Here is a 243,793-nt window from a genome sequence, read left to right as displayed (position 1 = left end):
CACTGGGTGCAGCCAACTTCTTCGATGTTTTCTCAGCTATATCCCTGATTTTCTACCATGTATCTCACTTCTGCTCTACGGAGAGATACAGCGAATATGGTGTGGAGCCTGTGGGAGGGGGGCTGAGGCCAAGAATCCAGGGTCTGCTCTGTGTGAAGCGTGTTGGTTGGAAATAGCAAGTATCTCTTGTCAGCTGTGATGCTTGCATATCGGTGCTGGTAATATCTTAAAAAGGTCTCCGTGACAGTGCACAGTCTTACAAAGCACAGCGGCCTCCTGACCAAGTCTAGTCCTTCCGCTAGAAATACCCAAAGGGAACCATCATTAACGCTCAGGCCAGAGTCTCAGAGTAGGGACACTGTGAGTTTGTTTTCCAAAGGCAGCAAAGGGAGAAAACATAAACATACAAATGGTACAACATGGGCACATGAAACATGGGCTGACCAGCAAGCTTCGTCAAGATCCAAAATAAAACTCTGACCTCTGAGGGATAAGCACACGTGAGGAATGCGTGAACAAAGTTTTCTTCCCCGTATCCTCGGCTTCACAGAAAACACTGGGGATTCTTTCCTCCCCCTCTAGATTTTGGGTTCCGATGACTGACGTGAACCGCAAAATGCAGAATTTAGCACGTGGATCTCTTAAAGCACAATGCAGATCAAGGAATGTAAAAACGATTTTCATGGCCCTTTGATGCTTTTCTACGAGAGACTGTATCACTAATGGGGGAGCAGTTCTGTCTTTTCACATCCGTATTCTTTGTCAAGATGAGCGTGTTCATGGTAAGCAAGTGGCTGTGAGTCACTGAGCTGGAGCTGTTAGTCATTCACAGGGAGGCAACGTAGAGTCTGGTTGATTAATCGGGAACTCGTAGTGACAAAGGCCAAGTATTTCACAGCAAACTGGGGCTTCAAAGGCTTTTGGTACAGGACTCTGTGTCACTGCTTTTCAAGAGACACACAACTGCACATATATGTATAGATATATACATATCCCTGTATATATGCACACGCATATGCGCACAGACATATGCATCTGTATATATCTATACACATATGCATACCTACCCTGCCCCCCCATAAGCTCTGGAAGCTTTCAGATTACTAGTCACCAAAAACACTCTGTGTTCACACATGTTTACAAGGTAACAATGGAATGACTTCTAAATCTTTGGTTTCTCCAAGAGAGAACTTCTAAAATCACAACATTTTTGGTTATTTTCTCCGTAAGTGCACAGTGAATTTTTTTTTTTTTACAAAAGAAGAAAACAGTGCCTTAGTGATTTAAATTAAAACAACAACAACAACGACAACAACAACAACAACAACAACCAAACCAGCAATAGCTACTTTCTACAGCATGCAACACTAGAAAACGGTGAGCTGGGAGCCACAGTGAGCTTTAGAGAGACTGCCTTGCCACTTGAGCTGAAAACAACTCCCAGCAAAAGCACAAGATAATGAGGAACGCACACGAGAAAAATTGTCTTTCTTCCTTCCCTCGTTTTCCACGTGCGACTCTGTTTCCTTTCACCACCAAGACCTGAAATCCTCTCTCCTGGTAAATATCGTTCACATCTATTTTTACAACGTAATAATTTCCAATTTCCCCTGAACCACCCCAATTGATGACTGCAGTAAATCAAATGACTGAAGAATGAGCTTTGGGACGGAGGACCCCAAGGTTATCCTTCCCCCCTCACTGCAAGGACATTCTTTCGGCTTTTTGAAGCAAATTATGCATATGGAGAATGAGTTCTCCAGGAGAGCCTGGAGTTTCAGCTTTTTAAAATATGGCTTATTAGGGTTATGGCACCTTGTTAGATCTGGAGTCCTCTTCTGTCCAAGTTGGGGCAGAAAAAGAAGGAGTTTCAAAAGGGGAGCAAGAAAAGATTGGTATCTTGAAAGAAAAGTGCAGTGGGAGAAGATAAAACAGGTGGGCCCCCTTCCACCCTCCAAGAAAAGTTGGACTTCCATAATTAGTCATCCGGCTATAGTAATCCATGGTGTTTATTCTCATGACACGTGAAACAGTGTTCTCTATAGCTTGTCTGAATGATCCCGCCATGGCTTCCCGAAGCTAGAGATGTTCTTCCCATGTGATCATGGGATCATCTCCAGTCTTTGAAACTAAAGGGGGGTTGTGTTGGGGAATGTTCCATATGGCAGGGGGTTTTGGTTTTTGTTTGCTTTCAGGTTCTTGGCTGTTTTGTGGTGCTTATCACCACAGAGACAGCAGGAGTGATTGGGCTACTGGTTGAGAAAGAGGGAAATTCTGGGTGGACCAAACATAGGTTCATTGTTATCAGTGACCACATGGAATCCTGGGTCCAGAATTGGAACCACCCCAATGGGGCAGCTTTGTGGCCAAGAGACACCGAGTTGATTCCACTTCCTTGGGAATGGGTTGGCTCTGTCCCTCTAGTCTATCTCCAGCAGCCAACTGAAGTCGGGCCTGACTTCTATTTGGAAAGACAGGGAAGGGGGTGCTGAAACACAGCCTCCACCACTGAGTGAATCTTCCAGAAACTTTGATGGTTATGCTATACTCCCTGTACTCCAAAAGAGCTACATTTCCTTTCCACAGTATAAATTCACGAGAAAAGCATACGAAGCGCGATCACGCCCAAACAATGCCTGAGAAAAATTATGGGCTACAAAAACTCCGGTGTTTGAAAAGGCAGTGAAAGAATTTTAGGTTTTTTTTTTTTTTTTTGGCATTCTTGATCTCAGAAATCACATATCTGAGTGCACAGCTGAAATCATGAACAGTTACTGCACGTTGGTAAATATTACATTTTACATAGATCTAAAGACTCCTATTCGCTCTCATTGACTGTCACAGAAGTCTCCATCGTGTCTTTTTAATTTTCTCCTTCTCCCCTCCTCCTCCTCCTCCTCCTTCTCCTCGCCTACCTCTTCCTCCTTTTGGATGATAGGAGCGTTTTTGGTTGTGTGATTTTCCCCATGGCATCCCCATGGGTCTGCCTAAGCACCTCTTCATCAGACATTATCTACCACTGCTGTAAATGAAGGTCCATGGGGGAATTCAAATTGAGATCCGTGACGTCCAAGAAATCAATGTTAAAGATGCTGGGGCCGCTGGGGCCCAGGGAGCTGAAGCTTGGTGTAGAACTGGGTGGAGTAAGGTCCAGCCACTCCATGGTTTCCCAAGGAGATTCGGTGAAGCTTAGCCGCAGCCCACTGCTGTCTGCAGAGGAAGGTGAAAACTGAGTCTGCATCGGGGAGAGGGGGCCTGGCAAGATCTCGTGCGCGCTGAAGAGGTCTTCTGCTGCCTTCCCGGAGAATCCATCCATTATCCCGTCAAAAGGAGGCTCTTCGTGCCCGATTTTTAGAAGGGCCACATCGCTCACCTTCCCCAAGGGGCTCTGGGAATTTAATAAGACTTCAAGGTGCTCATCACTGTCGGTACCATAGTGATCGAAGGAGAGTTGGCCTCCTGAAGATGAGGGTTTGGAGAGGGTGGTGTTAGGGCTTCGGGAAGACCCAGCTATCTTGGGGACTTTTTGAAGACATGAATGATCCTCCCTAGCATCAGCTGGCATTTCTGTTGGCAAAACACAATGGGGATTGTTACACTACTACCAATGGAGATGCTACACAGCGGGGATCTTTATTTTTATTAAAAAATTTTTTTTTCAACGTTTGTTTACTTTTAAGAGACAGAGCATGAGCAGGGGAGGGGCAGAGAGAGAGAGGGAGACACAGACTCCAAAGCAGGCTCCAGGCTCCGAGCTGTCAGCACAGAGCCTGACACGGGGCTCAAACCCATGAACCGTGAGATCATGACCTGAGCCGAGTTGGATGCTTAATTGACTGTGCCACCCAGATGCCCTGACAGTGTGTGTTTTAGATTTGGAGGTAGAAAGTCAAGAGTGGAGTCAAGGGCCATCTCTAGCTTTTTGACCTGTTTTGACCCGTTGGCCCCAAGATAAATATTAAGGAAGGAACAGGTCCTGGTGATTAAGATAATTAACTTATTTTAGGTCACATAGAAGGACTCCATCTTGGTTTTAAGAGCTGGATAGACTTAAAGTACTTTTTATTTTTATTTTTATTTTATTTTTTAGAGAGAACGTGCAAACGGGGTGGGGGCGCAGAGGGAGAGAGAGAATCTCAAACAGGCTCCATGATCAACTTGGAGCCTGACACAGGGCTCGATCCCACAATCATGACCTGAGCCAAAATCAAGAGTTGGATGCTCAACCGACTGAGCCACCCAGGTGCCCCTAAAGTACATTTAAAAAATTATTTTTTAATGTTTATTCATCCTTGAGAGACAGAGAGGCAAGCACGAGTGGGGGAGGGGAAGAGAGACAGGGAGACACAGAATCCGAAGCAGGCTCCACGAACCATAAGATCATGACCTAAACCGAAGTCGGATGCTTAACCGACTAAGCCACTCAGGCCCCATATATGCTCAGTCCCCTTGCCCCATATTCCCTTGGCAAAACTCCACACCTGAATGAATCTTGGTTGCAAGAGAAAAATGACACAACAGAGCTGGCTGGTCTCACTTTAGATTCAAGGTGACCAGCCTACAGCTGGCACTCAATACAGCGTAGCAATCCCACTGTGTTTCTCTAGGAAACTCCATTCATTTGTGATTGATTCATGATTGCTCCTCTGTGCTTGAATCTCCCGTGCTCCCCTCCTGCACCCTCCCCTTTGTTGACTGGGCCATACACTTCATTAAAAATATAAGGGTGGGGGCGCCTGGGTGGTTCAATCAATTAAACGTCTGACTCTGGCTCATGGTCTCATGGTTTGTGGGTTCGAGCCCCGTGTCAGGCTCTGTGCTGACAGTGCAGAGCCTGCTTGGGATTCTCTCTTTCCCGCTCTCTCTGCTCTCCCCCAAAATAAATAAATAAAAGAAATATGGGGGGGGGGTGTCTGATAGTCCCTCTTATCTTTCCATCACAAAAGTTATAAAGATACAGACTCCTATGACCATCTGTTCCTTCTTACTCTTGCTACACACAATGGAGAAACTGCCTGTTCACTCTCCTGTTTTCCATCTCCCTTACCAGACTGCGAGGTCCATAAAGGTAGTCTTTGGTGCAGCATTGAGCCAGTAAATGCCTGCCTACTCCTTCTCAGAAACTTTATTATTTTTTTATGGTTATTTTGAGAGAGAGAGAGCATGCGTGCATGCATGTGAGAAGGGGAGGGGCAGAGAGAGAAGGAGAAACAGAATTCCAAGAATCCTAAGAATCCACACTGAGCCTGGAGTCCGATGAGGGGCTCAATCTCACGACCAACCATGAAGTCATGACCTGAACCGAAATCAAGAGTCGGACGCTTAACCGACTGAGCCACCCAGGCGCCCCCATTTTTAAAAGCTAATAAATGAGTCACTGCAAAGGAACCCAAAAGAACACGTTGATCATTTTTTTTGGTGTTGTTGCAAGCGTGCATGATGTCTGCACCTGAACAGACCATCCAGTGGGAGATCGCTGATTGAATTTCATTTCGAGGACGTGGCACAAAACTTGCTTTATCTGCTCTCTTGTTATAGGGAGACTGGGACTAGAAGAGCCAAGAGAAATGGAGTCATAAGGCAAAACACTTAGAAAGTAGGGTAAATAGGGTCAAATGATTGGTGAGCAAGTTCTTTGAGCAGGGGGACAAATCATCCATTGTGCCTTCTTTCCCCCACTCCAGCGTGGATGGAGAGCTCCCACGCAGAGATATTCTACCCATCCATGGCTTTTGGTGAGCATCCGACCTTGGTCCTGAGGGTCCACTGTCTAGAGCACATGCAGGTACCGGGCGTTCCAATGGGCAAGACGGGCAGTCTTACCTCCACTTTCAATGAGGACATCCAGGAGATCATCTATCTGCTGACTCCGAGTCACTTGCTGTTGCAAATTAAGAAGAGAACGGAGAGGTTAGAAGGCTGGCTCCCTCTTCTGTGGGAAACCATTAGGCACAGGACTACAGGTTTTTGAACTAGGTTTGGTTAGGGTATTTTTTTCCCCCCTCAAATTGTGATAAAAATACACACAACACAAAATTTACCATCTTTATCGTTTTTTCAAGCAGACAGTCCAGTGACATTGCATACCTTACAGTCACATTATTTATTTATTTCCTTTCTTTATTTTTGAGAGAAAGAGACAGAGCATGAGTGGTGGAGGGCCAGAGAGAGAGAGAGAGAGAGAGAGAGAGAGAGAATCCGAAAGAGGCTCCAGGCTCCGAGCTGTCAGCACAGAGCATGATGCGGGGCTTGAACTCACAAACTGCGAGATCACGACCTGAGCCGAAGTCAGACGCGTAACCAACCAAGCCACCCAGGTGCCTCTACAGTCACGTTACTGTGCCACCTTCACCCCCATCCATCTCTAGAACTTTTCATCTTCCCAAACTGGAACTGTCCCCATTCAGCACGAGCTCCCCATTCTCCTCCCCATAGCCCCTGACAACTTCGGTTCTGCTTTCTGTTCCTAGGAATCTGCATCCTGTTCCTAGGAATCTCACAACTCTAGATCCCTCTTATAAGTGGATTCACACAGCATATTTCCTTTGGTTACTGGTTTACTTCGCTGAGCGTAATGTCCTCTGGGCTCATCCGTGTTGCAATACCTGTCAGAATCCCTTTCCTTGTTAGGCCTGACTAGCATTAATTCTGTGTGTTCACTGCATTTTGGATAACCACTCATCTGTCAGCAGACTAACGGGATGCTTCCACCATTTGTGAATGAAGCGGCCATGAGCAAGATGGTAACCGACTGTGCGACTGAAGCTCAAGGTTAACTTCAGACAGGGAAAGGACTGAATGAAACAATTGACTACAACAAGAGAAGGGGACAAGAAGGCAGAGCGCTCCCAGCAGCATCCCTCAGAGCATGTCCGGTCCTTTGAGAGGCCTCCGTTCCAGGAGCGAGGCATCTTAATCCACAGATAGTATACCCATTTTTGGCCACTCTGAAGTGACTTGGATTTGCTTCCTGTTTGGGTGCTGTGGTTGTGGCCCAAGAACGTGGCTCCTACTTTCCTAGGGCATCATCGCAATAGCTTGTGGAACCCATTGACACATGTAGTGTCCACACCCCTTCCCTATGGTTCATCTGAATGATTCGGTAGAGTCTTGTTGATGGAAGTCCACTTTGCTTGACCATTTTCTTTTCTCTGGAAGCCGTAAAGGATCAGTTGGTGCTTACAGATACCAGGGGTAGGTAGGAAATGGGGGGAAGAGAGACACATACGTATCCCACTCCCCTGAGAGCCCACTCTGAAATAAACAGAGGCATCAGTAATCAACACGGATGGGAGCCCTGCTCAAAGAATGAATCGTTTGCCAGTCCAGGAGGCATGAGGTGTCCACAGGGTCTGACAGGTAATGTAAAAGAGCCCAATATAGAACAAGAAAGAAGGGACAAAATGCAGGAACCATGCTGTGGTTCAAAGACGCAGCGGATACTTTGTTTCAGGCGACTGTCCTCTGGCAGAGACGTGGCTCCACCATTGTTAGATCCTCTCATTTTTCCGAAGTGAGAAAGCCCACTTTTTGCATAAAATCTCCTGACATTTAAAAATACTCTTGCAGCCAAGTGAGACTCAACTACAAGCCGATTTGGCTCTGTGGGACACCAGCATGCGGCAGCTGACGTAGACCGTCCTTGCTAGGTTGGGCACATACAAAGGGCCATCTGATACTTGATCCGGGCTCAAACCATTTGAAATGTGAGATCATTTAGTGCTTCTCTCTCTCTCTCTCTCTTTTTGGTTTATACTTTTTATTTGGATAATTTCCCAACATAAATGACGGTAGAGTATACGACAGTCATCAATACTTTGCCAAGATCATTGGATTTTGAAACTAAGAAGAAACTCACAAAGTATCAGCCTGGCAACTGCTCTCAAATATTTGAGTAGCTATCCTGTGCCCAGACAATGTGGTCGGTGATACACTCTAGAGAACCCTTACAAAGTAGATAGGGACCCTATTTCACATAAGGGAAGTTGAGAACTTGTCCAACCTTAGTGGCAGTGACAGATGGCTGTTGGCAGTACCAAGTCCAGGCACCTGGTGTTGGTACTAAGCCAGCCCAGCCTCTTCTCCGTCAGCCTTCTATATACAGTCAAACCTTGGTTTGCGAGCACAATTTGTTCTGGAAACATGCTTGTCATCCAAAGCACTTGTAATACCAAAGCGAATTTCCCCACAAGAAATGATGGAAACTCAGACGATTTGTCCCACAACCCAAAAATATTCATGTAAAAATGGTTACAATACTGTAATATAATACAAAATAATAAAAAGAATATAAAATATAAAGGAAAATAAACAAATTCACCTGCACTTACTTTCAAAACCTTCGTGGCTGGTGTGAGGGAGACGAGAGAGAGGAGGGTTACTGCGTAGGACGACTTTCACTATCACTAATGGAAGTTGACTACAGTACGGTTTTAATAAACTCTTGTCTTATACTGTATTTAGTGTAATTGGCCATAAGGCAGCAGAGGAAAGGGTCTCTATCTGCAGGCAGCCCAACCTAGAATGGAGCAAAGCATTCCTAAGCTCACTCTTGGATGGAAAACCAAAAGACTGTCCATAGGTGCTTGGAAGTGACAAAAAATACACTAATGCCAGTTTTGGGCACCTTCCAATGTTCTGGAAAATCACTTTCTGCCAAACACTGTGAACTGAGACAAAGCATCCGAGCATGGGAGATGATCACCCACAATCCCGCAGAGAGAGAGAGAGAGACAGAGACAGGGAGAGAGAGAGAGGGAGAGGGAGAGAGGGAGAGAGGGGGGGGGGGGGAGAGAGAGAGAGAGAGAGAGAGAGAGAGAGAGAGAGAGAAGAACCATTGGCTCAGTTGTGATCATGTGACGTTCAGCATCACATACTAGGATTGCAAGACATGGCTCGTTTATCAAGTTAAAATTTATTAGCCATGTTTGCTCGTCTTGTGGAACACTCGCAGGGCAAGTTACTTGCGATCCAAGGTTTTACTGTACATGCACTAACTTTCTACAAGTAGCATCTAGAAACTCTGCCCATCCTGGTAGGGGGGCACCAATGCACTCAATGTCGGCACCTAAGACTGCCCGAAGTTGAATAATGAGAAACAACGCCCATTTAGGCAACCTGTTTCTCTACAGAGAACAAAACCTGTAGTTACCTGCTTTACTGCATCTTCGTACGATGGAGGCTGTGTTATCTCTGGAACTGCTGATGTTGGCTTGGAAAAAGGAGGGGAAGGAATTGAAAACTTTGGCCCTGTCTTGTCAGAAGAGTGCAGACCAGCCATCTGTGGGAGTAAGATGCAGAAAAAGATAAGTCAACTCAAGGGTCAGAGATGGGACTGCTTCGCACTTTCAACAATAGCCAAATTAAGGAAAGAGCCTAAATGTCCATCAACTGACGAACGGATAAAGAAGATGTGGTTTCTGTATACAATGGAATATTACTCGGTGATGAGAAAGAATGAAATCCTGCCATTTGCAGCAACGTGGATGGAACTGGAGGGTATTAGGCTGAGTGAAATAAGTCAGTCAGAGGAAGATACTGTGTGTTTTCACTCATGTGTGGAACTTGAGAAACTTAACAGAAGACCATGGGGGAAGGGAAGGAGGGAAAAATGGTTACAGCGAGAGAGGGAGGCAAACCATAAGAGACTCTTAAATACAGAGAACAAACTGAGGGTTGATGGCAGGGGGATGCAGGGGAGAGGGGAGAATAGGTGATGGGCATTGAGGAGGGCACTTGTTGGGATGAGCACTGGCTGTTGAATGTAAGCGATGAATCACAGGAATCTACCCCCTGAATCAAAAGCACACTGTCTACACTGTATGTTAGCCAAGTTGGCAATAAATTCTATTAAGATAACAATAATATGAAAAAAATACAGCTTTTAAACTTCTGAAAAAAAGAAGAAATGGGACTGCTTCTGTTTTATAAACTCCAAGCTAAATTTTGGGAAAGAATTGATTTGAGTGGAAAAAAAGAGCCAAGGCTTAGAAAACAACCCCAGTGTATTAATAGTACATATGACCGTGGACATATTGCTGGAGACATGATACGATGGGAACCTTGCAGATTCTTCTTTTCCATTTTTTTAAATGTTTATCCACTTTTGAGAGACAGAAAGACAGAGTGTAAGTGGGGAAGGGGCAGAGAGAGAAGGAGACACAGAATCCGAAGCAGGCTCCAGGCTCTGAGCTGTCAGAACAGAGCCCGATGTGGGGCTCGAACCCACAAACTGTGAGATCATGACCTGAGCCTTGATCTTAGTCGGAGGCTTAAATGAGTCACCCAGGAGCCCAACAGATTCTTTTCCCCCTCTAGAGTGAACCACCTTTGGTTAGGAGCAAAGGAAATAAAGTAAGAGTCCAGTCCAACAGGAAGAAGTCACCCAGGAATTCCCAGAGTACTTTACCCCCTCAGGACATTTCATTCCTAACTGGTGCATTTGCAGAGAGGTGGAGACATTGTTGGGGTAGCTCTTCAGGGACCAGCCTTGTGTATTGTGAGCTCCATGTTCTATGGAGTGCCTGGGCCATTTCAGGGTCTCTGTCTCCAAAGGACGCCCTGTCCATACTTGTAGCAGGTAGCACTTCTGTATGGTGGCCATCTTGTTGGCCTCCTTATTACCTCTTCCTTAGTCCTTGGGACTTCCCATATCCTGGTTCTCTCACATCCCTGATTTCCACCTGCTGGTATGTACCATCTCTGCCTTTTTCCACCGAGATATTGCACTGTGATTCGAATTCTCTGCACCTTTCTAGACCTTTCCACAGATCACATACCTTCCTCTTTCTCAAGCACTGTTTTCCCGCATGCCTCTATTCCAATCTTCAACTCCATGGAAACTGATTTGTCTGCCATGTTGTTTCACAAACATACCGTGCTCATTTTAGTCCTCATGATTTCTAGAATGACCCCAGGAAATGGCTCCCTGGAACACCCTAATTTATATCTGTACATCCATTTCACTCTCTTCCAAGTGGATTTGTTTTTATCGAAATGTCATTTATGTCTGCCTTTTGTGAAATTTTTATTTTATTATAATTTGTTTTTAATTTTTATTTTATTTTATTTATTTTTATTTTAATTTTTTTTTCAACGTTTATCTATTTTTGGGACAGAGAGAGACAGAGCCCGAACGGGGGAGGGGCAGAGAGAGAGGGAGACACAGAATCCGAAACAGGCTCCAGGCTCCGAGCCATCAGCCCAGAGCCCGACGCGGGGCTCGAACTCACGGACCGCGAGATCGTGACCTGGCTGAAGTCGGATGCTTAACCGACTGCACCACCCAGGCGCCCCTTGTTTTTAATTTTTAAATGTTTATTTTTGAGAGGAGGGGGTAGGGGCAGAGAGAGGGAGACACGGAATCGGAAGCAGGCTCCAGGCTCTGAGCCGTCAGCACGGAGCCTGACACGGGGCTCCAACTCACTGACCGTGAGATCATGACCTGAGCCGAAGTCGGACATTTAACCAACTGAGCCACCCAGGAGCTCCTCTATTATATTTTTTTAATGTTTTATTTAGTTTTGAGAGAGGGGAAAGCATGTGGCAGGGAGGGGCAGAGAGAGAGGGGGACAGAGGATCTGAAGCAGGCTCCATGCAGACAGCAGAGAGCCCAATATGGGGCTTGAACTGACAAACTGTGAGATCATGACCTGAGCCGAAGTTGGAGGCTTAACAATGGAGTCAACCAGGCACCCCTACCCCAATTTTTTTAGATATTTAAATTTTTTTTAATTGGGAGAGAGAGAGAGAGAGAGAAAACACACAAGTAGGGAGAAGGGAAAAGAGAGAGAGAGAATCCCAGGCCCCATGCCCAGTGTGGAGCCCGACCTTACAGAGCCTGGGTTCTATCTCACAGTCATGAGACCATGACCTGAGCAGAAATGAAGAGTTAGATGCTTAACTCACTGAGCCACCCCATTTATTTCTGCCTTTGAGCCTCATCATTTGGAGGACGAGGCCACAGAAGAGGGAAGAGGCAAAGTTTAGACCTTTGTCCAGGTGCCTACCTTTTGCTGGACACCTGGGCTTTTGGGACAAGGATTGCCCCCAGCGCCATGATTGCTGTCTGCTTGGGTTCCAGAGAAAGGGGGGTGGAGGCTGGAAGGCTGGGGAGAGAAGCTTGGAGGATGGCCCTCATGTGCCCCTGAGTTCTGAAAGGAAGAAGCAATGAGTTCATTGGTCACCAGCAGCATACTGGACAGCATTTGCTGAGACTCCTGGTCCCTGCCCTGGTGTTTTAGCTTTTCAAACCTCCCTTAATCCCACGATCGATGTCTCAAATCTGGCTTTGTGCACATCACCTCCTGCTCAAAAACTTTCCATGCCTCCCCTGCATCCACCGTGTAGGGTCTCCACCCGAAGCCAGGTCAGGTACTATTTCTTTCAAAAGCCTGTATTCCAGTAACTGCCACGGACTTCCCTCTGTGTGCCCTGTGCATGGTACCTCCCTACCTTTTCCTACATGGAATGTTCTTTTCCCAACTTTCCTTTTTCGTTTAAAAAATTTTTTAAAGGTATTCATTCTCAAAAATGATTTTTTGAGAAAGAGAGAGACAGAGCGTGAGTGGCAGAGAAAGAGAGAGACACAGAATCCAAAGCAAGCTTCAGGCTCTGAGCTGTCAGCACAGAGCGCAATGCAGGGCTCGAACCCACAGACCGTGTGAGATCGTGACCTGAGCCAAAGTTGGACGCTTAACCGACTGAGCCACCCAGGCGCCCCCAAGTTTCCTTTTTTAAGTCTACACTTCTCATTGAGTCCAACCCCTTTGCAAAACCTTGCTGGACCTTTCTAGCCCTTCGTGACTAACCCGCTTCCCCCTGCCTTCCCCAGTGCTTTGTGCAGCATTTAACTGCGATAAACCCAGATCAGGCATGTTATTCTATATTGTTCTTTATCTTTTTACCATGTAATATCGTGTAACTGTTCATATCCTCAAAGAGTGCTTTGTAAACCGTGGCAAAGAAAGGAAAAGGAATTAGAGCGCATGAGGTCATGGTGAAAATTAACGAGATTACTCAGACGCATGCTTGTTAACACTGGTCACCAACGTGAGTCTTCTTCCTGTTTCCTTTCTCACCGATTTCAGAACTTTTGATGATGTAAGTTTCTTTCTCAGGTAGACTTCGGTAGACTTCCCCTGTAATTCGTTAGCTTCACGGACAAGGAAAGTCTCTGATGATCGCCTTGGTCTAGTCTTTGAACTATTTCCTCCCGTAAGCTGTGTCTACAACTGCGTCTCATCCAGCTTTGGCCACACGGGCCTTCCTTCCGATTCTTGAACATTCCGCGCACTCCCCCACCTCACGGCCCTTAGGCTTGCTGTTTTTCCTTTGCCTGGAACACCTTCACCCCAAATAGTCACAAGGCTTTCTCCCTTACCTCCTTCAAAGATTTGCTCGAATGGTCCTGCACCTTTGACTTAAAGTTGCAAATCTGCAAATGTCCCACCATCCCAGCCTCCTTTTTCTCCACCTGATGCATCCTCTTCTACTATGTTGTGTAGTTTACCTGTTTATTTCATTTACTGTCTGTCTTCCCACGAGAGCAGGGATTTTTGTTTGGCTAGTTCAGACCAGAGACAGACCAGAACAGGGGCTGCAACCTGCTAGGTGGTCAGTAACTATTTGCCCTATGCAAGCCAATGCGTGCAACGAATAGTAAGGTCTGGTAGCTCCCCCGCCTTTGGCTCTCTCGATGAATTGATTTGGCCCCCGCTAAGGCTCTATGCCGAGGAATCCTGACAACGGGGGTTGTGGCAATCTGGCCCACCACCTGCGTTTGTGAATAAAGTTTTATTGGAACACAGCCACATGCACTCACTTGCAGATGTCTGAGTTCACGCCACAAGGGTCCCGTTGAGACCGACATGGCCCAGAGAAGCCAAAACACTCGTTACCTAGCCCTCTGGAAGGCAATTTTGCCAACCTCCGTTTCAGAGAAGGGAGTCCGGTCCACCCTGAAGGCTTGGGGACGGTGGCAGAGTCCAGAAGTTGCTTTTGGTCAACCCTTCCCACCGAAACTTGCAAAGTCAGCTTTTTAGCCTTGCCAAGCCACACCCCACTTCCAGAAAGCTGGGTGCACCGGGCCCAGGCGTTCTTACCTGTGCCGCGCATGCCTGGCTGCCCACAGGTGAGGAGACCCTGTGACCCTCTCCTTGCGTGCCCCCCGACGAAGAGGGAAGGAAGTAATGGCTGTTGGGGGACGGGGGCAAGCTGATGTGCTGGGGGCTTTGGACGGCCCCCAGCGGGGAGTGCTGAGGGGAGCACTGGGGGCTGAGAAACGTGGAGGGGAGGGCGTCGGGGCGGCCCGGGGCCTCGGAGGCGCAGGGAGCAGGGCCCGGTCTCTTCCCGGGTCTCGGCTGGGGCGCAAACGGACAGCTGGGGACGGCGTCCTCCTGCTTGACCGGCACGGCCAGGAAGGGGGGCGGCCTCTCGGGCCCGAGGCCCCTCTTCTGCTTTTGCAGCTGCATTCGCAACTGCTCTACGTGCCGCTGCTCCTGCTGTAGCTTCCAGGTGAGCTCGTTGATCACCTTCTGCTTCTCCACCAGCATCTTGTCCTTCTCCGAGTCCGGCGCGTCCAGCTCGGGGGCCGGGGGGCCCGCGCCCAGGCCGCCCAGTGGGCTCTCCTCGGCGCACGCGGGGGCCGGGGACGGGTGCAGGCAGAGGGACGGGGACGCGTCGTTGAAGGTGTCCGGCAGGGACCCCGCGGCCGACAGGTCGGAGGAGGCGGGCGAGATTGGGGGGCTTGAGCTGGTGCTGCCGAAGTGGTACAAGCCGTTGGGTAAGGCGCTGGCGGGCGGGGAGGGCTGGTAGCCGGGCAGCGCGCCGCTGGGCGTCACGGGGAAGGTGACCGTCGTGATGTCACCGAAGCTGGGCACGGGGGTCCCCGAACAGTCCTGGAAGGGCCGCAGCCGGTCCATGAGCGCCGTCTTGGTCCCAGACACCGGCAGGCCCCGGAGGCGAAGCTGCTGTCTCAACTCGGACACCTGCAGGGAGACCAGGGCGTGGTGAGTGAGCTGTTGAGGGACAGTGACTTATTTATTTTTAAGTTCTTATTACATTAGGTTTTGTTTTGAAAATTTTTTTTAACGTTTTATTTATTTTCAAGAGAGACAGAGACAGAATGCGAGCGGGGGAGGCGGAGAGAGAGGGAGACACAGAATCCGAAGCAGGCTGCAGGCTCTGAGCCATCAGCACAGAGCCCGATGCAGGGCTGGAACTCACGAACGGTGAGATCGTGAGCTGAGCCGAAGTCAGAGGCTTAACCTTCGGAGCCACCCAGGCGCCCCTTATTACATTAGCTTTATTTTTTATTTTTATTTTTTTATTTTTTTTAACGTTTATTTATTTTTGAGACAGAGAGAGACAGAGCATGAGCAGGGGAGGGGCAGAGAGAGAGGGAGACACAGAATCAGAATCAGGCTCCAGGCTCCGAGCTGTCAGCCCAGAGCCCGATGTGGGGCTCAAACTCACGGACCGCGAGATCGTGACCTGAGCCGAAGTCGGACGCCCAACCGACTGAGCCACCCAGGCGCCTCACATTAGCTTTAAATTAGCATTCCAGAATGCTCGAAATGCAGAGCTCACATGAACCATAGGGGTCACCTACTCTATTAGCCTCCAAGCCCCAGCCTGGTCCTTGTCCCCATTTTGTAGATGAGAAAACTGATCTCTGCCTGGGTTTGGCCATCAGCCGGCAACCCATCATCCCAAAGCAGGTGGGGACTCCTGGTCTTCTGCTCCTAGGTGAGTGCACTCTCTCTACCAGGCTCTCTCTGTCCCTAGTGCTCCAACCCGAGCACGTGCCCGAACCACTGGTCCTCAGACTACAGCACAGACACCCCGGCCCCGGCCTTGAGTTTCTGCTTCAGTGGCGCTGGGGTGGGGGTGAAGGCCTGAGAATGTGTATTTTTTTAATTAATTACTTTTTACTTTTATATTTTTAAGTTATTTATTTTGAGGTGGGGGGGGGCAGAGAGAGAAGGAAAGAGAGACAGAATCCCAAGCAGGCTCCCAACTGCTAGCACTGAGTCCAATGGGGGCTGGAACTCACCAGCTGTGAGATCATGAGTCAAGTCAAGAGTCTGATGCTTAACCAACTAACCCACCCTCAGGCGCCCCTGCATTTTTTTTTTTTTAAGTAGGCTCCACTCCCAGTGAGGGACCCATTTCGGGGCTGGGACTCATGACCCTGAGATCAAGACCTGAGCTGAGATCAAGAGTCAGAAGCCTAACTGGCTGAGCCACACGGGTGCCCCAAGAATGTGCATTTAAAAAAATTTTTTTTTAACATTTATTTATTATTGAGAGACAGAGCGTGAACAGGGGAGGGGCGGAGAGAGAGGGAGACACAGAATCCGAAGCAGGCTCCAGGCTCCGAGCTGTCAGCACAGAGCCAGACGTGGGGCTCGAACTCACAAACTGCGAGATCATGACCTGAGCTGAAGTTGGACACTTAACCAGCTGAGCCACCCAGGCACCCCGAGAATGTGCATTTTTAACGGGTTCCCAGGGGATGCTGATATCACTGGTCCCTGGACCAGTTTTTGAGATCCATGGTTCTACATGAACACTTTTGTCCTAATTTTAGTAACTGGCTGGATATACTGAGACAGATAGTATGTACGGGGAAAAGCACATAGATTCAAATCCTGACCTTGCCTCTTACCAGCTCAGTGATCACTCCGTGCCTTGGTTCCCTTTCTATAAAATGGAGAGAATCACACCTTATGTGGTTTTGTGAGGCTTAACTGGCTGAAAATTTGTAAAGTGCTTGGAATAGTGTCTCGCAAATGGTAACTGTGGTGTAAGCGTTTGCTATTATTATTATGTGGATTCACATCTAATTATTTCATCCTTGCATTTTTTATAATGTTCACAAATTATAAACTACAGATACCTAAAAATACAGGAACTAAATTAATGACGGTGCCTACAAATGATGGAATGTCTAAATCCCTTAAGACTGATGCTATATGTATCTGTTGACATACAATAATGAATAATTGTTTATGGTATATTATTAAGTGAAAAACAGTGTGAATTGCTGGATGAGAGAGAGAGACAGACAGACAGAGTGTGAGTGGGCTAGGGGCAGAAAGAGAGGGAGACACAGAATCCGAAGCAGGCTCCAGGATCTGAGCTGTCAGCACAGAGCCCGACGCAGGGCTTGAACCCACAAATGGTGTGATCATGACCTGAGCTGAAGTTGGACGCTTAACCAACTGAGCCACCGAGGTGCCTTTGTGTGTGTGTGTGTGCGTGTGTGTGTGTTTAAATTATGCTTGCAGGGGCGCCCGGGTGGCGCAGTCGGTTAAGCGTCCGACTTCAGCCAGGTTACGATCTCGCGGTCCGGGAGTTCGAGCCCCGCGTCAGGCTCTGGGCTGATGGCTCGGAGCCTGGAGCCTGTTTCCGATTCTGTGTCTCCCTCTCTCTCTGCCCCTCCCCCGTTCATGCTCTGTCTCTCTCTGTCCCAAAAATAAATAAACGTTGAAAAAAAATTAAAAAAAAAACAAAACTATGCTTGCAGATGAAAATATATGGCTAACGATAGCTCAAAATGTTAACAGTGGTTCTCCTTATCTCTAGCCCCTAAATATTTCACATAAGATATTACTTTTGTAATTAAAACAGGAAACATTAAATATCTAAATGTTAATGCCATAAAACAGCTAGAAGACTATATAGGGAAGGGAAATACTCTTCTGATATTTTGTAGGGAAAGATCTTTTGAGCCTGAAAGCCAAGAAAGTGATCATAAAAATACTGACAGCAAAAATTAAAAACTCCAGGGCGCCTGGGTGGCTGGGTCAGTTGAGCGCCCCACTCTTGATTTCAGCTCAGGTCATGAACCCAGGGTTGTGGGATCGAGCTCCGTGTTGGGCTCTGTGTTGAGTGTGGAGCCTGCTTAAGATTCTTTCTCTTTCTCTCTCTCTCTCTCTCTCTCTCTCTGCCCCTCTCCTCTGCTCATGCTTTCAAATTAAAACAAACAAACAAGCAAAAACTCCTATCAGTCAAAAACACCAAAAAGAAAATGCAAACGCAGATAGCAATCTCAGACAAAAAAAATTGCAGGGCAAATAATAAAATGTCAGTAAAGCTCAATGCACCAAATGTGCTTAATAACCCCCCACAAATAAACCAACACCCCAAAATGGGTCATGGACATACTCCAATGCTTCACAAACAAAAGATACATTTAAAAAAAAATTTAATGTTTATTTATTTAAAAATTTTTTTTTCAACGTTTATTTATTTTTGGGGCAGAGAGAGACAGAGCATGAACGGGCGAAGGGCAGAGAGAGAGGGAGACACAGAATCGGAAACAGGCTCCAGGCTCTGAGCCAGCTCAGAGCCCGACGCGGGGCTCGAACTCACAGACCGTGAGATCATGACCTGGCTGAAGTCGGACGCTTAACCGACTGCGCCACCCAGGCGCCCCAATGTTTATTTATTTTTGACGGAGAAAGAGAGAGAGAAAGAGAGAGAGAGAAAACATGAGTGGGGGAGGGGCAGAGAGAGAGGGAGACACAGATCCCGAAGCAGGCTCCAGGCTCTGAGCTGTCAGCACAGAGCCCGACGCGGGGCTCGAACTCATGAACCGCAAGATCATGACCTGAGCCGAAATCAGGAGTCTGATGCTTAACTGACTGAGCCACCCAGGCACCCCTCAAATAAAAACGTTTTCAAAGAAAGCTCTTAAAACACCTTGCTCTTCCAATGTGGTCCTTGGACCAGCAGCACCAACAGCATCTGGGAACATGCTAGAAATGCAGAGGCTCAGGTCCCCTCCCCATAACCTACTGAATCAGGACCTATATTTTATCCAGAGCCCCAGGTGACTCAGTGTGCACATTGATGTTTGGTAAATGCTGCCTTAGCGCACTGCTTCTGGCGGTAGATTGGTACACACATTCGGGATGGTTTAGTGTTGGTCCGGCTGTAGTTCATGGATGTGAGACACGCAAAAACCTTCCATGCTGTTCTGCCATCTTGGCTCCTCCTCCAATTTTCTGGCACATTCAGTACAGACATCTCACAACATGAATTCTTTGGCAAGAACTTTAATGTTGATATGTTGTGGGTTTTTTTTTTTTTAATGTTTATTCACCTTTGAGACAGACAGACACAGAGAGAGAGGGAGACACAGAATGTGAAGCAGGCTCCAGGCTCAGAGCTGCCTGCACAGAGCCCGAGGTGGGGCTCGAACTCACAGACCGCGAGATCATGACCCGGGCTGAAGTGGGACGCTCAACTGACTGAGCCACTCAGCCGCCCCAAGAAATATTCACAGGTTTTGGTTCACGAATTCCACTCCCAGGTATTTAGCCTGGGGAGATAGATAAATTAATAAATGTATGTGCAAATTACATTTTTAATAGAAAAAATTTGGAAGCAAGTTAAGTGCTGCTATTAAAAATAAAAATGAGGGGCGCCTGGGTGGCTCAGTCGGTTGAGCGTCCGACTTCAGCTCAGGTCACGATCTCGCGGTCCGTGTGGCTCGAGCCCCGCGTCAGGCTCTGGGCTGATGGCTCAGAGCCTGGAGCCTGTTTCCGATTCTGTGTCTCCCTCTCTCTCTGCCCCTCCCCCGTTCATGCTCTGTCTCTCTCTGTCCCAAAAATAAATAAACGTTGAAAAAAAAAATTAAAAAAAAAATTAAATCAAAATTAAAATGTTAGTTGAATATTGAAAGTTATGAAAAAGGCTCATGGTACGTTACACAAAAAAACCATGCCAGAAATTCATGCTTTTACAGAATTACTTGACAACAGTAACTTTGAATACAAAACATGTGCATATGCATTTGAAGTCTATAAGGAAATATGATCTGCAATGCTGTGAATCAATGATCTTTTTGGGAGGGGAGAGAGAGGGCACAAGGGAGTGAGGGGGAAAGAGACAGGGAGGAGGAAGAGGGAGGGAGGAAGGGACAGGGAGAGAGAGAGAAAAGCAGAGCTCACTGGAAGCAGGGCTTGAGCTCACCCAAAGTGGGGCTCGAACTCACGAACTATGAGATCATGACCTGAGCCAAAGCCACCCAGGCACCCTCAATTATCTTTTAAAATGCTCTTTACTGGGGCGCCCGGGTGGCGCAGTCGGTTAAGCGTCCGACTTCAGCCAGGTCACGATCTCGCGGTCCGGGAGTTCGAGCCCCGCGTCGGGCTCTGGGCTGATGGCTCGGAGCCTGGAGCCTGTTTCCGATTCTGTGTCTCCCTCTCTCTCTGCCCCTCCCCTGTTCATCCTCTGTCTCTCTCTGTCCCAAAAATAAATAAACGTTGAAAAAAAAAATTAAAATGCTCTTTACTTTTCCATACATTGTCACGCTTCAGTAGTAAATATATTACCACCTTACAATCATTTAAAAGCTATTTTAAAAGGATCGCCACAACTCACACTACCACAGGCAAAAAATATACCTTCTCCTCTTCCTCTCTCTGGTATGGTTTTATCATTTTCTTTTAGCTTTGGTGGTTTGAAAAAGTGCGAAATGGCAACCCATTATTGTTTTAACTTCGAGTTCCTTAAAATTAACGAGTTCTACATTTATTTTTAGGCTCTGTTCTGGCACTGAATATTTTAGACTACATCATTAAATAATGCAGCTCATATTCTGAAATAACATGAATACTTGTTGGGTTCAGTTTACTTTATGTTTCAGAATATTAGGCTGGGTGGGCTTGGTTGGGACAAAGGTTTGTACACACCTCTCTCCTACATTCACAGGTCTTTTATTCCCTGATAACTCTTTCAACCATGTAGTATGAAAAATTTCGAATATCCACAAAAGTTGATAAAATTTTAAATTATAATGAGCCACATGTACCCATCAACCAGCTTCAACAATGATCAATTCATGTTCAGTCTGGGTTCAGTTAATCCCCAAACCATTTCCACATTTCCTGAATTACGTTGAAGCAAATCATATAATTTAATCTGTAAATATTTTGATATCTTTCTCTAGAAAATAAGTACATTACAAAAAACACACAGATAAAAGACCATTATGAGAACTAAAACGCACGAACAATTATTTCTTAAAATCGTTCATATTTTCCCAGTTTTTAAATTTCCCATTTCTCTCTCTCTCCCTGTCTGTCTCCCATGCTCTCTGGCTCTCCAGTTTGTTAGAAATAAGATGCAAAAAAAAAAATGCACATACTGTGATGTTACCATGTATAACTCTTTTTTGAAGGTATAACTATTTTGAGAGAGAGAGAGAGCGAGCACGGGAAGGGCAGAGGAAGAGAGAAAATCCCAAGCAGGCTCCACACCATCAGCACAGAGCCCGACGCGGGGCTCGATCCCACAAACCATGAGATCATGACCTGAGCCAAAACCAAGAGTCAGACGCTTAACTGACTGAGCCACACAGGCGCCCCCATGTATAACTTTTTAATGAGAAGTCAAACTCTTTTCTCAATGATTTTCCCCTTTTATTCCTATTCTGCAAAATGTGAATATTTTGGGAGAACATCCACCTTCGTTACCTTATCTTTCTGATTGCCTGTTTTAAGGGTCACCTTTATTAGTTCCTCTTACTTCTTCCTTTTCCAAGATATGATTACATCACCTGCTTCCTTTATTCCTCTTCTCCTTCCTTCCCTTCCACTCTTTCCATTTGCTCTCCCTTTCAGTCAGTCCTGTATTTCGAACTGACCCGCTATGCAAACAATTCCAAAATTTTTTTTAATGTGTATTTATTTTTGAGAGAGTGAGAGCAAGAGTGAGCGAGAGAGAGGGAGAGAGAGAGAGAGAGCATGAGCAGGGGAGGGGCAGAGAGAGAGGGAGACACAGAATCCGAAGCAGCCTCCAGGCTCTGAGCTGTCAGCACAGAGCCCGACGCAGGGCTCAAACTCACGAACCATGAGATCATGACCCGAGCTGAAGTCAGATGCTTAACTGACTGAGCCTCGCAGGTGCCCCCCACTTGTGTTAATGTTTAGATTCCAAAATTTCTGTGCCTAGCCCGACAGCACAGTTGAGCTGAACTATGGCAGTGTGTTTCTAACTGCGTGGAAACTGGCTAGACATTTCCCCTCGCTTGTCCTGGTGGTACTCGTGACTCAGTTTCCCCCAACTGAATGCACTTGCCAACATCCCTTCAGATCAGATCCCCATTCTGCCCTCCCAATTTCTGCCCCTAGTGTCACACTCCCAGGTGGCACCTCTCCCCACACACCCAGTCGTCAAGTCAATTAAGGTTTCTCTGTCTGTCCCTCCCCTCATCTCAAATGACAATAGCAAAACCTCTGAAATTGCTCAATTAAAAACAGAACCATCCTATGATCCAGTAATCGCACTGAGTATTTATTCAAAAAACACAAAAATACCAGTTCAAAGGGATATATGTGCCCCTATGTTTATAGCAGCATTATTCACAATAGACAAATTATGGAAGCGGCCCAAGTGTCCAACGATAGATGAATGGATAAAGAAGAGGTGGTGTGTATATATATATATACAGTGGAATATTATTCAGCTGTAAAAAAGAATGAAACTGTGCCGTTTGCAACGACGTGGATGGAGCCAGAGAGTACTATGCTAAGTGAAGTAAGTCCATCAGAGAAAGACAAATACCATTTGATTTCACTCATATGTGGCATTAGAAAGAAACAAACAAGAACAAAGGCAAAAAAAGAGAGACAGAGAGAGAGATACAAACGAAGACACAGATTCTTAACTACAGAGAACACACTGATGGTTCCCAGCGGGGAGGCGGCGGGGGGGGGGAAACGGGTGATGGGGATTTAGGAGTGCGCCTGTCGTGATGAGCGCTGGGTGATGTACAGAACTGCTGAGTCACTATATTGTACACCCGCAACTGATACTAACGCTGTGTGTTAACTATACTGGAATTTAAGATAAAATAACACTAAAAAGACAAAAACGTCACTCACTTAAGGTCAGCCCCCCAGTTTCATCATCTACAAGCTGGTTAACTTGCATAGCATTCAGCCTGTGGGCTCTGGAAGCACAAGGCAAAGCCGTCCAATGACCACATGGGATTGGGATGGCTTCCACAGGCGAGGGAGAAAATTCACGAAGATAAAAGATTCGCACGTCCCCCTATGTTCTGATGGAACGCGTGTATTTCTCCCACCATTCTCACCTGTGCTATCAGGTTCGGTATTAGGTTTATCAACAATATCTTTCTCTTATACAGAAAACCACCGTATAGCACTCACGACACATAAATATCAACACTATCTAGGAGGAGGAGTGATGCATTATTCATTCAGCTTCTCTGAGGTCCTGATTGGTATGTTCACATTTAAAACGTATCTTGCACGGTGGAAAGTGGAAGCAAATCTATATAGGATGGCCGACTGATAGTTTACGCCAAAAAAAAAAAAATGGTAGCTGCTACAGTCATCATTTCCTCGTACCCGTGCTAATTACTATAACTCTAACCAGCCAATCGTTCTGAGCACGTGCACATGGAGGAAGCCATCTCTGGGGGACTCTGCCAGATGGCACATCACATCTGGACTGTGCTTTGTCCGGGCCAAGCCAACTCCAGATCTACCTGACCCAAGCTCCCATCCTAAGGTAAACTACTTTTTTTTTTTTTTAATTTCTTTTAAACGTTTATTCATTTTTGAGAGACAGAGAGAACGGAGTGTGAGCTGGGGAGGGGCAGAGAGAGAGGGAACCAGAATCCAGAGCAGACTCCAGGCTCTGAGCTGTCAGCACAGAGCCCGACGCGGGGCTCAAGTTCACCTACCGCGAGATCATGACCTGAGCCGAAGTCGGACGCTCAACCGACGGAGCCACCCAGGCGCCCCTAAGGTAGACCACTTTTAAGAAAAATCATTTTTATTGTGGTTAAAGATGTACAGCATACATTTTTACCATTTAATCACCTTTAAGTATGAAGTTCAGTTGGGGTCGGTACACTCATGCTGTTGTGCAAATATCACCACTGTCTAGCTCCAGAACTTTTTCCTCATCGCAAACAGAACCTATGTATCTGTTAGACACCAACTCCGCATACCCCTCTCCCCAGCCCCTGGTAGTCGCCATTGGACTTTCTGTCGCTATGAATTTGTCTTCCCCAGGCACCTGCTATAAAGCAGACTCATAGAAAAGTTGTCCCTTTGTGTCTGGCTTACTGCATTGAGTATATTGTTTCTAGGTGACAGAACATACTTTTACCTCCATGGATTTATGATGTGGGGAGTGCAGGGTGGGTGACCCACTGCTCGGTGGGGGGGGGGGGGGAGGGGCATTGTCACAAGCTTGGCATCCTCCTCCAGGTTTATGGATGCAAAATTAAAACAATCTCAGTGAAACCTAACCATTCTTTATTCCAAGTGGAAGAGACAGAGGAGCGGTCGATATCAAGTGACTGGTGTTGGCCCTTGGCAGCCATAGAATTAATTTTCTTTCATTCGAAATAATCCCAACCCTACCTTTCCCCCAGAGCAGATAATGACCAAAGGCTGAGAATGGGGATGAGGGAGACAAACAGGGACTGAGAAAGACTGGTATGGTGAAGGCCCTGGGGACCTATAGGAATCTGATGTTTCGGGGAAAACTGATAAGGTCCTTGGGGGAGGGTAGAGAGTAACACAGGGGCAGAAACCAGGCGAACAGGTGTAACCACAGAAAATGGAGTGAGGCACTGGGGGGAGAAGGTGTGCTCACACATTACAGGAATCGAAGGCACTTCAACCACCTTCTTTAGTTCTTTTGCTAACACCGGATGGCTGAATATATATGAATATGCCCGTTCTGAGCACTGCTCTGAAACGCGCCAGGTTCAACTCAAAGCCCAAGGTCATCTGATCCTCTGTGACCTCCGTGAGGTCTGTGATCCGGAGCAAATGGCTTTCTCTCTCACACACACAGCACTTAACAAGTTGCTGTGATATTTCAGGGCAGAGGTTCTCAGATTTGGGGATTTCACAGAACCGTACATTGTTTTCAATTATGCAGTGGACATAGGGTTACCAACATTTCACCTTGTCAACTAAGACTAATATTCTTATTTAACAATACCCCTGCTTAATACAAAGAAACACCTACCTTCCATCCACTACTGTCACTGCTCCCTAAGAGAAAGGATCTTCAGCATTGAAAACATCGGGAGGAAATAAATACTTGGAATAAAGATCAATCAGGTGTGTTGAACACACTTAGATTTATGAAAAGCCCTTTACGTGATTCTTACTTTTTTCATTTCACCAGAGGCTGTAAAAGTTCATCATGGAATTGACCACTGGCTTAGAGCATTCGGGAAGCTCACGTCAATCCTTACAGTTCCTCTCCGTGCGAAGCTCTAAGAGCATTCTGGAAGGTCACATCAGTCTTACAGCTATTCTCTGTGCTAAGCTCTGTCATGTATATAGGATTCCACTGGGTTCTCACAATAACTCATTTGTGCAAATAAGCAATCTAAGATGTAGAGAAATTAGGAAAGTAGCCTGAGGTTGCACAGGTCATTGTCTCACGCTTCATGAGTTGAGCCCTGCGTCCGGCTCTGTCCTGACAGCGTGGACCCTGCTTGGGATTCTCTCTCTCCCTCTCTCTCTCTGCCCCTCTTCCACTCATACTCTCTGTCTCTCTTTCAAAATACATAAATACATTTTAAAAATAAAATAAAATTCTGTCACTTACTTAAGTCTCCCCATACATTCTCCCTTTCACTAGTTGACTCAAGAAATCAGTTGGTAAAAATGGTGTTAAAAATCTACTGATGTATTTGTTGGGGTGCCTGGCTGGCTCAGTCGGTGAAACATGAGACTCTTGATCTCAGGGTTGTGAGTTTGAACCCCACGCTTGGTGCAGAGATTAATAATAAAAGCTTAAAAAAATCTGTTGTATTTGTTGAGAGAGGGAGAAAGAAAAAGAGAGAAAAAGAAAGAAAGAGAAAAAAAGAAAGAGAAAGAGAGAGAGAGAGAGAGAAAAGAAAAGAAAAAAGAAAAGAAAAAAATCACACCAAATCCTCTACCTTCAGATCATCTAGGTTTGATGGGAGGGGGCCTGGTTTGAGAGAAGAGACACCAGTTTGTCCAGAAAAGCTGTTTTTGACAGGAGACAAAGGGGTATTGCTCAGTGGTGCTGAAGTGGAGTTTGGATTTCTGACCATCTGTTCGTTTGGTTCCCTGAAAAGCAAACAACAAAAAAGGGCCCTTAAAACATGGCCAGATACACATATGGGGGTGTGATACTGTGATGTACAATAAGAAATTACCTATTTGGCCCTCTACCCTCTTTCGGGCACAGAGCTCCTAAAATCCTTAGAATTTCTAAGTGAGAAGAGCCCCAAAGGTGCCACTTGTTATGTTAAGGAGGCGACTTTGTGAAAGCCCCTGGGTCACCGAAGGGTGGGGGCCGACTGCCTGAGAACCAACCCTACGATTTGTGGTTGGAATTTTGGTCCCACCCCCGGAACTCTGAGGAGACAAGATGGGGGCTCGAGGTCAAGCCATTCACCAATGGCCAATGATTTAATCAGTCATGCCTGTAATGAAGACTCTATAAAACCTAAAAGAATGGCGTTCAGAGAGCATCCACGTTGGCGAACACGTGGAGAACGAGGGGGAGTGGAGGGGGGAAGGAAGTTCTTCACCCTTTCCCACATCCCTTGCCTTGGGCATCTCTTCATTCTGGCTGCTTCTGAGTTCTATCCTTTTACAATAAGCCAATGATCTAGTAAATAAGCTGTTTCTCTGATTTCTGTGAGCCACTCCAACAAATGAATCGAACCCAAGGAGGAAGTCATGGAAGCCTCTGAGCTATCGCCGGGTCAACCAGAAGCCCAGGTCACAACTTCTAGACTTGCAATTGGTATCTGAAGCGGGGGGAGGAGGCTGGGAAGTCTTGTAGAACTGAGCCCTTAACCTGTGGGATCTGATGCCATGTTTAGGTAGACAGTGCCAGAATTGAGTGGAACGGTCGGAGCTTGGCGATGTGGGGAAAGCCTCCCCAGCACATTGGAACTGGGTGGCCAGAACCCTGATTGGGCAACTTGCATTGAGATCAGGTCACAAGCTAATTGCCGGCAAGGATCGGGCAACTAATAAATCGGCAGAAGAGGCTGGGTGAGGAAGACAAGAGTACAGGCTCCATGACACGTGGCAAGTGAGCTCCAGCTGAGTTCTGGGGAGACAGGAGGGAGTGGTAGAGACTTTGGCCGAGGGGAGAGGACGTGTCCACCTATGGTTGAGCAGGTGCACTGTCCCGTGGGGGCACCATCATGCCTTGTAGAGCATGACTGTATTCAGCACTCAGCATCATTGCCAACCTGATCGGACGCTGAACAGAGACAGGTGAGGGAACCTATGTCCCACCTGTAGAGTTGAAAGGGATGCCCATTTAAACGGTGACCCACAGTGAGGTCACACGCCCCCATCAGGGTCCAGGAGTCAATCTTCTGGGGCTGTTACTGAGTCGCTCAGCGCTGTTGCTTCCTAAAGCATAAGGGCTGAGTGAATTCAACCAACCGTTCTTATGGGGGCACCTGGGTGGCTCAGTCTCTTAAGCGTCGACTCTCGGTTTTGGCTCAGGTCACGATCTCGTGATCGTCAGTTCGAGCCCCATGTCGGGCTCTGCGCTGACAGCGTGGAGCCTGCTTGGGATCCTCTCTCTCTCTCTCTCTCTCTCTCTCTCTCTCTCTCTCTCTCTTTCCTCTCTGCCCCTCCTCTGCTCTCTCTTTCTCAAAAATAAATGGATAAGCGTAAAAAAAAATCAATTATTAAAAAGCAAAACAGAACCATTCTCACATGGTTTCTCCCCTCTGTTTCACCATTCAGTCTGAGAGTGCTAATCCCTTCTCTGGTCCCGGTTCCCTTCACCGGGGCACTGATTTCTTTGCTTCCTCCCAGCCTCAGGTTCCTGAAGACGTGGGCACGGGTTCTCCACGGAGTCCCATTCTACACCTACCTGACGAGGACCCGGTACAATCCGGGACTCACGGGGCATCCCGGTGCCGGCCCGGCAGGTGCCTCAGACACGCACAAGCCCTCGCCAGCTGACCTCCGCCCATCGCCGCCACCCCCCGCCAGGCTCTCCCGACTTACTTGAGCTGAGCTTGGTGCATCCCAGGGTAGCTGAGCCGGTGCTGTTCCTGCTGGCTGAGGATTTGGAGCTGTAGAAACAGCTGTTGCTGCTGGAGCAGCCGGGCGTAGGCCGAGTCCATGGGCGGAGGCGACTTCTCGGCCTTCTGGTCTGGGGGGATGTACTGGTGATATTTGAGCTTCTTCACCTTGGGCTTGGGGTCCTTGGGCTTTTTGTGGCGGTTCTTACTGTCGCTCAAGGACTTGGACTGCAGAGGGGGGTGGAGAAACGGCACGTGCTTTAGGGGGTGGGGGTGGCTTGACGTCATGGGTAGATCACGAAGGGGGTCTGTTTGATGGGCTTTCTCGGATCCCACAAACACAACACAGCAGAGGCACCATGCACAGAGATCCTGGGGCATTAAGGTGTTTATCCAACAGAACTACTACAGGTGCATCACTCTAGAAGGAGGTCGTGAATCTTGGAAGGGGCTCCAGGAGCATTTCCTTCCCAGCGCAGAGGAAGATGTAAGTAAGCCTATGTTTTGGTGAGGAGGCTTCCCTAAGCTAAAACCTACAGGTGGTCTAAGAAAGCATACGATCTCGGGGCGCCTGGGTGGCTCAGTCAGTTAAGCGTCCGACTTTGGCTCAGGTCAGAATCTCACGTTTTGTGGGTTCGAGCCCCACATCGGGCTCTGTGCTGACAGCTTGGAGCCTGGAGCCTGCTTCGGATTCTCTATCCCTTCTCTCTCTGCCCCGCCCCAGCTCGTGTTCTCGTCTCTCTCTCTCTCTCTCAAAATCAAATTTAGAAAAACTTAATAAAAAAAAGAAAGGATACGATCTCATCTTGAGATGGAGTCATAAGAAAGTTCCTTCAAATGTGTACCCGAAATCACGTTTAGTAAAGTGCTTCAGTAAATTGACTTATGAATCACATCACTTTGGGGGCTCCTGGGTGGGTCTGACTTGGCTCAGGTTATGATCTCAAGGTTCATGATTTTGAGCCCTGCATTGGATTCTCTTTCTCCTCTCTCTCTGCCCCTCCCCTGCTGGTTCTCAATCTCTCTCTCTCTCTCTCTCTCTCTCAAGATAAATATATAAACTTAATAGAAAAGTAACATCATCCTGGATGAAATTAAACCTGTCCTCAAAAATGCACAATGTGGATTTTTGCTGCTTTGGGTGAAAAAGTAAGATAGAGTCCCCTTTCCACCAATACTTTCCCCAAATACTGATATAAGGCCAGGAAGTGACACCTTCTGGAATAATGATTCTTGACTTACCGTGAGAAGGGTTAACCACCCACGGGGACCCACCGCAGCACATGACTCAGACGCACCGAAATGAGTTAAAGCTACAGGCTAGGAAGCTACGACAAATTTCTGAACATGGTACAATTACTTTGCCGCATCTCTGTTACTTTCCCCTGAAAGTTGGGGAAAATGTTCTTCGTTTTCCTCTCAGGGACCGATGCAAGGACGCTGAAAGATACCAGTGAAATAGTAACAGGTCTCAAAAGGACACTGTGATTATGCCTATAACCTGCAAAAGGTAGTCCGTACAGTGATCAGCTGAAAAAAAAAATCTTAATTTTCAAGCCCTGACTTTATTACAGAAGATTGAAACGGAGAACCGGGAAGTCACGATAAAAGCATCCTGAGGCTTTGGGCAAACTGTGCAGGGGAAGTGTAGTACCAGCGGTGTCCAGAAGAGGGGGCTCCCAAATAGCCGGCAGGCAGGTTCCCACTGGGCAGTGTCCCCATTTTAACCACAAAGCACACATCTGAAAGTGACCCATCGGAAGGAGCCTACAACTTGCAAGTCTCTGAGGCCACACGTCCCACCACCGAAGCCCCTTCGGTGTTTTCTCAAGGTGGCTTCTTCTCTCGGAAAGTCATAGCTAATGAGAACAAGCATTCCCCTGTGCTGCGTGGCGCCATTTCTCCTTAATCGATTAGCATCCTAATTAACTAATCAATCAGCCTTCTGCACTGGGAGAATTTCTGCAGGGCTCCTGCAATCAGCTGGGCCCTGCTTTGCTCCAGCCCGGCTTCTGTTCCCACCTCGTCCTGGGACTCTGCAAGCCTGGTCTTGCCGGTAAGTCAGGGGTGGGGAACTTTTTCTCCAGGCCACTGTTGTACAGGGACTCGGAACATTCCGGAAGTTACTCAAATTGGACCATTTTCTCTGGAGAGTGGAGGGCAAAGGCTGTTGTCCCCACGGAACTCTGACTCCATGGAACTGTATAGTTTCATACTTTTTGGAAGCCAGAACATCCTGAGGTCGTAAGTTCATTTTTCTTTCCTTCTTTTTTTTTTTTTTTTTGGTTCTAGGTAGAAAACAGAAAACGAACCATTGGCCAATGGGAGGGGAGCATATCTTTCTAAAGCAAAGGTGGATATAAAACCCAGGGAATGGTCCGGCCCGTGGCTCAAGAGTACGTGACTTTTTTTTGCAAGAAGGCATTCTTTTTTTTTTTAAGTTTATTTATTTATTTTGAGAGACAGAGAGAGAGAGAGAGAGGGCCCCAGGGAGGGGCAGAGAGAGGGGGATGAAGAGAGAGGATCCCAAGCAGGCTCCACACCAGCGGTACAGAGCCCAACGTGGGGCTCGAACTCACCAACCGTGAGCTCATGACCAAATCAAGAGTTGGATGCTCAACGGACTGAGCCACCCAGGTGCCCCTGCAAGAAGGCATCCTGAGGGAAACCTGCTCACGCACTGGGCCTGTCCCACAACGAACCACCCCCGCGACAATCAGTTTGCGGGTCCTGCCCTGCGAGACGAAGACCAAACCCCCATCTGCCCAAGACAGTTCACTGAACTGCTGGACCCCTCCCCACCCCAAAGCTTACCGGGCTCCCCTGCCTTTGCCTGGCAATTTCCTGCTGTCTGCAACTCCATCCTGCACCTGCTAACTAAGTCCTGCCCGTTCTCCCCTGGGGGGGCTCACACCCCGGCTCACCTGGGAAGCCTGTCCCAGCTCACAGTGCTCTCTCTCACCTGCAAGTGTCAGGCAGCACTTTGAGGCTGTCTGATAATGGCCGCGCCATGGCATACCCTGCCCCGGGGGTGGGGGAGACTGAAGTCCTGCTTCCTACACTGCTGGCCCTGATGGGGGCGCTGGCCACCCAAGAAACAGGAACCTCTTCTTTGTACTGTGGTAAAACACAAGTAACCTACAAATCGCCCCAGTAACTACCACAGTTCACAAGTATACAATTCACACTGTTGTGTGAAGGTCATCACTATATAGTTCGAGAACGTTTTCATCACCCCCAGGAGACCCCATACCCACTAAGCAGTCACTCCCCATTTTCTCCTTGGTGCGGTCCCCAGAAACCACTCGTCTGCTTTCTGTCTGCCTGGATTTGCCTATTCAGGATATTTCATACACCGGGGAGGTGCCTGGGGGGGTTCAGTTGGTTAAGCGTCTTGACTCTTGATTTCAGCTCAGGTCATGATCTCATGGTTTGTGGGATTGAGCCCTGTGTTGGGCTCTGTACTGGAGCCTGCTTGGGATTCTCTCTCTGTCCCACCCTGCTCTCTCTCTCTCTCTCTGCCCCTCCCACACTCTCGCATTCTCTCTCAAAATAAATAAACATTAAAAAAAAAAACACCCAGAATCATACAGTATGTGGCCTTTTGTGTCTGGCTTCTTTCACTTAAGCATCATATTTTCAGGACTTCATCCCTCTGGATATACCACAAGCTTATCCATCCTTCAGCTCATGGACATTTGACTTCATTCCGACTCTTGAATATTGTGAATAGTCCTGCCACGAATATTCATGTACAAGATTTTGCTGGGACACCCATTTTCCATTTTTTTTTTGGACATACACCCAAGGAGAGGGATTTCTGGGTCATAGGGCAATTCAGTGTTTAATTTTCTAAGGAACCACCAAGCTACTTTCCACAGTGGACGCACCATTTTACGTTGCCACCAGCCATGTGTGAGAGCTCTCCAATCTCCACAGCCTCGTCAACACTTGTTATTTACTGTTTTTTCACTAGAGCCATTTTGGTGGGCATGAAGTGGTATTTTGTTGTGAATTTGAGTTTCATTTCCCTGATGGCCAATGACACTCGACACCTTTCCAGGTGCTTATTGGCAATTTCTTTCTTTTCTTAAAAACGTTTTTTTTTCCAGTTTATTTGAGGGAGAGAGAGAGTGCACACGAGCACGGTACGGGCAAAGAGAGAGGGAGAGACGGAATCCCAAGCAGGCTCTGCTCTCTCAGCACAGAGCCTGATGTGGGGCTCGAACCCATGAACCTTGAGATCATGACCCTAGCTGAAATCGAGAGTCAGACGCTTAACTGACTGAGACAGCCCAGGCACCCTGGCAATTTCCTTATCTTTGGAGAAATGTCTACTCAAGTCCCTTATGGTACATGTTTCTTACCTGCTCAAAACACTATATGGGGTAGTGGTGGCTGTGACCCAATTAGACTACAGGCTTCTTGAGAACAGGAGTCCTATTTTATTCATCTCGGATATATATCTTCAAGGAGCCTGCATTGAGAACACCTTTCCCTTACATAGGGCTGGACAGTTTTCAGGGAATTCTGGTACATTCTCTCAGTGGCCTCCAATGGACCTGACAAAGCCAATAGGGCACAGATGTCTTTCCCCCAGCTTGCCTACTTCCTTCTTTGAGAAGCCCTCTAGCATCTTCCTAAGGTAGAGATAATGAATGTCAAACAACTGAGAATTCACAGGCACTGACCAACCCAGCAGGGATGTTGGCTCTCACATACACAACCAGTCCCATTGGATCCGCTGCCCATCAATCCTGCTCTTCACTGAAATCGACCTGTCCTCCCTCTGGGCAACACACATTTCCTTAGGACAGTGAGGCTGAAGGCAGTGCTAATCTGACCTATGCAACACTTAACTACGCTGGTAGAAATAGTAATAAAATTTCTCCTCGTGCACAATGGTATAGATAATGTGAACCACCTCCTTCCTCCACCTGCAATGAGCAAAACCTATCAACGGCCCTGTAATTTCAAAGGCTGTTGATCTGAGTGAATTGCCAGTAAGATTTCAGCTACGTAGGGAGTGGGTTTCTAGCGAGGTTTAGGGAGATTTATAGGGAAGCGGAAATGCCTGCCGTCCACTTGGAACACGAGAACCTCTTTTGTGTATATGTGGTAGAAGGGACCCGGGGCTGTTACTTTAAACGCTGATTCTTATGCTCTTTTAACAAATATTTCATAAGAGACATCTCTGCTCTCATTAAGTGGTGACCCTAGAGAAGCTATTTGGGATAAATTATGATTAGCGACAAAACCCAGTGATCGTTAGCAGGCAGTTAATTGGAAAGAGGAGAGAGCCTTCTGTGAACCATTAACTATAATGGGAAGATTTAACCGAGAATCTGCTATAATGCTTATAGTTATTAGTCTACTGTGAAGGCGACCCCACCCTTTATCTTTCTCTCCAAAGGGAGACTGGTTTAGGTGATTTGAGCCTTACATTACATAAGCCCTCAGACCTGCTTTCCCTGCATAAAACCCAACTCCCCTCTACCTGTCTGATGGCATGTATAAACCCTGTGTGCCTTTCGACCTGCTGTGGCTGTCTCGAGGCTGGCCTGATGAAGTCTTTTAAGTCAGGCCCATGCTGGCTGACCTGTGACCCCAAACAACCGTGAGCTCACAGCTCACAGGTTTCTCCTCTACGCGGAAGACCCGTGCTGCGTTTGCACAGCGAACCGACTCTTGGACCATGCACGCAGAGGGCCCCTTTCTCCTCTCCTGACTCGTGATGTTCCCGGTGGACTGAGCCTACACAGGGGTCCCTGTGACTCCCCCCATGTTGCCACACTAAACTCAGAGAGCTCTGCCCCCTGCTGGCCCGTCCCTACCTTCACAGCAGTGTGCCCAGCACTGGAGGGGCCCAGGGTCCCAAGCCCTTGCTTGCCCGCGTCTGACTGGTTGCTGAGCTGTGAGGCTGAGTCATTCTTGTCATTTTCCGAGCCAGAAGAATGATCCTGAAATCCAAATTTTAGCAATATTAGGATGCAGGAGGAAAAAAACGTAGGACACAGAAATAAAGTAGAGTGGCCATATGATTTGTCAACCAACTGAGGTCACTGTTGAGAGATAAGGGGGTCATCGTCAATAATTCTTCCAGAAAACAGGTATAGAAATGGCCTGTTCTAGGCCAACCCAAAACTCAGACGGCTGGTCAACCCCGTGAGAGTTCCACCTGTGACAAGGTCTACCTGTTGGACTTGATAACGGGACTGAAGAAAAAAGGAGGAGGGAGAAGTGGGTGTGGGCATTTCGGCAGAAAGTAGGACCCAAAAAATGATAAAAGGGGGGTTAGCAGATGGGAGGGAAAACGTGTGTGCGCGTTTCTGGGTATACGTGTTTGTCTGTGTGCATGTGTGCATATGTCTGTGTGTACACATTTGTGTGTTATCTGTGTGTGCCGTGTGTTTTTGTGGGTCTGTATATACGTGTGTGTCTGTCCATATACATCTATGCGTGTGTAGATGTGTGTGCATACATGCATAGGTATGTGCATGCGTATATGTGTGGGTATGTGTAAATATGTCTGCATGTGTCTGCATGTCTGTGTGTATATGTGTTTATGTACATTGATGTGTATGTGTGTAAAGAAAGTGTGTGTGTATATGTGTGTGGTATCTGTATGTTTATGTATAGTTCCTTATGAGCACACGTGTATATGTAGGTGTGTGTATATATATGTGTGTGTGTCGGGGGGGGTGTGCATGTAGTGTCACGAACAACCTTTCTGAGAGACGCGTTCCAGGATGCTGAGAACTTGGAAAAAAGAGTCATCATCTTCTGTCCCTCTCCTGCCACCCGATGCTGTGGCAGAAAGGGACAGGGTGCTGCTCACGACCTCCCCCTGCAGCCTCCCCATCCTTTCCTGAGCCCCGGTGCCCGAAAAACCTCTGCAGAATCCTTTCCTCTGGAGCCTCAGTGTCCTTCTCTGCTCAGCGGGGCCGCTGGGTACGATCACAGAGTGATTTCTGCACCCGGCCCGGCATCACCCCCCCCGCCCCAGCTCGTCCTCTTCGAACTGGGTGAGGCAGAAAAGAACTCGTCTTCTCCTCAAACCGTTCTTAGGTCAGAAGCTGAGGAATTTACCATCGGAACCACAGCCACGAGCGATCCAAACTGCTGTCTGCTGTTGTTGGAGAAGCCGGGCACTAAAGCCCGGCCGCCGCGCGCAGGGGAAGGGAACACGCGTTGCTTACAAACCCACGCGGGACACACGCCTGGGTGTTCGGCTCTCCTTGTTATCTTTCTCCCACTTCTCCTCGGCAGGTGCCAGCTTTGCTTGCTCCACCGCGTGAAGAAGGGCATGATGATGACCAGCGAGTAACACGGGTTCCGGAACAGTGTGTGTGTGTGTGTGTGTGTGTGTGTGTGTGTGTGTCCACACACATCTCCTCTTTGGGTCTGCGTGAATACCATCATGCTAGGCTGACGGCAGCCCCCATCCAGCCTCTGTGTGGCTTCTAGAAGTAAAAGCTCCAGGGGGGTTGGGAATCTGCAGCGTCTGGAGACCACACAGGGGCTCGGCCTCTCAGAGCCTGGGTCCCCCCTCCATCAGAAGGCACATGGATGCTACCCGCCTGGAGCACAGTGGGGCATCTCAAAGGAAACGCTTGGGAAATGCCTAGCGCTAGCCGCTGTTAATTATTTTTCTCATAAAATGTGTTTTTGAACAGTATTTGCAATATACACGCCTCGCGGCCCAAGTGTTTGTGGATTGTTCCAGAAAGGGAGGGGGGGGGACTGCTGTTCTTGGGCTGGGCTGGGCTGGACGCGGACCCTGCAGTGGTGTGGCAGGAAGAAACCCGCTAACCTTAGAGGCACCTCGGGAGCCCCCTGCTTTGCAGCCTGTCGGCACTTCCTGGTCTCCCCTCCCCCCGGACCATGCAGAGAATATACTCAGGGAAGTCCGTGGGGCTTTGAAGCCAGAAGCCTGCGCTGGCACATTCTATCCAGGAGATGACTGGTGAGTCACCTGACGGCAGAGAGCCTCTTTTAGCCTCGCGCGTAAGTTTGGGAGATAGTAGGCATCTACTTGGCGGAGTAGCCAAGTAAGCCAAAGGGTACAGCCCCGAGAGGCAACTCGTTCGGTGTTTTCTGGAGGCTTTGCCCCCCCTACACCGATCCCCGGACCGGATCGGGTAAGAAGAGGCACCCATCTGAAGCACCATCCAGGGACGTACTGGGGTCTCTATGCGAAACCAAAGGTGGCAGTGTGCCTTGAGGACCACAAAGACACGACGGGCTGAGGTGCCGTTTATTTACCTGGACTGCCCCCAGAGCACGACCTGCTAACGGGGTCTCCGAAGCTTTGGTGTCCGCTGGGGATCCTGCTGAGCCCTGGGGGTCTTCGCTTCGAGTCTGGTCTGGAGAAAGCCCATCACTGCTGCTGTCCTCCTCGAAGGCAAAGGCATCTGCAGATTTGGAGAGACTCACCTGGTTACCTGATGGGGTGAAATCCAAGAAGGGGGTCAGAGGCTGAGACGCTGACCACAGGGCTTTCGGGAAACACTTCAACTTGTCGTCCCTGTCAGGGGCACGAATCTATCTCCTTTGCTCTGTTTCTAGTTCAAGGTAAGAGTGAAGACAGGTTTTTCAATGATGTGGTTTCTCACGCGTTTACTCCAAATGGGGACCTGCATTTATAAATGTGACGCGTCTGGAGGGAAGGATGTGTGACGTATGCATATTTAAAACAATGTTTTTATTTATTTATTTTTGTGAGAGAGCACACACAGGGGAGGGACAGGGAGAGAGAGAGAGAGAGAGAGCGAGAGAGAGAGCACGTGAGAGAGAGCAGGGTGCACGCTCAGTGAGGAGCCCGACACGGGGCTCGATCCCATGGCCCTGGCATCACGACCTGAGCCGAAATCAAGAGTCGGATGCTCGACAGCTGGGCCACCCAGGCGCCCCGCATGCAGTTTTCTATGTGAAACCCATAGCTTTTTGAAACGAAATCAGGGAAGACGATGGAAAGAAAGAGACCACTGGATACAGAATGAGGCCAAAGGAGAACGCAGTGTGGGAGAATGCCCATGGCCCTCAGGTTTTAGAACAGGATATGCTGGGGCCGCTCCCAAGTTTAAATTCCTGAACGTCAGCATTAGCTAAGGTCACCAGTGGCACAAGGCCGCTTTCAACGAACGAGCTGCCGTTTATAAAAGCCACAAATGTGTCTTAGAAACTGCAGTGGGGTCTCTTTCTTTCTTTCTTTCTTTCTTTCTTTCTTTCTTTCTTTCTTTCCCTTTCTTTCATTTCTCTTTCTTTCTCTTTCTCTCTCTCTCTCTCTCTCTCTCTCTCTTTCTTTGGGTTTTCTTTGTCTACCTCCTAGCTCCGTGTCTATTGTGGACCCATCACTTCCTTGGCCGTCTGCGTGGTCTTTGGAGGGGATCAGGCTCATAAGCATGGGGAGAGGGGCTACCACGCCAGGTGGGATATGATGACATCTTTATACATTCCCCTCCCCAACCCTTTTTTTTCTTAAATTGCCGAATCGCATCCGGTTCATCATCCAGCTGCACGGCACAGAACGTGCTCAGGCCACATAGTGCTTTGGAGCCCATCCCAGGCGCGGCTCTTCTGAAGGAATCATTTCGGTATTATCAGGAAGTTTCCCAGCCCGGTATTCTGCAATCACACGGACCAGAACTTTTGACTCCTGCTTTGTGCAGATAAGAGAGGAGAGCTTTCACGGCGGAGATTGCAAAGGCAGCAAGGAGCTGCACGAAATGGAACACGTGTGGTTTGGGACTTGTCATCACCCCCCACCGCCGGCACCTGTCACGGACCCTCACTGAGACATCCAAGTGGCAAATCAGGAAAGAACAGGACAAGGACAGGGTGGCTGGAAATTCCAGTTGCTGACCCCACCCCCATCTCCCCGCCCCCGGGTACTCCAAAAACCTGGAAGGACTTGGGGACCATCCCCAGCTGCAAGGCTTGTTGACAAAATCATGATTGCCTTCCTACGATTGTAAATGTAATGGATACTTACGAGCCACATTCACACGTACACATTCATTCTGCTTCCTGCTCGTGATCGCCTGCCTCTTCTAGATTTAGTTCTGTACGTATAACAAAGCACACACACACGTGCAAAGCACTTCACATTGGTAGGACCGGTCACATAGGTCTTCTGAAACTTGCTTATTCACGCTACGTTACTTAGAGACCTTTCCGTGGGAGCACACAGAGATCATCCTCAATCAAAAAATATGTATATGTATTTTTGGTAACAGCTACCCAGCATGTCATTGCATTACTGGAAACTTTAATTTTTCAACTTCTATTTTCAGAGGTGTCCTTTTTTTTTTAAGCAATAAAAAATTCTTTGAAATAAAAAAGTACAGAGAGTAATAGAAAACAGCTGTCTACATATCACCTGCAAGAAAGAAGTGCTAGCTTTTTTGGGTCTTAGTGTCAGCGACCCATTCGTTTTCTAACAGAGGGGTTTTCCCGGGTATTTGATAAATGGCAACTTTTCTCTCTGAGGTCCGGGGTCACTCTCTCCCCACCCCCCTTCAGGACTCTGGTCTATTTTAAGAGTCCAGAGTTAGCTCACCACCTTCGTTTCCTTCTTCTCTTACAGCAAACCCTGGGCTCTGCAAACAAACATTTGTCATTGAAACTTCAAGTCCTGGGGGCGCCTGGGTGGCTCAGTCGGTTAAGCATCCGACTTCGGCTCAGGTCATGATCTCACAGTTTGTGAGTTCGAGCCCCGCGTGGGGCTCTGTGCTGACAGCTTAGAGCCTGGAGCCTGCTTGGGATTCCGTGTCTCCCTCTCTCTCTGCCCCTCCCTTCCCCCTCAAAACTAAATAAACGTTTTTCTATTGGTAGAAATTAAAGGCTTTGTCCCTGTTAAAAGGCTTACGTATGTCATTGAGGGCCAGATACACATGGGAGGGTGGTGGGGGGTGTTGAGCCTACTCCACCCCAGAAATCACAGCATTTCACTGGCTCTGCTTGGCACATGCCTTGAGCCGACTCCATTTCCAACCTCAGAGAGCCCTGCCTGTGAGTGTGTTTAGCCCCTTGGGGGACCCAGGCTTTTCTGCCCAACAGGATCCTCCACCCGAAAGTTTTATTATATTCCCTCCACATTTTCCTCAGTCTAAAGGGGCACAGAGCTTCTCCATGCGGTCTGATCCTTCATGAGACAAAGTCTCCCTCCCCCACCCCCGGGGGCCCCCCACCATCTCACCTGCACCCACACCGAGCACCCCCCCCCCAAATATGCATGCGCCAGAGGAAGGTCATCAAACCACAATGCTGGCCGAGTATTCTGACATTGAGTGGAGATGTTACAAGAGGTGGGCAGGGAGAAAGAGAGAGAGAGGATGGTTTCTTACGTCCAACATGCCACTTTGTTTCAAGCTGGGTGACAGCAAACGATAAAAACAGCAGTTTGTATCAGGCATCCGCTGACTAGTGGCCGCAGTAACAAAAAGCATCAACTTTCGCGAGGCCTTCCAACCGCTAAGTCGGAGGAAGGGTGCGTTTTCTCATCACTGTTTTGTGGAGGAGGGCACACAGTGTTCAGTGCGCACAGGGACTGAGCTAGGACTGCAGTGTGGACTCTCAGAGCCACCAGCAGAGAGGTGGCAAAAGCCATCCCCCTCCCTGGAAGCCATCGGGTGGTAAGTCTTTAGGAAACACCCAGTGGGGAATGGCCAATGTCTCTCCTTTATCAGCACACGTGACCGAAGGATATCTCCATGTTCCACAGCATTTTGTACTTGAGTTCTTGAGGTCTGAGGGACTCCTAGTGACACCGTGACCGTGAGGACAGAGAAGGCGGGACATTCTGGGGAGGGCATTTATGACGATTTCCTGGGTGGGTGGACTGTGGTAGCCCTGTTCTTGCCACTCATCCCTCAGCCTGCCCTTTCCACTTGGACATCTGGCATTTGGTGACCTTGGAGCGAGGCACTAGAATAATGTGGAAAAGTCTCAAAGTCGGGTGTCTGGAGTAAAGGAGTCGGGAATGCTGCACGGAGCGTTCCCCGATTATTTTGTCCCCATCCAGCCTTCACACTTTAGGAGAAGCAGGAGCAAAATCGGATAGGACGCCGTGAAGACTGTGGGACACAACGGGAGACATCTGTCAAGGACCAGACCACCCGGTGAGGGCTGCCCTGGACAGACGGAGGAGACCGCAATGTGGAGACGTCCAGGGAGATGCCTGGAGGAGGTGGGGTTGGGCTGAGCCTGAGATGACCTCAGCGGTGGACAGGACAACGGACGGGGGGTGGTGGGGGGAAAGGGCGCACTTGACCGCGATGGGGGGAGCAAAGGGGAAGTTGTGCCAAGAGCAGTGTGGTGGTGGGAAGGGTGAGGAAGAGATCCCCCAGCCAGGGGAGAGGAGTATTTGGGGAGCCGATCCCTGGAGAGACACGGCTTCTAGAAGTCTACTTGGCCAAGTGACAGCCATCATTTAAAGAAGTTTTTCTGCTTGGGGAACCTGGGTGGCTCAGTCAGTTGAGTGTCTGACTCTTCATTTTGACTCAGGTCATGATCTCACAGTTCCTGAGTTCGAGTCCCGTGTGGGGCTCTGCACCGACAGGGTGGAGCCTGCTTGGGATTCTCTCTCTCCCTTTCTCTCTCTCTCTCTCTCAAAATAAATAAATAAAGGGGTGCCTTTATAAAGGGTTGGCTCAGTCGGTTAAGCGTCTGATTTCAGCTCAGGTCATGACCTCACGGTTCGTGAGTTGCTTGGGATTCTCTCTCTCCCTTTCTCTCTGCCTCTCCCCTGCTTTCTCTCTCTTTTAAAATAAATAAATAAATAAAGGGGTGCCTTCATAAAGGGGTGGCTCAGTCGGTTAAGCGTCCGATTTCAGCTCAGGTCATGATTTCATGATCCGTGAGTTCGAGCCCCGCATCGGGCTCTGTGCTGATGGCTCAGAGCCTGGAGCTTGCTTCGGATTCTGTGTCCCGCTCTCTCTCTGCCCTCCCCCCCGGCCCCAACTTACGCTCTGTCTCTCAAAATGAATAAATGTTAAAAATATTTAAAAAATAAATAAAAATTAAAAAAAAAAACACAAGGTTTTCTGCTTACATCCACAAAGACGACGTGCATCCATGCAACTACATATAGGGCAGTTACTTACACCCTGAAGGAGTCAATAAGGTCATGGCTAAGGCCCCAAACTGGACTCTGGATCTGTCTGATCTCCAAAAAGCACCATGGGCCAGATCAGAATATGCCAGTGAGGAGGACCACTTCCTTACGGCGCAGGCCCGAAGACCCTGCCTAGTCCCTCCCCACCCTCCCCCATCACCACTGTCTTAGGGCTGCCGGTGGCTTGGATTTGTGACCACCCGGACGGAAGAGGAGCGTCCACTCATGTGCACGCTCGACTCGGCCTCTGCTCATGGGAGAAACTGAACAGCTGAGACGCTCTGCTAGCAAAAGGCAGTGACGTCCTTTTGAGATGACGTATGTGGGGTTTGCTCAGCAGGGTCAGTAAGAACTTCAGTTCTGGACTCGAACCGTCGAGGGTGGTTTCTCAGCCCTATCGCGTTTCTGCTGGCAAGTGATTTCACCTCTGGGAGCCTCAGTTTCCCCACCTCTAAAACGGAAATGGCAGAGTTAACCTCTCAAGGATTTGAGGATTAAAACAACAGAACAACATGTGAATGGTTGAGCCCAGTCCCTGATGGGCAAGTGTTGAATAATTGCTAGCCTGGCGGTGATTGTGGCTGCTTTTGTTGGGGCCGTTATCAAAAATTTAAAAAGACCCACCCAGCAGGCACCTTGTCCTGTGGTCGGTCAGCTTTGCAAAGACCTTCAGAGCTGGGAGTCACTGCAAAGGCTGCTGTCACTCCTTCCCTCCTGGTTCAAGCCAGGCTCACATGGACGGGGACAAAGGTCACCTTATCTGGCTGTCTTTGGAATAACCATGTCTGTCGCTTTGTGCCGTGACCCTGGGCCTCTGCTCCAATCTCCCAGGGCACGAGGCACCCTGGGAGTTGCTGGAGTGTGGTGTGCTGGCTATTGTCCCCGGAGACACACGTCAGGGGGTGCGGTGACAAGGACCCACTTTGGGAAGCCCTGACATCATCCTCCGGCTATGCCCGAGGGGCCGGCTCTGGGCACTGGCCCCCGGGGGATGTTGGACTCTGAGCTTCCCCCCTCCCTCGTCCCCCGGGAAGCAACTGGATGAATGAGTCAGTTGTACTTTCTCTGCATAAACATTTAAGATTCCAAGATTAAGGGAGATAGCTGGAGTCCTGGGTACCTTTTGCCTAGGAGAGCACGAAGCGGCTTGTGGAAAAGGACCTGTTTGCTTATCTTCTCCCAAGCCTGTTCAGTGCATGGCCCGAGAGCTATTTTTAATTCGCGGACAGACCATCTCTTAATGCCCTCTTGGAAGACACGGAAGGAAAATCCATTTTCTAAGGGACAAGGTGATCCCTGTGTTAATAGGTAGGGTTTAAATGTGGCCCTTGCCTAGGGGCGCTTTTAAGCATCCGACTCTTGATTTCAGCTCAGCGGTCCTGAGTTCGAGCCCCACGTTGGGCTCTGCACGGACAATGCAAGCCTGCTTGGGATCCACTTTCTTTCCTTCTCTGCCCCTCCTCCTCCTCCTCCTCCTCCTCCTCCTCTCTCTCTCTCTCTCTCCCCGAAATAATAAACTTTTCTTTTAATGTTTATTTTTGAGAGAGAGAACATGAGCAGGGTGAGGGGCAGAGAGAGAGAGAGGGAGACACAGGATCCAAAGTAGGCTCCAGACTCCGAGCTGTCAGCACAGAGCCCGACGCGGGGCTCAACCCCACGAACCGTGAGATCATGACCTGAGCTGAAGGGACACTCAACTGACTGAGCCGCCCAGGCGCCCCTATAATAAATAAACTTTAAACATGGCTCTTGCCTAAAGGTTTTTCAATACGCGGTCTGTAGAGGAGGGACTATATCGTCCAAGAAAGACAGAACCCACTGCTCTTAAAGGGGGTCAGGTGCCATTATTACAGAAATGGGTGTCCGTGGAGGTTTGGAGGAATGAGGATTCCTTTTCCTCCGATTCCTGGCATCTCCGAAATTTGCCTGAAGCCTCTAAGACATACGCTGATTCTGGGACCACAGGAGTGGAGGAAAACACTCAACCAGAAGGACTTCTGTGCTGGCACTTGAGGTTGACTCTCTAGGGTCAAAGAAGATCGTCAGGTGTGTAAAGAGATTTGAGCCCTGTCTCTTGCTTCCCCTCTGCAGGACCCCACCCTTTCAGAGCTCTCTCGTGGGGGTACATCAGCTCTCCACAGCTGCAGACCTCATAGCGATGCCCGTGACTGCTTTGATGGGCAGCCAAGGCCAGCAGCACAGAGAAGTATTTTCCACATATGCCTCATTGTGCCTCCGTCCCCCCAGGATCACGTGCGCTTCGGAAATGATTTCTCATTACGGAATGATAAATTTTGTCCAGGAGAAAGCGATGCCAAAGAAACCCTTTTTCTTTTTATGACGAGGCAAATGGTCTACCATCTGGCTTCGGGCCACGGTTATTGTCTATGCGCCTTAAAATAAATCATCAGAGTGTTCAGGAAGGGCTTCCAGAGTCTCTGAAGAAAGATTGGATTCTCAGGAAATAGGGATTGTTTCTGCTTTGTTATGAAGTCTGCGCCTTGGGGGTGTGAGTGAGCAAAGACTAGTGTAGGATCTTTTTTTTTTAAATTAATGTTTATTTGTTTTTAAGAGAGAAAGAGAGGCAGGGGAAGAGAGAGAGGAAGAGAGAGGATCCCAAGCAGGCTCCACACTGTCAGTGCAGAGCCCAACACAAGGCTCGAACCCACGAACCGTGAGATCATGACCTAAGCTGAAGTCAGACACTTAACAGACTAAGCCACTCAGGAGCCCCAACCCACATAGATCTTTTAGAAATGTAACAGCTGGAAATGGAGATCTTCTGGACCAGCTCTAATTTATCTTTGATAACCAGACTGTATATTCTCTGAGATACAGGTTCGAGTCTTTAAAAAAGTAGCTAAGTAGGTGACTTGGGCATTCAGGGGCTGCCTGGGCCAGACCAAGGGAAAGGTGAGGACGCTTTAGGAGAAGGGGCTCATCTACTGGAGCTGAAAACCAGAGTCCTTCCACTGTTTGAAAAAACCCAGGAAAGCCAGCAGGGGTTCCGTTTCACTCAAGCAGAAGCCAGGCCTCTGGATAATAGGCAGCTTCCATGGGAGCTAAGGAACGTTCCTCCTGTCAAGGGAAGGAAAGGCTTACATGGCCAGAGAGAGAATTAACAAGCCACAAGCAGGCTCCTAGGGGTCTCAAACTGAGGGATTTTTTTTAAGTTTATTTATTTTGAGAGAGATAAAGAGAACAAGCAGGGGAGGGGCAGAGAGAAAAAGAGAGAGAATCTCAAGCAGGCTCCATGCTGTCAGCACAGAGCCCGATGTGGGGCTCGAATCCATGAACCATGAGATTGTGACCTGAGCCGAAACCAAGAGTCAGGCACGTAAATCACTGAGCCACCCAAACTGAGGGATCTCAAACTGAGGGATCTTTAATTAATAATGACCCACTCATCAGCTCAAGGAGGCCGTGCTAAACTCTAGGATTAATTTCTGTTCTCATAAATCCTCACTCCCGTGTAACACCGTATCTACTTTTTTGTTTCAGTATTCTGTCCTGAGAGACTGTGGCTGTTAATAATTGTGAATGGTGATTTATAGTAAGAAATCTATATTGGTTTCCGTCCCCCTTTCTGGCACAGAGCTCTGAAAACCCTTGGAACTTTCTAAGTGATGAGTGAGAGTCACAAAAGTGGTGTTTGTTATGTTAATGAGGTGGCTTTTGAACCTCACCAAAGGAGGGGGGCTGGTGGCCTAGGGAACTAATCAAGTGACGGTTGGAACTTTCAGTGTCAGCCCCTGGCCCCCAGGAAGGGGAGAGGGGCTGGAGATTGAGTTCAATCACCAATGACCAATGATCTAATCACATTGTGACTGTATAATGAAGCCTCCATTGAAAACCCAAAGGGAAGGGGTTTGGAGAGCTTCCAGGTTGATGACCTTGTGGAGATTTGGGGAGAGTGATGTACTTGGGGAGCATGGCTACCATGGCTCATCCTCCACATCTCCCTCATCTGACTGTTCCTGAGCTATAACCCTTTTATAATAAACTGTTAATCTAGTAAGTGAATGGGTTTCCTGAGTTCTGGGTTGAATTGTCAGATGCCCAGCTGGTGTCCTGAGCATTGCTTGTTAGGATTGGGAATCCTTTCCCCAACACACGTTGGAAGTGGGTATTCAGACCCAGATTAGTGGCTTTCTAGGAAGAGGAAACAGGGAATTGGGTACATATTCCCCAGATGTGGCCACAAGGAGTCCCAAGCTTCCTCCTGTAGAAGTCAAATCAGAAAGCCAAAGCAATCTTGAAAAAGAAGAACAAAACTGAAGGTATCACAATCCCAGATTTCAAGTTATATTACAAAACCGTAGTGATCAAAACAGTATGGTACTGGTACAAAAATAGACATACATATAGATCAATGGAACAGAATAGAAAGCCCAGAAATAAACCCACACTTACATGGTTAATTAATCTTCAACAAAGCAGGAAAGAATATCCAAAGGGAAGAAGAAAGTGTCTTCAACAAATGGTTCTGAGAAAACTGAAGAGCTACATGGAAAAGAACGAAACTGGACCACTTCCTTACACCACACACAAAAGCAATCTCGGAATGGATTAAGAACCAAAATGTGAGACCTGAAACCATAAAAGTCCTAGAAGAGAGCACAGGTAGTAATTTCTCTGACATCAGCCATAGCAACATTTTTCTAGATATGTCTCCTGAGGGAAGGGAAATAAAAGCAAAAATAAACAAATGGGACTACATCAAACTAAAAAGCTTCTTCACAGTGAAAGAAACACTCAACAAAACCAAAAGACAACCTAATGAATGGGAGAAGATATTTGCAAATGACATATCTGACAAAGGATTAGTATCCAAAACATATAAAGAACTTATATACAACTCCATGCCAAACCAATGATCCAATTAAGAAATGGCAGAAGACATGAACAGATATTTCCCCAAAAAAGAGATCCAGATGGCCAAAGATACAAGAAAAGATGCTCACCATCACTACTCATCAGGAAAATGCAAATCAAAACTACAATGAGATATCACCTCACAACTGTCAGAATGGCTAAAATCAACAACACAAGAAACAACGAAACAGGTGTTGGCAAGGATGGGGGGGAGGGAAAAGGAATCTTCATGCACTGTTGGTGGGAACGCAAATTGGTGCAGCCCACTGTGCAAAATAGTATGGAGCTTCCTCAAAAACTTAAAAATAGAACTACCTTATGATCTCGTAATCACACTACTAGGTATTTACCCAGAGAATATGAAACCACCAGTTCAGAAAGATATATGCCCCCCCATGTTTACTGCAGCATTACTTACAAGAGGCAAATTATGGAAGCAGCCCAAGTGTCCACTGATAGATGAATGGATAAAGAAGAGGAGGCATATATGTACAATGCGATATTACTCAGCCATAAAAATGAATGAAATCTTGCCATTTGTAACAACACAGATGGATCTGGAGGGTATAATACTAAGTGAAATAAGTCAGAGAAAGACAAATACTGTATGATTTCACTCATATGTGGAATTAAGAAACAAAGCTAATGAACAAAGGGGGAAAAAAGAGACAAACCAAAAAACAGACTCTTAACTATAGAACAAACTGATGGTTCCCAGAAGGGAGGTGGCTGGGGGGGGGGGGTGGATAAAACAGGTGATGGGGATTAAGAGCACACTTGTCATGATGATCACTGAATAATGGATGGGAAGTGTTGAATCACTACATTGTACACCTGAAACTAACACTGTATGTTAAATATACTGGAACTAAAATGAAAAATAGGGGAGCCTGGGCGGCTCAGTCAGTTAAGCATCTGACTTTGGCTTAGGTCACGATCTCGCGGTTTGTGAGTTCAAGCTTCGCATTGGGCTCTCTCTCTGTGGACAGTGCGGAGCCTGCTTCAGATCCTCTGTCTTTGTCTCTGTCTCTCCCCTGCTTGTATTCTCTCTCTCTCAAAAATTCATTAAAAAAAAATTATTTAAAAAATAAAAATTTTTTTAATTAAAAAAAAAATCCCTTTCCTGTGTTGAGAGACGTTCTAGATTGGTCTTCACTAAAACCTGGAGGAAGACGATGACAAAGCATTCCTCTCAGAGCTTGGCACATAGAAAGCCAGCTGCAGGGAGAGCTGGAAAACGTAAGCACATCTGGAAGAGCACGTGGAGAGAGGGTGCGACACACAGATGTCAGGAGAAGAGCCCACAGTGAACCTCTGCCCGGAGTCACCAGTTCATCGTGGGGAGATGATTTGATCACAAGAAGTGACAGGCAGAAGAGGGGGCTGGGTCATCATCACCACCGGATGGGCCACTCAAAGTGCCATCACCCCCCATAGAAACTCTCATGCACATCGAAAGATTACTGCTAAGAGGCTGATGCCTGGGTCAATTCCCCATTGCTGGTGCTGGATTTTCCTCAATTTGGACAACCTCCTTCGGTAGCCATTCCTTGCCTTCATCTTCATGGACTCCCTCCCTCTGCCTGGGAGCCTCCTAGCCCTCTTGTCCTTTTATACATCCTTTCTTTCTCCCAACTACCCTCTAGTGGGCACTTTTGATTCCTTGAACCCTGTCCGACTTTTACTTTTGTATCACTTACACCCTTGTATTATAATACGTAATCATTCATTATGTTTACTGTCTACGTCTCCCCACTAGAATATAAGGTCTGTTGAAGCACAAATGTTCTGTTCACTGATATGTCCCAAGCCCTTAGAATAGTGTCTGATACCGAAGAATCTCTGTAAGTATTAAGTGAATAAACAAATGAATGAAAGGGAAATCTTATCTAGACCATTAGTTTAAATTTACATCTACACTCCAGTCTCCCAAATCTGTAGTTCTAGACCAATATTCTCCTGAATTCTAGTTCGACGGAACCCATTGCTTACTTAGTCGCTTGCCCCTCCATTTTCTGTGGGCCCCTCAAATCCAACAGTTGAAACGAGAATTCACATCTTTCCCTAAATCTGCTCTTCTACTCACGGTCCCCATCTTGACAAATGGCGGCCATTTACCCAGTTGCCCAGGAGAGAAACAAACCTTGGTGTTATCTCTGCTTTCCCTTTGTCTCGATTGGTGTATTCCACTGACCATCTAATCATGCAAAATCAATTGTCTTTCAGAGTCTCTCTTTTCCACACCCCCAACCATGACTGTTATTCATGCCTTCATCAACTTTCCTCAGACAAGCCAAACAGTCACCTAATAGGAGACAGCACTCTGGCTCCATTTCACGTCTCTCAAGTCCACTTTATACTGCAGCCAGAGGGATCTTTCTAGAGGCAGGATCTCCACCTTGTTTCCACACAGACATAGCTCTGGCTTCCACCATGAATGCTTCCAATGGCTCGCCACCACTTTATTACTATTGGCATCATCATTATTTTAAATTATGTTCTCCCTTGCTGGGGAACTAGGAAAGTGTTTGTGTTGGTGTCCTTAAATGACAAGAGAAGTTTGAGTCTCTCTGCTGCTCTCAAGACACAATACAAAGGGCCCTTATGACCTCACCATCCTTATTACTGATCGCTGCCCCTCTCCCTTCAGGGCTCGCTAAGCAGTCATACCTCCAGGATGTCCTGGTTAGGTACAGGCATACACGTTCCCACCGTGACTTTTATCCAGCCCTTCAGAGGAACTTTCACGTGGAAAGTTGGCTCTCTTCTTCTCTTTTCTTGAAGCGCAAAGTCCTTGAGGTCCGAAATTAGACGAATTCCCTCATGTACTATCAATGCCTTGCTGATTCTTTACATAATTTACAAACTGAGTCCAACTGGAGAAAAGAGCCCGAGAGAGCTATTGTTGTTGCTGGGGTTTCAGAGAGGAGCAAATGAGGTATTTAGGATTAAGTCGGTGTGTGGCTGTGTGGCCGAAGTCACAGAGTCCAGCTCTAAAAACCAGAGTGGTGGACCCCACAGTTCTTGCTTCACACCCTTCTATTATTATTATTATTATTATCCCTCATGTTTATTGCTTTCTATCCTCTTCCACTGACCGTGCTGCTGCTCATATCCTCTGACTCCTCGCCTGAATAGGGGCACACTGTGTAACCTTCCCTCTGCCTCCACCTGTCTCCACTGCACTTGAAACTGATGAACCTCCTGGATCCCCAACCCTCCCTGTGGAGACTCTCCTGCCCGGTGACCTTGACGAGAAGCGAAACTAAATGAATCCAAGACCAGAAACCAACAACGTTTGTGAACAAATTCATGAACTGCTTCACGAAGGGAGAAAACACACAAACGACCACATTGCATTGAAAAATGGCATCTAACCCCTGGTTGAGAGCAGCCTGGAATAACTCTAAGCCAAGACTTTACAGAACTTTAGGCTAATAACTCTGCAATTCAGAGGGACGATGGGAATTTTTTGCATAAGGTAAACTGCACACATTACCGTAAGGAGAAAATCTGAATACCCAAAAAAAACTATGTACAAAAACAGAATGAAAGCTGTTAAAGGCCTACTCCTAAGGAAAGTATTGAGCCCCCGTGACTTTAATAGGCAATGTTTTCAAAGAGCTGATCACTGTGGTCATAAACGCTTTCCAAACATGGGAAAATATGGAAAGATAATTATAACTTATTTTGTGAAGCACGTGTAAGTCTTGATATTTAAACCTGACAAGGGTAAAATAAAAACAAAGACGAATACTATTTGTGAACGCCGTAGCAGAAAAGACCAGCTAGTCATCAAAATTTATGTTCTCCCTTCCATAGTAGGGAGACATTGCTGGAAAATCACTGTTCCGCCAGAAAATACCTTCCCGAGCCATCGGCGCTATTTTCACAGGGAAATGGGAACAGACGTGATACGCTGGTGTCCAGGTGGAGGCTTGTAACACAGGCGGGTGGGCCTTTTCATTCGTGCCCCCCGCTTGCTGGCTCGGTACAGAGGATGAGGAGGCTATGGCCTGTGAACCTGCTTTTGTAAATAAAGTTTTATTGGAACACAGCCATGCCCCCTTGCTGACTTCTCGCTTATGGCTCTTTTCACACTGCAGTTGGTGAGAGCTGAGCGGTTGTGACAGTTTAAATAGCTTAGCTCATTTACTGTCGGCCCTTGAAGAAAAAGTTTGCAGCCCTGCTCTAGGGGTGGGTGAAGCCGCCAGAGGGAAGGAGCCTGTGTGCTTGAAAGATCTGCCGTTAAAGAAAAGCCTCCCTCGACCGTTTATGAACAAGACATAAAACTTCTAGTGTTAGGCTGCTGAAATTTTGTGGTTTAGCAGCTACTGTTATCCTAACGAAGAGATGCGAATCTCAAATAAAATACCAGAAAGTTCTAGAAAAAAATTGTACGTGGGATTTTTTTCCCCCAGAAATGCAAGATAATCAGGAAAGACAGCAAGGCCACATTCCCCACGTGATCGTCTTTTTGTGCACGTTGAAAACATTAAACATTTCTTAAATATTTATTTATTTTTGAGAGAGAGAGGGAGAGAGAGAAAGAGAGAGGGAGGGGCAGAGAGAGAGGGAGACACAGAATCCGAAGCAGGCTTCAGGCTCTGAGCTGTCAGCACAGAGCTCCACGCGGGGCTTGAACTCACAAACTGCGAGATCATGACCTGAGCCGAAGTCGGATGCTTAACCCACTGAGCCACCCAGGCACCCTGAAAGCATTTTAAGAATTAAGCATCCATTTTATACAGAAATACTTCCTTGGAATACCTATCTATACCAAAGGCTAATGGCATATAAAGAGATATATGAGTGAAGAAATCCCTATTTATGATAGAAACAGAAAAATATTATCATCAACATAACAAAAACATAATGTATAATATAAAACCGTATAATACTGCTTGAAGCACTGGCAATGTACCAATAATAATTTTATACTATGTCATATATTAATAGTTGTTAAATTGTATAGTGAAATACTGTCTATTGTATATGAAATAACATAAATTGTGTGCCTTATATAATTCACATATATAATTTTATATGTGACATATATTTACATATAACATATTATATGTACAGTAAAATATATATTATTAGGTTTATATAATACAGTATATCATACTTTAAAATTTATATAAAACTCAATTTACAAATATATAATTTGTAAATAAAGCATGAAATTTGGATATGACATATGTTATGAATATGCTGTATACAATGTTCTACATGATGCTAGTTATATAATACATTAATAAAAGCTTGATGTTACTTTTCAAGTATCAGCCAAGGATCAGTGCACCAAGGCAGGAAAAAAATGCAGCAGGAGACAAATTTTCATTAGTTTTAGGAGCAACTATTGGAAATATGGAGAAACCCTTCAAGGTTATGAAACGTGCAAAATTAACAGATTTCCTATAGGGTGCCAATAATTGATGTGACTTCACTTAAAAAAAAAAAAAACCTTACAAGGGAAATGATAGAGGAGTTGAAGAAATGGGAAGAGAGACTGTATTTCTGTCTCAGAAGAATTGATATATTTTTTTAATTTTTTTTAACGTTTTCTTTATTTTTGAGACAGAGAGAGAAAGAGCATGAACGGGGGAGGGGCAGAGAGAGAGGGAGACACAGAATCGGAAACAGGCTCCGGGCTCTGAGCTGTCAGCCCAGAGCCCGACGTGGGGCTGGAACTCAAGGACCGCGAGATCGTGACCTGAGCTGAAGTCGGACGCTTAACTGACTGAGCCACCCAGGCGCCCCAGAACTGATATATTTTAAGCGTAAAAATGCACCATCATGGGTGGCTGGTGGCTCAGTCAGTTGAGTGTCTGACTCTTGAGTTTGGCTCTGGTCACCATCTCATGGTTGTGAGATCAAGCCCCATGGTGGAGCCTGCTTAAGATTCTCTCTCCCCTCCCCCCACTCTCCTCTCTTGTGCTTTCTCTCTCTCTCCCTCAAAAAAAAAAAAAAAAAAAAAAGGAACTATCAACTAATGTATAAATTTGCTACAGAGGTGCCTGGGTGGCTCAATTGGTTAAGCATCTGACTCCGGCTCAGGTCATGATCTCATGGTTTGTGGATTTGAGCCCCGCATCAGGCTCTGTGCTGACAGCTCACAGCCTGGAACCCGCTTCAGATTCTGTGTCTCCCACTCTCTCTGCCCCTACCCCACTCGCTCTTTCCCTCTCAAAAAGATAAACATTAAAAAAAATTAAAAAAAATAAATTCACTGCAACCCCAAACAAAAATCTAACAAGACTGAAACTGGCATAGGCTAAACTGATTTTAAATTTCACCCAGCATATACTTGTGAGATTAAGCCAAGAAACATTAGAAATATCAGACCAGTGCAAAGAAACTTGTGAGATAGACACTGAAATACATTGTAAAATACATCAGTAAAACTGTGGAAAAACAGAACTAGCAGTGTCTTTTAAACTATACACTTAAATAATTTTGTATGCCGTAAGGCCTGAAATATAAAAATGAAATATATAAATGCTAGAAGACAACAGAGGTGGATCACTCTAGATTCCTGAGCTAAGAAACGTTTCCAATAATTGATAAATTCAGAAACCACAAAAATTACTAGATCTAACTATATAGAAAATAAAAACAGCTTCTAGGCAAAATATACAAAAGGCAAAGGACAAACTGGTAAAGATAATTGTGAAAGACTGAGGGTTAGCATTATTAGTTTTTTCTATATAAATAGCTTTAACAAAGCAGGAAGGGGAGAAAATGCCCAGCCAATAGCCACGAATTGCCACTGCCACGAATTCACATGGAAAAATAGAATCTCACCATAAACCCAAAACTGCAAATTGAGATCTTTCCCCTTATCACATAAAATCGATGATAGATTTAAATGTATGGAATAGAAAATGTTAAGAAATGAGGAGATGCCCCATGGAGATCTTCTTCCTGTCCTAGATCTTATCAGAGTAGAGACAGACATAGCACCCAGTTGGGTGGTCTTGGCTAGTCCAAGTTCAAAGGCATGGGATATTCAGTGTGGAAGGAGAGAGTAAAGAGAGAACGTCACAATGGAACAGTAGGTGGGCGCTGATGGGTTCACCATGTCATCTCTCCCAGAGCAGAGATTTTCATATTTACAGGTTCCAAACCCGAAAATCACATGGCTTTTGAATGGTTGGGTGACAGCAAGATTTTAGAATGGGGGATAATACATCCGATGACAGGTTTAACATTGAACTTAAGTGCTTGATAAAATATCTTCACAAACACCTATTGACAGTGGGTTGAAACGTTTAAATGTGTGTTGCTTATTAAACATCAATAATCCTTAGAGCTCCTGGTGGTCATCACTGGAAGAAAAATCAAGTTCACCTAGGGGAATGCTGAGTTCCCCTTTCTCTCCTCTACCACCGTTTTCCCAGTGCACTTGGGCTGTTTGCATCTACTTGGTCTCAACGATTTTATAGAGCTTATGAAAGAATTAATGTTTGTGTTCCCTCTGTAAGTATTTGTACTTCTTCATCCCTGGGGCCCCCATGAGGATTGTTACAAAGAATTTTCACACATGTCTATAATCTGAACTTCACTCCTGAGAGCCTCTGAGTTGGGCTAGGCTGGTGTCATTATCAGCATCTCAGAGAGGCGAAGGGACCTGGGGAAGCCCCAACACACAACAAACAGGGCTTAGAGTTCAGGTCTTTGGATTCCAGTCCAGTGTCCTTTCTGCTCTACCAGTCTTCTTCCCTCTAGAAGAGGAGGGCTATAGGGGGCTGTGACTCCTAAGTGATAGCACCTTGAGGGGAGAGATTGGGAGAGTTCCATCAATTCAGGTTCTCCACCTGCTTGACTAGGACAACACTGATTGCTGTTAACCTGACCTTTGTAGGGTGAGTGGGTGGGAATCTCGTCCTCACTCCTAGGACCTCTGGTTTTGGAGACCACTCTGGGACAGCAACCCTTGGCATGACTCTTGTCTAGTGAGAGGCCCCGCCCCCAGGGCCCTAGGCAGGTCAGAGCCTTGGCTGCCCTCAGATCTCAGAGCACACAAGAGAAGCATGCCATGGGTTCTAAGTACCTTTTATGGCCTCTTTCACAGCAGAGTCCACGGGCAGTATGTTCTTCTCCACCAACTCCAGTGGCCCTGGCCGGAGAGCAATCTTTTCGTTGAGATCATCCGCAAGTCGGGCTCTCTTCAGCTTCATCTGAGCAGTTGGGATGGACCTCTCTGTAGTGGAGGCTAAGGGGTTGAAGCACAAAGAATCTGTTCTAGAATGCGACATTATTTCTGGTTTGGGGGTTTTGCTTTTGTAAGTGAAACTTTGACCCACATTGGGCTCTAATAATTTTCCAGTGCAATCATCATCACTTCACACGGATTAGCAGCAAAGACTAGATGCTTCCAAATAAAAGCAAATAGAGAGGCACAGAAGAGTTAGAGAAATGCATTTGGCGACAATTCTTAAAAAAAAAAAATGTGCGATTTGGTGATTTTGTGAACAGGCAATCCATGGGATCTACATTGCTTGCTGACCCTAAGCTGCAGCACTTGAATGCACATCCTGTCTATATATTGCCTGGCACAGGATAAGCCAGAAGCAAATATTACCTAGTAATGTAATTACTTGCAGTAGTAGGACTTCTTAAGGGGTTTAGATTTGGTGATGTTGTGATACTACCTGATTCAAATGTCAAAGTCAATTGCCAAAGGAAAAAAAAGTCCCTTTGAAACAGTTACTTAATTAAACGGGGATCTTTAACACTGAATTTATCCAACAGGCAGTTTCTCATCATCTGAGGGTGACAAAGGTCACTAAGAAGACCTAAATCACCCCTATATTCCTCTTTTGGTTAGTCCCCAACTTATTTCTGTGTAAGAACTTGGAGGAGAATTTAGTCAACCGGTCATTGCTGTAAGGTAGAACTGTTAAGAGGCCATAAAAATTTGTACCTTTCCTCTCAACTCTGCAGTTTTCAAAGGGCAGATATTTACAGACCAGCCTTCCAGCCCTATTGTTCTGTTATTATCAACCTACTAACCCAGGCCTAGTGTCTGGTGGCTGATCTAGAAATCTCCATCCAGGAGCAGTCTAGGGATGCTGTATGGTTGTAACAGGTCAGATCTTGTCTAGAAGCCACATCTTCAATGCACCTGATGCAAGGTAGAGACTACATCAGTACTCCAAACCAAAGAACAGGTGCACTCGAGCCTCAGTCCTCTCCAAAACATCCCCTAATCCTTCCTTAGGTCATGGCAAGGACTTCTCACTGGATACCCTGCCTCAGGGATCTTTCTGATTGGTCCTACACATCAATGCAGGATTAATCTTCAGAAAACACTCCTCTCTTGCATCCCCCTGAATGACGTTCTTCTGTCTGTCAGTCTGGCTGTTATGTGAGTGGAGATTCTCCATTCCCAAACGACTGTTCCAGCGACCCCGGTCCTCCCCCTTCTGTCCTGCATGTCTTAGTGGGTTCACCTTTGTACCTCTGCTTAGTTTCCTTGCCCTGGAGTGCTTCCTACCTTCTCCCTACCAGCAGCCGCCTACTCTTTGGGTCTCAGCACAAAGCCTCTCTACTTCCTCTGTTCTTACCTGCCTCTTTTGCTGTGACTGCTTCTAGCACTCATGGTCATGGCCCTTGATCTTCTACTACTGTTTCTAGAACTAGACCATGAGCCTTGGGAAGGAGGGATCATTTTGTACCCCAGCAGATCCTTGGTGTTCTAGGCTGTTAATCCTCAATTTCTGAGAGGATCACATGGGAACCATCAAGGACATGCAACTGAACTGGGGGCCAGGACAGCTCACAGTTTCGTTTAATTGAAGCCTGTGATGAGTTTGGGGCGTCTGGGTGGCTTAGTCGGTTAGGTGTCTGACTCTTCATCTTAGCTCAGATCTTGATTTTGGGATCGCGAGTTCAGGCCTCGTGTTGGAGCCTACTCTAAAAAATAAAGAGGGGTGCCTGGGTGGCTCAGCTGGTTAAACTTCTAACTTTGGTTCAGGTCATGATCTTGCGGTTCGTGGGTTCGAGCCCCACATCAGGCTTTGTGCTGACAGCTCAGAGCCTGGAGCCTGCTTCAGATTCTGTGTCTCCCTCTTTCTCTGCCCCTCCCCTGCTCATACTCTACCTGTCTCTCTCTCAAAAATAAATGAAACATTAAAAAATTAAAAAAAGACAAGACCATGATGATGTAGCAAGTAACATTTCTCATGCTTTTTTGATTATAGTATTATTATGTACTTGCCCTAAGTATGGAGAATGCTTAAAAAAAGGTATATAAAAGACAGTGGAAGCACTGAGAAACTCTGTTTTTAATAGGTGGATGTCTTTCTTAACTATTTATACTTATTATTAGGGCTATGTTTTTGTTTTACACCCATAGTGGGGCTCGAACTCACAACCCTGAGATCAAGAGTCAAACGCTCCCCTGACTGAGCCAGCCAGGTGCCCCAGGACTGTTTTTTTTTTTGTTGTTGTTGTTGTTGTTGTTTTAATCACAGCTTCAAACTGTAAATACCATTTACGTATGTTTTTTCATCCCTGAACCTGACCATATGTGTTTTCATCCCTGAACCTGACCATACAGTTTTGTTTTCTTTTTTTTTTTTTTTAACGTTTTATTTATTTTTGAGACAGAGAGAGACAGAGCATGAACGGGGGAGGGGCAGAGAGAGAGGAAGACACAGAATTGGAAGCAGGCTCCAGGCTCTGAGCCATCGGCCCAGAGCCTGACGCGGGGCTCGAACTCACGGACCGCGAGATCGTGACCTGAGCTGAAGTCGGACGTTAACCGACTGAGCCACCCAGGCGCCCCCAGTTTTGTTTTCTGGTCTCTTTCACTCAACATCATCTTGGAAGACCTCTCTCATTAAATCATTTTTCTGTGAAAGCCTCGTTTGCAGTGGCTGCAAGGTATTCAATCACGCGGATGATGCAGAATTAATTCAGCCAATCCCCTAGAGTTGGACATTTCCCTGTTTTCGATGTTCCAACATCTAAAGTAATCCCTGAATAAGCATCACTGTATATATCCAGTCTAGCGGATAGGCACGTCTAGTTAACATGCTAGAGATTTGTTACTGGCTAAAGGGCGGGCATGCTTTAGAGGAATCTGGTACATGGCGGGGAGAGACAGGCTCAGAGCCCAGCCTATACCTTCCTGATCAGACCGTCTAAGTGGCCCTAAAACAACTCAAATGACCACTCTGGAAGATCAGGGGACGCTTTCTAAGAGGGCTTCACAAACATATAAAGAAAAGGACTCTGGCACAATGGCCCACCATTCGATGGCATCCGGGTTAATGCTTGGGTGCAGCCTCACCTTGAAGTACGTGCATATTAACCACGTCCGCGCAGTCAGGCCTGTTTCTGACCTTGTGCTTCAGCGCGTCTTCAGTCTGCAAGCACAAACAAAGAACAAGTTCCACTGTGGACCTCAGACAGCCGAACTGCCTAGTTTTGGGCTTGAAAAGAACCCCGATTTCTCTCGAAAGGGGAAGGCATTCCTCAGAACCTGCAAATCTCCCCGGTCTCCTCCATTTTGATGCGGGAAGATTTACAAAAGCCCCTCTGGTCATTTCAGGATGGAAAAATTCAGTGAAGAGGTAAGAAGCCTGGGTCCACCCTCAAAGGCCGGGCAGGTATGTGTTAATAAAATAATAATAAAGCTCAGATGATACTAAGCTGCCTGTGTTATAGTCCATTCTATTCCAGGGACTCTTAAAACAGCCACAAAACTGACTATGGTTAGAGATGAAATGTAGTCTGAGTCCATCCAGTGTAACATGACAATGTATGCCCTCTCTCTTAGGACCCATGGAAATGTAAAGGCTGCCATTCAGAAGCACGGTGAGTTAGAAGGATGCCCAGAGATAATTTACTGAGTCCCACAGTCTTCTCGATGGTGGAGTTGTCTGTGGGGACAGTGTGGACTCTGGCAGGGCACACCCGGACCTCAGGCCCTGATTTCCAGTTCTGGGTTTTTATGCCACTCTATTGGATCTCCTATTTGCCCCCTGAGAGGGATCTAGAGATCACTCCAGTTCTGATCAAAGACAGCTGTTTTCCAGGGAACAGAGACCACAGCCTCTCCTGCACAACTTTAAAGAGGTACAGAGCTCTGCTCCTTTCTCCACCCACAAAGTAGCTGTGAGGCTAGGATAGGTGGACAAAGAAATCCCAGGACAAAGGCACACCCCCCGCCCCTCCACCTCCCTGCGTTTCCTTCTCATACGGGGCTGATGCCGGCTAAATAGTATTTATTGTATTACTGATAAGTTCAGTTTGCAGAGATCTGCTATGAAGGTGCAACATATGTGCCAATTATGCCCCCTCCTGAATGTTAAAAAGAAAACCAAAAGAAACAAACAACAACAACAAAAAACCAGAAAGAAAGAGAAATAAACTCAATGCCTTTTGCCTTGAAGTCGCTGTAGGTCATCTCTGTACGCACAGCCTCTATCTTATCACTGAATTGGATTTTTAAAAATCCGATTGTTAGAAAGGACTATAAAAGGCTTTCGGAAACCTGACGTCTACAGCATCCTTGCAATGATCTTCCCAACATCAGAAAGACTGGAGACGTGTTTTTGTTTTTGGGTTTTTTTGGAGACTTTTTTTAAGGTAACAAATAGTTTCAAAGTTAAATGTGGTTGATCAGATTTCCAGTCTTGGGTACACAGGAGTAAGGTCCCCTACAGTGTGTGTGTGTGTGTGTGTGTGTGTGTGTGTGTGTGTGTGTGTGTATGTGGGGCAGGGCACGTATTAAGTTTACTGTGGAAATTCTACCTGCTTGAGCCAAAGCTCAGCACTCAGAGATCTATACCCTGGAGTCTAAGTTCAGAAAGAAGGGCAGCTTGCCAAAAAATTACCTTGTCACTATCCAAATGTTTTCTTTGCTCATGGAATTCAGTTGGGCTTTTCAGTGCTGCAACAGAAAGACAGAGACGTGAGCAGAGGCGGGCTGAGGACACCAAGCAGCAAAATGGTATCTGCCGGTGTGCTTGCGGAGCTGTGCACAGTATGGGCGTGAGCGCCTTTATTAGGCCATAAGCGATCGGAGAGGAGAGGACCGGAGGATACCAGCTTCCCGGAAGCCACAGGATACAGAGGCAGGTGGAACCGAGGCCGAAGACGGGAGGAGCAGCAAAGGCAGGATGTGCAATAGAAAGAGAGGTGGGGGAGACAGAGCATTCGAGATCCTGAGGAAACACGGGGGCCTGTGAAGACTAGGCACAGAAGAGATGCTCCAGAGTGAGGGAGAGGGGTGGATGGGGTGACTAACGCCCTCTTTGATTTGGCTCTGCCCTTGAGTGCAAACGTCTCGGTAGAGGCTGCGGACCATGGCAGGTGCGTCCCAACCCGTAGGAAGGGACACGTACTGTGGATAAGGTCGGTGACTGGTCGGACAGGAACATGCAACTGAGGGTGCTGAGTGAGAAGCACAGAATCAGACTTTGAGGGCTGGAAGGGACCCTGGAGATAATGAAATAAACTCTCACCCTGAACAAATGGGGCAATAGAAGTCCACAGAAATCGGATGACTTACCCAGGGCCACACAGTTAGGGCTAAGAGCCTAGGTCCTCTGACGACCTCACTTCTTTCAAGGCGTATCAACAAAATACGCCAAAGTAACAAAATATGTCAAAATATTAACACCCAGGAGACACAGGCACCGGTCAGGCAAAGCACATGGCAGCCTGGGCCCGATGCTGCTTCCATTCCTCCCTCTTGCTCCTGCTCACGATTTGAAAGCAGCTCTCCACCATGATGGGGACTCTGTTTTGACTTAGCAAAGAAGTAGAACATCATTCAGCAAAATTCCGCATTTTTAAGGAGCTTTCCCGATCCCCAGAAACGATTGATAAGGAGCCACACGCAACCACTGTTTGTAACAAGCGAGGAGCTTGGTCAGTGGTTACAGAACCACACAGAGTACTTTTCTGAACTGTTAAGTCTGGGCAAGCCAATGAATCGCATGATCCGGAGTTCTAATACTACTCCCGCAGATGTCCACTCTTAAGTGGCAGGCAATGAAATCTTCTTCCAAGCTTTGGCCAGCTTAAAAAATTGGGTTTCTGGCCGGATTGGCACTTGGGGCTGTGTGTGTGTGTGTGTGTGTGTGTGTGTGTGTGTGATGCCTTGTTTGGTCTTTAAGGTCATGCTAAATCTGAGCAACATGTTCAGGAGGGCTCTCTGGACATCAAACAAATGGCACTGCCGTCCTGGCAACTGGTCAACCCCGTTATCGTCTATGGAGGGCACTGCTTGGGAAGCCACTAAGGCACGCTCTCTCTCAGTCTCCCTGCCTCACCTGGACATTAACAATGTTGACCAAAGGAACATGCTGAATCGCCCCAGCTGGCTAAGAATACTGGACAAGAGCACCCTCCTCACTTTGAGCAGAGATTAAGATGCTTCCCTTCTTATAGGAAAAGTAACAGAATACGTTGCTTAAATATCACATTTCCCAATGATCTAACACCAATTTCTCTTTGCTGCTTTCACTCTTAAAATGGGCTTCTTTGCAAACGCTGCCATTTCACATGACTCCCCCCCCCCCCATTTGTCCCCACTCAGTAACTCTGGGAAATCATCTGGAGAAACGTGCTGTTCAACCACGTCGCTCGTGCATTGCCTCTGATTCAGGTCTATTTGCCATCCTTTGAAAGGAGGCTCGTCTTTTCCTACTTTTGATCATAGTTGCAATTTATCTTGACGGAGTTCTGAAAACAACTCCTGTTTCCCCAGGTAACCAGATCTTGCAAGTCTGCTTGAAGTCCGGGGCGGGGCGGTGGGGGGGGCCTGGTGAATCTGTACCATCTCAATGGATAGGTCTTCACCTCCACCCTAGAGTCTGGCAGTCATCTAGGCATTACATATCGATGTTGGCCTAGTCACTTCTCTAATCCAGAAAGGAAATGATCTTTGTGTGGCTGTACTAAGTGGTTAAAAAGAATGAACACATCCTTCTCCTTAAGCAGCAGCTCTTAAGGGAACAGTATGAATCTATCCTGAGATACCACTTACATTCCAAACTCGATTGGTTTTAATTGGGCTTAGGAATTAGGAGGAATTTATCTGGTTCTCTTGCTCCCAAGGCTCTTCAATTCCTATTAGCATAGCTTATTGAATGTTCTAAGAAACACTGCATTTCCTGTATCTTAGCTTTGGAGTGAGAGCTGTAATTCATCACTTCTTGGTGTTAACAACTCCCCCCATGAAATGATCTGCACACTCCGGGTCTCTGATGCCAGGAACACAAAGGTCTTCTGGAACCTTCTATCACAGGGTGGGAGATGCTATGTCCACTTGGCAAGGGCTTGGGAAGAAAGCCAAAGAGGTCCCTACCCTGCATTTTACCACACGCTCTTCCCCTCAGGGCTTCAGAGATGTTATGTGGGGTACTGGCTTGAGGTCACACCATGGAAAACTGTCCTGTCACGGTCCTGTGATTGACATTTGCTTTTTTCTGTGACTCGAGAGAATGTGCATTTTAGCCATTTCCCCTGAGGGCCAGAGAAAACCATATCACAACCCCCCAAGTCGACTCTTTGGAAAATAAATAAAGGACCTCTTGCTGCCAGCCCTGGGAATATCAAATGGCAAAATTTTGTTTTACAGGGACATTGACATTTAAGATTGAAAAGGAATTTGGATTTCTAAATTAAAAAAAAAAAACTAATAAGTCAATGTGATTTCAAATTAGAATACGGTTGTAAATTCAGTCAGCCGCATAGCTAACACGTTCTCCCTGGAGGAAGATTAATCACTTCTCCCAAGGGAATTCATGTTTTCGCCTTGGAGTTTGGTTACGGGCTATTCCTATTTCGGTCCTGTGGCTCCAGCTAATTTGGGTCAGCTGTGTGCATAAACATTTGCTTACTAAAGCTCAGAAAAAAAGGTCCTAAGACAGGTCAGGCCCCCTGCTGTCCCCAGCTCTGGACTCTACAGGAGCCCAGGAAAAGGAGAATGCAGGTCTTGGGGCCCCTGGGGAATCAGCTAAGGGAAGGGGCTGACTCTCCAGTACAAGGTGGGGGGCCTGATGTTGACAGCAGCTCATGGGGTCGCCCCCTCCCAGGCTTGCAGGACAGAACCCAGCTCCTCAGTGTTCCAGAGGAGGACGAAAATGCAGCCTCAAAGGGCTGGTGTCCTGGGACACCAGATGGAACAGTGGTTCTCAGCGTGTGGCCCCTGGATGGGCTGAAGAAATGCCAATTCTCAGGCCCCACTTAGACCCACAAAATCAGAACCTTAGGGGTGGACCCCAGGGATTCGTGTTTTAATGAGCCCTCCTTGCCGATGGTGACGTACAAGTTTGAGAACCTTGGCTCTGGAGTTTGTAAGGCCAGTGTCTCCTGATCTAGGGTCTTTGGGAACACAGGAGTCCAACCAGGGAGTGACGAATTTCTAGGACCGATTTTCAGGATTTCAAGTAGCTGAAGAAGAGGGGTATGGGTGCCCAGAGAAAGGCCAATTGGGGCTGATGGAACTGTCACTTTTCAATGTTGCTACCTAGGATCCTAACGGCATGCTTTTGAGATGGCTGTTCTCACCAAAGACCAGCTGTTCAGTTTAAATGCCATCAATTCATCAAAAACAGACGGATTCATAATTTACAAATTTAGGGTTCTTTGGGCGTGGGGGCGGGGGTGGTGGAGACAAAACAATTTGAAACACAGGATCCATGGCAGTGTGGAGTATAACTAAAGTCGTTTTGGGTGACCGAAAATTTGGGAACTACCCTTCTGGGCTCCATCCTTGCTTAGTCTCCTCAAACACGTCTGGGAGTCTTCCTGCTGTCTCCCACCTGTAAAATGGGCTTAGAAATGCTTCTGTTTGCCTCAGTTTTAAGGACAAAGCGCATCGTGAGTGGCTGTCTTCCCGAGATATGTGCTCTGCGTAAGTGATCGTGCTTTGGAAATGACATTCCCTCTTTAGATTGGCAATGCGCTGCCCATTTGGTATCAAAGGACAGTCTCAGGAGTCTGAAAATGTAGCTTGGTTACATTTAAGACCTGGCCACACGCTTGAGGCAGTTGAATGCAACATGCGTGAATACTTTGGGGATTTCTCAGAAGACGACTGTGAAGACAAATTCAAAGGACGCCTGTCATCACCGGCTTACTGGTTTCCGAGGAACAAGGAACCAGAAAATGGGAGGGAAAAGAAAACATTTAGGGTTGTTGACCACCGCCCCCCCCCACCCCCACCCCGTATGGGCTTGCCAGGAAAATCCACAGTGCCTTTTCCTGACTCTGAATTTGACATGTTAGAAAGGAGAGAAGAGGCAGACAGATTAAAACCCTCGTGCCGTGTTCTGCTGAAACAGCCAACAGTGTGTGCTGGGGTGACGTAGGGAGAAGCCAAGTCAGAAGGATGCACTGAGAAGAGGAAGACACACTTTGCCCAGGCAACTTCTCAGAACTACCAAGAAGCTGCATGTGGTGTGGGTACAGGAGTTGCCCTAGTCATTCTCGCTGCGATTCAGGAAAGGCACCACAGAACTCAGGGATTTACCAGGGCTTTGCGGTAAGTATGAGGCTGCTGTGGCTGGAATTTAGTCTGCAAAACAAATAAAGGCAGCACCGTTCATAGACAGCTCATCGTATCTTTAAATCCATTTACAATGATCAGGTCATGGACCCAAGCTGCCCAGACGTTTCATCCTGGCCGGCGGTGGCTTTCTCGGACTTTCCGTGGAGATGCCGCAGCCACTCGGGGCCACCCGTGTATGCGGTTCTCTTCAGCTCTGTATTCCGGGAGAATGGGCTACTTGTTCACTCCTCTCCCGCCTGGGTTCTTACCGATTAGCCCCACTTTACTAGCAGAGGGAGAGGGAAGGAGAAAGTAGTTCTTTCCTTCCGTCCTTGAAGATATTCAGTCCCACGCAGTGGTGCATGGTCGTCTGATATCGCTACTCGAAACAACCAAGCAGGGGCGATCTGGGGCCCCTTCCAGACAGTAAGCATCTGAAACGGAACTCACGTCTGAGTCCTCTGTGCTCCACAGGGCCCTCCTCACAGCAGATGGTCAAAATACTACTGAGCTGCCGTGATCATTCATCACACCTACTCCACAGAGCTCATCACCCTTCTGCACTGAGGCTTCCCAAGTGGTTGGAATAAGGTGGTGTTAAGACTCCACCCAGGAGAGTGATGCCCCAGGAAAAGAATGGTGATGGAGAAAATCTGCAGGAGAAATGGTGAACAGATCCAAGCCCCACAGGTCCACAGGGGAGGAGGTTGGCTCTGTCGTAAAGCTGGGAGAAAACAGAGAAGGTAGATGTCTTTTGCAGGCTTGACCCCCAAAAGGGTGGGGCATCGAGGTGCTCCCTTTGAATCCTGGTTGGTGGTGCGGCACCTGGGTGGCTCAGTCAGTTGGGCGTCTGACTTTGGCTTAGGTCATGATCTCGTGGTTCGTGGGGTGGAGCCCCCTGCCCCCCCCCTCCCCCGTGTCAGGCTCTGTGCTGATTAACTCAGAGCCTGGAGCCTGCTTCAGATTCTGTGTCTCCCTCTCTCTCTCTGTCCCTCCCCTGCTAGTGCTGTCTCTGTCTCTGTCTCTCTCTCAAAATTAAAGAAACATTAAAAGAAAAAAATTGAATCCTGGTTGGTGGTGGCAAAGGAGACAACTTGAAATCTCCATTTGGAGAGGTGGGATTTTGGAGAGGGTATTTCACGGAGATTTTACGACTATTTTGAAAACGTGAATTCTACAATGGCATTTTAAATGTGAAAGCAATCTTAGAATCTGGCCTGCGCCCATGCTCCCTGGTCTGAGAGCCTCTTCCCACTGCTGAGAGTTGTCCTAGCAGTTCCGTGCTGGCCTCGGAATTCTGCCCTTGTTGACTAAATTCAAGGAACAATGGCTTTCCGTTCATTCAAAGCATCTGAAGGGGAAAATCCCCAGACCCATAATGGACAAAAGGAATAAGTAAATGCTTAAGAGAAGTGATTCAGGGGGGTTATATAAAGAGAATGTGTCCCTGGGTGCTGTAGACTGTTTCTCAGCAACAAAACCTGCAGGATACGTGCCCAAGAAGAAGGAAGGAGTTAAATTCAATTCATTTGGACCAGTTTCACTAGTCAACGGAAAGTGACACGCGGCTCAGTTCATTGGAGTCAGTAGGGGGAGAAATCTTAGAATTTCATCAGCAACGTCATGTGCAGCTGAAGCGAGATCTGCCATGGGGCGAATGCGGTGAAATTTGTCCTTCACTCTTGGTCATGGTGAGGCGTAGGTGATGATGTAAAACCTGACGCCATTTTGTGAGAACCATTGGGTTTCCCTTGGCATGTTCACACACACGTATTTTTAATTTTCCCACATCCCGACTGAATCTTTTGGCCACAAAATGCTTGATGAGAGGAGCGTAAGTAGGTGCTTTTAAAGTTCAAGCAATTCCTTTTGAATATTTGAAGAAAGAGCTCTACGCAGGGACCAGGATGTATAGGTTCTGCCCTCAGTTCTGTCACCATAGGAGTGGCACTGAGATTTAATCTAATATAAAACTTAAGACAAGGATAGCAGGTGTTTCTGTCGACCAGTTAAGAACAGTGACGCTACATAGTAATGATGTAGGGACAGTGAATAGTTTGCTTGGCCATCAGCCTTCAATGTAGGTGATTTATGACAAGTTTTAAAACTTGGTGGGGAGGGGGAGGAGGATTGCAGTTATTTCAAATGTTATGGATACAGTGAGATTATATCAAATAATTATGTAAAAAACTCCACCCTGAATTCTACTTCTGTGAGTTTCCTACCACCAATCCCCCAAGAATTTTGAGTCTGTTCAAGGGACTGTCTTGCTCATCGTTGTCCCTAGAGGGCCCAGCACACTATCCTGCACAAAGTCTGGTTCACAACAACATTTGTTGAATTTGATTGAATCGATGGGACCCTGAGACCGTCGCCTCTTCTTTGCTTCCCGGGATCAGTTGCCTTTACACACGAACCGTTAGGTGCCAGAGAAAACACACGCTGCTCTGTGCTGCATTTCGGTGGCATGTTTCATCTCTGACTGGATTGACAAGGCTAACCATCTCCGTCCCCAACCTCTCAGCAAGTGAAAGATATGTCTTGGGTCTAACTTCCTGAGAAGAGCTTAGTCGAGGTCTGTCCGGGTTGGGTGGGGCTGGCCGTGTGCACCTGTTGTGGGTTTGACATTTTTTCCACGGCAGAATCTATACCCTTAGGAAACCTAGTTGAGGGGAGGCGGCTGACGACCATGGAAACCGGATGACATTTAATTAACCTTTATCATTTTGCTGAATGAGAAACAAAAAAAAAATCATTTTGTTCTCATAGGACTTTCTCCCAGTAATTATCTTAATGGTTCAATGGACTAAGGATGCAAAATTTCCGTCGGGCGGTATTTCCTTAATACGCACATAATTTGGTTCTGGAAATCCTAGACAACAAAATATCATATCGCCATTGAACCCTACTCCACAAAGGGACACTAAATTTACAAAACATACATAGAGGTATTATTTTAAATTGCATCATAGGGTTCATTTCTACCTTTCCTAGGTGTTTTTTTTTTTCTTACGGATTTCCAAAGATTTAATCCCATAAACGTCAAAAACAAAAAAAAGATGGGGTACCTGGGTGGCTCAGTCAGTTAAGCGTCCGACTTCGGCTCAGGTCATGATCTCAGAGTTTGTGAGTTCGAGCCCTGTGTCAGGCTCTGTGCTGACAGCTCAGAGACTGGAGTCTGCTTCGGATTCTGTCTCTCCCTATCTCTCTCTCTCTGCCCATTCCCTGCTCACACACACACTCTCTCTCTCTCAAAAATAAATAAGCATTTAAAAAATTAAAAAAAAAAGAAAGGGGGAAATGAATTTATTCTTATCCAAATGCCAGTTGCAAGGCTCAGGCTCAGAGTTATTTAAGCACATGACTCAAGCTTTAGATAAATAAGGTGTGAGCAGCTTAAGCAGACTGAAATGTACTGGGTCTCTCTACCCCATGTGCCTTTCCAGAATCAAAGAAAAGAAACACCAGTGAGGGAATAGATTATTTTCATACTACCCAACTAGACGCGTTCCTCGTGTATCTGAGGGCATGCGTACAGATCGAGGCCCGCTGAGAGAGGATCCTGGTGGACCTACGCTGGTCCACAACCCACTCTTAGTGAATAACTCTTCCAGATGAAGCATAACCACGTCAGATCCTACACATTTGTAATAGGATTCCCCAAAACACTGGTCTGATCAGCTTTGAGTGAAAATGTAGTGATCTGCCCGGAAGTCTGCAGACTTTTGCGCTTTCCCGACTTTTTAGTGCTTCTCTTTAGTGGGCTCAGATGAAAAAGGCCAGTCAGATGTGGCCCTCTGGGTTCTCAACTCGGTCGTACATCTTGTGTGAGCGGGCTTTAAATTGCAGGGTGAGCTGTTTCTTTTGTGCTCATTAGCAAACCTCTAAAAAAAAAAAAAAAAGGTGTTCTCCTGGAAGGTCACCTGTGGTTTACTGTCGCTAGGGCTGAGCCATTAACAAAGAGCTATTTTTGAATTACAAAGGAAAAGGCTCGAAAAATTCTCAGTTCTCATCTGGCTCAGAGGCACGGACTATACTTAAACTTTCAGACCTTGGGTCATAGGGCTCTGTATTACGACCGCAGGACATTTTATCCAGGCCAAACTGGCTGCTTGTGAGAGGCTGAACTCTGAAGTCGTAGTCATGACGAGTCTGGATTTCTGCGGGAGTCATTATGGGTTTTGATTTTTAACTTTTGTTGGGGAAGAAAGTCACAAAGCATGACCTAAAGGGGCTTGAACTGGGACTTCATTCATTCAGGGAGGTCTTCTGTCTCTTTATAGATAATCAAGAGTTGGCTTTAATTGCTTACTTGGTGGGAAAATTTAAATCTATCTACTAAAAAAGATAATGACAATCCTCCTTCTTTGACCCAATTTATGGCCAGTAATTCAATATTATACCATTTATGCTAGAGTGTCCTTACTTCTCAGCCTTCCTTGATGGTATTCAATTAATTGCGGACTCAGGTACCCCAAATAGAACTGAGGTGAGAGGAGGGATAAGTGATGGATGCCTCTGGAAAGAGTGGTGATTTACATCCTATTCTAAAAGGAAGAGAAGGGTGAAGGGGGCCCACAGGGAATTGTACTTACTCTAAAAACAAACCCATCAACTGGAATTTTAGGTACAACCTACAGCATTAAAGGGAAGCCCTTGTAGGTGAGTAGCGTCTGGGGCAAAGCATCCAAGGTCTGGAGTTTCTGCAGACATAGCGTCTATGAGGATCTGGGGAGACCCACGTGTGGGCTTAGGTTCAAGGACCTCTGAGGTGCTTTCCAGCTCCCAAATTGTACGCCCCCATAGTAACAGGTCAGCAAACAAGAGACGGGGCTACTCACGTGGTGTTATGCCTTGGTTAGCAAGTTGTTCCTGGGTCCTTCTCTGTTGAAGTCGTAACTGCAAAACTTAGAAAACAAAGTGTTCGTTTGTAAGGTGGGCCGCGTGTGATTACGGTCATTTATATTCACATCATAATTTTTGCCCAGCTCTCCTCATTTCATTTTTTAGACCCGTCTCGAACGTTTGTGTCAACTACGTTTGTGTTTCTGTGGCAGACGTGGAGAAAGAAAAAACTGAGAGATGCCAAGCGGGTTGCAGGGATTTGCAGGAAGTCTGTGACAAGCTAGGGCTGGAACACCCGTGTCCTCTTTGAAGTGAATGTTGCTCTCACAGCCCTAGGCTCACTCTCTCCTCCTTATTAGCCACTTGGGGGGATAAACACCACCCAGTTCTGCTGGGAATTTGCCTGTGCTTTCGAAAGGGAGCCAGCGTGAAGAAAGCAGAGGCCTTGGGGTCTCACATGGGTTCAAATCTCATCTCTAGCGCCTTCAAAAGGCAGGTAATCCTGGGCAAGCTGTTACCCTTTCTGATACTCACTTTCCTCATCTGTAAATGGGAACGATGTGTTCCTGAAGGTGTTGTTATAAAGTCCGATAAACAATAAACGCAAGTTGCTTAGCCGAGTGCTTGGCACACAATAGTTCATCAATAAGCAGTGGTATTATGTGCATCTGGGATCCATTTGGAATTTCAAAGATAGGCTATTAGAGTCATGCTTTGCTTAGAAGAAATAAAACACTGTAAACTGTCCAAACTTTGTATTATAAACATTTATGTCGCTATTCATAGCGCAAATAGATTATATATATCATACACAATATACACGTAAATAGTAAAAAAAAAAAAAAAGACTATATGTAAAATTGTGAGTGTAGCACTTGTGATTTTCTCCTCTGCCCTCCTCCCTCTCCCCCTGAAAAATTCTACCTTTGGACACTTGGCCTCTCCCTCACGGAGAGTCCATTTTCTCAGGGAGACTCTACGTTTACCATGTTGGCTCCTGGGTTTGAGTGGCTCAGAATGAGGACAGAAAGAGCAAAAGTTTGTAAAAAAGAGGGACTGGTCTAATCAACATGTAATGAAAAGAGAGAAGGAGAGAACTGCTTTGAGGAAGAGAAAATGAGAATGGAGACACGAGCAAAAACAGGAAGGCTATGTGGACTGACTTTCAAGTGTATTTAGGATCTCAGTGAGGCTTCAGAGAAAATGTAGTCACAAGATCTCCTGGACGTCAGCGTCATGGGGAAAGATGATTTTTTAAAGTGCTGTCATGGTTTTGAATTGGATCATCAACCTTCTTCTTCGAGAGATCGATGCTGTTGAATTAGTTTTAATTACTTTCAGTTGCTAGACTGTGTTTCATTGAATAGCCTCATCTGACTCGGAGTTAGGACTGGACAATAAGGAAGACGAAATTATGTTACTTTGCAGGTAAATGAAAACGATACGAGACTTTGTTATTTAAGCCCTCCTTCGGAACAACCCTCCCACCAATAAAAACTGTAAGCTCTGAACAAAATATGAGAAATAACCACCTGGGGATTCTGAATAGGAAACAAAATCATGTAGGGTATAGAGGGAAGTTGAAACTTGGAGAGGTGACTTCCACGGGGGTGAGCTTCCTATTTGGGGGACAACTGAGAGTGACCTGGAGTCATGAAGTAGCAGGTCAAAAGCAACTAAAACTCTAACAGAAAACCTACTCATCTTTCTGGCCCAAGGACTCAGGGAAAGGAAAGCAGACAACCATGGCTGACCACCAGACTGGGGAAGACACCATGTACGGGAGAGAGCTGGAAAAGGGAGGGATCCCCTGACTATGTGTATGGACCCTCACAAGTTTCAATCTGGTCCTTTAATGAAGTTTCCACGGGGCAGACTCAAAGCAGCACGGCAAAGGTTTAAAATCAAAGTGAAACTTGAACCTCTGTGCACAGAGGCAAAAAAGGACTTAACGTTCGAATATTCAGGGTTAATTTTGTGCTCAAACCAAACAGAAAGAAATCACCAGTCTCCAGAGGATTGTGAAAGAACTCAAGGGTTTATGTAATACAAGACAGAACGTCCAGAATACAATCCAAAATTACTTTACATACAAGGAACCAGGAAAATGTGACTCATTTTAAATAGAAAAGACCATTAGCTGATGCTAGCCTTGAGACGACCCACATGTTGGAATTATCCTACTGGTACTTTAAAGTAGTTCTTTTCTTTTCTTTTTTTTTTTTTTCAACGTTTATTTTTTATTTTTGGGACAGAGAGAGACAGAGCATGAACGGGGGAGGGGCAGAGAGAGAGGGAGACACAGAATCGGAAACAGGCTCCAGGCTCCGAGCCATCAGCCCAGAGCCTGACGCGGGGCTCGAACTCACGGACCGCGAGATCGCGACCTGGCTGAAGTCGGATGCTCAACCGACTGCGCCACCCAGGCGCCCCTAAAGTAGTTATTTTCAACTATGTTCAATGAAGTAAAAGAAAACATGCTTGAAATGAATGGAATGACAGGATATCTCAGCAGCAAAATAGCCACATAAAAAGAAACCAAATAAAAATTAAAACGTAATGGTAGGATATCTATACTCTAAATAATAATAATAGTAAATGCTAATAAATATAAATATACTCTAATAATAATAAATCCATGGATGAGCTTATTAATAAAAGAATAAATATCAGAGGAATGAATCAGTAAACTTGAAAATTGACCAAACTTACGAAGAGAGAGAAAAATGATGGGAAAAAAAACGGACATACAGATAGCCCCACGGATCTGTGCAACGATATCAAAAAATCTAACATCAGTCAATTAGAGTCCCAGAAAGAGCGCAGAGAAATAACTAATAGCCCAAACATCCCACATTTCATGAAAGACATAAATTCACAGATTCCAAAAACAGTCAACAAACCCCACACCAGCCATATTCACAGAACACCACACTTAGACACATCACAATCCAATGGCTGAAAACCTAAGAAAGAGGAAATCTTGAAAGCATCTAGGGAAAACCAACACAGTATATAAAGGGAAACACCGATTCTCATCAGAAACTATGGAAGCCAGAAGATAAAACGAAAACAAAATGCAAAGCAGAAAACAAATGTCAACTCCAAAGAGAAAATGTCCTCTAGAAATGAAGGTAAAATAAAGATGTGTCCAGGTAAAGGGAAAGGTCATTTGTTGCCAGCAGATTTTGCTGCAAGAAATGCTTAAGGAGGGGCGCCTGGATGGCTCAGTTGGTTAAGTGTCTTACTTTGGCTCAGGTCATGATCTCATGGTTGGTTTCGTGTGTTCAAGCCCCGTTTTGGTCTCTGTGCTGACAGCTTGGAGCCTGAAGCCTGCTTCAGATTCTGTGTCTCCCTCTCTCTGCCCCTGCCCTGCTAGTGTGCTCTCTCTCTCTCTCTCTCAAAAAAAAGAGTAAATAAACATTTAAAAAAAGAAAAAAGAGGGGCACCTGGGTGGCTCAGTAGGTTAAGCGTCCAACTTTGGCTCAGGTCATGATCTCACAGTTTGTGAGTTAGAGCCCTGCATCGGGATCGTGGTTTGTGAGTTCGAGCCCCGCATCAGGCTCTGTGCTGACAGCTCAGAGCCTGAAGCCTGCTTCAGATTCTGGGTCTCTTCTTCTCTCTGCCCTTCCCATGCTCATGCTGTCTCTCAATAATAATAAATGTTAAAACAATTAAAAAAAAAGAAAGCCAGACAGGTTAGGGGTGCCTGGGTGGCTCAGTGGGTCAAACATCTGACTCCTGATTTTGGCTCATGTCTTGATCTCATGGTTAGTGGGATTGAGCCCCACGTTGGGCTCTGCGCTGGCAGCATAGAGCCTGCTTGGGATTCTCTCCTCCCTCTCTCTCTGCCCCTCTCCCACTTGTATGTGCGCTCTCTCTCTCTCTCTCTCTCTCTCTCTCTCAAAATAAATAGACATTTTAAAAAAATGATACACAGGCTATATCAATATCAGATAAAAAAGACTTCCAGTCAAGGAGTATTATCAGAGATAAAGAAGGGACATTTTATAATCATAAAAGGGACACTTCATCAGAAGACCTAGCCACTATAAATGGATAGGCATCAGGGGCACCTGAGTGGCTCAGTCGGTTAAGTGTCTGACTTCAGCTCAGGTCAGGATCTCACGGTTCGTGAGTTCGACCCCGCGTCGGGCTCTGTGCAGACAGCTCAGAGCCTGGAGCCTGCTTCGGATTCTGGGTCTCCCTCTCTCTTGGCCCCTCCCCAACTCACACCCTGTCTCTCTCTCTCTCTCAAAAAAAAAAATAAACATTAAAAAAAATGGATAGGCATCTAATAAAAGCCTCAAATGAAGTAAAAACTGACATTATTAGAGGGATAAATAGACAATTTCAAAATCATAGTAGGATATTTTAGGGTCCCCCCTCAACATTTTATAGAATAGATTTAAAAAAAATCACTGATGACATTGGGATTTGAACAATTATCAATCATCTTGACTTAATTGGTATAGAGCACGGTGTTCAATAACTTAATATTTATTTATTTATTTATTTATTTATTTATTTATTTATTTATTTATTTTGAGAGAGGGACGGAGAGAGAGGGAGAGAGAGATTACAAGCAGGCTCTGCACTGTCAGCGTGGAGTCCGATGCGGGGCTGGAACCCATGAACCACAAGATCGCGACCTGAGCCAAAACCAACAGTCAGTCGCTTAACCCACTGAGCCACCCAGGTGCCCCTAAATTTAACATTCTTTTAAGGTTCACATGGTACATTCACCAAAGTAGACTAGGCCACAAAACAAGTCTTAATAAACTTTTTTAAAAGATTGAACTCATACAGAGTATGTTCTCCGATCTCATTGGAATTAGTCAGAAATCAAGAAGCAATATGCTACTTAGGAAAATATTTGGCAGTATACTTCTAAGTAATTCATAGATCAAAGAAGAAATCACAAGGGAAATTAGAAACATTTTTTTTATTAAAAAAAATTTTTTTTTAATGTTTATTTATTTTTGAGACAGAGAGAGACAGAGCATGAATGGGGGAGGGGCAGAGAGAGAGGGAGACACAGAATCGGAAGCAGGCTCCAGGCTCTGAGCCATCAGCCCAGAGCCTGACGCGGGGCTTGAACTCACGGACCGTGAGATCGTGACCTGAGCTGAAGTCAGACGCTCAACCGACTGAGCCACCCAGGTGCCCTGAAACACTTTTAATTGAATGATGATACGTATACAATATGCAATTTATGGGATACAGCTAACACAGTGCTTCGAGGGAAATTTAAGAGTTTTAAGTGGTTATGTTAGACAAGAAGGAAGATTTAAGATAAATGACCTAAGTAAGATACTACCTAATAAGCGAAAAGAACATTCAAGGTAATTGAAAGGAAGGAAGTATTAGAGCAGCAAAATAGAAATCAGACAAGAACATAGAAAATCAACTAAGCCAAAAGTTGATTCTTTGCAAAGACCAACGAAATTGGAAAAACCCCTAGCTAGATTCATCCGTAAAAAAAGAGAGAAAGAATAAATTTTACCAATATCAGGAATAAAAAAGATGGGTTATAACTACAGACCTAAAAGGATACTAAAGGATTAAAAAGGAAAATAGAAGAATATCATTAACAATTTTGTGATGGGGCACCTGGGTGGCTTAGTCGGTTGAGCGTCCGACTTCAGCTCGGGTCATTATCTCACAGTTCGTGAGTTCGAGCCCCACATCGGGCTCTGTGCTGACAGCTCGGAGTCTGCTTTGGATCCTCTCTCTCTCTGCCCTTCTCCTGCTCATGGTCTCTCAAAAATCAATAAACATTAAAAAAATTTGGGGGCGTCACCTGGGTGGCTCAGTTGGCTAAGCATCTGACTTTGGCTCAGGTCATGATCTCAAGGTTCCTGAGTTTGAGCCCCATATTGGGATCTGTGCTGACAGTGCAGAGCCTGCTTGGGATTCTCTCTCTCTCCCTCTGTTTCTTTCCCTCCCCTACTTGCACGCACTCTCTCAAAATAAATAAACTTAAAAAAAATTCTGAAAAGAGAATTTTTGTGCCAATATATTTGACAACTTAAAAAACATTTTTTAAATGTTTATTCATTTTTTGAGAGACAGAGAGAGACAGAGCACAAGCAGGGGAGGGGCAGAGAGAGAGGGAGACACAGAATCCAAAACAGGCTCCAGGCTCTGAGCTGTCAGCACAGAGCCCCACTGGGCTGGAACTCATTGACCATGAGATCGTGACCTGGGCTGAAGTCGGACGCTTAACCGATTGAGCCACCCAGGCGCCCTGACAACCTTTTAAAATGGAACAACTTCTTGAAAGCTACAACTTATCAAAATACAAGAAGAAACATAAATCTGAATAGTGTTGTGTAACTAAATTGCATTGATTATTAAGAACTTATCCCCTTACAAAATCCCAGGCCCAGATGGTTTGACTGGTAAATTTTTTTTAAATTTTTTTTTTTTCAACGTTTATTTATTTTTGGGACAGAGAGAGACAGAGCATGAACGGGGGAGGGGCAGAGAGAGAGGGAGTCACAGAATCGGAAACAGGCTCCAGGCTCTGAGCCATCAGCCCAGAGCCCGACGCGGGGCTCGAACTCACGGACCGCGAGATCGTGACCTGGCTGAAGTCGGACGCTTAACCGACTGCGCCACCCAGGCGCCCCTTTGACTGGTAAATTTAATCAAGATGTTGTGATCGCAAACAGTTGTTTTCCAAGTTCTCCATCAAATAACTTTCACCTTCTACATATAACATCAGAGTAAGATAAGAGTGCTCACTTACACTTCAACCCACAGATCTTAATTCAGCAAATGGAAAACGTTGACAGAGGTCTTCTGTTGTTAGAATCAGCCATTTTGAAGGCTGTTTGGGTGCTCTAGACATTATAGATTGAGCCAGATGAAGACAGTAGAAATGGACATGAGAGAAAAAAATGAAAAAAAAAATTGAACAGAAAGAACTGGAAAAATCTAGCGATGGAAGGGAGGAGAGAAATGTGTATCACTGTCTCTCAAGGGGCTTGTTAGTCTGGGATGTTTAGATATGCTGTTGGAAATTCAAGAATTCCCTGATGTTACCAGTAACTACGTTTGCACGTATTTATTTTTTCCTGGGAGTGGGTCCATAGCACTTGCCAGGTTCCCAAAGGGGGCCAAGGCATCCAAAATTTAAGCCCCACTAGCCCAGAAATGTGAAAATCTACGGGTTTGAGAGCATGCATAAATTATGTTAGGTTGACAAAGAAGTCTGGAAAATGATTAGTTTCATTTTATACAATCTGAATTTTAGGAGTCCTGGTAAATTTTAAATAATGTGCCTGACAGGCCATTGAAATATGGGGCTGGAGAAAGGCTAAGGAGTCAAGGCTGACTTGGGGTATTGTCTTCAAATAAGTAGCCACAAAAACCTTTTTATCAGAATTCCTAAAAAAAAAAGAGGGATACATTACCAGAGGAAAGGAAAGATAAAAAGAAAACAGGAATAGGGGCACCTGGGTAGCTCAGTCGGTTGAGCGTTCGACTCTTGGTTTCTGTTCAGGTCATGATGTCGTGGTTAGTGGGTTTGAGCCCTGTTTCGGGCTCCACAAGGACAGTGCAGAGCCTGATTGGGATTCTCCCGCTCTGTCCCTCTCGTGCTCTCTTTCTCAAAATAAATAAATAAACATTAAAAAGAAGAAGAAAATAGGACTAAAAATTACATCACAAATCGATAAAGAGTAACGTTAAAGGGAGCCAGTAAAGGGCTTAATTAATTTGGGACACCGTTAGTTTTGGGTAGCTACTATGGAGAAATCACTGTGCTATTTCCATAACTCATTTCCACACTTCTTGCTTTTTGGTTAATCATTTGCAGATTTCCACATTTACAAGATCAAAGGCATTATTCATTATGTTCCTCCAATGTGTCAATAACTATCTGGTTGTGTGAGAGGCGTTGCTTGTTGTTGGCATAATGGTGAATGGGACGCATAGTTACACCCCTCAAAGCCATAACCTCCTAGGGGGTGAAATAAACTCAATGTTTTGAGTTTTTCCCGAATACGCAACCTTTTTATTCCTTTTTTTTATTCCTACTTTATTTTGCCTTCTCTGAGCACCAACCTTTTGGGATAACCTTCTTCCCCCAGGGGCCTTGTTAATTTCCTGAACCTGCATGCAATGTGTGTGTCTATGCATATTTTTGTGGAGCGGCCTGTGACTTCTATCAGATTTTAGGACGTCTCTGGGACTTCCAAAAGTTAGGCACCATCGGGGCGCCTGGGTGGCTCAGTCGGTTGAGTGTCCGACTTTGGCTCGGGTCACGATCTCGCGGTCCGGGAGTTCAAGCCCCGCGTCGGGCTCTGTGCTGACAGCTCAGAGCCTGGATCTGTTTCAGATTCTGTGTCTCCCTCTCTCTCTGCCCCTCCCCTACTCGTGCTCTGTCTCTCCCAGTCTCAAAAATAAAATAGACGTTAAAAAAAAAAAAGTTAGGCACCATCAACTCCCATCTAGACTAGATCATCCCATATTTTTTTTATGGGATGTAAAAAAAAAAAATTTTTTTTTTTACTAGTTAGTAGAGTCTCTTCTTTCGGTGCACCTTACATGCATTACCAGACTAATTTCCCGAAAACTCTATTTTCATAGGATTATTTTGCGCAGTATCTTCAGTGGCTCCTGATTCTGGCGTTTCAGATCTTCTCCACCAGCACTATTCCCCTCCCGAACTTTCTCTTCCAGCTCAGTCTGTTTCTACCTGAACCCAACACCTACCAAATGCATTTACTCACCTTGCCTTTGATTATGAGATCCCCACACATGGAATCGGATGCAGGATTTGAGGCCAGGCTAGGATTTTAATTTACTCCAAAGAGTTGGCAAACTATGTACATCAGCAATTTATTACAGAACGTTCCTTTGTGCACTGATTTGTAATGTCACCTTTGTCATTTACTCAAGTGCTAATATAAGCTATGACCTGTTTCTAGGTGCTAAATGCTAATTTATATGAATTTATACTTCCTATCCCTCTCTCTTCTTTAGCAGCAAAAGTAGTAAATGTTTTCTGTCTCAAGATGACAGAACAGGCACACACCTGATTCCTATAACAGAATGGTTATAAATAACAGAAATGGTAGCTTTAAAAATCTTTATCTGCAGTAGACAAGACTGCAAAGTAGAAAAGACAGGGGACACCTCAGTGGATTGACAGTGTAAGTAATCTATGGGAGATAAACAGAATACGGGACTGGACTGGAAAAGCACATGGTAAGACACACTCATGTCAGTGATGGAAAGTCTTGCCAAGAATCCTCTTTGCCCAGGAACAGGAAGGTGTAGTAGGCTCCCTCTAATAGGGCTGCTAGAAGGGGTACCAAAGGGCAAGACCAGTCTCTAACATATCCTGTACTTTTCCCCACATTGGCCCTCCCCACATTGGAATTGGTTATGGGATGGGACTGCCAGTCTCCAGGTAGGAGTGGCAAATAAGGCATCTTGGGAGACACAGGAGTGAGCTCCGGATTGCTGGCAATACCCACGAGGGTCAGTTATCCTTTGCTCCCTGAAATCAGCTACTGGTCATCCTGTGCCTCTCCCCTAATCCCTGATATCAGATCAAAGCACACGTGTCAGCACATATCTCTTCTCTCCAGGCTGTGCTCACCTGTGCATCACATAGTCTAACAGGTCTCTACAAGGGTACAACATGAAGGTGTGATCAACAATCGCCTAACCTGGGAGCAATGTCTCCACCCCAAAAGGAAGACTCTAAACATATAAGAAAAGAGCACATACTCCAGGAGACAATGTGAACAAATGAAAACGGGTCGTTCTCAGCAATAGGAAAAAGAATTTTCATTAGTTAAAAATAAAATAGGGGTGCCTGGGCTCAGTCCGTTAAGCATCAGACTCTTGATTTTGGCTTAGGTCATGATCTCACGGTTCATGGGATCGAGCCCCGCGTCAGGCTCTGCGCTGACAGTATGGAGCCTGCTTGGGATTCTCTCTCTCCCCCTCTCTCCCTGTCCCTCCCCAGCTCATGTGCTCTCTTTTTCTCTCTCTCAAAATAATAAACTTAAAATAATCACCATCTCACACCCGTTAGGATGGCCACGATAAAAAAAAACAAACTACACACACACACACACACACACAGAAAGTAACAAGTGTTGGCAAGACTGTGGAGAAATTGGAAACATGCGCACTGCTCTTAGGAATGTACAATGCTGCAGCCCCTATGGAAAACAGTATGGCCTTTCCTCAGAAAATTAAAAATAGAGTTACCATACAATCCAGCAATGGTGCAGCCCCTATGGAAAACAGCATGGCATTTCCTCAGAAAATTAAAAATAGAATTACCCTACAATCCAGCAATCCTGCTTCAGAGTATATATCCAAAAGAAGTAAAAACAGCAACTTGAAGAGATAACTTGTACACTCATGTTCATAGCAACATTTTTCATGATAACCAAGAGATGGGAGTAACCCAAGTGTCCATCAACAGATGAGCAGACAAACATTGCGTTGTATACACATACACTAGAGTATTAGTCAGCCTTAAAAAGGGAGGAACTTTTGGCACATGCTGAAGCATGGATGAAACTTGAGGACGTTATGCTGAGCCAGTCACCCAAGGACATTAAGCCGGTCACCCAAGGACATTGAGCCAGTCACCCAAGGACATTGAGCCAGTCACCCAAGGACATTGAGCCAGTCACCCAAGGACATTAAGCCAGTCACCCAAGGACATTAAGCCAGTCACCCAAGGACAAATAATGTAGGAGGTACCTAGAGTTGTCAAATCCATAAAGACAGAATGGTGATTTCCAGGGGATGGTGGGGGAGGGCGGGAGGAAGAAATTGGAAATTAGTGTTTAATAGGTGTGGAGTTTTTCAGTTTTGCAAGATAAGAAAGAGTTCTGGAGACGGGTGGTGGTGATGGTGGCATCACAGGCAAATGTTCCAAATGCCGCTGAACTGTGCACTGAAAAACGGCGAAGATAGTAAATTTTATACTGCATACGTTCTACAATAAAAAAATTAAATCATGAAAATAAACCAAAAATCAAATAAGAATAGAGTTCATTAAGATTAACTCAAATGGGGGCACCTGGGTGGCTCAGTTGGTTAAGCATCTGATCAGGTCAGGATCTCGAGGTTCAAGACATCAAGCCCTGCATTGGGCTCTGCGCTGACAGCATGGAGCCTGCTTGGGATTTTCTCTCTCTCTCCCTCTCTCTGTCCCTCCCCCACTCTCTCAAAATAAATAAACTTAATAAAGAAAAAAGATAAAGTCAAATGGGTGGCTGAATATTGGAATGAACATAGTTAAAGATGATTTCATAAGTGAGGAGATGAACTCAACAGTTCTTAGAATGTTCTACAAAGGGAGAAAAGACTGGGAAGCAAAATCAATATGTGTTCAGTGTAGACACACTGCAAAATAAAGAAAAGCTTCCGGGGGGAGGGGTGAAATATATATATATATATACATACACACACACACACACACACACACACACACACACACACACACACCTATTCCTGAGCTAGAACCATTATTCATGTCTAATTCACGTCCTTGGGGTCCTTTTTCCTAAATTTTCCTTCTCTAACTGATTTTTATTAGTACTGCATCACAGATATTCCCATATCATTTAATACCCTTCAAAAGATACTATTTTGATAACTGCACATTTCATTTTTTGGTTACTCTGTACGTGATCAAACCAAACGCTTATAGGCAATTGGGTATTTAGTTTGTTTCTAGTATTTTACAACAGTGGGTGTTCTTTGTAGTTAATTTTGGACCACATCCTCAATATTCATTCATTCTATTCTTTTCTTTCTTTCTCTTTCTTTCTTTCCTTTTCCTTCTTTTTCCTTCCTTCCTTTTTCCTTCCTTCCTTCCTTCCTTCCTTCCTTCCTACCTTCCTTCCTTCCCATTATTTATTTTTCCAATATTACTTTACGATACACTCCTGAAAGCGAAAGTGTTTGGGTACGGGCAAATGTCAAATTTGCAGGCTTGTGGTCCGTGAAGGCAAACAGCTCTCCTGAAAGGTTGTTCTGATTCTCTTCTCGCTAGTGAATCGTGGCTGTTTGCCCACTGCCCGCTGCCCTTGGCTGCTCTGATCACGTTGCAATCCTCCTCTCCACTGAGGCCGGAGGCCTGGCGGTCAGCTCGAGCTGAAAGAGAAAGGCCAGAGGGGGTACTGAACGGCCCCCTCCCTTTTTGTGGCTGCTTCCCCACCCCGCATGTGGGGGAGTCCCGATGCTTCGGGCAGGAATCCTGTGCTGGGTGAAGTGGGCTTCCCCTGTGGGCACAGCTGTCCTTGGTCAGCACTGGCCTCCTTCCTGAACTGCCTGTATGTGTCTCCCTGCGAGGTCCCCCTCCACCCCTGCTTTCAGCTGGCTGGAGCCTTTTGTGTCCCCAGAGCTCTTGGCAAACCTCCACTGATCCACCGTAGCTAAAAATACTCTTAAGCAGAGGGTTGCTTTTTGGCCCAAGCCTCCCCTCCCCCCTCTCGGTTCTAAACACCTACGGGTTACAGGTTTTCATGGGGTTTTCCATTTCCTTTGAGGCCATGTGGTTATCTTTGAAGGGCGAGGTAAATTCTTGCTGTCTTTTCCACGGCACCTCAGTATGTTTTCTTACGGTTCTGGCATTTGGGTATCAATCTTTTGCAGCTTCCACGACCCCATTTTTTTTTTTTTTTGCATTCTTTTGGTCCTTATCCAATTGGGTGCCATAAGTTTGCACTCAAGTTGCTTCTTTTCCTCAGAAGTCCTGGGCTCTCAATTCTGATTTCCTCATCTGTCTGGCTATTCTTGTCTCCAGTACTGCACTAGTTAAGTTACTCTACTCTTAAGATAGACATTCATGTCTGATACAAAGAATCTTCTATTATCCTTTTTTTTTTAATTAAAAATTTTTTAAATGTTTATTTTTGAGAGAGAGCAAGAGAGAGAGCATAAGCAGGTAAGGGAGAAAGAAGGAGAGGGAGAGGGAGAGGGAGAGGGAGAGGGAGAGGGAGAGAGAGAGAGAGAGAGAGAGAGAGAGAGAAAGAATCCAAAGCAGGCTCCAGGCTCTGAGCTGTCAGCACAGAGCCCGACACCGGGCTCGAACTCACAAACCATGAGACCATGACCCGAGCTGAAGTTGGACGCTTCCCCGACTGAGCCACCCAGGCGTCCCTCTATTATCCTTTAAAAATAAATATGTGGTGACTACCCTAGCCTGTTTTCCCCACCCCCCAAATAAACTTCAAGACCAGACTAGCAAGTTCCACTAATCCCCCAAACACCTACTTCCCCTAAAGGAGAGTATATTCCTTTAACATTCTGTAGTCATTAAACGTAAACACCAGCCAGAGAAACAGCCCTCCTGTTTAATGATGATTAAAGAATGTATAGAAACTTCTGGATCAAGGATAGCATGGGACCAGTTGGCTATACATACAGCTGGGACTGGGCACCCGATTCAAGAATGGGAGAATAGGGCGCCTGGGTGGCGCAGTCGGTTAAGCGTCCGACTTCAGCCAGGTCACGATCTCGCGGTCTGTGAGTTCGAGCCCCGCGTCAGGCTCTGGGCTGATGGCTCGGAGCCTGGAGCCTGTTTCTGACTCTGTGTCTCCCTCTCTCTCTGCCCCTCCCCCGTTCATGCTCTGTCTCTCTCTGTCCCAAAAAAAAAAAAAAAAAAAAAAAAAAAAAAAAAAAAAAAAAAGAATGGGAGAATATGTTTATCCACCACGAACACGTCACTTGCTTGTGCCCAGGAGATTAAGGACCAGGTCTTGTGAGAGTTTCAGGATGAAGAGGCAGGGAATATCAGGATGGATGGACATTAGGACATTTCTCTTATCCCATAGACAGCTACCCCTGCCACACACCTAGGGCTGCAGGGCAGACCCTCCTGGGTGTGCAGGGGAGAGGCAGCATGACGGGACGAGGGAGATGGAACAGAAAACAGAGACTCGACCTTGACTCTGCCGCGCTGTGTGACCTCAGACAAGTCACTGTGTCTACAATTCCTACCCTCATCGTCTGGATACAGCAATATTAGTCTCAATAGTAAATCATAATAACCACCTGCAGGGGGTTGTTGAGATGGAGGTAATGAGTTAACCACTTCCTGAACTATACAAGGCTGTCCAATACCTTTCTGGGTTACAGTGATAATGGTAGCTTCAGGAGAAAGTCCATCCGTGTGGTTCTGGTTCCAGAATCTGAGGAGAAAAGGGAGCTGCCTGCGGTGGGAACGATAATGTATAACTTGACGAAATCATGCTGCCTTAAACACTGGCCACGCCAGGGCTCCAGGCTCTGCGGGGAGGTGGCACAAATTGGGAAGGAGGAATGTGTAGGAATCTCACACGAAGAGGGCACTGAAGATACAGGGGTTCCACCATCCATTGAGGGAGGTGGGAACAGCAGGAGAGAGAGAAAGGACTGAACCCACGAAGCTGGGTCATGAACTCATCACAGAGCAGTCCTTTCTCTCCCTGGCTGGCATGGACTGCAAAGGGCCAGTGTCTGGAACAGAAGCTTTCATAGACATCATCTCATCAAACCCCCCCACTAATCCTGTAGGACTAGAAATGATTATCCCATGTTGTGGCTCATAAGGCCCAGAGGGTGCAAATAACTCATCCAAGGCCATCAAGTGATGAAGGGAGAGAAGCACATTTCAGACCCGTGACTTTGGACTCACGGGTGCAAATTCCAGATGGAACCATGTTCTCTCTTGTGTTTTCATGTATTTCCCCATCTGGGGGGGGGGGGTTCCTTTCAAAGGAAGAAGGAGAGGCTGCTGTGACATAAGGCACACACCTCATGCCACCTGTCACCTAGGTATCTCAACACGAGGGACCTTCAGCTCAACAGCACTGCCCGCAGCATCTCTATAGCAACAGTCATGCAGGGTACCATTGTCTTTCTCGAGCCAACAGGCAGCTGGGTGACTAGTCTAACCGACACAGGTGACCGTCCCAGCCGAGTCTCTGACTAGGACGAAGCTCCTAAATGGCCCCACGCTCTGACGGCATCTCACAGAGTTGTTGCTATGGTTTTGGCGAGAAGTATTGCTTTTCTGAGGACTGCAAAACACTTCACTTTCCAACCCTGATGTTCGTTCATTCCTGACAGAGTGGAAAATGTGCCTCCTTGGCTGAAATGTTCCTCTTGAGTCCAGCCCAAAGATGACATTTTTAGGAAAGTTTGAGAAGAATCCTGTGGCTGTTACTGAGTCACGATAGAGTAGAAATGGATCTTTTCTATTTAAAGAGTTCTGTGCTACTGTTTGAAAATGTCATATTGCTAGGGAACAGTGGAAATAGAAAACTTTCCATTTGCCATCAACAAAGAGAGATGGTTCCTGAATGAGAAACAATGGAGTTGAGGGCAAGTTCTGTTACCTGTCTGACTGAAGTAATAGGCCGATGGGAGTTTAGTTAGGGAATATTAGTCCAAATAAGCCGGGTGTGCTAGGAAGGGATTGTTCACCTGAAATACAGCACATGCGATTCTAGATCTCTTTCTGCTATTTAGTTGTTACTTTAGACAGGTCCCAGACTCTCTCCAGACCTCAGTGTCAATATAAATGAAAAGGGGAGATTAGATTAGGCTAGATCCCAATTTCCCCAATTTCCCTGATATCAAGAGTCACTTAGGGACTGAAAAAACCCCAACCAATTCTTTGGTTCCTTTCTAGAAGATTCTAGCTCAGCAGGTCTGGGAATATATTGGAAATCTATTTTAACAAGTCTTCCGGAAATTCTGGGGAGAAAGTAGGTGTGAGAAAGAAAAACAAGCAAATATAACGTGCAAAAATGGGACCCCGTTTTTACACCGTTTTGTGCCTTGCTTTTTTACTGATAACACATGGTTACTTCGTGTGTGTGTGTGTGTGTGTGTGTGTATAAATTCTCATTTTTAATGGCGACATTGTATTTCATCGTGTTTCGGTAGCTGTTTAACCCTCTTTTATTGCACATTTAATGTTTTGCTTTCCCCAGAAGTGATATATTCTTTTGGATTGCCAGTAGGACGACGGGCGGCCCCCCATTTCACGACACCCTTGTTAAAGAAAATTCCAAATTACAGTAAGCACTGCTGAGAGAGTCTTTCAGAACAGGGTGGGGAGGACACCGAGGAAGGAAGCTCGTGCACATCTCCTAGCTCAGCCTTTGGAACACCGGGGACTTTTGACTTCTGTCAATTGCAACTTGTCAGTTTCCCGGCCACCACCTCCTGCAACAGGACTTTGGACTGGAACTGAGATAAAGCAGCATCTGTTGGTGGAAGAGCCAACCCTGCAGCAGGGAGTCAGTTTAACTCTGTCAGCGCCGGTCCTGATTCCTTCAAAACAAGTTACGTAACTATGTTTTCTGCCTTGAGAAGCCTGCTCCCTGCTCACAATGTGGAGCACACAGAGTTTGGTTCCCTCTGTGTCTCCGGGACTACAATTCCTAAGACCCCCCCCCAAATAAGCATTTTTGCTTACAGCCTCTTCTTCTTGGTCAACACCCCCATTAACAATGGATGATGATGTTATTAAAGAAGAAAAAAGCTTTGCTAATTCGATAATAAGGGGATTCTCATTGTATTTCTTAATCCGCCAAACATGTTTTCAAAGACTTGTTGACTATTAATATCTTTTTTATGTGAATTGCCTGATAACATTCTTGGCACATTTTTTCTTTTTTTTTTCTTAACAGAGCTATTTATATTTAAAACACGCTAAATATAGTCATCCATGTTGTAAATTTCGCCCGGTTTTAGTTTGCTGGTCAATTTTGTTTGTAATGATTTTGGCATTTAACATTGCTACATGCAATCCTTTTAAAAACTCTTACGAATTCTATCTTTGGTGTATACAGAGAAAGACCTCTATATCCAGATAATAGATTTGCTTAAATGTTATTTTATGGTTTTGATTTCTGCATTTGACTTTGCAATGCACCACATTTTACTATACAGTATTAGGAAAGGCTCTAATTGGGGCGTCTGGGTGAATCAGTCAGTTAAGTGTCCCACTTTGGCTCAGGTCATGATCTCAGGGTTCACGGGTTTGAGCCCTGCATTGAGCTCTGTGCTGATGGCTAGGAGCCTGGAGTCTGTTTCAGAGTCTGTTTTCCTCTATCTCTGCCCCTCCCCCACCCTCTCTCAAAAAAGGAATAAACATTTAAAAAAAAGGGGTTTTTTTAAATGTTTATTTTAGAGGGAGACAGAACATGAGTGGGGGAGGGGCACAGAGAGAGGGAGACACAGAATCCAAAGCAGGCTCCAGGCTCTGAACTCCTAAATTTTTTTTTTTTTTAAAAAGAAAAGGCTCGGGGCGCCTGGGTGGCTCAGTTAGTTAAGTGTCAGACTTCGACTCAGGTCATGATCTTGCAGTTCATGAGTTCGAGCCCTGCATCGGGCTCGGTGCTGACAGCTCGGAGCCTGGAGCCTGCTTCGGATTCTGTGTCTCCCTCTCTCTCTGCCCCCTCCCCTGCTCGTGCTCTCTGTCTCTCTCTCTCTCTCTCAGTAATAAATAAATGGTAATTTTTTTTAATTAAAAAAGGCTCTGATTACTTTATCAGATTGTTAACTAATTATTCTGACATAATTTCTTTATCAAATGGATTTTAGATATTGTGTTTGCCATATAACGTATACCTGTAGAACCTTGAATCTGTTTCTACTCTTTTTTTATATTCTGACCTCAAAATTTTCTTTTGTCTGGTGGCAGGCTGGGCTTATCAGGCTTAAATATCTACTTTATGGGGCGTAGGAGTCTAATCTGGGATACTCTGAAGCCCCCAGCTATGGAATCCTAGTTTGGATTCCTCAAACCAAGCCTTCAGAACAGTTGCCAGTCACAAGGTTTTTAAGGGCCCCAAAGTGGAAAGGACCTTCTACCCACATTGGCAACAGAGGCAAAGTATCGAATTAAGATGGCACCACTATTCGTGCAAATGCCTACACGTAACAGGTTGAGGACGTTTAATCCAATGAAAGTGGGGTGAATCGGTTGTGAACGTCCCGAGGGTTTTAGGCACCAACAGAAGCAGACAAAAGAAGAGAAGGCAAGGATGGAAGAAAGGTAGAAAGAGGAAGTAAAAAAGAAATATAGTAGGAAAGTAGGTTTAATTTTTTTCATCGTGAGAAGAATATTTGTGCGTGTGTATATGTAACTATCTCTTTTAGTGAAGATTATTAATTCACGTGTATTTACTAGAAGGTGAGAAACGTGTTAAGTCACGGCCCGCCAGGTTCTGCCGCAAGAGGGGTATAAGGGGCCAGGTATCGTGGCAAAAACTCTGGGTTTACAAAAGGCTATGCTTTGGGTCATTTCATGAGCTATCTGTCTCCCTAGGCTCAATACGGAGGTGATTTGGAGGGAGGGAGGGAGGGAGGGAGGAAAGGAAGCAGAGGATGGAAGGAAGGAGAGGGAGGGAAGGAGGTTGGGAGGAAAGGAAAAAGGGAGGTAAGAAAGGAGGGAGGGAGGGAGGGAAGGAGGGAAGGAAGGAGGGAGGGAGGGAAGGAAGGAGGGAGGGAAGGAGGTTGGGAGGAAAGGAAAAAGGGAGGGAAGGAAGGAGGAAGGGAGGGAAGGAAGGAAGGAGAGGGAGGGAAGGAGGAAGGAAGGAAGGAAGGAAGGAAGGAGGGAGGGAAGGAGGGAAGGAAGGAAGGAGGGAGGGAGGGAGGGAGGGAAGGAGGAAAGAAGCAAGGAAGGAGGAGGGAGGGAGGGAAGGAAGGAGGGAAGGAAAGAATGAACAAGAAAGGCAAGTAAAAGAAAGAAAAAGAAAAGCAACAAAATGAAACTTGTTTTCAATTGGAAGATTTGCCGTAAGAATTTCAGAATGAATCTATTTGCTCAATGGTTTCCATCCCGTGGAAGCAGAAAACTGGGGGCTGGACCGAGCTACGTACCCTCCTCTAGCAAATAGGGTCACTACCCACCCACTCGGCCGCTTGGGCTCCACTGGCAAAAACTGGCGGGTCCAGCGGAAACCCGGAAATTCTCCTGTTTTTCCCTCAAGGTGGAAAATGGCCGCTTTTGCCTCCACTGGGTGTAGGAGACTTTCCAGTGCTTCCGGCAACATTACTGTCCCCAGACAACGCTACTAGGTATCTTAGTGCTTCTTAACTCTTGGGCAATTGTTCCATCTTGTTTATGATCTCCCATCTAGAATACTCCATGGACCCAAGAAACTGTATCATCCAAAGAATCACAAAGGAGTTGCTGGGACCTGCGTGCTAACCTTCTATTTGGTCCATCTCGATAGATCATCATTGGAGAGCATCATCCTAGCCTGTTACTTCTCCCTCGCTGCCATGGTTACTCTGCCTTCTTAAGACCATCCTATTATCCGTATTTGATCGATTTTCTGTCCTATACCCCACTGACGGTTCGTCTGTTCCTACCTAACCCTCCATTTGTTCTTCAGCGAATTCCCCTCGGCCTCTATATCCTCTGCGAGCCTCCAAGCACGGTCGTAGTTGATGTCTTTTTCTAAATCATGAATTAATTCGTATTCAAACACTTGTCAAAGTCCTAAAATAACTTACGTTTACTTTACATTTAGCAACTCAAGTGTTTTGGAGGGGAGAAATAATTATAAAATTATCCCCAAAATGGTGCACGGGGAGTGAAAGCTGTGTGCTCACTGTTGCAACCGTATTAATTCATCATCCAGAGAATCCTCGCGCTCTCTTTCTTCCGAGGTGCCACATCCCTCCAGGAATGGCTCTGCCCTGATGCGGGAAGGTGAAAGCAACTCCCCAGGACTTTGCGGAGTGAGCCTAAAAGCCTTCTTCTAACACCTTACTTCAAAGCTAATAACCCAAGGAATTCCTCTTTTGGGGTTCCAGCCTCCTTACCCTTGAAGGGAAGGACAGACTAAATTCGAATTTGGTGCTTTCAAATGTTAAGAAACAAACAAGCAAAAAACCCCAAAAAGCACCAGAACCATTTTTTTTAAAACTGACATCTTACATGCAGGGGGAAAAAAAAAAATAGCACAGGGGCAGACGATAAAAGGAGAGCCTGTCACAAAATGTCAGAGCCCTGGGGAGCAGAGTTTGAAAAATCCTTGGGTTGGATCATCCCTAACTCCTTTCCAAATTAAATTTTTATTTTTGTGAGTTCCATCTAAAAAAAAAAAAAGGGGGGGGGGGTTTCAAACCTTTTAAGAGATATTGCTTAGGATGGAGTGATTCTACTTGGAAGGAAGGAGTGAGGGATGGAAAGCCCAGGAAAGCTTCCGATTCCGGCGAGGACCAAGGCCAGATCCCTTAGCAACAGCAGCGGAGGAAAGCCTCCTTTAACATCAGCAGATGGCAGAGGGTTGTCGCTGCTCTATAGCACCTTCTGACAATGGCTACGATTCGAATCTTCTGTCCGCTGCCTAGCAACCAGCCCCCCTTGGTAACCACAGGAACGATCCCTCTATCAGACCCCACGCTCGCTGCTCTATACGTTTTTCATGTTCTGCATGTATGATACGCCCCATGCCTAACCGTAAATCCTTTAAGTGATTTGTGTATCGGATGACAGACAACCAAAGTCCAGAATTTCACAGGAAACCCCAATGAGCTGTATTTTAAAAAAACAACCTGCCTCTGTATTCAACGTCTGCTTTGCATACAGGCCAAGTACCTAAGGGGGGTGATTAGAAGGTCACTCCAAGTTCTGTCTGCTGTGATACATCAGTGGGATGTCCCCTGCAAGTCACATAAGAGTTCAGGGGGCCGGGCCCCAGTCCTCCCACCAAATAACTACGTGACCTTGGTCAAGACATTTCACCTCCAAGCTTTAGTTGCTTCCTTCAATAAAGCAAGAAAGATGAGCTGATGGTCACAGAGGCTCCTTGAGGTGCCAACATTTCATGACACTCGGCTCCGTTTTTGACCAGGGTCTTTGTACATCTCCAAGTTCAGACCTCGGAGCTTTTTCTTAACCTCTAGACTTTCCCCCATGAGATCACAGTATTTCTTTCTTCAAAAGTTCTTAGCATTATGTTCAAAGTGCAGGGAAGGGGAGCAAGTGAGTACAGGTTCTAAGAAGTCAGAAACGTGGGGGGTCCTAAAGTGGCCCCGTAGAGGGAAATGTGAACTAGAATAGTTATAGAAATTTTCAGGATCACCAGGCCAGTCCGGGGATTTACGCGTTCATGCATCTATCTGCCAGGCTAGCCTCTCAAAGTGTATTTAACAGTTCCTTGCGATGGGCTGAAATATCTGTAGACAAGGATGAAACAAAGTAATTTAGTGTTATGTACAAGGTAATTAGTAACGGTTCCTTGCTATCTGCAGAAGCATCCGTAGATGATGATACAAAGTATTTAAAGGCATGAATAATCTAGTCGGCAAAGAGAAGACACACACACACTCGAGTTAGATAAATAAAGCGTTGGGCAACAGGTGATTCAAGAATAAATATTCACAGAAAGCTACCCGGGGTGGAAGAACCGGACCCTTAACATTTTCAAGGGAGAATTGTGTGGGTACGATGGTTGCAACAGGGCATTCCTGGCCAAGGAAAGAACACACATACAAACTTGAATGTAGGATAAACACAGCACGTCCTGACCAAGGCCAGCTTCGTGAGCACATGACCCACGCTGCCAGAGTCCCACGCTCAGCAGGCCCTTGTGCTTGGTTTAACACAGTGCTGTGGCCATATGACATTTTCATCATTTTTGAGCCAAGGGCACCACACTGTCATTTTGCATTGAGCCCCACCGTTTTTGTAGCGTCCCCCGGAATACTGGCTTGCTCAAGAAAAGAGATCCTTGGGGCGTCTGGGTGGCTCAGTCGGTTAAGCATCCGACTTCAGCTCAGGTCATGATCTCACGGTTCGTGAGTTCGAGCCCCGCGTGGGGCTCTGTGCTGACAGCTCGGAGCCTGGAGCCTGCTTCGGATCTGGGTCTCCCTTTCTCTCTCGCGCTCTGCCTCTCTTAAAAAATGAATAAACATTAAAAAAAAATTTTTTTTAAGAAAAGAGATCCTATCGTGGGCTGGTAAGAGATGGAACTGGCAAGGGAGGGGGGGATTCGTGGACAGAGGGCCTTAAATGCTATGAAGTATTTGAACGGCATCCCGTAGAAAGAGGCGGTATGGGCGTGTTTTGAACAGCAGAGTAACGTGCTAACATTGCAGTTTGAGGCGGACCGATTTCATGCTAACACGGATGGGGGAGACAGCGCTGGTCTGAAGACCGTCTGTGATCCATGAGGAAGGCAAGAAAATCCACTGGTATGTGGTGGGAGTGGAGAAGAAAGGGAGGATTTAAGAAGAAGGACTCCGCCCTGATAAGAAATTAAGAAGGTGGAGAGAGCGAGAGAGAGAGAAAGGGCGGGGTCAGGGTATGAAAGCACTGTTCCTAGGATTATTGGTCGCCGGACTGGTGGGTCTACCAGGAGGCCTTGGGGTAACGCCTTCATCCAGGGAGTGGGCAGTCAGGCAAACAGACTGGCATCGTTCATTCGTGCATTTCATTCATTCAGTATTTACTGACCACCTAATATGCCGCCCAGGCGCTGTTTTAGACACTGAAGAATCCAGCCGCAAATAAAGCTGTCGTGAGTTCCGTCTATATAAATTTTGCAGTCTCAGGAAAGAAGAGAGAGAGAGAGAGAGAAAAAGAGAAAGAGGTTAAGCAAATAATTATAATGGCAATTATGGGGATGCCATGAAAAGGGAGCTTTATGTCACCTGGGAACCAGAGAAGGCTTTTCTGGTTCCTTCTCCAGAGACACTGAAACAAATAACGTTGTTAAGCCCATATCCCTTAATTTGCTGTGTGTGGGGGGGGGGGGGGGAGGGGGTGGCTAATTTTCATTTCCTAAAGTCTATCCGTGCGCCTCATGACATAGGGAGATACTGACATGGAAGTCACTGGCTGAGTGAGGAATAAAAGAAAAAAACAGAAGCCAGTGACACCTTGCCTTCTACTCTTTTCTGAACGGTTTTCCACTGGTTTCTTACGAAGAAACGTCTTTTTAAAAACCTGCTATGAAAGTGGTTTTACACAGCTAAGATGTCCCCACCGGGCTGCCTGTGACCACAACTTTTGTTCCGAGGACGGGCACCGACCCAGGCACGCTGGGCTCTTCCTTTGGGATTTTGGAAATCAGACCGAGAGCGAGCAAACTTGGGAGCTTTTGCGGTTGACCACTGTGAACCATGTGAGCTGGGAAAATGGCGAAGCCAGAGAAGAAAGACTGGAGTATGGACAGGAGCCGGGGAGAGTGTCCTGAGGGCACGCCAGTCCTCAATTCCAGCTGACTTTCCTTCGGGTCCAACCACGTCCTTGTGGCTGAGTTCCAGGAGACACACAGGTACCGCTCTAGGAACCGCTTCTCTCCGCTCCAGCTCGATCAAGATTTCTATCATTGGATTCTGTGTTGTTTGCAAACAAAGGCGTTGCCTGTTGATGAGCGTTGAGGAAGAGAATCCAGTGGAGGCAGAGAGCCATCAGCACAAGCAAGAAAAATGTTGAGATCTGTTTTCAAACATGTTACCAGCCAGAATTCCTAGGAGTGTAGGCTTGGAGCTCGTCAGGTGGCCAAAACACGCCCACCGGAGCACACCCTTGACACGTTCCTGGCCAGGAACCTGGGCTACGCATGTCACGTACAGCATCTTGGGTGGCTGTTTGCGTTGTGTCCCCTCTGCACCAGGCCAGGTAAAGAGCACAAGCCCTGGACACAAGACAGCAGCAACCAGCCGGGGGTTCTTCCCTCAGAAAGGGCGGTAAATGGTACACGTCCATAACTTGGTCCTCAGACTTTGCTGAATCCTGACTTTAGCCAGATTGATCTTTACGTACAATCCATGACTTTGACATTTTTGTCTTCGTGGTGGTGTTTGTTGGGCAAAGGACATTGGGGGAGCCGTTGGCCAAGCAAGACTCCTCTGGAGGAGATGCCGGGTCCCTTCCAGGGCTGAAAGCCAACACTGAGGGATACACTATCTCCACTAGAGACAGAACCCTCCTTTTCTTGCCCAATGGGTGGCCCACCCATAAAATTCTTCCTTCCCCCTGGCATTACCCAACTCTGGGACACAGCAACCCTTCACATAAGCTGTCTGAGTCACCTGTGGGTCTGGCATCTTCTTGCTCCGTCTGCTAAAGAGGACCCTGGCTGCCCCTGAGGTAAAACTGGGGAGGAGAACATGCCCTCCGACACCAGGTTGCCTATGCTGTTCCCGCCCCTGTCCTGGCCGTGTTTCCCAAATAAGGCAGAGAGCCAGGACTTGACTTTTGTGTGTCGTTCGATGCCCAAACACACTCTGATGCCTTCTGACTCAAGGTACCAATAGTAACTGTTCCTGGGCCAAACGCTGCCCTGCAGGCCGATGTGTGGCCACATGGCCGCAGTGGCCAAGAATGATAAAGGCCCAAGCGTCTACCCACTCATTTCTGGGAACATCCAGAGAAGAGGGCGTAACGATGATGACCAGGTTACTGATGTGGCGCTTTGCTGGTCTGGGAGCAGAAGGTGAACCTGGGGTGGGGCGGGGGGTGAGTAACAGACTGGCCTCAGTGGCCCCAGGCCTGCACTCTGTTCTTTCTTAATTCTAAGAGAGTTTCTGACTCTGGTTTCTTTAAGGAGATCGACCGACGTTAATTCAGGCCAGCTTCTAGCACCAGGCCTCTGGAGGTTAAAAAGCAGGAGAATATTCAGATCCAAAGAGCCCAGCTCAGCATTACCGTGCAGTTAGGTCAATGAGCAAGCCTCACGGCTCGCTCTAAAGCCATTTTAGAAAGATGTGTGTTCACACAAACACCGCGAAGCTACTCTTCCCCTAAGCACCGCACTCTGTTTGTCAAAACATTTGAAGAAGACCTAAGTCGTGCCTCAAAAGGCCAATTTCTCTCACTCACAAAGCTGCCAGGTTTCTGAGCTTAAGGCTTTTATGTTACAAGAGCTCGAGATGCCAGAGGGGACCAGCAGAGATGCCTTGGGGTTACACTGTCACTTCGGTCACTAAGGGGACAGAATGACATCTTGCATGCTCTCTCGGAGGATGTCTGAGAGAGTCAGATGGCTGAAGCCAGCTCTGGCCGGTCTGGTGCTTATGGAAAGCAGAACAGGGGAGCGGCTGAAAACATGGGTCAGGGGGGTACAGGTTCATGTCCCACCTTTTCCATTTCCTGGTCGTGGAATCTTAAGAAATTTCCTTAAAGGTGCTTTCATTTCTTTATCTGTGCGTTTAGGGGTAGGGAGTGGACGGGGGGGGGTGGGGGGGGAGGAGTGACATCTCCTCCATATAGGATCCTTGTTAAGATTAAGTGGGCGCATGAGACACACCTCGAGTAGGCCCAGCAAGCAGTGAGCACCAGATAACTCTCGGGGTGCCCCGGCCTGTGGCGGGAGGACAGGCGAGCACCAGGCCACATCGTCCCCAGAGCCGCCCCACCAAGGTCATTGCCCAGCTGCAGGGAACTGTTCCCCCCATCACCAACAGGTCCCCGAGGCCCAGAACAGAAACTCGGCAACTGACATAAACAATTTCAAACAATAATTTCAGAAGACAAATTGTTCCATTTGGGCATCCAGATTCCTCTCGGAGGCTTTCCCCACTTGTTTATGTATTCATGGCGTGGAGCCACGAGTGGATTAGGCAGACAGCTTGCACAGCCCCGGGGACAGCAGGAATGGCCTGCAGGAGAAAGAACTTGCCATTTGACCCGCTTTCCTTGAAAGCTATTGCTGGGGCGGTGGGGGCGGGGGGGGGGTGGGTCCTTGAGAAGAGGGCCTCTTGATTTACACCTCCTGGTGGCCACCCGCTGGCTGCGAGAGGTCACCAGACCCGATGCCCGGGGATCCAGGTTCGAGTCCTGCGCTGCTGACTTCCTATGGGCGTGAATTTGAGCTGGCGCTCAACCCTTCCTGGACCGGGCTGTGCCATCTCTACAAGGAAGGTATCATCACGCCCCACGTAAAGGCACTTGCAACAGTCCGACCCAGACTCCTTTAGCAGCGACAAATCGCTAGGTGATTTTAATAAGGACATTCGTAAGGCCATTAATAAGGCAGCGTACCTGTCCAGAGCCAACTTGGAGAAACACTGATAACCAAGGGGGAAGTGGAGCTTGGAGCAGGGAGGGCAAGGAAAAGGCATTCTCCCCCAGTGAAGAGGAGAAGTTTCATTCCACATGGCTGGAGTCCTCGAATGTCTATTTTAGTTCTTTTGAGATCCTGAGCGGTGCCGGTAGTATCCTGTGCTGGCATCACTTACGGTATGTATCACCTTTCTGATTAGAAAAGAAAGGCATGTTCATCATAGAAAATTTGGAAACTGTACAGAGGCTCCGGGATGGAGAGCAAAGTTGGTGGTAATTCACGTCTTTAACACTTGTGATAGAACACCTGCCAACACTTGGCCTTCTTTCTTCCAATTCACATACATGCATATATACGTGAAATACATATAATATATACACACAGTATATACACATATGCATATACACATGTGCATATATACGTGAAATACATATAATATATACACACAGTATATACATATATGCATATACACATATGCATATATACGTGAAATACATATAATATATACACAGTATGTGCATATACATATATATATGTATATATACAATATCTACCCTACGATTTCTCAAGAACTGGGATTGTTTGACATATGGAACACTGAAACCTCTTTTCTGATTTATAAATAGCTTTCTGGGGCACCTGGGTGGCTGGGTCGGTTAAGCACCTGACTTTGGCTCAGGTCATGATCTCACAGTTCGTGAGTTTGAGCCCCGCGTCGGGCTCTGTGCTGACAGCTCAGAGCCTGGAGCCTGCTTCGGATTCTGTGTCTCCCTCTCTCTGCCCTTCCCCTGCTCGTGCTCTGTCTCTCTCTCAAAAAATAAATAAATATTAAAATAAAAATTTTTAAATAAACAGTTTTCCATCTCATGGAGGTATTCTTTGAAAGCACCATATTTAATGTGCATGCTCTATCCCATTTTCAGTGATTTCAAACATTTTCCTTTGGTTGAACATTTCAGGTTTTTCCCTTTAATTTTTATGCAGCAGATATAACACCACAAAGAATAAATCTTTGACCTTTCACAGGATACATATAATATATACATACATATACAATAGACAGTCTAATACTATACATTATACACTCGCACTGTTATATATAGAATAGTGACACATATTAAGAGTGATACAGGGGCACCTGGGTGGCTTAGTTGCTTAAGCATCTGACTTTGGCTCAGGTCACGATCTCATGGTCCGTGAGTTCGAGCCCCGCATCGGGCTCTGTGCTGACAGCTCGGAGCCTGGAGCCTGCTTCGGATCCTGTGTCTCCCTCTCTCTCTGCCCCTCCCCTGTTCATGCTCTGAGACTGCCTCTCAATAATAAACATTAAAAAAAAAAAGGGATGATACATATGTGAGTATATATAGGAGTATATGTGAGTATACACATGTTATATATGTATGTATATATATGCCTTACATCTTCCATTAATGTACTGATTCTGGTTATTTTCAACTTTGGAAAAATAGCAAATGTCCATATATTAAAAAAAATTTTTTAATGTTAGAAAATAATCATAGCCTTGCTGTTAGACACAAGGTTTTGAAACAACCAGACATAACATTTAGAATATTTTCTGTCTCTGGGACATTCCATGGTGTCAGCTTCTAATCTATGTGTTAAGACCGGAAACTTCTGCAGAGGCTGGCACTCCATGGAGCCCGAGGTTCCTTTGCAACCCCTCGGCTTCATCCTGTTCTCGTCTCCAGCCAAAACTGGGTTCGTCTTGCTGGATTTCCTCCTCTCCTAACCGAAAGCTCTTCGGCTCTGAAGCCAGCGCGGGTGGCGCTGAAGACAGCTTTGAGCAGGGGGATCGCTCTGTCGAGAGAGCCACTGGGTTCAATGCCAGGCACCTGCCGATCTTAGCACGGTTTCTGCTTCCCCTGCCGGCACATTTCTCAGTGGAGTCATGTGGTGAACTTGGTTCTGGGGACCCAGAAGCTAACGTTCTGGTTTTAAATCTACTGGGGACCTTAGACAGATTTCTTCTTTCCCTTTTATTTATTTATTTAGAGAGAGACAGAGACAGCACAGGAAGGGAGGGGGCAGAAAGAGAGAGGGAAAGAGAGAGAATCCCAAGTAGGCTCTGCACTGCCACAGCAGAGCCGATGTGGGGCTCGAACCCACATACAGCGAGATCATGACCTGAGCCGAAACCAAGAGCTGGACGCTTAACCACCTGAGGCGCCCCAGTCTTAATGTCTCCTCATCTGTACGAGCACCTTTGTGATCTCACAGAATTGGTATGAAAATAAAAGCATACGGACTAATGGGATTTATTTTTGGTGGAGAGAGTTTAATGCACCATAAAATATTATATGTATATATAACATGCACTATATATATCCAGTATAATAAAGCAGACTGTTCTCTTCGCTACTTGATCCCCCAGTGTTCTTCCCTCCTCAGAGAGCTCTTCCCCTTGCTTTTATTTTTAGACAGAACAATATTTTCAATTTTAAGAGTAAAGGATTTCGGTTCTCAGTTGTGTCTGAAAAACAGTCATGAGCCTTCGCTAATCCTGACAACCAGTGGTAAACTTGCAGGGTCCCAGATGAGGCTGGGGCTCTCTTCAGAAACACCTAAAGACCCAAGCTGGACAACAATCACCCCTCTCTGGAGAGTGAAACAAACAAGAAAGCCTTCCCTAAGAATTTTCTGGAAAGGGAGAGAATACGTGATAATAGGTATACAGAGCACTTTATAGAATACCGTGTAAATTCTATAATAATACTTATCTTCATTGCTTTTTTAAAGTTTATCTATTTATTTTGAGAGAGAGAGAGGGAGAGAGCACACAGGAGGGGCAGACAGAGAGGGAGAGAGAGACTCCCAAGCAGGCTCTGTACTGACAGCACAGAGCCCAATGTGGGGCTCAATCTCGTGGACTGTGAGATCATGACCTGAGCCGAAATCAAGAGTCAGAGGCTTAACCGACTGAGCCACCCAGGCGCCCCTATTGGTGGGAATTTATTATGAACTTGAACACCCCCCTCCCCCCGCCCCCATCAGGTTCTCAGCCACCTCTGCATCTAGGTGTGCCTCAGAGAAGGTCTCTCTGACCTCCACTATGCCATGACTTAAACAAAAAACACTCACTTAGCGGATTATTACCAGAGTCATTCCCGAGTATTATAGACGGCACAAGACACACCGAATAATCAAAATAAAGAATATGGGAATATAAAAATAAAAATTCAACATTACTCATAGCCTCACCACCCAGAAATAATTACCTTGGCGATGGATTTTTCTAGGCTTTTGTTCTCTATGCATACGCCTTAAACGCTTTTCAGCGTGTCTTGCTGTGTTTGGATTCCTAACTCATGGAGCTTAAAATATTTCGACTTTTAAATATATATTTTTTAAAGTGCCTGTGGGTCAAGATGAGTCTGGTATCTTAAACTTCTTGACGTTTCGAGTGTTGGGGTCGGGCACTAAATTCAAAATTGTCTTCTAATATTCTAGATCATGTCAGAGGCTTAAAATATATAGCCAATTTAACTTTGGTACTCAAACCCTACAAATCCTGAATTTTTGTCTATTCAGTTAGGCTTACAGAAATGTGTCCTCTTCCACTACTAGGATAATGTGGTCAATTTCTCTTTATACTTTAGCTTATTTAAAAATTTTATAGAAACCGATACATTCTTATTTTAAAGGGTTCAAATGGCGTGTGTGTGTATACACAAAAGATAAGGTCTTACTCTACCCCTGGATATCACTGTGAACAGTGTGACTTCTATTCCTGGAGCTTCTCTTTTGTGTGTTTACAACTAAATATTTTTAAAAATAAAAATGCAGAGGCGCCTGGGTGGCTCAGTCGGTTAAGTGCCCAACTTTGGTTCAGGTCACGACCTCACAGTTCGGGGGTTCGAGCCCTGCGTTGGGCTCTGTGTTGACAGCATAGGGCTTGCTTGGATCTTCTGTCTCCCCCTCTCTCTGCCCCTCCCTGCTCATGCTCTCTCTTTCAAAAATAAACATTAAAAAAATAAAATAAAAATGCAAATATATTGCCTGATTGTTTCATAATCTGTTTTTATCAACGTTTATTTATTTTGGGGACAGAGAGAGACAGAGCATGAACGGGGGAGGGGCAGAGAGAGGGAGACACAGAATCGGAAACAGGCTCCAGGCTCCGAGCCATCAGCCCAGAGCCTGACGCGGGGCTCGAACTCACGGACCGCGAGATCGTGACCTGGCTGAAGTCGGACGCTTAACCGACTGCGCCACCCAGGCGCCCCCATAATCTGTTTTTAAAAACTAATTGTAGGTCTTAGAGATCTTTTCATGTCAGTTCATACAGAATTTTATCATTTATTTTTTTCTTTGCATTGTATTTTATCGTATTTCATTGTATGAGTGTACCATAATTAAATTAACCATGCCACTAACTGATGGATGTTTACACTGTTTCCATCCTTTTTGGCATTATAAACTATAATGTGATGTCATGAGAATCCCTGTACATGCAAGCGTCTCTTTAGATTACCTGCCTTAATCTTGGTTGATGGTAAGCTCATTTAAAACGTAACAGAAAATGTCAAATTGTTGTTTTTCTTTATTTTTTTTTTTTAATTTTACTTTTGAGAGAGAGAGAGAGAAACAGACAGAGCATGAGCGGAAGAGGGGCAGAGAGAGAGGGAGACACAGAAGGCTCTGAGCTGTCAGCACAGAGCCAGACGTGGGGCTCGAACTCACAGACCGTGAGATCACAACCTGAGTCGAAGTCGGACGCTCAACCGACTGAGCCACCCAGGCGCCCCAGAAAATGTCAAATTGTATCCCATTCGGATGTGCTAAGCCTTCGGATGTCTATTTCTCCATACTTGCTAAATACTTGATGCTACCAATATTTTAAATTTTTACAAATCTGATGTTTTTAAAAAATGCTGTCTTTCAATCTGAATATTCTTGAATGTGGTTTCAGTATATTCCATGTGCCTTTTGACTGTTTTTTTGCCTTTGAATTATCTTTCTCTTTAGGTTGTGGGCTTTTAATCCTATTGTTTATACAAGTCCCTTTAATAAGTTTGTCTGAATACACATTTCAAGTGTTTTCTTTCAATCTACTGTTTCGATTTTTAAATTTCTTTTGCTGTTTTTTCCCCCCATGTAGCGTCTGAAACTTTTTAAGTGGCCAAATATGTCAATTTTTATTTCTTCGGCAACATGCTGGGGAGGGCGTATCTTATTCCAAGATTATAAAATTATTGTTTTCTTCTAACATTTTATAGATTTCCTTAGCTCTTTGATCCATATGGAGTTGTTTAAAAGATTCATTACAAAATAGCTGAAATCATTTACTTCTGAAAGGACAATTTTCCCAACAAACATTTATTGTATTGCTGATTTGAGAGCAGCCATTATCACAGATTAATAGAGTTTAAATTCATAGACACATAAATGTCTACGTGTATATGTACAACAGACACAATCCTGATCCACTGATAATGTGTTTTACTTCTAATTACTACATAGGTATTTTTTTCCAGCTTTATTGAGGTATAATTGACATAATTCTAAGGTAAGAGTGCACAACATGATGGTCTGATATGCATACAGGCTTTTGAAGGATACCCACCACTGAGTTAATTAACATGGCCCTGACCTCACATATTTACGTTAGTTTGTTTGTTTCTTTGGTGAGGAGACTTAAGTTCCAGGCTCTTGGCAAACCAGTTATACATACATTGTTACCAACTACAGTCACCATGCTATATACATTAGATCCACGGACCTCATTCTCCTTATAACGAAAGTCTGTATCCTTTTACCAACCTCTCTTTATTTCTCCCACCCTCCAGCACCTGCCGAACACCATTCTACTCTCTGGTTCTAGAGATTTCTTTTATTGTTTTGGGTCTTACGGCAATTCTATTCTTGTTGTTGGTTTTCAAAAATTCCTTGCATTTTTGTTCTCAAATGGAGATTGAAATAGTCAGCTTTCATTAAAAGTCCTAAAATTCTTGGGGCACCTGGGTGGCTCAGTTGGTTAAGCGTCCAATTCTTGGTTTCGGTTCAGGTCATGATCTCATGGTTTTGTGAGATCGAGCCCCACATTGGGCTCTGCACTGACAGTGTGGAGCCTGCTTGGGATTCTCTCCACCCCCCCCCCCGCCCCTCCCCTACTCTCACTGTCTGTATCTCTCTCAAAAATAAATAAACTTAGGGGTGCCTGGGTGGCGCAGTCAGTTAAGCGTCCGACTTCAGCCAGGTCACGATCTCGCGGTCCGTGAGTTGGAGCCCCGCATCAGGCTCTGGGCTGATGGCTCAGAGCCTGGAGCCTGTTTCCAATTCTGTGTCTCCCTCTCTCTCTGCCCCTCCCCCGTTCATGCTCTGTCTCTCTCTGTCCCAAAAATAAACGTTGAAAAAAAAAATTAAAAAAAAAATAAATAAACTTAAACAAAAAGGTCCTAAAATTCTGGGAGGATGGCATGTGTAATGTATGGATTAACTCATACTAGAAACAAGTCTCTTGATAAATCACTGTTTAGGAAACCAAGAACAATAATGGTAACTGGGTATATGCCTGGAGTTGTAGTCCAGAAAGAAGCATATTAAATCTACTTGGCCAAGTAGGTGTGTATGTTGGAGCGGGGGAGGAGTGGGGGAATGGGGGGTGGGAGGAGGGAGTTCTAGGTTCTAATAGCAAAGGTCATCTTGACACAGCGGAACCAAGGGGATCAGATGTGGCCTCCGCCACTTACTGGTTACATTACTCTGACCAAGTTGCTTAATATCTTTGAGACTTGGCTTCTTCATCTATAAAATGAGATGGACAATCATACGTGTCCCATAGCATTCTCTAAGGATTGAATGAGATCTTACAAGTGCCACAGATAACAGGTTCTCATTAACTCCTAGTCCTCTTTGCTTGTCCTTTGATGAGATATCAGTCATATTTGGTAACAGGTGGTCCCCCAAAGAGCCACACAGAAGTTTCCAAAGGTATCTCGTAACTATGACTCCTTTTCCTTTTTATTCTTGACCGAGAAGGTGTGAAAAGCTTATAGAACACCAGTCGCCACTAAGTACCCAAGACAACTCTGAGAGCTAGCTCTGTTACAGGGGCAAGCATTCATTTCCAAATGGAAATCAGACTAGGGTTAAGCTTCGTACATAGTAAGTGCTCCAGAAATATCAGCTACCGCAGTGGATCATAAAGATTCATAACCATTATTCCTACACTTGGATAGTTACTCTAAACAATGAGTATCCTATAAAATAATCCTGGGGAATAAAAAGGCTATGTGCATTAAGATTTTCATAGTAGTGTTATTTATAACATAAAAACTATAACTGGCTTCCTTTTCCAACACAAGTGGAAAAGGCTTAGCAACTTACTCTATACTCACTTGATGGACTTCGATACAGTCTCCAAACCAAGAATGTGATGCTACATAGCAGCTTGGAAAATGACTTACGACATCATGCTGACTGATAAAATGGCTGAATATAAACTTATGTATACACTTTGTAACTTTATAAAAATATTCACCCATGGCAGCAAGGACAGGAAGGAAGCACAAAATGATAAAAACTTTTAAAGTCCTGAGGAGATCATTGTTCAAGTAACGTTGAATAGCATCTTCTAGATGTGACCTGTTTTGGAGCTTTATTGCCCCGTGTGGAGCTTGAGCACCAACAAAGCTCTCCCGTGGAACTCTACGCCTCTCAGAGAAACCAGCCGAACCAGTCTTGAGGAGGACCAAGTTGAATGACTTCTGGAAGGAAGAATGTTTGGGGAAACAGGAAGGACAGAAAGCTATAGGGCACTTTCCAGTCCCTTCACCTTATCTGTGAAAGGAACATACTCCCTGGGGCTACCTGTCTACATTTCATAAGAACTGATGCCTCTGCAGCACTTAAGAGATGGGGAAGAGAGATGCAGGTTGAGGGCAGAAAAGTCACTCAGATGGCAGATGGAACTGGGTGCCTGACAAGACAGACTACCTGTCTGACTGCTTGTAGAGCCACTCTTTATTGCTACACAGACCGAGCTGTGGCTAAGCTCCTAGACGTGAGGGAAGCCATTAAATACACTTCACGATGTTACAGTAGCTAAAGTCAGTCCTTGTACCGCCAAAATTCTGCTGCTTCTTGGGCTAATCTAAGGTGGCTGAATGCAGCAAACGTCAACTGGCGTGATTAAAGTAAGAGAAGCATGTGCTCCCATAGGCCCTACGGGGAAATGGAAGACTTCATCTTCCTTCCACCAACAGGAGAAAAATAATTCTTCTTTCAATGGCTCTAGAGGGCACTTTGCTGTGCCAGGCAAATATAACCACAAGCAAACAAGCCATATATATACATATATACACATAATAGATATACATATATATTATATATATAATATATACAATAAATAATATAATATATACATATATAATATATACATATATAAAATATATATAAATATATAAATATATTAACATTTATATCAATATTATTTATATGTTTTATAGTTATATATTTATAATATAATATTAATATATTAATATATAACTATAAATATATGAATATTTATATATTCATATATAAATATATTTACACATTTACATATATTTATATATACTTCTTATATGCACATACATATACATATATGTATATACACACACACACAGACACACACACAAATATGTCAGGAATCAGCCTTATTTATTTAAAAAAATTTTTTTTTCAACGTTTATTTATTTTTGGGACAGAGAGAGACAGAGCATGAACGGGGGAGGGGCAGAGAGAGAGGGAGACACAGAATCGGAAACTGGCTCCAGGCTCTGAGCCATCAGCCCAGAGCCTGACGCGGGGCTCGAACTCACAGACCGCGAGATCGTGACCTGGCTGAAGTTGGACGCTTAACCGACTGCGCCACCCAGGCGCCCCTGCCTTATTTATTTTAAATATCCGGGAGTAAATGATACATTTTAACAGCATTTAGAGACCCTCATATTGTATCTAGGAATAAGATCTAAAACTGGTTAAGCAAAGTTCAATTTACTATTTATTCTGGATTATAGCAGAATAGAGTTTAGTGCAAATCACTCATTAAAAACAATCGCTACCTTGCTTATAAAGTAGAAAGCCTAAATCCTAAAATAGCAAGGCTGTAAAACTATTATTTGGCTAATAGTTATTGTTTTTTTTGTTGTTGTTGTTTTTAAAGATCCTATTTATGTCCATCAAATGCTTTTCAACCCTGGGGTTAAGCACTTTGGCGTCTTCTTGTACACTCCAATGTAATTCGACTAGATTAGAGTCCATGTGATCTGGGTCAGTTCAACTTGACACAATCTTACTGGCTGTGCCTGTCACATGCTACAGCAGGTGAAAGATGAGGGCTATTCTTTCTGGTCTTGAAAAACTTAATTTTTTTAAAGGATCCCAGGTGCACTAAATTGGACTAGTTACAACCCTTGACTCATGTTACATTGTCACAGTCATCATTGATCCCTGAATGAACAAGTTTAATTAATTTGCTTAATAATAAACATTCCCTCCCCCAACACCTAAGAATACCACCAGCAACTTTTTCCTTACTTTAGGCTACACCGTATCTCCTCACCTGGCCCACTCCAGAGATAACTACTTTTTCTGAATTTCGTATTTTACAGGCTCTTATCCCCTTGCTGTTCCAGGCTTTCTAAAGTTTATTTTGAGAGAGAGAGAGATAGAGGCAGGGACGGGCGGGGAGAGAGGGACAGAGAGAGACTCCAAGCAGGTTCCTCACTGCCAGCGCAGAGCCTGATGCGGGGCTCAAACCCACAAACGGGGAGACCATGACCTGAGCTGAAATCAAGGGTCCGCCTCTCAACCGACTGAGCCACCGAGGCACTCCCGCCTTGTTGTTCTAGTTTTAAAACACACGCACATATGCCTACAAATATATCAACACATAGATAGCCTACTTGTATTGCTTTCGAATAGTCTTTGGGGGGAAGGATAAAATGTCTTTGTAACAAATATTTTGTGGGGCCCTCTATGCGGTTCGAATAGTCTTTGGGGGGAAGAATAAAATGTCTTTGTAACAAATATTTCATGGGGCCCTCTATGCGGTTCACTGTTCTAACACCGCCACCAAATAAAGCAGTGAAAACAAACACAAAAATGCTGGCCTCCGCGGACAAATAACAACTTCCATTCAGGAATTAAAATTCACCCTTATTTTTTTTTTAATGTTTTTTTGAGAGAGAGAGAGAGAGAGTGAGTGAGTGGGGGGAGGACAGAGAGAGGGGGAGACGGAGAATCCCAGTCAGGCTTCTCAGCTATCAGTGCAGAGCCCGACATGGGGCTCGAACCCACGGACCGTGAGATCCTGACCTGAGCCATAACCAAGGCATCCCTAAAATGCACCCATTTTTAAAGGGTCAGCTCACTGTGTTCTCATGGAGACTTGTTGCTGCTCTAATATTCCATGTGAAGACAGGGAATGTTTCTTTCCTGCTCCCCCAACTGTATACCCAGCTCCTAGCTTCCTGTAACTTGCTTCCTTCCATTGCAAGGGAAACAGAGAAGAAACAGGTGTGGAATGAATGAACGAACAAATACAGAACTCACACACAGCATTTTCCAGGTTGCCTGTGAGCTCCTGGAGGACAGGGTTATAATCCTACTGAGGATATCCCTGGGGTCAGGGACACTGATGACTGATACCAGTAAAAAAAAAAAAAAAAAAAAAAAAAACCAGACATGTGAGGACTGGTAAGGATGTGAGCAAGCAGCCAGAAGGGAAACCATCGGAGTGCACACCTGGGTGGGTGGGAAGGGCCTGCCAGTAACCTACATACAGAGATTCACTCCATTAAATAAATCACTGTTGAAAACCGTGAGCTTCTCTGTGCAGAGCAGAATTTCCCACAATGTGTTTATCCAGCAAAAACTGCCCCATGGGATACTGTGTGGATAAAGGTGAAATACATTTGAGAGTCACTGCCTGTTAAAAGTTCATAATATACAGGCCTGCCTACGTGGCTCAGTCGGTGAAGCATCCGACCCTCGATTTCGACTCGGGTCATGATCTCACGGTTCAGGAGATTGAGCCCCATGTTGGGTTTTGCACAGACCATGTGGGATCTCCTTGGGTTCTCCCCCTTCCTCTCTCTCGCTCTCAAAATTCATGAATAAACTTAAAAAAAAAATTAAAAAAAAATTAGAACTACTAAAGTCTTCGAGAAATCCTGCAGTTAAAGATCCAATCTAATTTTCAGGATATTTTGCTTCCCTCTGGCTAAAAATGTCCTGCTACACAAATGTTTAACGTCCTGTGGAACTAGTCTTCTGTGGACCACCCTGGGAAAAACACTGGGATTGTGGCTACATAATCCATATTAAGGGGAAAGTTCTGTGGAAGAAAATCTGCAGGACGGAGAGACTGCAAAGTTGAGGAAAGTGAGGTCATAGGCAAAATAACGTGTCCCCTGCAAAGATGTCCACGTCTTAGTCCCAGGGACCTGTGAATATGTTGCTTTACATGGTCCTATGGGCCATAGGGTGTCCCATACCCCTCTCCAAATTCATATATTGAAGCCCTAACCCCCAATGTGATGGTATTTCCTTTGGGAAATACTTAGGGAAATACTGTCAGTATTTCCTTTGGGAAATACTTAGGTTTAGATGAGGTCATGAGGGTAGGGCCCTCCATGATGGGCTTAGTGCCCTTGTGGCAAGAGAACCAGAGAGTTCATCCACCCACCCCCATTTCTGTTCTCTTTCCTTTTTCTTTTCCATGTGAGGACATAATGAGAAGGCAAGCCAAGAGGAGACCTCTCACCAGACACGGACCATGATGGCACCCTCAGACCTCCAGCCTCCAGAGCCGTGAAAAAATAAATTTCTGTTGTGTAAGCCTCCAGTCTATGACACTGCTGTGATACCAGCCGTGCTAATAAGACACAGGACACTGGGGATATTAAGGCTGTAGATGCAATTTAGGTTGCTAATCAGATGACCATAAAATAGGGAGATTATCCTGGATGCGCCCAATGGAATATGCCATCCTGCATGTGGGAGGCAGAGGCAGAAGGAAGTCAGAGAGAGAGTTGAAGGTGCTAGACTATCGCTTCTAAAGATGGCTTCTAGAAGGGGCCACGACCTACGGGGTGCAGGTGCTTCTAGAATCTAGAAAGGCCAAGGAAACAGATTCTCCTTTAGAGAGAGCCCTATTAATAACACTTGGATGTTAGCCCAGTGAGACCCTTCTCTGACTTCCATAACTATGAGATAACAAATCTGCATTGTTTTAAGGCACTAATGCTGTGGGAATTTGCTTCAACAGCCACAGGAGGCAAACACTGCTGCTGAGAAAGGAATCAGTGGCTGTCAGCAAAGACACAGGAAGTTCAGATAGAAACGGATTGCATGGACACTGGCCTGAGCATGAGAATTAGCTCTTATCTTCCTCCTCGTCTCATTATATCTGGTAGAAATTCCTGGAAGATCTTGACAGAGCAAGTTTTCCCAAATTTTAAAAATGATCCATTGGTCATTTCAATGGCACGATGGGTGTGGGGGGGTGGGGGCGCCTGGGTAGCTCAGTCGGTTAAGCGTCCAAATTCGGCTCAGGTCATGATCTCGCAGTTCACAAGTTTGAGCCCCCCCCCCCCCCCCCCCCCCCCGTCGGGCTCTGTGCTGACACCTCGGAGCCTGGAGCCTGCTTCGGATTCTGTGTCTCCCCCTCTCTCTGCCCCTCCCCCGCTCACACTCTGTCTCTCTCAAAATATAATAAACAATAATTTTTTAAAAAATTTTAAAAATTAGCAAGATGCAATTAAGGAATCGTTAAGATATTTGTGCTCGTGTAAAAGCACACAGAAACATGGTCTTCAGTGAGATACTGAAAAGGAAGACAGAGCACACAAAGCGATCAAAGTGATGGTCTTAGAAGAACGTGTTCATCATGAAGACGACAGGTGTGAATTATTTATTTATCCGCTCAAGAAACAGGTGTCGAACATCTCTCGTCTGTCTGGTTCCCTGAGAACACATCCGCTCAAAAACGTCATGGTAATGCTTTTATGAAGCTTATGGGCTTCCAATGTTACAAAAACACTCAGGGCTTGGGAAAAAAAAAATATATATATATCTCAAATCTTAGGGCTGAAAGCTAATGCAGATGCAACCAGTCAAAAATCCTCTTTTGTGGATGACGAAAATGAAGTTTAAAAAGGTCAATTATATATATACATATATATGTATACATATATACATACATACATATATGTATATATGTACATACATATGTACATATATGTATATATGTATATATGTATATATACATACATATATGTATACATATATATGCATACATATATGTATACATACATATGCATACATATATACATACATATATATGCATACATATATACATACATATATACGTATACATATATATATTTAAATGTGTATATATACAAATTTATACAAATTATATATACCATAGTATGCAATTAGGCACTTCCCTAGGTTAAATTATTTCTTCTAGGCTACAAAACTAATTAATGATGCAGGCGGGACCAGAGCCTGATGAGCGTCTCTTGAGCTCATGGTGACAATTTCTTCAGTGGTTTCCAATATGGTCAACACCTTCAGGGCCAACACCTTCATTCAATTTCCTCGATTCGTAGGAGAGAGATTGTAGGGATGGGAAGGATCTAGCCAAAAGTGTGAATCCGTTGTCCTTTAAGGTGATCTAAAGGATGACCGTGGTGTCCTGGTGAGGGGTGCACTGCGTTTTCCAGAAGGACAGCAGCCAAGGATGACAAGACTTGGACTGCAGACCCGGGATGCCTGTGCCTGGACGTCGCTCAGGTTGAAGGCAGGGTTGCCAGATGAAATACAGAATGCCTGGCTCGATCTGCATTTCAGGTAACAGTATGCCCCTTGTTTTGCAATCTGCTAGAAAGCTAAGCATTGTTTATCTGAAATTCAAATTTAACTGGGCATCCTGTATTCTTATTTATTAAACCTGCCCTAAATTTGTAGGGGAAGGAGGCAAGATCATGGTGGATACTGGAGTCTGCCTTGGCATGGACTGTTTTGAGTTGGAAGAGGAGAAAAAAAAAGCAAAAGAAATGTAGTTCTTTTTGAAGGGGGATCCATAAATGGAACACTCTTTTTTAAGTTTCTTAACATGTATTCATTTTTGAGAGAGAGAGAGAAAAAGCGTGAGCAAGGGAGGGGCAGAGAGAGCGAGAGGGAGAGACACAGAATCCGAAGCAGGCTCCAGCCTCTGAGCTGTCAGCACAGAGCCCGTCGCGGGGCTTGAACTCACGAACTGCGAGATCACGACCTGAGCCGAGAAGTCGGCCACTTAACCGACGGAGCCACCCAGGCACGCGGACCTCTCTCCTTTTGATCCTTTGTGCGTGGTGTGTGTATGTGTGCACGTGAGCATACACACATACGCAGGAGTCCTCGGCTTTTGTTGACACAAAAACTCCGGTGTGAACGAAAACCATTCACAGGGATCCTGATTACAGATGTTGACCAAACAACACTGAGAATGTTTTAGAGGGTAAAAACTTGACCGCTCTCGAAGTATTACTACCTACTGTGGTTATAGAAACGGTCTACCATTTACGTCCAACAGCTACACAGCCCAGTCGCAATTTTGCTTGTTCCCAGTCTTTGTGTGTTTTACATAGAACCTTAAAATGTGAGGAGAGGGTCTGTGCGATCACCTCGTCCAACTTGGACATTCACGGATTAAGTTACGGAGACTCAAGGCAAGTCGCCGACCCAGGATGGCGCTCTGTAAAAACAGGACAGTATTTGTTGAGGGCTTAACCAAATACCAGGCATTTAAGAAATGATCTTCTATCATGACATTGAATCCTGACTCCAACCCTGTCATCATCCTTATCGTTCAGACGAAGCAAATTGAGGCGGAGAGAATTATGCAGTGTACCTAAGGTCAAGGTTATACCGCTGGAAAGTAGGAACGGCCTGCTAAAAACCCAGCTAGTTTGGCTCCAGACCAATCTCTTGTGGAGTCAGTGAGTGTGTAGTGCACACACTCAACCACGAGACCGCCTCGTCCTCTCAAATACGATGAGTTTATATCATTAAATATGTTAATTAACATGTAAAAACGCCCTAGTTTCCTGCTGTGGTAAGGGTGATTTTGTACTTAATAACGAGGTCACTCCAACGAAGTTGGCTGCACACACATCGGTTTCAGAGTCAAAAACAGTGATCTGTTTACTTATGAACAGCCCCACGACCCTTGCTGTGATCAGAGAACAATCTAGCTGCATTTCTTCCTTGAAATAGTTTTCATTCAATACGTATCGCCGCCGTCTACCCTCCAAGCAAACCTGAGGAGCTCATGAAACAAGAAAAAAAAAAAGCACACTGAGAAAACGCACAGGAGAGAAATCAAAACAGAGAAGAGGCCACCCTGTCCATCGCCGGCTACAAAATAAACCCAGTTCTCTTGGGAAGTGCACCCTGCCTACTGGACATCTGAGGGGGGGAGCTACGACCGTCATTATATCCAGGAAGAATAATCAATGGTCTGCAACACCTCATTCACTTAGTTTCACGTGCTGCTCGTTTTTCTTCTCCGTCTTTCAGGGGCTTATCAACCCCTTCGAGGTTGCACCTTGGAGGACCAAACCCGCTTTGTCCATTTCCAGACCCCAGGTTTGCTATGCCCCATATCTGCATTGGTGTCATGTTCTCCTGAAGCTACCTTTTCGGTGACACAAAAGCCAAAGCTTTAAAACAAAAGAAAAGGAAACAAAGGAAGGAAAAAGAGAAAGGGAGGTGGGGACTGGAGTCCTCAGAAGCTCCAGGATCTACCTGGGAAACGCCAGGACTCCACTGAGCCACTAAAACGGGAATTAGGCGCCTGGCTCACATGGTCTTCCCTCTCGTCTGCACTTTCACCCCTAGGAAGGGTTCCTTGACGAGTTCCCTAAGTCCCTTTTGCAATTCTACCATCACGTACTTCAACTCCTTTTAGAGACAAACCAGCCCCTCCCCTGCCTACCCCCCACCGCAACGCGAAATTGGGCGCACGCATCTGAAATCATGAGCTTAACAGCTTCTTGCAAAAACAAAGCTGCATACTCTCTTTTTCAGAAAGGTGGCGGTGTTGCCTTGCGGTTTTGACCGAATCACGAGCAGTGGCCAGGTCCAGCGGATTAGCAGACCAACCAGCGCACCTCGCCAGGGAAGGGAGACGGATGAGGGCCTTAATCCACCGAGGGACCCGGCGCCTGCCAGAGCCCGGAGCATCAGGGTACTGAGGCTTGTGGCCACACAAGCTGTCGAGCGGTCCTGTCCCTTCGGCAGTTACACAGCCATTTACAAAAACCTCCTGTGGGGCCCCCAGGCCTCTAAGGGCCGGGAGGGTCTAAGGGAGTCACAGATGACCCTTCACTTTCCCCCACCCCCTGCTTCTCATCTTCCAAACATGAATCCCAGGTGAAGCACCGAGTGGCCCCCATTTGGAAAAGCTGCGGAAAACTTAGCCGACTACAGCAACATGCTAACACCTGTTACCCGGAGTGTTGGCTTAGGAGTGCTCATTAAGGAATCCACCTTCTAAGCGGGAACTCTGCCCTGCGTGGGGTGGTTTATTACCACTTTTATAAAACCGAGACTCCACATCGTGCTGCGCGGACACCCACACGTCGATACCTTCCATGGGAACCCAAACCAACCCTTCAAGGCCAGCGGCTAGACTTCCCGGCTGTCCCTTCCACTCACCGTCACTCGGCGTCCTTTGAAAAGTTTCTCTGTGCGCCGCTAACACGGAAATTTGGAGGGGGGGAGGGATTCTCCATTTATAAATATCGGATGGTTTGGGGGAAAAAAAAGTATTTGTGGCACTGGACCTTTTTTTTTCCCCCTACAGTGATGTCATCTCAAATACTTGGTGTGCTCCAAATTTGCTATTTTTACTTCCCCCAAGTGACTTTTTTTGGGAAATACATTTGTTTGGATTAGCTACATTTTCAGTGACCCGGTGTCTATTAATACACAGAATCAGGTTCATCTCCTCAGCAATTACAACTGATATTATGCGGCGCTCACGCTTCGGAGCCCTTATTTGTTCATCTCCAAAGTTGTTCCTTTCAGATGGACCCCTCCAAAGGTTCTGCTCACGGATACAGAGAAGATAAACACAGAATTGGCCTTTTCACAAACAAAAATCACACCCAGCAACTCAAAGCATTTAAAACGGAAGACCTTAAAGTTCCCCCTCCCCTCCCCCAAACTCCAAAGTCAAATAAAAGTCTCCACTTTCAAAAATGTGCCTGGGGTGGGTGGGACAGAGTGAGAGTAGCCACGGCGGGCTTCGAAACACTGGATGGAAAGCAGTGTAGACGTGGGAGCTGCCGGAGAGGAAAGGCAATAAGGAACGCTAAACGCCTTAGCCCTACCTGATCTGAATTTGCTCCTAATCAGCAAGGAATGCTCAGACCCCAGGAGCGTCATGTTGAGTGTCCACGAGCCGCTGGTCCCTCTGCCAGACGCCCCCTGTTTTCCACCAGGAACCGGCTCCCGGAGCCCAGCGGAGCGCAGCTAACAACCCAGAATTCATCCACCTCTCCGGGAGCGCCCCTGGGCAGGAGGACAGTGGCAGCCAGCGGCCGAGAGCGGTGTCCCCGGAGGGCTAGCAGCTCCCCCCTCGCCGCGCGGGGCTAACTGCCTCTGAGCCGGCGGGACCCTCCTCCTCCACCGAGTCCGGCCGGGAGCCGCGGCATCCCAGGCGTGCCCCGCTGATGTCATAGGCTGACAGCGGTCGCGGAGTATCGCCACCACGCCTTTATGAAGGGCCCAAGTTTGCCATCTGATACTTTTTTACTACTGACAGCGGCTCGGCCAATCAGGCGCGGCGAGCGGGGCCGGCGGCCGCCGGGGGAGCCGCGGGCGCGCGGGGTCCGGGCCGGCGGCGGGTGGGCGGCGCATGGAAGGGGGGCGGCGCGCTGGGGTAGGGGCACGCGGGGTCCCGGCAGGCGGCGGGTGGACGGCGCGCAGGGGGAGGGACGCAGGGGCGCGCGGACGGCGCGCAGGGGCAGGGGCGCGTGGGGTCCAGCCGGGCGGCGGACAGGGGCAAGGGCGAAGGGCCCAGGCAGGCGGCGGGTGGGCGGAGCGCAGGGGCAAGGGCGCAGGGGCGCACGGGCGCACGGGGTCCGGGCTGGCGGCGGGTGGGCGGCGCGCAGGGGCAAGGGGGTGGCGCGCTGAGGCAGGGGCGCAGGGGCGCGCGGGGTGGGTGCGAGTCCCCGGCGGGAAGGAGGCGCTCGCGCGCCTGGAGCCCAGCAGGCTCGGGCGCATCGCGCTCCCACGTTCTGTCTGCGCCGCCAAGACGAGCGTCCACGGAGAGAGTGGAAAGCCTTTAATTTCCCCGGGATATGCGCTTTCGGGGCCCGCCTGATCCGGTGGATGCGCACATCCAGCCCCGGGACTCAAGACCGTCCGTCTGGGGGTCGGGAGAGACACAAGGGTTGGCTGAATACCCTTTGGGGCCCCAGTAGGGCGGGACTCAAGGAGGGATCGTCTCAGGAGCTGTGGTTCGGCTTTAGCTTGAAAAGGCTCAAGGCTTTTCCTATGAATGAGTCCCTCCTTAGCGGGGAAATCCATTCCGGACCCCAAACGGAGTTATTGGACATCTAGAATGCGCCAGGCGTTAGATGCTCTAGGTGATCTGCATTTGCTCCTAATCAGCAAAGAAGGCTCATCGAGAAGTAACACGAAAGCCCTGCTCTCAAGAAGTTTGCTTAGTAGGTGGTGGCGTGGAAAATAAAAACCAAGCTGTGTTTATATACCTAACGTTGGGTTGGATTTATTCGCAGCCTTACGTCCGTGTGGGCCCCACGCCTCCTCTATCACATACGTAACTGCTTTTGACTCAGGAGAACTCAACCCTTAAAAGGCCAGAGGGTGACAGGTGGCTCCTGGGACACCTTCTAGTGCCTTGAACTCAGACCTCTGCGGGAATTCTCTAATCCTTGCCATCACTGGATCTGACCAGTCTTTTGTGTCAATCAGTCTTCTTGAGATAGGCCGTTCAATTCCTGTGTCAGAAAGGACGCAGCGCAATCCCACTCGTGTTCCCATCGCGAATGGTGTCCCGGCCACGGAGGGCTGTTGACAGGCCGAGGAGATGCCCAAGAGGATCTTGACTGTGTCACATTTCCAGAGTGTGTCACTTTCCTAGGCCTGCAGAAATGAGTTACCTTGAGTTTAGTGGATCCAGAGGACCCAAGTTTATTACCTCGCCGTGCTGGAGGGCAGAAGCTGGAGACGGGTTCTCAGGGGCTAGAAGCCAGTATTAATAGGTATTATCAGTATCCCCCTCTGGAGGATCCAGGAGAAACTGTTTCTGAGTCCGGTTCCGTGTTCTTCTGCTCATGGCCCCCTCCTTTCCTCTCCAGAACCAGTGGTGGTGGGGGCAAGCTCTGATTGTGTGTGGGGGGTGGGGGGTGGCTCTGATCTCCACCCCTCCCCCTCTTCTGCCTCCCTCTTCCGCATTTGAAGGACGCTTGTGATTCCCCTGGGTCCACCTGGCTAAACCTTAGTGTAAGGTCAGCTTATTGCCAGCCTTGATTCCATCTGTTACTTATGTCATTGCCCTTTGCCAGGCAGTGTTAAAATAGTCACACTAGGGGATGAAGGTGTGAACAGCGGGGAGGGGGGCACATTCTGCTCGACAACGAGTGACCCCCTCTCCCTACCAGCAGGTTCCTGCCCTCAGTCAAGCCCCAGGCTCCTGGTCTCCAAAGGAAAGAAGTCAAGGGGGTGGGGTTTGGAAACTTAGAAGAACTCCAGCAACTTCCAGATGCCCGTGGCGGAGAGGTGCTCTTCGGGGAAGAGATTAACGACATGGGGGAATATTGCAAGATAATCCAGTAGAGAAAGAAAAAGAAAAGGAAAAAAAAAAAAGCCAAACAGATTTTTATCCGGAGGGCTGGAGGGCTGAGAAGAGGTCCATGCAGCTTGGCAGAGAATTATTTTTCAGCGAAAGTTGTGAGAATAGCTGAAGCCAGCATTGGATGTAAGGGTCTGCATGACCTAGGGGAGTTGGACAGAATACATTGTTTTCCCTCTGCAGGCCTGACTCCTGTGTGTGTGTGTGTGTGTGTGTGTGTGTGTGTGTGTAGGGGAGCATGGTTTCTTTTTTGAGTGAGTTTGGGAAATGCTGGTAACCGAGGCCCTCAATTTTCCCATCACAGCACAGAGCTGCTGACGTCTGCCCTCTGAGATTTATGCCCCCTCCGGTGTGGAATATCTCTGGATATAAATATGCTTGTATCGAAGCTCATCCTTCCTCCTCTTCATGCAAGCATTTCTGAGCGTGTGGAAAAAAAAAAAAAGTGGAATTTGGAGAGGAGGAGGTTCCCAAAGCAAACAGATCTCCAAGGCGGCTGTGAGAACAGACTGCCACAGCAATGATGCCCCCCCCCCCACCCCGCTCTGTCCTACTATTTGACTACCTCGGGGGCACCTGTCCCGTGCCTTGCTACCCTCTGGCTTCTCTCCTGAGGCCTGGAGTGAGCCTGTGATGTCAGGCGGAGGAGAGACGTGAGCAAACTGCAAAGTCAAACCTTTGACTTCATTTGACTCTGAGCTACCTCCATGACCCGGCGTGAGTTACTGAAGTCCTCTGAGACGTCGGCCTCTTCTGTAAGAGGAAGCTGGGAATACTTCATTCCAGAAGAGCTGGGACGTTTAAATGAAGTAGGACATTGGGGGTGCCCAGAACAATCCCCACGGCGTTTCTGGTCCCTCTCTTTACCCTCCTGATCATCCTCGATGATTCCAAGCAATCCTGAACCCCTTTGCTATGGCTTTCCTTTCCTTTGCCTGGAATTACCTATGGCTGCGTAACAAATGAGCACAGGTGTAGCGGCTTAAAACAGCACTCATGTTTTTTCTTTTTATCTCATGATTTCCGTGGGTCAGGATTCTGGATATGGCTTAGCCGGCCCTTTGCTCAGGATTTCACAGGGCTGCGGTCAAGGTGCTGGCTGGGGTTGTGTCCTCTCCAATCCCAATTCTACCAATTCCGTTGGTAGAATTCAGCTCCTTGCAGCTCTGGAACTCATCACGGCTTGCTCTGTCAAGGCCAGCAGCAGACTCTGCCTCTTTCAGGAAAGACCCTTTTCAAGGACTCCCCTGATTAGGCCAGACCCACCCAGGATAATCTCCCTTTTGATAAACTCCAAGTCCTACCATTCAGGAACCTTAATGGTATCTGCAAAACCCCTTTGCTTTTGCCATATAACATAACGTGACCACGGCAATGTCATCTGTCACATCCACCAGCCCCTCCATGCGGAGGGAAGAAGATTATGCCAGGTATAGCGCACTGAGGGTCACTTGAGCATTCTGCCTTTCCCAACTGTGGTCCTGGGCCTTTGGCCAATCGGGAGTGGTTGTGCCTATAGGCATGAGTCCACAGCACAGCTCAGGACTGTCAGCTTGAACCCTGACCCTGTAAGGACCTCCTCACGGGGCTACTTGGGAGTCAGGGGCTGGGTCACAGGGCATGCAGTGGTATGCAAAGGGACAGCTCATTTGTGTTGGCCTCAGGATGCCTGGTTCTTCCCTTCTTAGCAAATCCCCTCACCCACCCAAGGTCACCACTGTCCCCTTGGACCTCCTCGTCTTCATGTCCTCAGCGCCTTGTTCCTGGTATCGCATCTCGTCTGTTTTCTCTTTTTGTCTTTCACGTGTCTGACGAGTGACGTCAGGGAGCATCTGTTCATCTTCGATTCATTCATTGCAAACACGCGTAGGGATCTGTGCAAGCCGCTTCGGCAGGTGCCCTGGTCACACACAGCATAAACACAGGTTTGCAGACTCACACGATAGGACCCGGGATAAGAGAGAATGTGGCAGGTGGGGAGAGGGCTGTGTCTGTGGCCGACTGGACCCACAGGTCTTGTCCAAACGGGGCAGCTGTGGCCCAGCTCTGCTTGACTGCGGCCAGACAGACTCTTGCTGCCATTCCCTCCAGGTATCCAAACAAACTGAGAACCAGGGGTAAAATATCCCATGTATTTGCTTTCTAAAAGTGCGAATGACTATTAGTAGTTACAAAAAAAACAAAAAAAAAACCCAAAACGAAAAAAAAAAAACAAAAAAAAAAACAAAAAAAAACCCCAAAACCAAAAAACGAAGTCTTAAAACAGTATGAGCCAATGAGGGTCAGGTTCAGGGTGGGACCCGAGCCTTACACGTTGGGGGATGGAGAGCTTTTAAAAATGAGCGCAAAATTGGAAATGTGATGGTGACTTTTGACTTATTTTTTTTAATGCTTATTTACTTTGAGAGAATGAGAGAGAGAGAGAGAGAGAGTCTCAGAACGCCTGTGAGCCACCCTATTAATATAACCCAGGTTCTTTCACAAAGGCGAATGGGAAAGGACTTTTGCCTCATTGAAACGAAGGCGTTAAGTTCAACGTGAAGAAAGTAGTCTTGGTTGAAAGTGGGTGATGGGCATTGAGGAGGCACCTGTTGGGATGAGCACTGGGTGTTGTATGGGAACCAATTTGGCAATAAGTTATATATAAATAATAATAATAATGCTGCAATGAAAGAAAGAAAGAAAGAGAAGGAATCTGTCATAGCTCCCTCTTCCCCTGCCTGCCAGCAACGCTTCCCACCCTTTCCCTCTCGCTTTGCAGGTCTCTGTCCCAGCTCCTGGCTGCGGAAAGGGAATGCAATGTAATCATTGTGGTTTCAAGCCACCGGGTCGGGCCACATTCACTAGAGGGCAGGGTCACTGCGTTAAAAAGTCATGCATCCGTGCATTTCCTCTTCTTGGGCTCCTTCCTTGCTGCTGGGACTGTTGAGAGGGAGGGGAAGCAGCACGGATCAGAAATAAGGAATGTGCATTCCGACGGTGTTCGTATTGCTTAAGCGAGTTTGCAATGAATTTAGGCAATGACTGTGTCCTTGAGGTCCAGGGTATGTCCAAGAGGCCCGCCGGACCGTGGTAACTTGCTTGTCCTGGAGAATACGGGAGCCGGGGGGGGGGGGAGTGTCAACAGAGCGGGACTCAAGGTTGCCCTTCACTATTGGGTAGATGGAATTTGCTTGTTGCCAATTCTTCCAATCCCTTCCACTTTTTTTCTGTACTTCGAGGGCACAAGATAGTGAATAAATTACCTTTTTGTCCAACAGACTCTTATCCGTCTTTGTGCTTCTAGATTCTCTTGGGGGTTGGGCACTGTTGATCCTTTCCTTTCTTTTAAAACTCCTTCCGGGGTGGCTCAGTCGGTTAAGCGTCCGACTTTGGCTCCGGTCATGATCTCGCAGTTGGTGAGTTTGAGCCCAGTGTCGGGCTCTGTGCTGACAGTGTGGAGCCTGCCTGGGATTCTCTCTCTCTCTCCCTCTCTCTCCGCCACTCCCCCTGAGGCTCACTTGTGTTGGCCTCAGGATGCCTGGCTCTTCCCTTCTTAGCAAATCCCCTCACCAGGATGACCTGGCACATCTGTATGTCTGCCTGAAATTGTTCCCTTGTGCTCTAGACTCGTATATCCAAATGCTTTCTCCACTGGACTTTCCCAAAAGCTCTTCAAAGCCAACAGGTACAACACCTACACTTACCACTTCCTCTCACCAAGTGTCCCTACAAACCTGCCCCTTTTCCTGCACTTCCTGTGAAACGGATTGGCAAAGTATTCACCTAGTCTCCGGCTTGGGAGAGCGCCCGCAGTCTCCTCTCCTGCATTCTGTCCATCATCAACCTGTCACCATGCCACATCCATTCTCCTGAATTCCTCTCGAATCCACCCCTTTAATTTGTTCCCAACACCTCTTCCTTACTTCCAGCCCTCCTTGCATTCCTCCTGGTTTATTCCAAGTGTCTCTCGAGTGGTCTTTGGGCTCCCAGTCCTTCCCAGCTCCAACTTGTCTTCCCTGTTGTCATCAAAGTGATGTCTCTAAATCCTAAGCAGGATCACTTTGCTTCCTGCCTGAATCTTTCTTTGGCTGCCTAGTGCCAAAGAATGTCCATACTTTTATTTTTAGTTTTTATTTTAGAAGTGGGGGGAAGAGGAACGGGGAGGGGTGGAGAGAGAGAGAGAGAGAGAGAGAGAGAGAGAGAGAGAATCTTAAGCAGGTGCTACACTCAGAGTCCGACACCGGGCTTGATCCCACGACCCTGGGATCATGACCTGAGCCAAAATCAAGAATCAGATGCTCAACCAACCGAGCCACCCAGGAACCCCTGTCCACACTCGTAAGAATGACATAGAAAACTCCATGTTATTCGGCCCCATCAACTTCTATTTTATTTCCTGCCTTTCTCCCCATATTATCCTGTACATACCAGCAAGGACAAATAATTTTCCAAACACTGAGGCTTTTCTCTGTTTTTAATTATTCTTTATACTTAACAAGGTGTCTGAGCTGGTGGCTTTTGGGCAGTGATTGCAACATGGGTGGGTGAAGTGATGCCTGGGGTTTCGGGACTGTTTGATTCTGAGTCACTCCATTCACGTTTTCCAGAGATGACGAAACCAAGTCTGGGTTCATTTGGTCTGATCTGGGAGCTTTGCTTTTCTTCCAACACCCCCTTCTTTTTTTTTTTTTTTGGCAACTAATCACATTCTGTTTTCCTAACTCCTCACTTTACTCAGCTCTCCTGCCGTCTCCCCCGCTCCCCAGAAAACAGAATGGAAACCCCATAAATCCTCGACCTGCTTCGGATGACCTGGCAAATCACACATGCCTCCTTAACCTGGGCCGCCTATTATGGCCAAGGAATGGTCAAGCATTACCCAGGGCGGGGGTGGGGAGGACAGCCGTACTCCCCACTGAGCCACAATCACTCCAGAGCTTTCCAAAACCCTTCTATACCTCGTCCCATGTTTCGAGGACTGTGAATGAGGCAGGAGGGTTCCAGGGGGCACTGTCTGGAGTGTCCCTCTGAGAACACCAGGGCTCACGCAGGGCGTTAGAACAGGTTAACTAACACTGACATCTGACTATTAAAACTAGTGCCTTCCCAGTGAGAACGCCTGAAAAGGGAAAATTCCAAGTGCTATTAAAACCAGCTATGATAACAGTAAAGGAAATTCAGAGCAGGAGCCTTGTTACCCAGCAATACCCTCGGCTTGTCCCATGAACCCCAGCGTTCAGTTAAAAGAAATTAAAAAAAAAAATCATTCAATTCGGCCAAGGGGGAAGCAAAAATCCTTATGACAAACACACGTTGAATGGATAGGTCTGTTTTATGGAAACTGACAGAGGCATCTCACAGGCTGAAACCCACGTGGTGTTAAGACAGGGGTTGCAACCTTAGTCTGGCTCTTCTCGTAAGATTTTTCTTTTTAAATCAAGACTATCTTTTTTTTAGAGCAGTTCTGGGTTCCCAGCAACATTGAAAGGAAGGCACAGAGATATCCAGTATACCTCTTGCCCCTAGCAGAGTGGTCCAACTGATGAACCTATGTGGATACATCAAGATCCCCCAAAATCCAGAGTTCACATTATTTTTTTTTTAAATTTTTTTAATATTTAGTTTTGAAAGAGAGACACAGTGGGAGTGGGGGAGGGGCAGAGAGAGAGAGAGAGAGAGAGAGAGAGAGAGGGAGACATAGAATCAAAAGCAGGCACCAGGCTCTGTCTGAGCTGTTGGCACAGAGCCTGATGCGGGGCTTGAACTCAGGAACCGTGAGATCATGACCTGAGCCAAAGTCAGTGCTCAACCAACTGAACCACCCAGGCGCCCCCAGAGTTTCCATTATAATTCACTTCTGGGGTTGCACCTTCCATGGGTTTGGAAGAATGTATAACAACACGACCCACCATTACAGTATCTTACACAATAGTTTCACTGCTCTAAAAGTCCTCTGTGCTCCACTTCTTTGCCACCCCTCCCCGCTAAGATTTTCTGTTTTACAACGGTACTATTCCCATGCTTCCATTCCTAGGTACTCTTACCTGTTTTGAAGCTCCTTGGTGTGTATTTCGCTTTGCGATGCTCATAGCAATCCTGTGAGGCGTTGAAGACAGTGGCAGCCGGACGACCTGACTTGGAAGACAGGGACCCCTGATTCACCAGAGGTTAACACTCCAGGTAGAGGCGAAGCTAGGACTAGGACTTGGGGGGGCTCCAAGTTTCGGTGTGACTGCTCTTTTCAGGGTCTTATGCCGCCTCTGCTTTGACAGTTGACTCAGAGACCTGCTTCTGCTTCTCTCTCTGGGTCTACCATGCCCTGCCTTCGACAGGTGTTTTTTTGTTTGTTTGTTTGTTTGTTTAATTCCCCTGGGTGGTCAGTATTCATGTCAGGGAAAATGTAAACATCTCTATGTTGCTTCCTGGCTCATGCCGTATTTTCTTACAGTGCATTGCCAATTCCTGTTTTTCTTCTGGAAAATTCTTTATTACCAACTGAACTTGGTACTGATCCGTTCCATTAAAAAGAAAGGGGGGGGGGTAGTTTGTGCCTGGGTGGCTCAGTCGGTTAAGCGTCCGACTTCGGCTCAGGTCATGATCTCATGGCTCATGAGTTTGAGCCCAGTGTTGGGCTCTGTGCTGACAGCTCAGAGCCTGGAGCTTGCTGTGGATTCTGTGTCTCCCTTTCTCTCTGCCCCTCCCCTGCTCATGCTCTTTCTCTCTCAAAAATAAATAAAAACGTTAAAAAAAAAAACCCCACAACTACCTCATGCTCACTGGCATATACACAAAACCAGGGTTTTGTTATATTATCACCTAAAGAGAAACAATGGTAACTGTGTCTCAGGCTTTCCAGACACGGGGCTGGAGTATCTTTTAGTGTGCTGGGCAGAAAATGTGTTAAAAGCCACCAAAGGAGAATCCTAAAAGATTCAATAAAGTTTACACGTCGGCTGAGGGGTTGAGTTTGGAAAGAAGTTTATGGAAACATGGAGCCATTGGCAGTGAAGTTCTTCCTCTTGTGTTCAGGGGTAGTAGCAGCATGGCGGCTACTTAAGGCAAAGGACGTGGGTTCTGGAGTCAGATGCCTGAGTGTCATTCCTTGGCTCTACCTTTTCCTACCTGCGTGACCTTGGGCTCTGTTCTTTATGTCTCAGTTTCCTTGTCTGGAAGATGAGGATACCTAGGTTGTAAAGTTAGGAGGAGGATTCAACAGATAAATACATATGATGTTCTCAGGACAAAGCCTGGCACATGGGAGGCTCCCAAAAAAGGAGAGCTATGATGGTGACCATAATGGTGGTGGTGATAGCAATGTTGCGTAGGCATCAACCAACCCAGGCAAGACTAAAGTGCAGAGAAGCACATCATATATTTTATTTATGTATTTTTTTTTGAGAGAGAGAGAGAGACAAAGCATGAGTGGGGGAGGAGCAGAGAGAGAGGGAGACACAGGATCCGAAGCAGGTTCCAGGCTCTGAGCTGGCAGCACAGAGCCTGACGTGGGGCTCAAACTCACGAACCACAAGATCATGACCTGAGCCGAAGTCGGTCACTTAACAGACTGAGCCACCCAGGCACCCCGAGAAGCACATCATATATTTTAAAGAGCTCTACCAATGCTACCCTATTAGCATCTGTGAATGGTGATCCTTTGGGAGAGAATTATTTTCTGTCGTAGAAATAGCCAGAGCGATTCCAAAGGAGGGGCAGGGTCAACATCCTTGAAACGGCCCCCAGTGACATGAGACCAGACTTTCCTCGAAAGAGCTCAGTGCCTCCAGGCTGGGTGTGGTACTACAGGTGGGGAGCAAACCCCAACTCACAGGTTTGCATTGGTTCGCATCTGAGGTTTTTCTAAAGATTCCACTGGCAACATCAATGTGGAATGATCCATGCTTGACTTAATTATAATCATAGAAACAAGAGGGTTTCAGTGTCAAGGTATTTAGACTTTGCAAGTTTTGTTTTTGCCCTGTTGGAAAAGGAGAAACAGACCCTGTAGACTGATACCTACTTGAGTAGAGCTTTGAGAAGCTAGAACGAATGTTTCTGAAGGTTTTGTGTCTCCTTTTTTTTTTTTTTTTTTTTTTTTTTTTGCTGTTGCTGCTGTATTTGGGTTTGCCGACTGGCAGTTTTGAAGACAGACACACCACTGCACCTGCCAGAAAATAGAGCCACGTGTTAAATGCTGATAGACATAACCTATCATGAAAAAGTTTGCTGAATCTGGGCTATAACATGCATATTTATGTAGTGTATTTATATGTACATACGAGTCCGTGACAACATTAGCTACCATCAAGTGGATGGTTTTGTTATCTCATTTAACATACACAATAACCTTGGGAAGTAGGTAACATTTTTATGCCCATTTTAGAGAGAGGGAAACTGAAATTCAGAGAGTGCCATCCTTAGACGAGGGGCTCTATCCCGGATGCCACATGTCAGGGATGTGCTTTGCTTTGGAGTAACTCCCTTGAAATTTTCTAAGTCTTCTTGTGGTTCCAAGGAGCTATAGAGGTCAACAGTGCCACCTGGGCTAAGAGCTCTGCGCCCAAGTCAGACTGGGTGGGCCCCCTCCCTGGTCTCTGTTTCTCTTCCTGAGGTATTCTCTAACCTTCCAGTGCGTGGTGGGGTTGACCAGATGCCCAAATGAGCTTCAGCACTGGAGCTTAATGAGTTGTCCTTGGCCCTGTGACCAGCCCTGATTCTGGCAGGACAGCCTGGTGAGCTGATCACTTCTCCGACTGGTAAGTGTTAATAGGCTGCCACAATCATGCTGACATGCTGATGTTGAGGGACTCAAGTTATTTACATTGACAGGATCCTCCCGACACACAAAATATTTCCCCCAAAGACCCTGTGCCTCCTAGATGGGTAGCCTTGCTTAGACAAGTAAAGCAGTTCGACCAAAATCATCCAGCTGGGTAAGTGACAGGGCTGTTATTAGACCTCAGTCATGTCAGAGGTACTCACATATACATCTTTTATCTAAAATTAAAAAAAAATGTTTTATTTATTTATTTATTTATTTATTTATTTATTTAGAGAGACAGACTATGAGCAGGGGAGACACAGAGAGAGAGAGGGAGACACAGAATCCACAGCAGGCTCCAGGCTCTGAGCCGTCAGCACAGAGCCCAACATGGGGCTCAAACCCATGGACTGCGAGATCATGACCTGAGCTGAAGTCATACCCTCCGCCGACTGAGTCACCCAGGAGCTCCACGATCTTTATTTTTTTACGATACTAGGAGTTGTGATCTGTATATGTACATTTTGCAAAGATGATCAATTTCCTCAGCAATCCTAACGTGTGCAGAATGATCAAACAAACCTTCCACAATGTTCTTCGGTCTCTGATCACCTTCCATGCTAGGCTTATCTTACATAAGGATATGATTTTAATAGCCTCCTCAGATTTATTTATGGGACACTGGGGCTTCCCAGGAGTGAATTAGAGGCTTGGGATTGGTATTGTGACACCAGCCTTTAAGCTGCTCATCACTGGGGTGGCCTGATCCTTGAGGGGATGTTCATGGATTGTTAGAAATGGCCCTCAGATCTTTAGCTGGAAGCGATAGCACGTCTGGGAACACAGCAAAGGCATTTCTAACGTCCGATGGAAGAGTCACCAAAGAGAGAGACAGGAAAAATAAGACAACCATTCTGCAAGGCATTCATGACTGTGGAATTTAAAAATTTCTGACATTTGTTTATTAAAGATTATAACTCACTTCAACATCATACAGCATGAACCCCCTTTAGCCAGATAATAAGTACAGCATGTTCTTTATGATAACGCCAACCATAAAACTAGAAGCCTTTACTATTTGTTATTTATCGGGTCGACTAGACAAATCATTTTTTTCTACATGCCAGGCTTGGAAAATTCCTTATTTTCTCTCTCCTTCTTATAAATAAAAACAGCAGAGGGTGGGTAAGTTGATCTTAATGCACTTTGCACTGTAACAGCAACATTAGTTGCCACTGGTGCTGAATCCAGAGCAGTGACAATATACGTACATTTTTATTGCCCATTAGGTTTGCAGAAGGATCACCTTTAGCTCTTGCCAATGATGGAAATTGTTTGTTGTTCTAGAAAGTTTTTTCCAATGTCTATCATAAATCCATTCTTTTTTCTTTATCTTCAACCATCATGTGTGGTCATACCAACACGCATTTCTTGCTTGGACGGTGTTAATAACCTCCTACAGAGTCTCCCCAACTTCCACTCTTGCCCCTTTAAAAGTCTGCTCTCTACACGGAAGTCAGGGTGATCATTTTACTATAAATCCGTTTAGAGTGCTCCCTTGCTCAGAACTCTCCAGCGGCTTCCTGATGCCCTCAGCATAAAACCAAACACCTTCTTGTGGCTATTCTGGATGTCTTCTGATGGCTTCTTCTCTCTCCTCTCTGGATCTTACACCTTCTTCCTGTCCCACCTTTGACTCTGGAGGCTTTGAGGCAGGTGCACCAATATGGCCAGCATTAATAGGCTCCTTTGCCCCCCACTTGCAGGCATGTTCAGCCAATGGGGAGCTTGGGTATGGGTAGGAGGGAGGTGGGAGAGCGTGGTCAGGGTACTGGTTTCTCAGGGTCCCCCTGACCCCAGCAGCATCCATCGAATGAAGGCCACAGCTCTTTCTAGGGGGTGTTTTTCATTCAGCTGCCTCCCTTGGGTCCTGGGAACCGCTCCCCACTCTGCCCCCAGCACCGGAGGTGGTCAAAGTGTCCTGCCATTCCTTTCCCTTCGGGTATTTTCTGTGCTTTGTGGTTCCTCTACCACACCCACATCGTTGTAAATATGCCTTTGATTGAAGTCTTCTTCATTCGCCAGACTTTCACGTGCCTTCTGCACATGGCTAGCTTTCAGGTCCCCCGAAGTCTGGTACCTGCCTACCCCCCAACCTCACCCCAGGCTCGCTCAGTTGACTGTCCTTCAATTACACAGGACTGCCCTCCTTTCCACACCCACCCACACTCATCGGCTGTCTTCACTGCCTGGAGCCCCCTCCCACCTGAGCTGTGCATGCCTGGGCTCCATTCACGGGAGTATCAGTCTCACAGAAAGGCTTTCTCTGACCTTTTTAAGTAGCCCACTCCTTCCAAACACACTCTATGAATTTCTCGGTTCTGTTTTCTTTGTCTCTTATCATTTACCGACATGATCTTATTTAGTGGCCTTTTTTTGTTTTTTGTTTTGGTCTCCACTACGGGAATGTGAGCAAGAATCTTGTCTCTCCTGTGCCCCCAGAGGAACCCCAGTGCCTAGAACTGTTCTTTGTACGTAGTACACAGTCCATAAATGGTTGCTAAGTATTTGTTGAACGAATCTGGATGGAATGTCTCATTCTACAGACAAGGAAGCTGAGATCCCTGGAAATGGACCTTCTCTGGGTCCTCACATGGGGACTTGAAACAGGGTTTCTGTGGCACAGGTCCGCCCTTACCAGTTCTTGAGTTCCTGTCTTATTTGTATCCTGTCTTATCTGTAGAAAGGCACTCCTCCTCTTTTACTGTATATTTGCTGGGTATAAAATTTTTTTTTTAAGAGAGAGAGAGAGAGAGAGCACACACGAGAGTGTGTGAGGAGCAGAGGTGGGGGGGGGGAGAGAGACAGAGAGAGAGAGAATCTCAAGCAGGCTTCAAGCTGGCAGCACAGAACCTGATGCAGGGCTTGAACTCATGAACTGTGAGATCATGACCTGAGCTGAAATCATGAGTCCGATGCTAACTGACTGAGCCACCCAGGCACCCCTGCTGGGTATGTATGTATTTTTAACACAATGAGTAATTTCCTCTAAAGCATGGATTTTCTACCCTTCATTTCCCCCTGTGTTTCTCTATTGTCTTGTTCTTTGACACGTCCTATCTCCCGTGACTTCTTGTAGTTAGGAAGCACGACTGAGAGCTGATGTTCAGATACTGACTGGGGGAAAACCATATTCACATGGGAGAGCAACAGGGGAAATCAAGACCTGAGAGGTCTTTGAGGAAATCAGGGCATCTGCGCACAAATAGTAATGGTCATACTTACCGCTACTTAATTGACGAGTACGCACTCTGGACCAGACATAGCATGAGGCACTTTACACATAATACATACATGGACATATAAATTCTTATCTATTCCTCATGTAGTAATCCTAAGACCTATACAGCTTCCTTCTTTCTTTAGGGGAAGGAGCTGACATTCAAGGAGGTTAGAAGGCTTCTGGGAATGTGGCATAGATTCTGACATGGGCCTCATTCTCCCTACACCGTCTTCAAGTCTGGTGAGGCTCCTGGAAAGTCTGCAGGTAACTGAGACTCCAAAGTGAGGTGTGAGACAGCTATCACTCTGATTGGGAGTTCAGCCTGAGCTTGAGAAATCAGATATGGGTGAAGAAGTGACACTCAAGGAGTAGGGTCCGAAAGGGCCAGTTTAGGGGCTGAAATTCGCTCTTGAATGCCAGAAGTTAGATGCGGGGAGTCAAGGCTCATCATAAAGTTGGTGCTTTCTGGCCCTTTGATGGTCTGGCACCTTTCTTGTGCCTTTGAGAGTGTTCTTTGAAAATGACATGGAAAACACACACACACACACACACACACACACACACACACACACACACCACTTGATATTCAAGGAAGGTCTTTTTTCTGACTCAGCAATGGGAAGAATTTACTGGCTGGTCCCTCTCTAGGGGCAGAGGTAAGTTGGCCCTGAAACATGGGTCACTAGCTTTGGAGGCCTAATAAAGCAGCAAATCAGGACAGAGTTAGGGAGAAGCATTCAGAAGGTAGGAGCATCTGGCAGAAAGAGAGGAGGCCAAGCTGAGGGGTGTGTGGCCTTTGATTCCCAAACAGATGGCTTCAGACCATGGTAACTTTAGAGGTAATAACGCTTACTTGCAGCCCAAGATTAGGTATGAAATGTACTTCCTTGACCAGAGTCACGTGCAAATGCCCTCTCTGTGCCCTAGAAGCATTTCTCTCCAGGTTGGAAAAGGGATGAATGGCTAGAAGGGTCAGGATGCTCCATCGAGGGGGACCAAAGGCAGGTTGAGGCAATGTCTAGCCATGAAATATTAATCTCCATGTTTCAAGCATCCCAAGGAAATTTCTTAATGTATTTCCATGCGAGAGATGTTGTGCAATTGACCCTAACAAAAAATACTTCTGCACTTTACTAAAGTCTACTTTTGAGCTATCCAATGTTTTCATCATAATATTTACTTCGGCGTAAATAGGCTAAATTCTCCAATTCTGATACAAAACAGAAAGATCACAGAATGAAAATAAATAGATGACATGGCTGTTTAAAGATACTGTAAAATGTTTTCTAGCAGCATAAATATTTGATTGTAAAACTTTCAATATGTTGTGTCTATTAACTAGTAATGGACAATATTTAAATAATTCAGCCAGCCAACGTGGGCCAGGATCACGGGGGGTGGAGGACATGGTCAAGGCCCAGCCTGGCGAGATGCCAACTTACTGTCAAAGCACACCCCAAAGCCTGGCCCCAGACACTGTCCATTCCATCTGGAGCTCTTCGGTCAGGACCAAGCCACAGACAAGAGCAGAGGGTTAAACAGAACATGGGGACGTTTGAAATTTTCCTGTCACCTTCCATTGCTAATTTGGTTTGCACAGACCTTCTATGCGTCATTCATATTTGGACCTTCAGACGTTCAATTCAGTCGGTACTCTTTGGCATGGTCCTTTGATTTTTGTGTTTGTTGGCAGGGGATGGGGGTGATGTTTCTGGAATACCATCAGGACTTGTGGAATTATCTGAAAATCCACTCACCCCATTGGTATCCCTAACTCTCTACATGTATAATCTGGCAAAGAGCATTAGATTTACAGTCAAGAGCTGTCATTTGTGAATTACAATTTGGGAAACCTTTTCAGCCACTTGAGTTTGGGCAGTTCTCTGAACCTCTCTGGGCCTCACTTTCATCACTGTAAAATGGGACTAGTGAGATGCGGCCTGGCTATTTCACTGGGTGGTAATGAACATCAAAAAAGAACACGAGACAGAACTGAAAGTATAGAAGTCCCCTAAAGGACTGGCTTCATTTGAGAGAGCACTGTATTCATTTCAGAGCATACCCCTCTTTGCATGTGCTCTAATGTATGTCTCACGCTGAGCCTCACACATTATAAATCTCTTTACAAGTTTGCGGATTGATTGAATGAGGATTGTCGGCTGCCAGGCGGCCCTCTTCCCCACTCAACTCTCCAAGGAATATGCTCCAAGAGTAGGAGCTTCCCAGAGTGATATCCTGCAATCTCTCCAGAATCCTTGGATGTCTGCCCTCACCACCACCACCCCGCCCCCTGCCCCCCGCCTGGTGGCCATCATGGATTCCAGGGTGGGTTCTAAAGCAGTAAAATCCAGAAATCTGAAATCAACAGGAGACAAGGATCTGCTGATCTGTTATTCAAAATAACTGGGAAGTCAGTAATTTTATAAAGCAGTGCAAATAACGCACAGTAATAATCCCCTGTGTTCATCTGCTTGGCCTGGGACTTTTTGGGGAGCAGGGGGTGGTAAAAGACGTGTGCAAAGAGTATAAACTTGAACGTACGTGCCTAGTGAGGTACTGTTTGGCGACACCATCTGTGCAATGCTAAGCATACGGTAGGCAATAAGAAAATATTTATTGAATGAATGAATGAAACACCTACCGTGTTTTACTCAGCCTAAGATGCACATTTTCCCATTTTGCACTATCACCAAAGAAGTAATGCCTCTTAAAGATCAATGGACTGTCACATGGTAATTGACACATCGTTTTTCTTTCTTGTGCATATAATAACAATTTATCATACAATCAGCAGTCTTAAATTTGATGATCTATGGTAAGGAAGGATCGAAGGGAGGATTTATTTAAGTGGTAGAATATAGGACCGAATTTCTTGAGTCATCGGAAGAGGAAAGTTTCTTTGTGGAACAGGCTAGACTCCCCCTTTAGAGAGAGACTGGGACTGGGGTTGGTTGGCAGAAGAGAAGGCCAACCTGGAGATAAATGTAAGGAGCTTTCAAGTGTGAACAAAGAAAGACGCAGAGACAGAAGTGATTAAAATGTGTATCTGGATTTTCAATCTGATTCCATTTCAGAGTCTTTGTTAATGGGGGAGGTTTAACCCATTAATATTTATTGTGATAAATTATTTGTGAACATTACTTCTTTCATGTTGTTTTATGTTTTCTGCTTCTCTGATTCCATAATGATTTTCTCTTTAAAAAAAAATTTTATGCATTATATGATAACTAACTTGAATGTAAATTAAAAAAAATAAAACTTAAAAAATCTAAAAAAATAATAAAATAAAAAGCATTCATCTCATAACTAAAATTTTTTAAAAATATTTTTGAGAGAGAGAGAGAGAGAGAGAGAGAATGAGCAGGGGAGGGGCAGGGAGAGAGAGGGAGACACAGAATCTGAAGCAGGTTCTACGCTCTGAGCTGTCAGCACAGGTCCCGATGTGGGGCTCAAACTCATGAGCTGTGAGATCACGACGTTAGCTGAAGTCAGACGCTTAGCTGAAGTCAGACTGAGCCACCCACGTGCCCCATAATTTTCTCTTTATGTTTTTCTTTCCTATAGTGATTTTCAAATTTTATATCTTAGTCTTTTATTACTACCTTATCTCTTTAAAAAAGCAACTGAACATGTATTTCTCTGTTAATGTCCTGGACTTCCATTTACATGTTCCCTATGTTAAGAACGACCTTCTCCTTTTTATCACCTAGACATTCTGCAAGAACTTAGATAAATGGTGCTCCTGGGAACCCCTCTCTGATTCAAACTAGATTATAAATTAGCCTCTGCTACTCTCCCTCTTCTAGCTTTTGTTAAAATGACCAGGAATATTAAATCCAGTAGAAGATAATTAGGCTTTATTTACTTTTCCATGATACAGTATTTTTGGCAAGAATTGTTCTTATATTTGCATTCAGTTTCAAAATCACTTTAACAAAAACTCTGAAACCGTAGTCTAAATATTACTGTTTTTATTACCACCACTTACTTGTATATTGCCTTCTTCAATCTTGCATTATCTCTATTTTATTTATTTGTTTTTCTCTGGTCTGCTTTGCAGGGATGGGTGCACTGGTATAGTTTTAAAGCCTGAATGTCGAAGAACATTTCTGTCACTGTATTTTCTCATCCAAAAGCTGTAAACTTGACCTCTAGTTTTTGATGTTGTAAAGGAGAAGTTTGATGTAGAGTTGACTTTTTTTCTTTTGTGGGTAGTTTTTAAATAGTATCTGAGTGCTCATGGGATTTTCTCCCCACTAGTTCGATTAAAAAAAATACAAAGAAGTTATGTCTTGATGTGTGTCTCCATTCATTAGATGTGAAACTTGGTAAAAAGACTCGTGTCTTTTTTGTAGTTCAGGAATAATTTTTTTCCTTTCTTATTTCTTTTCAGTATTAATCTTTTGAACATTCTGATCTCTCTTTCTGGAATTCTTGTTCCACAGAAATACTGGAGCTTCTGGGTCATTCCTCCCATGCTTGTCATCTTTTTAACACTTTATCATGTTTCTCTCCTATACTCCAAGCTATGGGGAAGCTTTTGGAACTTGTACTATAATTACATTAATTTGCTATGCACAGCATATATTTTACTTTAAAATGCATTTATCATTTTTTAATTGCTAGTAAGTATTTTCTAACATCAGATTGCTTCCTTTCCAGGACTAGCCTCATAAATGTAAAATCCTCTAAAGAGTACTGAAAATACACCTTAGAGATTAGGTTGCCTATGATTATTTCAGTAACTGTTACTGAAAGGAGGGGGATTTCCTTTGATTTATCAGTTCAATTCCCTTTTTGGAGATTGTTGAACATTTTCTTACATCTGCCACCTTTCCCCCATGATCATTCTAAGAGATGGTTTGTCCAGTAGTGAGAGTTGAGATGGGTTCTATCAAGGATTTTGTGTATCGATACTAAAATGTTGCAGGTCCAGATGAAGGGAAACGGGAGACGTTTAGATGTATAGATCTCCGGTTTGCCAAATTAGAGAACCAGTAGCTTATAGGGAGTAAGGAAGGACTTTGAGCCAGACACAACTATGGCAAGAAGGAAGCTGGCCAGGACAACACAGCATCACTTCCCCTTCCCATTATTAACAGGTGTGTTGGTGAGATTTGCCTGTTTGAATCGCTTCCCAGCCCTGTGTTCAGTGACACCACAGTGCTAACTTGAAGTATATGGAGGTGGGGATGGTCACACCACAGAAATTGACAAACACTACAAATCGTGGCTTCCCCTTTGCCTGACCTACAGTTGTTAAACATTTACCAGTGTACAATGCTCTTAGAAAACATATTTTGTTTTTCGTTTTCCTGGGTCCAATGTCTAAATCTGCCTTGAAAAAATTGGTGAAGATGAAGCCTGACTTTGGTGTATGTACACATCCCCCTGTTATGGGCTAAACTGTATTCTCTCAAGATTCATATGTTAAAGCCTAACTCTCAGTACTTCAGAATGTGATGGTCTTTGGAGAAGGTGATTAAATCAAACAAGGTTGATGTAGTGGGCCCTAATCCAACCAGCTGGTGTCCTTGTAAGAACAGGAGGTTAGGGGGCAGCTGGGTGGCCCAGTAGGTTGAGCGTCTGACTTCGGCTCAGGTCATGAACTCACAGTTCGTGGTTTTGAGCCCCGTGTTGGGCTCTGTGCTGACCACTCAGAGCCTGGAGCCTGCTTCGGGTTCTGTGTCTCCCTCTCTCTTTGCCCCTCCCCCGACTGTCTGTCTGTCTGTCTGTCTCAAAAATAAACATTAAAAAATTAAAAAAAAAACAAACAACAAGAGGTTAGGGGGCACCTGGGTGGTTCAGTTGGTTGAGCGTCTGACTCTTGATTTTGGCTCAGGTCATGATCCCAGGGTCATGGGATCAAGCCCTCCATCAGGATCTGCGCTGAGTGTGGAGCTTGCTTAAGATTCTCTCTCTCTCTCTCTCTCTCTCTCTCTCTCTCTCTCTCTCCCCTCTCCTTCTGCCCCCTCCCCTACTTGTGCATGTGTGCTATCTAAAATTAAAGAAAAAAATGTATGTATAAAAAGAAGAGATTAGGACATGCAGAGAGACACCAGGGGCATATATGCACAAAGGGAAGACCAAGTGGAGACACAGGGAGAAGGTGGCCACCTACAAGCCAAGGAGAGAGGCCTCAGAAGAAACCAGCCCTGTGGCCACCTGAATCTTAGACTTCTGGCGTCCAGAACTGTGAGAGAGTAAATGTCTGTTGTTTCAGCCCCCTGGCCTGTCGTAGTTTGTTGTAACAGCCCCAGCAAACTCAGACACTCCCTCTGATAATCTATACTATCTCCTATTCCCCCCTGCCTTCTTCCTCACTGGAATCTCACCTCTAAAACCTAACAGAATGGCACAGAATCATGGCACGCAGCTGCTTCCTACTTAATCAGCTTCCATGTTGAGTGGGTGATGTCAAAGGGTTCAGACTCGGGGGTCAGGTCAGTGCTCCTTCATAGCGCAAAACTACTGACATCTCCCCTCCTCTTGTCTCCCTACACTTGGCTTTAGAGTTCTTGTCTACATAGACGGTCTGGCAAGAAAGTGAATGGACAGGGGGACGCATCATACATAGGCAAGAATGCAAGCCAAAGACCAGAGGCGATGGGTTCAGAGAGGTTGGAGGGCAGAGTTATCTTGAAATAAGAAGCACAGGACTTTTTTTTTTCTCCCCTGAAGGGAACTTCCTTTTTCCAAAATATGATACTTTACAGGACTCCGAAACTGGAGGGCTCCAGATAAAACCCCAAAGTTGGCAATGTTAATTACAAAGACACGCCCGGTTCACTCAGCTTCTCGTTCTGTTGTACCTAAATACATCAAAATTATGTCATCGGGTGATGCTATGTTACTTCCATTTCCCATAGGAAATTAGAGAATTCAGGCCTCTTGATTATATTTAGAAAGTGGGCAAATAATAACTTTGCAAATGATTGAGGAATTATGATTAGGTAAGAACATTTGTACTAAACCTCTTTAATATGGCTAAAAAAAGACTTGTCACACTGACTTATCCTTGGCTCAGTTTCTAGACACAGAGATTTTCCGCTACTGAGATGACAAGTCGTGGGGATTCGTTATAGTGGATTCTTCAAATATACGCATAGTAGCATGATATATAGGAAACCCATTCCCTCAACAAATGCTTGCCTATTGTCCGCTAAGCACTGAGGACACAAAGATAAATGAGAGACAGACTGTCCTCAAGCAGTTATGAGGTGAGTGAACAGCCCCTTCCAGTCCACCAGAGGTTAGAACAGCAGTTCTATCATACACGCCCTGTTTGCTTGGAGAAATCATTTAACTTCTTTGAATGTCAATTTGCTTATCTGCCAAATGGGATTACTGAATCCTTTCTGACCAGTTCCTGGGTTATTCCTGAGGATCAACTTAGATCAAGTAATTGAGAGTTAAGACTACGTTGATGGTCAACTCCTGGCTTTCTCAGATCCCATCGTGGAGACAGAAACATGGCACCCATTGGTTTAACGCTTCCAGTCACAATGGTCCTCCTGTTTGCCTTGGATGACTTTGGTCAACGTTGGTCTACTAGAGCATGTGAACTCAGAAAACAATGGTTGAGGGTGGCTTCACTTCCTGCTCCTTCCTCTCCCCATGTCCCCTGTCCAGCTCTGTCACCACTTCTGCCATCACCATCTAATGGTGGCACAGAAGAGCATGGGTTTGGAGTCTGAGGGACAGAGGGGATACATGTTGTTTTTCTTTTGTGGGACAATTTATTAACTTCCCTTTCATCTACTGGAGATGTTTGGATGAAGGAAAAGTGACCCACCAGTAAATCACTAAATTTAATTAATAAATCACTTGACAGAAACCAGATGCACCCACAAGGGGCTACATGAACCCTCAAGACCGCCAGGCACTCCTGGGAGTTCTCATGGTAACTGAATTTTGTAGTTGAGGGAAAGCCAGGATAGGTTTTGTGCCCCAAATCAGATAGGTCTGTTGGACTCCAAGTTTCAGCCCCGTCCACACTACCGAAACTGCCTCACTGTTGCCTCCAAGTGGCTCATTACTTTTCAGAAGTAGGGTATTCAAGGAAGTCTGGTTTTCCGGGTCTAGAACAGAGCATTGCCCACCTGCCATTTTCTGCCCCTCCTATTTTGGGCCCATACTTTGAACCGTATGCAGACAGACACCTCTTTACCCCAATTCCTGGTCATTCCTCACTCTGGAGCAGTCCAACGTTAGGATCAGGGAGGAGGGCTAGTACTGAAAAGCCAAGGGCTCTACATTCTAAGTTCCAATTCTGTGCAAACTTGCCTTGTGACCTTGGCCAAGATGCTTCCCAGCCAGATCTTTGTTTCCTAAGAAACGTCTGCGAAGTGAGGAAGGTTGAGTTGGGTTTCCTGTTCAAGAGTGGCAGACACTCAGCCGCAGCCCCCATGACCTCCTTCCACCCGGTGGCCTTTCATGGACAGCTGTGCAGCTCGTCCACAGACTTGCTGGTGGGCAGGAGAGAAAGCGGCCGGCATGCTTCTCAATTCCCTTTCGCCCCTGAGTTGGCAAATCCTCAGAGAATAAGAACCCCTTTTCGTGTAACTCTAATCAAAACACGCTTTGAAGGGGGTGTCTGTTGCCAAAAAGATTTATATTTATCCCAAGAAAAATTAGAAACTATTTTTGGATTATCTGCACATGACGGGCCTGCCTTACTGCGGATAAACAGGAATTACTTGCATGCAAAGCCCCGTGCTGCTCAGAACACGCGTTGCCCTCCTCCCCAGCTCTGCCCTTGTTAATGGAGGCTGCCCCATTGCCCTGGGGCTGCCTCTCTCCCTGGCAGCTCCAAGTGGGATAAGATTAGGGGTGGGGGCTCCATGCAGATGTGGCTCTGAAACGTGTCTCTGCTACTTCCCAGCTTTGTAGCTTTGGGCAAGTGTATAGCCTCTCTGAGCCTCAGCTTGTTCATCTGTAAGATGGGGATAAAGAACTCATCGCAAGGTGGCTGTCAGGATTCACAGGAAAAAAAAACAAACAAATCAACAAACCAGCATTGTTTTATGGTCCGCATTCCATCACGGCTATCTCCCTGGTCTCCCCAGATCTGGTTTTGGCTCGGAACGAGGAGTGTTTACCCTACTTACGTTTAGGGACAGGGCTGAGAAATTAAGGAAAAGTTAACTTAAGGCTCTAGGTGTTTTGGCCAGACAGGTCTACCTCCAGAGAGGGAAGCGGCTGTGGACAGGCTATTGCAGAGCAGGAGAAGTCAGATGGCCCTGGGAGCCAGGTATCTGTCCCAGGCCTAGAGGACAGACAAGGAAGGATGGCAAATATTGGGGGATGGGTCTGCTAGCAATTTAGATTTCAAACCTCACAACGCCCTGCCAGCCCAGTAAATGTGTACGGAGGCTGAATGTGGCCCTTAGAGCTCTGGTTTGTAACTCTGACTCCAGAGGAACATGTTGGTGTCTCAGAGGGGCGCCTGGGTGGCTCAGTCGGTTAAGCGTGACTCTTGATGTCAGCTCAGGTCATGATCTCACGGTCCGTGGGTTCAAGGCCCACGTCCAGCTGCACACTGACAGTGCGGAGCCTGCTTGGGATTCTGTCTCTACCCCCCACCCCTCTCTCTTTCCCCCTCCCCTGCTCACTATCTCTCAAAATAAATAAACTTAAAAAAAAAAACACCGTCTCAGAAAAAAAAAAAATTCACCTCTCCTGGAAACAGGTTCTTCCTTTCTTCACTCGGGGTTTCTGGCCTTTCCTAGAGGTACCATTCCTTTGCCAGCATCTACTGAGCACCCATGTTGCACAAATACCATGGACGAGACAAAAAGATGCACAAGAGTAGGTGTAGCCAATCACATTTGAAGTAAAGCTTCTAGAGACGGGAATAGCATTTCAAGATGCTTTTACGTGTGTGTTCTTGTATACGCTAATATGCCACCGTGATAGTGTTGCAATTAGCTACAGAAATAGAAAGAAGTGACTCCTGTCTGGGGTGGAGGGAGGGGCTGGTGCAGGAGAGCTGGGCGGAGGCGTCACATGAGCCCCCTGAAGGGTTCTGCCAGGCAGCATGTGGGGAGACGGTTATGGATTTTGCTGGTCTCACGTCTGTTTACTCTCTCTCCCCTACTGGAAGGCTGGAAGCTCCTTCAAAGAGGGGGCTGTATCCTCTGTTTGGTTTTCCTGATTTCCTTGACACTCCGTAACACCTATCTCAGTTTCTTGCTATTTAGGAATCATCTGGCCATTGAGAAACTGAGATTCCAGATTCCCCTATCAGCGAGAAGCAAACAGTCTGAGGCATTTGGGGGAACGGAGATAAAGTCCGCAAGATTGGCGTTGGGTCTGAATGAGCCTGCGGATTTGTGGCGGCTGACAGATGCCGTCTCGCCCCTGATAGTGGCACATGGGGACTTCCTCCTCGGCCGTAAAGAGAATGGCAGGCACCCCAGTCCCTAATGGTCCCTAATCACAGATATTTCGAGACGGCTAAGAAGCAAGACCTCACACGTTAGGATCTCACCGGGAAGCACTGGGTCAGATTACCAGCAGCCAGAGGCGCGTTGATTTAGCTGGAGAAGGATGCACCCAGGCTCGTTTGGCAAACACACACACACACACACACACACACACACACACACACAGAGTGAGACGCTGTCATCCCTTTGCCGAAGTTTTCAGTCTTGTTGCACTGGGTCATGTTGATGATCTCTTCAGCCTGCTTAAGGGCCGGGGAGGATGAAACCAGGGAGGGGGAGTCCCGTTTCCCAAACACCTGTTATCTGCCAGACTCGGAACGAAATTCCTTGCCTGCATCAGCTCGCGTACTCCTCACAGTGCTCCAGGATGAGATGGACGACAGGCATCATTGTTCTCATTTTGCACCGGAGGAAAACAGCTTGCCTTGCCTCGGACCACACTTTCAGTGAATTGTGGGGCTGAGCCTCGAACTTGGGTTTGCCCACCATATAAGATTTCTATGCTACCGAGCTGTCTCCTCATTCTCAGTAAGGTTCCCCCAGGAAACCGACCTAGACATCGTGAGGTGTGGATATAGGAGGCTTACTGGGTGTGGCTTAGGAATAAATCTTTTTTTTTTTTAATTTTTTTTAACGTTTTATTTATTCTTGAGACAGAGAGAGACAGAGCATGAACGGGGGAGGGGCAGAGAGAGAGGGAGACACAGAATCGGAAGCAGGCTCCAGGCTCCGAGCCATCAGCCCAGAGCCCGACGCGGGGCTCGAACTCATAGACCGCGAGATCGTGACCTGAGCTGAAGTCGGCCGCTTAACCGACTGAGCCACCCAGGCGCCCCAAATCTTACAGGGAGTGAGGAAAGCAGGCAGCATGGGGGCAGGGGGCAGTTACCCTGACGTGGGACCAGGAGACCCCAGCCGGGGATCAGGGTGACGAAGTCTTGCCTGGGGGTAATATGTAAGGGGTGCCAGAAAACTCAGCAGGCAAGATACGTAAGGTTTTAAGGCAGCGTTTATATAGCTTTAAGCTAATATTAAAAAGAATAATCCACGATGCACAAAGTTTGAACGAAGTCTGAATTTCACCGTGCACCTGTAGGACTCAACTTTAGTCTCCTCACCCTAATCGTGGCCCTGTTGAGGTCAGCCTGGGTTTGCAATTTTGCTAACTATCATGGATGTTTTTTGCATTATGTAAGGAAAACGGCGCATTGAAATCGTATACACCCTGATTCCTGAGATCTTTGGCGCCCCCTTAAATACGGTACCCGAGACGAACCAAGGCTTCCTCTCTTTACTCCTGGTCTTGAACCCCAGCCCGCTCTGGAATGGGGGTGCTCCTCCGAAGCTGTCCTGCCTTGAGAGGCCTTTTCATCCCCCCCTGTCTCCAAGGAGCAGGCAGTGAACACACGGGCCCCTTGGGAGCGTATGAAACCATGGGCAATTCTGTTCGGCCAGGAGCAAATGCCTGAATGATATGCAGCTGAGATCCCACCGGCCCCCAATGCTCCCAGGAGCTGGGGGGGTCCGGATGTTCCATCACTGTATCCACTCCACTCCTCAGCACAGCTTAACTCAAACCCAGGCCTCTCCCTGACCGCGTCTTCCGAGCCAGAGGCAAAGCCTGTGATTAGATTAGAACTTTTCGGCCAGAGAAGTGATTTACAGTGTATCATCTACAAAACAACATTTTCCCAATACAGTCGAGTCTCCTCAAGGCAGATGTCCAGGTTGGAAACATCCCTCCATCTAGTCAAGAAGTCACTGTGTGCGGTTTCCACCTGCAGACATCCAGCCGCTACTGAGGCTGGAGTGTTCGCCCCACAGGGTTTACCGGCTTGGCCGAAACTTCTAGGTTTCGACAGCGATGGGATCGGAACGGAGTCCATTCAGCATCGGCCTCCGACCCCACTGTGCACGTCCCCACTGAGGACTAGCTGCGTTTCCATTGATCTTCAACATGTTCGCTCAGCGCTGGTTTCTGTTGAACCCTAAGTGCCGAGATCCAAGTCGGGATGTGTTTCTCTCGCTGTATCCCGCCAGGGACTCCATCGGCTTAGGACAGGAACGTGGACGTGAACTGATCAAAGCGTCAGGCCAGGTGTGTTGACGGCAGGTGTGGGCAGAGAACTCCTGTATGTTCCTATTGGACATGGGGCACCAGGCCCCCTGGGGACAGGACACCAGGTCACATAGGTTGGGAGGGTTAGGCCGGGCTCATCCCTGGGTGAGGGGCGATGAGCCGAGCTGGGCATTCAGAGGTGCTCTACCAAGAGCCAGTGGTGTGAGTGGAGTGTGGGCAGCTCGACTCGGAAGGGGACTCGGACTGGGACTCGGAAGGGGACTCGGACTGGGACTCGGAATGGGCGCTCTGTGGGCTCTCAGCCCCGTCTGGCTGCTATAAACAGAACACTGTATAGACTGAGGGGCTTAGACACAACAGAGACTTATTTCTCACAGTTCTGGAGGCTGTGAAGTCCCAGATCAAGGCACTGGAAGATTCCATATCTGAATTGCCTTCTCGCTGTGTCCTGACATGGCTGAAGGACCCTCCTTTCTGCAGGCACTGAGGCCATTTGTGCGGGCTCTGCCCTCGTGACCTGACCACCCCAAGGCCCGGCCTCCCATCAGGAGTCAGCTGTCAACACATGAATCCTGAAGGGATACAAATAGTCAGTCTGCAGTATGGGGGTCAGAGCTGGAACACTCAGCTTTCCCAAGCCCTCCCTCACACCCCCATCATGGCAGACCCTGGAGCCTGGCTGCTGGGGTTCAAATCCCGGCTCCTCTCCCAGCTAGCTGTGTTGACTTTAGGCAGGTTACTCAACCTATCTGTGCTTCATGTCTTTGCGGAGAGTAACAATATAGGCCAGTGATTAAAACAATTACAAAAGCTCCCTCTTCTCCGTTTACTCCCTCCCCTCTTTTTCCCCTCCTCTTTGTGTTTCCCTTTGCTGATTCTCATATGAAGCTGACCTCTATGGTTTGATTTTATTATTTAAAGCCCGTTGTCCCTCTGTGCTTAAGATCAGGTAAGGGAAAGTTCCCACATTCTTCTTCTTTTTTAATGGTTTTTTTTTTTTTTTTTCCGTTGGTTGATGCTCTCTGGGTGAGACTTTCCCATGGCTGTGTGGCTGCAAATAGAAAACTTGTTTCCCAGCCGTGACCTCTGCTCTCATTACCTCATCATTAAGCCTCTATTCGATTGTTCTGGACCCTAAAGCCTCCTAGACTAGGCTTCATGTGGCAAGGCCCAGTACACGAGGACCCTTCAGGCCATAATAAAATGGTTCTCCTTTCCATGAGAAACCCTGCATCCATTTTGACATGACTTCAGGAGGGTACAGATTGGTTCTTTTTTTAAAAAGCTATTTTTGCCTGTGGAACACACCATTTCCACAAATAATGAGTTGTATCCAAAACGCCGCTCCAGGCAGAGGCAGACTCTGGGCTTGCCAGACAGTAACTCTTGCCTCTCCCGGTTCTTCTGTCTTTCGTGGTTTGTCGACGTGGAAGGCAAAGTTCATCAGCTCCCGGGGGCAAGCACATCTAAAACATGCCACTCAGCACCGCAAAGTTAAAACTCAGTCAAACCCCAGGAAGGAACCAAATAGACCATTTTTAAAAAAAAAATCCAGTTACTGTCGAGGGTGAGGACTGGCGATTGACAGAGAGCCACGTAAAGTTGCTAAAGCGAAAACAACTTGTGAAAAATGGTGCTACATTCAGATCCGCCAGAGCCCGGAAGCTCCTTTTCCTTCTGCAAAAAAGCAGAGTTACGAAGCAGTCCCCGTCAAAAAGAAGATACTATTGGTTAAGGAGCGGAACGGAGCCCATTTAAAGAATATCGCTGCGGCTCTAGGATTCGTCCGGAGAAAACAGAAACGGGTGGACCGAAGTTCAATAAATCAGGATGGTGTATTTAAAAAAAATTTTTTTTAAAATGTTTTTATTTATTTTTGAGAGTGAGACAAAGTGCCAGCAGGGGAGGGGCAGAGAGAGAGAGAGGGAGACACAGAATCTGAAGCAGGCTCCGGGCTCCGAGCTGTCAGCACAGAGCCTGACGTGGGGCTCGAACTCACGGACCGTGAGATCGTGACCCGAGCTGACGTTGGACGCTTAACTGACTGAGCCACCCAGGCGCCCCAGGATTGTGTATTTTAAAGCCTAAACCTTCAGCAGTTTCAGGCATTGCTATTAATACTAGCCCTGAGTTAGGGAAATGATTGATCTGATAGGGAACAGAATGGATCTGTGGCTAATGCTGAAGCGGCAATGAGAAGAGGTTCATCTATCCTTTAGTCTGTCCGTCTATCCATCCACCCATCCATCCATCAATCCATCATCCATCTACCCATCCTTCATCCATCTATCCATCTGTCCATCCACCCATCTATCCATTCATCATCCATCTATCTATCCTTCATCCATCTATCCATCCATCTGTCCATCCATCTATCCATCCATCCATCCATCCATCCATCCATCATCCATATGCCCACTCACTGGAAACTCACTGGAATGTGCCAGTTGTGGTCATAGGTGATACGTACATGAGAAGTCAATCACAACACAGGCAAACAGTGACAATGCAGTATGATGCACCAAGGTGCAGGCAGCTTAAGCTGAACAAAGAAAGCCCCCATCTGCTCGGAGGAGTCAGTTTTACAGAGAAGACAGGTTTTGTGCTGAAATATTGAAGCAAAGCAGGAGTTTACCAGATTCGCGGTGCTTCTCTCTACCCGGGATGCCTTCTCTCCTTGTCCCCTGGTAGACTTGGAGGCACAAGATAACCCTGTGTGTGTGGCCTGGGGGTGGGTGTCTGCATTGCTGAAGTACAAACCAGCAGGGCAGCAGTTTTAAGGAGCACAGACCTTTTTGAGAATCTGCTGAGCGTCCTGCCCCCACTGCAAATATGCAAGTACACACAACCTGACATGCAGTTTCCAGAGGTTTCTGAACCTATTTATGCATATCAGGTTACGTGCCTCTGGGCATAAGGGTGAACAGGAGGAGGTGGAAAAACCCAAGAGGAAGACACTTTCCTTCCAGGACATCAAGAATCTGCCTACTGGAGGGGCGCCTGGGTGGCTCAGTCGGTTAAGCATCTGACTTCAGCTCAGGGTTCATGAGTTCGAGCCCTGCGTCAGGCTCTGTGCTGACAGCTCAGAGCCTGGAGCCTGCTTCGGATTCTGTTTCTCTCTCTCTCTCTCTCTCCTCTCTGTCCCTTCCCCACTTGTGCTCTCTCTTTCTCTCAAAAATAAAGCTTGTGTTCCCTCTCAAAAATAAACATTAAAAAAAAGAATCTGCCTGCTGGAGGGAGTGTGAAGTAGGAAGAGTCTCAAAACAAAACCCTAAAAAAGTTGAGCTCAGAAACAGAGGCTTGTAAAGTGGTCAGGGACGGGGAGGGGGGACGTAGGGAGAGATGGTTGTAAGATAAATAAGATAGGAGAATTTAATGTATAACACGATGACTGTGTGGATAATGTTGTATCGCACCACTGAAAATTGCTAAGAGAATAGAACTTATATGTTCTCACCAACAAATCACAAATAAATGAGAGGGATGTGTTACTTAACTGGATGGGGTGAATCCCTTTCACAACATACACGTCTATCAAATGGTCACATTGTATACATTAAATATCTCACTATTTTGTTCGTCAATTATACCCCGATAAAGCTGGGGGGAGAGAAAAAAAAAACACTTAAAAAACCCTACCGGGGTGATGGGTATTGAGGAGGGCACCTTTTGGGATGAGCACTGGGTGTTGTACGGAAACCAATTTGTCAATAAATTTCATTAAAAAAAAAAAAAACCCTACCGGGGCCATATTATTAGAGTTTGTTGTTGACAGTGGCTTCAGTCAATGGTTTTGCGACCAGCATGCATTTCCTTCCAGAGTACATAAATAATGGACACACTTATTCCCAAATAACTCCTTCATTTTCATCATTATAGGTTTTGGTGTGAAAGAACCCCTTTGAGTATCATGTGTTAAAAACTGAAAGAGGGGCGCCTGGCTGGCTCGGTCGGCGGAGTGTGTGACTCTTGATCTCGGGCTGTGAGTTCGAGCCCCACGTTGGGTGTGGAGATTCCTTAAAAATAAAATAAAACCTGAAAGAAAAAGTCACTTGAAGACTCCACATCATTATGAGACTGTACCATGGGCTTTCTTGGCTTATTCGTTTCTGGAAAAAGCACAGGAGAAGACTCTTACCTGTGTTTTAAAGACTAAGCACTAACCGTTTATTACAGGTCACGAGTTCAGCGCATCCTTTTCAAACATGCAGATTATTTTTTATGTCCAGTGGTGAGCAAAGGCTCATCCAGCCTTCTCCAGGCTACAACGCTGACTTCAGGCGAGCTGCTGCCGCTGGAAGATAAGAAAAGGCACACTGTAGGCTCGATATATGAAAGAGACCCCTGGGCACCCAACTCTCAGCCTCCGTTGTGGCTGATAATTGCCACGTGACCACACTCTGGCCGACGGGACAGAATGGAAGTGTCATCTAGGATTCCTGGGACATCGTCCAAAAGAGAAGGACCACACTTCCCCCACTTTCTCTCTCCTCCTACTTGGGATGCAGTTGTAATGGATGGTAGCCTGGCAGCTCTATAGGACCATGAGGTGAATCTGGAGACTAGAAGCCATACGCTCAAAGTGGCAGAGGAAACCATCAAGGTCTAGGTCCCTGATGACATTGTGGTGCTGCCCCACCAGCTGTAAGCCTCCCCCTGGCCCCCTGGCCACTAGGATGAGGGGTTTTTTTAGTTTTAGCAGCAAAACCCGGTTCTCACTGAGACATCATTCGCCCTCCTCTGCCGGCAGAGATCTGTCCCTATGCCTAGGGAGACAATCCCTTCAGCTCTATGTTTTTTGTTGAAGTAATCATCCATGGTTTATCTTCCTGACTGGCAGCTGTCAGAGCATATCAGGCATTCCACAAGGCAATGGCATCAGAAGGTCGTGGGTCATTAGCCCGATGGAAAGTTCCGGTTGGCACAGTTCAAATATGGCTGCAACGTTGCTGCTGTAAGATCTAAGAGAATCTCCAAAGCCCTGCCTTTGAGCCACCATTTGTCAAAAATCTCTTTCTACCTGGCCTACTGAATAATGGATGTCGACATTCAATGGATTGACTCCTCCCTCTTTCGTAAATATTCTGGATGTGAGAAGCACAGCCCATTTTTTTTTCCCCAGTTATTATCTGACTCTTATAGCTATTTGACTTTTCTGTGTCAAAAAACAAAGAGAGAACAAACATTAAGCTGTAGCCAGGTCTGCAAAAAAAAAAAAAAAAAAAAAAAAAAAAAAAAAAAAAAAAAAAAAAAAATTTTCCCTCTTACCCTGAATGTTTTTCTAGTGACTCCTTTTGGAATGTTATTTTGAACTTACAAAGGTTCTTGAAAAAAAAAAAACAACCCTAGTATATTTCTTTTAAGCATCCCTTGAGAAAGTCAGATTTAAACTTAGCCAACGCGTTGGCTTTTTAAAAGCACTTTCTTAAAATAGTCAATGTAAATCTTGGTGGGAAATCTTTAGGTGCCCCGAGTGGACAGAAATAGAAAATGTTAATGGAAATGCCATTTGTGAAGACACTGTGACGGCCCCATTCAATGGGCCCAATCAGAAAAGACGGGAATTTGCAAGCTATTCCAGTGTGAGTCTTTAGGAGCCCTGGAGAGGGGAGAGAAATAGGAAGCTGGCGGAAAAGAGTAAGAAAGCAGACGATCATAAAGCTGTTTGGACAGACATGACTCCTAGGTGTGCACACTGATGCATTACTAAGTCATGGTTATTTGCTAACCCTTTTAAGTGAATCACCCTGGTGGGTCTGCGGGGCGTGGCCTGATGTCCAAGTTCAGCAGGAGTGTGAAGTCTCAGAGGGCCAAGCTGGATGGAGTCCCGGGGGCAGAGGTCTCGGGGCTGGCTTTATGGATGAGGACCCGAGGTTTGCATGGTTGTAAAACGTGGCAATGCCAGCATGGTGTGACCTGGGGTTGGATGCGGCAGGGAGATTTTGCTCCCCCAAATTCTATTCCAGGCACCCCCAAACTGCTGCAAACAAAAGAAAAAAAATCATATAATTTGGCATAAACAGTTGAAGCTATTTTTAGTCTTATTTTAAGGGTGTTTAAAAGTATCTATGGGGGGGTGCCTGGGTGGCTCAGTTGGTTGAGTGTCTGACTTCAGCTTGGGTCATGGTCTAGTGGTTCGTGGGTTCGAGCCCCGCAGCGGGCTCCGTGCTAACAAACAGCTAGGAGCCTGGAGCCTGCTTCAGATTCTGTATCTCTCTCGCTCTCTCTCTCCTCTTCCCCTGCTCATGCTCTGCCTCTGTCTCTCAAAAATAAATGAATGTTAAAAAAAAAAGTATCTATGGAAGGAAGAATAAGATAAAAACAGAGAGGGAGGCAAACCATTAAAGACTGTTAAAATACAGAGAACGAAATGAGGGCTGCTGGAGGGGAGGTGGGTGGGGGATGGGCTAAATGGGGGATGGGCATTAAGGAGGGTACTTGTTGGGATGAGCACTGGGTGTTGTAAGTGATGAACCACTGGGTTCTACTCCTGAAAGCATACTACACTGTAGGCTTGGATTTAAATAAATAAGTAAATAAACAAATGAATGAATACATAAAAATAAAAGGAGAAATGTGAAAAAAAAATCTATGGAAATGCAACGTGAAACATGTCTCCTCCTACTGTCCTTTCCTTAGTGTTTCTCTCTCCAGACCTGAGGAGTCCCCTTGAATCATAGCCCGTCCCCCCCAGAGTTACCAGCCTAAGTGTCTTTATATGACACATCACATCGCTATATTTACTGCTAGGTTCATTGAAGATTCTCAGTCTTTAATGGCACCGGGTAGATTTAAAACAAAATTTTTTTTAACATTTATTTATTTTTGAGAGGCAGAGATAGAGCACAAGCAGGGGAGGGGCAGAGAGAGGGGGAGACACAGAATCGGAAGCAGGCTCCAGGCTCCGAGCTGTCAGCACAGAGCCCCACGCGGAGCTTGAACCCACGGACCGTGAGATCATGACCTGAGTCGAAGTCAGACGCTCCACCGACAGAGCCACCCAGGCTCCCCACACCAGGCAGATTGTTAGGCCATTAGTGAACACTGTGGTTCAGTATTATGGCTCCCACCAAGAGTCCACGCCTTTTTGTTAATGGCGCCCTCTACTTAGAGCACCACAGCTCCCGATCTGCCCTGTCAGGCCACGTTATTACCGTCCCCTTTCATTTGTAAGAGCGTCCTGGTTTGTGTGATCGATCGTAGGGGCACCCTGCTTCCAGGGGATAAAAGGGCCACCTGCCTCTGTGGTCCTGACTCAGCTCAGAGGTTGGAATGGGGTAATGAGAGCACCTGCTCCGGGTCCGCTGGCGTTGGCCGTGGGTGCTGGCTGTGCTCACGGAGGTGTGCTATTATTAGAGAGGTAGGTCATCAAGTTCAAGCTCAATCTCCAGTGGAGATTTCCCTCGATGATGCCACCAATGTGGTCCCTCGACCTCCCTTGGGGAGGAAGCCCGTTTTGCTCTGACGGTTGGACGTTCTCCTTCGGACTCAGTTGCAATCACCCTTCTGAAGGGGCAAGGGAAGTCTGCTCTCCTTCTTCCTGACAACACTTCTGGGAGTCCAGAGGATGGGCTGGAGGGTCAGGAGAAATCACTTGCTTCCCACCTTTCTCTGGACTCTCCCCTGAGGGCAGAGAGGAGGCGAGGCTGTGAGGAGACAAGCACCACAGTGGCTTGTCTGGGTGACAAGGGTCACGGGCTCACCTCTAGCGTTCGATGGTCGATAAGGGCACGGGGTGGAGTCTAGCGCCTGATTTACCGCACCTTCCAAACCTCAGGAGGACACACGTGCTGATCAAAGTGCCCTGAACCTCTGAGAGCAGGTGCCATCGCACCCCTAGTCTCTTGCGTCCCTGGACATAAAAACCTAGAGCCACGTGATGTACTTTTTACACTCCTGGACCCTCCTTCCTCAGCTGACTCCAGAAATGCTTTTGGGGCCGCATTTTCTTTTTCCTTTTTAAATTTTTTTAAAATGTTCATTTACTTTGAGAGAAAGAGAGAGAGCTCAAGCAGGGGAGGGGCAGAGAGAGAGGGAGGGAGACAGAATCCCAGGCAGGCTCCATGTGGCCAGCGCAGAGCCTGACGTGGGGCTCGAACTCACAGACCACGACATCATGACGTGAGCTGAAATCACAAGTCGGATGCTTAAACTGACTGGGCCACCCAGGCGCACCTGGGGTCACATTTTCTGAGACCCCATACACCCCACTTTCCCCCCGCTGAGGCACACACTTCCTGTTCTCTGCATTCCTTCTGTCCTATAACCTGGGCAATGGCTTCCTACATGACATTGTCTCTTCCGTGTTCAAAGAATGTTCTCGGAGCATTTCTTCTGTATGAGGCTTTGGGGTTGTACCTAGTGAACAAGATAGGAGCACTCATGCTCAAGGGACTTGATTTCAGGGGAGGTGTTGGGAGTCAAGCCTGAGCTCAGCATCTGTGTGGATTTATCCTCCTCAAAGCCAACAGAGCTGGAAAAACTGGACAGGAGTCAATTTAAATGGAAAGTGGCAAGTTTTTTTGTTTTTCAGTGTTCCCCATAGCTTCATTGAGATGTCATTCACACACACACACATATTTATTTATTTATATACACACACATATATATTTATATACACATATATATTTATATACGTATATAAATATGTGTATATATACGTATATATTTATATACATATAAATAAATATACATTATATTTATTATATTATATTATTATATATTATATCATATATAATATATATTATTATAATATATAATATATAATAATATAATATATTAATATAGTATATTAATTATATTATATTAATATAATATATTAATAATATTATAACGTATATAACAATATTATATATTATTATATTATATATTATATTATCATATTATATTTATTATATTATTATATTACATATACATATAAATAAATATACATTATAGACATATATAAATATATATGTGTACATACACATATTTATATACGTATATATATTTATATATGTCTATAAATATATATTTATATATGCATATATTTATATATTTTTAGATATTATATATTATATATATATTTACATATATATATATAAAACACTGTGTAAGTTTAAGGTAAACTGCATACTGATTTGGGACACATATATTACAAAATTATTACGGCCACAGCATTAGCGGTGAGGACATTTAAGCAACTCTCTCTTGGCAACTGCTAAGGATATAACCCAGAATTGTTAACCGTAATCCCCAAGCTGCACACGAGATCCCCAGAGCTGACTCACCTTCCAACTGGAAGTCTGTACCTTTGGTCCAGTACCTTCTTTCTCCCACCCCCTGGCCCTTACTTCACTCTACTTCTAGGCGTTCGGCTTTTTCAGATTCCACGTGGGAGTGAAATGACACAGCGTTGGTCTTGCTGCTGTGAATAGGCGAGTGCAGGTATCTCTCCGAGATCGTGATTTCATCCCCTCTGGATACATGCCCAGAGCGGGGATTGTTGGATCACGTAGTATTTATACTTTTCATTTTCTGAGGACCCTCCATACTGCTTCCCACGGTGGCCGCATCAGTTTGCATTCTCGCTAATAGCTTGCGGGGGCTCCCTTTCCTCCGCATCCTCACCAGCACGTGTTAATTGCTTGTCATTTTTGATGACAGCCATTCGGCCACGCGTGTGGTGATGTCTCACTGTGCTTTCGATTTGTAGTTTCCTGATGATGGGTGATGCTGGGCAGCTTTTCATTGTGTTACAACTTTTAATTACTATTAATCATTAACGACAACTTTAATGAAAGAAACAAAAAATCCTTTTGGGGCGCCTGGGGGGCTCAATCGGTGAAGCATCTGATTTCGGCTCAGGTCATGATCTCACGCTTCGTGGGTTCGAGCCCCGTGTCGGGCTCTGTGCTGACAGCTCGGAGCCCGGAGCCTGCTTTGGATTCTGTGTCTCCCTCTCTCTCTGTTCCTCCCCTGCTCATTCTCTGTCTCTGTCTCTCAAAAAAAAAAAAAAAAGTAAAAAAAACCTCAACAACCCTAAACCTTTCACTAATCACCCTAACAAAATCTGTTTTTCTCACCTTAAACCTTTCGACCTTTCTAATTCACTTCAGGGATACTGCACACGCATTTGAGTATTTTGCTTCTTGCACAGGGATACAGAAGTGTGAATACAGAAAGAATCTGTTCCCTGATTTCTCTCCTAAGCCCTGTGAGCTCCCTGAACAGGGAGGCCTTTCAGCTCTTGGCTGTTTGGTCCCGCCTAGACTTTTTGTCCCTGGCTGAGATTACTCAGCTGCTTACTTACACACCTCGGTCTAACTTGCCTAAGAAAAAGCAAAGATAAGGAAGGCTTTAATCCATTTGCTCAGATTTCTCTGAATGGGCTCTGGATAGTGCTGTTTGGAAACCTACTTCTGATATCGTTGTCAAAGGTGTTAGCTGTCCAGAAACCCGCCGAGAGAAAATAACACTGAGATTAGCTAAATGCAGATGGCCACCGTGAACCTTTCTCAAGGACAAGGGTGGGGTGAGGGCACGCAGCGCTTTGCTGCCAGACATGACCCAGAAATTTCATTCTTGTAATTTCTTTTTGTGAAAAAAACAACAAAAAAAGTTTCTCTCTTTATTTTTGAGAGGGAGACAGAGTGTGAGCTGGGGGCAGAGAGAGAGAGGGGAGACGCAGAATCTGATGCAGGCTCCAGGCTCTGAGCTGTCAGCATGGAGCCCGACGCGGGGCTCGAACTCACGGACCGCGAGATCATGACCTGAGCCGAGTCGGACGCTCAACTGACTGAGCCCCCCAGGCACCCCTCCTTTTACTTGTTTCTAATCGTGGAGACGAACCTCCTATTTTGTTCTAATGAACAATGGAAACAGGAAACCGGGCGTAATTGGGGAACTTGCCGCCCTAAGCACTGGAGAGACACTGCATCATGTGTCATCCGTAGAACACGTGGAGAGGCTCCCCAGGTCAAGACGCTGAAGGTCACACATGCGTTGGGAGATTGATGATCCCGCTTCCGGGACCTACGCGGTTCGTGTTTCTGTTTTCCCGGAACGCTGTTCCCTCACATCTCGACGGACTCCCTCTCTCGTTCTGCGCGTGTCTCTGCCCCAGTGTCATCTTGGCACGACATCGTCCTGATTTCTGTATCTAAAACAGCTTCCTCCCGCCTCAAGTCGCCTCAGACTTTGTTGCCCAATGTGGTGGTCACAGCCACACGTGGCTATTGAGCACTTGGGATGTGACTAATGCCACTGAATTTTTAACTGCCTGTAACTTGAATTTAAACTTCAGAACCGAAGGAGTATAAAAGATTTTCCTGGTAGCTAACCGTATTGTTTTGTGGGACCACAGATTGGACGTGAAGCCTTTCAAAATTTAGCCTCCTAATGGAGGTAACATACATTTGCACTCCACAGAATTCTTAATGACTTTTGAAGATTTAGTATGAAAAAAAAACGATCTTGAAAACTATCTCAAGTATTTGAGGTATATTTAATAAAGACACATGCCATGGCATTTCACTTAATATGTGGAATCTAAAAGAACACATGAACGCCCAGCACGGACCCAAGGGCAGGGCTCGAACTCGTAACGCTCAGAGCAAGACCCGAGCTGGGGATCAAGAGTCGGATGCTCCACCAACTGAACCCCCCAGATGCCCCCTGACTCGTAAATACAGAGAACCACTGGTGGCTGCCAGAGGGGAGGGAGGGGGCGAGAAGAAGGGGAGGAGGATATACAAATTTTCAGTTAGAAAATCAGTAAGTCACAGAGATGCACAGCAGAGGGGAAACAGCCAGTGATATTTTAATAACTGCACGGTGACAGATGGTTACCAGATCTAACGTGGTGGTCCTTTTGTAATGTATATAAATGTCAAATCACTACGTTGCATGCCTGACAGTGATATAATATTGTACAGCAACTATGTTTCAATTAAAGAAACAGTAAATGTAGGGACGCCTGGGTGGCTCAGTCGGTTAAGCGTCCGACTTCGGCTCAAGTCACGATCTTACAGTTTGTGGGTTCAGGCCCCGTGTCGGGCCCTGTGCTGACAGCTCGGAGCCTGAAGCCTGCTTCAGATTCTGTGTCTCCCTCTCTCTCTCTGCCCTCCCCTGCTTACACATGCTCTCTCTCTCAAAAACAAATAAACATTAAAAAAAAAAACACACAGCAAACGTAAAACATGGGGAAATGTTACTTTAAGAAGTATTCTGAAGGCCATTTGGAATTTTCAGGCTGACCTGAATAAATAATTTGAAAATAAAAAAAACCCAAACAATGTTTATATTCATTCCATGTTGATCATGTTTTGGATATATTCGGTTTTACAAAATATATATTAAAATTAATTTCACCAAGTTCTTTTTAGTTTTTCAAGAATTAAAAAAAATTTTTTTTTCAACGTTTATTTATTTTTGGGACAGAGAGAGACAGAGCATGAATGGGGGAGGGGCAGAGAGAGAGGGAGACACAGAATCGGAAACAGGCTCCAGGCTCTGAGCCATCAGCCCAGAGCCTGACACGGGGCTCGAACTCACGGACCGCGAGATCGTGACCTGGCTGAAGTCGGACGCTTAACCGACTGCGCCACCCAGGCGCCCCTCAAGAATTTTTTAAAATGTTTTTTTTTTTTATTTTTGAGAGACAGAGAGAGAGAGAGAGCAAGAGCAGGGGAGGGGCAGAGAGAGAGAGAGACACAGAGGATCCGAAGTGGGCTCCATGTTGATAGCAGAGAGTCTGATGCGGGGCTCAAACTGTGAGATCAACACCTGAGCCGAAATCAAGAGTTGGACACCTAACCAACTGAGCCACCCAGGTGCCCTCCCCCACTTTTTTTTTTTTTTAATGTGACAGCTGGAAATGAAAAGCATCTATTGGGCCTTGTGGCTTTATACGTTCACTTTTTTACTACCTACATTATAAATTTTAATAAAGTCTGTATCAAACAACATCAATACTTTGCATCATTTGTTTATTGTTTCCTTGTATACAAGGGCGTTGTATTTTCCTAGGTACCAATATCGGACTGCTTCCTGAGACTGACGTAGGAGACGTACAGCATCTTCTGGGATCCCCGCAAGGCAAACACATTGGATTTGGTCCCAAGTAGTGAACAAATACTGACAGTTGCTAAGCCCAAGGGTGGGTGTGAGGTTAGCAATGGGAAGTCTGGAATGAACCAGATTACTTGAACCTTTTGCCCAAACATTTCATTTTGTGTTTGGAGATCTGAGGTTGAGGACTCTCTTTAGTGCCCAGCCTATGGGAGGGTGCTTCCTTCTGAGACAAAACTATAGAAGCATGATGAAATAATTTGGTTCACTATAGCTAAGAGGGATTTCTCCTAAAAAAATGGCAGTGACTTCACTCCAACCCAAAGTCAAGGGCAGCCTTGTGTATACACATGCCCATATACTTCACAGAAAGAGAACGTTCTGGTCTTGTTTTCCCTCTTGGTTCACATGTATCATGTACAAATATATTTGGAATAACTCAGCTAAACGTGAGAAAGAAGGAGTAATGATCTAGTAATGGAGGCCGTTCTGCAGGCTGGCTGGAGAGAGGCTAGTGTATGGCAATCTGCTTGCTCAGTGCTCACTGTGATGCACTGTACATGAGCAACAGCCACAGTGTCTTTGGTATGCACAGAGAGTTAGGGACTTAGAAAAATCCATACTGTGTTTTCATCCCATCCACTCATTCAGGAGATGTATTCTGAGTGCCTTCCACGTGCAAGGCATTGTTCTACTGCTGGGACTATTGCAATGAAAAAGCACGGCCCCCGCTTGCGTGCAAAGCACGTGAAGTGACCACTTCTGCGGAGCGCAAGCCAAGGTGAACACGGAAGCCAAGAGGAGAGAAGGTGACGGGTGTCCTTTCAGAATTGGAGCCCTGGGTTTGGGCCTTTCCTTCACTTGCTTTCTGCGAGCTTCTGAGAGCGTGTGTCTGTCACTTGCCTGTAAAAGCGTGTGACTCAGACACGCGGAGGCCACCGTCTGCTTTGCAAGCTTGCGAAGAGGGTGAAATAAAATAACAAATGCCAAGTAACTGGTGCAAAATGGCATCGGACGGGCTCTCAAGACATAGTAGTGAGGATGTGGGTGATGATGACTCAAAAAGCTCTCGGGGCTCTCCAAATCTTTCTCAAGCTGAAGACCCAAAGGCCAGACACATGGCTCTGTGCAAAAAACCTGGCCAGTGCTAAGGATTCCAGAGGAAGCTGTGTTGATCTGGGCTGCAGGAGAGTCTGGTTTCTCAGAACAGAAGGAAACATGCCGAGTAAGTGTGAATCTTTCGCCCGAAGTGAGCCAGGTTCATCAGGAACAGCCGCCCTGTGCACACATCGAGCTCTCCTCCGTCCTCCTCCTAAAATGTGTCCCAGAAGCATGGCTTGTGCAGTCTTTTTTTCCCCCTAAGAAGCAGAATCATCTTTTCGCCCTTGCAAGATCTTTTTGCAAAACCCGAGTTATGGAGCGGATCAAAGTGGCATCGCCCGATCCTTCTGGGGCAGCTCTCGGGCTTACCCCGGCCTCCGTGCTCCCAGGGAAATCTCTCTGGAGCTCTAAGAGCACTCAGAAGACATTTGGAAAAAATGTTGCAGGAGATGAGGAAGCGAAGAATGATCTAGAGGCTTTAGCTTGGCGAAAGCCACTGCTGAATCAGTGTCAGAGGGCCTGAGAGCAAGAAGAGGTCATTGTGGAAACCTGTGGGGATAAAGCAGGGCTTCTGCCCTTGCACATGACCTGTTTCGGACTCTCAGACTCTGAGCCGGGACAGAGGGGGCCGAGCCTCCCAGGCGCCTGAAGCAGGTTTATTAACGGGATAAACAAAAGTGAAGATTAGAAACGGAGCTTTATTCCAGTGAAACGGCGGAAGGTCGTCTGTTACATCCATGTCTCTTGCTTTCTCCTTTTTCCTTCCAAAAACGACATGTCAGTTTCGGTATCACCTTACAATCTATAAAGCCCACACTCGTGCACTATCTTTCGTGTTTGCCTTTTGTATATACTAACTTTCCCTGCCACGGGATCATTTATACTTCACGTGAAATTCAATTCATTCTACTTCTAAATAATTAGATTTCCTTATATAATATACTAAATGATTTTTAATGCCTGAAGAAAAGCCAAATTGGTGTTTCAGCGATGCTGTTCTCTCTCTCTCCCTTTTAAAAAGAAAACCTTTTTGTTATGGGAAATTTCAAATATATACAAAAGTGGACAGAATGGTGTACTGAATACTCATATACCTGTCTCACATCTCCAACAATGTACTCATGGCCAGCCTATTTCATTTTTTTTTAATGTTTATTTATTTTTGAGACAGGGAGAGACAGAGCATGAACAAGGGTCAGAGAGAGGGAGGCACAGAATCTGAAACAGGCTCCAGGCTCTGAGCTGTCAGCACAGAGCCCGACACGGGGCTCGAACTCACAAACCACGAGATCATGACCTGAGCCGAAGTTGGACGCTTCACCGACAGACGCTTCACCGCACTCAGGTGCCCCTTAAGACTATTTCATTTCCATTTCCACTTCTAGTCCTCCAGATTATTTTGGAGCAAATTTCAGACACATACCAATTCATCCCTGTTTACAGCTGATCCTTGTTATTTGTGGTAGTTAAGGTTCTTTAAAGTTTCGCGAACACTGAAATAGCAAATCCCCAATCATTGCTCTCGAGCAAATACAGGGTTGCGTTCCTGACAGCCTCTGGTCACAACATTTTGGCCAACCGATTAATACACACCTTGTTGATATAAATACACCTTAGTTGTATTTATAAACTACACCTTTATAAATACACCTGTTTTTTAGTTGTATTTATAAACTACACCTGATAAAATACACCTTAGTTGATATATATTGTTGATTCATTAACTTTGGACGTATGGCCAATGGCATCATAACTCACACCTGGATGGAGCTTGAATCTAATGGTTATTTTTTTTTTTTTCTGTAAGGCGTATCACAGCTTTCCAGTGCTTAGGGACACCAGAGAGCACTTCAGCACTGTGCTTGGGGACCATTTTAAACAATAAACTCATGAGCAAAAGGCACAAAAAATGCAAAAAAACAAACAAAAACCCATGACATTGCATAGACCGTGAAAAGGATACTGGTTTACATTATGAGAGCTGACACATGAACACAGTGTCACCTTGGTGACCTCAGGAGGAAGGAGGATGTTGGGTGACTCATACTTCACCGCTGTGCTCTGTCCTCAAATGCCTGCGAAAGCCCCCTGGGTATCAGTTTTGGGGGGATACCAACAACTGTTAGCTAGTAGGCAAATTCCCCAATCCGGAATCCACAAACGACGAGGATCAACTGTACAGGCAAATACAAACTTTCTAAAAAGCATCACTGAACTATATGTCCCATTACTATATCTTCAAAAAATAAAAATCTAACGTAATTACTTGCAATCATTAAATCTTCAGTTTGTACGCAATTTTCCCTGTCTTGTAATTTTTTTTTTTTTTTCACGTAGACTTTATCTGAACCTCCTAGTTTTAAAGTTTTTTGCTTGTTTGTCTGTTTGTTTTTCAGGAGTGCCTGGGTGGCTCAGTTGGTTGAGCATCTGACTTTGGCTCAGGTCATGACCTCATACTTCAGGGGTTCAAGCCCCATATCGGGCTCTGCGATGACAGCTCAGAGCTTGGATCCTGCTTCGGATTCTGTCTCTCTCTCTCTGCCTCTCTCCTACTTGTGCTCTCTCTTTCTCTCTAAAAAAAAAAAAACATTAAGAAAAAATTTTTTAGAAAATAAAGTCTTTTTTAAAATGTATTTATTTTGAGAAAGAGAGAGGGAGTGCAGGGGAGGGGCAGAGAGAGAAGATGACAGAGAATCCCAAGCAGGCTCCACGCTGTCAGTGAGGAACCCGACTCGATCCCACCAACTGTGAGATCATGACCTGAGCTGAAACCAAGAGTGGGTTGCTCAACCGACTGAGCCACCCAGGTGTCCCCATCTGAATCTCCTCTTAAAGATTTTCTCAATGTGGTTCAGTGGCCTCAACTTTCCCCTTTGTTGTGGCAATGTCTGAACACCCTTCACAGATTGTCCCATCAAAGCCCTGAGCCACAGAACTTTAGAGCGGCTCATCTCAAGGGCGTTCTCCATTCACTGCGCAGGTCGGGGCTGAGATGCGAGTCTTAAACTGTGGGTGGGCTCCATCTGATGTCTCCTAGCTGCACTATGTTAAACAGAAATTCCTCAGAATTGTTTTCATGTGGATATTGCCCTTTCCAATTTCTCAAAGCCAACGCAGACTTTTGGCTAATTTGTCTTAATGGGAGAATGGCAATTCTACAGACATTTGGAAGGGGAGGGGGATTAAAAACATGCGCTTCGCAAGTCATTCTAAGCGGAAAAGGTTTAGTTTTAAAAGATTTCCGGGGCGCCTGGGTGGCGCAGTCGGTTAAGCGTCCGACTTCAGCTCGGGTCATGATCTCGCGGTCGGTGAGTTCGAGCCCCACGTCGGGCTCTGGGCTGATGGCTCAGAGCCTGCAGCCTGTTTCCGATTCTGTGTCTCCCTCTCTCTCTGCCCCTCCCCCGTTCATGCTCTGTCTCTCTCTGTCTCAAAAATAAATAAACGTTAAAAAAAAATTTTTTTTTAAAGATTTCCAGTACGCTTCATTTTACAACCAGTAAAAGAGGCTTACACATTTAAAAGAGACCACAGAAGCACGCGCCATTTAGAGGATGGCCCAGTCCTCTCATTTCTAGGCACGACTGAGAATTCATTCATTGAAAAAAATTTTTTCTACAAAGATTTTTTGAGCACCTACCATGTACCAAGCTCTATATTAGATGCCAGAGGTACAGAAAGGCACAGGCATGCTTTTCACAGTCTACACAGAAAGAGAGTCATACATATGGCTCTCTGAGCCAACAATGGGCACAGAGGAATCCGGGCACAGAGGATTCTGGGAGTGGAGGAAGGTGATTCTTCCTGCCTGGGGCTCTACTGTTTGGAAAGCTTCATGAAGAAGGCAAATGAATGGAAGGCACAGGTTGTGTTTGGCAGCTAATGACCAGTCTGGTGTCTCTGGATCATAAAGACACAAGCCACAAGCCTGAAGGGAAGGCTGGTATGCATACGTCCAGCATACGAAGACTTGGGGCTTTATCCCTTAAGGAGTAGAATCCATCGGATAATCTGAAACATCGTATTGTGGCATGATCGGAAGTTCAATGAAATAAGAAACAGCAACCATGTGAGTCATTCTGGAATGACAGAGTATAGAAAAGACTAGATTCAAATGGAATACTACGTGGCAATGAGAAAGAACGAAATATGGCCCTTTGTAGCAACGTGGACGGAACTGGAGAGTGTGATGCTAAGTGAAATAAGCCATACAGAGAAAGACAGATACCATATGTTTTCACTCTTATGTGGATCCTGAGAAACTTAACAGAAGTCCGTGGGGGAGGGGAAGAAAATAAAAAAAACATTAGAGAGGGAGGGAACCAAAGCATAAGAGACTCTTAAAAACTGAGAATAAACTGAGGGTTGATGGGGGGTGGGAGGGAGGGGAGGGTGGGTGATGGGTATTGAGGAGGGCACCTTTTGGGATGAGCACTGGGTGTTGTATGGAAACCAATTGGACAATAAATTTCATATATTAAAAAAAAAAACCAAAAAAAAAAAAAAGACTAGATTCAAATGAATTCCAAATCGAGACCAAAATTTAAAAGTGTTTCAGGTATGAGGAGCACCTGGGTGGCTCAGTTGGTGAAGGGTCTGACTTTGGTTCAGGTCATGATCTCTTGGCTCGTGGGTTCAAGCCCCGCATCGGGCTCTGTGCTGACAGCTCGGAGCCTGGAGCCTGCTTCAGATTCTATGTCTCTGTCTATCTCTGCCCCTCCCCCACTCATGCTCTCTCTCTCTCTCTCTCTCTCTCTCTCTCTCTCAAAAATAAACATGAAAAAAGAAAGAAAAAATAAGTGTTTCAGATATGAGACCAATAATATGTAAAATGGATGAAATCTCATTTTTTTGGATTATGATAAAAGAGAGAGCAGATGATTTTCATTCAAGTTCAATGTTAAGCTACAACTTATCTGGTGCTTTTATGAAGAGAAGGAAACAAGTGTCCCAGATTCACATTTTGGTTCTCAAGGGTACACCTGGTTTCATAAGTAGCAAGGACCCAAGCCCCCCCAGTGTTGGCCAATCTTTTCCTTATGATTCAAGATCTGAACTTTCTTTCAGGGCAGTAAAAGCAAGCAATTCTGTCCTACCCTCACCATTAGCCTACTTTTTTCCTCTTGGTTCCAGGAATATCCAGCAAGTGGGAAACAGACCATGGTTCCCTGACCCACTTTGTCCTTGTTAAAGTATCTTACCTACATGTTTAGACTTCTGATTTTCATTGAAAAAGAAAGGATGTTTTTCTCTTTAAATTTAGATGTGCTGCCCAATCCCTAAGATGCTAGGACACAACAGACTTTATCATTATAATAATTAAGAATTTTGAACATACTGGCAATACTTTTCAGATGCCAGGCTTTCTCCTAATTATCTAGAATCAGCCTAGGACTAGTTTAGAATCTCTGGGTCTTTAGGAGTAATGGAGAACACTGCTAGGAACACTTTTCAGAGGCCTAGAAAGTTCCTCTCCAGGGAAAACATTTCCTGGCCACACCTTCACATGTCTGTAACCACACAATCCTTGGAAACACCTGTCTTCATCAGTCTCCCTAACAAACTAGTGCACACACACACAAGTGCACATGTGGTCTGCATTTAATATCAAGTTACCACCGCTCTTCGAGGGCATTAGAGGAACCTTCTGTCTACCTCCCTTTGTAGGCTCACTAACTGCTGATATTTCCTGAGGCCTCAGAACCACATCGACCAGAGTTGAGAAGGGGTCTAGTCCGTAAGTGTTCACATTTTATTTCAGCACCAAAATCTCCAAACACGTCAAGATCTCAAAATCAAATTTCAGAACTCTTTTTTTTTTTTATAATTTATTTTTTCAACGTTTATTTATTTTGGGGACAGAGAGAGACAGAGCATGAATGGGGGAGGGGCAGAGAGAGAGGGAGACACAGAATCGGAAACAGGCTCCAGGCTCTGAGCCATCAGCCCAGAGCCTGACGCGGGGCTCGAACTCACAGACCGCAAGATCGTGACTTGGCTGAAGTCGGACGTTTAACCGACTGCGCCACCCAGGCGCCCCTAGCCCAAGATCTTTCCATGAGGCCATTATTTTGTCCACCTTCCATTACAGGAGCCTTGTCTCCAGTGGCTTCTACTAAACTGGAGGTGTGGATGTTCATGGTGATGATCTACTTGCTTGGTAATAAGGCTCTTCATATTACTTTTTTCTTTTTCTTAAGAAGTACAACTCACCGTCTTACTCATAAAGTACAAGTTTATTCTCTGGGGCATCTTCTACCCTGAAGCAATGAAGTCTTGCCCAGGAGCACATACTCCTCAACATGATTTTAGCCTTCTACCTGTATTTCTTTGGGTGACTTTCCTCCTCAAACCCTAACTAGTGTTGACTATTTTTATGAATGTTTCACTCTCTCTGGCATGGCTGACTCATTCATCCTGCTGGAGGCTGGCTCTAGAGAGTATGATTACATAGTTTATCTTCCAAACCAGGACATTTTTTTAGAGTAAACGTGGGTTCGGCTAACTACTAACCTGGGACAGCAGTGTAAGCCAAAACTTCCCTGGACACACCAGGGTGTAGGGGCACACATGATCAGGGGTGAAGGTGAAGAGGCTTCCACTGGATAGAGAAACATGCTTTAACATGGAAACCACAGAAGTTATGGAGAGGAACACCAAGACTAACTAAAGACAAGGAGTGTGAGGAACTGATGTTGAGGAACCATAACCAGAATGCTGATCTTTGTGGCTGGTTCATTGGAACCTAGAGCCCATTGGAATGGGTGGTCCAGGTGGACAGAGAATGGGAAGAAAGGGAAAAGGAGAAAAACTCCAAAAGCAGAACAAGTTGGAGAGCAGAAGTGGCTGTAAGAGGAGAATTTGGTGGGGCAAAAAAAAAAAAAAAAAAAAAAAAAGAAGAAGAAGAAGAAGAGAATTTGGTTACTGACTGCTCTCCGATTATCTATGCAGATTAGTATAGCACTAGACTTTCCAGCGGATGAGTCCTAGATGATCTAACTGAAATTCAGAGGAACTCAGTCCTCTCTCAAATACCATGAGCCTGGTAACACGGGGAGGCGGGACTGGAGCCCATCTCTGTCTGACTTTAAAGCCAGTGCCCCAAACACTGTGCTGTCAGTCCTGTTCTCACTGATGTGAAACCAAGGGTGTCTACACCGATGACTAGTCTCCCACCTCCACACCCAGCACCTTCCTAATCATTGGTGAGAACTTAAATGATGTTTCAGTATGTTATGCAGCAGAGAGAACCTTACAGCTGAAGGATCTTTACAGGCATGCAGTCTTACTCATTTCATATCTGAGCTTCAGAGGGCGGAAGGTAGTGCTCAGAATCACATAGCAGGTGAATGAGAGAGCGAGGATTTCAAGTCTTCTAAATCCCTGGGCAGGTTCTCTCTTCCATGAAGTGATGCAGTACAATGACGATGCTTTTCAACTGAGCACATTCGAAATTAGATGTTTCGCGTGGACAGTTTGCCAGTAATTGGGGGAGTTGTATGTAAATTCAGTATTTCATGATACGATGTTTCGTAATGGTGACAGATAACAAAGCTTACAAGCGTTGACATAAATCTCTCTTTCCTTTGAATTGGTGATTATCTGTGAGGCTCATTCATTAAGTGCAGGCAGCCTAGAGTTCAACTGAGGCCGAACACATCTGTGGCTGACGGTTTTCTCTTGCAGTGCTAGGTGGAAAAGGCAATGCCATTTTTATCCATCTAGGGAATGTTCTTGGAAAAGTCAACTTTTCCTAGCAGTATCTGGACCAATAGCATCGGTGCTATTTGGAAGTATAAAGTTTCAGACCCCATCTCAGACCTTCTGAATCAGAATCTGTATTTTTTTTAATTAAACATTATTTTTATTTTTATTCTTAGGGAGAGAATGGGTGTGAGCCGAGGAGAAGGGCAGAAGGGGAGAAAGAGAGAAAATCTTAAGCAGGCCGCACACTCAGTGTGGAGACCAATGAGGGGCTTGATCCCATGACCCTGAGATCATGACCTGAGATGAAAAATCAAGAGTCAGACACTCAGTCAACTGATCCACCCAGGTGCCTCCAGAATCTGTATTTTAACAATACCTCCTGGACTGTTTGCACACTGCAGTTGAGAAGCACTGCTCAAACAGTTGCCAAAGAAGAATATGTCCACCGCTAACGGGCTTTTGACAGTCAGGTTTGCCTTCCCCGTAATGGGTTTGTAGAAACTGCATGTAGCATCTCAGTACACTCAGTAAAGTCCTCTGGCTACTTTGGGACAGCTTGGCTCTGTTGGAGCACGACTTCTTATCAAGGTGACAAGGGCAGGTGAACACTGGATGGGGGGGGGCACATCCACCTATATGTAGAGTTATGTTTCCCAGGATTAATTTCCGCTTGTGGATTTCTTCTCCCTACTGACGGGAGAGGATTTTGTTAGAGCTCTCACATCTCTATAGCCAAAGACTTGCTAGGCCCTGATGATTTCTCATTTGGGCTGCAACTATGTTGAACAAGAAAAGGACATGGAATGGCCTCTTGGAATGCTCTAGAATCAGAGCTGAGCGGAGTTGGGAGAAATCCCTTCTAATATCTTCTCCCATCAGAGTCCAGCTTCCCCGTGGTGTCACCATCCCTTCGTGAGGACGTGATTGGCTGATGGTGCATTTCCGCATTGCTGCCAGCCTGGGTTTTACAACTCGCTTAAGGATTGTTGACTTCTTGGTCAAAGCTATTTTATTTCCCTTCCCTTCTGCCAAAACACCAAAGCTTTCTGCTTTCCCATAATCTCCTACATATGAAGTTTTTTGCTCTTGACGGACTTACTAAGCTGAACAAACTGCCATTTAAGTCAAATATCAACATAAATGATTATTTCACGTTACAAGTATTCTTTCTAAAAAAGCAAGACAATCCTATCCCAGGTTCCCAGAAGGATCTGAATACATGTTTACTTGTCTCGTGTTGCTCAAATGTTTCTGGGCCTCACCACCCTGGGGCTAGTAACGGGGTTGCATTTACATCTGTGCCCAAATGATAATACTTTGAGCCCAAGCAAGGGTAAATCCCCTTCTCCCGCTCATCAGTTACTTTCAGGTGGTCCCAAGAGGGTTCCTCCCAGGTAATGCACAAACTAGGCAGTTGGCTGTGGTCTCCATGAAGCCTCATCTGTCTCGGCTTGTCCTGTTGCAAAGCTAATTGCTAAACCCATCTTCCCATCTAACTAAACAAAAGCCTTCAGGCACTTGATGCATTAAAAAAAAAATATATCTGGGGAATGTGTAACAAGCAGACCTATTTGAACTTCGGCGTACCTAATGCCAAATAAAAAGTACCACCCTCAGCTGCGATAGGGTCAACTCTTGACCAGGTATGACAATCAAGGGGAAGGACCAGTGGCTTTGGTCCTCTTTCCAAATCTTCCCGTGTTCTCAAAGCAACTCCAGCCATGCACTTGGCAAGAACTTAGCCTTGCTCTTTTACACTGCCAGCAGAATTACAGTTTGGGGGCAGGGGGGCTGCAACAGACCAAGCATCTGCATTGTTCTGAGAACGGGGGGAACGTGAGGAGTTTTACCGGCCAACAGAAGCTTAGCACGGTACATGACATAGCACAGGTACTAGTATTTGCTGGATGAATAGGGAAATCCATGAGTCCATCATCTCTGTATCCAGGGCACTCCCAAGACCCAAGGAATTGGATGTGAGAAGCTGGCTGTGCCTGGAATCAGTGGGTGGGCGGAGGAGGGGAAGAAAATGGGAGGTACCATTTTTCTTATTTTGCTGCCACGTCCCCATAACGAGCCTCCGGCTTCAGAGTCTGGATTACAGACAACACTTTTTATTTCTTCTATGCTGTTTCTCTGTTTTATACACTATTCCTTCTGTTCTTACCAAGTCCTGTCGTTTAAAATGGTGAACTTTAGGGGCGGGCGCCTGGGTGGCTCAGACGGATAAGTGTCCGACCTCGGCTCGGGTCGTGATCTCATGGTTTGCGGCTTCGAGCCCTGCGTCGGGCTCTCTGCTGTCAGTGCGAAGCCTGCTTCCGATCCTCTGCCTTTGTCTATCTCTCTGCCCCTCCCTCGCTCTCTCTCTCTCAAAAATAAACGTTAAAAAAATTTAAAATAGTGGGCCTTAAATTGTGATGCATATGAAAATCCCTATCTTCCTATCTGCAAGTCCCTATTGAAAATCTCCACTTGGACACTTCCATTCGGTTCCTCAAACTCGAAGCCAACACAGGCAGCCTTATCGCTGCCTTCTTCTCCCTCGGTCATTAGTAGCAGCCAACCAGTCTTCAGAAACCACTGACTCTGTTTTCTAAATCTCTTTCAAATCTATTCGCTTCTTTCTAATCCCTTTACCTGCGCTCTGTCATCAGGGTTCCCTCATGAGTGTGCAAACTGTGTATTAATAAACGATCTGCGGGCACATTATTCGAATTACCAACTATTTAGAAGGTGCCCCTCATGTCTGTGCTGAGCGCAGCCTGCACAGGCCTCCACAGCAGTTGAGACCCTTTACCTAGGTCTCTGGTCCATCAGCCAGAGAGATGGTTCAGGAAGATCAATCTAACCATCCTCCCCCTGCTACTCAAAATGCTGTTTGGGCACCATAACAACATACCACGGACTAGGGGGCTTAAACAACAGACATTTACTTTCTTATAGTCCTGGGGGCTTGAACTCTTGGGATCACAGGGTTGGTTTCTTTGGAGGCCTCTCTCCTTGGCTGCAAGATGGCCATCTTCTCATTGTGTGTCCTAATCTCCTCTTACAAGGACACCAGACCCATTGGATCAGGCTTCACCCTCGTGACTTCGTTTTAACTTAATTACCTCTTTAACTACCTTGTCTCCAAATATAGTCAGATTCTGAGGTACAGGGGATTAAAACTTCAACATATGAGGGGCGCCTGGGTGGCTCAGTCGGTTAAGCGTCCAACTTCGGCTCAGGTCATGATCTCACAGTTCATGGGTTTGAGCCCTGCATCAGGCTCTGTGCTGATGGCTCAGAGCCTGGAGCCTGCTTCAGATTCCGTGTCTCCCTCTCTCTCTGCCCCTCCCCTGCTTGCACTCTGTCTCTCAAAAATAAACATTAAAGAAAACCAAACTTCAACATATGAATTTTGGGAGGGAAGGACCACAATTCAGCCCTTAAGACCACTGAGATAAAATCCATCCTCCTTAATGTGGTAACTCTCTTGGAGTTGGTAACTCTCAGCAGGCATAAGCCGCTGCATTTGTGAGGAAGGTTCTAGAAAACCGTCACATCCCTGAGGCTTGCAGAAATGAATTCTGAAATAGGATGCAGAACAGTGGGAGGCTCACGGGGAAGGTGACGTAGGCAGACATGTCCCCAGGGCTTCTGAAGCCACTCCCATTGTCTAATCTCCATGAGTTTAAAAGCTACTGGGAACCTCAGTTACAATGTGGTATTTACATTCTTAGAAACCCAAACTACAGCTTGGACACCATCCAGTGAATTCATTTCTGGGTAAGACAAGCACATGAAAAGATTGCATTATGTGGACACATGTCCAAAATATTACGATAAATGTCAGTCGTATCTACATTTGAATGTCGGGCTATTTATTCCAAATATGGTAGTGCTGTGATTACGGGTTACACGTGGAATAGGCAAAATGGTTGTTTACTTTCTGTCTTCAGTTTTCCAACGGCAGCACTCACGCTGAGTGATTTTTGTATTTTTCTCATCAGCTGGTTGTCGTTTTCTCTGAAAATTGTGTTTCATTTTTTCCCCATTTTTTAAAATGTTTGTTTATTTTTGAGAGAGACAGAGCACGAGCCAGAAAGAGGCAGAGAGAGGGAGGGAGACACAGAATCCGAAGCAGGGTCCAGGCTCTGAAATGTCAGCACAGAGCCCGATGCAGGGCTCGAACTCAGAACTGTAAGATCATGACCTGAGCCAAAGTTGGACACTCAACTGACTGAGCCACCCAGGAGGCCCTGAAAACTGTATTTCAAAATAACCCACCCACCGGAAAATAGTTCATGGTGTGAAACTGTCTTCTCTCTCTGTGTCTTTTTATTTGTATTGAGACTCCCATCTTTATCCTTCTGTCTTGAAGGGACTGAACTAAGGAGAGAAAAGATATGTTGAGTCACAATTAGAGTAAAGGAATATTTCTTGAAATCTATCACTAGGAGAAAGAGACAGTTTCTGTGGCCTCAAAACATGACCAGGAAACTCCTGATTCTGACATGCAGGACTGGAGATTTGAGAAATTCACCTGCCAGTGCCCACTTTCAGGGATGTTTGAAACTTTAGTTATTTTCATCTTACAAGTACTTTGTGTTTGTTTTTAAAATTAGAAAAGGGAGCAAAAACAAGTCACTGACTTAAGAAACATTTAAGTAGGATCATGCTGTATTATAATTTGGTTTTTCTTATTATTCCACGGTCACACATATACTCTTGTACTATTTTATTTTTAAATCAGTTTACCTTCCATTGTATAATATGAAAAGTCACCATAAAAAATTATATACACAGGATCTGAAAGTCTTCAGGTCTTTTAGTCACTCCAATGCAACAGGTAAAAAAATGTCTTCATATTTTTAATACACTTTGTATTTTGGCATAGTTTTGGATTTTCATAAAAGCCGCAAAGATCGTGTAGAGCATTCCCATATGGCCCTCATCCAGTGGCCCTCATTGTTCACACCTCACAATATTGTGGTACGTTTGTCAAAACCAAGAAACTGATACCGATATGTGGTTCTTAACTATACTGCAGTCTGTTTTTGGATTTTTATCAGTTTTCCATTAATGTATTCTTTCTGTTCCAGGATCCAATAATCCAGGATAGATAGACTGCATTTTGCTTTCATGGCCTCCCCAGAATCCTCTGGTCTGACAGTTGCCCAGTCATTCCTTGTTTTTCATGACTGTGGCAGTTCTGAGGAGTTAATGGCCTGGGGACACTGTTTTTAACCATTTATTAATATTCTTCCTGGTACGTGTGTTCCCACGCTAAACTCAGCAAGGTATGGAATTTTGATATAAATATGACCTATACTACAGTCCTGTTTTATAATTGTTTTCATTGCGATGTCATTCTGCCTCAACACATTCCTTTTTTTTTTTAAGAAATAATTTCATAGTATTCCACTGTGGAAACTCAACCTCGATTATCAGCCAGCCTCAGATGATGGATGTCTCCTGAACTTTCTACATTGAGATTTCCCAAATCCGCTGAATGAACACCCTTGGTCTAAACCTCCAGGTTGGTCAGTGATAATTTTCTAAGGAAAAATATTGGAGGCTGTCAAAGACTCTTCGCTAAAAAAATCACCCACATGGCCCACTAGCTCTCCACAAAATTTTTTTTATATTTGCAATCTACAATTGCCTATGGCTTGACCAGTGCTCCCTCTAACATGGACATGTTTGCTCTTTATCTTAGACAACTTGATAGATGAAAAGTAGCTGCTTACATGTAAAGCTGTATTTTCTTTATGTACTATTAGCCATAGGTCTCTCTTCTTTTTCCAAATGTCCCATCTGTGGCCACTACCACATTAGGGTTGGGAGAAAAGAACAGAATAGGTCATTTTTTCCCTAGTTCATTTATAAAAGCTTTTTCTGTATTGAGGATTCACCTGATGTAATGAAGCTATTTTTCTTAAGTCACTGCTCTCCTTATTTTGTCTATGGTATTTCTATAAAGGGACATTAAAAATTTTTTTATGCAGGGGCGCCTGGGCACCTCAGTCAGTTAAGCGTCCGACTTCGGCTCAGGTCATGATCTCACAGTTCATGGCTTCGAACACCGTGTCGGACTCTGTGCTGACTGCTCAGAGCCTGGAGTCTGCTTTGGATTCTGTGTTTCCCTTTCTTCTCTCTCTCTGTCCCTCTCCCCACCTCTCAAAAATAAATAAATGTTAAAAAATTTAAAAAATAAAATTTTTTATGCAATCAGCAATCATGTTTCCTATTAGAATTTCTGGCTGTGTTATAGTCACAAAGTCTTTTGCCATAATACAGTTCTGCTGCTAATCACCTGTATTTTCTTCTGAGGCTTGCACATCTCCTTGTTTCTTTAAATATGTAGCCCATTTGTGGTTTATTTTGGTTTGAGATAGGGTTCTAACTTTGTTTTTCCAAATTGTCAGCCAGCTATCCCAACCATTTAATGAACAAGCCAGTCTTTCCCCACTGATTTGAAACTCTATTCTAACACCCCATTATTAACAGACCACAAGTGGATCACCGGCTAAGGGTCCAGGAGAACTTTCTAGCAAGAGAAATAAGAAGACACAAAAAAATAGTTTTTTTTTTACACATTCTGTTTCCATGACCACTTCCAGTTCAATTGTCAGTTTCTTCTGGAAAACACAGTCCAAGTCAAATCCAAAGATACATTTCCATTCCTGTCTAGAACCTGCACTAGAGAACAGGTTCAGGATTCCAGGCAACAACTGTTTGCAAAACTGCACACATCCTTGGAATGTATATAATTAAAAGTTTCGCCAAGCTTTATAGTAAACTCCCTATGTTTGCCTTTTCTGCGATAAAGAAACTCTATTCCCCACGTTAAGAAATCCACGACGAGTTACGAAGTACGTAACAGCTTATAAACTTAGTTGCAAGTTTACCGATTTACTTGAAGAATGAAAACTTACCTCTTTGTTAACCACTATCTAGAGACCAGGCATTGGACTAAAATTTTTCCTTTTCACCCAGTTCTAAGGAGCGGGGGCAATTACTGTCCCCTATTATTCAGATGAGAAATGGAGGCACAGAGAGGTTAAGTAACTTGGTGAATGTCACACAGCGGTAAGTGGTGGAGTGAGGGGTCCAACCACATCACAGCCTGTGCTGACAGCCGTGGCTGACATCTGAACTTGAATGTTATTGCTACATTCCAATGGTACCGACGTAAGGTTGCTTGCATGGCCTCTGATCCCCGGACTGAAAGATTTTAGTAGCTACCAGTGACCTCTTCCTGGGCACTGTGATTCATTTCACCCTCGAGGCATATTCTTTCTCGTTTGTGAAATGAAATCAACAAGGGCTCTAAGTCGTGAATGGGGGATGTGGGCTCAGGTACACTGCTAAGCCATTTCTCCAATCATATAAAAACAATGTCAATGAGCCTCACTGGGTGCTCAGGGTTTACATCTGCTGTATTTCCCCTGTGGGCTTCATGGCAGCTGACACGGAGCCAAAGCCTTCTCACATCTCTGCTCCTCTAGTTCTCTCTGTGTTCCTTTCTGTCGGCCCACAGTGAGAGGGTTAGCGTGATTCATTACCTTTGCAGTTACTAATTTTCAGAAGATACCAGGATCTCGGGATACCAGATACGGCCATCTCGTGCTCCAAGGGCTTATGTGGTCTCATCTGCACACTGCCCCCCGATCTCACAGATTAGGAAACTGAAGTTGGTCGATGTTAATGATGTGTCCAAGGGCACACAGCTGCTTAGCAGCAGAGCGTGATGGAGCCTTCAGATCTCCTGACCGCCCCCCCCCCCCGCCTTTGCTCTTTGTCCGACAGCTTGCTGCCTTCAGTTGTACCACCGATCCTGCTTTTTGATGATTTTTTTTTTTTTTGCAGTCGCTGGATGGCTGACTCAGGTTTCATGTAAGCAAACACAGCTTGAAAGCACTCTTGCCTGCCGCATACAACGAAGTGCCTGTAAAAGAGTTTATGGTGGAGATACGCACGCCCAACATCAGCCTTCTCATCTTTTCTCAGTGTAGAGGCATGTAATTTATAATGTCTCACCCCTGCAATGCAGGGATCAGGACCCGAATAGTTTGTAAGTACATCCCCTAACTCCTTTTAACGGTCAGATGTCACAAATGCTTTTTACGGGCCCCGCAAAACATACTTTCTGCATATTTTGGTTGTCACTGCGTTCGATCGATGCACTCCACAAAATATGCTCTTAATTTTCTACATAAAAATACTATGTGAAAATCACAGTTGGCTCACTTGGCATTCATTCCTAGCCCCTTCTTTCTGGCCGTATCTGTGCTGGAGTCTGGAAAATTGCCTGCTCACTCCTTGGCTTCTCCTTGGTTGGCCATGCAAGATGTAAGAAAGTCTGCTGAAGGGGGCTTCTGGAAAACAGGACAGATGAGACGGGGGTGATGATGCAGGAGGTGGGCTGTCTTCTTCCCTGTATCCACCTGGAGTGTTGGTGCAACTCCCGGAGGCACACTAGCCATCTTGTAATAAGGAAGCAACAAGCATGGAAATGAAACCCAACACGTCGAGGATGGCACGATGAATGATGGCAGATGGCATCACCAAGCGGTGAAAGTCTTCTCCAACAGCTAGAGATTCCCTAACATACATCTAGGGGTTTACTTTAAGTATAAAAGTATGCTTTTTTAAAAATGTATTTTGCAAATAGGAAAATACAAGGATGAAAAAGAAAACATAATCATAGTTCCAATGGCTAATTTTCAAGCACTGATACATAATGTCTCTATCTCTCTTTTTTGTTTGCTTGTTTATTTTGAGAGAGACAGAGAGTGTGCGTGAGCAGGCGAGAAGGCAGAGAGAGAGAGAGAGAGAGAGAGAGAGAGAGAGAATCCCAAGCAAGCTTCACGCTATCAGCACAGAGCCCAATGCGAGACTCAAATTCACGAATCCTGAGGTCATGACCTGAGCCGAAATCAAGAGGCGGATACCCAACTGACTAAGCCACCCAGGAGCCCCAATACCTAATAGTTCTCTTAATATGCTATTTCTCTGAACGTCTTAAACTATTAAAATAAAATAGCATGAGTGTCTTAACCTCCTTGTAATCTGCTTTTTGTTTTGTACTTAAGGACGAATTATGAGCCTTTTTCCATGGCATTAAATATTCTTGTACAACATGGTTTGTAAGAGCCCTGTGGCATTCTCTTCTCTGGATATACCAATGTTGGGATCTTCAGTTGTTTACTAATTCTTAGCAATATTTGTATTTTTTAAGCAAATGACCTCTCTGGGCCTTTGTGTAATTAGTTTTTACTTATAGTACTCCTATTTCTGTAAATGATTTACAAGGATTATTCATATATTAAAGACAGCTATCATTAGTGCTGAGAATGTTATAAATTTATTCCTGCCCCGATTATACAATGCACTTATATTCTGTCATGTATTTGCACTTTTAAAACTAATTAATTATACAATTAATCTATCCGGAATTTATTTGGGATCAGTATATGCACAGCGATCTAATTCTGCTTTCTCTGGTTAGCCAGGAATTTTCCACATTTGTTGAGAATTCTTACTGATTTTTTAAAGCGGTTTTTGTCTATTTGACTGTTGTGTCCATTCCTATTATACCAATGAACACTTCCACATTTTATACTTTCAAGTTATTAGAGCTTGTATCCATTTCCAGGAAGACTGAGTAGACATACATTTTCCTATTCTTCCCGTGAAGCATGACTAAAAATCCTAGATATTCTATACAAAAGAAACCTAAGAAGACTCTCAAAGGTTGTGAGAAGATGAACTGGCTTTGGTACCACAAGATCCAAGGAACAACATGGTGGTAAATCTTCTGGGTTTCTGTTTCCCTCATATATCCCACACTTCGAACTGAAAAGACCTATACCCAGAAACACCACTAGGCACAGACAAAAAAAAAAAAAAAAAAAAGACCCCAACGAAAGCCTCTTCTCCGTAACCAAGGATCAGGAAAGGTGCCATCTTGCAAGATAGGAAACATTCAGACCACAGTGGCTCACTCCAGCCAAATACCACACAGAAAGCTGTGGCTGTACCTGGAACCCTGCAGCGAAGAACAGGTGGGGAAGCCCAATTTCCATCACGGCCAGGTTAGAGCGAGATACCCTAATAACCCTGCCAGGTGGTGTCAGAAGAGGTCTAGTGGAGAGTCTGAATGTTCACTGCCACTTAGTGGTAACAAGACACTCCCCTACCCATTGTGATGTCAGTGGAGATCACTGGGTGCTCATGGGAAGCAGGAATGGTGTTCTACTCCATTTTTGCTGAGATAGAGTTAAAGAATACCTAATGGGAACCTCAACTCCCACCCCCACCCAGCAGTGACAAGGAACTTTTCCTTCCAACCTCCAGGTGTCAATGGAGCCTAGTAGAAAAGCTAGACTTTCTAAGCCCACCCACCTGGCAGAAGTGAGGTGGCATCCCCCTCCCTCCCTTCATTCACCGTAGTAGTATCAGAGAAGGATTTAATTTTATAGCATGATATCCCAAATGTCCTGGTTTTGGTAAAAAATTACACATGATACCAAGAATACAGGACGTTTCAATAAAACGACAGAACACTACAGCAAAGAAATATAAGATATAAAAAAGCACCAAATGGAAATGTTATGACTGAAACAAGAACCAAAATGGAAAACTGAACAGATGGGTTTGACAGCAGAACTGGAAGGAGAGAAGAAACTTGAAGACAGAAGGATAGTAATTTTCCTGTCTGAATGATCGAGAGAAAATAGACATAAAAAAATCAGAGAACTTGAAGACAGAAGGACAGTAATTTTCCTGTCTGAATGATGGAGAGAAAACAGATGTTAAAAAATCAAAAGAAAACAGCCCCAGGGACATGTGGGACCATAACAACAGATGGAAGTCTCAGAAGAAAAGGAGAGGTGCCTGGTTAGTTGAGTCTCCAACTCTTGATTTCAGCTCAGGTCATGACCTCACGCTTCTGTGGGATCCAACCCCCCCATCAGGCTCTGTGCTCACAGTGGGGAGCCTGCTTGGGACTCTCTCCCTTTCTCTCTGCCCCTCCCCTGCTCATTTTCTCTCTCTCTCTCTCTCTCTCTCTCTCTCAAAAATAAATGAGTAAACATTAAAAAAAAAAAGGAGAAAAGGTGAAAAGGGGTGGGGCTAGAAAACAATTTGAAGAAATAATGGCTGAGAATTTCCCAAGTTGGCAAAAAAGAAACAAGAATAAAGGTGTAGCTGTAAGAAACCCACTGCAAGACACATCATGGTCAAACATAAAAACTAAAGACAAAGCAAAATTCGTAAATGCAGCCAGAGAATGACACATTAGCTACAGGGAAAAAGCAATTCGGATGATGCTAATTTCATGTCAGAAACCAGACAGGACATGGCAGAATAGTTTTCAAGTGTTGAAAGGAAAAGAAAAAAAAAAACAAAACCCAAAAAACCCTGCCTATATCCAGAGAAAATATCCTTCAGGGAAAAAGAGAAAATCAAGATATTACAAGATAAAGGAGAATTAAGAGAATGTGTCACCAGCAGATTACCCTAAAATGATGGCTTAAGGAAGTTGTCCAGACAGAAAGGGAAACATGAAAGGACACTGAGAACGTCAGAAAGAGAGAAAGGGGGGTGGGCACCTGGGTGGCTCAGTCGGTTAAATACTGGCTCAGGTCATAATCTTATGGTTTTTGAGTTTGAGCCCCACATCGGGCTCTGTGCTGGCAGAGCAGAGCCTGCTTGGGATTCTCTTTCTCCCTTTCTCTTTGTTTCTCCTCTGCTCATGCTTCCTCTCTCTCGCTCTCAAAATAAATAAATAACAACTTAAAAAAGAAAAAGAGAAAAAGAACACAGGGGAAAGAAATATAGGTAAATACATTTTCCTTCTTCTCTTAAGTTTTCTAAATTACGTTCAACAGTTGAAGCCAAAAGCTGTAACATTGTCTAGTGTGGGTTTCCTTGTATGTATAGGAAATAGTCAAGACAATTATATTATAAATGGGGGAGAGTAAAGCCATGTAAAGAGAGGTCAGGTTTCTATACATCACTAGAATTGGGAAAAGGCAACGCATTAAGCTGCATAAGGTAAACATATACCCAAAGAAACCATTATAAAAGCTGTATAAAAAGATACATTAAAAAATACTATAGACAACTCGAAATAGAATTCTAAAAAAAATGTGCAAGTCCCTCACAGGAAGGCAGGGAAAAGAATAGAGATAAACAGAAAACATAAAAATAAAATAGCAGACTCAAGCTTCAACATATCAACAGTTAAAATTGTGTGAAATGTAAATGATCTAAACACACAATTAAAGACAGTGTAGATTAAAACATAAAAAACAAGCCAAACAATAACGACGATGACAAGACCCCATTCTATGCTGTCTGTAAGAAACTCACTTCAAATCTGACGATGTGTTCGGGTTGCAAAACGGATGGGAAAAGATTTATCGTGCAATGTGCATCCAAAGAAAGTGGCAGTGGCTCTGTTAACATCATAAAGTGGACTTCAGAACAACAACAAAATTACTGGGTGCAGAGTATCATTGAATAATGAGGAAAAGGTCAACCCACCAAGAAGATAGTGGGATCCTAGATGTATAGGCACCAAACACCAGAAAGAGAAAATATGCAAGGCAAAAACAAATGAAAAGAGAAGAAACAGATCCACAAGTAAAGTAGGAGACTTTAATGCCTTTCCTCCCCAAACTGAAAAAATAACTACACAGAACAGCAACAAGGATACAGAAGAACTTAACGGCACCATCAACCAACGGGATTAAATTGAGATTCATGGAATATGCCACCCAACAGGAGGGGAATGCATGTTCTTTCCCAGGGCCCACAGAACATACACCAAGATAAACTCAACTCTGAACAATAATGCAAATTGTGAAAAAATTGAAATTTATCCAGAATCTATTTTCCAACAACAGTGGATTCAAATCAGAGGTCGATAACAGAAAGATAACAGGAAAATCTCCAAACTCTTGCAGACTAATGAACACACTTCTAAATAACTCATGGGTCTAAGAAGAAGTCTCAGGGAAAATAAATAGCCACACTTAACTAAATGAAAATGAAAATACATCATTATCAAAATCTGTGGGATGCAGGGAAAGCAGCTCCAAGAGAGAAACTTATTAGAGTGCTGAATGCATACATTAGAAAAGAGGAAAAGTCTCAAGATGATAATTACACTTGTACTTTAACTACCTACAAAAAGAAGACCCAGGGCCTGGTGAAGAGTTCTTAGACATGCCACCAAAAGCACGACCCATAAAAAGAAAAATTAATACATTGGCATTCATCAAAATTAAAAACTTTTGCTCTGTAAATAACCTTTTTGGAGGAAAAGAAGACAAGCTGTGGACTGGGAGAAAATATTTACAAACCACGTATCCATCAAAGGATTAGTATCTAGAATATACAAAGAACTCTCAACTCAACAGTAAGAAGAAAAAAAATCAGAATAGAAAATGAACAAAGACATGAAAAAATATTTTGCCAAAGTGAACATACGGTTGGAAAATAAGAAGAGGAAAGTACTTTCAACATCACTAGCCATTAGGGAATTGCAAATTAAGACCAAGATATCCTTATATGTCAACTATAACAGCTAAAGTAAAACAGAGGGACAATACCAAATGCTGGAGAGGATGTAAGGCAACTAGATCTCTCATACGTTGCTGGTGTGAATTTAAAAAATGGTACAGCCGTTCTGGAAGGGAGTTTGGCAATTTCTTAAAAATTTACACATGCGACTATCATACTACCCAGCAATTGCATCTTTGGTGTTTATCCCAGAGAAATGAAAACCTATGTTTACACACACACACACACACACACACACACACACCCAACCTATACATAACTGTTCATAGCTGTTTTATTTGTAACTACCGAAACCTGGAAATGACCAAATTTCCTCCAGTGGGTACACAGTTAAATAAACTCCAATACATCCACACCATGGAATATTACTCAGCAATAAAAAGTAACCAACTATCCTAACATGCAGCAACTTGGATGAGTTTCAAGGGCACTATGCTGAGTGAAAAATGCCAATCTCCAAAGGTTACACAGTGTATAATTCAATTTCTATAACATTTTTGAAATGACCAAAGTATTAAGCTAGAAGTGATGCATGGTTGCCAGGAATTTGAGATGGGGGAGAGGAGAGAAGGTGAATGTGGTTATAAAGGAGTAACACAAGGGGGAATCTTTGCAATGATGAAATGTTTTGTGTCTTGATTGTGACAGTGGTTACACAAACCCACACGTCGTAAAATGACACAGAACTAGGTACACACCATTGTACAAGGTCAAGCTCCCAACTTGGGCATTGAGAAAAATTTGGTGCAAGGTACATGTGACCTCTCTGTGCTATCTGAACGTTCTATTGAATTTATAATTATTTAATAACAAATAGGGAAAAAATAAGGTGAAAAAATCATTTTAATTTATTGTAATTTCTAGAGGTCCAATACGCAACCATAATATTTGCAAAATTGTATTTCTTTGAAATGAGCATTAGAATTACTTTGTTCAGTTCCAAAAATGATAGCAGCTTTCATCGGTGTTGTGTTACAATTACAGATTATTTAGAGGGGAAAAAGGAAAAGTCCCCCCTTGAAACCACAGGATGGAAAAGACCTCAGTCCTATGAGTCACATGGTAACAGCATTCTGCTGTTTCATGATCAAAATTCTGTTATGTTTAGTCACTTGAATTTTGGAGGCTTGTTTTCTCCCATGTCTCAGTAGCTAGCCTACACTGACCAGTAAGAGTGCAGAATAAAATTTCAAACTTGCTATTGAAATTCTAGATTCCTTTTTCTTCATCTGTTTACATAATCAGGGTTTTCCTGAATAAGTTATTGAGAAAAAAAAATCAGATGTTTACCAAAATTTTATGTTCTTTATTGTTCATCTTTGTGTTTAGAAATCCTTCACAGGCCCAAACTGGCTGTTTTCTGTCTATGTATCTTTGAATGAGAGAGTACAAATCTGTATCTTACATCTGTACAATTAAGGAGAGTCATTTTTGATTCCTCTTGTGTGTTAAATGGATCCCTTTTGAATTCCCGAGCAGGTGTGGAGAGAAGCATAGGTCTAGAACACCTGATCTGCCCCACATCTTCTCTGCTGTGTGAGAAGTTGCCATATTATCTCCTCCATGTGGTCACTACACCAGGGACAGGTCCAGACTGTTCCCTGATGTGTCAGCACCCCCGTGTCTGGATGAGCCCTTCACTCTTTCTTGGTTCTCTGCTTGGAGGTATAAATATCAAGGACTCGGGTTTCAGCTCTTTTCCAACCTCAAAGCAATGGGCACTTTCCAACCTGTGTCCTACCTGACTTTGTGACGACACTATTTGTCTCTGTGGACCACTCGTTCTCTCTTTCTTGAAATACCTCTTTGCCATGTTTCTGGACGCATACCCCTCCTGACTTGCCTTCTACCTTCATGGCTCTTTTTCTTAGTATTATCATCTGACAGCTCTCCTGTCTCTACCCACCCAGTCAGTACCTGCTGTCTTCCTCAAGAATCTGTCATAGGCGTTCCTTATATTCACACTCTCTCTCACAGGGTGACCAGCGGTCAGTCTGTCTGGGCCCGAAGACACTCCTGTCACATAGAACAGTGCTAAAATTGAGCAAATCCCAAAGGAAGAGAAGTTGCTTGCCCTACTCTGAAAACCTCCTCTGTTCCACTGGCCTCAGGTATCAACAAGATGTTAACGACATCTCCAGATGTTTCCTCCTACTGCAACATGTGCCTTCTGGGGTCACTAACTTGGAATATGTCACCACCAACCAACCATATAGTTGCTTTATCCCTCACAGGGCAATGATCCCTCTCCCTCAACCTCCCACATCCAACCAATTGATGAGTTGTAGTAATTCTAATTTTATCATCTCTTCTTAGGGTGCGTGGGTGGTTCAGTTGGTGGCTCAATCAACCGTCTGACTCTTGATTTTGGCTTGGGTCATGATCTCAAGGTTCGTGAGTTTGAGCCCACGTCAGGCTCTGCACTGAAAGCATGGGACCTGCTTGGGATTCTCTCTCTCTGCCCCCCACCCTGCCCCCGAGCATGCTCTCTTTATCCAAATAAATAAAGCTTAAAATAAAATCTCTTCTTAACTCTTCATGTGTCACTTGCTAACCTAGAAATACCGTCGAATCTTCTTAGTTGGTGTAATAGCCTATAAGATGTGTACAACTATCTTATTCCCCTTCATCCAGGCAAATGGTAGGATTGTACCTCTCAGCCCCTTGGAGTCAAGTATGTCCTTTGGCCAATTCAATGTCAGCAGGAATGACACAGCACATTGCACTCTGGGAAGAGCTGCTGAGTGGTCTGCCCTGTTCACTTCTCCCTGCAGTGGCGAATAATCCCCCAACGTGGAAATTTTGTCAGTCTGCATTCCTGAACAAGGGCCATGTTGAGCAGAATCTTAGGACGGTCTGTGAAAGATGTGCAGCCCTAGTGAGAAAAGCCTATTTATTTTTTAAGTCACTGAGATTTGGGGTCGGTTGTTTGTTACTATAAGACAACTTAGACTGCACTGACAAATACACTTGGTTCCCCTCGACTTTCACTTTTGGCCGCTCTGAACAATTTTCTACACAATAAACAGAATGATCTTTTAAAACACATAAAACGTACTGGTCAACCCTCTTTCAATGATTCTCTGTAGAAATGGGAAGTAAAATCCTTACCATAGGTTACTATGCCTTGCATACTTCTCCAGATTTTCTCTCTTCTTGCTCTCTCTCTCTCTCTCTCTCCTCCCTCTCTCTGGTTTTCTCTTTCAGACACACTCAACTTCTTGTGGATACTCAAATTCAACACGTTTTTTTTTACTTCAATACCTTCACGAACGCCTTGACCATCCCACCTCATACCTAAAGAGCTATCAATTTTCTTTCAAGTTATCTTCCAAAAGACACTTTCTCTAGGAAAGTTTTCTTGATGCCGAATTAAATCGGGAGTCATATGCTTCTGTAGAGTTGCGTCATTTTTTTTAAATAGTAAGACCAGTGCACTGACGATTAATTTTTCAAAACTACCCCCACCCCCCGCCCACCCTAAGTTCCATGAAGCCAAGGGTTCTGCCTATCCAGGCTCTGTCCCTTGCACCTGACCTAGTACTTGGCACATAAAAGCTTAGCTCAGTATTTGTTCAGTGAATTGAATGGACGCGTGACAAAAATTCCTTTTGCAGTATCTGTTAACTCAAGCGTCTGCCACAGCAATGAGATGATACCGTTCTCCATGGTTGTGTACTTGACGTTTCTCTGTTTTATCATCTGCTCACAGCTGCTGCTTCTGCTGCTATTTCCCCCCTCCCCCACACAGGCACCAGTGGGTTTCTAATCTTCCGCTCACCGCCTTGCCCTTTACCTGATTGGTTCCTATGATCCTTTGGGGGTCTCAGCTCAAATATCACTTCTTGGAGACTATTTCTCTTACTCTGCAGACCACATCTCTTATACTCTCACAACACCAGTCCTTCCCATTGCTGTCCTTCTGAGTCATTTGGTTTTGGGTGATCCCTGTTACATCCAAGGCCATTTTCACTTCTTGTACCATTTCCTCCTGACAGTTACAGTCTGGGCACCACGTACTAGGCACTCTTCAAAGTCATAGTTGACATGGATTATCCACTTACGGCCTCAAATCGACCCTCTGAGAAGAAGGGGAAATGCATTAAAAAGGGCTGGGTAACTTACATGAGCCAAACAATTCATAAATCCTTGACTTGGAAGTCAAATTTGCATTTTTACTTCTGGGCCTGTATTTTTTAAAAATTTTAATGTGTATTTATTTTTGAGAGAGAGAGAGAGAGGCAGAGTGCAAGTGGGGGGGAAGGCAGAGAGAGAGAGACACAGAATCCGAAGCAGGCTCCAGGCTCTGAGCTGTCAGCACAGAGCCTGACATGGGGCTCGAACTCAGGAACCACAAAATCATGACCTGAGCTGAATTCAGATGCTTACCCGACTGAGTCACCCAGGTGCCCCACGATAATTCACCTTACAGGGTACCCTCCAAGCAGAACATTATATTACACTTCCTACTTTTTCAACATTACTAAAAATTGGTGTGTATTTTCCTGTAATGGTAAATTTCCCAGTTTTTGTTTAAGTTGATTTAAGAAACACTTTCTTGTCTTTTCAGTCACATCATCCCCCATTCATCTCCTGGAAATCTCAGTTCGGTTATCAAATCCTTGGTTTTTTTTTTTTTTTTTCCGGAAGGGTTTATGGAGGCTGTTTATTTTTTTTTTTGCATATTTGAACATGTTTGTTTTGGTATAAAAAAAATCAGTCTCATTCCTTATCTGAGGGGTTGTAGACATGTGCTGCTTAAGAGAATTTTGAACTCAGCTTGAATTTTTTTCAAAATCCTTAAAATCTATGTTTCTTTCTTTATGAGGGAGGTGTTGAGAGGTGGGTGTTGTAGGGTACTATCTGTAATCATGGAAAAGCAGCAAATTGGTACATGTTGCTTCATCATTCTATGCCAATTTTTTGTGGGACATGGAGTGCCCTTCCATAAGACAATACCCACTTTTGTTATATAAAGTGGTTCTTCTCGGGGCGCCTGGGTGGCTCAGTCGGTTAAGCGTCTGACTCCGGCTCAGGTCATGATCTCACGGTTTGTGAGTTGGAGCCCTGCCTCAGGCTCTGTGCTGATGGCTCAGAGCCTGGAGTCTGCTTCGGATTCTGTGTCTCCCTCTCTGTGCCCCTCCCCAGCTTGCACTCTGTCTCTCTAAAAAATAAATAAAACATTAAAATTGTTTTTTAGATGGTTCTTCTCTTGTATGTTAGTATCTACTTCATTTGTTAGTTTCCTCTTGGGGGTTCACCCATCACCGCCATGTTTACCCACCATGTCTCCTTTCCCTGTAGCTCTTTTACTGCTTTTCACATATTTTGCTCATTTTTCCCCTAAGACTAGCCTCCATGTCTTTTTCTGTCAGCAATATTGATTTTAATTTTTGCTCATTCCAGTACACTTTAGGTTTTGAGATTATTATTATTTTTTTCCTCTTCCACGTTTTCCCTGGAGGTCACCCGGCTCCCATTCTTTCTTTCTGTGGTCTCGTCTCGTCTTGCTTGATTCCTGTATTTTTTCTTTGAGCTTGGAGTTGCGCCAACACCATTAAAAAATTCTTTGACTCTGTGGGTAGGTGCTCATTTGTACTATTGTTCTGCTTTGCAAGGTAATTCTCTAGTGGTTTCGGTGTGGTATGTTTCTTCCTTCCATGCTTATTTCCCAGGCTGGCTCTTGTCTGATTATTACGTATCTCTACACGGGGGCAGTTTTTTTTTCTGGGTCAAACATTTGCTGAACCATTGGATGAGCAGTCCAAGAGGACATTATATAGGGCACGAAGCACTTTTCCCTCAACTGTAGAGCGAGCCTCCGCGACAAGCTCACTTTTTCCCTCTTCTATCAAGAACAACTGTATATTTCACGTGTGTGTGTGTGAGATACCTTAGGGAGGAGATTTAATGTGTATTTCATTTCATGTAATAATGACTGCTACCTCTCTCACCTTGCCATCCAAGCCACCGGCTTTCCACAAAGATAACACATCTGTGTAATATATGTCTCTGCCCCAGCTCCTGTGCGACAATCTGGCATGAAACAGGACTTCAGGCTGTTCCCAGTGCCCAAACACTGTGCCCTGCACTCACAGGCTCCAGCAAGTTCTTTCTGACTCCTGCGTTCTTTCATTCAAAAAATACTGAGCTTCTACTTAGGGCCGGAGCACTGGCCAATGTTTTGTAATTCTTGCACTCATGAAGTATAAGCCCAGAGGGAGACAAACATCAAATGACCAATTGAAAAATTCTGTGCAAGTAACATAAAATTAGAAATTATAAGTGATCTAGGGGGGTCTGGGTGGCTCAGTCAGTTAAGCATCTGGCTCTTGGTTTTGGCTCATGTCACGATTTCATGGCTTGTGAGTTTGAGCCCCGTATCCGCACTACCAGCACAGAGCCTGCTTGGGATTCTCTCTCTCTGCCCTTCCCCTACTCACGTTCCCTCTTTCTCTCAAAATAAATAATAAATGATAAAAAAGAAATTATAAGTGATCTAGATGTAGTACTCTGAAGTAGAAACTTCTGAGATGATGGGAATGTTCTATACCCACTGTGTTCACCACAGTGGCCACTGGCTACATGTGGTTATTAAGCACTTTAAATGTGGGTAATGTAAAAAAAAAAATCAATCAATAAAAATAAAGGTGGGTAATGTGCTGAGGGACTGAATTTTAAATTTTATTTCAATGTAACTCATTTAAATTTAAATACCCACCTGCAGCTAGTGGCTACCTATTGGCCAGCACAAATCTACAGGGAAAGGACACGATGCTACAAGACAGAATAACAGAGAGGTAGTTAAGTCAGGGCCGGCTGCGAAATGGACATTATATTTTATTTAATATCTAAAAGATAAGGAAAGAATATCCAGGCAAAGAATGGGGAAGAAAAGCATCCGAGACTAAAGGAAAAGGAATTGCACAGGCCTTGAAGAAGGAAAATGCATTGAATTCACATTGCCACATCAAATGCTGTCAATTACGACGGTGTCCGCCTGTAAAATAGATTACTTTGAAACTAATGGTGTTTCTCCCACACTATGCAGGGCACTGCTGGTAAAACAAAACAAAGCTCTATGTTCTAACTGTGCATTAGAAAGTAAAAACTTCCTTAAGAGAGCAAGAGAGAAAGAGGGACTCCCGAATGACCAGAGAACTTCAGAAGAAAACAGATTTGGATTCAGGTTGTCTTTTTTTTTTTTTTTTTTTTTTACATTCTACCCAATGATACTGGTGCTCACTTTGCCAAATCAAAATGAAACAATTTAAAAAAATGTTTTTTAATGTTTATTTATTTCTGAGACAGAGAGACAGAGCATGAGTGTGGGAGGGGCAGAGAGAGAGGGAGACACAGAATCCAAAGCAGGCTCCAGGCTCCCAGCTGTCAGCGCAGAGCCTGATGCGGGGCCCGAACCCACAGACTGCAAGATCAGGACCTGAGACGAAGTCGGACGCTCAGCCGACTGAGCCACCCAGGTGCCCCTCTCACAAGAGTATTTTTTAGTTCAGTGAAACTACTCTGTATGATACTGTAACGGTGGACACACTTTATCGTACATTTGTGCAAGCCCATTCAATCTACAACACGAAGAGTGAACCCAAGGTAAACTATGGTGTTTGGAGATAATGATGTGTCAGTGTAGATTAATCACTGTAACAAACGTACCACTCCGGTGGGGAATATTGATCATGGGAGAGGCTGTGCGTGTATGAAGATAGAGGGTACTGAGAACCCTCTGTAGCTTCCACTCCATTTTGCTTGCTCTAAAAAATAAAGTCTCTAAAAAACAAAACCAAAAAAAAAACCCCCCAAAAAAAACCAACAAAGTGAAAACTTGATGCGGGATGGATATAGTCACCCTCTTCATCGCGATGTTAGTTTTATATTGTATACACTTGTCACAACTTACCCAATTGTACACTTACAGTTTTGACTTTATTGCAGAATATCAATTATACCTCAAAGCTGTCTTATTAAGTGATCTGCCATCAAAACACACACATGTGCATGCACGCACGCACACACACCCATATGTTCATTTACGAGATTTTCATAAACTGAAATTTGGATGTGAACCATCTTTGAAATGCCACAAAGTGTGTTCCTAAAAACAGGCGTATGTCTCCCAGTACGGCGTTCTGTGACCTGAATGATTCTGAATTGCATGCAAACCACAATCTCTGCGCATCTTTTTTTTTTCTTATTTCCATAAAGAAAAAAATAATCAGATTCTGTTGGAAGGGCTCTGGTCTCTATAGCATTTTTCCATCAGCAAAAGCACAGGAATGCCTTTAACCCATAAACTGGGTTATGGAAGCACACAAAAGAAAACAGGAGCAGGCGCCTGGGTGGCTCAATCGGTTAAGTGGCCGACTTCGGCTCAGGTCATGATCTCACGGTCTGTGAGTTCGAGCCCCGCATCGGGCTCTGTGCTGACGGCTCAGAGCCTGGAGCCTGCTTCGCATTCTGTGTCTCCCTTCCTCCCTGCCCCTTCCCTGTTCATTCTCTCTCTCTCTCTCTCAAATATAAATAGACATTTAAAAATTTTTAAAAAGCAAGAAAGAAAATAGGAGCAAGCAAAGAGAAAGTGGAGTGATCCTTTACAGAGTGTGGCATCACTTAGAGCTGTGATCAAAAAAAATTTTTTTTCCATGTTTGTTTATTCTTGATAGAGAGAGAGCGAGCATGAACAGGGGAGAGGAAGACAGAAAGGGAGACAGACAGAATCCCAAGCAGGCTCTACACTGTCAGCACAAAGCCCCACGTGGGGCTCAAACTCATGAACTGTGAGATCACGACCTGAACGGAAATCAACACTCAGCTGCTTAACTTACTGAGCCACCCAGGCTCCCAGAACTGTAATTTAAAAAAGCCTTCAGGGTTAGCTAATTCCCACCTTGCCCCTGCATGGTAGGCATCAGTGGCCTTGACCAGACAGAGGCCCTGCCTCTCTAGCTGGTGGTTGGTCAGCAGGGAAGGGTGCTGATAAAAGCTAGTGACGCTGCTGAGACTCCTGTCCTCTTCAGAACAGCTATAGGTTTCCAGGACATGGGTTGTGCCCTAGAGAGATGAAGACAGGACAGGACTATGGCCACCAGCTGGTCCAGTGGGCAGGCACGCAGCAGAGAAGACCAGATTGGGTTCCTGGATGCAGGGTCCTGAGAGGCCAGGCAGGGGCGGCCGTGGGGACTGGAGAGCCTTGGAAGAGCAGGGCTTCCATTCATCGGTGGAGCGTCTGGGGGCTGTGGCTCACTTCCTCTCGGCTGAGAAAGCCTGGGCTTGAACCCCTACTTCTGGCTCTCTCTGCTCACTCTTTCTCCATTTAAGTCGTTAGTTCCTAAACCAAACCAGGTGATTGGGCTGCCATTTTTTCTCGGCTACTAGAGAATTTCTTTGCAGGTTTGCAGTTGGTCTCCTGTGTTCTCTGGAGAAACAAGTTCCTGTTGCAGTGTGTGTATGAGCTCAGGGGAGACCAGCGGGTTGATGGGGTGGTTCCATCTTAGATTCCCAGAGCCTGGGAAGGTGGCTTAGTCGGTTGAGCGTCTGACTTAGGCTCAGGTCATGATCTCATGGTCCATGAGTTCAAGCCCTGTGCTTGGCTCCCTGCTGTCAGCACTTTGGATCCTCTGTCCCCTTCCCTCTCTCTCTGCCCCTCCCCTGTTTACGCTCTCTCTCTCTCTCAAAAATAAATAAACATTAAAAAACCACATGGTACATCCACTGTCACGTGTCTAAGCAGCCACTGTTAACATTGACGAAGGCTCAAATATCGGGACAGAGAAAGGTTCTTGGATTCCTCTGACTTTGGCTCTGAGGTGCCTCTGTGCGTCTATTTTTAGCGCATCTAATTTTATCGGGATCTATGGCAGATTCAAACCTTAAACAGGGATGCAGGCAGTTCTAAGTCAGGAAGGAGGAAAAGCAGGGAAAGGATTCACGGCAGGGCTCGGAAAAGAGCGGGGGCAAAGGGGAGAAAAGGAGAGAGACAGGGACATAAGGTAAGGAGATGGGATATATCAGGGGATGAGAAGGGAAAGAGCCAGTGGGGGTAGAGGTGAGTACGGAGGGGCCGTGGAAGAAGAAACAGGGGAGAGTAGGAAAGAGCAAGGAGCCCTTCATGGACCTGAGACAAACCTTACTCTCTGGAGTGAACTGCCCCGGCACAGACGGTGGGGACAGCAAAGCTGTTGGGCTTTTCTCTGGGCTCTTGGGATAACCATCACCTCTGGAACCATCTCGAAGATGACCATTCTTGTTTTGAGAAACGGCAAGCATGCTTTCGTTGTCCAACCTTCGGATATAAATTTTGAAGTGCAGATTTACTTTCTCAAGGAAGTTCGAAGGTTTCCACCTCTCAGAAAGAACAGAGAGTTTTCTCTGGATCTCGGTGCTGGCAGTTATTACACAAACTATGGTCAAAACAATCCCCTGGACACTCAAGAGCCGTCAGGGTGCCTCATATTTATTCTTTGAGAGAAGAGGTCTGACCCATTCTATCATGTCTGTGGGCTCTCTCCAAAATGCAGCCTTTTATTTGAGGGAGTCAAGCCCTTTACATATAAATTAAATCCCAAATTGGGGGGGAATGATTAGATCTTTTTTTTTTTAATGTTTATTTATTTTTGAGAGAGGGACAAAATGTATGAGCAGCAGAGGGGCAGAGAGGGGGGACAGAGGATCCAAAGTGGGCTCTGTGCTGACAGCAGTAAGCCCGATGCAGGGCTCGAACTCACAAACCGTGAGATCATGACCTGAGCTGAAGTTGGATGCTCAACTGACTGAGCTACACAGGCACCCCGGAAACGATTAGATCTGAATTGCATTAAGACTGTGGTGGTGGAAGGCATGGTGAGAAAGTTTTGGGAACGAACCTGTGGACGACACCTGCCCTTAACCCTCAGAAGCCCCCTGAGAGTGGTGGCGGGGACTATAAGGAGCCCCGAGACACCACCCGACCCTGGACTGAGGGTAGGAATTCTCACAGCGAACTGCCAAGTCAGCATTCTCCCCCCCCCCCCCCCCCCCCCCGAGCCTCGGGCTGCAGGGCATCTCAGTATACAAAACAGAAATAAAGATAGCAGAGAGTGAGCTCTGTTAATCCTCCCCAGTGCTCGGAAGCATCCTAGAACAATGACACCTGTCATCTGTAAAGGGCACCTTCTGGTTTTAGGAACCGGCATTCGGTTTTAATGAAATCTGTCCTTCCTGGATAAGCGACGACATAATTGCCACAAATAACATCATTTTTCTTTTCAAAGGCAGTTGTGTTTTTGTTCGAAGGGAGGCTGCCCATTTTTAAAAATGAAACAAACGAGTCCTTGGCATCTGTCGCTGGGTCTCTGTGCAGCACCACTGGTAACACTAATGGAGTTCAGATAATAGTTGTCATTTATTGTTTCAATAGGTACTGTTTTAATGTAAGTATATTCGTAAGGTCGGAAGGAAACGATGGAAATGATAATGTGCGGAAGCCTAACATCAAGGTGAAAAGGCAAGACAACCTAGTAATGAATTAATTGGGTAAGTAATCAATTACTCATTTATTCACCAAACATTTACTCTTGGACACGATGTGAAGTAATGTGGACATTACGATAAGCAAAAATAGACTTCATCTTTGACCCTGTGAAGTCTCTAATTCAAGAGAGAGAGAGAGAGGCAGGAATCAAACAGTGACAGAAACAGAAAATTAAACGGTGAGAAGTCCTTTGACAGTGGTTATGAGATAATTTGCAATTACTGCCTCATATTTGCAGGAGAGTTTGTCAAACATTTGGCAAGAGAGGGGTGTTTTAACAGCTTCAGATGCATCTAAGAAGTGGTGAGTTAATTCCTCCAATAAACAAACACTTATTATTTAAAAAAAATATGTAAGAGATTAGAAATCCGAGAGGTCCTTAGGAAACGCGGAGTCTGCATTTGGAACCAAGGTTTGGAAAGAGGGATCAGCATGTAGCCAAGAATCAGGTTGCAAAACCAGAGCCCCAGAGCCACAAAGGGTTATGGAGGGGGGAGGCAGAATTTGCGCTTGATGGGGTCAGACTGTATGAGGCCTTGAATGTCAGTGTCAAATCTTTGTGCACAAAGTCTAAAGGTTAGAGTTCCCCAATCTTGTTGACCTTAATTCACCTAGATCATTTTTTTTTTTTTAAACACAGACGTCCAGAGTTGAGGTTAAAGATCTGGGGCAATTTTGCACCAGAAGTTACTTGGCAATTGCTTTAAAATTAAGTGCATTAGGGGCGCCTGGGTGGCTCAGTCGGTTAAGCGGCCGACTTCAGCTCAGGTCATGATCTCGTGGTCCGTGAGTTCGAGCCCCGCGTCGGGCTCTGTGCTGACAGCTCAGAGCCCGGAGCCTGTTTCAGATTCTGTGTCTCCCTCTCTCTCTCTGACCCTCCCCCGTTCATGCTCTGTCTCTCTCTGTCTCAAAAATAAATAAATGTTATAAAAAAATTTTTTTAAAATAAAATAAAAAATAAAATAAAATTAAGGGCATTAATAGAAAATTTGAGGTGCGGTAAGGCCAACTGGTCAGGAAACAACTGCCATAGTAAAGATAGTCTATTACTCACAGTTCTCAAGAGAAGGGGGCATACCACGTATGGAGGGCCACACAGGGAAGCACTGGGGTGAGTCAGGAGACAGAAGAGGGAACTGTGGACATGAGCTTCTACTGTGGTTTCCATTGGAAAAAAAACAGGTAAAGCAAGGTAAGGAGATTTAAGACTGGCTAAATTTTTTTTTTTTTTGATGTTCATTTATTTTTGAGACAAAGAGAGCGTGAGTGGGGGAGGAGCAGAGAGAGAGGGAGACGCAGAATCAAAGCAGGCTCCAGGCTCTGAGCTGTCAGCACAGAGCCCGACGCAGGGCTCGAACTCAAGAATCGCAAGATCATGACCTGAGCCCAAGTGGGACGCTTAACCAACGGAGCTACACAGACACCCCTAGGATTGGCGAGTTTGATAATTTCAGTGGGCTCTGGGACACAGGGCTGTCCCTAGTTGTCTGGTACCTGGCCCTGCAGTGATCAGGACAGGTGGATAGTAGCCTAGAGTGTGAGAGCTCCGAAAAGGAGGCAGTTGGGGTGTGGGAATAGTTCCTTATGAGGAAATTCATTCCATCGTTAGACTGCTCTGACTGGAAAAAAAAGAATTGTAGTTGTCCTGCATATTTGGAGTATAATTGCCCCCAACACGACGTCCAGTTTCTGAGTCATCTATTGTCCATGTTCCTCCTTATGGTGCGTCTCCTACAGCTGGCAATTCCTTGAGGCAGGAACCATGTACCTGTATGCTTACCATAGTATTTAGTACACAGAAGACACACAGTGCATGTTATTAAATACCTAATGACTCAGTAGGGTTTCGTTCCCCCTCTAATGTGGTAGAGTTGCAGCCTGGGACCTTGGATATTTTACCTAAGAGATGGAACATTCTGGGGGCACCTGGGTGGCTGAGTCAGTTAAGCATCCTGCTTTGGCTCAGGTCATGATCTCACGGGTTTGTGAGTTCAAGGCCTGCATTGATCCCCTGTCCCCCTCTCTCTCTGCCCTCTCCCACTCACACACCCGTTGTCTCTCTGTCTCTCAAAAATAAACATTAAAAAATGTTTTTAATTAAAAAAAAAAAAAAGGAAAGGAATGTTCTGTTTATTTTCTCCCCAGAAATGTTGAATCCCATTGGAGGGCAACATTTATCTGTCTTCCCAGGATGAGAGATTCCAGTGTGAGCTGTGACATTTTATGCAAGAAATGTTTATTATGAAGGAATTAACCATTTACCCTGTAATCATATGCTATTGAGGGATGCCTTTTAGACCACCATAATGGTCCTCATCTGACATAAGGTATGGAAAGTGCTTTGCCAACACTTTATATGAATCCAACATGGTGGTTACCGTTTCACCTTCTTAACACCCATCAAAACACTGTGGTTATAATCACACGTATCATTTGAATGTTGGTTTGATTCCCGTCTGCCTTCCAGAATGTAAGCCCCCTGACGTCAGACCAGGTACACTTTGCTCCCAATAGCATCTCAGCACTTTGCACAGAGCCTAACTCACTGGTGAGAAAGTGGTGAACAGACCAGGAAAAAGCAACGGGCATATAAAAAATAGAAAATATGAAACAAAATGTCAAAAATAATACCTAAAATAAAACCTTTGGCAATAAAAGCAAATAGGCTACTGCCTTAAGTACAATTCTTTTTTTTTTTTTCAACGTTTATTTATTTTGGGACAGAGAGAGACAGAGCATGAACGGGGGAGGGGCAGAGAGAGAGGGAGACACAGAATCGGAAGCAGGCTCCAGGCTCCGAGCCATCAGCCCAGAGCCTGACGCGGGGCTCGAACTCACAGACCGCGAGATCGTGACCTGAGCTGAAGTCGGACGCTTAACTGACTGCACCACCCAGGCGCCCCTAGTCTGTTTTTTTAAACACAATACATCTTAACTGAAATTACTCACAAAATTTAAAAGTAAAACTGATAAAGTTTTACCCATAAACAAAGAGAGATGTGTGAAAATATTTCCATTGAAGTAAAATGAAAGATACAATAATTTACACAGAAGAAAGACGGTCATATTATGTCATGCTATATCTCAAAAGGCGCACTTCACCGTAAAAATATAACTAATCTTAATGACTAACTAATATTCTATCAAAGTCCATAAAAGACACTAACTAAAAGTACAAGGAGAAATGACCAGAAATACAACGCTTCAATATACCATTCTTGTCCTTCCAAAAATGTAGGAGGTCACAAATAATTAAGATCATAACAAATTAATGTATGCAAGCTAATGAGAATAATACACATATATTAAATTTGAGCCCTAAAAAAATGGAATTCACTTTATTTTAAAATGCCGTGACATGTTCATACAAACTGACCATATATTTACTCACAAAATCAACCTTAGGATGTATGTTGCCCAAAGCAGAATTTTTTTAAAGTTTACTATTCATTATGAGAGAAAGAGAGAGTAAGCAGGGGAGGGGCAGAGAGAGAGGGAAAGAGAGAATCCCAAGCAGGCTCTGTGCTGTCAGCACCAAGCCCAATGTGGGGCTCAATCCCACGAACCATGAGATCATGACCTGAGCTGAAATCAAGAGTGGGAAGCTTAACTAACTGAGCCACCTGAGTGCCCCCGAAGCAGAAATTTTATTTTACTTTATTATTTTTTAGATTATCTCTTTAAATGTTATTATTTATTTATTTATTTATTGTTTTAAATTTTTAAAAAATGTTTTATTTATTTTTGAGACACGGAGAGACAGAGCATGAACAGGGGAGGGTCAGAGAGAGGGAGACACAGAATCTGAAACAGGCTCCAGGCTCTGAGCTGTCCGCACAGAGCCCAACGTGGAGCTCGAACTCACGGATCGCGAGATCATGACCTGAGCCGAAGTCGGCCGCTTAACCAATGGAGCCACCCAGGCGCCCCTGTTATTTATTTTTGAGAGGGAGAGTGCATGCACGGAGGGGCGGGGGAGAGGAGCAGAGAGAGAGGGAAACGACGAATCCAAAACAGGCTTCAGGCTCTGAGCTGTCAGCACAGAGCCCGACGCGGGGCTTGAACTCACACACCATCAGATCGTGACCTGAGCCGAAGCCGGACGCTTAACTGACTGGGCCACCCAGGAGCCCCCTCAAAGCAAAAATTTTATACTAGCATGATTTAAACATACTGTAAGGACAACAACAAAAACGATAAACTACTAATGCCAGTTTGTTTCTTTATTTAAGTAATCTCTATACCCGATGTGGGGTTTGAACTCACGACCCTGAGATTAAGAGTTACATGTTCCATCGACTGAGCCAGCCAGGTGCCCCCATTAATGCCAGTCCGAATAAAACAAACCCAATCTCATAAAATTAACACAAAATGCTATATAAATAACTTCTGTAGTTACGAGGGGAAAATCTAATTCTGAATTACTTTGAAAATATTGAACAAGAAAGCTGCCTATGAGAAATTCTGGGATGTTGCCACCCTTCACACTCATGGCAATTGCACACTCTTAAATATTTTCATTGTTATCAAGAAGGGAGATGGGTAGGGGCGCCTGGGTGGCGCAGTCGGTTAAGCGTCCGACTTCAGCCAGGTCACGATCTCGCGGTCGGTGAGTTCACGATCTCGCGAGATCTCGAGTGATCTCGCGTGAGTTCGAGCCCCCCGTCGGCTCTGGGCTGATGGCTCAGAGCCTGGAGCCCGTTTCAGATTCTGTGTCTCCCTCTCTCTCTGCCCCTCCCCCGTTCATGCTCTGTCTCTCTCTGTCTCAAAAATAAATAAAACGTTAAAAAAAAAATTAAAAAAAAAAAAGGGAGATGGGTAGAAAACAATTAAGCACTCAACTACCACATGTGAAAAGAATAGCAAAATACGCTTTAGGAAAGCAGAGAGGAAAAAAAAATAATGACGAAAGCAGCAAAAATTCATTACGAAAGAGAAAAAAAATAAAATTCATTTTAAAAGTCTGATATCGGAATCTTCCTAGTATCACAAATGAATCAATCATATAAACAAACGCTACAAGTCTGACTAAAAATAAAAGACAGAAAACACAAATGTACGAGATTTAGTTACAAGGGAACGATGCTGTAGATAAGAGAGAATTTAAAAGCATTCTAAGAGAATCCCATGTGCTAATAAATTTGAAAATCTCAATGAAATGGGTAATTTTCTTAGAAAATATAAATGACCAAAATTGACTCGGGATGAAGCCGGCAGCCAGGATAGAAAACATAATTAGGGCAGAAAGTGAAAGTGCTGTCAAAGGCTCACCTCCAAAAAAGGCGCTGCCTCCAACGCTTTCATGAACAATTTTTTCCAACTTTGAAGAACAGATAATTCTCCTACTCTGTAAACTGTTTGAAAGGACAGAAGAAGATCCAAAGCTTCCTAATTAGTGTTATAAAGCTATCCTGACCCTGGTTCTAAAATTTGACAACCACAGTACAAGAGAAAAAAAAAAAATACCAACTGCTTTCCCATTGTCCAACCAGAAAGAAAATACTAGAATTTTGAATCTGGTATGACGTCAACAAATCATGCTCTGTGGCCGAGTTGCATTTTTTTTCTAAAGAATCAAAGCATGTGTTAACATGAGGACATTAAAATATATTCCATGAATAGCCCAGAAGAAAAAAAAAAATCATTTAAGCATCATCATAAAATGCATGGGATAAAATCAAATATCAGTATTAGCAAATCAAAGAAATGCCAGAGTTTTCCGTGGAATTGTGTATGCACCTGCCGTCACCACAATTTATACGATATTTCGAAGTTCCAGCCAAAGCCATAAAACAAACAACTGGAAAAAGAGGGGTCACTAGTAGCAATGAGACAAAGTCATCATTTTCAGGTGATGGATGATGTTTATCCTTGGAAAACCAAGAGAATCTCCTAAAAAGCCATTCAAACTAAAAAGTTACACAGAAAGTTGGCTAGAACAAAATAAATAGGCACCAACTACTAGGACAACAAAAGCCCCAAAGATTCTTTTGGACATTTCAAAAAACCAAATAGCGTATTTTTTTCGAGAAAGAAATTTATTCAAGTGAATAAAAAAATATACAATATAGCTAGAACAGAACATTCAGGGGCTTTGTAAAACAAACAAACAAACAAAAAATAGGGGCACCTGACAGGTGGCTCAGTCAGTTAAGCATCTGACTCTTGATTTTGGCTCAGGTCATGATTTCACGGTTCAGAAACCCGTGTTGGTCTCTGTGCTGATAGCACAGAGCCTGCTTGGGATTCTCTCTCTCCCTCCTTCTCTCCCTCTCTCTCTCTCTCTCTCTCTCTCTCTGCCCCTCCCCTGCTCACTCTTTCTCTCTCAGAAAATAAACTAAAAAAAAATTAAAAAAAACCTACAAAACTTTATCAAGATACCTTAAAGAATGGAACAAAAGGGAAATAAATTTTATTCCTGGAAAGAGACATTATTTTATAAATGTAATTCCTCTCCAAATAACAGGTAAGTTTAAAGTATTTCCCATAAGTTTCACAACAATACTAATTCGTAATGTGAAAGAGTGATTCTGAAGATGTTTTGAAAGCACCCAGGAAAAACAGTGGACAATTTTATTTAAAAGTGGCGATGTGAGGGTTGCCTGGGTGGCTCAGTTGGTTGAGTGTCTGAACGTCGGCTCAGGTCACGATCTCACGGTCCATGAGTTCGAGCCCCGCGTTGGGCTCTGTGCTGACAGCTCGGAGCCCTGAGCCTGCTTCCGATTCTGTGTCTCCCTCTCTCTCTGCCCCTCCCCACTTATGCTATTTATTTTTGAGAGAGAGAGAGAGAGAGAGAGAGAGAGAGAGAGAGGAGGGGGGAGACAGTGTGTGAGCAGGAGAGGGGCAGAGAGAGAGAGAGGGAGAGACAGAATCCCAAGCAGGCTCCACCCTGTCGGCACAGAGCCTGATGTGGGGCTCAATCCCACGAATCCATGAGATCATGCCTCAGCCAAGATACTTAATTGACTGAGCCATCCAGGTGCCTCTGTTTTCCATTTTCAAGTGCACATCAATTATTTTTACAATCTGGGGACAATGTCACGTTGTCACTGAGTCACGAACTCACCATCAGAGCTCTGCTCTGAAAACTTGCCGGCTCAATTTTACTGCTATTCCTGGCTTCTTTTCAACCCAGCAGTCCTGGCCCGCTGCTTCTGTCTCGGCAGGGAACAGCCCCGAGCCCCTCCTTCAGGCTGCACTTGAGGTGGTTCTCCACAGTGTTTACAGCCACCTTCCTCATCAGTGCTCTGATGAGGCATCAGAAATGCCACCTAAACATCATTTCATCATTGTGCCTCATTCAACATACTGTTTATCGACTATGTGTCCACGTGTCAGAATTAGGGGGGCTCTGTGCAGTCCAGCCTCCACCTCCAGGAGCCCCGAAGTAGACAAGACCAGCCCCAAATCCTCCTCAAGGTTACACTACCGCTTACAGACATCGCCCCGTATCATCTACCCCCCTAACTGATAACCAGCACAGGGCTGCCGAAGTTAGCAGGTAAAAGATACCACCAGGGACAGATACTGCGTGGGCATTCTTTCAAAATCATTCAAACGTATCTGACGCTCAAGGTGAACTGTGCACCCTGCATTTTATTTGGCGACCGGAGACAAGAATTATTACCCCCTTCTTTCTCCCCACCCCTGTTTCCCAGAGGAGGAAACTGAGACTCTTTGAGCTTTGGGGACTCGCTCTAGTGTCATAACTGGTGGGTGGGGCCTGAATGGGGACCTAATCTCTGGCTGTTGGTCTAGCCGCGCTCAGAACCTGCCTCGTTGGGGGCCTCATTTGCTTCTGCGTCTGTGGATGTCTGAATATTCTCACAAGCTCGGTGAAGTTTTTGTTCCGCTTCTAAAGGGGTGGCCGAGTAATGGTGCTTGAAGAACCAGATTAGCAAGCCCCGGGGGGACCTCAGAGCATCCCGCAGTGGGGATGCGGGTCACAGGGAGCTCTGTGCTGACCGAGGATGGCAGTGTGCCCTCCTGCTTCTGTTGGAAGGGTTCTTCACCCTCATGGCTTTGCTGTGAGCCCCAGGGAGAGCCGTGCTTCACGTGTGAAGCAGACTTTCAGGTCTGACTACTAAGGTGTGGGGATGGACAAGATGGTCAGGGTTACCAGGAGCAGCACCCCCCCCCCCAACCTCCAACTACCTGTTCCAGAGCTCAGTGGAGTCCCTAGCCCAGCCCAGGTGCTCCATTGTGCTGAATGAATAAATAAATACAGCAAAACCTTGGATTGCAAGTAACTTGTTCTGCGAGTGTTCCACAAGACAAGCAAACATGGCTAATAAATGTTAACTCGATAAACGAGCCATGTCTTGCAATCCTAGTATGTGACGCTGAATGTCACATGATCACAACTGAGCCAGTGGCTCTTCACTCTCTCTTTCTCTCCCTGGGATTGTGGGTGATCATCTCCCAGGCTTGGATGCTTGGTCTCAGGCCACGGTGTTTGACCTGAATCAAGGATTTTCCAGAACGTTGGACGGTGCCCACAACTGGCATTAGTGTATTTTTTGTCACTTCGAGGCACCTAGGGACAGTCCTTTGCTTTTCCATCCAAGAGTGAGCTTAGGAACGCTTTGCTTCATTCTAGGTCGGGCTGCCTGCAGATACAGACCCTTTCCTCTGCTGCCTTGAGCCAGTTACACTAAATGCAGTATAAGACAAGAGTTTATTAATACCGTACTGTAGTCAACTTCCGTTAGTGATAGTGAAAGTCGTCCTACGCGGTAACCCTCCTCTCTCTCGTCTCCCTCACACCAGCCACGAAGGTTTTGAAAGTAAGTGCAGGTGAATTTGTTTTTCTTTATATTTTGTGTTTTCTTTATTATTTTGTATTATATTACAGTGTTGTAATAATTTTTATATGAATATTTTTGGCTTGTGGGACGAATCGTCTGAGTTTCCATCATTTCTTACAGGGAAACTCGCTTTGATACACAAGTGCTCTGGATGACAAGCATGTTTCCGGAACGAATTATGCTCGCAAACCAAGGTTTGACTGTATTTCCCACTGAGCCATGGGCTGGTTCCTGCAGTGGGCTCTACCCTCCAGCACTGCTGGGGGGCTTGTGGCAGATGGCAGGAGACCCTTCTGCCCGTGCTCCACGATGAACCACTGCAGACTGAAGGGGCCCCGGGGTGGGGACAGCTGTGGGCCTCCGCTTTCCATGGGGAGCCCATTCGACTTGCAGACTCCATTCTGAGGAACTGTGTTTCTGGCCTTCGTGGAACGCACGCTGACTGACTCTGGGGTACAGAAGTAAGACACAGCTCCGTACCTCACTTCCAGCCTGTGGCTGCAAGAAACATAATGTTGAACCAGGAGATTTAACTGTGTCCGTGGCAGCTGGCACACTGTGGAAATCATCCCCTCCCTCCGAGACACTCAGGAAGCACAAAGTTCCTCGGCTGTCGCATGAACTCAGGATTCAGAGAGGCCTAGAGATGGTGGAGAAAAAAGCCACACCACTGACAGGGTTTTGACTTTGTGCCTGGAGCATTCGACACGCAGGGCAGGAGGGATTTCCTTACTCCTCGAACATGTATCATCTGTGTTTCGTATTGAAACCCGCCTGAGAGGAACCCGTCCTCCTTCTCTACTTTCTTTATGATCTCTGTTTTAGTGGAGTGGATGGGCCCAGGGGCTCAGGTGGACAGGGGCCCCTGGAGCCCACCCATCCATGGATGCAGGTAGAAACCAGAAGGCATGGGTTGTACCCTACTGGGGAAGTGGCATTTTGGGAACACCGGTAGGGGACAGGTGGATGGTGGAGGTTACAGCCATATGACCTGCTATGTCTATTCAGGGCCTGCTATGTCTGGAGGTCCTCTGGGGTTCCAGACACCTGCTCTTCCGGCTTCCCTTTCCAGTGGGGGGAGTGGTTAAATGTCTGCCACACGTCAGCAGACAGATCAAGGGTGTGCAGGGCCCTCTGTGGCCTCAGCGGCTGCTACCACCCCAGAACCCAAGCCCTATCAGGCAGGGACTGTGACTTTGAGAGTCGTGTGCTGTTTCCAGTACAGGGACACGGGCACCGGTCCAGAATACCTCTGCTGTTGGGATATACAGCAAGGGACGCAGCCCCGCTCCCTGCCAGCAAGGCCCCTCTGTCTGTGTGTCTGTCTGACATCAGAGTTGGTGAGCAGCAGGCTGAGGTGGGTGTCCAGGCAGAGGAGGTGGGACCGCCGCCCCCCCTCCCCCGCCGCCAAGGTGGATGGGGTCTCGCTGAAATTTCAGTAAGACGAGCTTTGAGAGATTCAGAAAACAGCTGAACAAAATCCCCGAACCTATGGGGAGCTCTGTGCTCATTAAAAAAGAGTTGCTTTCGCTCCTATAAAAACAAACAGCTGCCCGGGGCTCGGGCCCTTTTGTGTTATTGTGAAGTGCCAGGATACTGCGACTTTTTGAGAAAAGAGTTATTTTAGGATCAGCCCAAGGAGATGCAGCTGACTTTGGTCACAAACATAAATTTTAAGGGATGGGGTCCTTAGAGGGCTTATTGTTTGGCTTTTTACAGTACACGAAGCTAGTGCGTTTGATTAGTAATATGGTCTGATGTGAGTTGTAGAAGTTCACTGATCTGACCCTGTCCCGTATTAAATAAACGGTAACACCCTTTCATTTCTGTGCCTAAGAAGAAAAAAAAGTTTCCCTTTCGGAGGTTAGCACACACGAGCTCACGTCTGTCTCTCCCGCTGTCATTCATTCAGTGATTTCAGGAGTACCCTGCAGTGTGCTGAAGGAGGCACCGGGGGTACCAAGTTAACTAAGCCCGAGTGTCAATCCCAGAGAAGCTTGTGAAGGGAGCCAGACTCATCTAGAAATGGCAGGAGCAAAGTATCAAAGCGCAATCTTGAAACTGTTTCTGGGAGGGGTGCCTGGGTGGCTCAGTCGATCTGAGTATCCGACTTCGGCTCAGGTCATGATCTCCCAGTTTGCGGGTTTGAGTTCTGCCTCAGGCTCTCTGCCGACAGCTCAGAGCCTGGAGCCTGCTTCGGATTCTGTGTCTCCCCCTCTCTCTCTGCCCCTCCCCTGCTTGTGCTGTGTCCTCAAAAGTGAAGAAACGTTAAAAAATGTTTTTAAAAACCCTACAACGACACAATTAATGGTGAAACATTTCATGCTTTTCCCTGGAAGATGTGCAGCAAAGCAACTGTTTTTTTATTTTTGAGAGACAGAGAGTGAAGCAGGTTCCAGGCTCTGAGCTGTCAGCACAGAGCCTGACGTGGGCCTTGAACCCACGAACTGCGAGATCATGACCTGAGCTGATGTTGGATGCTTAACCACCGAGCCACCCAGGTGCCCCCTGGGCACTGCTATTTAATAGCACACTGTATGTCCTAGCCATGGCAATAGCAAATAGCAAATGAAAAACAAGAAAGCTTTACTTCTCCAATGACATAAAGGTATAATGAAAGTAACAATAATTGGCTAGTTGGAGGAAACTCTTCTGAGTGGAACACATAAGACATCCCAATGAGCTCTGATTATTTTTTTTTCTTGCGGAAGGAAAATTTGACAGGAATTATTGCACATTTAAGAGGATACAGATAGAAGATGGGAATGAAGGAGGTAAATACTTTTCTGAGATTCTCAGAAATGTAACACTATGTTTCCGTGCAATATAACAAAGTCAAAAGAGCAGAAGGGATTTAAAAGGTACCATCTGCGAGAAAGTGTTTTATAAATAAACAGAAAGTGCAGGAAGAAAGGGTTAAGATGTTCTGTTGTTAAGATTAGTGGAGAAGGTGCTTACTCGTATCTAGGAACTTATATTTGTATATCTTGCTCTAAATCTTTGAAAATATAATGCCATGGTAACAGTGGTGTTATGCTTTGCTGTTTAAATAAACTTAAATGAATTCTATTTTTGACAGAAAAAACAACAATTGAGTGCAAAATCATGCTTATCTGTTTCCCACTTAAATGCACTTTGGGGATGTTCAGCTTTTGGCACTGAACCTGTTGAATGTGGTGGTTAAGACCTCGTTCTTTTTGTTGTTGTTATTGTTGGAATTCTGGCCCCAGTTACGGTCGTGTGACCTTGGACAAGTTATCTAACCTCTTGGTGTTTCGGTTTCCAAAGCTGCAAAATGCAGAACAGAATCTGAAGACCTATTTCAAAGGCTGTTAGAGGAACTAAGCAGGAAGCACTTGCAAGGTGCTTAGAGTGGTGTCGGACACGAAGTGAGGATCCAAGTTTGGCATCATCGATCACCGCCATCATCCTACAACTGGTGAGAAATTATCTGAATGGAAGACATTGTCCCTCGGTGGGGGGGTGGGGGGAAGGCGGCGGGGGGAACACATGATAACAAAGTTTGAATTCTATGAGTACTGAAAACTCATACTTTTAGCAACAGTAAATACTCCATGGGCAATAGTTTTTTGCTTCTAGGGATTGTGCTTCAGTGGGAGACAGAAATCAGGAGGAGAGCACAGGTTTTTGAGGGGAATCGAGCATCGGCTGCTAGTCGAAGACAGCATTTTATCCCTCTCCTATTTACAGCCTCCCAATCCTGTTGCTCTTCTAGAAAAGCCTGTTGCTCTTCTAGAATGGAATCCTGGGTAAAGAATTCAGATCCCAGGACACCGATGGGCCATCTTTACTTGGAACTAAAAGTTCAGGATTTTCACCAAGTAGTCTCTCCCACATAATGTCCTTTATTTTCCCAGGGGAACTCCCACTTGCCATGACTGTCCAGAGCAAGTGGCTGAGGCCAGCTAAGCCATTAGGTTTTGGGGACAAGTACTTGCTGTCTGTAACAGAGACCGGCTCTGTTCACCATTCTCTTTCCTTCCTAGGCACACCACTATACAGCTCTCTCATAATTAAAGATTGCCCTGTGTTTGGGTTCTTGACGGTACATCCAAGCGACTTGCCTATTGTCAAACCAAAAAATGTTCCGGGTACCTCTTCTCTTTCCATCAAGAGGAGGTCTTAAGAGCCCTAAAAGATGGAGGAGCCATTAAACAGAAAAATTTTAGGTCCCCGGGAAACTACGTGGAGAAGAGCTCCCCTCCCCACAAACTTACTTTGTACTGCAACGCGAGAAGTAAATCTGAATCGTGCTCAGCCGCTAAGATGTTAGAGGTGCTTGTTTTAGAGTTACTCTGTCCTAAGTAATCGACACTCTTAACTCTCGGTCTTTCTGGGTCCTTTCACTTTGGTGCTACAGAACAGAAGTTTCGCTTAACGATAGTGTAAGTTCTGAGACCCAGGAACTGTGCTTTGGGGATAAGGGGATGGTAGCTGGAGGTAGGCGAAGATTTCTACCTTGTCCAGCCCAGCTTCTGGGAGCTATGTGGGGCCAGAGACCCAGTTAAAAATAGTTTCTTCCTTTTGCCTTGCTACTGATAACCTACACGCACATTTCCCTTAAGAGAACACACCTCTGCCATTTAGTTATTTCAAGGGCCCACAGACAAGGTGCTAGCCTCATGTGCCCTTAGAGTGATCTGTTATTATTACAATCAATCTATTACTAGTATCTATTTTCAATCTATTATTTAATTTTTTTGATGTTTATTGTTTATTTTTGAGAGAGAGAGAGAGCGCGCGAGCAGGGGAGGGGCAGAGAGAGAGGGAGACACAGAATCCGAAGCAGGCTCCAGGCTCCGAGCGGTCGGCACAGAGCCCAACGTGGGGCTCAAACCCGCAAACCATGAGATCATGACCTGAGCCTAAGCTGGATGCCTGACTGAGCCACCCAGGTGCCCCAATTATCAATCTATTACGATGATCTATTATTATACTGTTAATCCATTACTATCTTTAATCTATTATAATCTACTATCATTATTATTATTAATCTAACAATGAGCATATAGAGAAGCAGAACAGTCAAATGATTACACAGGTATGATCAAAATGAAGGACTTTGAAGTAAGACACGCTGTAATGAGTTGGGTACCATCAGTTCATGAATCTTTTCACTGATGCATTAGTAAGAAATTCCTATGCTAGATACTGAAGTAAGTACAATGAATTGTGTGATTTGGTTTCTCCTAAGTGTTAATTGCAGGAATTGGGAAAAGCTGAGCAAACTGTATGACAGAAAACAAAATAATTAAAACATGTGTTACTGATTATAAGGAGTTTGAAAACCATCAAAGCAAGCAAACACAGAGAGGAGTTTATTAAAAGGCTTTGCCCCTGGATGTCTAAGAACAATGGACAAGCACTGGTTTTAATAGTTAAAGGGGGCACAAGTCTGTACGTGAAAGTATTGGACGATGAGTTTTTCCCCCTACTGCCCCTGTAATGCTATGATCTCATAACTCTTTCCTTTTTGGGAGTTCCCCAGTCAGAATGTGGTGACGTGCACCTCCCTGACTCTCTCTTGTTCTTCATTTCAGGAAAATGATGGAAAGGAATCATGGGTTAGATTTATAGCCAATGGATTTATTGAGTGAAATCCAAGGGTTTATTGTAAGTTAAGGCCATTTCCCACCTAAATAAGTGTACCATTGAAAAAATGGCCATGAGCTCCAAGCTGGGCGTCGTTTGGATTTGGTTACAAGCCTACCAGTTCTGCAAACAATGAATCTGTCTCCGTATCAGACCACAGTGGATGCAACTAGATTCAATTATGCTACAGAATCCACCAATATTGCTGAATGCTTCCCCTGATGTTATCCTCAGGTAGAATTCCCCATGATGTGAGTCCATTTTTGACAGCCAAGTTTTCATACTATGTGAGACATATATTCTTCCAAAGATACTTTATTTTTTTTTTAATTTTTTTTCAACGTTTTTAATTTATTTTTGGGACAGAGAGAGACAGAGCATGAACGGGGGAGGGGCAGAGAGAGAGGGAGACACAGAATCGGAAACAGGCTCCAGGCTCTGAGCCATCAGCCCAGAGCCCGACGCGGGGCTCGAACTCACGGACCGCGAGATCGTGACCTGGCTGAAGTCGGACGCTTAACCGACTGCGCCACCCAGGCGCCCCACCAAAGATACTTTAAACATCGGGAAAATCATGTTAAAGATCAGTTAACATTTATGTGATTGAAAGACAGAGGTTTTTGTTTTGGTTTGGTTTTGATTTTGTTTTTAAACATAGCGTTCTGTGGCGGTAACTTAAGGACCAACAGGGGAATTTGGTGGGGAGACGGGAAGACCCCCATCTAACCATGAACCAAAAGAGTTCTGTCTTTATCTGTTTATATAATGGCCCCTACATAAGACCTAATGGGGGAAACAGAGTTTAGATAATAAGAGTATTTGAGCCATTGCTTAAAAGAAAGAAAATCTGTCACAGATTAAGGACCTACTGTGTGTCAGCTACTTTAGATAATCATTACCACAACCCTTACCAGTGACAACCTATTCTATGGATGAAGAAACTGAGGCATAGATATTAACTATTTTGTAAGTCACACTGCTGTTTCAGGTAGGGCCAGAAGAAGAATCCATGATTTATGTACTCTCGAATCCAAAATCATTCTTTTCTTCTTTCTTTTCTTTTCTTTTTGGAGAGACAGAGCAAGAGCATGGGCAGGAAAGAGAAGCAGAGGGAGAGAGAGAGAATCTCAAGTAGGTTCCACACTCAGCACAGAGCCCAAGGCGGGGCTCGATCCCATGACCCCGGGATCATGACCTGAGCCAAAATAAAGAGTTGGACGCTCAACCAACCCAGGCGCCCCTCAAAACCATTCTTAAAGATTAAATTTATTCATGTTTTTATATAGGCTTACTAGAGATAAACTTGTTTATTAAAATAAAAAAAAAAGAATTCCCCACGATGACAACGATGGTGATGATGTTAATGATGATGAACACAGTAAAATGAATACAGCTACTCTTTATTGAGCCATTAGTATTGCCACAGCCTTGTGTCCCCAAATTCCTGGAAAATAAAAATTTCTGTGCATGATACATCTACAGATTCTCAGGCTCCAACCCAAGCACTCTCAAAATTCTTAGGGGGTAAATGCGGGAAGTTGGGAGACAGACCACTGTGCTATGCTACGGGCTGAGTACTTTTCACCCATTATCACATTTGATCCCAGCAACAATGTCAAGATGCAAATTCCATTATGTAGCCCATCATACAGATGAGAAGGCTAAGGCAGACAGAAGTGAAGTGAGTTGCTTAGGGCTGCTAGCTTTGACACGCTTGTCCTTAGGTACAGTCTCTTGAATTCTAGGTCTGATGTTGCACCCCAAACAGAAGGGGTTAGCCGGCTTCCAGGGAAGCTGAAATGAAATTCTCCACAACTCGGTGTTCCTGTATAGGGCAGGGACTATTCCAGCTTGGCCTTTTGCCCTATCCTTCCTGGATCCTGAAGGATTCACTCCCAAGCTTTTCTTTGCTCTCTAGCATCTCAAGTCTCCCCCTCTCTACTGGCTTCCTCCTCTCCACCTTGAGTCCAAAGGGTAAGATTTCTTTCTTTTTTTTTTAATTTATTTATACTTCAATTAGTTGATATACAGTACAATATTGGTTTCAGGAATAGAATTCAGTGATTCATCACTTGCATATAACACCCAGGGCTCATCCCACAAGTGCCCTCCTTAATGCCCACTGCCCACCTAGCCCATCCCCCACCTACCTCCCTCCATCATCCCTTGGTTTGTACTCTATTATGAAGAGTCTCTTGGGACGCCTGAGTGGCTCAGTTGGTTGAGCATCCGACTTCGGCTCAGGTCACGATCTCACGGTTCGTGAGTTCGGGCCCCGCGTCGGGCTCTGTGCTGACGGCTCAGAGCCTGGAGCCTGCTTTGGATTCTGTGTCTCCCTCTCTCTCTGCCCCCTTTCCCCTCCCACCCTCACGCATGCTTTCTCTCTCTCTCTCTCTCTCTCTCAAAAATAAATGTAAAAGAAAGAAAGAAAGAAAAAGAAAATTCTATGTGTCCCTCTAACAGACTCCCCCGTGTTTACCTTAATGCATATGGCATCATTAATGAAACCAACAGCGTCCTGCTCTGTAAGTCATCTTGATGATACATTTTGTACACATTTGTGGTTTTTTTCCTGGATAAAATTTATGGAAGTGGAATGTTTGGGCTAAAAATGTGCCAGGTTTTAACACCAAATTCTCCTTCAAAAAGATAATAATAACTACAGGGGCGCCTGGGTGGCTCAGTTGGTTGAGCGTCCGACTTCGGCTCAGGTCATGATCTCGCAGTTCATGAGTTCAAGCCCTGAGACGGGCTCTGGGCTGACGGCTCAGAGCCTGGAGCCTGCTTCGGATTCTGTGTCTCCCTCTCTCTCTGCCCCTCCCCCACTCATGCTCTGTCTCTCTCTCTTTCAAAAATAAATAAAAACATAAATAAATAAATAAGTAAGTAAGTAAATAAATAAAAAAAGAGTCTCTTGTGGTTTGTTCCCCTCTCTTTTACAAGAGGAAGACTTCAAAGAGCTTGCACTTCTGGAGGGGAGATAGGACTTGCAAATATGGCAGCCTATAATGAGTGCCACCGATGAGGAACAAGACAACAAGGCCATGGAACTCTGGAAGGGGAACATTAAGTCCTGCCTGGATTATCAGACATGGTGTCGCATGGACCAATTCGCATGGGTTAGCTGTGGGATATTGGTAGTTTTCCACTGGCAGAGGCGGTGCGGAGTCACCAAGAAAATATTCTGCCCCTTTCCTCCACTCTGCAAATTGGATCTCTGTAACATAGACCAAGTGGGGGAAAATAAATCTTAGTCCCAGCGATGGTTTAGCAGTCTAAATCATTGGTTTCAAAATAGGACCAAATTCCAACCAGCTGGTAGTGATTTTCAAATCCTGACCTCTGCAGAAAGGGGTGAAAAACCCACCGGAAAGGCCTTATGTCCAGGGCACCAGGCCCCTCTTCAGCTCACGGGGTGACACGAATGCTTTGGGGCGTTTTACTTTTATTTTTAATTTCGTTAGTAACCGCAAGCCACATTGTTCCGGTATTTTGAATGCAGCATTTATAAGTTGAAAATAGAAGGAGGGTACAGAATGTGCCACATTTTCTAGCTCATTGTTCCATGTCCATATTAAACACACACACACACACACACACACTTTAAAAAGCAAAATTCTGCATTCTCCAAGGTAGCAGCTGTAACAGTACAGCAATTTACAATGATGGGTAAAAATGAAGCTCGTTGCCACCTGGTCTGTCTCATTCATCTCTGCTGCCACACGGGATAGCCCTCTGAGTCCTCATCACTTCTATCCTTTCACAGTTCCTAGATAAGAATACATGACCACGTGCCATTCACCACCTGTTATGGGCTGACCTCTGTCCCCCCAAAAGACAGAGTGAACCCCTGACTCCTATTATCTGTGAACATGGTCTTATTTGGAGATGGGGGTCTTTGCTGATTTGGTCAAGTGAAGATGAGGATATTAGGGTGGGGAGTAACCTAATGAGAAGATGGCCAAGGGACAGATACAGAGACACAGGGAGAATGTCATGTGAAAATAAAGGCAGAGGTTGACCCTGTATGTCTACAAGTCAAGGAACGTCAAGGACTGGTGACCATCACCAGAAGCTAGGAGAAAGTCATGGGCCAGACTCTCCCTCAGAGCCCCCAGATCAAGGCTTCCAGCACTCTGATTGTGGACTTCTGGGCTCCAGAACTAGGAGAGAATAAATTTCTGTTGTCTTAAGCCACCCAGTTTGTAGTACTCTATTAAAGTCAGGCCTAGGGAACGGATACACCATCTCTACGAAGACCGCCTACAAAAGGACTCTCTGTAACATTACAAAACCACTTAATCTGACAACTGTTAGAAATGTGAAAAAGATTATCACATGACAGAGGGTGTGAGATCTTACAGAGTGGGTCACTAGTCTGCTTTGATGGGGAAAAACAAGGCTGATCACAGAGAAGTTTGGTTCATCTGCAGAAGGAAACCTAAGAAATGGTCTGATCCAGGAGTGTGCCAACAATGGCCTACAGGCTCAAATCAGCCCGTGGCCTATCACTGTATAGGCCCTGAGCAAAGAAAGGTTTTAACAATTTTTTTTAATTATAATTTTTAAAGTAGGCTTCATGCGTAGCTCAAAGCCCAACATGAGCCTTGAACTCACAACCTTGAGATCAAGACCTGAGCCAAGATCAAGAGTCGGATGCTTAACTGACTGAACCACCCAGGTGCCCCTGGATTTTACATTTTTAAAGAGCTCTTGACTGTGGGCCCATCTCTCTTTTCCTTCCATCCAACGGAGGTCTCCAAATGGACGGAGAAGCCACTAGATGGAAAGATTCTTTGTCTCCAGAAGACTTGTGGTGTAGACCAGTGCTCAGTTCACATTTTACTGTGATGTAAGAAGTACGTCTTAACTGTGTGCAGCCACTGAGATGTTCGTTTTACAAGGGTGAGGGCCCTGTGTCATTGCTGTGGTCCCATCCTAACAAACACTCTTATGCTCCAAGACTGACCCTAACTAATTTAAAAGAACATTCAACTGAGACCGCATGTGGCCCACAGAGCCCAAGATACTACCTGACCCCTTACAGAAAAAGTAGGCCAACTCTTGGTCTAGTCCAGTGATATCTAGTATTATTGTTAATTTTTTAGCGTGGGACATTTATTTTTATTTTTATTTTTTACACTAGATAAAGCAGATAGAAAATCAAAGATGATGTGAATGAAGGAGTACCCACTGTCTTGCGTTCCATCTCCCCCTGACCTGACGGAACCCTGGGTTCCAGCGAAAACTCGCTATAGTGATATTGGCAACCATCGATCAAGCACTTACAGTGTTTCAGCAGTACTGTGGTGAACACTCCACATACACTCTTGAATTTAATCTTCAAAATAATCATGAGAAGTGTGCTGTTATTATCTCCATCTTTATACATGAGGGAAGTGGAGCTTAGAGAAATTAAATAAGTTAATTGCCCTATATTTACATCTGGTTAATGGCAAAGACAACTCATATTGATGTCCCTCTGGCTCTGAAACCCGCATTCTTAACTATGCTACGTTGCTCTCCCCAAACGAAGCTGCTTTTATCTGCGTCTACCTCTTCACGGACGGCCCTTGGTCCAGGAAGGTGAAAGGTATGTCCAAGGTCACAGGCTAGTTGGTCATACGCTTGGGTCTTGAGTCTAGACCTCCTAAGTCTTGACATGGCACTGCTTCTGCTGTCCCTGCAGACTTGCTCATCCTGACTTCATGTGGGCTGATAGGGACATTGACCAGAACAGCTCTGGGATAGAAAGGGGACCAGGTGTAAATGCCAGAGTCCCCCACATTCTCTTTCTCAAGCTCATCAGTTTGATGGGCTAGAGAATGACGTGTATGTAACGTGGGGACTGGTGAACCATCGTCTTCCCCTCTGTTTCCCCCTCTTGTCTCTGCTCACAGGAGCGGCACCTCCCTCAGCAAGAGCCAGCACAGGACTTGCCTCTTAGGAGAGGCCCGGTGCGTGTTCTGTTCTCCAGCAGCCGCCAGCAGTGGTCGACCAGGCACGTTCCTCACACCGACTTAGCCAGCCTTTCCCTGCCTCCGTTCCCTCTTCCCCTCTCCCCGCTTCACTCTCTTATCCTCTGGACTGGAAGCATGGAACTGTCTTCCAGAATCTCAAGAATCCGTCTCTCCACACCAAGAATCTCAGAACTGCCTTGACTGAGGTCAGCTGATTCCTTCTTAACCCAGCCCTTAAGGATCATTTCTATCCACATCTTACCCAGAGGGCTGCATTTCCAGGAGACTCAGCCCAGCCTCCCACCTGGGAATAGTAGCTCCTTTCCCTGTGAAATACTAGGTGTGGTTTCACCTTCTCTGCATGGGATGTACTGTGTATACCAGTGGCATCAATGCAATTATGGTCACCAATGGCTTTGAGAGACAGAGCTTTGTAGAAGTGGTAATACTAATAGCATAATGAATTCACCAAGCACTTTATATAGGTAGGACCTTGTAGGGAGGTGCTGCTATCATCTCCTTGTTGTATGTGGGGAAACTGAGGCATAGAATGGTTAGGTGGCTTGTCCAAGGACACAGTCAGGAGACCATGCAGCCAGATTTTGGACTTGTGGAGCCTGGCTATCAAGTCTGTGGTCTTTATTGCTTCTCTACACTACCTTGTGTAAAGACAGCAGTCACCTTTGTTGACTGCCTGCTGTATGCGGTGGGAAATTACTGGGAGAAATTTGCCTGTATGTTTTCCCTGGTAACCCCCGTGTTTTCCCCCCATTAGGCAGTGCGGCTGTCTGTCTTTAGTGCTTTAGGGAAGGGAAAACCAGTAAAATGTAGGTAACAGAGGAGCCACAGGTTTAGCTTTTGAGTCCCAAGTCCCAGGCTCCAGACAGAAACTTAAGATTTGGGAGATCGGAGATCTCAGAAACTCCTTCTCCAGAGTAGATTCAAACCTGGGGACTATTCAAATCTGGGGAGATGGAGGGTCACAGAAGCCAAGAAAGCCGATATGATGGAGGGTGGGGTCCCCGGGAGGGAGCCCCGAGCACCGCCCACTTGCCCTGAAGCCCAGTGTCCCCTAAGCAGACCAGCCACAGAGCCCCCAGACAGGACCTTGTGTTTGAGTAAGGACATCCCGGACTGACAGAGGACGCGCCTCCACGCCTACGCCAAATCGGGGCTCAACACAGGAACTAAGCAGATTCACAGAAAAATAAGGAACGCAGCTGAACTTGGGTCCACGTGTACCTCACACACACGCATTGTCTGTCACCTGCTGCAGTGACCCCCGCAGAGTCATTTTTTTATTGTGGAAAAAGTACATGCCCAGGGGACGCAGCCCATAAGCAGAGGGGGAAAAAATCACACTGGGAGAAAAGGGGAAAGTGAACCACGACGGGAAAAGAAAGCAGTTAGTGCAGGTTGAGTCTATAAGCACGGAGTTACAGCCGTCCCCGGAAAGCACTTTTTTCTCTTTAGCCTCCAGGGAAAGTGTGCCTGTCGTCATGATATACTCACGGTTTGTTTGGCGGACCAGTCATTCCCTTGATCCTTTTCCCCGCAGCTCTAGCTGGGGACCGGACACCGTGACGACGTGGCCAGGCTCCACAGAGGAGTTAATTCCACTGTGTTGTGGAGGCTAAAACACTGCCTGCGGATCAGGGTTCCATCCTGGAAGCTATGCTTCGTGACAAATATGTTATGAATGACTGCTCATAAAACCGTGCCAATATGCATGCTATCAGCGCATTCAATTATTTTAACCTGCTGTGAACTCGCCTGTGATAAATCATGGGAAAACTAAAGAGATCTATCTTTAGGCGCTGCACTGTGTCACTAGCTCAACTCATTCTCAGCTCTAAAAATACAATTTATATCATCGGATTCCTGAAATTCTTTCAGTGCTTACATTCTGATTTAAGTGGCATTAAAGCTAGGGCAATTAAGCTGAGAAGTCCAAGGCTACTGACCAATGTCCCCCCGGGGCGCGAGCTATCAGATGTGTTTGTCAGACTCGCAACAAGGGTGTAATTAGAAGGCAGGTTCTGGGGCTTCTCAGCCTAAGAGAAGTGGGTCTTTCGGAGAAAGCATGGACGAGACTTTGGGGGGGACTCATCTAGAGAAAGGTGATCAGGACATTTAATGTCCAGTTTGGAACGTTTTGGGAATGAAGGTGGTGCGGGGGGAAACCGTCAAAATTCATGCTGGACTCAGGCATAAACCAGGACTGGTTTTGTTCATATGTGCATGGATTCTAATCACGGCCGAGTAATGGAGGGAAAGACTGTACCTCCTTCATGCTGAAAGGCAGCTTCCTGCGGCACCTGGGTGGCTCATTCGGTTAACTGTCCTACTCTTTTTTTTTTTATTAAAAAAAATGTTTTATTTATTTTTGAGAGAGAGAGAGAGGGAATGAGTGAGGGAGGGGCAGAGAGAGAGACAGAGACAGAATCCGAAAAGCAGGATCTAGGCTCGAGCTGTCAGCATGGAGCCCGAGGCAGGGCTTGAACTCACGAACTGTGAGATCATGACCTGAGTTGAAGTTGGACACTTGACCAACTGAGCCACCCAGACTCTCCTTTTTTTAATTTTATATTCATTTATATTTAGAGAGAGGGAGAGACAGCAGGAAAGGTACAGGGAGAGAGGACAGAGAGAGAATACCAAGCAGGCTCCAGGCTGTCAATGCAGAGCCTGATTCGGGGCTTGAACTCACAAACTGTGAGATTGTGACCTGAGCCAAAATCAGGAGTCAGATGCTTAACCGACCCAGGACCCCTAAATGTGTTGCTTTGAGAAATGAACGGTTATGAAATTTGGGACCTAAAGTAGAAAATTCCTTGCTAGAAAAGAGGACCACCAATTGTTCTGGTTTCTTTTCTTCTACCAATAAAATGAGGCAGCTGGCTTCCAACTGGGGTGCTCAGCCCAGGCTGTATATTAGAATCACCTGGAGAACCATAAAAGCATACCAACGTCCTAGCCCAGCCTGGGAGATTTTACTTAGTCTTGGGCAGGGGTCCCCAGGTGATTGTGATGTGAACTGGACTGAACACTATGTGACTGGTCCGTTTCTGAGTCTCCAACAACTTTTATCCGGCTGACTCCGTGATGCTCTGAGCTTTGGGGAACATGGAACAGAAGGAGCAAGAGTAAGCCATTACCACTGGGATTGGCGTGCTATGGTTGGTATTACTCTGATACAACATTTCCTAGGATGCTTCGTGCAGGTTTTCTACCCCTGTCTGGGGGACACACCAGTAGTTAAACATTTGATGCCATGTATTGGCCATGGTCAGATTTTGAAACAGATGAGCCTTTCGAGGTCAAACACACGCACTCCACTACTGACACGCATCTCACATAATGCTTCGCGATACTGCCTGCGATATAAGTGACTTGAGAAACAATGATGGATGTAAAAACACTATTAGTGAGAGAAGTCCTTCTCACTAGTCATGCTACAGGGATTTCTGGATTTGATTACCCGCTTTTCGATGGCTTGACAATTTGACTGGTATTTAATGCTTTCTCATTTTTCCTGATAGGGACCGCTGAGCACGTTATGTTCTTTCTCCCAGTTGGCAACTCAACAAAGGCCAGCAATAAAAACCTCCACTTGTGTAATAAACTGTTGTACAATCTACTGCTCATGAACAAGGCCCGTGAAGATGTGCAACCTTTCTGCGCGTTAAACACAAAACAGATGGAGGGTTGAAAATAACTCTCCTCTTCGGGGGAGGGGAAAGTCAAAGAGGAGACAGCAAGACTCACAGCGTCCTGAGTTACTGAGCCAGGGGCTGAACTTTTCTGTTCCAGGCTGTCAGGGGAAGCTCACATTCTTTCAGAGATGCTACGTGCCTCAGGGGCCGGGGAAGTCGGGGAATAAAGAAATGGTGTGTCTGGTGGCCGAGAGTCAAGCAGGCTGACCTGGTGCTCGCTAGCCAGGGAAACAAGGCAAGTCACGGGGTCCTTTGAGCCTGCTTTGTAAACCTCATGTTTAAAAGGGTGATAACTGGGGCACCTGGGTGGCTCAGTCGGTTAAAGGTCTGGCTGCAGCTCAGGTCATGATCTCATGGTTCATGAGTTCGAGCCCCATGTTGGGCTCTGTGCTGACAGCTAGGAGCCTGGAACCTGCTTCAGATTCTATGTCTCCCTCTCTCTCTCTGCCCCTCCCCTGCTTGTGCTCTCTCTCTCTCTCTCTCTCTCTCTCTCAAAAATAAATAAATAAACATTAAAAAAATAAAAAGGTGGTAACTTTGAGCCCTATTCCCCAAGCACAACAGAGATACAGTAGCTAGAAATACAAAAACTTCTGTGTTTTTGCTAATGTAGTCTTAAATTTGCTTTTGTTTACTGTTTTTTTGTGTATATATATAATTTGTACATATGTAACATATAATTTATACATATAATATATATATATATATATATATAATTGATGGGATAAAAGAAATGATAGAGCCTAGAACTTATTAATGATGTAGGTACACATGGATGTGTGTGTTAATCCGTGTCTATTTATTTTCCTCTACTCTGCCCTGTTTTAGGGCGACAGTAGTAGAAACACATACATAACACATATATAAAAATATAACGGAGCCACCTTCCATTCGTATCCTACCCTGCCATGCCTACCCTCCGGAAAAGTGTGGGGTCTGCATTGTAGGCATTCAGTGTTTGATACTGATAAAATGTGATGAAATCCACAGAAGGTTTTCCCTAACATACAGAGTCTTGGGAAACGCTGAAGGAGACATCTGCTAAAGAAGTAAGATCTGGGAGAAAGAGCAGACTTCTAACTGGTTTCCTGGGTCAGGATCCAGTCAGGAAAACAGAAACCACACTAGCAACTTCAAACAGGGTTTAGTACACAAACTGATTACTTGGGTGTGTAATATTGAAAGAACAGAAGATCCCTGGGGAGACAGCTACTGCTTTGGAGCCAATGGGACAGAAGAAAGGAGATGTCAGCCGCTGAGGAAAAGGTGCTCAGACCTCTGAGAAAGGGGCCCAGTGGCTGCTGCTGGTCCCTAAAGAGGCAAACGAAGGTTCTGGAAAGACTCTGCCAGAGCAACCCTGACAAGGTCAGCATGAAGCTCCCTTCTTGTCCTCCGGAGTCATTCTCTCTCCAGCACCACCTGTTGGCAGGACTCAACCAGACAGACAGATGTCAGCTGGGGAGGAGAGCAGGGTACAGGAGGACCTGCTGTCAGTGGAGACAACAGGGGCCCAGCCGGGTCCTGGGTGGAGACCCCCATGAGGTAGAACGGTGGGTGGGCAAAACCCATGAGAAATGGCCAGAAAGGGAGGAAAAGGAGAAGAATTCCTGGCTCTGTGGCCAGGTTCCCCCAGCAATGAGAAACGAGTGAGCAAGAAGCCAGACAGAATGTTCTAGAAAAACAGACCACATCACTGCCCAAAGAGACTGATTCTTTAACAGGAGTACACGAAATGGGAGAGAGAGAGCAAAGATAACAGAGCGAGTGGTAGCACTTTGCCTGCAATTTGCATAGCACCCCTGGTCCCCCCCCCCCCCCCCCGCCGCCAAGCATCCCGATGTTTTCTCTGCTGTCATTAGCTGCCTCGCACCAGTCAGCCCAAGGACTGCATGTGACATATCCATAAGTGGCTTTAATCAAAGGGACCGCCTTATGAAGTCCCTGGGCAGCATCCATACACATCCTGATTCTCCTTTGCTTTGCAAGTGCTGTGTTCTCTACGTGGAGTGTTCCCGTCCTCTCTGTCCAGCAAATGCTGGAGTTGTGTTTTCAGTCGAGTATAGGGCATAAAGTCAGCAAGTAAGAAAAAAATCCCAGATAGGCGAAACTGCCTTGAAAAGTTTCTTCAACCTCCTGTTAAACAGTCATATACCCTCTAGTCTTAAGACTGGCAATGCCAGGGGTGCCTGGGTGGCTCAGTTGGTTAAGTGTCTACCTCTCGATTTCAGCTCAGATCATGATCTCATGGTTCATGAGTTTGAGCCTCACACTGGCAGAGTCTGCTTGGGATTCTATCTCTCCCTCTCTCTCTGCCCCTCCTCTGTTTGTGTGTGTGCTCTGTCTCTCTATCTCAAAATAAATAAGTAAACTTTTAAAGAAAGGACTGGCGATGCCAGTTGCCCAACAACCCCAATCACTTTTGTTGGGCCCCTGATGACATGGTTGACCTACAATCACGGGACATGTTGGGCCAAACACTGGCATTTTTAAACTCTGGAATCATCTTCAAGACTGCAACATGCCTATGCTGCTGTCTGGCAAGCATTCTCTGAGTGCTGTGGCCATCAACTCACTTGCTACACTCATCTGGTCTTTCTCCTCTTCCCTCGTGACACCACTCCACCGGACCCCTCTGCTGGGGCTCCCCTGGTGGGACGCATGTAGATCAAGTACCTCTTTACTGTCCTCACAATGAATTCTACTCATTGGTCAAGACTTGGTGGCTCATTGAAAAGGATTCACAGCAACACGTGATTGAAGGCACTCTAGAGAAGCACAGATACAAACAATGCATTAAAAAGCCAAGTTCAGGGGCACCTGGGTGGCGCAGTCGGTTAAGCGACCGACTTCAGCCAGGTCACGATCTCGCGGTCCGTGAGTTCGAGCCCCGCGTCAGGCTCTGGGCTGATGGCTCAGAGCCTGGAGCCTGTTTCCGATTCTGTGTCTCCCTCTCTCTGCCCCTCCCCCGTTCATGCTCTGTCTCTCTCTGTCCCAAAAAATAAATTAAAAAAACATTGAAAAAAAAATTTAAAAAAAAAAATAAATAAATAAAAAGCCAAGTTCAAGTACCACAAGGCTCTCACCAGCTCTGTGTCTTTGCAGAAGCCACCTACACTCTTTGAACCTTAGATTCTTTGTTGAAGGAATGGCTCCCCAGTCCACAGGACGGTGTGGAAATCAAATAAAAAATGGTATACTATAAGCACTTTGAAAATTATGAACATTTTACAAATATAAGAAAGATTTTTTAATGTTTATTTATCTTGAGAGAGCAGGGGAGGGGCAGAGAGAGAGGGAGACAGAGAATCCTAAACAGGCCCTGTGCTGTCAGTGTGTAGCGAGGCTCAATCCCACAAACTGTGAGATCATGACCTGAGCCAAAACCAAGAGTTGGATGCTCAACCAACTGAGCCATCCAGGTGCCCCCAAATACAAGATATATTTTAAAGCCTTTTCTTTATCTACCTGTCACAAAAGATTCTTTATATTATCACTAATCCATAAACATGGGGCTTATCCAAAAACATGCCTACCTCTCTGGTGTGCGTGAACAGAAATAAGCCAAACTGAGAGATTACCTATAGCATGATTCCACTCATATGACATTCTGGAAAAGGTAACACTGAAGGGATGGAAAACCCTATACCAATGGTTGCCAGCACCTTGGAGAAGGGAGAGTAGCTGATTACAAAGAGGATAAAGAGGAGGATTTTTCAAATTTGTCTACTTTTTATTAAGAAATTTTTAAGTTTATTTACTTTGACAGAGAAACAGAGAGAGCATGAGCGGATGCGGGGCAGAGAAGGAGAGAGAAAGAGAGAGTCCCAAGTAGACTCTGGGCTGTCAGTGCAGAGCCCAATGTGGGGCTCAAACTCGTGAACCATGAGATCATGACCGGAGCCGAAACCAAGAGGACGCTTAACCGACTGAGCCACCAGGTGCCCCTAAGGGGAATTTTTAAGGTGGTGGAACCATTATGTATGGCACTGGAGAGGGAAGTAAATGACACTATGCATTGGTCAAAACCCATTAAACTTTACAGTACAGAAACTGAATTTGAATGTAGGCAAGGTAAGATAAAATAATAAAGACAAAACACAGCAACCAGGAACCAGAGAACCCCGGGATGGAATGCAGACCACGACAAAAAAAAAAAAAATCTAACTGTATTACAAATGCATGGCATAACTTCACTGATCAGGATGGGGCGAGGGACGAGGGAGGAGTTGACGTAAGTCACCTTGGAAAATAGTATTTTGGTTGAAAACCTGAAGGCTAAAGACAAAAGCAACTGTACATAAACACTGTACTCCAGCTGATAATGTTGTCTCTCACTGGAGAAGTGGTTAATAATTCTGAAACTGTGTCCCATGTATCCTGGGCTGGACTCATAAATTAAGGGGTGGAGGATGAATAGGGCCAGTCTTCCCACGGTTGGGGAGGCAGGTTGTAAGAAAGGGGGAAGGGGAAGCAGAAATGAAGCAGGTTGTACGGGATTAGAGTTGGAGATGCCACTATGGACTCAAGTTTAGCTCCATATCGATGCAGGCGGATACATACAGAAATGATTATAGGCACATCTATCACCCTATGGTTATAAACACATCTGTAATCTATGCCATCCTTCCTCAAAGTCTGCAACCCAAAGTCTATGCACAGGTTACTACACATACACGGATTTCTTAGGTCTGTGCACTGAGAAAGCCTAGAAGCAGTGATACCCTAGCAGCTCTGAGCACACCAAGTGCCCAGATCTGTTATTATTCTCCAATTGAGGAACCAGAGCTCACTGGGAAACAGTGGATCCTGGGGAATTTTGTAGAATTAATTCTGGAGCATCTTATAGAGCTGGAAAATAAGGGAAAACAAAACAAAAAACAAAAACAAAAAAAGGATGGGAACGTGTCATAGGGATATAGGAGCCAACCTGAAAAAGTACTCAAAGAGTGAAGCTGGAACAATTTAAGCAAGAAAATAAATAATTTAGTATTTGATTATAATCCTCAAATAAAATAAATATTCATGAGTTCATGCTGATCTACATAAGGAGGGAAGGGAAGGGGAGGGAACGGGAGGGAAGGGGAGGAACAGGAGGGAAGGGGAGGAAAGGAGGAAACATATCTTCCCTGCAGAAGAATTATCTATGATTTATAGATACCTCTTCAGGAGGTATGCTTCCAAACAGTGGCATAAGCAGAAGCAAAGGGGTGAGTAATGTAACTTATCAGCAGAGAAACCAGGCAAACATGACCTTGGCTGGATGATCAAAGCTAACATGACCAGTGTTAAGTCACGTTGATAGCACACACTGCTGATAAGATAAGATATGAAGGGCGCTTGACTTCTATGGCATCCTTCCTCAAAGTCTGCAACCCCAGTCCAGCTGTGAGGGGAAAAAAACCCACAAACTCAAGCCGAGGAAAATTCTGCAAACTATCTGATCAGTACTCCTTAAAACTATCAAGGTCATAAAACACAAGGAAAAATGAAGAAATGATCAGAGATGAGAGGAGACTAAGGAGGCTTCATGACCAAAGGTAGTGTGGTATCCTGGAGCAGAAAAAGGACGCTTGTGGAAAATCTAGTGAAATCTGAATAAAATCTGGAGTGTAGTTCACATTAATGTCCAGGGTTGGTTTCTTGGTTATGATAAACGTTCCATGGCAACAGAAGATGTTAACAGCAAGGAAAACTGGGTGAGGGGTATCTGGGAACTCTCTGTACTGTCTTGCAACTTTTCTATAAATCTAAAACTATCCAAAATAAAACATGCATTAAAACACCATTTACAAAATACTTCAAAATGTGAAATACCTACCTAGAGATAAATTTAAAAAAAGATGTATTAGATCTCTACCTGGAAAACGATAACATACTGCCAAGAGATGTTAAAGATTGTCCAAATAACTAGTAAGATATGCTATGTTCATGGATCAGAAGACTCAATCCTGTTAACATGGCAGATCTTCCATACTTGATCTGGAGATCCAAGCAGGCTTTGGGTTTTTTGGTAGAAATTGAGAAGATATTTCTAAAATTTATATGGACAGGCCAAGTAACTCAAAACAATTATGAAAAAAGAAACAAAACAAAACAAAACATAACAGAGTTGGGGCACTTACTCTACCTGACTTCAGAAGCTTTTTTTTTTTAAGTTTTTATTTATTTTTGAGACAGAGACAGAGCATGAGCAGGGGAGGGGCAGAGAGAGAGAGGGAGACACAGAATCTGAAGCAAGCTCCAGGCTCTGAGCTGTCAGCACAGAGCCTGACGCGGGGCTTGAACTCACAGACTGTGAGATCATGACCTGAGCTGAAGTCGGATGCTTAACCGACTGAGCCACCCAGGCGCCCCAAGAAGACTTACTCTCAAGTGACTATGATCAGGACTGTGGTACTGTAAAGGGAAAGACAAACAGATCATTGGAACAGGACAGACCCACCTAATGTACAATTAAATAATGTTTTACCAAAATGCCAAAGCAATTCAAGGGGAAAAGGAAAGTTGCATCAGCAAATAATGTTGGAACTGGAATTTTATATGGTTAAAAAGAATCTCAATGCCTAGCTCACAATGTATCACAAATTAATTTGAGACAGATCACAGACGTAAAGGTAAGAACTGTAACCATAAAGCCTGTAGACAAAAACATAAGAGGAAGAATCTTCTTGACCTAGAGATAGAAAGATTTCTTAGAGAGAACACAGAACACACTAAACCATTAAAAAATGATAAATCGGACTTCACCAAAAATTTAAAACTTCGACTCATCAAAGAAACCATTAAGAAAATTAATGGAGAAGCTACAGATTGGAAGAATATATTCCCAACACATAGTTCATTAAGGGCTTGTATCCACAATATATAAAAACTTTTACAACTCAATAATAAAAGACATATAACCTAATAAAAATGAGCAAAAGATTTGAGCAGATACTGAGCAAAAGAAGACAGAAAAAAATGGACAAAAGTGCAAGAAAAGTCTCTCTTGTTACTGTTGGGGATTTGGAGAATGCCAAGTGAAACCACAACAAGATTGTTCTATACCCCCCCATTCCCAAATGGCTGAAAGGAAACTGACTACACCCAGCACTGGGGAGAATTTGGGTTGACTGGAATTCCCATACATTCCTGGTGGCACAGTAAAATTGAAAATCTCTTTGAAAGTTGTCTGGAAGTTTAAAAAAACATATCTCTAGCCTGTGAACCAGAAATCCCATTTGTAGGTACAGATGTCCTTGACTTACAATGATGGTTCAACTTTCCAAGGTGTCGACTTCCATCATAAGTTAAGGAAGAAAGAGCTGTATTTACTGACAGAAATGCAAACATATGTCCACAAAAAGTCTTGTGCAAAGCTATTCAGAGCAACTTTATTCATAGGAGCCCCAGATTGAAAATATTTTATCATCATCAGTCCAAGAATGAATACATCATACAATGGAATACCACTACTAAGGTATGTGGCAATCTGTATAAATCTGAAAGATACTGTACTGAGTGGAAAGCCAGACCAGTGGTTGCTTCTGGGGATGAATGCCCAGGAAGGGACACAGGGCTTTTCTGCATAAAATAAATACACTACACCATGATAGGGAACAGGATCACTCAGGTGTATACATTTCTCATAACATATTTAAATTATATACATTTTATTGTAAATTAATTATACCTCATCAAAAAAAAAACGGACACAAATTATAAGTATACTACAAGAATGTAAAAAGAACATAAATTCAATGATATGTCAAAGATAATATAGTCAAAAAAAAAAAAAGAATAAAAGGGGAAGAAAAAGAATAAAGAATTCCAGGGGATAAATTGTCAAAATGGCACACGTACACAATTTGAAAATTGAGTAGAAAGAACTCAAGTTGAAATATTTGAATACCTGATTACTAACTCAAAGGAAAGGACTGGAACAATGACAATGAGAACAGGTAGGTAAAGCAAAGATAATAAAGCATTTAGAAAGGTAATGATCAGTATGAGCTCATATACCACAGCTGCCCACAACCTAGACTTGGGGGTCACCAATAACTACAAGCCCTCCCTACTGTCACTTCTTGCATCCTACTTTGACCTTACTCAGGGCACCTGACACCCTGGCCTCCACCATTTTTCCACCTCACCAGGACATCCAGTTCAGGAGGACCTCTCACCCCTTTCATGTTCTATTTCCTTCTTACCCAGCTGAAAATCCATGGTGGATTATTACGGTTATTCCCTGTGGTGCATATTCCCTTGTACCTTTGACTCCCTTGACCCTCTCCTTATTCTTGCAGCTTCAGACCTCACCTCACTTCACTGAGATTATCCAAGCAGTTGGAAGAGGGTCTCCTCCAATTCCCATCCCAGTTTCTACTCACCTATCAGAGTCTGCATTCACATGTTCTGCTTTCCTGTCTGGTTCTACACAAGAGCTATCCATGCTCCCGTCTAAAGCCAATGCTTACACGTAGGCACTCATACTTAGATCTCATTCCCTATTACCCAACCTGGGAGGCTCGTTCCAGCAGTCCAAGCTTCTCTCATTCATCCTTAGCCTTGTATCGTTTCTGTCAGTATACTGAATGCCGCTATTTTTTAAAAACACAAAACCAAAATCTTCCCTTGATGTTACTTCACTCACCGGTTATTGCCCAATTTTCTTGTTCTTCTTTGCAGAAAAACTCTAACAAGTTGTGCATTCCCCATGTCTCCAATGTGTCTCCTCTCATTGTCTCAACTGTTTCTAATCAGATTTTGCCCCAATCACTGCAGAGAAAACTCCTAGGAAACCAGTCACCAGTCAACTCCAAAGTCACCAGTGAGCTCCACATTACTAACTCAAATCGTTCGTAATCAGAGCTCACTTTTCTGCCATACCAACAATATTTTCAGTGATGGAACATTCCCTCCTTCTGTGATGCATTTTCTTCTCTCGGCTTCTAAGACATTACAGTCTGAGTGTCCTCTCCACCCAACCAATTGTTTCTTCTCAGTCTTTTATACCAGTTTGCATCTTCTGCCTCACTTTTTAATTTCAGCACATCCAGGATTCCCTTCGTGGTCCCCTTATCTTCTGTATCTCACTCAATTTCTTGGATATCTTACGTGGTCATCACAACCATAACCAGAGCCACATCTCTTTCCAAAACTCCATCCTTGTGTATCCAACTATCCATTCACCCATTTTTTCCTCCCATGGGAATGTCGGATAAACATCTCACGTTTCATATGTTCAAAACTGAATTCCTATACACTCCATTGTTCTAGTTGCTGAAGCTAAAAAACCTTCTAGTCATCCTTGACTTTCCCATTTCTCTCAAACTCTATAGGCAACCCAAGACTATCCCTACTTTCAAAATATGTTCAGAATCTGACCCACCATATTCCTGGCTACTATCCTTATCTGAAACATGATCAACTCTTGCCTGGAATACCCTAATGGCTTCCTAACAGATTTTTATCTTCAGCCTTGGTCTTGTCCCCTCACGTGCAATCAAATCCATTCTAAAAACAATATCCAGTATGAATTCTTTAAAAATAAATCTCAGGGGGTTCCCTGGAGGCTCAGTCAGTTGAGCAACTGACTCTTCATCCTGGCTCAGGTCATGATTTCCCAGGCATGAGATCAAGCCCTGTGTCCGGCTCTATGCAGAGCGTGGAGCCTGCTTGGGATTCTCTCTCTCCCCCCCCCACCCCGCCCCTCAAAATCAATAAGTAAACATTTAAAAAATAAATAAAAATAAATCTCACATCAAGTCACTCCTCTGCAAATCCCAGAAATGGCTTCCCAATTCACTCAGAGTGAAAGCCAAAGCCTGAAGAATGGCCTTCAAGACCCCACATACTCTGGCGCCCCTTTGCCTCTCTGATTCCGCCTTCTCCTGCCCTCTCCATCCCTCACCCCTTCCCAGCCACACCAGCATGTGTGCGGTTTCTCAGAGACGTTGGCACACGTCTGTACAACCTTGGACTAGCTCTTCCCTCTGCCTAGAGCTCCTCCCACCTCCATAGCCACGTGGCTAAACCCTATGCCTACTTACAGTTCTCTGTTCAAGTTCTTTGTTCACAATGAAACACGAGGCGAGTGTGACCTGACACAGAAATAGCCACTGCGAACATGGCTACAATCAGGTGAGGATCAAGGGAAAATGACACAGGGGCCCCCAGAGACATCTGTTACATCGCCAAACTTGTTTTGAGGCTTTTAACTTCTTTTAGCTTCTATTCCCACCACTCTATTTAGGCAAAAGACACAGGAAACTTATAATAGAATACCATTTACAATTTTGTACCCATATGTTTTGAAAATTTAAAAGAAATTGATAATTTTCAAAATACATTCTCAAGTTAAGGATAATGAGAATTGTAAATTGAACTTAACTCATCCTTTGTTTCAGATTTAAAAAGAAAACCTTCCACTCACACAATTTTAATAAGAACTTATGAATTTTTAGGGGCACCTGGGTGGCTCAGTCGGTTAAGCATCTGACTTCGGCTCAGGCAGGCCATGGTCTCGCGGTTCATGTGTTCAAGCCTCGCATCAGGCTCTGTGCTGACCGCTCAGAGCCTGGAGCCTGCTTCAGATTCTGTGTTACCCTCTCTCTCTGCCCCTTCCCTGCTCATGCTCTGTCTCTCAAAAATAAATGTTAAAAAATGAAAAAAAAAAAAGAACTTATGAATTATTTTTCTCCTCTGTTTTTGGTAACAGACATACTAAGAGGAATGTTATTCTTTATTTCTAAACATCTATCTAAATGTTCAGTATCTTTCTGGATTTTTTAAAAGATTTTATTCTTTTTTAAAAATTTATTTTAACATTTACTTATTTTTGAGAGAGAGACAGAGCACGAGCAGGGGAGGGGCAGAGAGAGAGAGAGAGGGAGACACAGAATCTGAAGCAGGCTCCAGGCTCTGGGCTGTCAGTACAGAGCCCAAGGCAAGCCTTGAACTCACAAACCATGAGATCATGACCTGAGCAGAAGTCGGATGCTTAACCGACTGGGCCACCCAGGCGCCCATTAAAGATTTTATTTTTAAGTAATCTCCGCCCCCAGCGTGGGGCTCAAACTCACAACCCTGAGACAAAGAGTTGCATGCTCTACTGACTGAACCAGCCAGTGTCTTTGTGGCTTTATGACTCATTAATGACCCCCTCCTCATTCTGAATCCCATTTTTGTACAATAGCAACAATTTTAGGTAAATCTTCACATAAGCGCGTCAGGGTGTCAGAGATGAATAAGTATGTTTCGAAAAGTTCCTTCCCTTGTCATGTTCTACCTCCAGCCCCGCATCCAGGCTATACGGTCTTAGATGTGGTTAGGCCAGTTTTATCCTAATGGTTTTAGGACATGGCAAACCATTTGCAGCCTTGTGAATAAATGAGTAAGTGCTCAAATGGTTTAATTCCAAAATCATTATTATTTTTAAAGTTTATTTATTTATTTTGAGAGAGAGCGAGACTACAAGTGTAGGAGGGGCAGAGAGAGAATCCCAAGCAGGCACTGTCAGCACAGAGCCTGACACGAGGGCTCGGTCCCACAAACCGTGAGATCACGACCTGAGCTGAGACCAAGAGTCAGACGCTTAACTGACTGAGCCACCCAGGTGCACCTGATTCCAAAATTACTGATGCTAACCTATGTGACAGACACTTACAGTTGTGTGGCTGTTTGTGTCGTTCCAGAGATCCTATTTTATTTTTCTGTATCTGTTTCCCCTGCCTCAGCTACAAGTGCAATCCGGCTTTGCCATTTTCTTCACCACCCCTCTCTCTTCCCTGACTCCTCTTCTTTTCTTTTCTCTTACATTATCCGCAGCAGATGTGACCCAACATCCCTGTACACATGAGCCAAAATTCATATGGTTGAGGACTGTAAGTATGAAAGCGGGAGTCCAGGGAGAGGTGCGATGGGTAAGAACGGGCTGATGAGGTCAATGTCAACAGTGGAGAGGAATCTTGGAAGAGAAGTACCATTTCAAAGCAGCATTTCAAGAAGAAGAAATGACTCAAACCGAGGAAGTAAGAATCAAGCAATAAAAAACAAACCAGATGTAGTAGAGACACTGATTTGGTGAGTTGACCGATTTGGCTGGAACAGACCCCGTAACCTGGTAACAGTGAGATTTATAATATAGAAAAGCATTAGCGACCACAACGACCACCACCACCATCATCATCCTTCCTAATCACTACTGCAATGGATTAAATGTTCATAATATATCAGGCACTGAGCTCAAATTGATTTCCAGATGGCTCGAGATATCGCCCCCCATTTAATCTCTACAAATGACTCTATGAGGTAGGTACTATCATTCTCCCATTTTACACAAGAGGAAATTGAAAACCAGAGAGATGAACTATCTCGAATAGACACAGGAAATAGGTGGGAAAGCTGGGGTGTGGACCGGGGTCACCCCCTGTATACTACTATAAGCCTCAATCACTTCATTGGCCTAACCCAATGGGGCTTGTGAGGAAGCTTTGCCACGAGTCCCACATTTTAATCGTTTTTCTGCTAGCTATTTATTGCTGCCCTCATATGAGTCCATAACTTTATATGGTCTTTCGTCAAGTGTGAGTCCCTCAGGAAATTATTTTAATTTTTTTATGTTTATTTTTACTTTGGGGAGAGAGAGAGAGAGAGAGAGGAAGTAAGACAGAGCATGAGTGGGAGGGGCGGAGAGAGAAAGAGAGAGAGAGAGAATGCAAAGCAGGCTCCGGGCTCTGAGATGTCAGCACAGAGCCCGATGCGGGGCTCGAACTCATGAATCATGAGATCGTGACCTGGGCCGAAGTCAGACACTTAGCCGACTGACCCACCCAGGTGCCCCAGTTCAAGAAACTATTTAAAAAAAAAAAACCAACTCATTCTGTTCTCTGCTCTCTCTCCACTGGTGCCTTCTTTATTTTTGTAAATTTTTTATTTTTTGATATTGCCTCTAGCCTCTCTTCTCTTGGTAACCTGTCATTTCTGGGGCAGTGCGTCATGATTACTCAGCAGTTTCCTTCTGCATCTTATGACTATGAAGACTTCCCTACCTTTATTATTGTTATTGAGATACACCTCACATACCATAAAATTCACCATTTTAAAGTGTCCAGTAAGTGTTTTCTAGTATGTCCATAGAGTGGTGCCATCACCACCACCGTGTGGTTCCAGAACACATCCAGAGAAAACTCTACCAATAGATGTATTCTACTCCCCCTTCCCTTAGCCGCTGGCATGCACTAACACACTTTCCATTTCCATGCACCTGCCTACTTTAGAAACTTCACGTGCACGGAATCATACAATATATGGCATTTTGTGTCCGGCTACTTTTGATTTTTGAATTTCCTGGTTTCATTTTTAATCCTTCTCCTTTCTTACCTGTGGTTTTTTCCATTGATGGTTCCTTGCTTTACAGAATCCTTCACCGTATATTTATATAAGTATATACATGTTTACCATATATATTTATAGAAGTAGATGGAAATAGGTATGCATTTACTTTCTCAAATGAATACAAAAATTGTGTGAAAAAGAAATTCAGCAAGGGATTATATATGTTAACGTCTCTGCGTTTGAAGCTTGGATTGCTCGAGTAAAGCGGTGTTGTGCTGTGGATTTTTATTTCACTGCATGTTTTTCAACCTGTCCCATCACACTCTGGCAACCTTATTTTTAATTTTTTAAGTTTATTTATTTATTTTGAGAGAGAGAGAGGCAGAGAGAGAGGGGGAAAGAGAGAATCCCAAGAGGCTCAGAGCTGTCAGCACAGAGCCCGACAGGGTCTCAAATTCACCAACGGTGAGATGGTGACCTGAGCTGAAATCAAGAGTCGGCCGCTTAACTGACTGAGCCACCCAGGTGGCCCTACTCTGGCAACTTGAAAGTGCAGCAGGACTTGCTCCCCCTCAATCACAATTTTAAATTAAAAAAAAAATTTTTCTTAATTTTTATTTTTAGAGAGAGCAAGCGGGGGAGAGGAGCAGAGGAGCAGGGGAGAGAGAATCTCTATGCTGAGCATGGAGCCTGATGCGGGACTTGATCCCATGACACTGGGATCATGACCTGAGCCAAAATCAAGAGTCCACACACTCAACCAACCGAGCCACCCCTCAATCACGATTTTAATTATTTAGACATGTTTGCGCACAAAGAAATGTGCACATCCCTCATTGACTTCTCCCACATTTTTGTTAGCAAGAAAATAATTTTGTATATGGAAGTTCAGACTGAGAGATATATAATCCAAAGTATTTATTTTGGGGGTGCCTGGGTGGTTCAGTCAGTTAAGCATCCAACTTCAGCTCAGGTCATAATCTCACAGTTTGTGAGTTTGAGCCCCGTGTCGGGCTCTGTGCTGACAGCTCAGAGCCTGGAGCCTGCTTCAGATTCTGTGTCTCCCTCTCTCTCTGCCCCTCCCTCACTAGTACTCTGCCTGTCTCTCTCTCAAAAATAAAAACGTTAAAACAATTCAAAGTATTTATTTTGCTTTCAACAACCCAATTCAATATTCATAACCCTTGACTTCCTCTTCCATTCTTCTTGTTTTGCCAAAGTTTGCCCTAACAAGTTTATTAATTTGATTTTGTATTTGAGCCATTCCATTTGCCACAGAAAGAGGGTGTGCTTTTTGGTGAAGTAGTCTTTATAGAAAAAGTTCATTAATAACGAGCTCTCATATTTTCCTGAGTGTATATCTACCGATGGGAAATTTTGAACTTGGCACGAATGATGTAGGGTGTGAAACAGCGGCGGATGAGGTACAGAAAGGAGAATGGGAAGTTGGTCGTGCCTGGACTTGTGTGTCTACTTTCTCCCAGATGGAGGGAACACCTGTCAGAAATTTCAAGCAGGAGATGGTAATATGAGTAAATTTATTATTTTAGGAAGGTGATTAGTGGAAGTGATGAGGGCGAGTAATGATGGAAGAGACAGAAGGCAGACCTACTAGCTGGAAAGCTCTAACAATAAGGATTGTGTCAATATTAAGAAATCGTTGGGTATCCATGTGTTTTACGTGTATGTTGTATTGTCACCACATATGTTACGCTGGAAAATGGGTCAAGATCATTGCATTTCCGACCAAACACAGAGCACATGGGTAGTCACAAAATGCAATGACACAAATCTAGTGTGAGATGTCCTCTGGGTTCGAAATCACACGTTTATCTTACCACATAAGCTAGAATTTACTCTAAAAGGAAAAGTTTCATCCACCTTGAAAACCTTGGACTGGGTTGTTTATAAGCCACTCAGTCTTCCTTCTCTTTCTTACCATTTTTTTTTTCATCTGACAATATACTTTTCAAGTAACAAAACATTTTTCTTGGCCATACTCATTTTCGTACCAAGCTTCTGAGGCTTTCCATGACACGGAACTTTTTTTTGGAATGTCAAAGGAAGCATTCTCTTCCTTCAGCGAGAAGCAAAACTTCATCATTCTGTGCTGAACCTACAGAGGATTTTTGACCTAGTCAGCTTGACCTCCAACCTCTGAACACAAGGGACTTCCGTATCTGAAGTGTTCTTAAAATGTCTTGGTCAGTATGAATCTAACACAAGGATACATGCATGAGCATTCCTGTTAGTGTGCTTTAATGATGACAAAATTTCCATCATATACAGTGCATCTGATGCCCTTCATAAGCCTAACTGTATACCAGATGACCTCCATGATTTTAGAGTTGAGTGCTGATCTCCAGCTTCTAACTTTATTCCATTTTTGAAAACAAAAAACCCTGGGACTATATTGCCACAATTCAATATAATTGTTGGGACTCAGGTAGTGTCTTCTCTACAGGAGACACCTCTACAGGAGGTGGTTCTCATGTAGAGGGAAAACACTGGCTTTGGTTTTAGAAGACTTACATTCACTTCTGGTTCTTCTACTTACTAGCTGGTAAACCTGGTGTCATTACTCCCCCCCCTCCCCCCCACCCAACACACACACCACCTCCCCAACAGGTTCCTATGTTGAAATCCCAATGCCACAGGTATTAGAAGGTAGGGCCTTTGGGAGGTGATTGTGTCATGAGAGCGGGGCCCTCATGAATGGGATTAATGTTCTCATAAAAGAGGCTCAGGAGAGCTCCCTAGCCCCTTCTTCCATGCATGGATCAAGCAAGAAGCCTGCAACCTGGAGGCAGGCCCTCACCCAAGCACCCCAATCTCAGCCTTCCAGCCCCCAGAACTGTGAGAAGCTTCTGTTGTTTATAAGCCACTCAGTCTGTGGTGTTTTGTTACAGCAGCCTGAATGGACGAAGATACTTGGACAAGCCATTTAATCTCTCATTTTCAATGGAAGAAACGCTTGCTTACACATCTCCCAGGATTATGAGTATCAGCTGAGATAATGTGTGTAAACACACATGAAAACTAGTAGAAGTTCTACTCAAGTATAATTCAACAAATTCCACCACCAGTTTACCTTGGTGAATAAACACTTTCAATTTAGCCCGATAAAATTTCCTAGGGAGACACTTGAGTCTTACAAAGGCTTAAGGAGGGATGGGTCATAAAATAATGTACGAACCTAAGTGGAAAACTGTACGGGGCATCGCTCTGCTGATGCTGTGTCGCACTGCAAGGGAGATGGCGGGGGCGGAGTTAATGTCTCCGTGTTGCACTTTCTTACTGGGCTCCTTTACCAGTGCACGCGTTTTCTATCACTGCATAACCAACAACCATGAGCTTAGTGGCTTAAAACAGCATACAGTTATTTTCTGGTTTCTGTGGGGCAGGAATCAGGGCACAGTCTATCTGGGTGCTTTGTTCAGGGTCACAAGGTTGTGATGAAGGCGTTGACCTGTGTTCTCAACTAGGCTCCACTAGGGAAGAATCTGCTTTCAAGCCCATTCCTGATGCTGGCAGATTTCATGTCCTGTGGCCGCGTGACAGAGCCACAGCAGTTTTGGTGGCTGCTGGCTGGAGGCCGCTCTTAGATTTTAGAAGCTGAATGCAGTTTCCTACAGCCCAGCCACAATTTCTTGCCAATCAGCCATCTCCAACTCGCCGCTTACTTCAATAAGTCCTCAAGGAGAGGCTTTATTTTCAGGCTGTGAAGGAGCAGCCCTGTATAGAGTAGTGTAATCATGGACATGATGTATCACTTTTGCCACATAATACAACCCAATTGCGACAATGACACCCCAATATTCTTGTTGCGTTGGTTAGAAGCGAGTCCCAAGTTTTGCCTGCACTCAAGGGGAGAGGATTATACAAGGGCAAGGACACCAAGGTGCAGGGATCAGACAGCTCCCTTATGGTCTGTCCGTCACAAGCGGCATTTATATATTTTTTTCAGAGCAGCAGGGACTTGGCCTGAATTTAAGGGAAGGGTATATGGTGATCAGAAACAATCGGAAAACTTCCCCTTTTCCCCGTTTTTATAATCCAAGATCATAACTGGTTGTTATCTAGTAACCCTACCCGTTTGAAACTGTGGCTATCAGAGATCTATGCCAGGCTGACTAATACATTGAATGTTACGGTAATGACCTTGTGCCAGCTACTCAGTAGGAGGAGAAAATGACTTTGTGAGGTATGTTTGAACCCAAGAAAGACTCCACAGGATTGACTAAAAGGGGGATTACTGGGGCACCTGGGTGGCTCAGATCTCATGGTTTGTGAGTTCAAGCCCCACGTCGGGCTCTGTGCTGACAGCTCAGAGCCTGGAGCCTGCTTTAGATTCTGTATCTCCCTCCCACTCTGCCCCTTCCCTGCTCGGGCTCTGCCTCGCCCTCTCTCAAAGGTAAATAAACTTTTAAAAAAAGGGGGGGGTGTATTACTGGGATCTACCTGGAATCATACGTAGTAGCTTTTCTGCTGACTCAAGCTTTATTTTGCTCATTGCTTTAGTTTATTACTTTCCCTACAGTGTCAGCTGTATCTCATAACCTCCTTACTTCAGCCTCTTCTGATAAGAGGCAAAGTCTTTTAATGATTTTTGTTGTATTTCCTGAGACAGTCTATTGTCTAGCTTTTTTTTTTTTTTTTTTTTTTTTAAGTAACAAGACAGTATACATCACAGGGTGGTGGTTACACTTTAGATTGTCGTCCCTTGGGTCCATATACACGCTGGTCCTATCAGCTAAATCTTGAGGTGGAGTCAAAAGGTTGAAGTATATGGTTCAAAGTTTGCTCATATTACCGCAGCTTCCCCCAGCAAGGAAGCTTTATTTTCTAATCTGCAACAGCAGATAATAACCCAATAGCAGGCATTTTCAGTCGAGGAGAAAACTGACCACCATATCCACTGTTAAAGGCACAATGGTCCAAGGCTAGGCAGTAAAAGAACATCGTAGTGAGAATTTTCAAGATGAAAAGAGAGTACAAAATACATCTGCATCTAAAAACAATTGTTCATTTTTTCTTAAAAATTTTAATGTTTATGTATTTGAGAGAGAGAGAGAGAATATGAGTGGGGGAGGGGCAGAGGGAGAGGGAGACACAGAATTGGAAGCAGACTCCAGGCTCTGTGCTGTCAGCACAGAATCCAACGTAGAGCTCGAATGCACGGACTGCAAAATCATAACATGAGCCGAAGTCGGACGTGCAACCATCTGAGCCATCCAGGGCCCCCCAAAAATAGTTGTTAATTTAAAATGCAAAGCAACAAATGAATCATTATTCCTGAGAAGTTGCATTAATGGCCTGGAAGTTCAAATAAAGAAAGATCTTGCAAAGAACACCAAAATACAAACAAAACAAAAAACCCCACACAACAAAACCACACACCCGAGAAGATAAGCTTAGGGGACAGATACGACATATCTAATATGCAGGTAATAAAAATTCTGGAAGAGATGAAATAGATCAGATATAATAAGAGTCATGATTAAAAATATAACAAATTTCAACTTTGGACATTATGATTAACTTGATTAGATGCTTTGAGGGACATTCCCCCCTCCTACACACACACACACACACACACACTTCACAAAAAACAGTAACATAAATGGAAACAATTTTCTGAGGTATTGGTTACGTCATCAAGAGGAAAGGGAGCTAAAAAAAACAACTAACTAAATTGGTTTCCAAATGCTAGAAAGCTGGGACCAAAGCATTAAATATCTGGAAGAATGTGGTTGTTTGAACACAATTGCCTATAGCAGCATTTCCTCTGGTACTCGAAATCCTTAACCATCAGCAAGGCAGACACACTTCTGGACAAAGACTCTCCGAGGAGCTAAAGCTGACCAAGATTATCCAAATCTTGCTACCAGAAGAAGTGGAAGTAAACTCTCTGGATAAGAGCTACCCTAACTGAGGCCCAAAAAACTCCCAGAAATCGAAATTAAGCTAAAAACTCACCAGCAAGACCATGATCATCAAACACTACAAGTCCAAGGACAATGAATGACATTCAACAGAAACGATAGATGAAGATTCCCAAGTACTACAAAAAATGGAACTGTCAAATACAAAACATAAAAAATAAATACCTTAAATATTAAAAAAATGAAAGATGCCATTACAGAAAGGAAAAGGATGCAAAAAGAGACCACTGGGAACAGTGCCATATATTTTTAAGCAGTACACAATTATAAATCACATATAAAAATGAACTTGAAGATTTGGAGGAAAAAGAGGACTTTTGTTTTTTTATTTCAGAGAGAGAGAGAGAGAGAGAGCATGAGTTGGGCAGAAGGGCAGACGGGGAGAGAGAGAGAGAGAGAGAGAGAGAGAGAGAGAGAGAGAGAGAGTATCTTAAGCAGTCTCCACGCTCATTGTGCAGCCCGACAGAGGGCTCGATCCCACGACCCTAGGATCATGACCTGAGCCAAAATCAAGAGTCAGATGCTCAACTAACTGAGCCACCCAGGTGTCCCCAAAAAAGGAATTAAAAAAATTTTTTTTAGTTTTTTAAAGAAAGCTCTATGCCCAACGTGGGGCTCAAACTCACAACCCTGAGATCAAGAGTCACGTGCTCCACTGACTGAGCCAGCCAGACACCACCCCCCCCCAAGAAAGGAATTTTTAGAAATGGAAAAAAAAAAGTCGAAATAAAAAAATCAAAGTTGGATTACATAGCAGATAAGAAATTACTGAAAAAGGAAAGTGTGAAGTGAAAAATATTTCCACAGAAACTACATAGATTGCAACACAGAAATAGAGAGATGGAAAATATGTAATAGATGTTCAGGAATATGAATACAGAATAAGAAAAACTAGCATGCATCTTATTGGGTACCCAAAGGAAGGGATTCGAAAATAAAGGCCAGGCATTGTTTGAAGAGATAATCGCTGTGAACTTTTTTAGACATTATAAAAAAACTAGTAAACCCAGAAATCTAGCAAACACAAAATATTTCCCACTAAGGGGTAAATTAAAAGGAAAGAATGTCTATACATATCCGGGGCGAAACAAAAACAGCAACAGCAACAACAGAAGACAGTTAAAAGCCAGCAAGAAAGGTCTCCGGCACAAAAGGGTGTAGCAGTAAGATTGACAACCACCTTCTCACAGCAACAATGGAAGCCAGAAGACAATAGGATAGCATTTTTTAAGTGATGAGAAAAACAGTAACTATGAACGTAGAATTGGTTGCTAAGAAAAAATTACCTTCAAGAATGCAGGTGGCTATACAAATATTTATAGGGAAAAGTAGAATTTACAAGCAAAAGATAAGCACTTAAAGAAGTTATAGAGGATCTACCGTAAGAGAAAGAAAATGATGTCAGAAACACGTTCTAAAATGCACAAAGAAAAAGCAGATAAAAGAGAAAATACATAATCCAAGTACTTACGTTTAGAGAAATAGTAATATTTGTAACAATATGTTTAAGGACTTAAAAGAAGAGAACTAAACTGAAATAAAAACTAGCATGCATGTTGGGAAGGGATGATCAAATTAAAATTGTTTTTATTCCTTGTGTTTTCAGGAGAGGATTATGATATATTTTAATTTTAGACTTTGCTAAGCTAAATGTATGTAACACAATTTCAAGGGTCATGAATAAAAGAAAATTCAAAAATATGTAACATTATAAGCCAGTAGAGTACAAACTGAATGACAAATCTACAGGAAAAAATAAGAAACCCTTCAATCAATTTTTTAAAAAGTAAGAAAGTCATAAAAAATAGCACAAAGTAAGACAAAGTAATAGTGGACTCAGTTCACTCAGTTCACATCAGTCTTTACACTGAGAATAACCAGAAAATATGAACAAAATAAAGAAAATCTCAAAGTTTTCCGAGTTAAGGAGCAGGAAACAATTCTAGAGCAAAAACCTAGGATAAGAAGGAACTGAGAGGTGACTACTTTTTCACTGAGAAGTTTTCTAACCATTTAGAAATGATGGATGAGGAACTGAAGGCCTTGGCATTATTTTTGGCATCTTCTTGTAAATAGAAAGACAAAAATGGAGTCCGTGGTTCCATGGAGACCATGGGTGGGGGGAGTTTGGAAAACCAAAACAACCACAAATAGCAAACAATAAAGATAGATATATAGGGATCCAGATAATGAATAATTAGATACAGATTTTAACACACTTATCCTTAATATGACCAAAGAAATAAAGGATGCAATTAAGAACTTAATCAGAGAACAAAAACAATAGAAAAATAAATGGAAATTGTTGAAATGAAAAATACAGAAATCAAAATTAAGAGTTTGTAGCTGAGTTTAATGATAAATTAGATTTAGCTGAAATCAGTGAATAGGCAGTTAAAAAAACTTCCAGGGGGCACCTGGGTGGCTCAGTCAGTTAAGTCACAGACTTCGGCTCAGGTCATGATCTTGCAGTCTGCAAGTTTGAGCCCCATATCGCGCTCTGTGCTGACAGGTCAGAGCCTGGAGCCTGCTTCAGATTCTGTGTCTCCTTCTCTCTCTGCCCCTCCCCCTCCCCCAATCATACTCTGTGTCTCTCTCTCAAAAATAAATAGACAGTAAAAATTTTTTTGAAAAAGAGTCTGTTTCTTGAAAAAACAAAAAAGCCAGAATGTAACATTAAAAAAAAAAAGAGGAAAATACAGAATATAATATAGGGAATAGAATAAAATAAAATCTGTTGTTTACAGTGTTGGCATCTGAGGACAGGAAAGATAGGGAAGAAGGCAAAAACAATATTTAAAGAGAGAGTGGGTGAGATTTTTCCAAAATTGATAAGTCAGATGTTCAAAAAGCCATCTACACATGACAAGGATCAAAATTAAAAGAAATTCAATTGAAGATACAGCACAGTGAAACTGATGAAAATATTAAAAAATATAAAGCCATCAGAAGAAGTCAGAGGGAACTGAGGCATGAGAAGAACTCCATGTACCATTGCTGACTTTGAACTTGGAGTCAGTCATCTGAGAAGGAATTCATGTCCATTAGTTCAAACTAAAAACTAATCAATACATTAGAAGTAAGAATACTGGTGTATTCATAGAGAAGGAAGGAACCAATATTTGATAGGAGGCATGACTGAGGTTTCTGGAATATTCTTTTTTTTTTTCTTTTCCTTGATTTTTGTGACAGTTCTACAAATGTTTACTTTGAGATTAAATCATTGGGCTATAGATTTTATTTTGTTTTGTGCAATCTTTATATGCAAAAATTCCACAATAAAAATTAAAATAAAGTTAGTAAAAATTTGGGACAGATAGAAATTAAAAAGATGACAGAAAGTAGTTCAAATATATCAACAATCACAAAAACCATAAGTGGACTAAACTCATCTAAAACACAGAAACTGAGAGGTTAATTAAAAAAAAATAAAGTTTCAGAGTAAGAAAAATCATAAATAGCCACATATTTCCCTCAATTATTGACAAATCAAATAGATTAAAAAAATCAATAACTATATTTCAGATTTGAACAACACAAATTACACGTTTGAACTAACAGACACACATACAACTTAGCATCCAACAACCAGAAAATGTACATTCTCTGTAAGCACCTATGGTTTATTTTCATAAATGGACCATATACTAGGCCATAAGTCAATTTTTTAAAAAAATGGGCATTGAGGAGGGCACCTGTTGGGATGAGCACTGGATGTTGTATGGAAACCAATTTGACAATAAATTTCATATTAAAAAAAGAAAAAAAAGAAAAAAAATGTCAAAGACTCAGAAAAAAAAAAGTCTACATTCTGTGACCACCAATGCTTTAACTTAATATTTTCACTCATAGTTACGTACACAGGAGAGGTTCTTATGCTTCAGGAGATGTGAAGAAGAATGTCTTATCAGTACAAACAAAATGGGTGTAACCCAAATGTCTATCTATAGGAAAATGGTTAAAAACAGTATAGATTATTGTCATTAAGGAATATTAATTGGCAATGAAGGTGTATAAACTAGAGTTGCACACAGTATGAATAAATCCTAAAAAGTAAAAAACTATGCTGTGCAAGATATGAGACTCCATATAATTATATAAGTCCATATGACTTTTTAAAATGTGATGGTAGACAAAAAGTAAAGATATATATATCTAGAATATTTGAAAAACCAATCACCCAGCTTGATAGTATAATACTTTGTTATGTACAAATGGAGAATAGTACATGGTACATATGCCCATAAACACATACATTTTGATCATGTGCTTGGTTTCTAACAAACCCTTAACACATTCCAAAGTGTAGAGTTTGATAAGTCAAAATTCATAATACAAGAAAACCTGAAGTAATTAACATAAAAAGGTGACACCATCGAAAAAAGAGAGAGAGCATGGATATTAAGGAATGCAATTCAAATAATTCCTGTATTAGAGAAAAAATAAGGTCAACAATATATAAATTGATAAAAAGAAAACACCTTGGGGCATCTGGGTGGCTCGGTCAGTTGAGTAATCTGACTCTTGATTTCAGCTCAGGTCATGATCTCAGGGTTGTTGGGATCGAGCCCTGCACTGGGCTCTGTGGATTCTCTCTCTCTCTCTCCTCTCTCTCTCTCTCTCTTTCTCTCTCTCTCTCTCTCTCTCTCTGTCCCCCTCTTTCCTGCTCACACTCTCTCTTTCTAAAATTATAAAAAAAAATTTTTAATAAAAAGAAAACATGCCAGGGGCGCCTGGGTGGCGCAGTCGGTTAAGCGTCCGACTTCAGCCAGGTCACGATCTCGCGGTCCGTGAGTTCGAGCCCCGCGTCAGGCTCTGGGCTGATGGCTCAGAGCCTGGAGCCTGTTTCCGATTCTGTGTCTCCCTCTCTCTGCCCCTCCCCCGTTCATGCTCTGTCTCTCTCTGTCCCCAAAATAAATAAACGTTGAAAAAAAAAAGAAAACATGCTGTATTTTTACCTATGGCTTACAGCTAACATTTTTTGGGGAAAAAATTCAAAGTCTTATAAAGATTCCATTATTTATAAACTGAAATTAAGTGAACTGGCACGACACAGTAAGGAAAAAAGTAAAAGAAAATCAAAATGAACTCTAAAATTCATATGAAATGCAAGGGACCCTGAATAGGCAAAACAAACTTGAAAAAACAAACAGACAATGTTGTAGGGCTCCTATATTTGGACTTCAAACTTACTACAGAGCTACAGTCATCTAACAGTGTGGTGCTGGCATAAGGACAGACTTATAGAACAGGAAAATAGAATTGAGTGTCTGGCAATAAACCCATACATCTATTGCCAACAGATATTCCTCAAGGATGCCAAGACCATTCCATGGGGAAGGAACAGTCCCCTCAACAAATGCTTCCAGGACAACTGAAGAGTCACATATGAAAGAATGAATTTGTACCCTTCATCATACTGTATACAAAAACAAACTCAAAATGGTTCAAAAGACCCACATGTCAGAGTTAAAATTATAAAACTCCTAGAGGAAGACACAGGTAAATCTTCAGGACCTTGAATTTGGTAATGGATTCTTAGAAATAACATCAAAAGCATGAAAAGCAAAAGAAAACATGGATATACTGCATTTCATTAACACGGAACAAATCTGTTCATCAAAAACCACTATCAAGACAATGAAAAGGCAAGCTACCGAATGAGAGAGAATATTTGCAATTATATATCTGATAAGGAATTTGTACCTAGAATATACAAAGAATTCTTACAAATAAATGAATACAGTTTTTCCAAAAAATGAAAGAGATTTAGAAATGGTTAACAAGTACATGAAAACATGCTCAACATCATTAGTTATCATGGAAACACAAATAGAAACCACAACAAGATGTATTCCACATCCATGAAGGCAGCTGGAATCAGAAAGTCATACAACAATAAGTGTTGGAGAGACAATGGAGAAATCTGAACCTTAGTCACTGCCGGTGGGACTGGGAAATGGCGCAGCCACTCTGGAAGACAGTCTGGCAGTCCCTCAAATGGCTAAAGACATGACTTAGCAATTCTACTGCTTGTATTTATCCCAGAGAACTGACAATGTATGTCCACATGAAAACTTATACATGAAAGTTTATGGTAGCATCATAGCCAAAAGGTGACCACAATCCAATGTTCATTAACTGATGAATGGATAAACAAATACTGTATATCCGTTGTTAAAAAAAGAGACAACAGGCCCCAAATGGAGTCACTTGTGCTAAGGCCACATTACTAAACCAAGACTTAACATCTAACCTAACTGCAGTCCAGCAACGTAATCTTACCTAGCCAGTCCGGAATTTCCTGGTCAGCACTAGTGAAGTAATCTGTCTGATAAACCCCAGATGTCTCCCAAAAGAAGACGTTCTCACCTGAAGCAATCCACTCTTTGCTAGTAACTTCCTTGTTCTGCCCCCTTCTGCCTACAAAAGTCTTCCATTTTTCAGTTCTTCAGAGCTCCTTTTTATTTATTTGCTAGATAGGATGCTGGCCAATTCATGGGTTGTTGAATAAATCCAGTGAGATCTTTAAAAACCCCACAAAATTCAACTGGGCGAGTTGTAAACACCACACAACAAGGATATCATTTGGCCATATAAGGAATCAAGTGCTGACACGTGCTATAGCAGAAACCAACCGACCCTGAAAACATGCACAGTGAAAGAAACCAGTCACAGAAGACCACATGTTATGATTCCAACTATACTAAATGTACAGAATAGGTAAATCAGTAGAGAAATCAGCTTAGTTGTTCTTTCAGTGGGACATAGGGGTGTGGAAGTTTTAGCTAAAGCATGAGGGGTATCTTTCGAACAGGATGAAAATGTTCTCAATTGGACTATCACAACTGTGTGCATATCTGTGAATATACTAAAAAACACAATCATACACATGAAATGGATGACTTCTATGGTTTGTGAATCATGTCACAATAAAACTATCATAAAAAAAAGAACACTGGGGTGCCCAGGTGGCTCAGTCAGTTAAGCGTCCGACTCTTGATTTTGCCTCAGGTTGTGATCTCGTGGTCGTGGGATTGAGCCCCTGTGTCAGGCTCTGCACTGGGAGTGCAGAGCCTGCTTGGGATTCTCTCTCTCCCTTTCTCTTTGCCCCTCCCATGCTTGAGGTCTCACATAATAAATAAATAAATAAATAAATAAATAAATAAATAAATAAATAAATACATGCATACATACATACATACATATATACATAAAATAAAATAAAATAAAATAAAATAAAATAAAATAAACTTTAAAAAAAACTTAAAAAACAAACAAAAATAACCTAAAGGAAGTTGGAGAGAAAAATTAATAAAGACAAAATTAGTGATCTGTGGAAAAACTCATTGGACATTCAAAATGAAACCCAAAGCTGGTGTTGTAGAGCCAATAACATTGATAATTCCTGTCAAGTCCCATTTCTAATGAAACCGCTAAAGGAAAGTAGTAACCAAAAGCTGTTCAAGTTGATAATGACTATTGACCTGAGGCCAGCACTATACACAATATAAAATCATTATGCATAAAACTATCCCAATGAAAATCAGAAATAAGCAGTTGTTACAGGAGGTTTTAGAGTTTTCTATTTAATGGGCTAGGATAGGAAAGCCATGATGACAGAGTACATATTGAAAATGAAAAGGCAGAGTCATCGTTATTTGCAGATGGCATAATTATACATGGGGAAAATATAAGACTAGTTTGGAGGTCATAAGAGAATTTGGTAAGGGGACTGGATGTGAACCTGTAGTTGGGAGGGACGAGCATCTGGAGGATGATAATCAGCCTTTTCATTGTGCATCTCTGTGGAGTCTGGTGTTCTGAGTAAACACACATTGCATTTGTAGTCTGAAGGGAAAGATGACAATTAAAAAAAATCAAACGGCGGGGGGGGGGGGCTGGGTAGCTCAGATCGGCTCAGGTCATGATCTCACAGTTCGTGGGTTCAAGCCCCATGACGGTCTCTGTCCTGACAGCTCGGAGCCTGGAGCCTGCTTCGGATTCTGTGTCTCCTTCTCTCGCTGTTCCTCCCCCACGCACGCTCTGTCTCTCTCTCTCTCAAAAATAAAAAAATAAAAACAGAAAAAAATTTTATAAAAGAAAACCACATGAAGATACAATGCCTCAATGCAGTGAGAACACTTCCAAGAAAACTAAGCACAGTTGTCTTTCACAGGGACCTGAAGAATCAGATTGGCAAGAAACCGGAAGTGATCCCCAATTGCCTGGCAGGTTAATTGGAAGTCATCTACTTCCAAATCATCTATTGTCAGGCTTCTGTGGCTGGATTTCTACAGAGTTTATACAAGAATGGTTATTTTCCCACAAGAAAGGTTTTCCTGGGTTATACTATCTTCTTCCCTTGTATATATAAAGGTATCTTTCTTCCTGTTAGAGTGGCTTTGGAGTTAAGCCAAGAAATTCAGACAATTGAACGTTAAAAAGGGCAAGCATGTGAGTTACTCCATGAACAGTCCTTTCCAATATAAATGACTACGACCTGTGGCGTGGGCATGGAAACATCGTTTTGGCAAGCAAAATTGGCAAAATGCAACAAGACAACTCAACTGAATGTTGAGGGGGTGATGTTTTAATTTAGTTATTATTAAACCACTTTTAATAATAATTATTATAAGACACCATTTATTGGATACTCTATGTGTCTTCTCCTTTACACATTTCTTCTTACCCCTATTTTTTTATGTTTATTTATTTTTTGAGAGAGAGAGAGACAGCGTGTGAATGGGGGAGGGACAGGGAGAGAGGTAGACAGAAACTGAGCTGTCAGCCCAGAGCCTGAGGCGGGGCTTGAACCCACGAACTGTGAGATCATGCATTGAGCCGAAGTTGGACTTTTCAACCGACTGAGCCACCCAGGTGTCCCTTCTTATCCCCATTTTTAAATTGATGAAACTGAGCCTTCAAAAAATGTAAATAATTGTCCTAAATTCAGACAAGGTGGTGAAGCTGTAGAAGGGATAAATCACCCCCCATATTTTTGGGAGCCCCAGTCTCCCGACATCCTAAGTGTTCAATGAAAGTGGGTTATATGATCAAATACGTGTTTTTGTCCTCATCAAGACTCCAAATTGCCTTGGGTTTGAAGGAGAGAATGAAGCGACTATCTTCTCTTTCTCTCAACTCCCTTGCCACCTCCATGCATAATGGGAAGACCTACCAAATAAAGAGGGAACACCTATGAATACTCTGGGAAATGAATCCAGTGCAGGGAGGTGCTTGACGAGAAACATTTGCATAAGGCATCAAATGGAACGACCGGAAACACAAGTAGCACATGTAACGATTTGGGTGATACTCTAACATTTGTATCGATCGCATTAACCTTGCAGATCTCTTTCCATGTGCGCACTTCTTTTTATTTTTGTTTTTCTTTTTTTTAATTTTTTTTTTAACATTTATTTATTTTTGAGACAGAGAGAGACAGAGCATGAACGGGGGGAGGGCCAGAGAGAGAGGGAGACACAGAATCTGAAACAGGCTCCAGGCTCTGAGCTGTCAGCACAGAGCCTGATGCGGGGCTCGAACTCACGGACCGTGAGATCGTGACCTGAGCGAAGTCGGACGCTCAACCGACTGAGCCACCCAGGCGCCCCTATTTTTGTTTTTAATATGCAAGCATCTTCCAGAGTCTTAGATATAAATTTAATTGCACTGGGAGATCCTGGCTACTGGTCAGGATGTCCCGCACTGAATAAAGACAATCAAGAATGATGAGTCTGGTCCCAGAGACATTCGGACAAAAGCCCAACCCCCGTTATTTGTAATTTCCAGGAATCCCTGGGGGAGGGCCTCTTCCTGCAGGGTCCCAGAGCTGGTTGTTCAAAGGGTTGCACCAAATTCCAGGGCTGGAAAGGAAACCACAAATAATCAGAGCTTCACTCCTCGATTAAATGCCCCTCAATCACCTTTTGATCCTGGGGTTCCTGACACTCTCTCTGCCCGCACTCTTGCCAGAGCCCCAGCGTCTGGCCTTAGGAACATGCCACTCGCCTCCCCCGAGCCTTTGAATGACAACATTTTTGTTACAGTCCTTTAATGCTCTAATAAATTCCTCAGTTGTGGTTAGCACACCAGACTATTTAGACATCGTCCGCAAACTGTTTGGACGGCGGGGGCAGGCTTTGGCGTTTGTGTTTTCAGACTGCTTCAGATCGCTGTAGATGGCTGACAACATAATACATCTTCAGGAAGATTTGCAAGCGGGCCCTCTCATTAAAACATCATCCCCAAAGCAGCGGGTGATGTGCGCTCTTTCGATGGCCTTCAAGGAAAATCACATCATCTGGTTTTTGCCGCCAACGTGGGGAGGGGAAATGACTCAGAGGAGATGGGGCGGCAAAGGTGAATTATTAGGAATTGTACGGAATTTTAGCACATCTAGTGCACTTAGCGTTGAATGCAGACGCTGGGCAGATACCATTGGTTGCTGGTTTATTTGCCTTAAGTTGGGTTAACAGGGTTTTAGAAGATGCCCCCAAAACTATCTGGGCCTGTGCCATGGCTATGAGGTACTTGACATGTGGCTAGTTGAGAATTCGGGATTTAAGTCTTTATTTTGTATGTTAATTAACCGAAACGTAAAAAAAATGCTTAATCCACTTACTGGGAAACGTTTAAGCATATTTGAAATAACTTGGGTGTGTTAATCTACTTTTTCAACTGCAAATATCAGCAAACACAAACACGTGTTTTCGAATACATGCCTTCCCCCCCATCAAGACTCCGATATGTCTTGGGTATGAAGAAGAAATGAAGCCACTTTATAGTTTCTCTTTGTAAGTGAGTATTTCTGATGAAACTCCGCACTCAAATTGAGGTAGGTGATAACTGTGTAATGTGCACCAGATTTGGAAGGCTTAGTATTAAAGACACATAAAACATTGTGTCAAAGATTCTTTATATTATCTCCATGCTGAAATGACAATATCTGGGGTGAGTTGAGTGAAAGAAAATACATAATTAAAGTTGATTCCATCTATTTTATTTTTATTTTTTTACTTTTAAATGTGGGAAATAGAAAATTTTAAATTATATGTGAGGCTCACATTACATTTCTGTTGGACCGCACTGATCTAAACCACACTGCTCACAAGGACAGTCATTGCTTACAGCAGCATTTCTGGACTTGGGTGCCTACAGTCATCTTTAGATCCTACAAGCTGGGTCCTCTAATACTCTCGACAACTTCCACTGTTGTCTAGAGTGATATAAAGGAGTCCACGTCAAACCAAATTAAACTCATATTAGTTCAGTCATACCACAAGTTCAGCTCTGAGTCAGGTGCTATCAGGAACTAGAGTAACTCCCAAGAGTTTGCAGGCTCGTAAAGCAAAACATAACACACAACAGTGAGCAACAGAAAACAGTGCAATACGACACCAAAATAGACTCTAGGGGGTGGGGCATGGTCACCCAATAAAACACAGGGAGCCCAGTTAAATTCGAATTTCAGGTAAACGACAAACAATTGTTTAGTATAATTACGTTCCATGCAAAAAGAAGGTGCCCTGTGTTTTTATTCGCTAACTCTGGCAACCCTAAGAAGCAAGGACTATAGAAAAATCTGAGAGGAGAGAAATCCCTTCTCTTGGAAGGACCCAGCCCACCTCTACAAAGACAGATGTGCACAGAACGGTCTACTTTCTTTAGTAAATAAACAATGCGTATCTTGCCTTTGTACTGCTTTCTTCTGGATACTCTCGGAGCTCTGCCCAACTGCTGGGCAGTTCAGAGATGAAAGCGAACACGGGTAGCAGGAAAGGTCTACCTTTGCATATATGACTTTTCTGTCAGTCCACAGGCTATCATGTGCAGACAAGTCTTCCTACAGGAATGAGTTTCTGGCAGCAGCCAGACTATAGGACTTGGTGGATCAAACCCACAGTTACTCTTAAACTGCCACAGAACCTTTTCTTTCTTTGTCTGTCTTCCTTCCTTCCTCCCTCCCTCCCTCCCTCCCTCCCTTCCTTTCCTTCTAGTAGGCTCTACGCCCAGTGTGGAGCCCAAGTGGGGCTTCAACTCAGAACCCTGAGATCAAGACCTGAGCTGAGATCAAGAGACGGACGCTTCACTGACTGAGCCGCCCGGGCGCCCCTTCCCACAGACCCTCTTCTAAAACAAAGAGGAGAAGAAATTCACAAATCCTGGAAAGTACCATGCTCCTCTCCCCACGATGGCCAGTGGCTCTGGAATGGCCAAAGGATTCTCTCTGCAGTGAAAATACCATGTTGGACAAGATACATGACCTACATACTTGACTTGGGTTTTTCACGCCCCAACACCTTTTCCTGTTCTGAGGTTGAAACAAGGAAGGTGGGGAGAACATCCCTGGCAAGTCATAGTGGAGGCAGAGAAGCAACCTGTTCTGTACTGAAGGACACAACAGCACTGAGCTCAAGAGCCCTCACACAGCTTTCCCAAGTGCCGGCGGAAAGAGCAGATCCAGGTGTTCCGTTCACTGACATTTATCTCGGAGCGAACTTTAGCCCTGGGCTCCCGGTCCCGGTTGCTGGAATGCATCAGCTCACATAATTTGCAGAAGAAATACTGCCTTGTCCTCACAGATGCGCCACCTTCCGCCCTCAATACCTTCTTCATTATCAATCCAACCCTCTGCTGAATTCGAGCGGGTTATGGCCCTTAGAGCTCCTGCAGAAAACTGCGTTTCACTCGTCTGTGATGCTTTCCTTTGAATCTGTCCTATTCAAGATGCCCCCAGGCATTTCAAAGAAATGCTGTGGAATCCTAAAATGAAATGATTTTAATTTAGACATCTCATTAGGATGTATGAAGTGGTGGAGGACAGGATCATGTTAAAAACAAAATCAAATAATTCCAGATGAAGCCATCCTCTGTCCTTGGTTTTCTGAGTCATTCTAATTACTACTTTGGTGGCCCATTTTCACACCATGTATCAGGCTGGGCTTTTGAATTTTTGCTCAGGAAATGCCATTATAATGTCAAGTCATTCTAGGCTGCAAAGCCAAAGGGATTATGAAACATTGTTAAAGATTTCAAAGTCACACTTGACCCATTTACCTATATAAGAAACAAATCACTAGGATCTATAGATACGTTAATATAAATACGGAAAAATTTTAAGGATAAAATGTATAGAAATACGTAGATAAATTTATATGAATATTGACTCTATAGCCAGTAATAACATCTTGGTGGGTTTTAAAATATAGAAAGAAAGGGCGCTGGGTGGCTCAGTTGGCTGAGCACCCAACTTCGGCTTGGGTCTCATGGTTTGGGAGTTCAAGCTCCGCACTGGGCTTGCTATTGTCAGTGCAGAGCCCGCTTCAGATTCTCTGTCCCCCCCATCTCTCTGCCTCTCCCCCGCGCTCTCTCTCTCTCTCAAAAATGAACAAACATTTAAAAAAATAATAAAATAAAATATAGGAAGAAAATGGAATGGAACCAACATTAGGAAAAGCAACAACAGATTATAAGTCAGATGATAAAAGTAGTTAAAGGGTTCTAGGTTTTTTGCCTTGTCTAGGAAAAAGTTGAAAATACAAAGTAATATTAGACACTGATACATTACAAATACATGGTGTAGTCTCTAAGCTAAGCATTAACTTTTTTAATTTGAGAGAGACAGAGCACACACGAGTGGGGAAGAGTGGCAGAGGGAGAAACAGAATCTCAAGCAGCCTCCACACTCAGCATGGAGTCCAACATGACCCTGATATCATGACCTGAGCTGAAATCAATAGTCTGATGCTTGGGGCGCCTGGGTGGCGCAGTCGGTTAAGCGTCCGACTTCAGCCAGGTCAAGATCTCGCGGTCCGTGAGTTCGAGCCCCGCGTCAGGCTCTGGGCTGATGGCTCAGAACCTGGAGCCTGTTTCCGATTCTGTGTCTCCTTCTCTCTCTGCCCCTCCCACGTTCATGCTCTGTCTCTCTCTGTCCCAAAAATAAATAAACGTTGGAAAAAAAAATTTTTTTAAAAAAATAAAAAAAAATAGTCTGATGCTCAAACAACTGAACCAACCAACAAGCACCCCAATAAGCACCAACTCTTATCCCCAAGAGAAAGATTAAAATGGAACAATAAAAAGGCATGAAAGGAGAAAACAACAGAATAGAACAAATAGAAAGCACACAGTAGCATGGTAGTTTAATTTAAACTTTTTTAAATTGAAATATATGTGATATATAACATTGTGTAAGTTTAAGGTGTACCACACGGTGACTTGATTTGTTTTTATACTGCAATATGGTTGCCATTGTAGCATCATTACCACACCACACAGTTACCATTTCTTTTTTGTTGTGTAAACAATTAAGATCTGGTCCCTTAGCAACTTTGATGTTTTGAATACGATACTGTTGTCTGTATTCACTATACCGGGCATTCGATCTCCAGAACTTATTTATCTATCAGTTGCCTGTTTGTACCATTAAATGATAGCTCTCCTATTTCCCTACCCCCCAGCCCCTGGTAACCACCATTTTACTGTTTTTAAGAGTTTGGCTGCTTTCGACTCCACATAGAAGTGATATCATACAGTATCTGTCTTTTTTCTATCTGACTTCTCACTTAGCATAATGTCTTCAAGGTCCATTCATGCTGTCACAAATGACAGAACTGCCTTTTTTCTCAGGGTTG

General features: G+C 44.9%; 1 protein-coding gene and 1 long non-coding RNA gene across 4 annotated transcripts; both read right to left on the bottom strand.

Annotated features, from left to right (window-relative positions):
• Nucleotides 1–2,657: 2,657 nt before the first annotated feature.
• MYOCD (myocardin) lies at nt 2,658–112,269 on the bottom strand. 3 transcript variants are annotated; one of them, XM_043583153.1, is made up of 15 exons: nt 111,800–111,850; nt 68,394–68,459; nt 63,535–63,579; nt 58,886–58,941; nt 57,337–57,412; nt 54,091–54,252; nt 36,308–36,486; nt 33,877–34,002; nt 28,026–28,270; nt 25,955–26,108; nt 14,103–14,987; nt 12,009–12,152; nt 9,152–9,280; nt 5,824–5,881; nt 2,658–3,567 (listed from the first exon to the last, which is right to left on the bottom strand). In XM_043583153.1, the coding sequence occupies exons 5-15, from the start codon at nt 57,350–57,352 to the stop codon at nt 3,014–3,016; spliced, it is 2,652 nt and encodes an 883-aa protein (XP_043439088.1). In that variant the 5' UTR covers nt 57,353–57,412; nt 58,886–58,941; nt 63,535–63,579; nt 68,394–68,459; nt 111,800–111,850; the 3' UTR covers nt 2,658–3,013. The 3 variants fall into 3 exon arrangements, with proteins under 3 accessions (XP_043439088.1, XP_043439086.1, XP_043439087.1); XM_043583151.1 differs by lacking the exon at nt 63,535–63,579 and having other exon boundaries at nt 111,800–112,269; XM_043583152.1 differs by lacking the exon at nt 63,535–63,579 and having other exon boundaries at nt 36,308–36,456; nt 111,800–112,269.
• A 30,712-nt stretch (nt 112,270–142,981) lies between these two features.
• On the bottom strand, nt 142,982–208,096 carry LOC122484972. Its single transcript, XR_006297752.1, has 2 exons — nt 207,689–208,096; nt 142,982–143,133 (listed from the first exon to the last, which is right to left on the bottom strand). It is a non-coding gene; the product is annotated as an uncharacterized LOC122484972 (long non-coding RNA).
• Nucleotides 208,097–243,793: the final 35,697 nt, after the last annotated feature.

The sequence above is a fragment of the Prionailurus bengalensis genome, chromosome E1 (assembly GCF_016509475.1).
Source record: "Prionailurus bengalensis isolate Pbe53 chromosome E1, Fcat_Pben_1.1_paternal_pri, whole genome shotgun sequence".
In the NCBI taxonomy this organism is placed as follows: Eukaryota; Metazoa; Chordata; class Mammalia; order Carnivora; family Felidae; genus Prionailurus; species Prionailurus bengalensis.
The sequence above is the reverse complement of the archived record's forward strand: the minus strand, read 5'-3'. Positions and strand labels throughout refer to the sequence as shown.

Bases quoted from the DNA above. Each gene is read 5' to 3' on its own strand.
- MYOCD (XM_043583151.1), bottom strand. From the start codon at position 111,854: ATGACGCTCCTGGGGTCTGAGCATTCCTTGCTGATTAGGAGCAAATTC. The intron at 58,942-68,393 runs GTGAGTAGCCCC...TTTCTGTTGCAG, and splicing joins TAACCAAGGCATAACACCAC to CACTGAAAAGCCCAACTGAA. The intron at 9,281-12,008 runs GTAGGCACCTGG...TTACTCCCACAG, and splicing joins GCCCAGGTGTCCAGCAAAAG to ATGGCTGGTCTGCACTCTTC.